This window comes from Penicillium soppii (assembly GCF_028829465.1).
Source record: "Penicillium soppii strain IBT 18220 chromosome Unknown utg000002l, whole genome shotgun sequence".
In the NCBI taxonomy this organism is placed as follows: Eukaryota; Fungi; Ascomycota; class Eurotiomycetes; order Eurotiales; family Aspergillaceae; genus Penicillium; species Penicillium soppii.
This window is the reverse complement of record NW_026643232.1, coordinates 480,340-702,907: the sequence shown is the minus strand read 5'-3', so window position 1 is coordinate 702,907 and position 222,568 is coordinate 480,340. Positions and strand designations below refer to the sequence as shown.

General features: G+C 47.4%; 86 protein-coding genes across 86 annotated transcripts; 37 read left to right on the top strand and 49 right to left on the bottom strand.

The window, feature by feature from the left end:
• Positions 1–3,567: 3,567 nt before the first annotated feature.
• On the top strand, positions 3,568–4,257 carry N7529_001617 (uncharacterized protein; the record flags this gene model as incomplete). Its single annotated transcript, XM_057237148.1, has 2 exons — positions 3,568–3,602; positions 3,792–4,257. The coding sequence occupies 2 exons, from the start codon at positions 3,568–3,570 to the stop codon at positions 4,255–4,257; spliced, it is 501 nt and encodes a 166-aa protein (XP_057101835.1).
• Positions 4,258–4,726: 469 nt separating this feature from the next.
• N7529_001616 (uncharacterized protein) lies at positions 4,727–5,590 on the bottom strand (the record flags this gene model as incomplete). Its single annotated transcript, XM_057237147.1, has 2 exons — positions 4,727–5,260; positions 5,357–5,590. 2 exons carry the CDS (start codon positions 5,588–5,590, stop codon positions 4,727–4,729), a joined length of 768 nt encoding a protein of 255 aa, XP_057101834.1.
• Positions 5,591–6,647: 1,057 nt separating this feature from the next.
• Positions 6,648–7,256, bottom strand: N7529_001615 (uncharacterized protein; the record flags this gene model as incomplete). Its single annotated transcript, XM_057237146.1, has 1 exon — positions 6,648–7,256. The coding sequence occupies one exon, from the start codon at positions 7,254–7,256 to the stop codon at positions 6,648–6,650; it is 609 nt and encodes a 202-aa protein (XP_057101833.1).
• A 1,137-nt stretch (positions 7,257–8,393) lies between these two features.
• N7529_001614 (class I SAM-dependent methyltransferase) lies at positions 8,394–9,116 on the bottom strand (the record flags this gene model as incomplete). Its single annotated transcript, XM_057237145.1, has 1 exon — positions 8,394–9,116. The coding sequence occupies one exon, from the start codon at positions 9,114–9,116 to the stop codon at positions 8,394–8,396; it is 723 nt and encodes a 240-aa protein (XP_057101832.1).
• A 9,640-nt stretch (positions 9,117–18,756) lies between these two features.
• Positions 18,757–20,205, top strand: N7529_001613 (Major facilitator superfamily domain general substrate transporter; the record flags this gene model as incomplete). Its single annotated transcript, XM_057237144.1, has 6 exons — positions 18,757–18,820; positions 18,878–19,239; positions 19,307–19,456; positions 19,513–19,724; positions 19,779–19,871; positions 19,941–20,205. 6 exons carry the CDS (start codon positions 18,757–18,759, stop codon positions 20,203–20,205), a joined length of 1,146 nt encoding a protein of 381 aa, XP_057101831.1.
• A 239-nt stretch (positions 20,206–20,444) lies between these two features.
• Positions 20,445–20,842, top strand: N7529_001612 (uncharacterized protein; the record flags this gene model as incomplete). The annotated part of the gene is made up of 2 exons (XM_057237143.1): positions 20,445–20,516; positions 20,618–20,842. The coding sequence occupies 2 exons, from the start codon at positions 20,445–20,447 to the stop codon at positions 20,840–20,842; spliced, it is 297 nt and encodes a 98-aa protein (XP_057101830.1).
• A 3,643-nt stretch (positions 20,843–24,485) lies between these two features.
• On the bottom strand, positions 24,486–25,227 carry N7529_001611 (uncharacterized protein; the record flags this gene model as incomplete). Its single annotated transcript, XM_057237142.1, has 2 exons — positions 24,486–24,625; positions 24,936–25,227. 2 exons carry the CDS (start codon positions 25,225–25,227, stop codon positions 24,486–24,488), a joined length of 432 nt encoding a protein of 143 aa, XP_057101829.1.
• Positions 25,228–25,565: 338 nt separating this feature from the next.
• Positions 25,566–26,502, bottom strand: N7529_001610 (carbon-nitrogen hydrolase family protein; the record flags this gene model as incomplete). The annotated part of the gene is made up of 2 exons (XM_057237141.1): positions 25,566–26,399; positions 26,461–26,502. The coding sequence occupies 2 exons, from the start codon at positions 26,500–26,502 to the stop codon at positions 25,566–25,568; spliced, it is 876 nt and encodes a 291-aa protein (XP_057101828.1).
• Positions 26,503–27,161: 659 nt separating this feature from the next.
• N7529_001609 (uncharacterized protein) lies at positions 27,162–27,536 on the top strand (the record flags this gene model as incomplete). Its single annotated transcript, XM_057237140.1, has 3 exons — positions 27,162–27,258; positions 27,326–27,396; positions 27,456–27,536. The coding sequence occupies 3 exons, from the start codon at positions 27,162–27,164 to the stop codon at positions 27,534–27,536; spliced, it is 249 nt and encodes an 82-aa protein (XP_057101827.1).
• Positions 27,537–28,050: 514 nt separating this feature from the next.
• On the bottom strand, positions 28,051–28,269 carry N7529_001608 (uncharacterized protein; the record flags this gene model as incomplete). The annotated part of the gene is made up of 1 exon (XM_057237139.1): positions 28,051–28,269. The coding sequence occupies one exon, from the start codon at positions 28,267–28,269 to the stop codon at positions 28,051–28,053; it is 219 nt and encodes a 72-aa protein (XP_057101826.1).
• A 3,044-nt stretch (positions 28,270–31,313) lies between these two features.
• N7529_001607 (uncharacterized protein) lies at positions 31,314–31,631 on the bottom strand (the record flags this gene model as incomplete). Its single annotated transcript, XM_057237138.1, has 1 exon — positions 31,314–31,631. One exon carries the CDS (start codon positions 31,629–31,631, stop codon positions 31,314–31,316), a length of 318 nt encoding a protein of 105 aa, XP_057101825.1.
• Positions 31,632–32,273: 642 nt separating this feature from the next.
• On the bottom strand, positions 32,274–35,751 carry N7529_001606 (NPA1/URB1 family protein; the record flags this gene model as incomplete). The annotated part of the gene is made up of 3 exons (XM_057237137.1): positions 32,274–32,591; positions 32,642–35,544; positions 35,598–35,751. The coding sequence occupies 3 exons, from the start codon at positions 35,749–35,751 to the stop codon at positions 32,274–32,276; spliced, it is 3,375 nt and encodes a 1,124-aa protein (XP_057101824.1).
• Positions 35,752–36,936: 1,185 nt separating this feature from the next.
• Positions 36,937–38,814, bottom strand: N7529_001605 (CAIB/BAIF family enzyme; the record flags this gene model as incomplete). The annotated part of the gene is made up of 4 exons (XM_057237136.1): positions 36,937–37,488; positions 37,545–38,045; positions 38,097–38,395; positions 38,448–38,814. 4 exons carry the CDS (start codon positions 38,812–38,814, stop codon positions 36,937–36,939), a joined length of 1,719 nt encoding a protein of 572 aa, XP_057101823.1.
• An 882-nt stretch (positions 38,815–39,696) lies between these two features.
• N7529_001604 (putative ABC transporter) lies at positions 39,697–41,926 on the top strand (the record flags this gene model as incomplete). Its single annotated transcript, XM_057237135.1, has 2 exons — positions 39,697–40,402; positions 40,458–41,926. The coding sequence occupies 2 exons, from the start codon at positions 39,697–39,699 to the stop codon at positions 41,924–41,926; spliced, it is 2,175 nt and encodes a 724-aa protein (XP_057101822.1).
• A 215-nt stretch (positions 41,927–42,141) lies between these two features.
• On the bottom strand, positions 42,142–42,920 carry N7529_001603 (MscL family protein; the record flags this gene model as incomplete). Its single annotated transcript, XM_057237134.1, has 4 exons — positions 42,142–42,264; positions 42,315–42,459; positions 42,527–42,727; positions 42,784–42,920. The coding sequence occupies 4 exons, from the start codon at positions 42,918–42,920 to the stop codon at positions 42,142–42,144; spliced, it is 606 nt and encodes a 201-aa protein (XP_057101821.1).
• Positions 42,921–43,321: 401 nt separating this feature from the next.
• Positions 43,322–43,747, bottom strand: N7529_001602 (uncharacterized protein; the record flags this gene model as incomplete). Its single annotated transcript, XM_057237133.1, has 1 exon — positions 43,322–43,747. The coding sequence occupies one exon, from the start codon at positions 43,745–43,747 to the stop codon at positions 43,322–43,324; it is 426 nt and encodes a 141-aa protein (XP_057101820.1).
• A 630-nt stretch (positions 43,748–44,377) lies between these two features.
• N7529_001601 (uncharacterized protein) lies at positions 44,378–45,772 on the bottom strand (the record flags this gene model as incomplete). Its single annotated transcript, XM_057237132.1, has 6 exons — positions 44,378–44,679; positions 44,736–44,806; positions 44,856–45,229; positions 45,286–45,353; positions 45,405–45,441; positions 45,590–45,772. The coding sequence occupies 6 exons, from the start codon at positions 45,770–45,772 to the stop codon at positions 44,378–44,380; spliced, it is 1,035 nt and encodes a 344-aa protein (XP_057101819.1).
• Positions 45,773–49,250: 3,478 nt separating this feature from the next.
• Positions 49,251–50,728, bottom strand: N7529_001600 (DUF614 domain protein; the record flags this gene model as incomplete). Its single annotated transcript, XM_057237131.1, has 2 exons — positions 49,251–49,483; positions 49,558–50,728. 2 exons carry the CDS (start codon positions 50,726–50,728, stop codon positions 49,251–49,253), a joined length of 1,404 nt encoding a protein of 467 aa, XP_057101818.1.
• Positions 50,729–53,100: 2,372 nt separating this feature from the next.
• Positions 53,101–57,134, top strand: N7529_001599 (inositol polyphosphate kinase KCS1; the record flags this gene model as incomplete). The annotated part of the gene is made up of 2 exons (XM_057237130.1): positions 53,101–55,160; positions 55,232–57,134. The coding sequence occupies 2 exons, from the start codon at positions 53,101–53,103 to the stop codon at positions 57,132–57,134; spliced, it is 3,963 nt and encodes a 1,320-aa protein (XP_057101817.1).
• A 490-nt stretch (positions 57,135–57,624) lies between these two features.
• On the bottom strand, positions 57,625–59,571 carry N7529_001598 (uncharacterized protein; the record flags this gene model as incomplete). The annotated part of the gene is made up of 5 exons (XM_057237129.1): positions 57,625–57,864; positions 57,933–58,828; positions 58,890–59,085; positions 59,153–59,409; positions 59,490–59,571. 5 exons carry the CDS (start codon positions 59,569–59,571, stop codon positions 57,625–57,627), a joined length of 1,671 nt encoding a protein of 556 aa, XP_057101816.1.
• A 670-nt stretch (positions 59,572–60,241) lies between these two features.
• Positions 60,242–61,864, top strand: N7529_001597 (general substrate transporter; the record flags this gene model as incomplete). The annotated part of the gene is made up of 1 exon (XM_057237128.1): positions 60,242–61,864. One exon carries the CDS (start codon positions 60,242–60,244, stop codon positions 61,862–61,864), a length of 1,623 nt encoding a protein of 540 aa, XP_057101815.1.
• A 1,658-nt stretch (positions 61,865–63,522) lies between these two features.
• On the top strand, positions 63,523–64,695 carry N7529_001596 (glycoside hydrolase superfamily; the record flags this gene model as incomplete). The annotated part of the gene is made up of 1 exon (XM_057237127.1): positions 63,523–64,695. The coding sequence occupies one exon, from the start codon at positions 63,523–63,525 to the stop codon at positions 64,693–64,695; it is 1,173 nt and encodes a 390-aa protein (XP_057101814.1).
• An 893-nt stretch (positions 64,696–65,588) lies between these two features.
• Positions 65,589–67,538, top strand: N7529_001595 (MFS transporter; the record flags this gene model as incomplete). Its single annotated transcript, XM_057237126.1, has 3 exons — positions 65,589–65,863; positions 65,919–66,825; positions 66,882–67,538. 3 exons carry the CDS (start codon positions 65,589–65,591, stop codon positions 67,536–67,538), a joined length of 1,839 nt encoding a protein of 612 aa, XP_057101813.1.
• Positions 67,539–67,800: 262 nt separating this feature from the next.
• Positions 67,801–68,491, bottom strand: N7529_001594 (uncharacterized protein; the record flags this gene model as incomplete). Its single annotated transcript, XM_057237125.1, has 4 exons — positions 67,801–68,090; positions 68,140–68,226; positions 68,292–68,421; positions 68,471–68,491. 4 exons carry the CDS (start codon positions 68,489–68,491, stop codon positions 67,801–67,803), a joined length of 528 nt encoding a protein of 175 aa, XP_057101812.1.
• A 722-nt stretch (positions 68,492–69,213) lies between these two features.
• Positions 69,214–71,055, bottom strand: N7529_001593 (uncharacterized protein; the record flags this gene model as incomplete). The annotated part of the gene is made up of 1 exon (XM_057237124.1): positions 69,214–71,055. One exon carries the CDS (start codon positions 71,053–71,055, stop codon positions 69,214–69,216), a length of 1,842 nt encoding a protein of 613 aa, XP_057101811.1.
• Positions 71,056–71,235: 180 nt separating this feature from the next.
• Positions 71,236–72,723, bottom strand: N7529_001592 (GDP-Man:Man(1)GlcNAc(2)-PP-dolichol alpha-1,3-mannosyltransferase; the record flags this gene model as incomplete). The annotated part of the gene is made up of 2 exons (XM_057237123.1): positions 71,236–71,843; positions 71,898–72,723. 2 exons carry the CDS (start codon positions 72,721–72,723, stop codon positions 71,236–71,238), a joined length of 1,434 nt encoding a protein of 477 aa, XP_057101810.1.
• A 545-nt stretch (positions 72,724–73,268) lies between these two features.
• On the top strand, positions 73,269–73,632 carry N7529_001591 (DUF3759 domain-containing protein; the record flags this gene model as incomplete). The annotated part of the gene is made up of 2 exons (XM_057237122.1): positions 73,269–73,404; positions 73,481–73,632. 2 exons carry the CDS (start codon positions 73,269–73,271, stop codon positions 73,630–73,632), a joined length of 288 nt encoding a protein of 95 aa, XP_057101809.1.
• A 732-nt stretch (positions 73,633–74,364) lies between these two features.
• N7529_001590 (uncharacterized protein) lies at positions 74,365–75,276 on the bottom strand (the record flags this gene model as incomplete). The annotated part of the gene is made up of 3 exons (XM_057237121.1): positions 74,365–74,595; positions 74,651–75,120; positions 75,159–75,276. 3 exons carry the CDS (start codon positions 75,274–75,276, stop codon positions 74,365–74,367), a joined length of 819 nt encoding a protein of 272 aa, XP_057101808.1.
• Positions 75,277–75,962: 686 nt separating this feature from the next.
• Positions 75,963–77,040, top strand: N7529_001589 (uncharacterized protein; the record flags this gene model as incomplete). Its single annotated transcript, XM_057237120.1, has 4 exons — positions 75,963–76,245; positions 76,295–76,669; positions 76,716–76,822; positions 76,879–77,040. 4 exons carry the CDS (start codon positions 75,963–75,965, stop codon positions 77,038–77,040), a joined length of 927 nt encoding a protein of 308 aa, XP_057101807.1.
• Positions 77,041–77,612: 572 nt separating this feature from the next.
• N7529_001588 (uncharacterized protein) lies at positions 77,613–78,599 on the bottom strand (the record flags this gene model as incomplete). The annotated part of the gene is made up of 1 exon (XM_057237119.1): positions 77,613–78,599. One exon carries the CDS (start codon positions 78,597–78,599, stop codon positions 77,613–77,615), a length of 987 nt encoding a protein of 328 aa, XP_057101806.1.
• Positions 78,600–79,165: 566 nt separating this feature from the next.
• N7529_001587 (uncharacterized protein) lies at positions 79,166–79,577 on the top strand (the record flags this gene model as incomplete). The annotated part of the gene is made up of 2 exons (XM_057237118.1): positions 79,166–79,182; positions 79,298–79,577. The coding sequence occupies 2 exons, from the start codon at positions 79,166–79,168 to the stop codon at positions 79,575–79,577; spliced, it is 297 nt and encodes a 98-aa protein (XP_057101805.1).
• A 4,217-nt stretch (positions 79,578–83,794) lies between these two features.
• Positions 83,795–89,187, bottom strand: N7529_001586 (uncharacterized protein; the record flags this gene model as incomplete). Its single annotated transcript, XM_057237117.1, has 4 exons — positions 83,795–88,345; positions 88,404–88,591; positions 88,650–88,973; positions 89,034–89,187. The coding sequence occupies 4 exons, from the start codon at positions 89,185–89,187 to the stop codon at positions 83,795–83,797; spliced, it is 5,217 nt and encodes a 1,738-aa protein (XP_057101804.1).
• A 1,637-nt stretch (positions 89,188–90,824) lies between these two features.
• Positions 90,825–91,019, top strand: N7529_001585 (uncharacterized protein; the record flags this gene model as incomplete). The annotated part of the gene is made up of 1 exon (XM_057237116.1): positions 90,825–91,019. One exon carries the CDS (start codon positions 90,825–90,827, stop codon positions 91,017–91,019), a length of 195 nt encoding a protein of 64 aa, XP_057101803.1.
• Positions 91,020–91,194: 175 nt separating this feature from the next.
• On the bottom strand, positions 91,195–92,841 carry N7529_001584 (agmatinase; the record flags this gene model as incomplete). Its single annotated transcript, XM_057237115.1, has 9 exons — positions 91,195–91,282; positions 91,335–91,485; positions 91,540–91,632; positions 91,686–91,903; positions 91,957–92,178; positions 92,241–92,324; positions 92,399–92,489; positions 92,549–92,645; positions 92,707–92,841. 9 exons carry the CDS (start codon positions 92,839–92,841, stop codon positions 91,195–91,197), a joined length of 1,179 nt encoding a protein of 392 aa, XP_057101802.1.
• Positions 92,842–93,914: 1,073 nt separating this feature from the next.
• On the bottom strand, positions 93,915–95,464 carry N7529_001583 (MATE family efflux transporter; the record flags this gene model as incomplete). Its single annotated transcript, XM_057237114.1, has 2 exons — positions 93,915–94,825; positions 94,879–95,464. 2 exons carry the CDS (start codon positions 95,462–95,464, stop codon positions 93,915–93,917), a joined length of 1,497 nt encoding a protein of 498 aa, XP_057101801.1.
• A 1,648-nt stretch (positions 95,465–97,112) lies between these two features.
• N7529_001582 (uncharacterized protein) lies at positions 97,113–99,168 on the top strand (the record flags this gene model as incomplete). Its single annotated transcript, XM_057237113.1, has 7 exons — positions 97,113–97,348; positions 97,458–97,771; positions 97,830–97,919; positions 97,979–98,602; positions 98,663–98,737; positions 98,793–98,920; positions 98,989–99,168. The coding sequence occupies 7 exons, from the start codon at positions 97,113–97,115 to the stop codon at positions 99,166–99,168; spliced, it is 1,647 nt and encodes a 548-aa protein (XP_057101800.1).
• Positions 99,169–99,540: 372 nt separating this feature from the next.
• Positions 99,541–100,709, bottom strand: N7529_001581 (CRAL/TRIO domain protein; the record flags this gene model as incomplete). Its single annotated transcript, XM_057237112.1, has 2 exons — positions 99,541–99,884; positions 99,935–100,709. The coding sequence occupies 2 exons, from the start codon at positions 100,707–100,709 to the stop codon at positions 99,541–99,543; spliced, it is 1,119 nt and encodes a 372-aa protein (XP_057101799.1).
• A 251-nt stretch (positions 100,710–100,960) lies between these two features.
• Positions 100,961–103,040, top strand: N7529_001580 (DNA-directed DNA polymerase alpha subunit POL12; the record flags this gene model as incomplete). Its single annotated transcript, XM_057237111.1, has 3 exons — positions 100,961–101,448; positions 101,510–102,809; positions 102,867–103,040. The coding sequence occupies 3 exons, from the start codon at positions 100,961–100,963 to the stop codon at positions 103,038–103,040; spliced, it is 1,962 nt and encodes a 653-aa protein (XP_057101798.1).
• A 245-nt stretch (positions 103,041–103,285) lies between these two features.
• N7529_001579 (uncharacterized protein) lies at positions 103,286–103,759 on the bottom strand (the record flags this gene model as incomplete). The annotated part of the gene is made up of 1 exon (XM_057237110.1): positions 103,286–103,759. The coding sequence occupies one exon, from the start codon at positions 103,757–103,759 to the stop codon at positions 103,286–103,288; it is 474 nt and encodes a 157-aa protein (XP_057101797.1).
• A 495-nt stretch (positions 103,760–104,254) lies between these two features.
• N7529_001578 (translation initiation factor eIF2B subunit delta) lies at positions 104,255–105,882 on the bottom strand (the record flags this gene model as incomplete). The annotated part of the gene is made up of 2 exons (XM_057237109.1): positions 104,255–105,232; positions 105,283–105,882. 2 exons carry the CDS (start codon positions 105,880–105,882, stop codon positions 104,255–104,257), a joined length of 1,578 nt encoding a protein of 525 aa, XP_057101796.1.
• A 493-nt stretch (positions 105,883–106,375) lies between these two features.
• Positions 106,376–108,363, bottom strand: N7529_001577 (kinesin-3 family protein uncB; the record flags this gene model as incomplete). Its single annotated transcript, XM_057237108.1, has 2 exons — positions 106,376–108,042; positions 108,093–108,363. The coding sequence occupies 2 exons, from the start codon at positions 108,361–108,363 to the stop codon at positions 106,376–106,378; spliced, it is 1,938 nt and encodes a 645-aa protein (XP_057101795.1).
• A 546-nt stretch (positions 108,364–108,909) lies between these two features.
• Positions 108,910–109,140, bottom strand: N7529_001576 (uncharacterized protein; the record flags this gene model as incomplete). Its single annotated transcript, XM_057237107.1, has 1 exon — positions 108,910–109,140. The coding sequence occupies one exon, from the start codon at positions 109,138–109,140 to the stop codon at positions 108,910–108,912; it is 231 nt and encodes a 76-aa protein (XP_057101794.1).
• Positions 109,141–110,004: 864 nt separating this feature from the next.
• Positions 110,005–111,603, bottom strand: N7529_001575 (uncharacterized protein; the record flags this gene model as incomplete). The annotated part of the gene is made up of 2 exons (XM_057237106.1): positions 110,005–110,784; positions 110,833–111,603. The coding sequence occupies 2 exons, from the start codon at positions 111,601–111,603 to the stop codon at positions 110,005–110,007; spliced, it is 1,551 nt and encodes a 516-aa protein (XP_057101793.1).
• A 992-nt stretch (positions 111,604–112,595) lies between these two features.
• N7529_001574 (glycosyltransferase) lies at positions 112,596–114,274 on the top strand (the record flags this gene model as incomplete). Its single annotated transcript, XM_057237105.1, has 3 exons — positions 112,596–112,799; positions 112,880–113,243; positions 113,313–114,274. 3 exons carry the CDS (start codon positions 112,596–112,598, stop codon positions 114,272–114,274), a joined length of 1,530 nt encoding a protein of 509 aa, XP_057101792.1.
• Positions 114,275–114,517: 243 nt separating this feature from the next.
• N7529_001573 (uncharacterized protein) lies at positions 114,518–116,017 on the bottom strand (the record flags this gene model as incomplete). The annotated part of the gene is made up of 2 exons (XM_057237104.1): positions 114,518–115,822; positions 115,877–116,017. The coding sequence occupies 2 exons, from the start codon at positions 116,015–116,017 to the stop codon at positions 114,518–114,520; spliced, it is 1,446 nt and encodes a 481-aa protein (XP_057101791.1).
• An 885-nt stretch (positions 116,018–116,902) lies between these two features.
• Positions 116,903–117,964, top strand: N7529_001572 (uncharacterized protein; the record flags this gene model as incomplete). Its single annotated transcript, XM_057237103.1, has 3 exons — positions 116,903–116,958; positions 117,022–117,034; positions 117,080–117,964. The coding sequence occupies 3 exons, from the start codon at positions 116,903–116,905 to the stop codon at positions 117,962–117,964; spliced, it is 954 nt and encodes a 317-aa protein (XP_057101790.1).
• Positions 117,965–117,996: 32 nt separating this feature from the next.
• N7529_001571 (uncharacterized protein) lies at positions 117,997–118,602 on the top strand (the record flags this gene model as incomplete). Its single annotated transcript, XM_057237102.1, has 1 exon — positions 117,997–118,602. One exon carries the CDS (start codon positions 117,997–117,999, stop codon positions 118,600–118,602), a length of 606 nt encoding a protein of 201 aa, XP_057101789.1.
• Positions 118,603–118,996: 394 nt separating this feature from the next.
• N7529_001570 (YoaK family protein) lies at positions 118,997–119,880 on the bottom strand (the record flags this gene model as incomplete). The annotated part of the gene is made up of 2 exons (XM_057237101.1): positions 118,997–119,601; positions 119,670–119,880. 2 exons carry the CDS (start codon positions 119,878–119,880, stop codon positions 118,997–118,999), a joined length of 816 nt encoding a protein of 271 aa, XP_057101788.1.
• Positions 119,881–120,815: 935 nt separating this feature from the next.
• On the bottom strand, positions 120,816–121,228 carry N7529_001569 (uncharacterized protein; the record flags this gene model as incomplete). Its single annotated transcript, XM_057237100.1, has 2 exons — positions 120,816–120,863; positions 120,965–121,228. 2 exons carry the CDS (start codon positions 121,226–121,228, stop codon positions 120,816–120,818), a joined length of 312 nt encoding a protein of 103 aa, XP_057101787.1.
• A 1,569-nt stretch (positions 121,229–122,797) lies between these two features.
• Positions 122,798–124,871, bottom strand: N7529_001568 (uncharacterized protein; the record flags this gene model as incomplete). Its single annotated transcript, XM_057237099.1, has 2 exons — positions 122,798–122,879; positions 122,932–124,871. The coding sequence occupies 2 exons, from the start codon at positions 124,869–124,871 to the stop codon at positions 122,798–122,800; spliced, it is 2,022 nt and encodes a 673-aa protein (XP_057101786.1).
• Positions 124,872–126,600: 1,729 nt separating this feature from the next.
• Positions 126,601–127,308, bottom strand: N7529_001567 (uncharacterized protein; the record flags this gene model as incomplete). Its single annotated transcript, XM_057237098.1, has 1 exon — positions 126,601–127,308. The coding sequence occupies one exon, from the start codon at positions 127,306–127,308 to the stop codon at positions 126,601–126,603; it is 708 nt and encodes a 235-aa protein (XP_057101785.1).
• Positions 127,309–127,627: 319 nt separating this feature from the next.
• N7529_001566 (potassium channel family protein) lies at positions 127,628–129,856 on the bottom strand (the record flags this gene model as incomplete). The annotated part of the gene is made up of 3 exons (XM_057237097.1): positions 127,628–129,295; positions 129,345–129,483; positions 129,528–129,856. The coding sequence occupies 3 exons, from the start codon at positions 129,854–129,856 to the stop codon at positions 127,628–127,630; spliced, it is 2,136 nt and encodes a 711-aa protein (XP_057101784.1).
• A 2,527-nt stretch (positions 129,857–132,383) lies between these two features.
• N7529_001565 (uncharacterized protein) lies at positions 132,384–133,544 on the bottom strand (the record flags this gene model as incomplete). Its single annotated transcript, XM_057237096.1, has 1 exon — positions 132,384–133,544. One exon carries the CDS (start codon positions 133,542–133,544, stop codon positions 132,384–132,386), a length of 1,161 nt encoding a protein of 386 aa, XP_057101783.1.
• A 1,085-nt stretch (positions 133,545–134,629) lies between these two features.
• On the top strand, positions 134,630–134,848 carry N7529_001564 (uncharacterized protein; the record flags this gene model as incomplete). Its single annotated transcript, XM_057237095.1, has 2 exons — positions 134,630–134,731; positions 134,756–134,848. The coding sequence occupies 2 exons, from the start codon at positions 134,630–134,632 to the stop codon at positions 134,846–134,848; spliced, it is 195 nt and encodes a 64-aa protein (XP_057101782.1).
• A 2,920-nt stretch (positions 134,849–137,768) lies between these two features.
• On the bottom strand, positions 137,769–140,186 carry N7529_001563 (Zn(II)2Cys6 transcription factor; the record flags this gene model as incomplete). The annotated part of the gene is made up of 1 exon (XM_057237094.1): positions 137,769–140,186. The coding sequence occupies one exon, from the start codon at positions 140,184–140,186 to the stop codon at positions 137,769–137,771; it is 2,418 nt and encodes an 805-aa protein (XP_057101781.1).
• Positions 140,187–141,102: 916 nt separating this feature from the next.
• On the top strand, positions 141,103–142,602 carry N7529_001562 (alpha-mannosyltransferase; the record flags this gene model as incomplete). The annotated part of the gene is made up of 1 exon (XM_057237093.1): positions 141,103–142,602. One exon carries the CDS (start codon positions 141,103–141,105, stop codon positions 142,600–142,602), a length of 1,500 nt encoding a protein of 499 aa, XP_057101780.1.
• A 743-nt stretch (positions 142,603–143,345) lies between these two features.
• Positions 143,346–143,772, bottom strand: N7529_001561 (uncharacterized protein; the record flags this gene model as incomplete). Its single annotated transcript, XM_057237092.1, has 3 exons — positions 143,346–143,447; positions 143,516–143,689; positions 143,740–143,772. The coding sequence occupies 3 exons, from the start codon at positions 143,770–143,772 to the stop codon at positions 143,346–143,348; spliced, it is 309 nt and encodes a 102-aa protein (XP_057101779.1).
• Positions 143,773–144,649: 877 nt separating this feature from the next.
• Positions 144,650–145,369, top strand: N7529_001560 (uncharacterized protein; the record flags this gene model as incomplete). Its single annotated transcript, XM_057237091.1, has 1 exon — positions 144,650–145,369. The coding sequence occupies one exon, from the start codon at positions 144,650–144,652 to the stop codon at positions 145,367–145,369; it is 720 nt and encodes a 239-aa protein (XP_057101778.1).
• Positions 145,370–147,610: 2,241 nt separating this feature from the next.
• N7529_001559 (uncharacterized protein) lies at positions 147,611–148,888 on the top strand (the record flags this gene model as incomplete). Its single annotated transcript, XM_057237090.1, has 2 exons — positions 147,611–147,833; positions 148,020–148,888. The coding sequence occupies 2 exons, from the start codon at positions 147,611–147,613 to the stop codon at positions 148,886–148,888; spliced, it is 1,092 nt and encodes a 363-aa protein (XP_057101777.1).
• Positions 148,889–149,996: 1,108 nt separating this feature from the next.
• N7529_001558 (Short-chain dehydrogenase/reductase SDR) lies at positions 149,997–150,239 on the top strand (the record flags this gene model as incomplete). The annotated part of the gene is made up of 1 exon (XM_057237089.1): positions 149,997–150,239. One exon carries the CDS (start codon positions 149,997–149,999, stop codon positions 150,237–150,239), a length of 243 nt encoding a protein of 80 aa, XP_057101776.1.
• A 999-nt stretch (positions 150,240–151,238) lies between these two features.
• N7529_001557 (putative C6 transcription factor) lies at positions 151,239–154,124 on the bottom strand (the record flags this gene model as incomplete). The annotated part of the gene is made up of 1 exon (XM_057237088.1): positions 151,239–154,124. One exon carries the CDS (start codon positions 154,122–154,124, stop codon positions 151,239–151,241), a length of 2,886 nt encoding a protein of 961 aa, XP_057101775.1.
• A 4,325-nt stretch (positions 154,125–158,449) lies between these two features.
• On the bottom strand, positions 158,450–166,512 carry N7529_001556 (type I polyketide synthase; the record flags this gene model as incomplete). Its single annotated transcript, XM_057237087.1, has 13 exons — positions 158,450–159,343; positions 159,424–159,901; positions 159,949–160,289; positions 160,346–160,420; positions 160,475–160,756; positions 160,805–161,665; positions 161,717–161,742; positions 161,793–161,889; positions 161,942–164,100; positions 164,158–164,607; positions 164,662–165,340; positions 165,402–165,915; positions 165,965–166,512. The coding sequence occupies 13 exons, from the start codon at positions 166,510–166,512 to the stop codon at positions 158,450–158,452; spliced, it is 7,404 nt and encodes a 2,467-aa protein (XP_057101774.1).
• Positions 166,513–167,845: 1,333 nt separating this feature from the next.
• On the top strand, positions 167,846–168,901 carry N7529_001555 (uncharacterized protein; the record flags this gene model as incomplete). Its single annotated transcript, XM_057237086.1, has 1 exon — positions 167,846–168,901. The coding sequence occupies one exon, from the start codon at positions 167,846–167,848 to the stop codon at positions 168,899–168,901; it is 1,056 nt and encodes a 351-aa protein (XP_057101773.1).
• Positions 168,902–170,157: 1,256 nt separating this feature from the next.
• N7529_001554 (uncharacterized protein) lies at positions 170,158–171,807 on the top strand (the record flags this gene model as incomplete). Its single annotated transcript, XM_057237085.1, has 1 exon — positions 170,158–171,807. One exon carries the CDS (start codon positions 170,158–170,160, stop codon positions 171,805–171,807), a length of 1,650 nt encoding a protein of 549 aa, XP_057101772.1.
• A 264-nt stretch (positions 171,808–172,071) lies between these two features.
• N7529_001553 (putative C6 transcription factor) lies at positions 172,072–173,514 on the top strand (the record flags this gene model as incomplete). The annotated part of the gene is made up of 1 exon (XM_057237084.1): positions 172,072–173,514. One exon carries the CDS (start codon positions 172,072–172,074, stop codon positions 173,512–173,514), a length of 1,443 nt encoding a protein of 480 aa, XP_057101771.1.
• A 205-nt stretch (positions 173,515–173,719) lies between these two features.
• Positions 173,720–175,000, bottom strand: N7529_001552 (uncharacterized protein; the record flags this gene model as incomplete). Its single annotated transcript, XM_057237083.1, has 4 exons — positions 173,720–173,904; positions 173,963–174,209; positions 174,262–174,770; positions 174,823–175,000. 4 exons carry the CDS (start codon positions 174,998–175,000, stop codon positions 173,720–173,722), a joined length of 1,119 nt encoding a protein of 372 aa, XP_057101770.1.
• Positions 175,001–175,823: 823 nt separating this feature from the next.
• On the top strand, positions 175,824–177,625 carry N7529_001551 (sugar porter family MFS transporter; the record flags this gene model as incomplete). The annotated part of the gene is made up of 3 exons (XM_057237082.1): positions 175,824–175,939; positions 176,001–176,866; positions 176,925–177,625. 3 exons carry the CDS (start codon positions 175,824–175,826, stop codon positions 177,623–177,625), a joined length of 1,683 nt encoding a protein of 560 aa, XP_057101769.1.
• Positions 177,626–178,355: 730 nt separating this feature from the next.
• N7529_001550 (uncharacterized protein) lies at positions 178,356–180,290 on the top strand (the record flags this gene model as incomplete). The annotated part of the gene is made up of 3 exons (XM_057237081.1): positions 178,356–178,434; positions 178,505–179,443; positions 179,506–180,290. The coding sequence occupies 3 exons, from the start codon at positions 178,356–178,358 to the stop codon at positions 180,288–180,290; spliced, it is 1,803 nt and encodes a 600-aa protein (XP_057101768.1).
• Positions 180,291–180,345: 55 nt separating this feature from the next.
• Positions 180,346–181,365, bottom strand: N7529_001549 (ribokinase; the record flags this gene model as incomplete). Its single annotated transcript, XM_057237080.1, has 1 exon — positions 180,346–181,365. One exon carries the CDS (start codon positions 181,363–181,365, stop codon positions 180,346–180,348), a length of 1,020 nt encoding a protein of 339 aa, XP_057101767.1.
• Positions 181,366–182,237: 872 nt separating this feature from the next.
• N7529_001548 (uncharacterized protein) lies at positions 182,238–185,594 on the top strand (the record flags this gene model as incomplete). The annotated part of the gene is made up of 6 exons (XM_057237079.1): positions 182,238–182,500; positions 182,572–182,702; positions 183,493–183,606; positions 183,658–183,987; positions 184,050–184,889; positions 184,939–185,594. 6 exons carry the CDS (start codon positions 182,238–182,240, stop codon positions 185,592–185,594), a joined length of 2,334 nt encoding a protein of 777 aa, XP_057101766.1.
• Positions 185,595–186,023: 429 nt separating this feature from the next.
• N7529_001547 (uncharacterized protein) lies at positions 186,024–186,261 on the bottom strand (the record flags this gene model as incomplete). The annotated part of the gene is made up of 2 exons (XM_057237078.1): positions 186,024–186,146; positions 186,199–186,261. 2 exons carry the CDS (start codon positions 186,259–186,261, stop codon positions 186,024–186,026), a joined length of 186 nt encoding a protein of 61 aa, XP_057101765.1.
• Positions 186,262–186,273: 12 nt separating this feature from the next.
• N7529_001546 (uncharacterized protein) lies at positions 186,274–186,909 on the bottom strand (the record flags this gene model as incomplete). The annotated part of the gene is made up of 2 exons (XM_057237077.1): positions 186,274–186,509; positions 186,570–186,909. 2 exons carry the CDS (start codon positions 186,907–186,909, stop codon positions 186,274–186,276), a joined length of 576 nt encoding a protein of 191 aa, XP_057101764.1.
• Positions 186,910–187,231: 322 nt separating this feature from the next.
• Positions 187,232–188,317, bottom strand: N7529_001545 (uncharacterized protein; the record flags this gene model as incomplete). The annotated part of the gene is made up of 2 exons (XM_057237076.1): positions 187,232–188,104; positions 188,288–188,317. 2 exons carry the CDS (start codon positions 188,315–188,317, stop codon positions 187,232–187,234), a joined length of 903 nt encoding a protein of 300 aa, XP_057101763.1.
• Positions 188,318–189,790: 1,473 nt separating this feature from the next.
• On the top strand, positions 189,791–190,901 carry N7529_001544 (thioesterase family protein; the record flags this gene model as incomplete). The annotated part of the gene is made up of 2 exons (XM_057237075.1): positions 189,791–189,833; positions 189,949–190,901. 2 exons carry the CDS (start codon positions 189,791–189,793, stop codon positions 190,899–190,901), a joined length of 996 nt encoding a protein of 331 aa, XP_057101762.1.
• Positions 190,902–191,274: 373 nt separating this feature from the next.
• On the bottom strand, positions 191,275–192,138 carry N7529_001543 (MBL fold metallo-hydrolase; the record flags this gene model as incomplete). The annotated part of the gene is made up of 1 exon (XM_057237074.1): positions 191,275–192,138. The coding sequence occupies one exon, from the start codon at positions 192,136–192,138 to the stop codon at positions 191,275–191,277; it is 864 nt and encodes a 287-aa protein (XP_057101761.1).
• A 622-nt stretch (positions 192,139–192,760) lies between these two features.
• N7529_001542 (uncharacterized protein) lies at positions 192,761–193,237 on the top strand (the record flags this gene model as incomplete). Its single annotated transcript, XM_057237073.1, has 1 exon — positions 192,761–193,237. The coding sequence occupies one exon, from the start codon at positions 192,761–192,763 to the stop codon at positions 193,235–193,237; it is 477 nt and encodes a 158-aa protein (XP_057101760.1).
• Positions 193,238–194,614: 1,377 nt separating this feature from the next.
• On the top strand, positions 194,615–195,749 carry N7529_001541 (putative epsilon-lactone hydrolase; the record flags this gene model as incomplete). The annotated part of the gene is made up of 5 exons (XM_057237072.1): positions 194,615–194,638; positions 194,688–194,719; positions 194,766–194,911; positions 194,969–195,552; positions 195,609–195,749. 5 exons carry the CDS (start codon positions 194,615–194,617, stop codon positions 195,747–195,749), a joined length of 927 nt encoding a protein of 308 aa, XP_057101759.1.
• Positions 195,750–196,584: 835 nt separating this feature from the next.
• On the top strand, positions 196,585–197,079 carry N7529_001540 (uncharacterized protein; the record flags this gene model as incomplete). The annotated part of the gene is made up of 1 exon (XM_057237071.1): positions 196,585–197,079. One exon carries the CDS (start codon positions 196,585–196,587, stop codon positions 197,077–197,079), a length of 495 nt encoding a protein of 164 aa, XP_057101758.1.
• Positions 197,080–199,388: 2,309 nt separating this feature from the next.
• N7529_001539 (short-chain dehydrogenase) lies at positions 199,389–200,501 on the top strand (the record flags this gene model as incomplete). The annotated part of the gene is made up of 8 exons (XM_057237070.1): positions 199,389–199,586; positions 199,638–199,721; positions 199,776–199,789; positions 199,842–200,000; positions 200,056–200,104; positions 200,167–200,240; positions 200,299–200,437; positions 200,487–200,501. The coding sequence occupies 8 exons, from the start codon at positions 199,389–199,391 to the stop codon at positions 200,499–200,501; spliced, it is 732 nt and encodes a 243-aa protein (XP_057101757.1).
• A 1,413-nt stretch (positions 200,502–201,914) lies between these two features.
• Positions 201,915–202,436, top strand: N7529_001538 (muramidase; the record flags this gene model as incomplete). The annotated part of the gene is made up of 1 exon (XM_057237069.1): positions 201,915–202,436. One exon carries the CDS (start codon positions 201,915–201,917, stop codon positions 202,434–202,436), a length of 522 nt encoding a protein of 173 aa, XP_057101756.1.
• A 1,036-nt stretch (positions 202,437–203,472) lies between these two features.
• Positions 203,473–204,468, bottom strand: N7529_001537 (uncharacterized protein; the record flags this gene model as incomplete). The annotated part of the gene is made up of 3 exons (XM_057237068.1): positions 203,473–203,708; positions 203,761–203,790; positions 203,856–204,468. 3 exons carry the CDS (start codon positions 204,466–204,468, stop codon positions 203,473–203,475), a joined length of 879 nt encoding a protein of 292 aa, XP_057101755.1.
• A 1,737-nt stretch (positions 204,469–206,205) lies between these two features.
• Positions 206,206–207,615, top strand: N7529_001536 (DUF2855 family protein; the record flags this gene model as incomplete). Its single annotated transcript, XM_057237067.1, has 2 exons — positions 206,206–206,375; positions 206,457–207,615. 2 exons carry the CDS (start codon positions 206,206–206,208, stop codon positions 207,613–207,615), a joined length of 1,329 nt encoding a protein of 442 aa, XP_057101754.1.
• A 183-nt stretch (positions 207,616–207,798) lies between these two features.
• Positions 207,799–209,024, bottom strand: N7529_001535 (uncharacterized protein; the record flags this gene model as incomplete). The annotated part of the gene is made up of 4 exons (XM_057237066.1): positions 207,799–208,080; positions 208,144–208,587; positions 208,641–208,950; positions 209,017–209,024. The coding sequence occupies 4 exons, from the start codon at positions 209,022–209,024 to the stop codon at positions 207,799–207,801; spliced, it is 1,044 nt and encodes a 347-aa protein (XP_057101753.1).
• An 855-nt stretch (positions 209,025–209,879) lies between these two features.
• On the bottom strand, positions 209,880–212,024 carry N7529_001534 (fungal specific transcription factor domain-containing protein; the record flags this gene model as incomplete). The annotated part of the gene is made up of 3 exons (XM_057237065.1): positions 209,880–210,613; positions 210,685–211,836; positions 211,964–212,024. The coding sequence occupies 3 exons, from the start codon at positions 212,022–212,024 to the stop codon at positions 209,880–209,882; spliced, it is 1,947 nt and encodes a 648-aa protein (XP_057101752.1).
• Positions 212,025–212,898: 874 nt separating this feature from the next.
• Positions 212,899–215,046, bottom strand: chs3 (putative chitin synthase activator (Chs3); the record flags this gene model as incomplete). Its single annotated transcript, XM_057237064.1, has 1 exon — positions 212,899–215,046. The coding sequence occupies one exon, from the start codon at positions 215,044–215,046 to the stop codon at positions 212,899–212,901; it is 2,148 nt and encodes a 715-aa protein (XP_057101751.1).
• A 3,287-nt stretch (positions 215,047–218,333) lies between these two features.
• On the top strand, positions 218,334–222,039 carry chsF (chitin synthase CHS3; the record flags this gene model as incomplete). Its single annotated transcript, XM_057237063.1, has 3 exons — positions 218,334–221,047; positions 221,101–221,906; positions 221,960–222,039. The coding sequence occupies 3 exons, from the start codon at positions 218,334–218,336 to the stop codon at positions 222,037–222,039; spliced, it is 3,600 nt and encodes a 1,199-aa protein (XP_057101750.1).
• Between the last annotated feature and the right edge of the window lie 529 nt (positions 222,040–222,568).

The window sequence follows — 222,568 nt, the reverse complement described above, 5'->3', positions numbered from 1 at the left end:
GCTTCCTGGTTTTGATGTCACCTAATCTCACATACCACAGTGTCCATAATGACTTGAATAGGCCGAAGGCCGATAATCTTGACTCTGGGAGTCTTGTCTCAAGGATAATCTATGGGAAATACAACTTGAAAAACTGATGTGTTACTACTTATGCGCAGTGCCAGCCACATGAGCGCTCACAGAGATGTCATAAACTATACTAGAATCAGCGGCTAACGCGTTGATGTATTATCATCAGCACAGAAGCCACAGTCTATATTCGAATTAATGGTAAATAAATTTATGCATTAATGCCCACACAGGAGTCGTAGCGCTCAATAGAATAAGCGGTGAGTACATTAAAGCATTAACTTTAGCAAGGAAATCATAGCCTATACATGAGCTAGCAGAAGCCCCGTTGATGTATTATCGTTAGCATAGACGTAAATTAAAATCAGCGGTGAATACTTTGATGAATTTAAAACAAAACCTGCCTAGACAACAGCGTTGATGGGAATGGAATCAACGCCAACCAGATGTATCAAATCTAGGTTTGTTTTCTAACACGAATTTTCATTGATTCTCGTGCGAATGCAAAAACTTTGAATCACATAAAGAGCTATGAAAGAAAGTTTAATATGTCAAACTGTGAATTACCACTAAGCGCCCTAAGGTCAGAAATCTTCAGACGTAGTTCACTATAGATAAAATTACCTCTCCAATGATGACCCATCATCTTACATAAGGATTAGCGTAGCAGCTACTCCTTGCCTTAATTGCCCAATAATCTAGTACCCGAAATGACTTTGCTGCAGCGAACGGATGAATAGAACTCCATTTCTTAGAATTACGAGTAAGGTAAAGCCTGTCTTTGCAATCCCTATGATCTTAAGATGCATACCGCAAGGGCTTGGACGTAGCAATTCCAAATACTATATTTGGAACAATGTTGGGTTCTAACCTTCAGTTGATTGATCTAATGACGCGCCCGGCATATAACTGATACCGGACCGTGTGTAACATAGGTGAAGAGCCTTTAGTGCGGTAAAGCAATAGGCTCATAATAACTCTGAAAAATGCTACCAACGTACCTTGGCTGCAGATTCTCGTTGCTAGTAAAGACGCCGAGATCCTATACGCTCACTAACACTGGTCCCTTTCCCGTAGCTGCGTAATGCCGGCTGATGACAAAATTGTTATCGTCCTTCGAAATTGAATGGTTAAGCAATAGATCAAATAGGATGAACGCCGTTAGAGCACCTGAATCGTCCTGTATCTTATATATCAGTTTGACCGTGTCTATGGCACGGGGCGCCCCTACATGGGTATCACTTCTACCTGAGTAAAGAATGAATCATCGATTCTATAATGAGCTAGTTTTTGGTGCAAGAGTCAGTTGTTTAATCATGTTATAGATACATGCGAAACCTTTTCCTAAATTTCTTGGATGCCAAACGTACACTATAATGTCTAAAAGCAGCAACGAAAAGCGCTTAAATGATACCTAACTCTTAGATCTTCGCTAGTTCCCGCCATGATCGTACGGCTTCACCAATATGCCACCGTGTCTCCCACAGTTCTCTTGCTTTATATTAGGATATTTTGTTTCTTCGACGACATAATTCATTGTTTTATGCTGCTCGAGTCCTGCTATAACAGATAAATTTAAGTAGCTAGAGCCTAAGAAGTAGGATAGTAAAAGTAACTCAAGTAATTTAAATATTTTAGAAGTACCTATATATATTGCTTATAGATTTCAACCACATAGTAAATACTAGGAAGTGAAAACAACTAGCGAACAATAGCATTTACGGGCAAAGTCTCCGGCTTTTATCACCCTTAACGCCTAGCTAGTGATCATCTTTAACGCATTAAAGTTAAGTTAGAAAGGGCCAGTGCCTAGTTAGTTCATTTATCACGATCGTAAACTGTAAGAGTTAGTTAGTGTACGAGCTTATCTACGCTAAATCTATTATTTCTCGTCCATATCTAAGTTTCCCTTGGGATGATAAAAGATTTATATAGAAATTTCCCTTAGCTTTTATCTGTCACGAAGAATTCAGGATCAATGATCCGAAACCGATTCTGCCGTGTTCCACCGCCTTTCGTAGTTCGTGCCTTACATTGTTTGATTGGATGCCTCAGGCATCACTACCTTAATTGTTTCAGTGTGTTGTTTCTTTCTTTCTTTCTTTCTTTCCCCAGGTTTAGTATTCTAGTTGAATGCACTCTTTTTCATCAAGACTTGGCTCATAACATTAAGAAGGCTATTTCCGGCCGCTAACTCACTATTACTAATATTACTCCTGTACACTAGGACACGGTTAGCCTCACGTGATTATGTAAGTAGTAGAACGGTCGACGGTAGAAGAGTATCTACGATCTACTTATCTACTATCTACGCTTCTATATAGGAAGAACTTAGGGATATATAAGGACACTTATTTCATATATCTAGTTTAGTTCTTCGTCTTTAATCATATATTATTACTTATAAATACCTTTAAAACTTTAGAGATTCTTTACTTGATTATAACTTGACATATACTACGGATAGACTAATACTCCGGTATAGATCTATTCGGCGCACTACCTAGTATCGTTCCTCGATACCCTCGAAAGGACTCATCCCGTAGTAAGACCTGCTAGGCAACGGTAAGGTTGAGAGATAGATCGTGGAGGTTGGAAGTCTGCAGGAAATCAGAGAAGTATCTCCCGATTCTATCTAACATAACTGTGACCAGTTAGCTGTGCGTAACACTATGCTGAGGCCTATATTACTAGACCTAATGAGTATTAAGAACTTCCTTAATCCTATAGATAAGGTGGTGTAAGATAGCATTAAGACTATAGATAATATAGTGCTTGCCTAGTTTTCTAGAGATTTTCATGATGCAGATGCAGAAACCATGCCTAAAACCCCCCTAGTTTCAATAAATGATGCTATTCATGCATTAGAGACGCTTCTTTTATATGAAGAGCAGTAGGATCGGGGCGAAACGCAGTTAATAACCAGCTTGTATAAATACCAGAGGTTAATACAGGCTAGGAGATTGAATGCACAAAAGCAGAAGGATATAAGGGGCTATTTCCTATAGAAATTTGTATGTAAACATGAAATATATATATATTTAGTGTAGTGGGATACCTAGTTAATACGATATATATTGGCCAAGCCAACAGTATCGTACTAGATAGGTTTTACTGTAGTAGGAATTTTATCTGGAACCGAAATGAGTCGTGACTTATCGTGGTGTTGACTGAACCTTAGAACATCAGCCACAAAATCAGGATTCATCAAGTGTCTATCCCATACAGGGTAAGCACCTCAGTTTTGCCAACCAATTCCTCTTTCGCGGGACCCATGACTGCTCCTCTCTCCGGACCCTGAAAGTGCCGCGCCGCAAGTCTGCTGTATGAGCATGACCCTGCTTTTTCCAGTATCCCCCCAAAAATTCCGAATAAAAACTTCAGCCCTCAGGGACTCGCTACTAATCTTACTGAGCTCCAAAATTGTATCACCTGACAGCGACATTTACTGAGGGTCATTCAGTTCAGTCTCTCGTAGTGTACGCCGCGGAGACGAACATGGCACTCTCAGAGCCACCTATCTGGTGTCGAATGTATGTTTGCATCATGGATTGTGATATTCCATTAAAGTAAGGCACTGGCTAACTTCTCAGCTGGCGATCTCGTCGGTATGGTCTATATAATAATCCATTGGGTGTTTCTTACTAATTAATATATAGCGGGTGTCTAACTGTTGAAAGATGTCACGGATGCCTTGGGGACTAGTCGTAAAGCCCAGAAAGAATACGAGATTTTGGTATCAATCATCAACAGCCTGGACCTCTGTTGACTGGAGCTCAAGCACTGCAAATGGGACAGATCTGGGAGGAAGAAATTAAGAGCTACAGGGAAATTGCGACGAATATTAAAAAATTCGTGGCAAGCTTCGTCGAGCCTATTGCGAAATTTGATGTTAAACTAGCTGCTGAATCGCCAAACTGGGTAGTAAGGTTGGGCGCTGCTTGCCGGAAAGTCGAATGGACATTCTTGAAGCCTCTTGTGCAGGACTTCAATTCCCAGCTTAATACTCATGTTGTTATTTTGGGCGCTATATCTAGCCTGTTAAAACTGTATGCTGAAGCTCCATTCGGTACTTCCTTCTACTGGAGGCCTCCCCCCGTAAATACCACTTTAGAGTCGCTGATCCCTTTGCCACAGAAAGTTGGCTGGCAAAAGTTTGAATACACGAGACGACAGCCTATGGTCTAAATCATTTAAGCGCACATACTAACAAAAATGCGACGCAGAAAGGTATTTTTTGAACAGTTATCTGTTTCTATCTTAAACAGAATGTGACTAACTGCTTACTTAAGTACATCATTGGAATTTGTCTATAAACCCACCCTGCAGAGACGAGTTAGCACCACGCGTGAAAATCGTATGGAAACTTTTGACGGAGGCTGTACCTACTAGGTCAGAGCATGATATCTACAACCCCTAGCTAGGCAACTGGTTCATGAAACAAGAGTGGGTGGAGGTGGCAGAATATTTAATGGGCAGACAGGGGCTCATCTAGACTTGAGATGCAAGACAGACTGGCGACTGGACCCCGGCGGCGAACCAGGTGCAGGTGAAGCAGCATTCCCACTAAATATATTTGCTGTATCTGCTGAATGTCTTGGGCTGCGGTATCACATCCCTCCATCCGTGATTATATTATTCTTGAGCTAGGACATCTCTAGCTGGGAAATAATGCCTGAAATGCCTGCGCTCTCTTGTACCTCTTAGCATAAACCCCCTGGTCCATAGAATACTGATCACGAGCGCCGTGTGCCCGCTCAACCAGCGAGCCGACCGCATCGCAAATGCCGCGCCCAGTTGCGGGCGAGAAACCGACAAAGCGACAGTCCCGCTGGGTTGCAGCAAACGCCTCGGCTTCCGCGTGGGACACGGCGGCTTCTTCACCTTGACCTTCACATTCACGTATGGCGGCGATCATTGTCGCAAGGAAGGGGCGGACCCCGGCTTTTTCGCAGCGGCTGCGCATCCCCTGGCAGGCGGCGACTGTTTCGTCCCACGATTCCCTCGACGAAGCATCGCACGTGAAGACGAGGCAGACATGCTGCATGAGGGTGAGGTATGCTGTGCGAGACCCCGCGTTGCTGGGCGGCGGGATGAAGTAGACAGTGTAGAGATACCCGTCGCAAAGGTAATCCGTGTCGAAGTCGTGTGTAGGGTCGAACTCCCAGCAATCCTTCTCCCGCTGGAGTAGCTATAATGAACCGCGCGCGCGGGGTGGGGTGGGCTCGGGGCCGGCTAGGGTAAGGGTTCTCGCAGCAACATTGCATTGCGCTGGGTGGGTACGTACCCTGTAAAGGTCCGAGTAGCCGGCGGCACCTTTGGCGTTCGCGACAATAATGTTCATGGACTGTTTATCGGAACCGGGCTTGCGGGGTAGCTTGGTGGGTGACCGGCTCAAGTCACTCATATGGATGGCGTGAGGGGGTGGGTCAACAGGTTCGCTCTCTGTTGTCGTAGCCAGCGCTGATGATGGCGCGAGCTCGTTGCCATGACTGCCACGACCACGAAGCTTGCGGAACATGAGCCTGGCGCGCGATTTATGTGGAGATAGCTGAGAAAAGATGTCAGGATTGACTGACGGAGATGCTCCGTGATAGTTAACGCTTGAAGAAGTCGGACAACGCCTTAGAGGTATAGGGGCAGGGGGCTACTCTATCTCACCGCCCGGAAGCCTAGAGTATGGACCTCGGGGGTAGTAAGGAGCTAGTTGTTACGCACAGCTAACTGGTCACAGTTATGTTGGATAGAGCCGGGAGATACTTCTCTGATTTCCTGCAGACTTCCAACCTTAACGATCTGTCTCTCAACCTTACCGTTGCCTAGCAGGCCTTACTGCGGAATGAGTCCTTTCGAGGGTATTGAGGAACGATGCCAGGTAGTACGCCGAATGGATCTATACTAAGGTATTAGTCTATCCGTAGTGTATGTCAATTTATAATCAAGTAAAGAGTCTCGAAAGTTCCAAAGGTATTCACAAGTAACAATGTGTGATTGAAGACGAAGAACTAAACTAGATACATGAAATAAGTGTCCTTATATATCCATGAGTTCTTCCTGAGTAGAAGCGTAGATGGTAGAGGAGTAGATCGCGGATACTCTCCTAACGTCGACCGTTCTACTACTCGCATAATCACGTGAGGACTAACCGTGTCCTAGTGTATTGCAGTAATATTGGAGATGGTGAGTCGGGGGCCGGAAATGGCCTTCTCGCGGTAAGCCCTGGTTGTTTGCGAGTATAGTTCGTAATTACCAACAGGGGGCTAGAAACGGCTCCCAAGTCGAAGTATTTCTCTGACTCGTACTAGGGATGTCCCAGTATAGGATCTTACACGTGATCTGCATAACAGATTGATCGATTGGCTCTCGGTGGCCCATCTGTAGGTCGCAGTCCCCACCTGTGATTGGTGACTGGTATGTCCGTAACACAGGTATGCTTTAGATAAGCAAACTCGGTTAATATCTCGTAGCTGGGCAGCGCAAAATGTGTATAGAACAGAATGATGGCACCTTAAATCGAAATGCAAACTTGAACGATTTTAAAGGGTCATCTGTATTTAGTAACCAAACTCAACACGGAACTAATTTTTTTCCATGCTGGACGACCCATCCACACACTTATCAACAGTAGCTTGAAACAAATCATATGTGAAATCAGGGATTAACTTCATCAGCTCAGGCACAAACATCGGCGTAGTTCTGTTTCGGAAAAGCGGCAGATTATCAACTATCATTTCGATTGCCAATTGCCTTAGTCCATGGTAGTTTGCTTGGGTCGAACACACCTCCTCCACGATCTCTGCAAAGGGTAGTGTTTCTGTGGAGTTCAGAAACGATTCGCAGAAATGTCTCTCGGCGTTGCATTTCAGGTCGCTGACCATGAAATAGTCTGCCTCGCCATACATACGCAGGTGAAAATAACTAGGATGATAGCTGACTGCAACATCGAGAACAACATCTGTCATTTGCCCGTTATCCCGATTATCGGTAACGTGTGTTGGGGCGTATCTGTTAGTTGCAGTTGATTCGCTATTCATCTTTGGCCCGTGCTCCGGTTTCCCTGGAATATTGCCCAAAGTTTCTGTAATCCTTTCATAGGAATGTTTGTCAACAAGCACCTCGGGTTCATCAGTGGCAACCATTTCTGCGTGAACCACTTGTGACGATTCTCCTTCAGGTTGCCTATCCATGTTAGGGACGTCTCAATCGCAGGTCTACCTAGATGTGGAATTAGGTGCAGGTAACGGAGGGCTGTAGCTTCCGGTATATAGATATTCAAGCGCTTTTTCAATGGGCGTAGGGTCTTTATCATCCAGCTTAATTGGATGTTCGGTCTCCTGGGAGTCCCCGCAGTTTGTCAGTCTAACTGTTTGAAAGATTTGAGACGTGGAATTATATCACTTAAACCCGGCATACCAAGGTGTGTGAAAGTATTTTGATCTTGGACAAATGGCCAGCTTATGGGCCGTGAAAATCTTATCCTTGCAAACAATGGTCAAAGCGCTGTAGTCTGAGCTGAGACGCAAACCATTCTATGTTAGTGACTAGGCTTCATTTGCACTGTTGGAGAGTGTATGTGTTCTGCTTCTCACTTTGCAATAAGCCCATGGATGGTGTCTTCGTCCTCTCTGTTCTTGTATCTAATTCCGGCTCTCTAGGTCGGCTAGATAGGCAAATTGGCCAATGAAGATCTATTCGTTACATCACGTTGTCCACATTTGATACTGCTCAGTTGGTATAGGATGAAGGATGATCCCACACAGACCGTTAATCAATATATCAACCTCCTTTACAGTTTGTATATAGTAAGGCATCATCTTTCCAGCTCTGGTGCTGTAACCACCCGAATATTGGCGTATGAAACGCTAAATCCTGACTGTATTTCAACCTGCCCTCGACCGCTTGTTCTTCCATTCAATCAATCAATCTTTTCACTGTCCTAGTTGATACCAACGTAGTTTTCTCTGATGGAAAAACACCTCCCATGGTACGAGGCATCTTATCTGTACCCATGCACTACTTCTTATGTGGATGAAGTATGTCTACTGGATTTGCTACCGGAAGACTTGTTGATGCTGATATAGACCCCCTAGCGGAATATTGTATTCGTTGCGGTTAGATAGTAAGCAAGTAGATAATCTAGAGCTGCATTTGTGTCGGAAATTACAATATATATCGTAAAATTGCCACGTATGCTGGCGTTCCTGGTTGACGAAGGTTCCTGCTTGAAGCCGGCACACTAATTTTCTACCATGATCATATCAATCAACTTGTCCGTACAAAGACTCCCATGCCTTCAATGCTGAAGGGTACGTGGCTCACTCGTCTTAACGCCAGGCTTGAAAGTATCGAGAATTCATGGTGCGTGACAAAGCTTCAAAATTTATCCGAGGATCCTTTGGATCAATTGGATCCAGCCACTCCATGTCAGTGAACCCCGCCTTCCGGGAACAAGACTCATAAACTGCCCGTTGAAGCATATAGCATTCAAAAGTGAAATGGGAACAATTATCGGCAGTGAACTGAAGCTTCACGCCTCCGGGGACATGCTTCAAGACTTTAGCCTCAATTCCCCACTGATATCCTGAAGGGAATGGAGTCTCGAGCATATCAAAATTCGGTACCACACCAATACATCTGCCACCAGGCTTCAAGTGAGCGAAAATGTTCTGCCACATTGCCAACTGCTCCTCGGCACTGGAGGCATAATTGAGAAGCCAACAGGCGAAGACAATGTCAAACTTGCCCATATGGATTGGCTTGCTGCAATCTGCAGTGTAGAACTCGAAGCGGCTATCGCCTTCAAACTGGCGGCTTGCAGCTTGAATCATGCTCGATGAGATATCTATTCCAACTACTCGTCGAGCCCCGTGCTCAATTGCTTTGCCGGACATGAAGCCATTACCGCAGGCGAGGTCAAGTACTTCCATTCCTTGGATATTTCCAAGGTAGGCGAGTAGGGTGGCGGTATCAAGCAAGTCAGATGGCAGCTGCTTGATCAAACTGTAGTCGCCTCCGATTTTATCGTACTGTGTGGACTGTGTGGTCATTGTATAAGATATATACTCGGTGTAGGGAGATTCTTATAGTATAAAGTATGAGTGAGTTAGACTTGGGGGCTGACAATAATTTTAAACACTCTTGTTGTTAATGACTCTCTCAACACGTCACTAATTGCTTGCGTGGCTCGCAGTTACTCTCACCGCATCGATTCACGGACAGTCTCAAAGAACCATGAGCATACGTAGTATGAGGGGTAAGCGAACAAACCATACACCGTCGCAGCAGCCACACTAATACTCTTTACTTCCTAGAAACCTGTTTGGACTGATTCAACCAGCGAGAAATTTCGAGATGTAGATATGAACCATTCCACAGTCCTAGGAATGCTGCCTATGATGAACATTGCCACGTGTTGCGTCATTTGCCAATCTTACTTTAAACATTTGTAGATCGTGTAGCACCCTCCGACACGAACAACTTCCAAAAAGTCAATATTCAGGGATAGTTAAGACAGCCAACTTTGAAGAGTCTCTGTGATGCAGTCGATGGTATGTACTATTCTGCACCAAACAGAATGATAAGCTTCGTACCTAATGATTGAGCTATGAGGCATAAAAAGGATAAGATAAGATAAAATCCAAGTTAACTAAATCAAATCAAATTGTCAGGCTTCTCAGATTCCTCTGAAAACCTCCCAAATCTTAGCGTAATCGAAGACTTAGCATTCACCATTCTAGACGAAGTTTAGCCGTATCTGGATTTGAAGTAAGAAGGGGGTGGAAATCCCGATAATACGAGCAAATTCAACAAGACAGAAATAAATCGAGCAAGACCTCGATTCCGGTGAAGCGAAGCGAGGATTAGCCTATCATAGCACTACATTGTCAGAGATAGAAAGCTCTAGTAGATCGGTTATATAACCTTCATCTAAATCCTCCCTCCATGTTCAACTTTCATCTCCACAATAAGAACTCGACCGCCATCATTCAGGACTAAGCCATAGACACTTCCACGGCTAGATTCGAATACTTGCTATATTCGAGACCACAGATTGCTCTGATCACTCACTGCTATGCCTTGCTTGATATCGCCCTTTTCATCCACAACGGTAGCTAACCCATCGACAAGATCGAGAATGCGCTAGGGCATCAAGTTAAGGCCTCGAGCAGCCTGCTCAGATCCGGATGTTGAAGTAAAAGAGGACTCTTCGTGGAGCTGTTTCGTGAAAAGGTCGGTACCGAGGTACCTGTACCGGCCAGCTTTAGAAGGACCACTTTTTCTGATAACTTGGCAGGGCCCCCGGCCCTTTAGAAGAAGGAAATCACTAAAACGAATTGAGGAACAAAGTAAATCTGTGGTGGTAAGAGTCCTTTTTGTGTCTTCTGACTCTCTATCGTAATACCCCATCTTAGAGGACTTAAATTTAGCAAACTAATTGTAGATTGTAAGGTGTGATTGATTTGCTTCTGTGGCAGTTGGCTAACACTGCGACGCTCGATAGAGATGTGTACGGATATGAATAAGAATTCAAGAGTTAGGGGAATGCGCGTTGTATTTATCTGCGTAGTTATCGATCTTTTAACTCTTCGAAGCTAGCAATGTCTAAGTGAGCCCTAGACTACTACTGTACTTGATCATATATAGTGGCATATGTATTTAATACATCTGATCAATAGATTGGGGCTATAACCAACCAGACTAGAGACCGTAGTAGCTTCGACGATTCTGGATGATAATCTGACCGGACCGGGATTATTGACTTTATCATATTCACCGGTAGTCATTGCTACTCGGGGAGACCGAAAGAGCGGTGTGCGAAGCTAGTGTCTCCTACTGTAAAAACTATACTCTTTACTAGTTAAAAACATAGATAGTGCCTTACAATCCCTTGCTTACTTGTAGATAATACTTATGACCCTGTCCATCACCATATTCAGCCAGACGGTTGGTGGGCCTCGCTAAGCTACGGGGTGGCTTTAGCTAACCTATATAGCACTGTCGGGGAATTATATAGCCGTGCCGCCTAGGGTTTCGATTAGAGCTGCCTAAAGTATACTATTGTATTACTGTATCTGACTGAAAAACTTTAATGACTATATCGCTATAAGAAATTTGAGGGTTTGCATAATGAGTATTGGGTCATGGATTATGTCACCACGGGGCGAGTGCTAAGCTCGGTGCCCGGACGAACTGTCGATCAGCTAGCCACAGAAGGTACATAGGCAAATCGACGTAAGGCTCACACGGCTGCAGGGGTGGGTTTATTTACGTCACTCTACTTGGGCCAGGGTGAGACAAGACAGAAACTGTGGACATCCTTGAACTTCTGCAGGGGCGTACGTAGACGACTGCTGGGACGAGAAAATGCGGCCGCAAGAAATGGCGCCACTTTAATATACCATGGAGACATGGTCGGAAAACATTAGCTTTCCGTTCAGACTCGTGCCTACCCTCTACTTAGGTCTCGTTGATGTGAACTCTAATTTCTGTAAATTATGTGATGTGATACTCATTACTGATGGGTGATTTCATTTTCCTTGACCCCTCGCTTTTAGCTGATTTCCCACCTACGCACTACTATCGAAAAACACGGTTAATGAAGGTGAGGGTGCTAGGATTCGGGCTCAGAATCTCCACAATTGTAGTTCCGACTCAGGTACCTATTTTATCGAAATCGGCTTGACTAATACACACATTATTATTATTTCCTAGCCACCCGCTGTTTAGTTGCACCCTCTTACTGTTATATTTCTCAAATATGGCAGATTCCCAAGGTTGTTATTTACAATTTTGGTACCCTGCAAGGAAGGATGGTACTTAGGTAATTCGACGGAACGGTACAAGAAGAAACACCTCACCAGACTCTTCAGGCACTTGCCTTCTCACATTTTGCCTCGTTTGCTGCGAATCTTCTGGAACCTTGGTCTATTTACAGAACACCTATTATACAGTAAACCCTGTATCATGCCATCGAATACAGTAGGTATAAATTTAATTAACGAACTAAGCTCATTGTAGACTAGCGCACGGATGTGGCGCTGAGAAAGAGCGAAAGAGTTGTAAGTCTTGTAGAAGCCGAACTTGTCAGCTACTGTATTAAGGGAAACACGCAATTGTATTGAAAGTCCTTTGCCGGGACGCGTTGATCTAGTTCAACCTGCTCGATAAAATCTCGCACATGGAGAATAGCAGGGAAAGATTTATTTGATGCCATATTCAAATAATTCAGTGAAGAGAGAGCACCCAGTCGCAAGGAAAAATTCAAGAAAAGTGTGGACTATCATCAGCGGATGATATTATTGGGGAAAGGTGAGCCAGCCAATTGACTTTGTTTTCTTGGTGCATGCGATCGTCAGCAGATACGGGCAAAAATGTGATACATCTCAAACTCCGAGCATATATGCAAAATTGATGTAGTTAGTTGAGGATACAGGTCTACAGCTTATCAATGCAAAGAGAACGTGTTGATAGATGATTGGAAATGTATTTGCGGGATCAATTGTAAGGGTTGACCTGCCACGCCCTAATGGTCCCTTGTTGCAGCAAATGCAGCCTTCCCATTGCTTCAAGTAAACCAGGGTCAGGTCTGTGCTCGATATCACTCATGCTGATCGGCTGTAGAAGGTAAAGACCACTCAGTGATCGCAAGCGTGACAGCTGTACGTACGTAGAGCAGTGCTTTCGATGGGAGTCTTGCCGCCGATTCTGATCCTGTATATGAAGTAGATTTAACGTTGGTTCAAAAATTCTTGCTAAACTATCCAATGTTGCTATTCCCACGGATCCTGCTATCGAGGCTAATGGATGGTATGCCAACTCTCGTACTTCATTATGCTGGCCAAATTCTGGCCCTTGCATAGCTCCTTCATGAAGGGAAAAAAAGGGGGGTTGCGAATAACTTCTAAGTTCGGCAATTCTGCGGGCCGAGTGTTTAGCTTCCGGCCGTTAGTTTTGGTGGCATGTGGGTCCATGGTACTCCGTTAAATATTTCCATTTCGCGCGTATGAAAGTGAAGGAATGTGGGCCCGCGGACCGCACATGAAGTATGGGAGATCCGCTATGTACACAGATCCTGGTAATCACTTTAATCCCGAAATGATAGCTTTGTTTCTCCCGGTATTGAAAGCAGACAACGCCAGTCTTGCCACCAAATATTGAACACTCCAGAAGCTAGCACAGGAATGTATCTTTGCAACAGCAGTAATTGATCCAGAGCGGTGATATCTTGATCGATCCAAGCGACTTAGCCCGTCATGGGCTTAGTGGGCGGTTTATCAGGAAGTCAAGGAATGGTAGAACTATAATAGGTCTAGTGAAGAGACGTTAGCCTCAACCTCTAGATGGATTATTTTTTTTCTGTCATTACCACCCCGCGCCCCACCCGATTCAAAAAAGTGCCAATTGCAACCAGGAAATTGTAGTAGACGTACATATCACGTTCCTATTTCGAGGGCCGTTGTTTTTTTTTAAAAACCACTTAGCTCCTTCAGACCCCAGCGCACGAGCAAGCACCTTTTTTTGGCTTTTCTTCTTTAGAAAAGGAGAGAGAAAGAGGATAAGTAAAAGACATATACTTTGTCTGTCATCACAGTGTGTTTCATTCCATGATGTTGTTTCCGTAGCATGTCAGCATTCATGCGCTCTCAGACATGGGTTAACACTGAGAGCAGTTCTGAGAAAGTTGAGCGGAATTTGAAAGCCAGTACTGGAGCTTGGATCGGACCTTGAGACTAGAAGGAAAGTGAGCTTAACAAAATTGCTAAGCTTAGCCAGACAATGCTCTACACGTTGTCCATCTAAGAAGAATAAAGAGTCAGCGGGGGTAAAATTGTGCATCTGCCGACGTCCGCATGCTTCCATCTGAATGGAAACAACACGTCAATACAAATCTATACATCTGGTACAATACTAAAACATGGAATCGGTGTGTCTTTGCATTTTGCATTACAGTATATAAAAGCATGCTTGATCTCTATCTCTGAGAAGGGAAATCTTACAACAAGGCATCTTAGGATTCTTATTCTCTCTGACTTCTTTTCCTTTTTCTCTCACCCCCACCGCGCTTGCCACCTCCACAGCTAGTTTTGGGACCGCAAATCTCTGAGTCTGAATAGCATATTGATTTCACAGAATATAGCATACAGAGAACGCAACAACCAATTGGGGCTCATTGAATATGGATTTTTTCCCGATATAGAGCCGGAAGTTTATGTGGAACATTCATGTACATCCTGAGCAATTTTCAACTACCATATATTTTTGGGGGGTTGTGTCAAAACTCACTTTTCAGTGGGAGCCAGAGTATAGTTTATGGGTACCGAAACCAAAGTTGACATGATTCGTTGGACAGAGTCATATTCTCACTTCTGTTTATAGTCCTCTAATACTGTATCAGATTATGGTCTTGCCAGCCAGAATACAGTCATGAGGGAAATCTGCTTCCGCCCTGAGGACTGTAGCATTTACCCATCCCGTAGTCTAGATCGACATAGAACTCCTAGGTCACCTCTCCACTAACCAACGGTGTATTATGGCAGCGCTTCCAGACCAGTAGACACAGTGGTATATCCCGAGCTTATGGTTGGCCCGTATGTTTATGCAGCCTAATACGCTCGTTCATCACGTACGAATTGTGGGCAACCTCGCACAAATAATTGTGGTTCCTACACCGACTTCTATGCCAATTTTAAGAGCTAGCTTAGCTAGGAGGCGCAGGGAGGTAACTCCTGCTAGTGAATAGATAGTCTAATTAATACTATTAACTAGTCCTCCTGATTAGTATCCGACATCTGCGATAAGCAAAATAAGAAGCGATGTCCATAAGTGTATCGTCGACAAGCTAGATATTCCTCTAGGTCGAGTATGGAAGCTCATATACCATATTTACATTTGACTTAAAATTGAAGATTAATTGGGCGCGCCTTCTAGGTCACCGACAAAGTTACGTTGACAGAAGATCTGGCGGCTGACGACTCTGGTCTCGTCAGTATGACCGCCAATCTCGAAGAGATTAGTTACCCATTGTTGGTTTTTTGCGGTCCAGATATTCTAATCATGTGCTGATAATTTGGAATAAACATAACAGACACGGAGACGGAACCTTGGTCCAAGGGTAGGTGTATTCGGGTTCATTTATTGATTTGTGTTTCCAGCTGATTTTTCGACATAACATTGGAATATGTGGTCAAGATCGTTGCCCAAAAGGTTTGATGATAGTCATATTCGTGCGCAGTGACATCGAAAGTTTCATCTAGGATTCAAATAGCTACTCATCGCGATTTAAGGATGGATTTTGAATGCCAATTAGTTCAATTTTCGTAAACCTAGCACGTGTTCATTTTTAAACCCTACAATGTATGTATATCTCGCAGTTTCATTAGCTGTCTCATTTTTTCCCATACAGAGACTATATTCTTGATCATAACAAATAGGATACTTTGTTGTGAACTGAAGATCGACCATCGGCGAAAGGATTGTTACTAGATTCTTGATTAAAGTCTTTATAATCGGAAATACTGCTACACGACAAGTTCTTATGATAAGAATGAATATAATTTACTTTCGGATGCCGAATTCACTATATATAAGTAAATTAAATGAACAATGATTTGAATATATATCTCTCCAGATATTACGCATGTCAGATGTTAACGGAGGGTAATTCCAGGTTCTTTACCTTCTCACCTTGCGATAAAACAGCATTGTCACCATATTTTATCCTTTCATGTGGTGTCCAGTACATACGACCACAGGTTGTGGATCACATGGCTTCCTGTCCGCTCAGCCGCACTTGAGCCACATACTATGCGCAGCCAGTTCTCAATGCGCCCTGAAACTCAGACTGGCATTAATTACTGCGCTAGGGTGAGTGTGGGTGATACGGGTGATACGGGTGAGAGGGGTGATACGGGTGAGAGGGGTGAGAGGGTGGGATATCTCATACGGAGGTGAACAAACACGTTTGCTTTCATTTGAGCAAGTCCAAGAGATAAATACCAGCTGCGGGGCACACCTACGGGTCTGCTATTTTTCTTTGATCCCTCCCTGAGCGATCATAAGATGCTCCCAGAGGATATCCAAAGGAAACTCGAATAGCGGATTGCACAAGTTGCGCCAGTGGTTTCACACGCAAGAATCAGAACGAGTGGGAAGATCAAGACAAAATTATAAGCCATAAAGAACGAGCCCCAGCTACTCGCCGAAGCGATAAGAAAACAAACATTGAATTGAGCACTGTATGTTATTTTGTGAAGACTTATACGGCGTGCTATATCCGTCAGATGAGTGTTGTCCCGTAATGAATCTACCAATGCCAGCTTTTCTATCGACGAGCCTGACACTACCCCGCAACTCCTTTAAACCCTCTGCGAAAGACTATGTTGCAACGAGAAAAAGCTGCTGTTACAAAATTCTGCGTGCTTGAATTTCATCAACTTCACTTTAAGACCGATCACTCAATCAATCAAAGTTCAATTAACCTGTTGCAGTCTGACTAGTTGCGTATACTTAGAAGCAACATTACTACAAGAGTTCTTTATACAGAACAAGATCAAAGAAGCGAAGGAAGAGAGGTAATTACACTTGATATATGTATAATTGATCTAATTTGTGATACGGAGGAAAAGAAAAGCTAAGAAGAGGAGTAGGATATATAGGATATTAAGGATATAGGTGAGTGTAAGGTTAAACTAACCCCATTCTCTAATTCAGAGAGTAATACTTAACTACGTGCCGATTTAAGGCCCGCAAATGTGTTAGACGCGATAAGCATGTATATAATTATCGTTAAGGACAAAATGCGTTGATATGATTCAAATTGAAATCAAAATTTAATTCTATAAGTAGATAAATTACCAAAAATACACAAGTAGAATGTATAAATTATGAAGAGCACGGGCTCTACAGTTTCGCCTCACTTTAGAAACCATTAGAGCCCCAAAGAAACCATTGCGGTTTCTAGACCTCGCCCCAAAGCCGGCCCCAATTTCTGTTTGGATTGGGCCGATTTTGCGGGTTTGCGGTCTATAGCGATGTCTATACCGTACTGCAAGACGTATTATAAGGCCTTCTTAACACTTAGGTCCTGACATAAGGACACCGGAGGGGGGGAGGGCGAAGCATCTTACAGGCGCTTAAATAAACTGGGCGAAAAGGGAGAAAACTAGAATTCAGCTGAAAGTAACCATTCTCGGCGTCGTTTTGGTAGCTAGTGGAAACGAGGAGAACAATCGTGTAAGTCAATCGTTAACATCAGGATCGGAGGATGACGAACATTGCTGGGTCGGTGGAAAGTAGTGATGTTGTAGGGCAGTGAGCGGCCAAGAAGCGGCTGGACGTCCAAAGTTACGAGTGGAAAGGCAGCCATTTCTGGCCTCGTCTTTTTCTAGTTGAAACATCCTCGATCGCCCGGACTCATGTGTGGCGCAATTGGCGCATGTCATCGATGAAGGACGCGGAGAGCAACATGAATGGCGGAGTATGTTGTTTCTAATTGGTCAACAAGAATTATTCTCTCTGATGGCAGCCATTCCCATTGGTTCGCTATTGCGCCGGCCTTGGCAATGGCTACAGTGAGGTTTACCTGTATATCTAGATACTCCGCATAACCTTATGGCTTGGTCAATTATTGTGAGCAGCACACAAGAACGATAGATATGATGTCATATCGCTATCTTTGGACTGGCCAAAAGTATCACAAAATTATTCACAAACTACTTCCAAAGTAAGCTGCCAAGTTGTGCCATACCGCCGCCAAGTGATGCTATACCATCGCCGAGTCGTACTATATGCCTTGCCAAGTATTTCGGACTTGGCTAGCAGAGTAGCCGCTACGGAGTGCCCTTTCGGAAAGTGCAGACCGGATTCTTGAACCAGTCACAATTTAGCCCCCAAATCGCCCCCAATCCCTACTACCGTGGAACCACATCCCCGCGAAACTCCATGTTTCCCCCATATCTCGGCTTTCCCCGTGCGATGTAAACATCCGCCCAGTACGGATTACTGCATTTGGACTTCCGGGAAATAACTAGAGCACATGGGTTTTGTATATAACTGTCATCTCCTGATATTTCATTTCTGATGTTTCATTTCTGATGTTTCACTTTTTACCCACGCCATCTGTAATTTGTGCTGAGCATCATGTTTGGGATACCAAAATACTTTGGCTGGAGAGGCAGGTCTCTTAACTTGGCCATTAGTTCTCTTGGCAGTCTTGATTTCTTGTATGTTGCTCCTGCCATTTGGTACAGATATATTCTGGCTCATAGCTGACTGGCCACCACCACAAGACTTTTTGGATATGACCAAGGCGTGACAGGTGGGCTGTTGGACTTGCCAGCCTTTATCAAATACTTTCCAGACATCAATCCTAAGGACCCGCTTATCGAGGAAAACCCTGCACTTAAATCACAGCGAAGTATGAACCAAGGCATTGCAGTCGCATCGTACAATTTGGGCTGTTTCTTTGGTGCTATCTTGACCATCTTTATCGGTAATCCACTAGGCCGACGAAGAACAATTTTCTGTGGTTGCATAACTATGACAATTGGCGCCTTGTTACAATGCACCTCATACAGCCTCCCACACCTGATTGTCGGGCGAATTGTTACAGGTATCGGTAATGGAATGAACACAAGTACTGTACCTACCTGGCAATCAGAATCATCGAAAGCCCACGATCGAGGCAAAATGGTTATGATTGAGGGTATGCTTATTACGGCAGGCATCACGCTTAGCTACTGGGTCAACTACGGTCAGTTCATCGCGTGTTATCTATCTATACAATAATCTTGGTTAACAATAAAGTCAGGAATGTCATTTATCGGTGAAAAGGAGGTAGCATGGAGATTTCCGATAGCGTTCCAAATTCTTTTCGCTGTGGTTATCTTCCTCTCGATTATGCACCTGCCTGAGTCTCCGAGATGGCTTGTAATGCAAGGCCGGGATGATGAGGCTTTGGACGTTCTCGAGTGCCTGAACGAAAAGTCTCGAGACGATCCTTCTATTCAGAATGAACTCCTGTCTATTAAGGAGACCGTCAAAGAGATGTCCAAAGGTTCATATAGAAGTTTGTTTGACATGAGCGAGTATCGAGAATTCCATCGGGTGGCCCTCGCCTACATCAACCAGATGTTCCAGCAGATCTCTGGAATCAATTTGATCACATACTATGTGGGTTGAGCATTTTCTATACCCGAAGCACCAGTTCTATGAATATTTTACTAACAGACACTGATAGGCACCTTCACTATACGCCGAAATTGGCCTCGGACAAGGCAGTCTTCCAAAGTTGCTGGCTGCTTGCAATGGCACAGAATACTTGATGGCTGCATTTATCCCTATTTTTATCATTGAAAAAGTTGGGCGTCGACCACTGATGCTTTTCGGAGTATGCCATAATTCGTCCTTGTCAAATATACCTGCTAACAAACGTTTGTACTCCAGGCCGCTGGAATGTCCATATCTATGGCTGTCCTTGCGGGTACCAACTACCGTCTCAAGTACCTAGACGATAAGCAAGCTGGCATTGGACAAGCGATCTTCCTTTTTGTATTCAATACGTTCTTTGCCATCGGCTGGCTTGGAATGACATGGTTGTATCCGGCAGAAATCGTGCCGCTGCGAATTCGTGCACCGACTAATGCACTGGCCACTAGGTAAGCCCTCTTACTTTCAATGCCCAGGTTTATTTTCTAACCTTATACCAATAGTGCCAACTGGATCTTCAACTTCATGGTCGTAATGATTACCCCAGTTGCATTTGACAGTATTGGATACAAAACCTATATTATCTTCGCTGTTATGTAAGAACCCGCCAGTACTTCAAACGCTCAAACAGGCTCAGTCAAGTCGAATTGAACTAACATCGGCAGAAACGCATTTATTTTCCCATTCGTGTACTTCTTCTTCCCGGAAACACGATACCGCTCCCTGGAAGAGATGGATGCCATCTTTAAGAAATCCACGAATGTCTTCAATGCCGTTACTATCTCTATCAAAGAGCCCTATCGCTACGATAAACATGGGGAGCTAAAGCCGGAGTACCTTGAAGATGCTCTCCGTCGTAATAATCCTGATGTGCATATTGCTGGTACCAAATTCGACAGCGACGAGAGTGGAGCTGAGATCAAAGCCTGAAAGTCTTCAGGACAACTATTGTATGTTTGTTGAGATGCTAGAGTTTATTTATCTATACATGCCGAGCCCATGCGGTCTTTTATATACATAAACCTTTCCTTCAACTGGAGAATTGCCCTTTATTTAATATTTAATTTCACCACTTCAACTGCCCTCTCCTGGAGGGCCTCTGCCCTTGTTATTTTCTTCCCCTTTAGAGAGTCCAAATTCAGGCTGCCGCACCGCTTGCGATCTCCCACATGGCAACTTGCGCAATGCAGATGCCCGGGCGCCGTGACACAGTCGTTGAACGTGCCATCATCGATGACGCTGTGTGTGCAGCGAGCTTCCCCCCCAAGAGGGTCCCTGTTGCATGGGCTAGGACCTTGGAAGTGCTTCTACATTGGCACTTTTCTAGCTGATAAAATTCCAGAAGATCTTCCCACTCAATGGCCACTCTCTCCGGCTTCTCGTTCGGTTCTTGAGCGTTGGCTCCCGGAGTAGTTCAAATTCTCGCATTGCGCGCAACAGTGTTCGAAGCACACGGGACAGACGGCGGCTGACTTTCAACGCGCACCTCACAGCCATGGTGGCCCATTATCCAGAGGGAAAAGTCGTCCCCTCGAACGAAGGAGCTGGCCATTCTGGGGTTTCTTGAGCAGGAGGCTGTATCTTGATTCATAAAGCTGCAAGGCCACACTTATATCTTCCTGTGTTGGAAAGCTTCTGTATCTCACCTTATATCAATTGAAGATCTTGGTATATGAGGTTTGCATTTGGAATTAGTGAAAGGTTCTTGAGATTGCCAATGTCAAATTCATCGATGTTTCAGTCAGAATTTCCTTTGTAAATGGGAGTTAATATGTGATGTCCATACATCAACCTCTAGAGCAACAAATCGACTTGACGGCCACACCGTGCTTTTCACTGAAGCATTGAATGCCTGTCTTCGTTTTGTAGAGATACGCATCTTCTAGCACGGGTCAACTAACTTCACACGAGGTTGGCAAGCCCTTGGCCGCCCGACTAACTAACTGCATGGCAATTGACCAATTAATCTGATCAGCCAACTATATTTTACCAGGCACACGATGGAAAAGGTATATATGATAGGCAAGTAGTTTTCATTGACTAACTAATGATCAAATTAGCAGGTTGCTGAATCCTGCCCGTCGAAGAACCTGATAGGATGCAAGGTATGTAATCTACAAGGTCGTGATATGTGTCAAGGTATGTGGCGCCCTCCTCCCATCAACACCCGTGAGGTTTCTCGGAGAAACCCCAGCATAGAGAATGTTTAAGAAAAAGAAGCGCCTTCACTCTCCAGGGCCGGGAACGGAAAGAAACCCATGAAGGCCGAAGCCATCGAGTAACCTTCAGCAAGCCACAATGTGGAGCCCCAATGGATTTACATACCGTAGTAATGTAAACTGTAGATGGAGAGAAAAAGAAAACGAGGAAGGGCGCAGGCGAGGGGCCGAATTTATTTGTCTAGAATTTCCACGCTAGAGCTGATTGGGCTTCGGATGATGAGTTTGTCCGGAAAGACCCACTACTATCAAATCTATTCTGAGCACCGTCTACTAAGTAAGTTGTACATTCATTGCTTCTTAGACGGGATGAGAACGGCCTTGATGAATCAAATCTGAAAAATTCTAAAGTTTTTGCTGCATTGATATTTAAAGTTTTTCAAGAGAGATAGCTCAATACCGAAGCAATCAATCTTGTCCCTTCCCCTGACTTATAATCAAGGCGGAAATTGAACTAGTAAAGAATCAGTAGATCGCCCACGAATACCCACCTTGGTAGCGCATGGCGTTCAATTGTATAATTGAAACCCACATTATAAAGTCAACTATTCTTGTTGAACTATTGCTAACCAAAGCCCCCACTTGATAGTAAATAAGCCAATCATACATCTCCCGTCTCCTTGTCCGTCCATCGGAGCCCGCGGACAGCCGAGACCTTAGCAGTGTTCACTACCTCGCGGAGCTCGCGGAATGACTTGATACCCCTACCTGACCAAAACTGACACCCACGATGAATTCTGAAGCCCTTGATTTATCTCCTTCTGATCCTCCGACAAGGAAACGAAAGCGCACAGCATGCCGGACGTGCAGGGACCGCCGCATCAAATGTGACAATGGTCGGCCTACATGCCAGTCGTGCTGCAATTTGAAGTTACCTTGCGTGTACCCCGATGATGTTTCCTCTGCGCATACTAAGTCAGTCGAATATAAGTTGCTCTTTGACCCGATGCCATGAAGCTGACAAATATTTTAAAAATAAAGGTTTGACCCTGGTTCTGTAGAGATTTTGAATCAGTTGCAGGAGATTCGAGCCATGCTGGATCATGTAGTCCAAACTCACGCGGGCTCTCGTGCTTCTTCTAGGCATTCTTCAACGTTTGAGTCCTCCAGGAGGCCTATGTTAGGCTTTGAAATGCCAAATAGCCCGAGAGTTGAGAGCCACGGAAATGTGCATGGTAGGAACAACAATGGCGATTGTTCATCGAATGGTCCCCGTACTGGAATTGAAGGACTACTTTACTGGCCCAGAATTGTAGATTTTCTGGGCACACCGGTCGTGGAACAATCGTTTGTTCTCGAGTCTACTTTGAACTCAGCGAAGGGAACTGCGCCGGCACCCCGCTATAAACAATATGGAATCCGCGAGAATGACCTGCCTACACTTTGCAGAAGGTTCCTAGTTTACGTGCATATTCGGAATCCTATACTCGAGCCCGGAGAACTTGAACAGTATGCGAAAGAATTGTCGGAAACTGGGATTAAATGGGACTCTAAGTCTTGTCTCGTGGTATGTGGTTTTCCCATTCTATTCCCTGTGTATCGAATTTTTCTGATCATTCGATTCAGCTATTGGCATGTGGACTTGGCTGTTTGGCTTCCGAAATCTATGATAAACACCACGAGGACCTGGATGATAACTCAATCAAAGATGATGCATCTTATGCCCGGGCAGAAGCATATTATGAAGCAGCATGCAAGCGCATCGGTTCTCTTGGTACAGAACTCTTAGACATCCAATGTCTGTATTTAGCCGGGATATATGAAAAGCACATGCTGCGTATTCTTCAAGCATGGTTCTGGACAGAGCAAGCTTGCTCACGACTGTACGCATATCTGCTTTGCAGGAGTAGACCGGCAGAATCCTGTGAACACAATGACCGCCGTATCGAACAACGCCTCTATTGGTCTTGCATCAAAGCAGAAAGGTCAGAAAACCCAAAGAGCCATCCATATATTACAAAATGCTTATTTCTTCAATCCAGCGAGTTCCTAAAGGAACTTCCCCTACCTCGAAGTGCTCTCATATCTCTTGATTATCCAGATTCATTTCCCTCGCCTCCTACACTACCTGAATTATACAATGAACGCTCTGGCACTATCACCCGGGATGTATCATTCAGCAAAAGTCAGGAGTATAGTTGGCTATACTACCTCGCTGAGATTGCGTTACGAAGAACACTTGATCATGCACTGCCACTTGTATATCTACCGGAAGGCCCAAAGGTATGGATGAAAAATATCAACTATGTTTCTCAGCAATTCACACACATCGATCACCAATTGACGACATGGTATGAACATCTGCCTCTTGTGATAAGGCCATCTCAAGACCCTGAAATCGTACCGAGTCATCAGCTATCTTGTCTGCTCCAAGGAAGATTTCTGGGTGGTAAAGAGGCTATTCTCCGGCCGTTCCTTTATTACACTTTACACCACGATGGCCCCGTAGATCGACACGTTATTTTGCGTGCCAATGAATATGTGAAATTAGCAAGCGGCTTGATTATTCATCTCAGCAAGCAAGGTCGCCATGGTGGGATTTGGTATGCGCTTCGCGGTATCTGGGGACTCGCTATGGTCATTTTGACGGTTGAACGTGCAAATATCAAGGATTTACACTCTCCTGTCAATCTTTCAGACCTGATGAAAATTTCGTCGAGAATGTTGTGTACTTGGAGCTCTGAAGCGCCAGATGTTCGACAGATGTATGATATTTTGGGCCGTGCATTGTTGATTGTTTGCCCTGAAGCTTTTTAGAAAGACTTTCAAAAATAGACACGAAAAATAGGAGAAAGGATTTTTACATAGATCTCTCATCGGTATACAGAAAAATACCAATATATATATATTATCGTGATCCTGCAACTCCGTATCGGCGGAGATCTTGATCGATGCTGCGTGAGCAGACCGAGACGCGTTGCGAAGCAAGTATTATTGCTCGGGGCCAAGGTACACTCCAGGGACTGAGTAGTGTCGTCCAAAATGCGGATTTTAGTTCTCCATGGCCTTACGAGGCATGCCAAACGCGTTGATGAGCCCCGTTGCTCCACCCTGACTGGAAGCAATCGAATCCTCGCTGGGTGTTGTGAGATATGGCCTTTCATAAGACCCGTTCAACTGGGCTACAAGATCTGGTGAGATATTGTGTTATGGTGGGCTAGCACATGTATTCTCCAGATAGAAAGCAATGGGAAAGAAAAGAAGGATTCGATAAGATGAAAATTATGTGTACATCGTCGAAAAGATAGCTATTCGGCAGTGACATAGGAAAATAGTATCGCAAGACGACCTTGCCCGTGACATTCACAGATGAGATACTTTGATTGGGTAGAATATGTATCAATGAGCCACTAAGGAAAGAGTCGTTCGTTGGCAAGGTGATAGGAATCGCGCCAACGATTGGTAAATCTTGGATCTTGCATCGAGAATGGACGCACAAACCCCCAGATTGGACAAGACTGCTGCCTTGGTTTGGTTTCCAAGTAATTAGATCGTATTGAGATTCCAGGACTCTGATTCCGCTAATCTCATGTACAATATCGCTTATCCAGTCGACAAGTTCGTCGTGAACATCACTTCCAGGAAGACGCAGTCCAAAATCTCCCACACGATGCGCCAGCCGACGAAGCTTTTCAATCCGGATGAAACTATCGTCGACGGCGTCCAAAGTTCCTACAAGCTGAGTCAGGCCGAATCTTGAGATAAAAGTCAATGATACCCTTTTGAGAACCATGATGAGATGTGTTTTTTAACGGACTTGGTTAGCGCATATCCTTTATTCGTGGCGTTTCAAACAAACTTTCCCTCGGTTAAGATATATCGATCCACTTGAACTATGACGAAGACTTCGCTACAGCCTGCACTGCCCTGTTCCGCTTCCTCGAGCCGACGTATGAGACTTTATACAGAGTACTCTGCTTTGAATTACAAAGCAAGGCTAAAATTGAGCCCTGGAGTGAACGATGCTGATTGATATTACTAGAGTCACGACTGGAAGGCGATATCAACCAGCATTGAAGATCATTGGCCTGTGATTATCAATTTGCTAAAAATGCATTTCTGGACATCAAGCTAGATACTGTCTCTGATTGTATACGAATAATGCCAGTCAGGACGTGCGAGGTCCTGTCGAATCTTATAGACAGACTCGGCGTCCTCCAGAAGTCCCATGTTCAAGTCGACGATTTTCATTCCCTCCTCACAGGTTTCCACCCTTCCGATGCAGCCCAAAAAAGGAACTGTAACTTGAGACAAACCAGCAAAGCCATCATCGGCTGGACCTCCCGCGTTACAAAACACCACAGCACAGGTATTTTCGCATGCTCGACTAATGAGAGCCGCATCGAGGAATACCTGTTCTGCAAGCTGATTATGCAGCGTGCCCTGTGGTGCACAGTCCGTGAGCTTCCAGAAAGATGGCACAATGATTAGCTTTGCGCCCTGTGCTATTAATTCGCGGAAGGCTTCTGGGAAGGCAACATCCCAGCAAACTAGCATGCCGACTTTTCCCAATGGCGTATCAAAGGCAACATGAGCATCATGTTGTGAGCTTTTCACGTATAGCCGCTCAGGATGCCAAAGATTCTTTTTCGCATATCGACCGGCCACGGTACCAGTATTGTCAATGAAATAGACCACATTGTAGATTGCTTCTGTTCCTGTTGTTTCATCGCGATGCAGTTCCGCCGCGGATCCCGGCACAATGCATATATTGCATTCTTTCGCAAGACTACAATACGTGTCCAGGTGCACTTTCCAATTCGCGCATTGGTCGCGGAACTTTGGATCCTCGGGGAGGAAATCTCCTAATTGGTACTCAGGAAGAACTGCCAAGTTTGCACCATCAGAAGCAGCTTTTCGAATGTAGGCAATTCCACGAGCCAAGTTAGACTCAGTTTGGTGAGGCTAAATTTAGATTTCAAGTCAGAATCTATAAAGAGACATTGAATGCACGTAATCTACATACCTGTGGGTGAAGTTGGATAAGTGCAACTTTGATCGTCGACATGGTTGCGAATTTGAAAGAATGCAAAGAGACAGATGATAGTCTGATTGAAATATTGAACCAGCACAAAATCTTTGAAGAATAAAGATCATTTAATATCGTCCATTGGTGAAACTTCGGCTTGATATAGATTTGAGGGGGAAATGCTCCGTGTGGCCCGCGGAGCTCGCGGAGACTACTTCAATTGACTTCTATTCGAATAGCAAGTACATGCGATGTCCCGATCGAACCGAGCATTCATAAACCCACATCCTGCAAGGACCTTCTTAAAATGATAAACATTCGTCCCTCCTCGGTTTGAATCAGCACCGATGAGCTTTGATTCGACGATAGAACCGAAGCATACACAAATATGTCATCTGGAATTGGTCTGATCGCCGAAACATGAGCTCAGCAGTATCCGTGATATGCTCTGGTCCTTAGATAGAGTTATCATCAACATATATCTGTGCACAGTGGGTAATTTCGCCCTTATCGGGCTGAGAGTATTAGAGAAGGTCGATATCACAATCATGGAACGATAGCGCTTGCCATTTCCCCGCACCCGATACGAGGTCTCATTTAATATAATAAGGTGCTTTCAAAGTATTCAATGTGCCAGAGTATAGGACAGTGTTCGACTTGCCTTTTTGTAACGGGAAGTATCAACCATCTTCACAGTTATGACCGAAGCCATTGATATTGAAATGAGTGAAAACGGATTTGATAGCGAAAGGAAGGTTTTGGACGCTCCTGGGACAGCTCTTATGAAGATTTCTGGTAAGCTATATCATCACTTGTTTTTTGAAGTAACCACTATTTTTCAACGGCTGATCAAACGAAACAGCCGAAGAGGGACCCGGCGACAGCATAACCATCCTTGAGCCAAAGCCCACATTGAACCCGAACGACCCTTTGGTAAGAGATCTGAACATAAATCTATTCCAGAATGCAATATGTTGACACTCACTTTGAAGAATTGGTCATCTGGCCGAAAAGCCGTCAACTTCGCCATTGTGTCTGTGTTTACGCTCTTGGTCTTTGCATTGTACATCTGAACTTCACCATTCTAGTTGATTCAGCGAGCTAATGAATCTAGGATTGATATCGGGCCAGTGATATGGCAAGACTTTGAGCAACTTCTTCATATTTCTTATCCCCAGCTGAACAATCAATATGCGGTAAATTGTGTCTCCCTCGGGCTTGGATCAATATGCTTGGTGCCTTTGGCTCTGAAATTTGGTCGCCGACCAATATATCTTCTGACCACTGTCGTGGTTCTGGTCACCACGATATGGCAGGCCGTACTCCGAGATTTGCCCAACATGATGGCTGCACAGGTATTTAATGGACTTGCGTGTGCCGTTGGTTGGACGCTAGTGCCGATCACAGTAGGACACGTGGATTTTAACTACTTGACCATAGAGAGACTCTAATACTGGCCTTACAGATTACCGATTTATTCTTCGTTCACCAAAGGGGTCGAGCAAACTCAATCTATCAATTGATGAGTAGTACTGGGGTATGGAAATTCGATCTGAAGATATGGGTAGTATGTTGACTCGATGAAAATCAAAGGTCTTTCTCGCTCCAGTCGCCGCCGGATATATCGCTGATAGCCAGGGATGGCCATGGATATACTGGTGGTGTGCTATTTTTGTAGCCGTTAATCTGGTTCTCTTCATCTTCTTCTTTGAAGAGACCAAGTTCAGCATCCAGACCATAACCGGACTGGAGATGAGCGCCCTGGTCCCAGATGTTGACACTGGCACGGGCAGCTTGGCTGGCCATTACAAGAGGCAGATTTTAACGGATTCTTCTGTTGGGCTGACGATGAACGCATCACCACATCCAATCGAATTACACAACTGGGACGAACCGTCCATTCCGCGAAACACATGGCGCCAACGCCTAGCAATATTTACACCATCCACCGAACCCTCCAGTCAATACATATCACATCTATATCGACCACTCCAAGTACTGGTGACCATCCCAGCCGTCACTTATGTTACAATACAATATAGCTCGACACTTGTATGGTTCGCAGTAGTAGCGACCACACAGTCCCAATACTTTTCCCTGCCACCATATAACTTTGGTACGATAGGGATCGGTTTGCTAAATTTATCCCCCTTCATTGGTTCTGTTTTTGGATGTGCCTGGGGAGGTCCATTGAGTGATTGGTCAATCCAAGTACTGGCACGCCGAAATGAGAACATCTATGAGCCCGAAATGCGTCTTTACATTTCTATAGTACCTGGAATCGTGGGTCCCGCAGGACTGTTTCTGTATGGATACACCATTGCAGAGGTATCTCCTCCTCCCCAAATCCAATCCAAGACCGAAGTGCGTCTGAATCCGATTCTAACAAAGCCATTTCAGGGCTTGCCGTGGATCTTACCGTGTCTAGGATCTGGGCTTTATGGCTTTAGCATGGCGGCATTGATACCCATTGTTCTGGTCTATCTCTCGGACTCCTATCATAAAGTGAGTGCCACTAATCAATGCCGCTTGAGTGCATAGGCCAGCTATCGCTTATTGTTGAATGATCGCTAATTATGTTCATATCAAGATTCTCGGAACCGCATTGATCGGGGTCAGCTTTGTACAATATATGTGTGCCACATTGATCGTCTTCGTGTTAGACCCTTGGATCAACAACATGGGTCTATACGGAACATTTACACTCATTGGATGCTTAGCGCTTGGATGCAACTTGCTCTGTATTCCAATGATTCTGTTTGGAAAGAAATGGCGCATATCGTCTAGGGCTCAGTATGAAAGAATGTCAGAAGTCCATGTTGGAGAGAGAGCTTAAAGCCATGACATAAATTTCCTTATATATACTGTGATTGGATGCCATTATGAAAGATATATTATATTGCCATTATACATCATCACCAAACATCATCTTGTCCAAGACAGCCAGGCACCCCTTATCTGCTCGCCGGACAATCAAATCTACGGACCCACGATAATCGGAGCACCTACGCTATCACAAAATTAATTTTTTTGAAAACAAAATGCTGAAATTTTGAGAGATCGATGGGCAGGTGGGCCATTGGTCATGGTAATATGGCTACATCGTCGACTAGATGAGCTGAACTCCCTGTTACTGGCAAATGCAATTCTGCGATTATCGCAGTCTTGTTTCATCATACTAGATAAATGTTCAAAGATTACCACTTCTAAAATTTAATGATCGGTGATCTGTACTACAATCAAAGATAGATAGATATTAAGGAGACCAGCGATGGGATCTTTACGCTATGGATAAGTCCATTGATCTAAGACTTGGACAGCCTTCCGTGATGAATGACCAACGATATCGTTATTAATCTACCGTCTCAAGAATCCCTATTTGATGGAACCGAGACTATCAACAGAGCAGCCATTTTTCGTTATTACATGGAACTAGTCAGGAATGAGAGCCGTATCTACTCAACACTCTATTCAGCCCGAGAGCAGACTTGATCACTCGTGGAGCGATCGAAACTGGTTGGGGAATTGCATAAGACATGGCATGGAAGGACAAGTTGCCCGTGGTGTCCGGCCAGAACTGCCTATCCAATGTGACAAAGACTTGGCTCTGCCAATTATTTCGATGCATTTGGATATTTGAGTTGCCTCACAATCATCCATCGCTTTTCTATACAACACGGCTCCTGGACAAGCAGTCATCACGACATGCAACAGAACAAGGTGCGAGATGGCCGGCACCTCAACTCACGTTTATGTGACACTGGGGCAATTTGTTTTGCAGCCGCAAGACAGCCTATCCAGCTTCTGAACTCGGTAGACTTTTCGAATTGACGAAAGTAATCTTTGGTTGGTTTTCCGTTTTCTTTCATTTGTTAACGTTGGGTAGAACAAGGCTTGTGCTAGCCAACTACTTGAAAGGATGTTTCTCTGCCACCCCCTCTCTAATTTCCTTACTCTGTTCGCCAATATTCTTCAAAATACTCCGGGGCCACATGCCCTCTCCGATCTCAAGCTCATGGAGTTAGTCATTTCCTTACGTTCGGAACCCGCTTTCCATGCCAATGCCCCCACGGCCAATGCTGCTCAACTTTTTGTAAAATTGGGTAATGTTGCTGGCAAATTCATCAAAAGGGCCCATTCCAATGGATCCAAGCCGATGAAGCGTGGTCGGGATGGATATGATCATCACCAAAAGAACAGCTTATATCCTACTGCAGCCCGAGGTTCGCATATGTCCGAGACTTTCACACAACAAAATGACTTCATAGTAAAAATCAAACTCGTTTTGCTTTTTATCTAAGCCTGACTGGGAGACTGGCGCTTACTCTCCATTCAGACACAAACTTGTACGGGAGACTTCCCAACAACTTTATCTCTCTATCCGCAAGTAAATCCATCTCACCTTTACCCATCCCAATCAATCGAAGGTGATGATTTATCTGCTATGGGGATATCAAACACACCGGCGGACATTCTTCCGGACAATTTAACACCATCTTTTTCGGACGCCGTGTCTTCGTTTGCATTGTCACCTTTGATACCAGAAAACTTCAAATGGGATCTGGCCAACTTGGGGAATATGGATTTCAGTTTGCTGATTTTGGTTGAATGAGTTAAGGCCTGATCGATGCTATAATTAGATCTAAAAGATTTTGAAGTACTTCTATAGCTGCATATGTTTAGAATAATACACTACCGGTCCGAAACTACATATGAATGATAGTCCAGTTGAATTATATGAAGCTATCAAATGAGATTCCGGACATTGGAGCGGTAAACTTTCTCTAAGTTCGGTCATCAAAGAGGTAATCTCGATCGACGGCAAGGCGTCCCGCCATCATTTCCCCCCTCTAGTGCTCAGCAAGTCTAATGGCAAGATAAACCCACCCCTGGCGCCCCACTTCCAGGTTCATAACCGGCAACGAGACACAAAGTGGCTTCTGGTGATGCAGTGCCTCGTAGTGGTTGAACTCTACCTTCCCAGTCTTTAGATGTTGAATCACAACATCCATCAACTCTGGGTCCGCCACCAAACGGTCCGTCATTGTAAGTCGCACTGAAACCCACCAGAGCTCGGGAAGGGTGCTGAGATTCTCAAATTTGGGTTGACCGTTTTCTAGAAAGATTGTACGATTCTGAGTCAAGGCTTTCCGTTTTTCATCGTCCATGACTGAGAGAATTAAAATTAATTTGCGCTTGATTTCCGGATTGAATATGTGGATAGATTGTGGTGGTCGGTTAATGTTGCACGAGAATAATGAAGGTCTCGAGAGCTCGAGGCTCTTTTTATTCATGGTGGTGGTTGATTGAGAACAATGGTCTTTACCTTATATTTTCGATAATACCATTCATTGATCTTTGATCCAGTCCAGCTTTTTGAATGAAACTGACTCCAAATATAACTTGAAAGCTTAGCTGTACAAATCTTTCATCTCAAAGACAAAGACATATAACGAGAAAATGGAAGAAATAACCATCAACTGGCTTAAACATGATGGAAATCAATTGTGGGCATGTTGCTGGTGTCCAGGAAAGGAATACTTTGTTTGTACATTCAGTCGAACTTCATATGTTTGCTGTGTCCGACCATAGTTGTTGGATGTGACATACAAGGCAGTTGAAAAAACAGAGATCTTGATTCTTGGGAGAAAGGATTATTACTTGTACCCAGGAGAGGCTTCGCAAACATATAGGCAACAAAGATGCAATACGTCAAAGACCACTGCGCTACATTGATGGAAAATCAAACGCCCCGATGAATGGATGAATAAATAGAACGAATTTATATTATACAAACAGCGTACTAAGGTTTACACCTGAAGATCATCAATGACACGCCCCAACGTCCCATTGCTCCACGCATCAACTCGCTCCCGATCACACTTCTCGTACAAAGCACGAGCCAAAGCGGCCAGCTGGGCATGCTCCTTCTCTTCAGCTTCAGCAGCCTGAATTTGGATCCAGCTGATAACACCAGAACGGGTAATCAGGGTCGTACTGCCGCCGACCTGGGCAGCACGGTAGACAATGTGTAGGATCTTTCGTCGAGCCGCTGGGCCGAGTGTGGGTGATTGGTAGAGGGAAAGGACACGCTCGAAGACATTGGCGCGTCGGTATACTTCCATATCCTGTGACGTGTTAGCAATTGTGCGAGTATGAAGTAAAATAATAGACTTACAGCTTCGGTGCGGAGAGCCTTAACGAATAGACTCAGTAGCCAGTCGATCTCATCGAAATAGCCATCGTCCAGCTCGGGTTCGTGGAGCAGGATCTTATCGACCCAGTATGTGGGGATCTTCTCAACTTCCCATACTGGAGCTTTTTGAAGGAACTTGTTGACTTTGCCGTAGACTTTGTGGAGGGGGTTTGTGAGAACGGCCAGGCAGTTCGAGGCACATTCGCCGACGATCCAGGGAACGGGCTTTTCCATGCCGATGTTGTTGACTGTTTCGAGGAGTTCTCCGGTCAAGGTGAACACCGTGCGCCATTCTTCGTACTTGGACTCCTTGAGCTTGGCCATGAAGCGGACGAGATTGGCAAATGCCTGCCTGCGGACTTCTTCGTGTTCGGAGCATAGGCAGAGCATGAGTTCGCCGATGTGGCCCTGGTCCACTGCTTCTTCAATTTCTTCTCTTTCCCATTTGTTAAGAGCGTTGTGGGTGGTGCCTTCGGTGGGCAGGAATCCGAAGATCTCATCAAGATCAATTGCGGAGACCTTATTGGTCGTAGGCACAGCTGATCCGGAGTCAATATCCATTTTGTCTTCTGCGTCGACGTCATCCGCCTCCTTGAGCGACTTCTTAAACAGAGATTTAGTCTTTTTAGTCTCAGTTGCCTCGATCAATGCATCGCGAGCAGCCTTCAGTGTCTTGGTGCTTTCACCCGCCTGCTTCAGGTTTCCGAGAAGACTGGCGATCCAAGATCCAACGGCAGTTTCGACAGACGCATCTCCAGCTTTGACGACAAACGGCCATTGCTCAACGATGACAGCCACGAGCGCGCTAGTAGTTCCAGAATCCGAGGACAATGATTGAAGCAGATCGAGATAGTGAACAGGCTTCTTTGCAACGCGAGAGACACAGTTGTCAAAGAATATCAACTGCTGGTGCAAGGCGTCAGACTCAGAGTTCTCAAGACTGGATAGGATAGATGTAAATGCGTGGGGGGAGCTCTGCAAAATGGAGTTCTCAACCAGTACAGTCTTGAGCAAACTAGAGATACGCCGCGAAGAATTTTTGTCCGAAGTATCCATAAGGACCTTCAGAATAGAGGTGAATGGGGAGTATTGCATGTTTGCTGGCTTTTGCCACCAACGCAGTGAAGCTGATTGCTGTGCGATCTGAAGAATACTCTGCAGTTGACTCATAAGCGATTCTGAGTCGTCTGCGCTGACATCCGAGGCTTCTAGTCTCTTGAGTAAGTCGACCAAAACCAGCGACACGTCAAAGTTCTCCTCGAGGGCAATATCAGGCATCACCTCGTAATAGCAGGTCAAGAGCTCGGCAACAGCCTCCTGTTGTGTCAAGTCTTCCTTCTCTGTTCGGCGAAAGAGAACTACAACATCCTTGACTGCCGGGCATCGGCGAGAGAACTCCGCGAGAAGCTTAGCGGAAGCCTGGTTCCAGAAGAGTTGGCCTTGGCCATGGTCGGCCTGGAAGACTTTGAGAACGGCTCGCAGTTTAGCAAAAGCGACAGTCAGAATTCGAACGGCGAACAACGTGATGATTTCCGCATTCTGGTTAAGACAGCGGGTCATGATCTTCTGGCTGAGGGGACGAGGAAGGATATTTTCGATAACGATGGAAACCGGCGGTGGCAGGATGGGCTGCTTCTCCTTCCAACCGCAGTTCGCAGGAACAGGCAGCTGCACAGTTGAGAAGAGGAAAGCCGACTCAGCCATCCATGAGGGGGTGGCCTTGGGGTCTGAAATGAACATAGTCTTTCGCGAGAAGAAATCCGCAATCAACTCAGGTGCGACCTTGAATATTGTGACGAGCAACTCAATCTGCAGACTATCCTGATCTGGCCGGAGACACTGGATAAGAAAGGAAAGAGACCCGTTCCTCACCGGAACGGAGTCTCTGTATTTGTCGACATAAACGGGCGAATCAAGGCCCAACTCAATGCACGCATCGTCGTCGGTAGGCAAAGTCTCTGGGTCAGTTCCGACCGGGTACCAGCCTGTTTCCGGTAAGAGAACACCAAGCCCGGCAGTCTTGCAGACATTCATCATGACCCGGTGAATCTCATTGGCAATCACAATGCCGTCAGGGTTCGCTTCCTCTGATTCTCGGTCATATCCATACAGGGTCACCAGGCGCTCCAAATTTTGGCGGTTAAAGAACTTGCTCTTAGACTTGCGCGAGAGATTGGCATCTTGCACCACGTCCCGCTCAATAGCCTTGATAATCTCCAGCACTGTCTCCCGAGAATCTTTGCGGATATATTCGAGGAAAGATCTGGTAATTTTATGCTGTTCGATGATATCGCCCTTCTCGGAAGCATGTTGGAGTCTCAGGTTCGCAAGCAAGTATGTCTGAGCGTTCCGTCTGAGAGTCGACTTCTTCGATTCTCCATCTGGGCCCTCCTGCATCTTGTTAGGAGTTAAGAATACCTCTAATCGCTTGAAGGTAATGTAACGCCGGAGATATAACTGGCGTGCCACGGCTCCTCCATCGAAAGTGACCATCTCCGTAAGCAAACGCAGACATGGTGAGATCAAATGCTCCTTAGACTTGGTTGCTGTGAGACCGCGATTGAACAATCGCAGCTGATCTTTCTGCAGAAGATGCTTGCACAGTGCGATTCCGAATTCTCGGAATTCCAGCTCCGAGGAGATTGTCTTAAAGAAAAGCGCCAGAACAGATGGTACACCTGTTAACAAAGGTTCGTTGTTGTTTCCGTCTGCAAACGCCCAGGAGGCAATCAAATCTGGGAAACAGACTGAAGTCTCATCCTCCTTGCCGGAATTGGTGATTTGCTTATCGCAATAATTCTTGAGGACGCGCAACTTCTCCACCTTGGCAGCTTCATTCTCTGCTTGGCCTATCGACAGGAGGAATTCTTTGAACTTGTTGATGCCTGTAAAACTGAGTCAGTTTGCTAGCCGCTTTAGAGTTATCTGTCTGTCTCACCTTGCTTCGCCAGCGGAGCATTTTGCTGGACAGCTAACAGTTCACGTAGCTGGGATGGATTCTTGATATTTGATGTGACAGCTGGCTTCTCTGCCTCTGGTTCATCGAGCTTTCTTCGCTTCGCCCGCGACGGGTGCTCTGTGATGTGCGACATGATTGATGAGGTTGAACTGATTGTGTTTTTTTTTTAAAATCTTCAGATGTTCCGACCTTATCGAGATTTGATACCTGATTGGTCGAAACCTCCCCGCCTGGCAGACGACAGTGGATACACCGCCTCCTTCTGCAGGATTAATCATAAGGCGGTGTGAATCCAGTCTCCGACAACAAGTGTACGAGGTCGCATTAAAATGGGTCGAGAGGAAGTTTGGAGAAAGGCCTAGTATTATGCTCAGAAAATTAGCATGCTGATGATAGGGAAGAAAGGATTTGTCATTGTTATTTTGATTTGAAAGGTTATAACGAGCTCTAATATTGAAAACTCAATACGGCCAACCTAGTTCCGGTATCATATAATAATGCAGTGGCTATTTGAACGCCGCCCAGCAGTGAGTTGATCCCCTCAACTTCCACCGGTCAGCTGATTGTTGGACTGTTGAACCTCCCCAAAAAATTTACATCAAAATGAAATGCGAAGCTCGTTTTTCTCTCCGAAGCACCATGACCTTGTGCGTGTGCTGAATATAGACTCTATTAAGCTTGGCGATGAACTCTCATTCCTAGGTGAGGATCATGACGTGATAAATCTACAGAGATTCCCTTCTCGCACTACTTATTGGCTTTCACTTCCCGTGGGCCTTTCTAACAGTGCTCGGCACTCGTTCACTGAATCGATCTAAACTATAAGAGAGCGGTCTGGCCCAATTGGTTCCACCGATGACTTTTGAAATCTTATTAGTTTAACACATGTGTGAGATATATCAAGAGCCCTGGAGGGTTCTTCTGGGCTAGATGAATGGAAACGAATTCTTGTCTATCAGAAGTGAATGATCGGCTTGACCTCAAAAAACCACAAATTGCATCGCCGCAAATTTTCAGACACCCGATGGCGCTGATTTTGTGTTGGGATGTCAGATGACATCCCATTTGGGGATAGTCTCCCATGTATGAGATAGATAGATATACATCTCCTTCTTTCCGTACGCAATTCCATATTCATTTTCTTCATATCTCATTGCCCATCGTATCTTCTCCATGACAACGTAGTTTGTTTCGAGTTGTCATATTTCATAACAGTGATTTCGATATTCCTAAAATGTGACATGAAAAGTCGTTGAATTGCAGTCTATGTACAAACCATTTCTTGGATGAAGCAAAATTGAAAATAGGAGCAAATCGCCTAACACTTCTTCGCATCCCCCTCAGCAACATTGAAGTCCTCCCACGTAGCCCGATCAGACCCATTAGGACGACTGGCACGAATAAATTGATTGTCCACACCCTCAACAATAGCAACAGGCTTCACGATCTCAACATCCGCGCCATAAGCGCGCGATGACCAAAGCTCAGTCAGGGGCTTGCAGCCTTCCGACTCTTCTCCAGCGGGCCTGTACAAGTGCGGGAACCGCTGCTGCATACTCTTTAGAACAGTGGACGAGATGCGGTCGACGCTATCACAGTGGCGCAGCTTGAAGAAGTCGGCGCTTTGCACCCTGCGAAGCTCCTCCTGCACATCGGCTGGGTATTGGCCCATAGCGAAGAGAAGGAGGTCATAGTGCATCAGCGAGGCTTTGCCGTGGTATGATCCACCGGTCTTGGCACGGTGGTACAGACCCGTTAGCGCGGCGATGGCGCCCATGCAGCCAGTGCCGTAGTCAGAGATAGGGAAAGGAGGAACGACAGGGGTGGAGTGACCCATGAATTGGCCTTGAGCCCAGGCAATTCCGGTAACCTGGAGTTTGGGTTAGTTATGATTTAAGCGGTCTGCAGGATAAAATGAAAACTTACACAGTCTGCAATCTGCTGCCATCCCGCACGGCCAGCCCACTCGCCTTCGTATCCGAAGCAGTTCTCATTCACGTAAACGATGCCCTTTCCACGCTTTTGGGCCAGAGCGGCCATGGCCTCAGCTCCGTAACCGAGCTTGTCTAGGGCTCCCGGGCGGTATCCATCCACGATGACATCGACATCATCTAAGAGCTTTTCAAACTCTTTACGTCCAGCTTCGCTCTTCAGATCGAGGTCAGCGGCGTGCTTTCCCATATTACCGTCGACTTGGAAGAAAGGAACATCTGAAAGACTGGGGCTGGTGATCTTTAGGACATCGGCACCATACTCGGCCAAGATGCGGGTAACAGTAGGTCCTGCAATGATACGGCACATTTCCAGGACCTTGACGCCCTCAAGGATCTTCTTGCTGCCATTACGGGTGGCTGGGAACGGTGTCGGGGGGAGATCACCTGAAAGCTTGCTGACTTTCCAAGCAGGTTCTTCGACATTAAGTTTTCCCTATTAAGTATTAGCATATTTCCGCTGGATCTTGCATGAGGCAAAACTCACATGGGGAGTCTTGATAAAATCTTCATATTTGTAAGCAGTGACACCAGCCTGGCGTCTCTCCTTGTTCATTTCTTCCAGCTCCGCAGCTGTGTATCGCTGTGTCTTATCCTCAATAACCTTGATGATTTCTTCGTAGTCAGTCAGATCGGGTCGCTGACCCTCCAAACCGATCATGTTCAAGGTAGTCGTTGCTTCCAAAGACCCATGAATATGGAAGAACTCTCCGGGGTTTTTGGTCTTGTACAGATTGGCCGACATACGTCGGTAACCGTTTGACTGAGCAGCCAACAAGTCGGTATCTGCACGAGTCAATATTGTTATCCTCTTTAACAGAATCCACAAACCACGTACTCTTGAGCTTTGATTTCACGTTGGGGTCCAGTTTGGACAGGCCATCTACTTTGGCCATGTATGCTTGACATCCGAAAGCAGTCGCAGCCTCCAGGCTGACCTGGACGCCACGAGGTTGCGCGCCAGCACCAAAGCGCAGATCTGCAATCGAGGCAGCCACAGAACCCTCGATACCCTTCAACGCGGCGAGAGTTTCGGTTTCCTTGAACGGAATGGGAAAGTAGATTTCATTGTGGCTGGTGGAAAAGGAGACACGGTCCTTGTTCTCAAGCACATCAGGTGGCAAATTGAAGCGCTCTGATTGCTCACAGAGGTCGGAAAAGATACGACTGGTCTCAAGGACCGGGGAGTATCTGCTGCCTGACATGGTTGGTGATTTGTGTCGAGATGTGTACTTGTGTTGTTCAGGTGTATATATCATGCAGGGGACTTCCAAGGTTCCAATCTTCTCGATAGAAAATACGGGTCGTGCTTGTCGCGCAGATGACCGGAGATGGTTAAGAGATTTGTCTATGGCAAATTCAGAACTCTAAGATTCTACCTAGGCAATTGGTTATATATGACGATGATAACCGGGACCCGAGAAATTGGCCGTCGGGTGGCCATACCCGCATCGGCCGTCGGCTCGTCGACGGATATGGGATTGCCTATTTATACTTGTTTTGACTTGGCAAAAAATAAAAAAGAACCAGAAACAGAGATAAATTTATATAATCTAATGCAGCAATCATTGCACATTTTCGACTTATTATGTAAAGACGGAATACAGCATCTTTGAAGTGTGAAGACCAGACCGTTAGATCCGAAAGAAAGAGGCACGTCCGAGGATTTTCGGATGTGGGAATCGGATGGGTCACGTGAGCAGTATAAATCGATCAAAAAAACATAAGAGAAAGGTGAAAATATTAATATTGGGGAGAAAGGTGTGTGATGTTTGCAATTGGGTTAGCAAAGTACTTCAAATAGTCTTCTCAAGTTCATAGTAACTCATCAAAATGGATGATATTCCAAGGTTGCATGACCGATCTATAAAGCACGTCCTCCCTGCAAGTCGTTCCACCAAACGCAGCTCAAACAATCTGCATGAATATGTATAGGTATGTAGATATTCATGGATGCTTTGTATAGCTTTCTATAGTAGCACACATGCTTTCTATACAAATCTCACATTCCACTACCAATGGCATTCACGTGACCATCTAAAATGCTAACCCCGAATCTCCAATCTCCGAACTTTATCCAATAGACAATGTTGCTGCGAACGACACTGCGGCCCAGGACACTGCGGCCTGCGGCATGTCGCTCAATTCGATTTGCCACAACCAAACCACTTATTCGCATCATCAATGGAACCTTTTATAAGCAATATCCGACCGCCGAAGATTCATCCAATCCGCCCATGTTCCCGAACCTCACCTTCACACTCCCCTCAATACGCGTAACCAGGATAGAAGCCAATCGTCGATTATGGGCTATAGTGGGTCCGTCTACACGAACTGATCTCCTTCACATCCTCGGCGGTCAACATATCTGCATTCCGCCCCTCGCGCGTTCATACCCACACTTACACACGGAGGAAGTCACGGACAAGGATCCCCGGCTACGCTCGGAGTTGTATGCGATTCAATATCTTGGATTCAATGGAGAAGGGTCGGAGGCCATTGGTGGGACTCGTGGCGCATACCTTAGTGCTCGCTATGAGAGCCATCGGGAGGCAACTGACTGGACTGTACGGCAGTATTTGCGCGGCCAGACCTCCTTGAACCCGATGGAGGGCGAGGAAAATGGCACAATACAAGATGAGGCATTTCTTGATAAGGTCATCACCGATCTTCATTTAAAGGATTTGCTCGATATGCCCGTGCAGAATCTGAGCAATGGCCAAACACGCCGAGCACGGATTGCAAAGGCGTTGTTAGGAAAGCCGGAGCTTTTGCTCCTCGATGAGCCATTCAGTAAGTTGTCTTTATATCAGCTTGAAGGTTGTATGTCTCTCTAACATACATGTAGTGGGATTGGACCCGGTTACTACCAGGAGTATTTCTGAGCTTCTACATACCCTCGTCAAGAAATCCGACCCGCGCATAATTTTGGCTCTGCGGCCTCAAGATAAAGTTCCAGACTGGATCACGCATGTTATGGTCGTAGGCAATGACCATAATATCGTCCTGCAAGGTCCGAAGCGGCAAATCGACGACACACTGACTGTGTGGTCCCAACTCATCAACAAAACAGACGAGAACTTTTTGCGCGGACCACTGGAAAGACAGCGGAAAGCGATATACGAAAAAGCCGAAGCAGATTTGAAAGCTGGTATCCTGGACAAGGGATTGGTTCGGGACTTGGTAGCGCCGAAGAATGACCTCAAGCTCAAAAGACCTTCCGCGGAAGCGGGTGGAGAGCCCATCATCGAGATGGAGGGTGTTCGTGTCCAGTATGGGGACAAGGTTGTTCTCGGAGGCTGGAAGCAGCAGGTCAACAAAAAAACAAAAGAAGGTTTGCACTGGCGAGTTCGCCGAGGGCAACGTTGGGCGATTCTTGGCGCCAATGGCTCCGGCAAAACGACATTGTTATCAATGATCACATCCGATCACCCGCAGACATATGCGCAGCCTATCAAACTCTTCGGTCGATCCCGACTCCCTGAAAATGGCGTACCCGGCATTTCAATCTTTGAACTCCAATCTCGCATAGGACACTCATCCCCAGAAATCCACGCATTCTTCCCACGCCAATTAACTGTCCGGGGAGCTCTCGAGTCCGCTTTCGCCGAGACAGTCCTATCAAAACCAAAGCTCAATGTCGAAATTGACAATCGCATCAATGCAATGCTGCTTCACTGGAAGCCCGAACTAGACCCGAATCACGCTTCAACCGCCGTTCCAAAAATTTCGACGGATCATTTCCCGCAACTCGCAAAGAGCACCAATGTGAAGGAAGAACACTATGCGATAGATCACATGGTTGGGTATGCGGACGACATCAAGTTCGGTGAGCTTACCGTCGCGCAACAGCGCATTGTCCTCTTCTTGCGCGCCCTCATCGCCAAACCGGATATCGTCATTCTTGACGAGGCTTTCTCTGGACTCTCCGCCTCCCAGCGCGACAAATGCATGTGGTTCCTCAACGAGGGCGAGAAGCCGCTACATCGTCACCCTGAAAGGGATGAGACGCCTTACCTCCTCACCGGCCTTTCAGATCAGCAGGTCTTGCTCACCATCAGCCATGTACCGGAAGAGATCCCGGATATCGTGCGCCACTTCATGCGCCTGCCGTCTGATCCGGGCGCTGGCGTGGAGCCTCTCGATTTCCGTCTTGGCAAGTTGCAGTCCAGAAATGCTTTTAGATTCCCTGAGACATGGGATGCGGCATGGTCGCCTGCTTCTGAGTTTGAGACCCATGCCAATCGGGCCCGGCGCCGTAAGAAGGAGATTGAGGCGGAAGACGATATGTATGAGTTTAAATGGTGGGCGCTTTAGAGGCATAGACTTGGTTTGGTCGACCTAAACATTGTACATTTAATTAGACAAAAATACCATGAACAGTCCTCTCATCCCTGCTTGTTCTCTATCAATACTGGAAACAAATTGCTATCCACCAACACAAATTGAACTTGCTAAACTGCTACAAACTGCCAACCACATATCTTTCATCATGCTGGCAAAGGGGGAACCGGGGTCAACAACAGTGCTGCCTAGGGGACTTCACTAATCAAGCTTGGCTCACCATCAGCCAGGTCCTCGCGCAGACTCGCATTACTCTTAGGCTCATCCTCTCTTCCATCCTGCCAGGTCGAACAATGGCGACAACGAAGAGCCTTCAATCCGTCAGCCAATACAACCCTCAAACAGATGGAACAAAACTCACCGTCTCACTAATATACTGCCTGCAGTATGGACACCTGATTGTCGGCTTAATGATTTTGTTATGGAAGACAAACATGTACAAGTGTCCAGCAGCGTATAGAGTAAGGCTGACGCCAAGGAAATTCATGACGGTTTCAATGAATGCTCTGTCTATGAGTGAGAAAGACATCACTTGAGAAGATCTCGCTTAACATCTATTCGATGTGTACATACCCATAAGCCAAAACCAGCGCCCCATCCTCCCGCGCTTGGTGGAGCGTGTTATACCCATTTTCCGAGACAAAATTCGGCCCTTTCGATAACACCGCAAATTTCTGATCCATATTCCTATTCAGAAAAGGGAGAAGAGAGACTACTGGCAGGACCAAGTCTGATACGAAAGATGTAACGACTTTTGTAAAAGCGTTTGCGATACTTCAAATGGCGATTATTAGCAATTTGCGCGTGAAATATTGACCACTATGGTGTACATCAAACCTAACGCGACTTCCAGGACGTTATCTCGAGCCGCAAAGTTCACAAAGCCATCCCATACATGCCGTACTTGTTCCTGGGCTTTCTGGCCAGTTCGCACGAGGACATCGCTACTTTCGTCGAGGCCGCGCATGGTGGTGGTGGTGCTTAGCGCGGTGTGTTTCAAGGGATAAGAGAAGAAACAGAAAAAAGAGTTCAGGTCTCGGGAGGCTTGCTTTATCAATGCGCTTGTCAGTCATGTGGCGGTTTATGGCGCGGGGTGCACTTTAAGTATTCTTGGCGCTGCAAAAAGGGCATGCGATCGCCGTCAGAGATCCCATCGAGCCTTGTTTTTGAGGGCAACAGGGCCATGATCTACACTTTCATTTGATTATCACGGGCAAATGATTTTATATAGCACACATACCTAGCTGGCCTTCGTTATACCTAATTACTCTATTCTCAACACATTGCGCAAGCTTAATCAAAATATTAAAAGCAACATTCTACAAGTCCAAACCCTCAAACAGACACAGTAGCTTTCATTTTAATAATCTAAAGCCCAAACTCCCCCGCTATATGCAAAGACTCATTCTCCAAAAACGCCGCAACCCAAAGATTATCGACCTCGCGACGGAAAATCCTCCTGGCCATGGCATCCAATTCGCGCTCCATTCGATCGCACTCATCCTCGAATTCAGTCTGATCCGCCAAAGCACGGATGAACCAATAATTGCGGCGCTCGAGTATGAGCGGGCTTTTCGGAGCGTGGGCGACCATTTCCAACCCGATTTCTCGAATGCGCTCGACCTGCGCCCAGATGAACATCATGCCGTTGTACATTTTTCCGGTTGTCTTTACGGTTCTGTCTTTGGGGTGCATTCGGATATAGACGGCCAGTTCTTCTATGTTAGATAGGTAGGCGCAAATCTCTCTGTGGAAGACATCTTGCCATGAGACGACTGTGACGTGGTTAGGCATTTTGTGGTATATGGTGTAGATGGATTGGATAGGTTAGAATGAGCTGGAGCTTACCTGATCTTTGTCCTTATTGATTTTGTGGGACTGGTGGTCTTTATACTCACTGGTTGATCATGTCTCGGGTGAGGTGATAGAGGGTAAAATAAAGACCATTGTTGGTGTGTTTAGTTAGATTTTCATTTCAATGAGTACTAAATCGCCGCTTTGATTGATACGGATCAATAAGCACGTTTTAAAGATGACAATGCCTTTGTTTGGCTTCTCTGTGATGCATCAAACGTTGATTGAGGCGTGGAAACAAAAGGAATGACAAGGAGAACGTTGGTTACAAAGAAATGATACTGGAACTTAACAAAATCTTCGAGTTACTTGACAAGGAAGGCGAACAAGAAGAAATATTGGAAGAGCGTATTATCTAAAGCATCTAAATGTGAAAGAAAGCGAAAAGTATCCGGTAAGATGATACGGAGCAAATATGCCCGAGAAAAGAAAATCAAAATATATGGGAATCAAAGGGTGAAAATAAAAGAAGAGACTTCGGAGTTATATCAAGAAGATGAAGTTGAAGAAGAAGAACAAGAAGGAGAAGAAAAAGTCCAATCCGTTAAGGTGTAATAGTCAAGCCCTCGATCAAACAGCAGACTGGTTGTGTGCAGGCGATTGATTCAAAGGCAACTGGTGGGACTCGCTACTAGGGCTTGAGCGAAGACTGTTGTTGCTGTTGGGGCTAGGAGTCCGACGTGGCCAACCGGGCTTTTCGTTGATCTGCGACTCGCTGGTGTTGCCCGTGTTGGTGGTATAGCGGCTGGAAAACCTGGACCAGACCTTGACGTGCATGAACTTGAACAAGGGGCGCATATTCGAGAGGCAGGCAGCGACGATTCCGACGGCGGGTTCGATGCATGTCCATACGCTTGCTGGGACTTGGTTATCTATCACGTGTCAGTACCTTGTCCAGATCTAGATCGGTCTGGGAGTTGCGACATACAAGTAATGTCGTCGCCTTTTTTGGAAAGTTCGATCAGAACGATAAGTCGGATGATATCGAAAATAAGAGTCCTGCATCTGGTCAGGTTCATGGTGCTCGTAGAGGAAGAAGGACATTTACAAGAATCCCAGAACAAAGATGGCAGAGAGACCCAGCTTCTGAGCCTTTGAGATGGGAAGGTTCCACACGATATGCATGGGCATTAGGAGGATAATGGCGTCGGTTGCGATGTTGGGGACCTGGAGACCATAGTAGAACTTGGATAGGTTCATGCAGCCACCTTCTATCATAGGATGCCATAGCTTCTCGGTCGGGATGCAGGTGAAGCATCCGGCGAGAATACCACATGCGGCCCACAGGATCACGATTAAAGAAACAGCATTGACGGCTCTCTTCATGCCCTTGATGGGGAAGAGGCGCTGGTAGAGAGCAAGGATGGATAGCTTGATGAACAAGATGCAGCCGGTGTAGAGGATTGAGCCTGTGAATAGTGTCTATGGTTGTGTTAAGATATCATTGGTGTAATGACTGTGAGGGTGTATTCTCTAACCTTGAGATAGATAACGATTTGCTCGGGAGAGAGTTCGACGATATGTGTTCCAAGTCCATTGTACAATACTGTTGGATGTTAGTACATGGAGTCTCTGTTGGGCAATTATTTCAACTTACGCACGACTCCCGCTATTGATATACCGTACTCAAAGAGCTGATGGCAGTTGTTAACAAAAAATCATCGTCCTCAATCCGGGGGCATTATTAATGGACTTCAAAGGAGATGTAGAGAAGTAATAAAGAGATAAAGGCTTATTCAAACATGTTGCTAGGCTATAGATAGTGTAATTTCGTTCACTCACCAATGCCAGTATAATCAGCCAATCATCCAGGAAGAGACCACTTCCATTGATTGCTCGAGAAATAATGCGGAAACTGACTGCAGTTGTGGACAAGATGAAAGCAAAGCAAGTCGAGGTGATAACTACATGGCGCAGGTTATCATGGTCGTAGCCATGAACGTTCTGGCCCATAGTGTCCGCCATATCGCAGGTATCAAAGTATAGGTCTAGGTATTTGAATGAATAGAAACGGCGATATCAATGTGAAGTACCAGAAGTAATATATACATAATAGCAACACCAAAGAGGCGAAACAAAAAAAAGGCAATAGACAGGTCTAAACTCTTTAACAAATGCTCAGGATAAAGTCAGACTTCTCACCCACAGCTCGGGTTGCTGGGTTCCCAATTCGGCAAGTAATAGATGCATCGTATCCTTACATATTAGCGGGTGAAAATGTCTGTGATCACCAACTAGTCAGCCCCCACTTTCTTCGCCAAAGCCAGAGTTACTCACCTAAAGGAGAAAAAGGAGCGAAAAGTGGAGTCCCGAACACTATGGGGAACATATCTCCACGCCCGGACCAGCCGATAGGAAGCGACCCGACTTGCCGACTGATGCATCATCTGTTCTATCATGGCTCGACGCGCCAAATTTCTACAGCCCATGCGACCCCTTCTTACATAGCCTTGCATTTCAGTGGCTAGTTTAACAGCCAACTTTGTGGTGAGTTAAAAGTATTCTTGATCTGGGGCGTATTGGCGTCACTGGAGGGATCGTCGTGGCGAGATCGATCGCATGGCTTAGATCGCGCTGATCGGGGGTGTCCCAGCTACCTGGTTTGTCTGATCGTGCGATCTTGCGTGCAGTTTCTTCATAGTCGTTGTGATAGATCTAACATTGTATATTATCGATGTCTCCTATGTGACAATGCACTTTGTTTCTTGATCTTCATCGTCGCTGTCATCGCCTCTGATAGCCTTCTGTATGGCGTGGCCCTGTTTGGGATGTATTGACATTCAAGTTGAGGGTTTGATGTATCTAAATTTTCTGAAATTATTAGTCACAACCTTGGAAGGTCCGCGTTATTTATTTGGAGGCTTTCAAGCAAGTTTGGGTTAGGTATGAGGTTGTGGATTTCGTCGTAAATTTCCCAAAAAGAATTTGCCATATGCCAGGAACCTACGGAGTACCATTATCATATTCACATCTTCGATTTGATCTATAGATACACCGGTGCTTGATCGGATTTAGTAAGAGGAGTAATAACGGTGGTATCAAGCATGTGAGGGCCGGATCTGCCTAGTATAGGCGGATGACACTGCCTTCAGGCATCAACACAACGCCCATGGTACGTACATGATGTTCCCATTGTTCCGACTCCATTTAGGACTTCATACACAACATATATCCTCGAAAATTCATCTGAATTATAGTGTTCCCTGCCGTTGGTGCAAAAAGTGCGAGCTTTGCAGAAAGGGCCGCAGCTCTCATCAAGAGCAGCAGCAGATGTTAGACAACACACTGACACAGAAAGTCGCTTTTATTCTCTGTTATACAGCACCACATTTGTGATTCCACTCTTTGCCTACCTCTATGTCCATTGTTGAATGAAAGCCTTTGATCTAAAAAAGCAGGAACCTAAGAAATAATATGCTGCCAGATCTGTAGTATCTTTCTCAAGTGTAGCATCTTTTATTTTCTTAATTTGCGATCATTCTGTCTCTATTACCTCTCTTTGATGAAAGAGGATTTATTTCATCTGCTCCATGGATTACAGCAGCGTTTGCTTGCTTTCTATGATTGTCATGACTCCCTGGCTATAAATAGAGAGATGTTCCCTAAGAGATCTTAGAATTCATCCTCATTCATACACATCTCTATTGCTTATTTTGCACTCATATCACAGTCTTAAAATCATCTATGCAGATGCCTTTCTCCTGGTACCTTCCCGGGAGTCACCATCAAGATGCTTTCCAACCCAAGCCCACTTCATGGGCAACGTCAGTTACTCAAGTAAGTTTGAAACTCATTTATAGCTTCCTTTTGATAGTAATGTTTGTCTAGTCAAATTTTGACAGTAATTTGATTTTGATTTTTCCTCTCTTCGCCGTTTCGCCGCAGCGCTTAGGCTACCGCTAATTTCGACTTTGTTCTATATATTTGGATTCCAAACCCCCCAACCTTCGATTGGTGGCTATATTTCGATGATGGAGAAATAACTGATATCTCAAAAAGTGTTGTTTACCCCGCTAAAGTTGTACGCACCTCGTCCGTCCTGGATCGTGTAGTCTTACTGGATCTCACCCTGGCCCCATTCAAGGCCATGGTCCTCATTGAGACACTACCGCTTACATGTGCACATCCAAAGACCGTTCATGTCTGCAGCACAGATGAAGAAATAATCGCTAATTGGCCAAAGTCCTAGTTTTTAATCAGATAAATGCCCTGCCATTGTCCACCCCACTGCCAAATGGGCCGTACCATGTAAATCTCAGCCAGATTGCGGATATCTCCAAAGCTTCAACCCACGTGCGCAGCAATCCACGATTTGTAACCTTTAAGTCTGGTACATAGTCGTTCTGGAGAAATCCTACTGAGGGTATTATCATGTCGTGGTGAGTTATAGACATCAATATCCTTGGGTTGAAGCCTCTAACTTGTCTCAGCATATGGAAAATCATGCGATACAACAAGAGATTAAACAAATCAGACTAAATGATCCAGAATCAACTATCTACGGCAAACGGAATTCCATTCTAAGTCTACCATTCCCGATTACCTAGGGCTATGTCACACGGCTCCAAGACGAACATACAATACAGTCAGGCGAGAAAGGATGTTGCGACCTGCAAACCTTCCACTATCGCGGAACTTCAACTCTGCAGACAGGATTTTGATTGTGCGATACAATAGAGCTGCGGCTTGAGATAGGTGTTCGAAGGTGCATAGACGCCAGGCACAAATGCCTCGATCTAGCCTCATGAATTTCTCAGATTCCTTTCAGTTAGCTCTCACTCCTGTTGCAGAAGTGGCTCAATCAATTGAGCCTAATGAAAAACATGACTCGATTTCCGGCTCACCGTCACCTCCGACAGTCTGGACATCCGAAAGTGAAACTGCCTATGATTCTGCCTCATCGGGTGACCCGGGAGGATAAACCACAACAGCCATGCACCATTCAAACTGGCACATATGACAGCTGAATGAAATCTTCTTCTCTCCCTTTCCCCCCTGTCTTCGCTACTATATCCCAGGCAACTTCTACACCTGCGGGCCTTGGTATAGCGCTGGTTAAGAGTCTATACGAAATAAGAAAGGTGGAACTAAAACTAGATATGAACCTTCAATTTGATCGGAATTTGATCATATTCATCTTCTCCTCAAAGATATCTGTATCATACCGCGGAAGAGCAAGAAAAAAACCTTCATCAGATGTTCACACTATCAACAAAACTACTGGCAAAAAGCAATCCCAGTCCCGGACATGCGCCAACAATATGATACATCAAAGCCCCATCCCCTAGTCCCTCGCTCTCGCTCATGCACAAATCAATTTTGGCGATCATGACGAATCGAATCCACTATATACACCGTCTAATAATAATGACAAACGCTATGAATCAGAATACAAAAACACGATATATACAAAAAGTGCCCACAGTCCAGCAGTGGGCACAGATCACCTCTGCGGGCCATAGGACATCGGTCCGGGGGTAGTATACGGCGAGAGCATAGCCACCCCCCTTTCCCTCGCAGAGCGGGCTCGCAGTTCCTCGCGCTTCTGGATCTCCTTCTCATCCTGTATCAAGGTGCAGCATGTACAGCATGTGGCGCGCACACAGTCCGAGGCAATACTGCCTTGGATGCCGTATGCGTTTCTTGTCCTTGTGTGTTGGATTGTTGCCAGGAGCCCTGTTTTTGAATGTGTTAGTATTTGTGTTCTGATCCTGATTTGGATACTAGTGAGTGTGGTATGGTATGCTTACATTGACAGCCGCAGAGCAGACCCATCGCCGTACATGACGCGTTACAAGTCTCGTAGCTGAGCATGTTGGTTGGGTCCTCTTTTTTCGATTTCATCGAGAGGCGGTGCTGCGTCCGTCCGTATAGGATGCACGGACAGAACGCGCCTAGGCAGCAGATTCCGAGGTTGGAGAATTCGCACAGCCCGTTGCTCCAGCCACCACCGGTGACTTCTTGGTTTGGGTGGGTTGTTTGGCCTGGTTGGTGGTAGGCGCTGAGGTCTTCTTGTTGGTAGGATGCTGGCTGGGTTGCTGCTCTTGTTGGGGGCGGGAAGTATGATTCTTGAGGTGATTGGAGGGGGTTTGAATCTGGGGCGATAGTCACAGTTTCGCCGCCGGGCGATTCGGGGCTGACTTTGACTGGGAGTGGGCCTGGAGATTTAGGTTGTTCGGGGGAGACTGGCGTTTCGGTGTAGCTTGTGTATGGCTGGGGGGATATTGAGAGGCTGCGTTGCTGGTCCGGGATAGTTGGGTAGGACTGGGCGTGCGAGTATGTCGCATATGACTGCGGAGATAACTGTGTGCTATCCTCTTGCGGGGAGGTAGCTTTATATTGGTTTATATACTGGTGAGAGATCGTTTGATGAGGTAGGGTCGTGTATGACTGAGAAGCGCCATATGTCCCATACTGGTTCCCATGTGTAGTCGGATAGTGAGGAGATATCGGAGGACTGTACTGCTGATTCCCATGCACAGTTGCATATTGAGGAGACAATGGAGGATTTTGCCGCTGATTCGCTTGCACGGTTGCATATTGAGGGGACATCGCGCTAGAATACTGGTTCCTATGCGCGGTGGCGTATTGGGGAGACATCGGAGGGCTAAATGACTCTGGCTGCTCAGGTACATTCGCCATCGGCGCATAGTTCGCCGGGTGCTGTTCAGGCGCCGGGCGCTTGGCTTGGTCGGGCATTACGCCTTGATCCTGTAATTGCTTTTCACTCGGTGCATACGACCATTCTCGCCGGTGCATTCTTGGTTCTTCTGGCTCTTGCGCGGGCCGCGCTCTCGAATCCGGGGGATGCAGCGATAGGTTTGGGAGCTTGGTTGACGGGTGCATCTCAAGTGGTGTTTCCATGAAAGAATACCTATTGTGGTTGCCTCCAACAGAGGTGTTTAGGTTCGAACGGCTCATCTTGGAGATTAGGATGTTGTCCAATAACACTTTCTAGCACACAGTGTAACTCCCAAAGTCGAGGTTTTGTGAAACCAAATTACACTCAAATGGCTCTCGACGTGATAGTTGTAGAACGATTCAACGGCTTTCTGGAGAACATCGGGGAAAACCCGAACACCCGTTGGCGCGCGCAACCAAGCGATGACGGATCGACAGCGGGAAATGATCTCAAATGTGGATTAAGACGCAGAGTGAAGGAAACCAGCATCAAGCTAGAGCTGGAAGTGGGGAGAGAGTGGTCGTTGGTGCCACGGGGCGTACAAGAAAACAGAACCCTGTGGGGAATGCGATCATACGAGTGGCTTTGCAGGTTTCTCTCTGCTTTTTCAGAGTGTCTGGTTCGTTGGATTCTGGTTGGCCCTGGGTGGCCCTAATGCATCATGTTCACATCGCTGAGGCTTCTGGTTGGATTAGGACCCGCTCGGCGCCTCCCGTTGGCGCTCAGATCACTCTTTTTCGTCACAATCACACCCATTCACTGATAGTTGGCGAAGCGCCGTTGGAGGTTTGTTTGAGGGAAGTTTCGAGCGGTAACGTGATCCTCTATGGTTGGGTTGTATCGAAAGGGACAAAATGGTCCTCCGTAGCACCAAATAACGAAGTCTACTCGAAGACAAGACCTACCTAGGTACAATATATATCATGGTTCAATTTGATGATTATTGGCAATAAAAGTATTAACAATTATTAAAGTGTCATGCGATAGATTTCTTATTATTTCTCCCCTCTTTGTCACTTCAAGTCTACTTTTCCAGGTGAACAACAAGTAATTGGCAGGTGATTGAGGGATTCAGCGATGGAGTGATTGAAACGGCCAATGTGACAGATACCAAAGCAGGCAGCAACTTTTGTGACATATGCAAACCGCCTCGTTTTGGACCCCAAGTACATATGTAGACAGACATTCAAGTGGATTTCATTTTCTCATCAAGTTAGGAGCTCTCGGAGCTTTGAATTTTCTCGAGAATTTTATTGTCAAGCTATGAGCCTTCTAAGTGGGGGTAATTAATCTGAGACACTCCTAATCACTAACAAAAGCGGATTTGGGCGTTTTTAGCCGCGATTCGGAGTCTGGGGAAGATGAGGATAGACATTATCACTGAATTGGTCCAATATAGCTGGTAGCTGGTAGCTGGTACCCGTTAGGAAAATTTAAAGACCCTGGCTCACTCCACTAGAGTACCTTGTAATGCGAACGAGTCGGATCATTTAAGACACGGCTACAGGCTGATCAACATAACCTTGGTGAGGGCATTAATGGCACCTATGAAGGATAACAATGGATGCACGATATTCATCGAGACCGATGATTGGTAGTTATGCCGCAAGATATGCCGCAAGATATGGGGAATCAAAATATGTGTACATAATATGTATGCATCTTGTACTCCCTCGGTAATTGTCAATGGTACCCCTAGATTAGATAATGCTATTGTGTATAATTTTGAGTATATCAGAAATAAACTTATACCGTGTACCTAGGTATATCCTACTTTGTGAGCGTCCCAGGGCTGCAAATGTGATTATCTAGATCCGTACGTATACGATGTAGTATTTGGAAATAGAGTGAGCCATTAGACCTCATATACTTGGAAGGTCCTGGAGCAAAAAGGAAAAATCTGTACGAGGAAAATCAGGTAGCACAAACTTGTGAAGATTCAGCTACCTTAAGAATTGTAGAATTGTACTGCATATATATAAAAGAGAAAAGTCACGCAAAGTCCTCTATGGGTAGAACCGAGATAGATAACCGGGAAGATTGAAAGGGTAGGCCAATTCCTGACTTCATCTTTTGCCTGGTTCCAAGGTTCCACTCTTGACTTCTCTTCACATTAGCTTGATCAGCTCCTCTTCTATTTTCTTTTCTGTTCCCCCCTTCTTGAATTCTTGAATTATCCCCTGAATCATCGAAGAAGTAATTAAAGAACCTTCATAAATAAAAAAAAGGGCAGAAGGAAAAAAAAAAAAACAAGAAAAAAAAAAAACAAGATCTAATCCATTCAAGGGCGGTGACGATCCATTTAGACTCTTCAGATCCTCAATCTATTTGATTTGTCCCTTTTGATTCACAACTTCTTCTGACTCTACATTCCTTATTATTTTTTTTCTCTCCAGTAAGATCTCTCCTTTGCTCAACGTGCTCCAAAAACCCTTGGGATAAATTACCCCCAACCAAAAATCAAAAATACATATGAGTCAATTCTTGTCAAGTCTTCTAACTTTCGCTATCTCCTGCAGCATTAAGCCCAATTCATCTCGAGCCCAACCACCCACCCCCCGGTCTCCGCTTTCCTACCATTCCGAAATTGTACTTGACCAATGTCCTCTCCATGTCAAATTCACCGTCCGTTCCCGAAGATAGATTGCCTAATCCCCTGGTGACACCTGCGGCACCTGCCCAACATGATTGCTCCAGAGCCATCCCTGGGACTAGCCCACGTCACCATTCTCAGCAAGCTCATATCTCCCAGAGGTCTGAAGAGGTGCCGACGCCTTCACGGGCGGAATCCCCAACGGCTCACTCTTGGTCCCAGCCCAGGTTCACTCTAAAACGGACTGCGACCACACCTCCGGAGAACACCGCCAATCCGGATATCGTGTATCGGCCCCAACTGTCCGAGCGAGACAGTATTTTCGCAACCCATTACCTTCCTACAGATAGCGGCGCAAACACCCCACAATTACCCCCCAACAGGGCCTTGGACACCGAGCGTCAGGTCAATTTGATTCCCAGTCTCGATGATGCACCCGTGTCTTCAAGTGCATTCTCCAAGGTCTCTCCCCACCGTTTTAACGTCGACCCTTCCCACATGGAAGTTGACGTCCACAGACATTCTCCATTGCGTTCTTCCACTCTCTTCCCTTCCGATGCCCCCCGATTGTCCCTCCTGCGCGCATCGACCCTGTCGACTGATCATCTCAAGAAACCCGAGGCAGAGGTAGGCGTGCAGGCACATTTGGGATCTCGGCGGTACAACCTGCCATTGGAGGGAACAGGTAGGAGAACCAGCCATCTGAACGGCGCTTTACCTGAACGAAATCTCTTCCCGTCCATAGATGATGTCTCTTCTACCCCGCACTCTTTGAATGTGTTGTCCGGCAGAGAGAGTCCTCAGGTCAGTCAAGGGTTCGGATCTTACAGTCCCCAAAAAGAAGCCCTTCCACCATCCCTTGAACGAAGTCCAAGCAGAGGTCGTCGCGGTGGTCGAGTTGACAGCTCCATTGAAGCCAATTTGACCAACGCGGAGCCGGCTTCTAACGTCCGCAGCCGCAAATCCAGCCACTACCTGGGCCTCTTCAAAGAAAACACCACTTCGCCGGATCGCAAACGACGGGAGGATCGCGGACGAGAACAAGATGAGACGCTGGAACCGCAGGATCGCGTCATGGATTTGGAGCAAGAGCCACACCAACACCCGCGATCAGAGGAGGGCGCTTTGATTCGTAAAAGCTTCTCCCTCCCTCCACTTGGAAATGGCCCGGCTCTTGAACCCCAGCCTTCCGAGCTCGTCAAAAACAAACCGCACGATGATCTCCACAAACGCCCTCCGCCAGCGTTGCCCCGCACCTTACTAGAGGAAATCCGAAACTTCCATCTCACTCCTGGAGGGCGCCATGGTTCGTCATTCTCTAAAAGCATTCCCACGCAGTATTCAGAGAGAAATCGTGAGTATTTCGACAAGGATCCTCATGTCGAAATTTCCCCGACCAACTCATTCGAGCAAGACGAGCGTCGCGGATCACAGCAATTTGGAGTCGAGGAAGAAGAGAACGAACAGATTTCGTCTGCCGTTTACTTCCCCCACGAGCGCACGGTGCCTGAAGGGGTTGAGACCTTGGAGCAATATCCTGACGGCCCCCATGATGTACAACCGGTTCAGTTGACGGTTCCAGAGAAAGGCCATGACCTGATGCTAGTACCCCAAGAGCGTCATTCCCCGGAAAAAGAAATCAGCCATGTGGATATATCCCTGCGATCCAAGAATGAAAGTAAGATCCTATATGGCGATATCCACTCTCCTCGAGAGAACATGCCTGAAAAGCCCTTGAGTACCATCTCTGAACTCAGCTATGATTCATCACATGAATCCGAGCCACCATCTGCAGACGAAAGTGGTTGGTCCGCAACTGAAGACGGCCATCACACCGATGAGGGCGAGACTCCGACAGCGACCCCAAGACAGCGGCCTCGGCTTCTCTCTCACCCCAAGCCTTCCCCAGCACCTCTCGGTGCCGTTGAATTGAAGCCTTATCGACACCAAGTTGGCGGCCACACCACGGTTTTCCGCTTTTCCAGGCGAGCTGTTTGCAAACAGCTCAACAATCGCGAGAATGAGTTCTATGAACGCATTGAACAGAGACATCCAGACATGCTGGTGTTTCTCCCAAAGTAGGTCCAAATCTCCGTTCCCGTGAAAGCAATGTGTCTTCAAAGGGTTTTGTACTGACGTCATGGTTCAGATATATCGGAGTGTTGAATGTCACGTTCTCGAAGACACCCAAACGACCAAAGGATCCGGGCGATTCTGCTGAAGGTAAAATCCAGGATGCGACTGCCACAAATGGAAATGGAACGTCAGCTCTCAGCTCCCAAATTCAGGAGGCGGCTGAGCCCCAACGAATTGTGAGCCAGTCACAAGTTACCGGTGTTATCCCAAAGGTTATCCTTGAGAACAACCGTCACATCATTCCTGCCGATCTGTTCTCTCACCCACAGCGACCGAGGACAGCCGATGCCTCGGTGAGCCGCGCTCGATCCGTCGACGGCCTGGAGGGCATGTCAGCAGAGTCTGATCCATCGGCACTCAGCAAGCGCGCCAAGATCTGGGGCGCCACCACCGTCAACCTCAAACTTCAGGAACAGGTTCTTCGTGAAGTGTTCAGCCCGCCTGCTATTCATCACCATCGCCGCCATGCTCGCGGCCACATCCATTTACCAAGGGCCAATTCCGACATGCCTACCGCAAACCGCCGCCGAGGAAACATGTCCGAAGACCAAACGGCCAGCAGTCGACGACCGGCACCTGGGCCAATCGAAGCTCTGAAGACAGAAGCAATTGACATCAAGACAACACCTAGCGAAGGCCCGGCTCTTTCGTCGTCCGCCTCAACTGCTCTCGATGCTAACCAAAACCGTCTTGAAAAGATAAGGACGCAAGAAGATACAAATCGGGCAAGTTCTCTGTCCAGGGCATCCCATCCGCGAAGGCGCCATTCTGGAAGTGGCCTCCAGAGACGTGGTAGTATAAATTCCCGCAATAATGGAGAGTTACTATTCTATGATGATGAGGGCTATGGAGGCGACAAGGAGGACGATATTTTTGCCATGGAAGCGGATGCTTCTATGCCTTCAAATCCCTCCCCTGTCGCGACACACTCGGGCTCAGCAGGATCCGAAAGCAATTTGGTCCCCGAACCTCGCCTATCCGATACTCTTGCTGCAACTCGTCGTGATCCATCCCGTTTCCAACCTAAGGAGCCCATCAATACCATTCTGCCCAGTAATCCCAAGGAGGCCCAGCTAAGGCAAGATGAAAGAGTGCAGTTTTTCCTCCTCCTCCTTGAGGATTTGACCGCTGGTATGAACAAGCCGTGTGTGCTGGATTTGAAGATGGGCACACGCCAGTATGGCATTGAGGCGAACGAAAAGAAGAAAAAGTCCCAGCGCCGGAAATGCCAGTCAACCACTTCACAGCAACTGGGCGTGAGGCTCTGTGGCATGCAAGCCTGGAATGTCAAAAAACAAGAGTACATCTTCGAAGACAAGTATTTCGGACGAGATCTGAAATCCGGACGCGAATTCCAGGACGCGCTCACTCGCTTCCTTTACGATGGTGTCAGTTATACCAGCGTAGCCAAGAAAATCCCCGTCATTCTAGAAAAGTTGGCTCTGTTGGAACACATGATCCGCCAATTGGATCGGTATCGCCTTTATGCCAGCAGCCTTCTGATCCTCTATGACGGAGACCAACAATCACCCCCAAAGCAAGGCCCACCCCGTCCCAGCAACGAACGCCCACCACTCAAGCGCGGCGCCTCCGACGACGGCCACGGCAAGATCGACGTACAATTGAAAATTGTCGATTTCGCGAACTGCGTGACAGGCGAGGACCCACTCCCACCCGACACGCCCTGCCCGCCTCACAACCCATACGACATCGACCGCGGCTACCTCCGCGGGCTGCGCACCCTGCGCATGTATTTCCAGCGGATCATGAAAGAAGTGACGCAAGACGAATTCGTCGAACGAGGCGAAGGCGAAGCCATTGCACTTGGCTCTCAGCCCGCCGCCCGCGACACACCCTCTGACCAATACTGGGATGAGACGATGATTGAGAGCGACGCGGGCGAAGTCAGTTTCTAGGTCTTTTGATTTTGGTTTCTTTTCGGCCCACTCCCGATACGTGGCGTTCGGATAGACTCGTTGCTTCTCCGTAAGCGCCATGTATGCACCCGTGCCTGATCTCGCCTGATCGACACTACGAAATAACGCCCCTTTCCCTATGACTGTTGCTTGGACGCATTTAGAGTATTTCGAGTTTCCCATTTCGTGTTTTTCTTCTTTTTCTTTTTCTTTTTCTTTTTGCAAGGAGCTCATGGTCTTTCTCGGTGTATGACTTCATTTCTCGGTTGTTTTATTGATATTGATAATACCCCCCAATGTCTCCAAAGCCTTTTTTTGTTTGTTTCTCGATTTGCATGGGTTTGCCCATGGTGCTACTTGTATATGATTATTTTTCATTTTTAGATCAATTTAGCAATTTCACTTTACAATTGAGATAGACTGAGATATAAGTGTCACTATGTGCAAGAAGCTCAGTTATTCGAGAATCTAGCAGAAGACCTCCCTAACTTCAAAGCACTGGTACCCAACCTGCCGTAGCAATTCTCATCCTTTTCCCCCAAAGCCAGACAGGAACGATGAGCAACGAAAACGCTCCCATGAGCGCTCCAAATACGCCAAATGGAATAGCTGGACCAGAGCTCATGACCCATTCACCGGCAAAGAACGTCCAGGAAAAGCTTATAATAGCTCTCATGCAAGTCACTGCCACAAAACAGTCCGCAGAAAGAGGGCCATAAGCATCGATGAGCTATCAGATGCGAGCATGTTTATCAGCAAACTTGATACCTGGAAGCCTAAAGCAATTTCTGGACTCACATAATTAAACCCAATAGATGGTGCTTGCATCAGGCCAAAACAAAGCATGCCAATCCCAAATTGCATTCCAACCCACATATGTGGCGGACCGGGGTTCTGTGCGCAGAACCCAAAGGTCCAAAGCCCAGTAGTAGCCAGTAGCAAGCCTGGAATCGCAACAGGAAGACGTGCTTCTGGTTCAGCGAAGACTTCACCCCGCAGCATTTTTTTAGTGGTTATTACCCGGTCAGCGGCTAAGCTTGTTGCAATAAGCCCTAATAACGCCCCGATAATTCCACCGATCATGATCAAGCCAGCGTTGTTCCCCCAGAGGTATGGCGGCTCGGAGATGATGGTTGGGGCTACAGTCGTAACAGTAACCACCCCTCCTACCAGTCCAGCGTACCAAAACATCACAAGCCACACACCTGGCAGGCGAAAAGTCTTCCAAGGCGCTAAAAATGTATTCCACGCATCTCCTTGGTACTTGTTAAGCTTCCACATAGAGGAAGGGTTTGCATACTTTGTCGAATGGGACCCTGGAGCTTGGGCGGCCATATCTTCGACAACCTCAGTGCCTCCCTTTATCTCAACCTCTGCGGACTTGTCGTTTGGGCTTGAGACTTGTGTCTGGTCTCTCATGTATCGTGTCTCGGGTACGATTATGAGGCAAGCGATAAGCAAGACGGCGGACAGAATGACATTCACCCAATGGATCCAAGCAAGACCTTGGTTCCCAGCAATGTAACCCCCGGAGATACCCCCAATAATGGGTCCCAGGCAAATACAAACAGTATAGAAACCCTGTGAGGTGTTAGAAAAGAACTTTAGGTTTGATAGCAGAAGGGTTTGAATCATTACCATAGCTCGACCTCGCTCATGAGTGAAGAAGATTTCTCCCACCACATTTGGAGCAACTTAAGTCGGTCATTTTCGTCAGAGGGTGAATACTCATCGACAGCGAAAGTTAGGACTTACTTGTGTCGGCTGGCGCCCCCCCAATGCCCATAAAGACTCGAGCAGCTAGAAGGCTGCCAAAACTTTTAGCTAGCCCAGCCCACATTGAGCATAGCGTTAGAAGTAATATGCCTCCTAGTATCACAGGCCGACGGCCAAAAATATTCGCTAATGGCACCCACCAAATGTTTGCTGCACCCAACATGAGCACGTTAACCTATTCCTGGTTTAGTGGCTTGAAAGAGAGCTTGGAGCTCTGTGATTGGAAAGGATAAAGTACTCACCGCAATCAAATGGGTCAATTTCCCAATTGACACCGGAGGATTGAACGCCAGTGGCGTAGCATAGATAGGAAAAGCACTTGCGATAGACGCCGAGGTAAAATTTGCGATAGCAGCATATAATGACATGCATATCAAAACGGCAATCTTGCGCCAATTTGGCCAGTTGAGTGGATCTGCTGGGTCTGAACTGGGTTGAGGGGTGTACACTAGTTCATCACTCTGAGCAGTCGCTTGTCTAGCCCTTTGCAATGATCGGGCTAATATCACTGTTTAGAACTTTTACCACTTCAAAGTATTCAATCTGTCAATTGACGCCAATTTTGGGGGACTTGCGTACCTGAAAGAATGACCGTGCCAGGAGGAGTAGCAGATCGAACCTCCTCAGGAGACAAAGAAAATGCACGTGAAAATGCAGCCATTTCGGCCAATTTAAGCTCAACTTTTGGGTCGGGTGAGTGGTGAGTGGAGTAAGAGGATGCAAATGCTCAGGTGAAAGTTGGAGATGATAGATATATGTATAGTTTTTGAAGATGACTATCCCCGCAGCAGCAGCGTCGACCCATCAAAAGATACACCCCCCACAGTTTATATGTGCAAAATGCGGAGACAATCTAGATCCTTGCACTATATCTGGGGTTCCTCGCATAATTCGCAGTGGATCGGGAAGTGGAGAGATGTTGGCCATGTGTCAGACGGGCCAAGAGTTTGTGGCTAATATGAGCACTGCAGAGTCCAAGCATCGCTAGGCAATTCCAATCGACTCATTCCAGCCAGCTGATCAATTCATGCTGCTAGATCCTCCAAAATCTTTCTCCTGGCTCGGCCTTGATTGACGCGAGACGGACTCTGGCCCCGAACCTTGAACCTGTTCCCCGGATTTTCAAACGAACGGCTAATTTGTCTCCACATACTCAAAGTAGACCAGCTCACTTTCGGAGCAGGGGCGTTAGCCCCTGTGTCTCGTATACAAAAGGATCATGATCAGCCCGTCTTTGCTATCTCGTTCCCGGAAACAGCCCTGCTCTCGGCGTTCGAACTGTAACAATTCGTCTCTCTTGCACTTTCATCCTGTAATTGCTATCAGCAATAATGGAGAAACCCAACGATCATAGAAGTCCTACCGTGAAAGCGAGTGGAAATTCTATTCACCATGTTGAGCTTGAAGCAAGTTCAAGTGAACTGCATGGACGAGCTATCCAGCAGCAGGAACACAACCGGGGATATCTGGAAACACTCCGAAGGGATCCTTGGTTACTGTTCTGGATCGGCGTCATGCTCTGGACACTCATTGTGAGAGGGTTTGAGAATCAGTCGTCTGGCTCCGTCATCAGTATCCCGGATTTCAAAGAAAGATTTGGTCGTCTCGAAGACGGCCAGTATTTTATTGACACCAAGTGGCAGTCAGCCTTGAGCGGCGGGTCCAACGCGGCTGCTATTGTGGGCTCATGGGCTGCCTCCTACTTTGCCGACAAGTTTGGGATGAAACCTGTTACTCTTGTCGCAGCCGCAATCAATGTAGCGTCGGTCGCTATTGAATTCTCCACCACGTCTATTGGAATGTTCTTTGGGGGAAAAATGCTGAATTTCGTTGCTATCGGAGCCTTTCTCAACATCTGCACTGGATACGTTGCAGATCTTTCGCCCCTCGCCATCCGGTCGTCTGTTATTGGCTTCTGCAACCTGTCGCAATGCATCGGGCCATTCATCTCAGCCATTATGTCTTACTACACGTCTCAATGGGACAATGCTTGGTCTTGGAAGTCTTTGATTTGTGCACAGTGGGGCTTCGCTGCTATTGCTTTGATCGGACAAATATTCATGCCCGAGTCGCCTGTATACCTCGTTCGAATGGGAAAGCTTCGCGAGGCTCGGAAAGTCCTCGATCGACTATATTCTGACTCACACGATGCCGAAGGACACCTGGAGCGGATCAAATTGACTTTGGACGAAGCCGAGACGCAAAAAAATGCATCATATGCTGAGTGCTTCCGAGGGACCAACTTACGGCGAACTCTAATTGCTATCCTGGTCTTCCTGTCTGAGCCTATGTCCGGGTTAGGTTTCGTGTCGAACTACGGAGCATTGATGTACCAATATCTGGGCATTAGCGATCGACAATCATTCCTTATACAAATTGGAGCCCAGATTCTATCAATGTCCGGTGCAATCATCTCCTTCCTTATATGCGATCTGGTCGGCCGACGACCCATGTTCCTTGCGGGGTGCATTGGGTTGACGACGCTGTTGCTTTGCATGGGAATTGCCGGTTCTATCAACACATCCGCTGCCACGATGGCAGCAGTTGGCTTCTATACCATGTACAATTTCTTCTACAATGCCGGAGTCGGATCTAATGTCTACACTATCGCGGGCGAAGTACCCACTTCTATCCTTCGCACCAAAACCCTTGCTATAGCCCTTTCAATTTCCGCGGCTGTCAACACGATGTGGTCTTTCGTCGCTCCATACATGTTTAACCCCGGTTATGGAAATCTCAAGGCTCAGATTGGATTTGTATATGGCGCTTTCATGCTGATGTTTGCGGTACTGGCTTGGTTCTTTGTTCCAGAAACTCGACGTCGCACATATGAGGAGCTCGATGAGCTTTTCATGAATAGAGTGCCAACACGCCAATTCCGTCACTATACAACCGTGGCAGAGCGGCGGGCGGCGGAGGCCTACACTGCCACTGAGAAGTTGGCGAATGTGTGAATATTTTCGCTTGGGACAGGGTGGCTTGGGACAGGAATGAAGTTTTTGTGTACATCCAAATCTCTACTCTCTCATTATTGGTTTTGGGCTTTTAACTTTCGACAATTATCGTCTTCGCTTGCAAAAATCATGTTACGCTTCTTCGTCTTAGAAATTTAGGTCGTAGTCATCTATTTAGGTCGTAGTCATCTATTTAGGTCGTAGTCATCTGAAGTAATCGTAAACTGACCCAAGACTATTGTTCGCGCTATTCGAATGTTAATAAAGAGAGAGACATTTGAAGACTATGTACTGAAATCTTGGAAGACAAGGGTTGACGACGGGAATTGCTTGCATTGCTTGATGCTCGGTGTCTGAAATTGTGCCACTCTTGGTATGTGAATGGTGAACTGTAGGTCCATCCTTACTGTCTCAATTAGGAGGTCTTGCGCTTGTTGAATACCCCGTGGCCACAAGAAACCCCGTAGCGACTTGACGGCTTTGGACCCTTCTTTGGCCAATCCACAATAAGAAATCTCCATGTTGATTTCATCGGCTGAGATTGGGCCCACCCCCACCCCCACCGCCACTCATAGTCTCTGCTCCAATTCGTCAATACCCCGGCAGCCACCATAGCTGACGCAGGAACTAATAGCGCAAATCGAAAAGCATAGAGCCCACTCCGCGACGAGAAACTTGAATGTGACCTAAAGGCTTGGGCATTTTAATTTATTTCTAAATAAAGACAAAGCATCTCATGCCAGCTTCAGATCTCGTTCATCAATGTACCGAGTTGGACGTTTATGCCATCTCACAATCGAATATAGCCTTGCAATACTTCGTCGGCACCACTAGTATGTTGTAAGCTGGCCCGAGGGTTCAACATGCCAAGAACTATCAAATGTACCCAAATCATCTCCACAGAATGTGTAAGACTCAGCTAGAGCCGCCTCCCATGGTGATGATATTGCTTCAATAAGGTCCTCTAGATATCCAGTGTTCCATCATGCTACACAATATGTCCCAAGAGTAAATGCATGCCTGTAGTTCGACCTCAAATATGTCTTGTATGAAGCCAACGTTACTACTGCGTTGTAAGTTGTTGAAAATCAATAATAATCATATGTGAGGCAGATTCAGCGCATGGTAATCCGAGCAACAACGTGACTGATGCTTGATCGGATGAGAGTAACATCGAGCCAGTAGAATACTGAGACAAAAACTGTCCTTCCCTACACACAAACCTCCCAGTAGATGTGGTCACTTTTTCGGGGTGATACAAGCCCGAAAAGGCACGCCAATAAAAGAATATCAATCAAGATTTGAGTGTATGCAAGCCCATGATAGTGCGGGCTCTGCAAATTAATGTGAACGGAAAGTGGAGATACTTGCCGAAGATTGGGGCAAATTCGACGGAGTCGTTCCCATTGAGTTAGGTAAAGGCTTCAGCAACGTCTAGTGCGGAAAAGTGTCAGATTCTGCATCGTTAGCCGGCATTGATACTACTTTCCAGCCTTGCTAGCCCTTTGCGGGGGTGAAGAAACCTAGTTATGGTCAGAATTCATCAATTGGGATCGGCAACACCAGTATATAAGGCTGCTAGCAGTTGCCCAAATCATGCTCGACAGACAAACAGCCAATTCAGAATCTACAGTTGCATACTATTCTTGCTGTGAAAAATGTTTAACTTTCATCCAATTATATTACTTTCCTGCATACTTACTGCCTCAATCGCCCAGTCTGCAGCTACCCCAACCTACCTTGACTGGAAGTCGTTCAATGCTTCCGGTATTAATCTGGGTGGTTGGCTTGTCCAAGAGTCTACCATTGACACTACATGGTGGGGAACCTATTCTGGAGGAGCTCCGGATGAATGGGGTCTCTGTGACCATCTAGGCTCTCAGTGTGGACCAGTACTTGAGCGCCGGTATGCCACTTGGATAACCACTGCCGACATCGATACTTTTGCCGCAGCAGGTGTAAACGTTCTTCGCATTCCCACCTCCTACGCTGCCTGGATCAAAGTCCCAGGTTCTCAACTTTACACTGGCAATCAAGTTTCATTCCTCAAAAACATTGCGACATATGCCATCAACAAGTACGGCATGCACATTATTATTGATCTTCACTCTCTTCCGGGTGGCGTCAATGGAATGCCATTCGGAGAAGCTGAAGGGCATTATGGCTGGTTCAACAATGCGACAGCCCTGGCCTATTCTTTGCAAGCTGTTGATGCGGTTATCAGCTTCATCAACAATTCCCAATTTCCTCAATCTTTCACCATCGAGCCAATCAATGAGCCTGTTGACGTACCGGATATCACACTCTTTGGTAGCCCCTACTGTCTGACCGATAGTGGTGCCGAATGGGTACAGAGGTATATAAGTCAAGTTATCACCAAAACCACAGCCGTCAATGCAAAAATCCCAGTTATGTTCCAGGGAAGTTTCAAGGGCGAAGAATATTGGTCGCCCAAGTTCTCTGCCGGATCAAACTTGGTCTTCGATGTACACAACTACTACTTCGCGGGCCGTGGTGCTAGCTCCGCAAATCTTACTCAATATATTTGCGAAGATGCTGTGGCCGCGCCCGGAGATGGCAAGTTCCCTGTTTTCATTGGAGAATGGTCTATTCAAGCGGAGATTGACAACACTTTCTCGAACCGGAAGAAGAATCTGGAGACTGGAATCGCTGCGTGGAAGAAGTACACTCAAGGTAGCTCGTACTGGACAGCCAAATTTTTCGGCAATGCGACTGTGGATGGACAGGGCACACAGGCTGACTACTGGAACTACGAAACTTTCATCAGCTTGGGCTATACGAGCTCGTCTGCCGATGCCGTGACCTGCTGAGGGTGAATGAGTTTGTATGTGAATCGATGGGATTGAAGCTACCTTGAGTGAGCTACCTGTAGAAGTGACCTTCCTAAGAGAGGCTTACATATGATAGAAGGTCATCGATATGTCCTGTAAACAATCTCCCGTCTGCTATACATGATCATTATGCTTCACTTATTCATGTGCGAGTTCCTTGCTAGTCTTCAAATGAATGCTTTTCGAGACAGGTCAAAAAAGCCTCTGGAAGTCATACGAAGAAACCTCGGCTTTTAGATTGTTCTATGGCTCTTAATAATTTAAAGGAGCACTCACTCAATGTATACGACAGTCATGACGGCGCCCGGAAGAAATGGCTTGAAAAAGTCAGTAGAGATCGCGGGACACATCAAATTGAATCTCTTACTAGGCAGAAGTTGTGGCAAAGCAAAGGAAAGAAATCACGGGCTACTGGATTTGGGTCATGCAAGGTCCGGAAAGGGTCGTACAGGATGGCTAACTGGCGAATCACGTGTAATGACTCCAACTTTCTCCACTTTAGAGCTCTCGGCTTCGACAGCTCCCAGTTCCCAGCTCCCAGCTATCCTTATAATATATCATCCATTCAATAGCGTCACAGTGAACATAATCCCACTGGCAATCCGAAAGCCAATGACGTAGCGCCAACTCAAGCTTCGAACAACACATTCGCGGGCGATCCACCCAGCTGACGCTGACTCCGACTCCCCGCCATTCCATCACACGAGTCGGGGGACAACAAACGTGCTCAGCCGACATTTCAAAGCCGAAACAAAACGCCACAATTTCCAAAATCAGCTTCCTCCTAGCTCCCCCTTCCAGGCCAAAATTCTCCTTATCCTCCCTACCCCAAGAAACCACCCGCTTCACCGTTCTGCCGGTGCGGAGAAACCATGACAGGGAGTAGCCACTCCATCGATAAGCGGGATTTCGACGCCAACCGCCCCCTCCTCCAAGACATAGACACGGAGCAAAACCCAAACGACCGAAACCCTGGATCCGCGCGGCAACGGCCCAGCTCACGACACTCGCGCAGCTCGGGCGAGGGCCTACGAAGCGACGACGGGCTGTTGAGCGATGTCGTCGGCGAAATCGTCGAGCGGGACCGGCTGAAGATGCAAAAGGAAGTGATCCGAATAGTGAGTTTCGGATGGGGCGTCGTGACCTGGTACGTATGTATTGCTGCAGTAACGTGCTCGAAGCTAACCGATTGAATCCTACAGCTTGGGCGCCGGCAGCATCACTGCGTTCTCATTATACGGACATCTCCTGCTTACGCGGCTGCATTACTCGCAGCTGCAGGTCAATGCGGTTTCCATCGCTGCGGAGATAGCAATGTACCTCCCCGTCCCGCTATTCGGCTACCTATGTGATCGGTACAGCCCATCGCCGCTGTCTCTGTTTTCCGGCGCGGTTTTCGGCGCCGGGTATCTCCTCGCTGCGTTTGCGTATTTGAGTGGTCCGCCTGTTGATGCGGGCGGGTCTGGATGGCCTTTTTGGGTTATGATCGTCGCTTTTGTAGCTATTGGATCAGGTACGAGCTGTATGTACCTTGCTGCCGTGGCTACGTGCGCGAAAAACTTCGGCAGAGGTAAACATAAGGGTATTATGCTTGCTGTGCCCATTGCGGCTTTCGGGTTGAGTGGGATGTGGCAGAGTCAGATTGGAACATATCTGTTTTATGAGCGTCTTCCCGATGGCACCCATGGGGACCTTGATGTTTTTAAGTATTTTGTCTTTTTGGCGGTGTTGCTGTTTGTCATTGGTATAATCGGTACTTTTGCATTGCGCATCGTTGAAGATGATGATAAGTATATCGATGAGACGGTTGAAGAGCTGGAGCGCAGTGGGCTGTTGGAAGAGAGTGACTTCTTCCGCCCACGGAATGGAATCCAGACGCCGGCTGAATATGGGACGTTCTCTGATGCGTTCGATGAAGAGCACTCGAATTTATCTGATGAGGAGCGTGAACAGCAAAGACTGGATAAGGAGCGCGAAGAAGAAGAGCGTCGAAAGAAGAACTGGCTCCTCAATTATGAGACGAGAGTGTTCCTGCAAGATCAGACAATGTGGTGGTTGGCCGCGGGCTTCTTCCTTGTCACCGGTCCTGGGGAATCATACATCAACAACGTGAGTGATCTCTCAACTTCTCAGCCAACTATAATATTAAACTGACAACCCCAAAGCTCGGCACAATCATCCCAACTCTAACACCCCTATCCTACACCGGCATCTCCCCACCCGCCGGCTCCCCCTCAACACACGTAACAACCATAGCCCTAACCTCAACAATCGCCCGCCTCCTTACAGGTTCCCTCTCGGACTTCTTCGCACCACCAGCAACGCATCTATTCCCGCCAATCCCAGAAGGAGCGCGCCACAGACACTTGGAGCCAACAACCTCCGGCCTAACTCTATCGCGCATGACTTTCCTCCTCCCCTCAGCCTTCCTCCTATCTCTAGGCTACCTCCTCCTGGCCTCCCCCCTCCCCCTAACCTACCCAGGCATCTTCAACCTGACCACAGCGCTCATCGGCTTCGGGTACGGCAGCGCCTTCTCCCTAGCGCCGATCATCATCTCCGTCGTCTGGGGCGTGGAGAACTTCGCCACGAACTGGGGCATTGTGGCTATGATGCCTGCTGCTGGGGCGGCCCTTTGGGGCATCGTTTACTCCGCTGCTTACCAAGATGCGATAGATCGGGGCGATGGGTTGGATGGGCAGTGCCATGGCTGGCGGTGCTATGGGTTCTGGGCCGTTGGGTGCACAGTGAGTGTTTGGATTGCACTTGTTGCTTGGTTGGTTGCCTGGAGGGGGTGGAAGAGGAGGGGGGTTGTTGTTTAGATGCATTGCATTCATTTCATTTTGTGGTTTTACTAGCTTCGCTCTTGGATTTCTTTCAGATTGGATCTGGTTAATCATGGCTGGATCCTTTGGTGTTCGGAGCTTTACATAGTATTGGCATTCTGTATATAGTGGGTAGTTTATCTTCCCACGAAATCATTTTTCGAATAGTAGGTAATAATGTGGCCTACTAAGTTAGTGCTGCCATTGTGAAAATTGAACACTTCCGTCAGGGCACTTAAATACCAATTACCCAGGCAAGTTACTCCTTAGGTGCATCAAGACAACAACTCTCAATCCCCTCGATGAGAACGAGCTCCCTATCCATAGTCCATTCAATTTTCATTGAGAACTCGTATTGGAGATGAAGGGATCTCACCGTGTTGATCGAAGATACCGAGGAAGAGGAACCAACCGAACTTCTTGGGTTGGTGGAGTCGCGCTTCACTTGGGCTAAAGTTGTGAGCATGATTGCGTCGATTCGAGATCTAATCATGGCCTCATTTTGAGGCGAGCCTTCTGTAGCCCGATCATAGTCGGAGAGGGTAAGATCTATATTTGATTAGCATATACTTGAGCTTTGAATCATCGCCAAACTTACACAGGTGTTGAGGGACGGAGATGTTGGTATTCGGTGGGGGAGTAAGGTCGAATGGGGATGCTGTCACTTCCCTAAGCTTGAATATCTCTGGAATACGGATTTATTGACTGTTGAATCAAGTTGGGTTCACTGGGAACGTCCTTGAGCGAAACTGAGATGAGAAAAGTTTGGTGTGGAAAGTGAGAGAATTTCAGTCTCAGAGCCTCCCGGCTGTCGCAAATGCGGACTCTTTTTCTCAAGAGGACCAGCTATACGCTTCTTCGTTAGAAAGAGAGCTGAAAGCTAGGGCTGGATGTCTGTAGAGGAATGGAAAAATTAATCGCGAACTTACCTTGCCCTTTTTATTCTCCATGGTTGGGATGAAAGAAGATGGCGGAGAGGGCAAAGTTGTTGATGGGTATCCATACCCTCAAGGAGTTCGAATGGCAATATGGCCCAGAATGGAGGAAGGAACAAAGAAGGCTGAGCAGGTCATCTGCTGAACAGGTCATCTATATGTGTATGATCTGACCTACATTACTTAAGTATGTATATATTCACTCTTCCGTTATTTTTCCGTTACTTCGCTCTTACTTTTCTCTTACTTATGGTCTCTGTAGAGAAAAAGAAGAAGCAAAAAGGGGACTATGCATCCAGGAATGATCTTCGGATCCATTGATATATCTATTCATCACTTATCAATAAGATGGAAATATTTAGAGATCTCTTTTCAGTTCCAATACTGGACAGCTTCCAAGTTCTCATCCAAAGAGATGTTCTTATAGGGTAAGATAAACAATTGAATCAACAGTCATCTATCATTCCAAGTGAATGCAATATCCAATATCCAGAATCCACCCGCGAGCAGCAGGTGTTAACCAAAAGACACTAAACCAGAATTGTTTTATCCAAAGATAAACCTAGATGTCTGTGGATCGCGGGTCAAGGCCCGTGAAAACTTTGTACAGTCGTTTACTAGCAGCAGGACCAATACGCGCATTGGTCAAAGCGCCATTCCTATTCGCAGATTTCTATGACTAGTCAGCAAGGAAGTTCAACGTAAAGTCCCAAGTTCCAAAAGAACAAGATCACAACTCAAGAGGTAGAACAAACCTTGATATCCTCCAGCATCATAGCACCATGAATGCGCATGCCACGCGCCAAATCCGTGACGCAGGGATACTGACCTGCAATGCCGTACGCCATCGGCGCCGTAACGCGATTAACTTCCTGTAACATCTTGATGAAAGTATCATGCTTATCGATACCAGTCTTCACCTGCCCGGTATCCATACAAAATGCCGCAGTCTGCGCCTCCTGCCGCTCACGCCGGTACGGCACAGTAGAGATATGTTCGGTGAAATTCTTGATCCACTCCGCAGAATCCGGCGGCGCGGTAGTGTGGTGGATAAGACAAGAGTGGGCGACTTGTAGTTGGAGGAGGGCGTCCTCGACAGTTTCGTCGTCGATGATAGGGGCCTCTGTCTTTTTCTTTGGTTTTCTGCCTTTGCGAGTGTTTTCTGGCTCGGGCGCTGGTTCTGCCATTTGTCGTAGGACTTGGGCTTGGAAGGCTCTATTGCGGGCGTTTGTGTTTTTACGCATTAGAGCTGTCAGGCCTTCGATTAGGTAGATGGGTTTGCTGTTTGGATAGGCGGATTTGACGCGCAGGACGTGGATTTCGAGGGTTTCTCTTTCTGTGCCGTCTGGTGACGGGGTTACCATGTTGATGAATTCTTGTGCTGGGACGAGGCACAGGACATGGTTTTCTGTTTGGATGAAGGATGGACATGGTTCCCAGTGGCGGAGTGTTTTGTTGTATGTGGCGTTCATTTTGCGGCGCCATTTGACTACGTTCGGAATTGGGCTTGGGAAGAATGTTGATTGGACGCCGAGTCGTTTCATGAATTCAATGGTTTGGGTGCCCACGCTGGTGTCTTCTAGAGATGTGGCCATGTCGATAATCATCTCGGGCGTGGAGTCTTTTTTGTTCACCTTGAGCTTGTTGACGTTTGCAATATCAGCAGCGCGCTGTTTCTCTTTCGCTTTCTCTTCTTTGAGCTGCAGTTTGCGGTCTTTTTCAAGCTGCTTCTCTTGCTCTCGTTGCAACTTAGCTTGCTCTCGAGCTTTGGCCTTTGCTTCTTTTGCTGCGGGATCGACCTTGCTTGCCTTTTTTGCTGTCTTCCGGGGGGCGGCAGGTTCATCGAGGTCGTCGGAGATTAACTCTACAGCTATGTCTTCAATACTAGAACCCTTCTGTTTTCGTGCTCCGAAGTTTGAAAGGCTGGTGTCGCATTTTTCCTCTTCTCTAAGGCGAGCCAGTAAGCGAGCTGTGCTTTCAGAGAATATCGGTTTCGAAGCAGTTGGCTCTGGTGGAGGCTTTGCCAGCAGATCAGCAAACTCCGGTAGCGCAAAAGGGTCGCTGAATTCCTCAATATCGCTACGCCCTCGGAAGCTTGACGGTGGAAGTTTGGTCAAGTCCATAAATTCGTCGTCGTCGTCAAGCGCGAGGATATCCGAAGTCATAGAACTCGGTTTGCGCAATGCAGCCGGTTTAGACAGAGAGCCTGGACCAGGAGAGGTAAAGGCGATTGGATCCGACTCGTTAACGCGCGACTGGGTCAGTTTGTTTTGGGTCAACACCTTTGGCGGCGGCAGGTCAAAATCATCGTCGGAGATTTGAAACCAAGACTCCGCCACAGCAGATTTTGCCTCTTTTTGCGGTGCAATTTGTGGCGCTGAAACCGGTTCTTCGCTCACTCTTCTCCTTTTAGCAGGCTTGTCCAATTCATAATCGAACAGCGAGGTATCAAACGGGTCAGAGGAGATTATAGGGTGGTGGGATGGCCGCCGCGACGGAAGCTCTGGCTGTGTCAATTTCGGCTGACGGCTTGGCGGAACAGGCGGGTCGGAGGATATGAGGTCTATGAAATCGGGCATTATGACTGCCAATGCCACTAGGGCGATCGATTATGGGGAAAGATTAACTGATAGAGGGGGACGCGACGTCACCGCGTACAAAACACGAGGTCATGTGATATGTTTGTTCTATTTGTTGGGTGGTATCAACAGATATCAACAGTGAAGATTTTTGCATTGGGTATGATTCTAAACTAGGAATTAGATCGCTCGAAGCACTATTGCAGCTATTAATGCAAGGACAGCTCCAAGCAAAGCCAAGATAGCAGACACTTGCTGCCATCCAGTGAAAGGCCTTCTCTCCGCGGTAAGCATAGTAGATATCTCTTCTTCTAACCTATCACCCATAGCAGTAAGAGAGAACTCCTGCTGCGCCCTCACCTTGCCTGCAGCAGCCATGCGCTCAACGTCCTTCTGGCTCAGTCCGTAAAGAGCCTTGTCCATCACAGCAGTCCACTCATCGTCGGCATGGGCGTCCCGGAGCCAGCCCGTTTCGCCTTCGACAATGGTCTCTAACGGGCCTCCGGTGTTTGATGCCAGAACTGGAAGGCCCACCCGCATCGCTTCGACGGGTACAATGCCAAAGTGTTCATTGATCGGAGTGTAGAGAAGAAGCTTGGATTGCGCAAGTAATGTATCTTTGAATGCAGTCGGAACAGAAAGAAGGAAAAGAATATCGATCGAGTCAGGAATGGAAATTGCAGAAACAACCGTCTTAGATGTCGCGGTCTTCAATCCAAGGCCAGTGGCGAGCTTGTCCAGCTCTTGGTGGTATTGAACATTCTCCTGGATACGATTGTCGTAACCGCCTTATAGAGGTTAGAGAAAATCATGCCATAAGATTATATCGTAATAGTACTTACCAGCAATCACCAACCGTGTCCCTTGCCTCTTTTCCGCTCCTAGCCCATTATAAGCTCGAATGGCCAGCGCCATATCCTTCTTGCGCTCAAAGCGATTGATACTGAGTAAGATCTTCTTCCCACCCCAGAGAGGGTCTTCATCCGCTTTCTCAGGCAATGAGTTGCCATCCATGTCAACACATGGATAAACCACCTCCACATCACCCAATCGATCCGAGCCAAACACATCACGCACGATCCCACGAGAGAACTTCGAGTTCGCAACAACCCGGTCCGATGCACTCATCGCCCACCCCTCGAACCAATCAAACGGAAACCGGTATAACACCTTCGCCAAACGAAGCAGCGAACCGCCCTCATCCCGGCGCGCAAGCAATTGATCCGGGAAATGGCAGTAGAACAGGATACGCTGGCGTCGGGATTCGCGGGCTCGACCGAAGGATTTCAAAAAGGGCACGCAGGCCGGTAGCTGGTCCACGATGAAGATGTCGTCTCGGTCTTCGTCGGCGGAAGCTTTCTCCGTCCGGCTTGCGGCGAGTTCGGCGAGTAGCGATACAGTGAGGTGAAGCTGGCGCAATGCGGCCATTAATATATGGAGTCGGCCGCAGATATGGGCGGGGAAGATGGTGTTTCCGCGCACGCGGACGTCCAGCGTGCCATTGCGTGCTTCGTCGAAGCAGTGCGTCTTATCGCGGTGGGAGGTGTAGATTGTTACGCGGTGCCCTCGGTTCTGGAGGGCTAGAGCGACGTCGATTATTAGTCGCTCTGCACCTCCGATGCCTAGATCCGGATGGATTATTGTCACATTAGAGCGCTGGAGGCCCATGGTGAGTTGCTTGGTTGGAGAAGGTGCCGCGATCTTGGAGACACGTGTATACGCGTCATGTGATGCTAGTGGATTTCTGCGATATTTCACTGCCTTTTATTGCTATTCAGTCATTGCTAATACAATAGTGTATAAAAGATATTAACTACCTAGGTAGTTTGGTGCTAAGCTTCAAGGTTTCATACGAAAATTTTCCAGTGTTGAGATTAGCCAGTTGTTAAGATCCTAAATCCATGCCAAAGAGAGCGGCTAGGAAATTAATACAATATTGTTGTTCTAATTTCAATTCTAATGCCACCGAGGAATTCGTACATTATGCATCAGAGATTTCATGTGTCTCAAGACAATCTCGCTTGCAGCATGGTTTGAGTAAGAAAATATAGGGGCCTAAGCGAGTTTATTTAATTGTCGTTGAGGGCCTGGGGGCAACCACTTCCTCTCTAGTACAACCCCGTCTCACCAGAATGTGTTTTGTTAGTAAGTTTTTCCTCCTCCCCCCTTTCTTGTATCAAGACCATGTTCTCATTCTGAAGTTGATTATATAGATGTCTACCGCGAGTACAATTTTGAGTATCACGAAGTACAAAACGCAGCTCATGGAGATGAACTCCTATGAGTTGATCGCCGGAGCTGCTATTTACCACGCTGGCAAAGCATTGGAAACGCACTGCATAGACCACGGTAAGTCATTATATCTGTTTCTGAAGAAAAGGTGGGAATTGAACATAGCAGGAGTACTGATATAGATTGAATCTAGGTACGCCTTCATACAAGCAGGAAGATCAACTTTGTACGTCTTTTGCGGAGGGCTTCATTCGTCATGTGGTTAAGACTAAGGGGCTTGACTATGTAGACATAGCAGAGGCAAAGCACACGGTCAACGGGTTGGTGCAGCTGCAATTCAATTGATCTAGGCTTACAATCAATTGGAATTCCATTAATACCCTACCCTCGGGGCCAACCAGTAGATATTAATCCTGTTAACAATTGATAGAAATCGGCCCACGTATTCGGGTCAACTTTAAGAAATGTATTAATCTATTCAAAAGAGGGTCGAGGTTGCGGAGATCTACAACCAAAAGCGCTCGATATAATAATTTAGACCAAAGATATGCAAACTGGGCTCGTCAACACGATTGAATGTATTTTTTTGCCCATCTTACGTTTTCTACCACGTCTTTTGACCTAGAACTAGACATTTGTTTCATACTGAATCATAGTAGCCTGATATTATGAATCAGCATATTCCTTATAGTTTAATATTTAGTTTTGTTACGCAAATCTAGCAGATAACATGGCAACTCCGCATGCTATCAGGCCCTGTAGTTCGGTAAAATAAAGTTAGTAGCTTATGTCCCTAAATCCTTCGCTATAAATATAAATAAGCTTACACTTTTAACTAGTTATAACAACTTAGTTATATCGTAATTTAAGTCATGACAGGAACAGTGGGAATTACTTTTTACTGGTGCTATCGAATCTCTCGCCATCGAAGGATCACAGCAATTTCTATCGGCGCATGCTCTAGCTCATCATAGGATATTTAACACCGAGAAGAAACAAAGCATTCAGTAGCTAGATAATCCAGCTATATGTGTACCTAGAAAAATCGGAGCTAGCCCACAAAGCAATTTCTGTTTCCTAAGCCACGTCGGGCACAGAAGTTTCATCGATGCTCTGCTCACTCTCATCGCCGGAATCAGGTAGGTCCTCAATGTGACAGCCACTGATTTCGACAACAGTGGGTTTGGGTAACGATAATCGTGGCTGTGCTTTTGATTTGTAGAGGCTAGCTGCCTTACCGAAGATATTCCGAATCTGGCCCATAATCTGCTGTCGCTCGGTCTCCCACCCGAGATGCTTGATAGTGTACTAAAAGATTGTTAGTCGCAAAGATCCCGATCTGTTCTCTACAAGACTTCCTTACCCGACTATTGTTGGTAAGATGCATAAACACCCATTTAGACCCATCAGTCATGATACCGTTGATAACAGCATCTCTTTTTGCGATCTTGCGTGCATTGTGGATTCTGGCCATATTTCGAAGCAGATTTTCACTTTCAAGCACTGGGCTTCCGGTCTTCATAACGAGTAAATTTGTTTCTAGCTCCGATTTGAGTCCGTACCACAACACATAGTCGATAAGATTTTCTGGAGCCAATGTTTCCTCGTCGACCATCCCCGGTGTGATTATCCGCTCCTGAAAGTTCAAATGAAGATATTCTGAATGATACAGGTCCATTTTCCAGTCAGGATAAGGGAGTCCCTCGCGAATTTTGTCTGCGAGCAGGGTAAGGAGAAGTGATTCTATTATCACTGACGATGGCCGATGAGACCTGACCTCTGGGCCGATAACGAACTTCAGGTCGCTCCACAGATAAACTTCCCAACTGTTAGCTGAAGTTCTGGAGAATTTAACCATTGAACAAGCTAACCTAAATGATCTGGACAATTCCAAGTTTCTCTTGAGTTGAGTTGCCGCTTGTTCCACCACCTAGTAGGTGAGAGGTGGTAAGTCGCCACTATTTTTTTGTATTCCTTCGTTCGGGTCATTGCGAGAGAAATCACCTTGATAGCATGTAGCTTGGAGGAATGACGAGGGCAGAAGCTGTCCAGTACCTACATATGTAGGTAGGTAAGTAGTGGATGACTCCACACACACGTCCACGGGTTTGTGCAGCAACCTTATTCCCCTTCTCCACTTTCAGAACGGGTCTTGGCGTTCTTCCACCAACTACTACTGTGCTTTTTATATGCAATTCACATACAAAAGGTACATGTTCTTGTTTTCGCTATAAACTACATATGTAAAGAGGAATAAATAAATTAGCCTATAACTCATTCATATTGATTTATAATTGGTCCCAGAACTTGACTGTAAAGTGAATTTAGAGCATTCCCGCTCTCTTTCTTCTACAACTACCTACATTTAACCTATGAAAACAGCCTTTTTGTTTAAAACAAAACACATATCTTAACCGACACTATCGTTACCCTTATCACAGTCCTCTCTCTACTTTATCCCAGACCTGGACTATAATTTGAATTTGGGGCATTCCAACCTCTCTTTCTTCTACAACCACCTGCGTTTCACACAACAGCCTACGAACACAACCCACGAAAACAGCTTTTTTTCTCTTTTTGTTCAAAAAGCAGTGACACACATCCTTATACCGACATTATCAATATCCTCATCAGCAAATACCAAGCCATTTGAACTAACCATAAAAGCAATCAAGATGGATGCCATCATCACCAATCTAGAGAAAAGCTTCAAGTCTCTAGCCACCAAGGTGCGCCACAGCGTCCAGAATGAAGAGATTCTCAAGGAAACAGCGGAAGTCGAAAAAATTATACGCTCGGCTAGCGTCAAGAAGACTCAGCCAAAGTTGCGAAAAGTCGCTGTGACTCAATTACCGACAATCCGTATTCCAGAAATCTTCCATCTTAAAAAAGTGCTAGCATTACCATTCAAGCTTGCCCCTCCACCTAATACCAGAATTTCCGTCCCTCAACACCTAAGTAAGTTTGGCGATGATTCAAAGCTCAAGTATATGCTAATCAGATATAGATCTCATCCTTTCCGATTACAATCGGGCCACAGAAGGCTCGCCTCAAAATGAGGCCATGATTAGATCTCGCATAGACGCAATCATGCTGACAACTCTAGCTCAAGTCAAGCGTGACTCCACCAACCCGAGAAGTTCGGTTGGTTCCTCTTCCTCGGCGTCTTCGATCAGCACCGTGAGATCCCTTCATCTCCAATACGAGTTCTCAATGAAACTCGAATGGACTGTGGATAAGGAGCTCGTTCTAATCGAGGGAATTGTCGATTATTCTCTGTGGTACGGACAGCACAACAACCATGCCTCAAATATGGCCATGGTTGAAGCGAAGAACCCCGCAATGCTAAGTACAGGAGTGCTGCAATGCCTCGCCTATATGGGTAAGTGGTTGTGACCTATAGCATGAATATGAATTGACATGTATAGCAATTATTCAAGAACACAATACTCGAGCGCATCAAGACACTCATGTGTGCGGTATTGCTACAGACAGTGATGAATGGCACTTTTTGATTCTCCGCCCTGACCGCACGGTATGACAGGGAAGTCTTTGAGCAACTTGGAACTCAATTGCTGATATTTGTTACAGTACATCCAGAAAAAATACAATTGGCTCGACAATAGCGAGGAGGTTGTCTCGATGATATATGAAATCTTTCGCCGTACTGGAGAACTCCAAGGTCCAAAAGTCGGTCGTATGTCAAGCGGATCTGGATTTGATGCCCGAGCCTCTAAGTCTCCTCGCAAATGATGCTGAGGAATTATGTTCTGCTTTTTCTTTTTTTTTTCGTTTGTATTTTTGTCTTCGTTTTTGTTTTTGTTTTTTATACTTTGATACGACGGGGGTTGGAGAACTCTGATGGGAGAGCATTGTGAAGAATCAGAAGACTTCAAATCTATTCCCTGTCATTTTTCCGGCTGGATCTAGGTGATACTTTCCTACGATAAAGAAAAAAGCCGTCTGGACGTTATTTGCTGTACCATTATTCCAATGCGAAAGCATAAAACAAAACTTGAAAGCGTAGATCCAACCAACAGCTCCCATTTCTCGCAGTTTCCAACCTTTGCACTGTTGGACAGCTTCTTACCGAAGCCTTCATAAGATAGCTTCGATGATCTCTCTTGTTTCTTAGCTGATTGATTCCACAGTTTGGCATAAATTTACAATTCCTAGTCTCAGGCAAACGAATCAATAACTTCAGCTCTCTACTCTGCTGCTTTTCATATAGTCTTCATGATTCTCCTCATCAATCTCTTCATGCAACCACTTTGCCTGAACCTGTGTGCCGAAATTTCGTTTCCTCGATCTCTTGTTTGAGTTGTCTATAATCCGGAGTGCCTTGATGGGTTCTGCGTGGCACTCCCCTTGGGGCAACAGATGGGACGACTGGTTTTTGACAGAGTATACCAGCTAAAATTCAGGTTTGAGGAACCCAAGACCGTATCCTTGTAGCCGAATTCGTATGCAAATGGGAATAATCCTGCCCTTTCCCAGTCTATCACGCCGGCTAGCTCGTGTTTCCCAGATGATAGCTTCCTCATGGGGATGTTGCGTGGCTCGAGGTCATTGTGGCAGAATACGACATTCCGCTGAAGTTCATCCAAATCGGAGTGAGACAAGTGCACCTGACCAATATCTCCATATGCGAATTGAATAGTGATTCCGCTATCCGTCTCCAACAAGTTCCAATCACGTGGTTTCTTCCTCTCCGGGTGAAGTAGTCCACGTAAGAACTGTCTGACGTTTGGAAAGAAATCATGCGCTAGACCACCTATTGCAATCTCGACTGGCTGGGGAGGTGTATCATCGATTGAGATGTAAGGGATTCCTTCTGGGCTGTGGCCAAACTTCTTGAGGTCAAGCTTCTGAAGCTGCTCCACGGCAAGAACAACTGAATCTACTAGCTGCAGCTGATTTACTTGGTCAAGTGCATCCCACACTTCTTCGAGGAGAATGGTTTCCGTAAAATATGGGGTCACAAAGTAATCGACTTGTTCGGCTTTTGCAGTTGCGGTCATCGTAGTGCCCACCTGCAATACCGACGGAACAAGATCCTTTAGTTGAGAGCTTACTAAACGCTGGAAAGTTGCCAAAGCGGCCAAGGACCTTCCCGATCTCTCGAACCGGATAATGAGATCCTTTGGGTAGTCTGGTAGTGGCGCACTATCAAGCTGAATTCTGAAAGTACAGGTCTCGAATGTGTTTGCGAGGACGTCGCAGATTGTTGGCTTGAAATCAATGACATGGGGGAAAATCCCAGAGAGAGTCTTCTCATCAGGAAACAGTAATCGATTCGCAATTGAGGCCATCTTGTCGGTGCATAGAAGCTAGGATGTCGAAAAAGAGAAATTGTGTAGATTTCGCACACATGGACCAGATATTTAACGATATCCAAGTGAGCGGGGTTTCAGGGGAAGGCTGCTGTGCATAACGGCTGTGAACAGCAAATGTAACCTCAAAGACATATCAAAAGCAATATCGAATAAGTTGATGTGGGATACTGGGCGATGGAAACGTAGATCTCATAGAGATGAAAATGATCGATTCTCCGATGAAGAGATGATAATGAGAGAGAGAAGACTAGCTGAGAACAAACTCTCTCGGGCGTCTGACCCTCCCTGTCCTCGTTCGTAGGCACCGAATCCTTGGACCATGGTCCCGAGCTGGTATCCTTCTCCATGTCTCTTACGTCGCCGTCAACGTCGCTCTGGTCTTTTTGCGTACCGAATCGCTCGTAGACTTGGGCCGCAGCGCATGCAAACTGGCCCCCATCAACATGATCTTCCCTTTATCAGCTGCTCATCTTAGTTTTCTGTCCGGACTGCTGGATATTTCCTGGCGCACTTGCCGCAAGATTCATCGAGCAACAGGCTAGATGGCTTTTGTTCTGCTGTCAACTCATATTATCGTCGGACACCAAAGCTAAACATTTAGTTTTCCCCTTAGTGAGATGTGAAATCTGCTTACTATGATCGTAAGCACCCCTCTTAATACAAAATGGATTTAGCCTAGTAACTATCCGCAGGAGACTTCTGCACTCGGAATCCTTGCTCTGTTTTCTAATCTATACTATCGTCATTAGTCCTATGAAATTCTTCTTCCAAGCCATCAGATATTTGCCGGACTTTTCTTTATGGTACCTTATAGCATCTTATGGGCTATATCGGCTCGGTAAGAGTGTACGCATATATGGTAATGAGCATTCTAGGGCCAATGACGCTTCTAGAATTAGCAATCATTTTATCGCTACGGGATCTTTCCTGTCCGATTTACTCCTCAAGCACTAAAATTTTTTTTAAGCAAAAACGTACGAAAGGAAAGCCTTGGTTATATATTAGCTATAACTATCTGAGTTATCTTAACTCGACTAATGTAGGTTGGGCCTAGTCAATACATTAAACTATAGATGCTGTCAGTTAGTTTGTGGTCATGGACCCATATATACCCTTTCACCATCACGTCTTAGTCTAGGGGTAGATAGGACACTTTAAAGCTACTTGTTTGACATCAAACTTCTCTGCAGATCTCGTACGCTATAGTGCCCTGCCTATAGAAAGCTTAATATCATTCTTAGCCTTATTTGCCCGGGCCTTATAGAATTAATAAGTCGATCTATGAGAAATTACCCTAATCATTACGACCGGATTCGGCGTCGTGAAATTATCTCTTTATCGTAGAAAATTATTTGTGGCTACAATACATGTATGTCTTATACTAGGCGACTGCATCTAATCAAGTAGGTAGATTCTGTCGGTATATGCATTTATTACAGTCCTTCGTTAGACCCAAGCTAATAAAAACAGATAGTAAGTGTGGCCGAATAGAAGCTTAATGATATTCACGAAGACGATAGCATGGCTCAGCGTTATATCAGTTAGCTCTCCCATAAAGCTCACGAGTCACTAACAAACGACTGCTAGATACCTAGCATATCTATTGACGTGGAGCACGGCCTTGTAAATAGCAGAACACCGTTTGGAAAGGAAGCATAAAACAATGCTCTATCACTAGGATCAAACTGATTACCGTAAGATGATCTTAACTAAGGTCTGTAGGAGCCAGATAGAGAGACTGCCTAACATGCCGGATGAGTTAGGTCGAACTCTTATAATAGGTGAGCGGATGTCCATTAAGTCATGGCCGCTACCACTTCTAAATATTTTATTGTTGAATAGCTACGAAGAAGATATACATGATAAGTGATTCAATCCATAAGAAAGAGAGGAAAGAAAGTATCTCAGACTACTAAGTAGCTGCGCTCTGATAAGCTGTTGAGCTTGGCGGCCAACGGCCACCACAACACTTATGTAGTATCCACAGCAGATGGTCTTCGATATCGCTTGCGCGACATTACAAGAGGCTTTCCACATTATGGAGTGAAGCTTTTAGAATTGGAATTTTAGCCCTAGTAGAGAAATCACGCGGATATAATTATGAGTATAAGTGAAAAGCTGGATGTTCGATGGCAGATGCGCAAATGCTATTTGATGGGTCTATAGTTTAGAGATCACCTTTAATTATGAATTATATAGAGTCTGCCATTTCTTTTCTTGGTGCTAGATAGACACGTATTGGCGAGCGGGTCAGATACATCGATCCTCCTCTCCTCCTCTCACATTGCTCACCAAACATCAGGGTGAATACTCTGCGTTACCCCACTTATCCCAAGACTTTAATGTGCATAGAGTGACGTATATCATTTGCTTGTTTGAAATGGTCTGAGGGTAATTGTATAATATTTTATTCATTCGGTATCTTTTATCAATTGATACTGTAGACAGTAATTATACGGCTGTGGATAGGAGAACTCTGATGGGAGAGCATTGTGAAGAACCAGAAAACCCCACGATAAAAAAAGCCGTCCGGCCATTACTTACTCTACCAAAATCCCAATACAATAGCTTGGACACAAAGCGTAGATCCCAATCAGTAATTCTCCGATCTCCGCCACCAAAGACTGCTCTGCTGATCCTTCACGGTGTAAACGCGCCAAGCATAGATGGCAAGCATATCTTTCCGCAAGGATCCTTGATCTTCATCAGATGCCAGCATTGTTTTGGATTGCCTAGATTTCGGAGTTTCCGGAAGTAACGTCATTGGGCCTGCAGCAAGATGAATCTCCTGAATATTTTGGCGCTAAAACGGAGGGGTAACGTAATCCACTACCGAGCTGGACACCGATAGTGGCAACGCGTTTCACTGCCCGGCTGCGTACATCACCGAGTTGGTAGAAATTCTAACAGTGTGAGAACATGTTACCAAGCTATCCTCAATATAAAATCTCACAACCATAATGATGGGCAAGATACCTCGGACACCAGTGCTAGCTAGCATAAAGAAGAAACTGGATAGATCCGCTCAGCATGTGGAGTACGGAGTAGTTCTTTTCGATTCAGCACACCACGGTCCCGGATCGACTACTCAGCAGAAGTGGCATCGCTGAAAGTGGAGCCATGAATCCCGATCAGAACAAATCGTCAGGCCCGATCGTCCAAGTCAAAACTTGAAAATCAGCATAATGAATCACCCGCTAGGTATTTGAAGTCCTTCATGACCTCTAGTGCACCAACTATCAAGCCAAGTTCCATTTACTCTATCAATCAACACATATATTCATTTGCACCACCACTTTTCTTGCAATCATGTCTAACGTCAGTCAATCTGAAGCTCAGGTGCACCCCGTACTTGAGTCAAAATGAATTCTTGACTAATATCACATTGGATGCATTAGAGACGTGTTATGATTCAGCTTGTACCTGAAGCAGAGGGCGCTTTAACGCAAATCCATGAGTAAGTACTATAGAGGGAGCTTGAGAGGATTCATACTGACAATTTTACGGAACAATTGAAAAGTCAGGCGGAAAAATTTTGCCTGCCCCTCTGATCTTTCCTCCAGTGCTGCACTACATGTAAGTTACAGCCCCTGGTCTTACCTACAACATTCTTACTGTAATATTGATTGCTGAACTGACATCATTTCCTTATGGTACAGTGTATCTGAACAAGTTGCAGCGGAAATAAAGATGAAGTATGGAAACAGCATTATGCGGACTATGCATGATGAAGAAGAAGAAGAAGAGGAATAAGATTGATGAACTGGCAAAAGAAAAGGAAGCGGAATTGGACGGCGAACACAATGAGGTTCTGCCACACTAAACAGCTATCTGAAAACGATTCTACAGTGACTCTTAAAATGAATTTATTGCCTCAACGGCATAGCTCGCCTCACCTAGGTAGCTGTTCTTCCAGGGCAGTCTCATCGATACTGATAACATCGTATCCATTTTCGGCAGCCGATGTACCTTCAATTAGCATTGTGGTATAGTGTGTGTGCTAGAAACTCCTGGGAATCTGTTGACAAAATATGACGATGTATACTTATGAAAATGTCATGACTCCCATGTCCATTCCTCCCAGCATAGCCCTCAATCTTCACCTACAGCGTTGCTAGGCTTGCCGCAAACAAAGGGATCCATATAAGTGACTCGCAGATGATTTGACGGATAACTAAGAGCAGACCCAGGAAGCGAAGGGCTCGTCAATGGCGTCCTAACCAAAGCCCATGGGTGGCTGGGTTGTCAAATTTATTGGATGGATTGGGTAGGAATTAGGAAGGCTCACAGTTTCGATGGCTGTGTTACTTTCGAATATTGGTTGTGCGATTTGCTCTAGACTTGCATGGCTGGGATTGTTCTCTTCCCATGATTGTAATTTGTGTAGATTGGACTGGGAAGACCACTGAAGTATGTTTTGCTTGTCGTAGAGACGAGGCTAATGCTGAGACGGGCTTGACCCCACCGTTTATTCTCTGATCGAAAGAGGGGGTTGAAACGCCGAGAAAATGTTAGTCGAGATCGTGAGTTCGATTTGTTTCTACGTGGCTTGGAGATCGGCAGTTAGCACTGACCCGGGACAAGTAATATCCCGGGGCAGTGGAAAAGCCGCAGGAGATTCGATTGCCTATACACATCTTCATCCTACAGAAAGAAACCGATAAACTCTGACAGCAAGGATCAATTAATCTCAGATTACAACCCATGTGATAATCACTGCCCCTAGTTACAACTACAGCACCAAGACAAGCACATCAATACAAGCGAATCCCAAATGAAATTCGATATCACGGACTTGAAAGAACGAAGTTCCCACCCAACACAACGCATATCAATCTAAACAGCCGACGGAATGTACAGGTTCATTTCAAATAAAAAGACAGGCATCTAGACATGAGATTGTCATGCGTAGAATGAGGCGAAGATATGTGGGGAGGTGATTAGAGACAAATGCGTGGAAGGGGGCTATAGCACAAAGTATTGACGTTGAAGAAACCACAATATGACAAAGGTGGACGTGAAAGCTCATAATACAGGGAATTGGGCTAAAAAAAAGGGGGGTATGAAACAGGGTTAAAAAAGTGTAGAGAAAAAAAAAAACAAGAAGTGAAAAACATAGCAAAAACACGAGGTGATCGTGATCGCTTTTCAAGGCCAAGATCAAAAGACAATTAGAAGCAGTTGAGGGTACTCTTCTTCTTTTTCTTGTTGAGAGCGAGCATGCGCTCCTCGAGCTGGGCACGGGCAGCCTCCGCCTCGCGACGGGCACTGCGCTCTTCTTCGACGGCTTGAAGAGAGAGGCGGGCGGAGCTGCGCTCTTTCCGCAGGGAGTTGAGTTCGTCTTCGAAGCTCCAGGCCTTCTTCTTCCATGCTTCGCAGTCACTCTTGACTTTGCTGCTTTGAGCCTCAAGGTCGCCGAGCGCTTCTTCCAGGGTGGCAGTGAGCTGCTTTTCGGCGTAAAGGTGTTTCTCGATTGTTCGTATACGGGCTTCTTGGTCCTCAACTATCTGGGCGTTGACGAGCTCCTTGCTGGCATGGCGGGAGCTGGGAGGGGAGACGCTTGAGGTGCCATTTGGTTGGGAAGCGATGGTTGGGAGGGGTGGGAGGGGGATTGCTGGCGGGGGCGAGGGAAGGGAGGCAGCGGATGAGCTCTTGCGGAGGTTTGATGTAAGTGAGCTGCTGCGGTCGTGGGAAACATCAGAGTTGCCGGTATTCTTGATTTGGAGTTCCAACTGCTCGATTCGCACTTGGTAGGTTTCAATGTCGCCTTCGTAGATGACGATCTTGGCTTTGGCGTCTTCTAGGGCCTGATCGCGCTCTTGCTGGATCACAGACAGGCGGTTGTGGTGCTGGTCGAAGCTGCTGGTGATCTGCTCCTCTAGCTCCTCGACGAGACGCACGCTCTTCTGCTTCTCAATCGTGATCTCCTCGACCAGGGCTTCCTTTTTCTTGACCTGCTCATCCTTCTGGCGAAGAGTGTCCTCCAGTGTGGCCACCAAGAGAGCCAGCTCGTTAACCTTGGCCTCCTGGACGCTGTGCTTCTTGTTCATCTCATCCAGACGGCTGTCGGAGTCGCCATTGGCCTCCAACTGCTTTCGAAGGTCTTCGTTAGTGCCCAGGAGCTCGGTATACTTGTCGGAGAACTGCTGCTTTTGAGCCAGGACCTCCCGAATCTGATCCGGCAAATTCTCAGCCGAGACCTCGGAGTTGAGAATGGTTGAGACTGCCTTGAGTAGCTTGACCAATTCATCGCGAGACTCCGTAATCTCCTTCTGCAGAGTAGCCATGGATTGTTCATGTTCGGTCTCCTTCTCAGCGATACGCGCATCGTGATCAGCCTGGGCAGCAGCTCTGGTCCGCTCCTCCAACTCGGCCAATTCACGCTTATGGGACTCCTGGAGGGTATCTAGTGCACCCTGGTGAGAATCGACGACTGATTTGTGGGTAGCAATCTCCCGCTCGAGCTCAGCAACCTTAGAGGTCAGACCCAAGTCGACTGCACCGGCATTTGCCGCGTCTTCGGTGGTGATCTGGGCAGCCAGTTCATCCTGAGCACGCGTGTGAGAATTCTGAAGACTAGCAATGGTCTCAAGCTGAGTAGTAATTGTAGACTCGTGCTGTTCGATATCTTTCTTCAGGCTATCAACAATGCCCTGCTGTTCAACGCGACCACCCTCGAGCTCTTGGGCCGTGATTTCCTTGTTGGTAGAATCACCACCAGCGGTAACACGCTCAGAGCGCATAGCCTCGACAGAAGCCAAAGCTCCCTCCAACTCAGCAAGAGTGGCAGTCAGCTGGTTCTCGGAAGCCTGCAAGGACTCCAAGGCACTCTGGTGCTTGCCCTGCCATTCAGTGAGCTCACCCTGCAGAACACCAATCTTCTTATCCTGCTCCTCGGCACCGGCGTCCATCGCCCGGGTAGCGCTTTCCTGGGACTTCAAGAGACCTTTCAAATTCTCTATCTCAGTTAAAAGCTCCTTCTGGCGAGATTCATGAGCCAAGTGCATTTGCTCCATCTGGAGCTCTTGGGAGACAACCTGATCGCGCAGCTGGGAGACCAACGCCATATCCACAGGCGAAGCACCCGTCAAGCTCGATCGCTCTCTAGTCAGACCGGAGATGATAGTGGCTTTCATTTCCATTTCCTTCTTCACACTCTGGTTCTCAGCCTCAAGGGATTGGAGACGCTCCATGCGGCTTTGCAACTCGTGCATGGTTTGGTCCAAATGGTAATCGAAGTTGTGCATAGCATCTGGCTTCTCGGCAAACTCCTCAGTAGCAATGAGTCTCAGACCGGTAATGGCGCGAGTCGCGCGGTCCACGCCAGAAAGGAGGTTCTGGCTGGTCATGCGACGGATCATCTTGAAACCGGGAGTTGAAGGGGGCGAGCTCGACTTGTTACGCTGAGCTTCGGCCTTCAGCTTCTCTACCAGTCCAAGAATTTCCTCGTGTTCGGTCTGCAACTCAGTATACTTCTGAGTCATAAGCTCGGCGCTCTCCTGGTGCTCGGCGAGCAGCTTGCGCATGCTCTCAGCCTCCTCCGGGTCGACATGGCCGGCGGACATGACCTGTGGCGTCGACGGGGCGGATGAAACTGCCTTTGATCCGTCCTCAGAGGATTCGCGCAAGGTGGATGGCTCCCCGGCCGAGGATAATTCCGAGGAGAGCGACTGCGAGAATGAGTGTTGTGCTCCAGACTTCGAGGTCGGAGTGTCTCCATTCCCTAAAAAAGACACAGGGCGTGGCGAAAGTTCATTTTGAATAGGTGCTGGGTGGCGGGCTTCGTCGATCTTGTCCTGACGAAGCTCGGCTAGGGCCTTGAGGGCCTGCTCGTACTTGGATTCGAGTATTTCAAAGTCACCGATGGTGTTTTCGTGCTGCAGACGCAGATCAAATAGCTCCTGGGTGACAGTCTCGAGCTTATCAGCGACAAACTTGGACTGGGCAGGGCTTGAGACGGGTTCCTCGCGAAGGGCCTCGGAGCGGCGCGCCTCGAGCCTGCTAGTTGCGGTCTGAAGAACCATCAAATCCTCGCCAGGAACCTCAGTTTCGGAATCCGAGCGCTCGAATGACTCATCTTCGACTTCCATGATCGGCTCAACGAGATCTTCGTCAGATTCCGGGATGGCGGTCTCGACTGCTTCGCTGAGAACGTCCAGGGATGGTGTGTGCCGATGAGAGGACACATTGCCGCGGGCTTGCGGATGGTGAGGGTAGTCGCCATCGACATTGTCACCGTGCTTGTCCAACTTGCTAAGTAGAGTATCCAGCTGGCCAAGTCCTCGCTGCCGTTCGATGACGTTTTCCAATCGCAACACTTCGCGCTGCAAAATTTCCATGTCCTGATCGCCGTCAGCGAGACGTTCCTCCAGGGTAGAGATGTACTCTTCGCAGCTAGCCTCGCTCTCACGAGCACGGCTCAGTTCCTTGCGAAGTTCAGCCACAATAGCAGCATGCTTCTCCTCACCCCCAGAGTGGCCATCAAGCTTGGACTCCAATTCATGGAGATATTCCTCAGTGCTAGCCTCCCGGTCCAGCAGTTTCTGGATGCGGGACTGAAGTTGTTCCCTGACAGTCTCGATGTAGGCACACTTGGACTCACGCTCTAGCAGGTCGGTCTCCGCGGTCGACAAAGAGGCGCGAGTGTCAGAAAGCGATGCCTCCAGGGTCTGAATGGTCTTTTCGTACTCCAGGACCATCTGCTCCACGGATTCGGCAAAGGACTTGGACCGCTGCATTCTCTCGACTGAACTCTTGCCAATCTCCGAAGTCGCTTCGTTCGTTTCGCCGTTGGTTTGCGATTCCGAGTCATCGGCCATGGTCGAGATGAGCTTAGCATGGCGCTGGCTGAGGTTGTTGTAAGACTCTTGGATATCCAACAGCTGATTCTGCAGATGCTTCTCACGCTCGTTCTTGCGTTCGCTTCGTTCGGTCGAGCTACCTTCCCTGCGCTCAGACCCTTCGCTGCTGCGGATCTGTTGGCGCAAGAAAGCTACCTCGGCCTTGAGTCGGTCAATGACTGCTTGCTTGTCGCCATCATCGGCGATTTGCTGAATGCGCGGCTTGCTCTGAATGGCTCTGGCGCGCTGAGCATATGAGATAGTGTTCAGAGTCTCGCTCAGGTGGAACTCTGCTGGGGTGACGCAGGCAATCATGTAGGTATATGCGTTCCCTCCTAGGGAATCCTGAAGAAGTCGAGTGAGTTTGGAATCACGGTAAGAGACGTGGGAACCGTGCTGGCGTGAAAGTTGTGAGATGACCTTCCCTAGAGCTGCTAGGCCAGCGTTAATGGAAATTCCCTCCTTGGCGCGTTCACCGGAGGCCCCGGTATTCTTCAGCCGTTCACTACCCGCCAGATCGACGAAGTGTAACTTGCTATCGACAGTGATGGAATCGCCACCGAAGGAATCAACAGGCATTGACATGCGCTTTTCCTTGGGAGTCGGGGTCACTGGGCCTGAAGCCTTGCGTTGGACCAAGTTCAAACTGAAGACCGCGTGCGACCGGGATGATTTGGCGTTGATTGCGGTGGAGTCTGTTTGGCGGATGGTCGAGCCAAAGTTCAAGGCATTGATGAGATCCTCGAAGGAATTGATGTTCACTTGGTGAAGACCGGTCAAAAGGATGCGACCCTTGGTATCCTCGCGAATTGTAACGTTGTTGCGATCACTGAAAGGGGTGGAATCTGGGAGCAGCAAATCTCTCAGGTGCTCATTATAGATCTGTAAATCGTGGTCAGATACCATCTCTGCAGGTATATCCTCGAAACACAGAACATACCTCAACATAGGTAGCTTTCAATTGCCAGGTCTTTTCTTTTTCCTGGTTCAGTTTTCCAAAGCTTGCAGCAGAACTCATAGAATATCGTTGCGGTGTTCGGAGGCCGGTCGAGGTCGAACTAGTCCTCGTGTGTTTTGAGGGGCCGTCTAATTTATCGAACAAGGCTTGCGCAGCACGGGGGATAACACCTAAGTAAACATTACACAGTCAGTCCCTGCTTGGTAAACAATCGAATTTCAAACTTACCCATATCATGCACATTCTTCTGCTCACTGGGGCCGGAGGTACCCATTGTAAAGGACTTTCCAGCACCGGACTGCCCATACGCCATAATCGAGACATTGTAGCCCTGGACAAAAGAGTCGACACTATCATTCAGGTATTCCCAAATGCCCTCCTGCTCGGTGGTCTCGGGGAAAACTCGATCAAACACGAACAACTTGCGACCATTCGGTACCTCCACGTCCAGACTCGTTGGTGTGGTGACATGGACCATAGAACGCTGGAATCGCTGGGGAATCAATTCGTAACCGGGGTCGGTGGGTTTCAGTGGTGGTCGTACACGGACAGCTGCGCACCAGTCAGTATGAATCAATTTGGTTGCGGTCCAGGGGAATGCATTATACATACCGACTTTGACTGCAGTCTTGCCATCTTCATCGGAAGCACGACTCCCTTGTCGGCTGCTCATACTCAGGCGACTGGTACTACGCGGAGTGCGCATCACAGCGCTGATGGGTCGCGGGGTCGCGCCCGTCGGCGATGCTGGCGGTGAAACGGTCATTCTAAACCACACGCCAGGTGGAAAAGAAATTCAAATCAAAGTCGATTGAAGTTGATAGTCATGAGGCGCAGAATAATCGTAGTTGTCTAGAATGTGGAGAGTGCAATGTGTCAGTGAACCCCCTTAATTTTAATTTTTTTTTCTTCTTTCGTTTATCTTTAGATCGTGAATAAACAACAAACAACACACAGAAACAACGTACCTGCAGTACTCGCTCCCCAGATTGACCAAATGTAACGATAGAAAGTAGGGAGGTGAAATAATAAAGAAGCAAAGAAACTGGCCGTGCATCAACCAAATGTAGTTTAGCGTTTTAACGATTAAGATGAAGGAGATAATTTGGACTCCAAGCGAGGAGAAAACTAGATGGTTCAGGGGGGAATTCACAGTCTCGGCACTTTACCCACCTACAATCAAAAAGGTACGGGGTAGTAGTACCTAATTGATTATCATGTTTATAACTACCTACTGGTATACTCCGTATAACGTAGAGGTCTACTCTCTTTTGTTCTTTTAGATTTGTTTGCTTATTCTCTGTTATCTATCACGTTCACCTTCTTCAAAATCTCCCTTTACGTATAAAGGCTTAATACTCCGAGCACATGGTTCAATAGCGTCTCACCTTACATATTGTCCCGGTTCAACATCCGATCTATCTTAACTATTTCATACACTATTATGTACACTATGGTCTCCCTGAGCCCAAGGCTCCACCGATCCCTCGAGAACACGTTCTAGCCGTTCGTTTCAGGTGTTCCTTTTAGGTTACCTCTCTATGCACCGTCAACCTACCTCAGAGGTCAATTGGGACCATGGCTGGAAAGGATAATCCCATCTAATTTATCCTCTTACCATTGTGCCCCCATCTTACCATGGTCAACGAACCGCGTACACCCTTTAATGTTGATCCCTGCGCGTTCATTTCCACTTACAGCCTAAATCGTTGTCAGGGACGGGCCAGCTCGACCAATCTGGCAAAACCTCCTGGTCCCGAGGTCCACTGCAATTGACCGCGATCTTGGAAGTCTAGAGCCGCCTGGGGGATTTAGATGTGCATCATGTCAATTTATTGAATAGAGGATACTATCGCGGTGTATACTGACCTAAGGCATAGACCAAATTTTTCGAATTATTGGACCTTGCTTGGTGTCTATACTGTGATTGGCTCATTAAAAGTGAATTCTCTGTCAAAAATGGCTCAAAAATAAGAATAGCAAGTGTCAATATTCTGACATTTTTGACTTTGGTTAATTAAATTTCGGTATGGAGATACTACAAGGTCCAATTATTCCTAAGCAGGGGGACCGTTGGAAGGATCGACAATGTCTTGGTTTTTTGAACACAGCCAAAAGCATATAAGGAAAAAGGTAAACCTGTCCATACTGTTCAGAGGATGTATACAATACTCTCTAAAGATTCAAATATACATAGATTAAACCAATTGAAGTGTGCTGAACATGACTCTCAAGGACCTGAAGAAGAAAGGGGTTAAAGGGTTCGGTTTCTTAATGTATAAGACCCTCAACTAACAACCATCATTATTTAACGAATAACCATTTTCATTCATGATTGCGTTATCTTTAACAGAATAATCAGAGCAAACAATATGTCTGGCCGCGATTTTGTAGCTCAACAATATGTCTAGCCTCGATTTGGTGAGCTACAAAACCGAGGCTAGACATCTCATGCACATCCATGCGCTGGAAGGCTTTGCGCACTTCAGTATCCATCGGGCGTTCGAAGGCGTTCAGCGGAAGGATTCCCTGGGCGGAATTTACAAGATTAACCTACTTGGATACGCCTTGGAGCAGCGTAGGTGGGGCATTGTATGATCCCAATTTCATTGCATTCCAATGCAATGTAAATCAAAAGTAGATGCCATTAACTATGTCTCATTAAACAGAGAAATAGTGAATGCTGTTTTGTTTTTCTTTACGGCAATCCGTACCATTCAAAGCTTAAGTCTGTGCTTTCAATGACCACAATATCTGCCAACTCCACCAATCCTTACAGCTCATGAGTCGACTCACCGACAGACAACGGGCCCTTCTTGACCATGATAGTAAGCACTTCGTACAGCACATCGGCAGCGGCCCTGCAAAATAGTCAGGATTTGTCCAGCATTTCATCATATTGAAAAAACTTACATCGTCGACAACTCCGCATTAGTATCATAAGCCGGAGCGACCTCAACGATATCCGCACCAATAAAGTTCAACCCATCAAGGCCACGGATAATTGTCCGCAGCTCGCGCGTGGACCAACCGCCAGTTTCTGGCGTGCCAGTAGCCGGTGCAACTATAGTATATACTTAGCAACAGAACCAACATGACATCCCTTCCCAAGACTCACAAGCAGGATCCAAAGTATCGATATCAATGGAAAGATAAACAGGATTATCAGTTCCAACACGGTCGCGAATCTTCTTGATAATACCATCCGTCCCTAAAGTTTCCAATCATAAGCACCAAGCCAAACCAAACAGCAAGATACCATACCAATAACATCGATCTCCCTCGCCTCAACAATCTCAAACCCGCAATACCCATCATTATCATAATCCGAGGGCCCTGACAACGTCGTCCGAATTCCAGCATGGATATTCGTATCATTCTTCAACAACCCCTCCATAGCCGCGTGATAGAAATATGTCCCGTGGTTAATAGCAGCAACCTTACTAGGTGAGCCACCAAAGACCTTCGGCTTCCACGAGTCCCTAATCGAATCAGTCATGCACATACTACCCAGGTAACAAGGGACCGTCCTCACAGATGACTGTCGAAATGAATGACCGTCACTGGCCCATAGGCCCTGTTAATACTCCGCAGCAGAGGCAGTGTGATGGTATGGTCACCACCAAGGGTAATAACACGGGGAAGGGTCTTGCCAGCGCGCGAAAGACCCAGTTTATCCGCGTCGGTGTAAGGCTTGCGCATCAGGATACTGTTGTGTCCCTCCTCAATCTGCTGGATTGCCCAGGCATTGTCATATCTATGAGACGGTTAGTTCTCAGCTCTTTCGACGCCGGTGTTTATCGTTGAACGCGGACGTACGAGGTAACCGGTACATCGCCACAATCCAAAATCCGCATGTCGCTTGTAAATGGGTTTGCTTGCAATGGCACATTGTAGCCACCACTAGATCCCAGTTGCTTAGCGATGTGTTTCTAGCGCATATGTGGGTATTTATCTTCGATGGGACTGGCACATACTAGAGATTGAGGCGGCGAGAACCTTGTCTGATGCCGCTGGGACCGAACCGGGCACCAGGTCTGTAGGAGGTCCCGGTGTCGAAAGGTGCGCCTGTTCAATGAAAGAGTTGTAAGTAGGAACTCCATATTATCATGGGACGTTTTACTAACCTAGGAAAGCGATATCATATCTCTCGGCATCGCTGGACAAACATGGAAAGTAGGGTAGGCGACCGAAAGTCGAGATTCCAGAGAATACGGAGTCGGCCTTATCGTTTTGTGAGATGATACCCCTTATAACGAACATGTTGATCGATTGGGGTACTCACCTGAGTACCACCATCTCCTGGGAGGGTATTGTACCAGAGCCCTTGGTGCGGACCAGCAAGTTGAGACTGTCCATGATCTCCATGGCCTGTAACCAGCGTAGAGAGGACCAGCAATCCCGCAACGGAGAGGATCATTGTGATGCTAGGCAGAGATAATTGTAATATTGATATAATTGAAAAGCTTTGGAGTGATTGCAACTTGATGGACTAGAACAGTTCAACAGAGCATTGTTGAGGATATAAGTATTTCATTCATTCCGCAATATTCTATACATCTCAATTGATGTCATCCAGTGTAACCAGTAAGCTTCCTCTGCAACTCGGGATAGTATCACACTCCCTGAATTGCCCCAATGTAGACATGATTGACAACTCGGCAATCCCTTCTATCTGCGCCCATTAGCTAAAAACCGAGTTAATATTGGAAAAAGAAAAGAAAAGAAAGTCTTTTTTCAATACTAGGCATCATTTCCCTTCTCGCTCCCAGTAACTTCCCTTTGAGGAACCGATGGCAGGATGATTCGGGCGGGGAAAGCAATTTCGAGGCTTGGCCATGGCATGCATACCTCATGTGCGGCAGAGTTATTGTTGCCAGGGTCCCAAAATGGAAGGCCGGGGGAGTGGGACGTTAGACACTAAAAGTTTGAGAAGATAGGAGATCGTTTTAGGGCTAGTATTAGTATATGCAGTGGCTTATCGGTCGCTCGTCATTGGTGGCTGTCGATCTATAAATTATGTATTGGATAGTTTGCTTTCCGACAGCGGAGAGCAATATGATTATCGGTATAGTATTCACTCTAGGTATTTGAAGCATTGTATTGAACAGTTGTTGTAATGTTGAATCGGCTAAGAAACGTGTCCGAGATGTGTTGGTCAGGAGCTATACCTTCGATGCAGCGGGAGAGGTAAAATGGGACAAGACACGGAATCAATGCCGATACCTAGGTAGTCATAAAATCCGTGGCTAATTCACAAGATATTTACAAAGGATGTGTATTCTTATATTCTACAGCCTTGGAATGTATATTACATTTGACGATGGTGATATGGAGTTTAGTTTATAGGAAATATATATTCAATTCAGCTCATACTTAAGTATCTCAATGAACAGGATCGCACATACATTTAACAGATCAGCTTAATGATAGAGAAGCACTGACAACAGTCTTGCCATCTTCTAAGAAGTCAAAGTATAAAATGAATAACATCTACTCTCCCTCAATTCCATCCTCCAAAATCTCATGCACATCCATGCGCTGGAAGGCCTTGCGCACTTCAGTGTCCCACTGACTGCGTGCGACAATAATCCACTCGAGTGCTCCAACCAAATACAACGCAATGCATTGCCCAACCCACAGACCCTTAAGTTCCCAACCATGAAATGCAAGCCAAATCCCCAACGGCAACGCACCACAGTAATAACTCACCAAATTAACTAAAGCACCCACATGCTGTCGTCCCATACCACGTAAACTTCCCCCACAACTCCCATTGAGCCCATCGGCAATTTGGAAAAGCGCCACATACGGCAAAACATCAGCCGTAAGACTTACAACGCTAGTATCATCATTGAAGATCTTTGCAAAGTGATCTCGCGTTCCCATAAGAATAGCCAACACAACACCACCAAAGACCACACTCAGTATAGCGGAGGTATGTGCCGCCCGCGCTGCACCAGCATCATCTCTCTTTCCTAGTAGATTACCAACGCGGCCAGATGTCGCCACCCCAATGCCGAATGGAATCGTATTGAGAACCTGATCGGCAGTCATGATGACGCTCTGGGCAGCCAAAGAGACATTACCCAAGCGACCGGCTGCTAATGCAACGATCTCGAAAGCCCACCATTCTGTGCCAACGTGGACAAAACCCAGGAGAGCGAGCCGTGCAAATGTGCGCAGGTTTTGGAACGCCTCGCGAGACCATCCGCCCCAGCATTCTGAGCCGCCGATGAAGCGGGCATAGAGGACTAACAAGGCAAAAGAGAGCCAGTAGCAGAGCCCTGTTGCTAGAGGGGCGCCTAGGAGGCCGATCTCGAACGTGTAGCAGAATAGATAATTGAGAGCGGCGTTCAATGGCGATGTAATCAACAGCACGTAAGTTCCAGCTCGCATGATGCCTGTACCAAGGTAAGCCTCTGTATATCTAGATAAACCTCCAGCGAAAGCATACCTTGAGCTTGTAAATACTTCTTCATAACCTCAAAATAGATATACCCCAAGCCCCCCGGGATCAAACAAGTCAAGAACCTTGCGCTGTCACGCGAAAGGCGCGGGTCTTGACCTAGGAACAAAAAAATCGGCTCCGAAAAAGCCCATAAGATAGCAACGGGTATATAGAAAAGACCCAAGACCAGGAACCCGCGCTGCAGCAGAATTCCCAAATCATGTTTGTTGGAGCTGCCCGTGAACGAAGAGGAGGCCAGTGTATCCATAGCCGTTGTACCTCCCAGCGCAATCATCCACGCCGTCACCATGGCAAACATCTGCGAGAATGCACTCGCTGCGAGATTCTCTGGTGATGAACGACCGATTATCAGCACGGATACGGTCTGAAGGCTGTTTTGCAGAGTGTAGGCTAGGATTACGGGGGTTGAGTCTTTCAGCAAGAGCCAGAATTCTGCAAGAATGAGAGCTCGTGAGAACGGGCTTTCGTTTTCGGACTCGTTCCATGGTAGGGGTTCATTGTGGATGGGCTTGGAGAGGAGGGAGGTATACTCGGTTGGTTGGGTTGAGCTCCCGTTGCTAGTGTCGTACATGATGAGCGAATTGAGATATATTTTGTGTTCAGTCTATCTCTGGCATCAATGTCTTGAGTGTGGACTGAGACGCACAGCTAATGTGATCGGTCTTTGGAAATGGGGGCACAGTTCAGTGTCCACTCAAGCAATGGAATCAATCAGAAGGAAGATCAACACTTCTCATAAAAAGCAGTGTCTTTGATTCGGAAATTATCAATAGTTTTAAGTGTTCTGTGGCCGACAAGGAGCCTCCTAGATTGTAAAGTATTATCGTGAATTTCTGGTACTCGGTGATACAGTAAGTCTCCTAACTGCGTATTCAACAACGGATGCACACACAATCAATTCAGTTGAGGTAATTGGAGCAATCAGTACCCACTGCCATGCCTCTTGGCCATGTACTTCAAGTTCAGCTCCGATCTCGGATGCTTAAGCGCAGCAGTGAATTAGTATGGCATACACGGACTGGGTGTGACCGAGCCACGTTGCAGTGGCTTTGATTTAGAGAGTAAAAGTTTGATTAGATCGGTCTAGTCTTGATCTCCAATATGATGTCAACATGTTCTTGTTTATGCTTCTTATCTATGATGGCGGGGAGATCTGCCCTAGTGTCTTCTCCAGTCCCAAAATGGAAGTTAACTAGAGTGGCATACTTTTTTGTTGTCGATGAAAAGCCTGGATGCAGCTTTGATAGCACTATACGATAGTGTCATTCTCATGACTGTTCGTGATGTTATCTTCTCCAATGGTGATCTGATATGCCGGAATTGTGCCATCGCGGATGCATTTTTTATGTTCACTATAATGAATTATGAGACCGTTAAATTATACATGAGTCATTAATACCAAGCTTTTTTGCTTTAGCGACAATAGCTGCTACAGTGCTGCAAATCGTGAATAGAGCACAAACGTTCTTGGCGTGGAGTGTGGAGTGCCCTAGAGATTCCTCCAATTTACACAAGCCGACAGGATAATTATATTACAGAATTCTAGCGTCGGAGAATAAAAGGACACCTTATTCTCAACTTCGATTATCATTCTGTGACCAATGTCAGATCGACTTCTCTTATCTCTAGCCTTATCAGGCCCTCTCGCCAGTTGATTGGTGCATCCGTATACCCCTGTCACTTTGACAGCGGGGGACTCTTTGCGGCAGCGATGGACCCGGCACCTATGAAATGTCAATATCGAACGATTATGTCCATGGAGACGATCGAGGAAGTAAAGGATATTCAATATACTTCACTATTTATTGTAGATTTGAACAGACAGCATGACGACTGAATCATCACAATTTGTGTAGAAGAATATGTCACATTATGATTTACTTTAAGTACCAGTTCTTTGATGCTCAAAAGCCCAATTGATGAAGGGTCTGAAGCGCAGTCTATAGACTCCCGATAAACCTAATGCATTGCTTATCAGCTATGCTCTTGAACCAGGAGCTTCGGCACGGCAGCAAGGCCAATAGACTACGATTGCTCAGTTACAACACATGTTATTGAATAATCGCCACTCTGGATAAATTTACTTGTCTTATATAGCCGTCAATCCCGAACCAGATAGACTAATGCACCAGACACGACTTCTATCATAGTATACATCATAGGATCGTGCGCCAGAATTGGTCTACAATCTTGGATCTTTGAAACAAAAGGTCTAGATAATGACATCCTCAGCAACAGAAATGGAAGATAAAAAGGAGATGAGAGAGAAAGACAACAATAATGAGGAATTTGACCAAACCCATACTCCTGTGGGCCATAGCACCCAGGTTCTCTACTTTGCAACAGTCAACAAAAACGGAATCAGACTTCATCCCCAACCAACTGCCGACCCCTTAGACCCGTTGAACTGGTCAAAGTTTCAGAAACATGTCATATTATCCATTGTGATGTTCAAGTAGGTATCGAATCAATCTACCTTTACATCACTTGGCTTTGCAACTTGCAGTTTATCAACACCAGTGGATATGTTTCCTGTCGTACTGATTTATTCTACTGTCTGGTAGGTATTTCCTGTTCACATACCTCACGACCACCACTGTCCCATCATTCACCGAGATCCAAGACCAATATAAGATCAACTATTCACAAGTCAATTGGACAGTCGCCGTGCCAGCATTAGGGTTATCCGTCGGACCCCTGATATGGTCATCACTTGGTGACATCTACGGTCGAAGAACGGTGTTCTTAGCCGGGACAATCATATCCCTAGTCTCGACAATTGGCGCCGCCGTCGCTGATACATATTCGGGGTATATGGCTGCTCGCTTCTTCCAAGGGTTTGGAGTGAGCCCGGCATCTACAGTCGGGATGGCAGTCGGTAGGTCTCAACCATATGCCTCGAGAAAGTATGTACGTCTGACACAGCTCTGGCATAGTGAACGATCTATTTTTTGACTATGAGCGCGGTCAGAAGCTTGGACTGTGGGTTCTTGCGATTGACGCAGGCTTGCTTCTAGGCCCTACTTGTAAGTCAACTCGGATATTTTGTCAATACAGATGAGCCCCATGCTGAGACTTATTCAAGTTGGTGGTCTTTTGGATCTTGTCGGTGCTGCATGGATCAACTGGTTCAACGCAATCCTCTTCGCCGCACTTCTACTCCTCGAGCTCTTCTTCATGCCAGAGACCCTCTATCCCCGCAACAAGATGCTTCAGCAAATGCCCCGTCTTCATGGACATAAATCCCTCACCGGTGACATTGAAAAGCAATTAGCAGGAAATGACACTACATCAACAGCTCCAGCAGAGGTCTTAACATCAGAACTACGCCGGACCAAGAACCTACCATTCTTTAACTGGCGTCCTATCCCTGGCATGCGCCATCCCAAACCATGGGACTCTATCACCCGGTTTGTATTGACATTTCGGTTACCTGCAGTTGTCATTGCAGTTATCGGATACGCTTTCGTCTGGTATTGGTGGGTGCTATCCGTGATCACGATGGTACCTGCAGCCTATGCAAGCTATACGCCGCTCATTCAGGGACTGTTGTTCCTCGGGCTGTTTTTTGGAACCGTCGTCTCGGAGATTGGGTGTTCTGGACGTTTGAGCGACTTCATTGTCAAGAGATTGTCTACAAAGAATGGCAACATCCGCGTTCCAGAGATGCGTTTGTGGTTAGCGTACCCGGCTATTTCGATCACCACTCGTATGTTCCACCGTCCGCACATTGTTTACTGAATGAGACTGACATCATGGTGCAATGCAGTTGGGTTGATTCTCTGGGGAGTCAGCATCGACAAAGACTACCACTGGATGGTAGGCCAGGTAGCATTTTTCTTATGTGGGTCCTTTCTTCCGTATATACAGTATCTGAAACAGAACTGACGGTCCTATAGTTGCTGCTGGTATCCAGATCGGCAATACGGTGACTAGCAGCTATATTGTTGACTGCTACCCTTTACAAACAACCAGCGTGATCACTTTCTACGCCGTGTTTCTAAACCTAAGTGCTTTTATCAATCCGGTATGTTGCCCGATACTAGCACGGGATCTATATCATGGGTATTCTTACTGACTTTTTCTTGAAAACAGTTCTTCATTGCATCGTGGCAAGCGACTTCGGGTTGGACCTGGACGTTCACTACCCAGGGGCTTATAACACTTGCTGGAGGGTGCATTGTTTTTGGTGTTCTACATAAATTCGGGGCATGGATGCGTGAAAAGGCACCGCAGCCTTCATGGGTTAATCCGGAGTTTGATATGGATCCTTAATTTGGTACAGCTGGTTACACTTTGGCGCCATGGGTTCAATTGTGTTTGTTGTGTTGTTTCTATTATCTCACAGAGCTCAAATGTAGAAATCTCAAGAACCTCACGAAAAAATCTTAACTAGTATCATTTAAGATTAGAGATGAAAAGACTGAGAACGATTTAAGTATGTAGAATTTGGGTACTCTATCGCTAACGTATGCACAAGGATGAAGTGTCTATTAACAGGTATGCCGAAGGAAGCGGTGTATGTAAAGAAATCCGAAAACAAAAGACCCCAGGGCTGTGAATAAATGCGGACTGTAGGGCAATAGGAACAAAGAATGTAAATTGGACATATGGCAAGTGCAACAAGATGAGGGTAAGATATATCCTCTAGGCCTGTTCGTCGGCCTTAGCCTTGGCCTCGACCTCGGCCAATGCCTCAGACAAGCTTGGGGTGTTCTCACCCTTGAGGTAGTTCTCGAGCTCGCCGACCTGCTTGCCGCCCCGAACCCAGCGTTCACGGTACGCCTCACGTCGCTGGTCAGCCAACTTGTTCAAAGAAGGCCAGTAGGTAGCATGGTCGTAGCGGAATTCAACATCACCACCAACGGCCTTCATGAGCTGGCTAGGTGGGACGTGCTCACGCAGATCCTCGTTGAACTTGAGCTTCTGGCGGGTATTGGGGTCAATGAAGGGTGTGATCAGCTTGAAGAATCCCCAGATCATGAAAGGCACTGTGTGAAGTATTAGCAAATCATCATGGGATACGAGGGGAGTCACTGACCATTGATGACCAGAGCACGACCAAGTCTCTCGGGGAAGTGATTCTGCAAGAAACCGAGGGTTTGCTTGGCCTGGCCCAGACTAGCGTTCTGGCCAGACTTTGTCTCATTGAAGTTCACCAGCAAAGCAACAGTCTCTTGGTCTGGGCCCATGAGGTCGATGGCCCGCTCCAGCATGAAGACGAGATGCTCGAGCTGGCGGTCACTTTTCTCCGTGTTCTGGTTGGAAGGCAAGAGGTACAGACAAGGGCGTCCATGGATATCATATCCCAAAAGCACTTGTTTGCCTGTCTCATTCTCAATGGAGATATAATCAGGTGTCAATTTCTCCAGGTTATACTCGCGACGCCAAGTCAGAGTGCTCTGGAGACGGGTCTCGGCCTCGGAAACATTCCATTTGGTCGCGCGCAGGTAGCGCAGAAGACATTCACGGGTCAACCACATCCTTTCACCTTCGGTAATGGGTGCAGTTGGGGCTCCCTTCTCAGCCTTGGTGGGGACTGTGGTCCATGATGAAACGGTCTTGAGCACAGCATCGTACTTGGACTTTTGGTCCGAGGTGAGCTGGACAGGAGGCTCTGGCCTTGAAGTGTCAAGGGGCCTGGCAAATGGCTTCTGGATGAGACCGTCCGCGGCAGAAGTTGGTAATTCGAGGTCAATTGGATTTGCTGAAGCAGACTCCTGGGAGATCACAGGGGTCGACTCCGGTGCCTGAGCAGTATCAAGCACATCTCCATTGGTAGGAGCAGGTGTTGGTGCGATGTCTTGGTTAGACATAATGAAATCTATAACTAGTCTATACTGATAAATCGGGAGAGGGGAAGAACAACAACAATTGAAACAATCGGGGGGCAATTAAAGCACTTAAGCCACGAATTCTCAAGATCGACAGAGGGTCCACATTCGATTTGCCGCGATGATCGAATAATTTTACCGTTTTGGGGTCAAGGCGGTCAGCGCGCTCCCCGACGCGTCTCTCCGCGTCTTGATACTTTTCAAGGTCACAATTTGCGACTCAACAACCAACCATGGACCCCGAGGCAGAGCTCAATGATTTCTTCGTGGGATCATTCCCCGATGGAATTCCCAAAGATATCCTCGCCGAGCTCCTCTCCATGATGCGGGTGCATTCAATCTCCGCAGAGGAGCTCTTCTACAAATGGGAGTCTTACAGCATAAAGATGGGCGATGGAGTGACATTGACCATCCAGACTGTGAGAGGCTTCAAGCAGGATGTTCTAGAAACATTGGAGCGCGAAAGTCGTGACAAGGCTGGCCGACACACAGAGAAACGAGGCGCAAACACAGCAACCCCGCGCGCATCAGCCGGCGGCGATATGTTCGGCATGCTCGATCAATTGACACCAAATGCCTCAAATTCTCGAACGCTTCCTGTCGGATCGGCAAAGCGGAAGGCTGAATTCAACTCGCCCGCTACACCCAAAGTCAGCAAGTTCGACAAGCTTGCATCACAGGGCACAAGGACACCGACTGGGACACCTGGAGATGGAGTGCAGTATGTTACTCTGATTGCGGGATATTTATGAAAGACGCCATCAGGCTAACAACTGTAACAGGGCAATGTCATTCTCAGAGCGACAGAACCCCGGCCAAACGGTGGAAACCCTCAATGCACACCTTTCCCTACCAGAAACTCCAATGGCACCATTCTCTGAACCACGCATTAAGCCCACGGCAAATACAGATCTTAAGAAGTTTGGATATAAACCGATGGGAATGAAGTTGTCCGAAGCATCGGAGATTTTGGACGATCGTATCGATGAGTTTGCGACTATATTTCAGGCACAATTCAATTCCGATGAAATTACATTTGGAAGCGCGGCCGTGCAGAGCACTAGCGAAATCATTGCCGTCGGACGAATTGCCTCAGACTCCCTTGAAGGGAAATTGAATGCGGCATCCCTTGTGCTGGAGACCTCCCGCCGGACAGGAGCCGGCAGACGAGTTCCCTTGAAGGTCGACTCCGTTCCCTCAGTGAACTTTTTCCCTGGCCAAATTGTGGCTCTCCGAGGAATTAATCCTTCTGGTGAATACTTCACTGTCAAGGAGGTCCTTCCGATACCACTTCTCCCCCCGGCTGCCTCCTCGGCTGTGGCATTGGATAACATCAACGAGCGACTTGATGGGGATGCTAACCCCCCACTGAATGTCATGATTGCAGCAGGCCCCTACACAGCGGATGACAATCTAGACTTCGAGCCGCTACAAGAGATATGCCACAAGGCGGCTGAAAGCTATGCAGATAGCGTCGTGCTGATGGGCCCGTTCCTAGATATCGAGCACCCACTTCTTGCATCGGGTGACTTCGACCTGCCAGACATCAAAGGTATCGACCCGGACACAGCCACACTCTCCATTATGTTCCGACACTGCATTTCAGCACCGCTGGCACGACTCGCAGCAGCCGTGCCAAGCATCACTATTGTAATGGTTCCCTCTGTTCGCGACGCCCTCAGCCGACACGTCTCCTGGCCCCAGGAGCAGCTTCCCAAAAAGGAACTTGGCCTACCCAAGCAAGTTCGCATGGTCTCCAACCCCGTCACATTATCCTTCAATGAGACCGTCATTGGAATGTGCTCACATGATGTGCTCTCTGAGCTACGCCGTGAGGAGGTCCTGCACGGCCGCCCAGCAGAGGGCAACCTGCTCACCCGCCTGCCCAAGTATCTTGTCGAGCAACGGCACTTCTTCCCCTTGTTCCCTCCGACCGCACGTTCAAACCTCCCCAAGCCAGCGTCTGAGAATGGCATAGCCACAGGCGCCATGCTGGATCTGCCGTATATGAAACTAGGCGAGTGGTGGAATGTCCGGCCCGATATCTTGATCGTGCCGAGCATGCTACCACCTTTTGTAAAGGTACGTTGATCCACAACCCATCCCAACCAGCAACTATACTAATCTACGTCTCTGCAGGTCGTCGACAGCGTGTTAGTAATTAACCCAGGCACCCTGTCCAAACGTCGCGCAGCAGGCTCATATGCCCAAATGGCCATCCACCCACGCCTAGTGGGCGAGGACGAGCGCGAAGAGAAACAGCTAGGCCACAAGCTATACGAGCGAGCTCGGGTTGACATCAATCGAATTTAAATATGCCATGTATAATCGCATTCCTCACAACCGCATGCCTAGGGGCATTCAGCCTTAACCGACGACAGAAACTGTCTCGGTCAGCCATCTAGCATACCAAAACCAAATGGAAACGAATCAATGATCTCTAATATTCAAACAACGATACACGGGTATCAATAGGGCCAGTCCAATGGCAAACTCCAGGTAAAAAGCAAACCACAATCCCAAACAAGCAGAAACCAGTAGCTGCACGCATAGAAATATCACCTCAACCCAACAACCCTTCTCCCCCCCATCCTCCTTCCAGCCTGACGAACCCTAACAACCGGCGTCCCCGCCGCCGCCGCACCAGCAGCAGCAGGCACCGCTCCAGCCGCACCGGCCGCACCAGTCACACCCTGCACACCCCCATGACCCTCGCCATTAACCAGCGCCTCGAGGCCCAAATCCCGCCAGACAGCGTCGCGACGGCGGTCCATGGCACGGGCGATACCGAAAGCCGCGTGCTGGTCTGGGACGACGTCGTCCTCGTCTTCGGGGTTTGGGGGCTGGTATTGGGGCGCGACGTAGATGTCTTCGATTGGGAGGAAAGAGGGGATTGTTGTTGGGGAGGTGGAGCCGTACTGGGCGTTTGGATCGCGGTCTGCGACTGGGTTGTGTGGATCGGCCGTTGGGGCTGTTGAGGTGTGTGGGCGGGTGAATTCTTCGAAGAGGTCGGCTAGGCGTGGTTGGTGCATGTGTATGTATGAGGCTGAGGAGTCTTTGCTCTAGGGATTGTTAGGTGGATGTTTTGGGATTCGGGTTAGGGGCTGGAGGTACCATTTTGGCGCTGGAGGGTCGTTGACCCTACGTCTTGAGTTTGGAGGGTTTTTGTATGGAGTTTGAGGTTCAATTAGAGATGGTGTCTTTGAATTGCCGTTGATATTGATTGTTGATTGGCAGAATAGTGAGATGATACACCGCCTGGTATCACGTGATAGACACATAGATCCTAGGCTCTCGAAGTTGAATTGTGCTTTGCACCACAATATTGTTCATATACAATCTATGACTCTGTGATCCAGACTTTAACATCCTCTTGAAGTGTGAAGATACAAGTGTGCTGATGCAATAAATCCGAAACAACAACAAAGCCTGAAGATTCTATAAATCTTACAAAAATAAATCTTAACCATGAAATCGAAAGTGTCATAACCATTTTAATGCTAGAGAGTACAAGTTCAGAGCGAACATCACAGATTCGTAACCATGCGGTGCACAATGGGCACAGCACTAGACGGCAGACTACCCATCTCGGTAATAACCATATCAACATACTCTGCTGGTGTAACATCATACATGATATTGAGCAGCTGCAAGTTGGGGGTAGTCTTCCAGTTCGTAAGCGGGGATTTAGTCGTGCCGTTGGAATAAGCAGGCGGCTCAGCAGTACTCTTCCCCTTCTTGGGGTCCGGCACAGGCAGATCCTCTGTATCAGGAAGACCGGTGATCTGATCCGGGCTAGGGTTGACGACGAGCTCGTCCGCGTCGGCGATTTCGTTAACGACGATACTGTCGAGGGCCACGCGGTCGGTGAATTTGACAGTCTCGCAGCAAACAATGACGGGGATTTCGACGCCGCTAGCGCGTTCCTTCGCGGACATGGCGACAAGGGCAGTTCCGACGCGCGAGTATAAGCCGCCGTTGGAGGTCATTGCGTGGGCGCCCAGGAAGACCTTTGTTGCATCTTTGATGGCGTGGGTTGTTGCGTGGACGAGGGAGTATTGGACTTCGAGGCCTGCGTTGACGAGGGCTCTGGCGAGGCTTTTGCCCTCGAAGAGGGGTCGGGAGTCGATCACTGAGACCCGGAAGCGCTTGCCTTGGTCGTGTGCGAGAATGAGGGTTTCCTTGACGATGCTGGAGCCAGCAAAGGTGACGATTACGTCGCCATCTTGGATTTTCTGGGCGGCGCTTTCGGCGATGACTTGATCGGCGACGGTAATCTTTTCGCGGATGAAGCTGTCGATGAATTCACAGAGGGTGGCCTTCGCTGAGGACTCGGGGGTTGAGGGGTCGACGGAGGCAATGACCAATTTGAGGGCTCGGATAGCGTTGCCCTGACTGATGGAGAGGGGGCGGCAGGTCGATAGGTAGCTAATTTGGTGCGAGAGGTGGGTTGTCAGGTGGCGGGCGAGAGATGTGCCTAGGGGGGTTGTGTAGGTTTCAATGACCTGGCGAGTTAGTATAAAAAGCGATCTAACACGGGTGAACAAGGTCCTACTCGTTTGAACGCAATCATGGTCGACACGCAGCGCGCACTGCTGCCACAAACCACGTAGTCCCTCAGCTGCAACCCCAAGGCCAGAACGGCAGGGTGTACTTCTTTGCCGCCACCGGCGATGGTGGTACGGCGTTGCTGGCCGTACAAATGACCGAACACAGCGACCTTCTTATCGTCCCTCTTTTTCTTCTGCTCCACTAGCGCGGATCCAGTCTGCGCGAGAGCCACGGAGCCCCGGCGCGCAGTTGGCGTCTTCTGTCCCTTCTGTGCAGCACCAGCAGCAGCAGTGTCCTTCTTCGGCGTAGTTGCAGGGCGAGCCTGGCCTGCTCCAGGGCCAGGAGCTGCACCGCCGGGGGCACCTCCTTCCTTTTCGCTCCTCTCGCGGGCGCGTCGAGCGGCCTTCTCGGCCTTGGCCTTCTTTTTCAATTCTGCCGGTGTGAGTGGCTTTTCTGCGTCGGCAGATGCGGGCGCATCTTTTTCGGTGGGTTTGGGTTTGGAGTCGCGGATAGGGAGTGTTTGAGGGGCTTCGGTGGGTTGAGGCTCCTGAGATTTAGGAGCTGAGATTTGCGCGACGGGCGCTTGTTCGATCGGGTCCGCCATCTTGTCTGAGCCTCAAATCTGGTGTGAGGGGGAGGTTTCTTGAATTTGGTGGGGAGAAGTTGACTCACGGAAAAAGTGATGCCATAAGCGGCCCACTGCACGGCGGAGCCCTAACTTGGGGAGATGCATACTTCAATTGAGTTGATGCACTTACATACAATTTTTTTTCGATTATATTCAATTTAGTAGTTGGGTATTACTATTCAACTACCTCAATATGGCCATAGGCTGATTCATATATTTATGAATGCCTGAAAAAAACCCTATGATACCCAATATGGTAAGATTTTGAAGCATGCATATCATCAAGTGTATCATTATTCATCTCAGCTCGCTATCAAAGAAAGAATATCAGCACTAGTCTAGGTCCAGGTCAAACAAAAAGCCTCTCAGAGAGAAAATCAAGAGCGTTTAACAAAGAGATCAGAACAAAGGATGCCGCCAACACCAATCCCTGTACACCCAAAAATAAAAATAGACGCATATCGACATATTAACGGTTGCTGGAAATGGGTGCCAATGCACGTCGCTTGCGAGTCATAGGCTCCTCTGCGGGACGGAATCGCTCATGGTCTGTAGCCAACTTCCGCTTGAATACAGTGAGCTCCCCAAGGAGGTCATGCATGTAAGACTGCATTCGTTGGGCTTCGTGTTCATTCGCATCTTCCGTCACAGTGTCATCATCTTCCCAGAAATCCATATCCGACTCTGTATCGGATACAGCAGGGGATCCTTCGCGGTCCTCGGGATCATAATGTGGTTGGTTCTCATCTGACAATGATACAAGACTGGGTTTCCGCGATTCAAGAGGCACAGCTGGGATTGGGTTCTTAAGACTTTCGACGGCCAATTTGAGATGCATGCGCAAGGCCTCGTTTTCTGTTTGCAGTTGTCGGATCTTGCACTCGCTGACCATGTTGTTTTCCTCCATGAGTCGCTGCATCTTCTCCACTTTCTGCTGATACTGCTCAAGTTTTTCATCAGATGCTTCGTTGGCTCGTTGGCTGGCAGCTGCTTGGCTGACACTAAGTTGAAGAGTGCGGATTGTCTCAGTCATTTCCGCAATCTGTTGATCACGTTCAGCTGCCGACATTTGATCTTGATTGACCCGTGCCCTGGTGCGAATGTTCTTGGCCTGATCCGCATAGCGAAGAGTGGACAGTGTCTCCTCGTAGTCTGCAGGTGCGATACAGGCAATCATCGCGGTTTTAGAGTTGCCACCCAGACTATCTTTCAAAAGCCATGTAAGAATTGAGTCACGATAAGGTACCAGCTCTTTCCCTTTTCGCGGTCCGCGAATCTTTTTGGGGTCCGCGAGAGCCGCAATGACACGGCCAAGGGTGGTCAAGGATTTGTTGATATTTGCGCCCTCGCGAAGTCTGGCGCCAGTCGCTTCTGTGGACTTGGCACGTTCGGAACCTGCCAGGTCAACCAGCCGGATGCGAGCCGTGCGCTCTGTTGTTTCATCTGTTGAAAGATCGTGATGAATTTGTTTTAAGGTGATAGTGAAGACGGCATGTGATCGGGAGGAAGTATCGTTCATCTTCGTGCTGGCCGTGGTACGTGACATGTCGCCCTTCCGCATAAATTTCATCAACTCGGCGTAATTTCTCGCAGTCACTTCCGTCAGATCTTTGACATATGGACCCTCGGACGGCGATTCACGAATGCGAAGATAATGCGGGGGATCCGCCCGTGGGACTAGAAGATCTCGTACATGTTCGTTGTATACTTCGAAATAGGACACTCGGACGTTGTAGCTGATGTCGGGTGAAGGCGAGCTCTCAATGCGCTGGAACAAATCCTCGCAAGTCCTCGGGATCAATCCGGGCCTCTCTGGCGTTCCCATCATGGTGTAACTCTTTCCCGAACCGGTCTGGCCATATGCAAAGATACACGTATGGTATCCTTCAAAGTTGTGATCGAGAAACTCTTCGCCAAGCGAGTTATAAACGTCCTCCTGGTGTGCGTAATGTTCATCTTCCTCATCATGAGACCAAAACGAATTATCAAAAGTAAAAGACTTATCCTCCAACACCTTCCCACGCGCCTGAGACTTGGGTTTCCCCGCATCGCCTGGTTTTGGTTTCGGCGCTTGCAAGCAAGTCATCTGAGTAGTGGGATCCATTGAAATCAAACAATGGGCGTTGCGCTCGATTTCTAAACAAAAGGTCAGATCCCATCTTTGTACCCGGTATAGTCAAGCCTACCACGAGGCAAGAATTTGCGCACGCGCACGACAACGCGCACATTGCCGCCTGGTGTCGGGCTCGCCATTCCATCTCTTATCGCGAAGCCGTCGCGCGCGCGGAACGAGGGACTCGAAGCTGTAGATCGGAGGGTCGCGGCGGAAGCGGAGGTGGATATTATGCTGGGTGAGGTGATGCCCGTTGCGGCTGATAAATCGGATGAAGCGGCTGATGAAATGGAACCGGGGCCCGGATGGCCGATGTGGTGGTAGAAGCGCGGATCCAGCGCCATGTCCCTGCTGTCGCTCAATAGCTGTACACAAGTTGTGACGGCGTCGCGTCGTCGGTCAAGAAGAGAGTGGTACATGCAATGGTATTGTGATAAAAGGGAATAATGTAGAGATAGTGGTAGAAGGGGAATGTGTGCATAGACAAGGAATGAGTGAAACTTGGGGAGGGGGTCGGTACTGTTGCGCGTTTATTTCCGGGGAAATTTCAAGTTCATTGTAGACTTTTTGTAGAGAATGAAGGAAACGAAGGAATTGAGAATTGAAAAATTTAGAAAGATCGAATTGAAGTTGTCAACACTGTAGAGGTGATGCCTGCCCAATTCCTTACCCCGTGTAATGGTTACAAAGTAGTCTGTCAACCACAACCCGTTGCCACAGCAATGACAAGGCGTATCTCCACTATGTATTCCTCTACACTACTCCGTACATATGTACAATAATGTATTGTAGTTACATATGTGTATACTTCAATGCAATAAAATGCATTTCCATTTCTCACAAATATCAGAAGTATACAAGCTTGCAATCATAGACATAACACACCCTTATCATTCAAAATCTGCAGTTTCCGCATTCATAGCAGCAAACACATCATCATCGTCATCCTTGGGATTCTTATGGCTTTCTTCGAGAGAGCCGGTATGATCGGGCTCAGGGTTACCAGAGCTATCCATGCTTTCTTTCAGAAGCTGAGCAGGTCCCATTTCGCTATGGGAGGCCTTTTGAGTGGCATGCTCCCTAGTTCTGGTGGCGGCGTCTTGAGTTTTAGGCAGAGGCATAGCGGTTCTATAGTGTGTTTTTGTTAGCAAGGCGCTCTTGGAGAGAGAGCATCCCAGCATGTGTCTTCTCGGGATGCTCTTGACCCAATTTTGAGACGGAAACTGTAAATACATACCACTTGTTGGTTTGTTTGTGCTTCAGTAATTGTTAGGGTTGCTAATTGAGAGCTGTGCTAACTGCCTATATTTATGAGTGAGCAAGGTGGTGGCAAACATTCAATGACGATATCAACCCCAGACTCTGGATTTGCCATAAGGGCTATTTTTGTTATTTCCTGGATGTTACGATGTTCCAAAAAGTCATTTGACGTTTGGATGGCCGAGATCGTCGTTATCCATGGATGTTCTCATATTTGCCACTCTCTATTTTGGGGTTCCATGGCCCATGGATCTACAACCGTTATTATCGACAACTTCATTTTTGTGATTCGCATGTCCATGGATGATATATTACGAAGGTCTGTGCCACCAACTACTTTTGAAGTCGCGATCTATGAATCTTCTATCTACCCGGTGGCAATCGAAGCGCGTTGATCCTGTTGGTTCGTAATATTGGCATGTGATAGGTTTCCTACCAGACATTGAATTGTGTAGAAGTATGTTTCATGACTACAAGGTCCTAAAAACGGGGAGCTTGACAACATGTGCCTGAGCATACCCATGTCTCACAAGTGTAAAAGAATCAATGTAGTCAATTGAATAGAATTAATGAAATGTTCAATTTCAATGTAAACATAGACAAACGCCAAAAGAAAAATCCCTAGTGCGGGTAATCCGTGAAAGCCAAGTGTGGCATGGTATATAACAATAGCTCCTTGATAACCCGAGATCCTTCATAAACGTCGCAAAGCAGCAAAGCAGAAATTACAGCCGAGAAGGAATGCCCCGCATAAAGCGTCTCGGGATAAGTGAGGCAAGGTTTGTCTTAGCCAGCTCCATAAACGCATTCATACCAGAGGGGTCATAATACTTCCCATCAAAGCCCATAGACAGCGTGATGCGGTCCCACAGGGAGAACATACCGACCCAAGCAGAATCGTTAATCTGCCTACCAGTATGAATGAAGTCACGAATGTGAATCTTCGCATTGGGGGAGCCAAACTCGCGCTGCAGACCTAGCGCACCCTGCGACGAGAAACCAGGCGCACAAGGCGCAGCAATAGGCTCGTCAGAAGCCGCGAGACCCTCCACAGCCCGGGCGGACGTGAAGTTTAAACTGGCGAGGTAGTGCGGCGAAACGAGGTGCGGGCCCAGTTCCTTTCGGATGGCGCGGGCGATGGAGAGGACGGCGTCCCGAGTCGAGCCGGCAAACCACGCCTGCTCGAAGGGGATCCAGAGGAAGACGCAGTCTGCGGCTGCAGGGACGGAGCCGCCGTTTTCGCGCTGGCCGCTTGTGTCGATCCAGCGGCGGGCATTGCGTGTCATGCCGAGGAGGGCGCCGTTCTCGTGGCCCTTTGCGTAGGTTTGTTTCACGGCGAGGACTGTGGCTGCGGCGGCGGCGAAGGTGATGCTGAGTTTTTCTTCGCGCAGTTGGGCGAGAAGGGCCTTGGATTCTTCGAGCGTGTATTGGAGGCGAATGCAGTGAGTTTTGTGTTCGCGGGTCGCGGTGTCTTCCTCCGGATACATGGCGACGGAGCGGGATATCTGGGACAATTAGAACATGATAGTGGTGGTTTGTTGAAGCGGACATACCTTGGCAGCGTAGAGATCGCCTTGGCGAGCTGCATCGTCGATAGCTTGTTGAATTTGCTTCTTGTTGGGCTTGTATTGTTCTTGGTAGGGAGTCACGGGGCTGACAGGCAGACGACCAAGGACACCGGAGTAGTCGATTTGGCTGAGGGACATGTCATGGTCGCCAGCGACCTGAGTGACAGTCTTGAAGATATGGTTAAGGAATTGCACAATGCTGTAAACATCAGCGATGGCGTGGCTGAAGTTCCAGACTAGACTGTGACGGGTGGGGTTCTCGGGATCGGCATTTGGCCCAGTGACAAGGTACAACATGTTTCGCTTTCCCTTGGTGGGCAGACGGCGATTGTACGTCATGTTGACGATTTCGCGAGCAGGCTTATCAGTGACAACATGGAAAGTCTCTTGCAGCCATGCTTCGGCATCAGCATTCGAGCGAAGAGTCTCATACTTCATCATCTGGGGAAGTTCAGTGCCAGTCGACAGCTGGACAGCGATGTCTGGCCACTTGGAGTGGGAGACGAGCCATGCGTTGCGAAGGCGGGTGATTAGTTCTGGGGTCGAGAAGTCCACATTGAAGGGGACCTCGATGGTCAATTCAGTGTGCCCATCGCGGACATTTTGGTTGTAGGAGACACCTGTTTCGCCTCCGGAGCATGGGCGTTCCCAGCAGCCCTGGTGGGTTTGCTTCCAAGCACCACCATCGAAACGGGGAAGTTGCATATCATTTTCGTTGGTGTGGGGTGTTGGCTGCTGGAACGAGGGAGGAGCCATTTTGTCGAAAGAATGTGTTGTTGACTGTAATAGTCAAGGTAATGAGCGTGTATATGTAGATATAATCGGCGATTGGTGGAAAGAATGGAACGTTGACCACAATAATGAGCGATGGCAACGATTAAAAAGCAGAAGTTGAGCCACAATAATGAGCGATGGCAAGTTGTTAGAAACAGTGATCTTAGCCGAGATCAAGAACCTGTCAGGATGAGGGAGTGGAATGATGGGTGAGGGGAAGGTCAAATATTGCTTAGGGCAAGAAATCATGATGCGATGGAAGTGGGACTCAAAAAAGGGGAACTGGAATCCACTGTACCTTGCGCCCACAATATGGGTACCTGAAAATCTTGACAATCTTGTGAATTGTACCTGTATAACGTGTAGAAACCTGTATAATTGAAGGATCATATTGATGGCCTCGATTCTGAGCTTCCTCATTGAGTGTAATACGAAGGATCCACATCAGCCAATACACTAGTAATAAACTCACTTTGGGTGGATCCTGCCGATCTATACGCTAGTAAGATTGAGTTTTTCAGCATTACAATACAATCACCTTGCATACTATATATTTCGTGTCTCAATTTCTGGTGAATTCTGATCTTCTTATACCAAGGTTCCTGGGTCCTTATCTTTAAGATCTTGCTCCATTACTTTAAACCATGTGCCTGGAGCTAATTGGTACTCTCTCATAACATATACCGAGGTATAGATAAGTGCAATTGGTTGTAATTCCCCGTGACCCCCTATTGTATAAGCTTAACCCACATGTGAGACCACCTAATTATAACAATTTTGATTTCAACGAACCAAGTGGATACATCCATGTGGCGCACTCTTCTGTTTTGTAGATATCTTACAGGGGACCACAACATAATCCACCCAATGCCCCGAGATTTTATCCCGCTCGATCCTCATCTTGTAAATACCCTGTCAATCCTTTTGGAGCTTCAGAACTTCGACAACTGTCGCTCTTCGGGCAATCTTTGAAAATGCACGTCGCCTTTTTGTCGAATCCGGCCTCGGGCCAGGTCAATGTGCAAATGGCGACTGCTCAACAGCTTGTATCGGAAGGTCATCGCGTTACGTTTCTGTCTGCGGATTCGTGCGCCAAAAAGATCGACCAGCTCAGGAATGCGCAATTGCCTTTCCAGCAAAGCCTGATTGGCTTTGTTGGCTTGGGTACGAGTCATAATGTCAGCGATTAGTATGTTTATATCGTGAATGTTTGAGATGGTTCTGGACTAACATTTGTTATAGCACAAATTTCTTTAAGGACCGCATGCATTTGATGCGAAGTCCACCCGGCGATCCCTCTAGTCTGGAATTATGTATTGACGCGGCTCTTGGACCTGCGGAGGACTTCGCGGAAACAGCTCTCATGGTGGCTGACCAGATCAATGCGTTGGACCCTAATATCAGTGAGTCTATCGTTATACTTTGGCCTGTGCATGGAGCTGACAATGCATTAGTCTGCGTCGATGCTTTGACTCCTTCACTCATCACCGGTGTCCGTTTGACGAAACGGAAATTTATACTTACCATCCCCTGCTCGCCGGGGACGAGCGCCCTACCTGGAGCGTTCGAACCACATATGATGGCCTCAAACCGTGAGGGATCATTGGGAACGTTTATTGAAAGTAAGTAGCTCTTATCGAAAAAGGCAAAACCCCAAATCGGGACAAATAACTAATGGTAATCGAAAACAGACGCATACCTGAATTTCCGCGAATACTACTACAGCGTAACTCAACCAGACTGCGTCGCCAAACGCGAAATTCTCACAAAGCGCTTCAATCTTAAATCTTATGGAGTCGCACAAGATACAGCACTCCTACCACCACACTGGGAAGATGAAAACTGCGTGGCGGGCATCCACTTCAACACACTAGGCCTGTTCGACTGTCCCAAACAATCCTCCAAAATAGTATTCGTCGGCGCAGGCGTCTCAGTCGACACATCCTCAACCTTTTGTCCCGAGCTAGCCTGGATGGATGAAGCCATGCTCCACGGAGACGACGTGATCTACATGAACATGGGCAGCATGTTCATCTGGCAAAAGCACGAGTTCTGGAACTGTATCGCAGGCTTTGAAGCAGCCTACAAGCAGCGCGGCGGCCGCGTGCGCTTCCTCTTCAAAATCAACTTTCCCATCGACTGCCCGCAACACAACTTCTCAACAGACGAGCTACCGCCTTATATCCGGCTCACGAACTGGATCGATAATCAGCATGCTATCTACTCGCACCCCGCGCTGAAGATCTTCATTCACCACGGTGGAGGCAATTCCTTCAACGAGGCTGTTTACTTCGGCGTGCCGCAGCTGATCCTGAGTCAGTGGCTGGATACACACGAGTACGCCAACTACGCAGAGAAGTTTAAGCTTGGATTGCGAAGTGAACGGCCGCCCCATGTTGAGGCGCACGATATCGAGGCTAAGGTCCTCAAGATGCTTGGTCCGCTTTGGTCCGAGTATAAGGCCAATTGTCAGTCTTGGGCGATTCGAAGTCAAATAGGTGGCGGTACGGCATCTGCCGCTAAAATTATTGTTTCGCATGCAGAGGTTACGCGAAGTCAAGATTCTATCTTGACGCCGCCGTTTACGCCGGTTGAGTCACCTGTCTTGGAAAAGGACAACGAGGCGCTTCAGGATATTGTAATTTGCTCATGATGGATAAAACATACCCGATTCGCATCCATCTGTTGTTTTCAAGGCATTCGAGTAACATCTTAATTTTTCTTTGGACATAGTTCTTACAGTGAGCGCTAGATTTTTACATCCTAATGTACTTTACTTTCGTTCTTGGTTCAACATGCTTCGAAATATTCGCATAACTAGGTATATACTTATAAAAATGCAATAAAACAACCAAAACCACAACAAAAAGATTATATACAAGAGAGAATACCACATTCAAAGCTTCGCTTGCATCTCGTCTCCGACAAACTTCTTGAATAGCCCAGCAACGGCATGGCCAAACTGCATGAGCTCATCCGGCACAAAGAAGCGCTCATCAAAGAGCATATTAAAGAGCAACTCCCCCTTGAAGCTGGACAAAGCGAAGCAAAGCCCCTCAGAACACCGCCCACCAGTAAGGAAAGTACTCATCCGAATAGGATCCAATACCTCCAGCTCGCGTCCCCCACCAAAAATACCTTGCGAAGTCAACGTAAGACGGGCAAGAGGCGCCGGATCAACTGGCTCCGCCATGCCCTTCACCAACGCAGGCGCCATCTGATCATACAACGCAATAATATGCGGCGAGACCAGATCCTCTGCCTGAGCATGTCCAATAGCCTTAGCCAAAGCAGCAAGGCCGTCCTGATCTTTGGCGCGGATATCCACATCGCTGCCCTCGACCCACAACCCACCAGGCAGAATACTCATAAGGACAGGACCGTGTCCATCACCGCCGAGGTCGACCCAGCGACGACCGTTCCCGCTAAAGAGCAGATGGGCGCCTTCTTCGTCGCCTTTCCCGAACATCTGCGCTGCGGCGGACGTCATGCACGCGAAGAAGGCCGTTGATAGCGTGATACCCAGCTTCTTGAAACATTTAAATGCAGCGCGGGACTCAGACGGCTCGAACGCGATGCGTTCATTGTGCATGTTGCTCGGGCGGTTTTTCCAGTCTGCATGGATGGGAACGCCAATTGTTGAGCGGGCAAAGCGCGCTTGGGAGCGCTGTATGACGGCCATTGCGGCCTGGAGGTCTTCGGGCGAGGGATTGTGGATGCGCGAGTAGGCGTGGCTCAGGGATTGAGGGAGCCGCGGGGTGATGTCTAGTAGGAAGTCTGGGGAGAAGATGGCGTCGATGCCGCGCTCGTTTTCTGGGTTGGAGAGCTGGGTGATGAATTCGTGGAGGATGTCGTAGACACTGAGACTGATAAGGGTGTGCGAGATATTAAGAATGCAGCCTCTTGGGCCGCGGGCTGGGTCGACGATTAGGGTCATTGATGATAGGTTTGATGGGGTGCGGATGAGGGTGTTGGCGACTTCTTCCACGGAAGTGTTTGTTGCTACGAAGCATGATTGGCTTGCCCAGCGCTTTGCAGCTTCGGATGTGTTGTGCGGAGCGAACGAGGCTTGCTCCATGTCTATATCGAGAGCAATGATGGGTTGGGCCCGTCTCGTGCGCCACCAAGCTGCTGGGCTGCGCTTTTTAAGCTGTTCGCATGTCAGGGGTGTGTCAATGCTGGCTTGGATAACTAGTTGGAACTGGTGTATGTTAGTTTTGGATTTCTGGTTTTGAGAAGACTTATGTTGACTGACGTCTCCATTGCGATAGTGCTCTGCGTATCTGACTATCAGCTCGGCACCACGGAGTGGTCGTGCCATACGAGTGCCAGAGTTCACGAGCTTCCATTCCGAATTTGATGCCGATAGGGAGCTTCCCGCGACAGACGACTTCATGGTGAATCGAATGAGCCGGAATACCTTGGTATACTTTGGGCTGATTGATTACAGTGAAAGATGGCTGGATCGTGGAGAGACGGTGTGATAGGCACTGTCACCCAAGTTAACAGACAGCTTTTCTCAGAAAAACATTTCATTCTTTGAGAATATTTTATTAATATTGTTTTTATTATCATTCTTTTTCTTCTTTTTTTCCATTTTCATTCATAAAAGGGAATGATCAGACTACAAAATTGTAACTCAGTACATAAATGACGATTGATAGACAGGTCCACAGCACTAGAACGTAGCGCGTGAGCTATACGAGTATAGCGTGGTAATTTACCGGTAGTTCGCGTGTAATCCGATGGTATTTAGCTTAAAGTTGAGCCGATCGACAGAGACTCGGTGGATCCAAATCTTGCAGCAACGCCACTTTAGATCCACTTCATCAATGGCCCTGTTCCCCCGTTCCCACTTTAAATCCACTACGACAGAACAAATCCCGATTCCGCACCCAATCGACACCTCAACAATTGGCAAATCGCGTCGATCCTGCTCTCGGATCGATATTGTACAATATTGTATTGCTTTTACATGGCGGGTCGACTCCATCACCATATTTTATTGATCATATGTATACAATATTGTATGATATTGTAACAGAGACTTGAACAAATGCCATTGGTTGCCGTGTTAGGTCTCGGATAAGGTCTCGGACACGGGTCTCTCTATTCTTCCCCTGAGCGGATATTCTCCGATCTCTCAAAACTAGCTTATCTTCTGCATCTATCGCTTATTGCACCTTACAGTGTCGGTAGATATTGAGGTCTTAATCACAATCGGAACATTCTTCCCTATAATTCTCTGCCGAATTTGTGCCGAGACTGAACCAGACCCACTATGAGTGCCGAATATACTACCGTCCCCATCTCTCTATGGGATGGCACCAAAGCAAAGTAAGTTTGACAGCAAGTATGCCAGCCAGGTTGGTTAACTCAATATCTAATAATTGTATCTAGTACCGATATCTTTGTAGGTCCTATGTTGCCAATCCGCGAACTATACTAACAATGCCAGGCCCGAGCCACTTTCATCTTCAATGCGCAACTATCCTTCGAAAAGCTACATCAAACATGGATCCAAATGCTACAGGCAAGACCTATCATGCAAGCGCGCGTGCGTCGCTCCAAGACTGCGGCTTCCGGTCTCGAGTACCACGTCTACACTCCCGAGGGCCTAGCGCGCTACCTACAGAAGCAAAGCACCGCCCCAGATCACCTAAAGGATTTCTTCTGCCTGGACCAGTCGAAGCGATCCATCACTGAATACTCTCCCGCCATTAGCACCAGCCCGCCCAGCGAGCGGGGCATCTTCGTCGCCGATGCTCCAGACCCAGAGGACCAACAGCGCTGCACGACATTCAATGGTGTTGAAACCATGGACACACTTCTCACCTCTGATCGCCCTGTCATGACAATTCAAGTGACCCGGTTCAGCGACGCGACCCTCATCACTTTCTCGTTCAACCACCTCATGGGCGATCTCTTCACAATCCCAGATATCTTAAACGGCTGGGAGGACGCTCTGAACGGAAGACCTACCGAGCCATGGGAAAAGCTGGAGGTCGACCCCTTCGCCGAATACGGGCCGGGCGGAAAACTCGCAAGCAAAGATGTCGAGTCGAGCAATCCCGCCCTGCCACCGGGCTGGCGCATGCTCGGGGTCATCGACAAAGCGCGACTCGTCTCACGTGTCCTCTGGGACATGCACTATAAGCGGCCGGAGAAGACGATATCGCAGAAATACGTGTTCCTCCCGAACGCGGAAGTCGACCGCCTAGTCGAGGAAGCGAAGCGGGATCTGATCGCGCTGGAAGAGCGTCGGCGGCAGCAAGGAGTGGCGTCGAACTCGAGCGCGCCCCCAAGCTCAGCCGCTCGAATGTCATATACGCTTGGCTCTTGAAGCATAATCACGCCGCGTTGAATCCCAACGACATGACCACGCCCCTTACTGTCATTAGTGCTCGCGGCCGCCCTCCTGCCGGGACGGTGCCCAACGGCGACAATTTTCCCCCGCACAACTTTTATAACGGGTCGTACCTTGCGGCGCTGGGTGGCCTCCGGGTCGGCGATTTGATGGCTATGCCGTTGGGTGAGTTGGCGCTGCATGTACGTGAGGGCACGGCGGCGGGGTCGACGCCTGAAAGCGCGCAGCAGATATTCTCCTTCGGGCTGCACAACGGTCTGTGGAAGGAGCCTACCGGCAAATTGGCGTTTTGGAGTCCGCCGAATCACTGCTGGTCTGGGTTGACTGATTGGCGGACTATGCCGCTGTCTGGGTTCAATTTGACGCCTGCTCGGTTGGACGGGACTCAGAAGCCTGTCGCTACTAGTGGCATTCATACTCACATGGCCATGGCTGGTAGCCAGCGGGATCGGTGGGCTGTTATTGGGGAGTTTGGAGGTGGTACTTGGATTATGGGGATGGTTAGTGATGATGAGTGGCAATGTCCCAGTGGCTTTGGGAAATATCCTCGTTTCCAGCGCCCGGCGAAGAAACCTTCGTCGATTGATGAGTATCGAGCTGACCAGCCTATGTGAGTGGACCTTGTTCTGTATGATGGTGAAAACAAGCTAATTTGATTGAGCAGTCGGGCTAAACTTTGATATTCGCCATTTCTGAAGTCTCTCCCATCTCAGCACCGCACCTGGTGTACTTTTGCATTATTTGCGGGCTGACGGCTGACGCCCTTTCTTTTGTTCTCATCTCTTGGACTGGTCCTGGGAGCTAGTCCCTCAACGTGTACTATATTGTATATATAAATCGAGCTGCATCATGTTAATCACACACAATCACCGTCACAAACAAACAAAGCATATAAATGGAAATTATTAACATTGATATGTAGGCAAATCTAAATGACTCTAAGTTTTATCTAATCAAAAGCATCTACAACCCCAGTACCCAACCTTGCAAGTGTAGGTATGCACCCGTTTATTTCGCTGGTGCAGCCTTCCAGAACAACCACCCGAAAGCAGCAACGAACTTCAAGCCAGCAGCCATCCAAAGTGCCGACTCCATGCCCCCACTACTACGACTCAACCAACCACCCACAATAGCGCCAATAAGCAGCGCGACGACACCCCCAACGCGACGATTGCGCTTAACATTCGCAGTGGGCTTATCCAAGATCTTCGGATCAGAGGCAACATCAAAGTAGACGCTCGTCAGCACCACGGTCGGAATCTCATTGTACCCAAGTGCCCGGCTACAGGTCATTCCACCAGCGGACTGGAAAGCAAGCAGGCCGATGGGGATCAGCTCGAGGAACAAGGGGCCTCCGTCTAGACTGGAGTCTTTGGAAGTGTGGGGGATGAGATCGGCTTCGATGAGAGCGACGGCGATGATGATAAGAAGCATTTGGATGAAGAAAGAGACGAAGAGAGTTCCGCGGCGGAGAGCGCCGACGCTGCGCATTGCGATTGAGAAGATCATTGCGCCGAAGAAGAAGGAGAGGATGGACACGAGAGATTTGAGCCAGCCCCATGGCTTACTGGCTGGTTGGTTTGACGCGCCGAGGCCGAGGAAGATGGTATTTCCTGTTTTTGTTTGTTAGTTTGGGGTTTGTGTTTGCGCTTCGGGTTCGCCCCTTTCGCGGGTTTCGTACCAGTTTGCATTCCCAGGAAGCAGGACCAGGCGTTGTAGGCGCTGCTATCGCATAGGCCGGTAAGGAAGCAGAGGAGGAGACAGACTAGATCTGCGTGGGTGGTTGAGAGGTTTTGCTGCCATTTGTGGACGATGCTGGATTGTTTGATGGGGGCATTGGGGGCTTCGAGATCTTGCGCGACGGGCGCAGTTGGAGTTTGCGTCTTCTCCATTGTGTGATTTGCGAGTCAACAACGACAGCGCCTTGTGGAAGGGTCTAATAAATAGTGAGTGAGGTGTGACAAAAGCAAATTCGGTGTTCCCGGCGGCACGAGGCGACTTCCGATGGAAAAGTTAGTCCTCGGCTTAGTCGCCGATTGCGGTCAGCCCTACAAAACGATTTTCTACAGTCTTGGTACTTTGACAATTTTTTTGACAACAATAACATAATAATATACAATATAATAACATAATATCATTTGATTTGGCTCGCTAACCATTACTCTGAGCTCTTGAAATACTGCTGCCTAAAGACTATCACGCAATAGTGGAGAAATATAACGGATAGGGCTGAATTAAGGACGAGCCAATGTGGTTGTTCTTGTATACATACAATATGGGTAGTATTGTAGAGAGGTATAAATTATAGACTATAGATGGACTCTTTAATCGCTTACATCACACAGAGTCGTTTACTCTTTTACAGGGAGAAGGAGGAAATGTAATATGCTCAATCACCCCGAGGTCCACCGAACATGGATATGACCGTTATACAAAGTCCCTTTTAATAGTTAAACGTGCACTGTGTAACCGGCCTAGAAAGCACAAGTGTGAGAGACGCTTTTGATTCCCACATAGCAAAGCAGATTATGGGCAGTTATCCCTTTGCAGAAGAGAGAGTGTAGTAACTACTTAAATATATATATACGAATACTTCGAAGCATTTATACTTCAAACTCTTCAATGTTGCTTTAATAAGCTGAAATTTACACCCAGTGGTTAAACACGAGATAGTCCAGATAATGCATCTCAACCCAGTCCTTACTCCAAACACCCATCACTTCGTCAAGTAAAAATAAACCTTCCCGGGTCACTCCTTACTCTCCATACAAGCAGCCAGCATATTACGTTCCACAGCTCAGTAATAAACGATGATCAGCCCCTTGTCTTATACCAGAGCCGCAGAGACAGCCCCGTGATATCTGATCTCACATAACTAAAAAAGTCAGATAACTATCAGATATATCAAAACCGCACTAGCGGTGTGCATTTCCATCTAGACCATACCGACGCACGACCTCAATCCTCGTAACACACCCGCTCCCCGGTCCGTGCAACAATCAGCGGAGCTACATCTTCCGTCGCATTAAACGTATTCTCGGCCCATTCTAGAGCCTCAAGTTCGTCTTCAAATGGATGGTCCGTGGCAAGGATATAGCCATCCCACTCGCCGATCAAGTCGTCTGGTTGGATGGGCTTGAGTTCGTGAAACAGAGAGCTGATTCGGTCGCTGGTGACTCGGTACTTGATGAGGGTGATGAATTGCTTGGCTGGGCTTGGCTGGAAGTAATCCCAGGACATGATTGGGGTTGGATTGTCATGGTGTCTTGGCGAGACTTTTGCTCCGAGAAACAGTTCCTCCGAGAGATTGTTGCTCCGATAGACCTAAGGCGCATATTTTGAATCTAGTCGCTGCACAGGTGGCTGTATATAGGTGGCCATCATGCGGTGGGCATGTAGTGCTCATATCATGAGTTCGTAGAATGCATTGCGAAAAGACCCGCGTGTCGAGCGCTTAAGAGAAAATACTCGAGTATGCCATCTGCGCGGATCATGTCAGTTTGCCTTTTTAGGCGCCGTTTCTGACTCTTGTTTCCATATGATTCGTCCAGTGAAGTCTATTCTTTTTGTGACAGGAAGGGATCCTTGCTTCGGAAAGGCTGTTGATGCCCCAGTCGCGGCACTCTGCAATGTATCAGATACTCCTGGCACTCGAGTGCATACCAATAATATATCATAGTTGTCTGATAAATGGTTAAAGAGGGGCCGGATGGGCCATGGAGATGCTCATTTCTTGTTGCCACATTCCAGTGCCGGTCCGCCCCGTTGAGTGACTATTTTGGCCTGGTTGATCAACGATTGATAAACACCAGGTTATGTATAATCGTGGAGGGGCATGCGTCAGAGATTCCCGGTTTTGCATTGGCTTTAAGGACCATATGGCTTTGTGTGCAGGTTTAGATATGAAACGGCAGAACGGGATATTTGTGTTCAATTCTCTATCGTTGGCATTATAAATATGAACACCGAGATACTGGAATGCACTGAACATAAGCTCGGTCAACGTCCGACAGAAAACCCCATTCAAATGCCCTTACACGAAATGCACTCGCTTCAGCCCTTAATATAACATGATAACTAGGCATTCATGTAGACTGTCAGCCCCATGATTATAGTTTCAACATCTGACCTGCGCTCGAACTATGAATATGCAGCTGAGGCATATGCTGTATGCTTAATGACCAGTACCTAGGTAATAAAGCATCAGCCAATAAGAATTTGGATGCACTAAATGCTCCCCTGTTTTCGTTTCAATCTAGCATGGGTTCCACGCTTTGGCTGAGATGTAATTCATGCAGTTCATGTTCCATTGAGCTTTCTGTTCGAGACGCATTTTCGATCGATAGTTCGAATAGAAACAATTCTGTGTACGCGTCCACGTTTGATGTGTCTGTTAGGTAGTTCCTTATGACTGGCGAGGACCGTTAGTCGTTCTGCGAGCGCGAGGGCTTGATATTGACCCACTTTGCTGCACGGATATCACCTTGGCCGATTCCCGCCATGTCATGGATTACATTGTAAGTTGCAAAGAAGAGATCTGTAGGGCTAAGATTTGGGGCATCCGGTACAAACGTGGGTAATCAATGCGACGCTAATTATGTTGCAGCTCTTCGCGCTGCGTTTGTCTAGTATCTTTAAGTAGCCTGACCTGTAGCTTATATTGTCTGTCAACTCCTGATATATATCTATACCTGACCCTGCACCCCCGAAACTACCTCGGGAGCTCATAGGGATAGGAGCCAATAGAATAGCTACGAGCCTTGAACGGTCTTTCATAACTGCAGGGCTCGAAGTGGACAATAGACTAGATCAAATCATCATGACAATGGCGCCTACTGATGAGAACACGGTCCAGACAGCCGTGAGAACCTTCAGCTGAGGGGGACAGAACCTATGTCCGGTTAGCTAGTATGGACCAAGTAGGGATGTGCATGAATACGTACTCTTCCGAACTAAGACCAATAAATCCAGCCCAAAAGGACCACTGCGCAACCCAGAGAAACAGCATGCTTATTACCGTAGCCGCATACAATCTCGAACCTTCCTTGGGGGAAACCCAGTAAACTTGGCCTTTGTCAGTAAAAGTGCCATAGACCGTGTGATCTCTTCCTTCGCTCCTTGTCAACGGTTTTTCTTCCGAAACCCCACTCTTGTCCATCACATCCAAGTGGGCCATCAGCTCTGCAATTTTCGATGTCGTCTGCTTGTCTCTCTGGCACTTTGGCAGGTCAAGTCTACCAGGTCTAGTCAACCGATTCATCCTACGCGTGGCCCGCATGTACTGAGCGAACACCACGCTAAAGATAATAAGCCATATGAGTGCTCCAGCATACATGAATATTGCCGGTGTCATTCTCTCCGCTCCTTCCATACCTCCAAGGTAGAAATTGTGTTCTCGACCATAATTAACGGTCATAACCATGGGATATAAGGATATAAGCTGGAGGATCATTTCCGCAAATAGCGAAGACACGGCAGCGAAGAATTTCGTCTCGCCAAAAGGTTGTACACCGATTAACAGAATCGTCAGCCAAGCAGGCCGAGGCATTGAGCACCAGAGAAGCATTAATTGAATAACAGGAACGTCCTTATAACCAGGGGTTTTCTGAACAAGAAGAACATTGAGCCAGTTTGCAAGGAGTTGCAGACCAGCGATTAAAGTCCCCTTGAAAATCCAACACCACGGGTGCGAGTGCCATAGAAAGCCGCGTGTGATTCGATGTATGCCTGTTTTCTGGCCGAGAGATGCCACAAGGAAAGTAGCTATATTGACTAGAGCAAAGCTTACAAGCTTCGACTCATTCGAGGCACATGTTTCCGTTGCCTTGATGTGTCCCGAACGGGTGACATAGGGAATGTCTGAATCGTTGGATGGCTTCAATGCCCATCGCCATGGAATCATGTCGAGAGGTGTAGGGGCAGCTAGTTGACGCCAGTTATCTGGCAGACCGTGCCAGTCCTGCACATTACCACAAAGATCATGGAGCCACTTAATATAATCTATTCGGGTCTCGAATATCTGGCACGAACCTCCGCAGATATCGTACCTGATTTCGCGACAAAAGCAGGCCCTGTCAACTGCGCGCTTGACTTTACAGTAGCCACCGAGCTCACAAGCATCGGTTGCACACTGATCAGTAAGCTCAATCACCTGCTTCGGCATATCAGTGACACACTTAGGCCAGTGCCAATCGTCGATGGGAATGTACGCGAACTGTGTGGTTTTGAGTGATTTTGTCCAATCATCGGGTAAGTATGCCGATCCACAGGTGGCATTAATCCAGAGACGCTCCTTTGTGAAGTCCAATTGTCCTGATCCTAAACAAGGTTCCTTTTCAAGATCTATAGTGAAGGCGTTGCAGAAGCAATCTTTATCAAAATAGTCGCCATCTCCGATGCGACCCCTGACGAGGTTGTAACCAACAGTTTCAAAATCCAGAGCGATCATGGACCGCAGACCTTCACTATATTCCCAAGGTCGAGCAGCATTTCCGGTGTGCTGGCTAGTGCTTGCGAAACTACAGGAGGCCATTACATGTTGAAACGGTTCCATCGATAAAGCAGAAACCGAGTCGGTCAGACATGTTGGTGCATTGTTAATCACGTCAACGGCTGCGTACCCTTTAGCTAGGGAGGCTGGTGAGAGATTTTGTAGCCCATTCGCGTCGCCGACATCGACAAGCCACGTTCGAGAGGTGACTTTACGAATCCATAGATACAACTGCGCTTTGGCGAGAACTGATCTACTACAGTACGGAAGATAACTTTCGATAATGGAGGAGGGGAATGCAACGTTGAGACAGCTGAGCTCAGTCAGCCACTGGTGATGGGTGCAGATGACTCCAAAATGGGAGGTACATCGTTTGCCGGTGCATTTTGTCATGGTACTCAGCCAGGTGGAGTGATCTTGCTGAGCGATGCACTGTGGCATAGGAGCCAAGTCTTCAGGATTGACCCATCCATTATAGTTGTTTTGGGGTAACAAGATATGGTCCTCTCCATTATACTTAACGGTAGCGGTATGGAGTGCTTCCACAGTATTAATGTTGGAGCCAAAGGTAGATTGCGACCTCGGTAGGGAACTACCTCTCGTATCTACCCCGTAAGCCCCAGATATCAACAGTACAAGATATGCACTATATATTTTCATTTTGCTGGTGTCAAGGCGCCTTATGCTTCGAAGTAGTGGGAACGGAATCCACTTTGGCCTTTCGGAGTTAGTGGCGAAATGATACTTCTCTAGTGCGGGGTTGCGGTTCGGATTCGGATTTACTCGTACCCGTCCTAGCCAATCTTAATCCATGATCTATCAACATCTATGGTAGTTGAATCTTTGCATTGAGGTGTTTAAACTGGCTATGAGCCCGAATTACGCGACCTTTGAGCGCGCCGGTTCGATCCTCACGGTTTGCACTCTTAAGCACCTAGAGCCACTAGAAGATAACCTACATTTAGTCGTATAGCCAGGCAGCAGAGCTTCATACGCGCCCCAACCAAGTGTTTATAGATTACGAGGGAGATTGGATTCTAAACCACAACCCACTAAGCTGGGTACGGATTCGTATTTTGGTCTAGTTGGGAAGTTCAACTATGGTGAAGCGTACGGCCCGGCACCTGTCCCCGAGATATAATTGGTAGGAAACAAGAAATTTACGATATGCAGATGCAGATACAGATGCAAAGAGATCGAGACAAAACACTAATACTAATAAGACGTAGCATGATCTCGGGGGTTTAGCTAAAGGAACAGTGTGTGGTTGGTGATCCTGACCCCCCCCCCGCGGTTGATACTCTGTCTATTGTGCACTCCACTCGACATCGCACAACCCTAGGGCGGTGCTCACCGATTTCTCATTAGAGATAGTAGGGAAAAGTCGTTTGCTAGGTAGAGTGGACTTGCGAAATTGTGAATATATTCAGGTCTTCATTTCATACTTTCAGTGTTCTGTAGATCAACACAAACATCGGTCATAGGGGTTGAACACCTAGGTAGTCAAGAATATCCACAGTACACGTACGTTTTAGACTATTTGTGTATCGTAATGGCGATAAAGCTGACCAAATGAATATCGATAGTCTCAAGGTGCTCCGCCCATATAGAAAACACCGCTCCCTCTGAGTCAATTTGATGTATCTTTGCCCATTTCTCATTTCTAGGACCTATACTGTCCACCCCTGAGAGCTGCAGGTCGGCCTCCCAAGAGCTCCGGTTTCTATCCTTTGGGCGTAATCAGTGACCAGGGAGGAGCCAAAACATCCTGTCTGACCGAGGGAAGGCAAATGAACTTGGAGGTCAGTTGTACACCGCTTGTCTGGTCGTTTGTACACATCCCAAAGTAAGGCTTGGGGCAGCTTCGCGTTCAATTTTGGTTTGCATATAATCAGAAGTCTGCTTCTCTTGCCTTGCATTGAGATCCACGCAACTGAGCCTCGAGCCTTGATGCGTGAAGGAGATCCAAAAGAACTATACAATATCGTATCCAGTGCCTCTTTGCTCAGATCCCAGATCCACAAGGGAGAAGCGACTCTCAAATGCTGGATATATGAGTACATACAATTATGCATCTCATATCTTCGCGGACATTACCTCTCCTCCATAACCCAAACAACGCCTAAAGCTCCCAAGTCTTCTCAATCTCAACACAATCTACCTCAATATCATCCCACTGCAGCGCCCCCCACCTCCCAGGCCTCTCAAGCGCATCAACAAAATGCTTCAGTGCAAGCACAGTCTGCATCGCCCACCTCTCCTTACTAACCTTTCCAATGCCCGCAGCCAATGGCGCCATAAGAATCCTCCCAATCCTCCCCTCCCCATCTCCAAGTCCCCGATTAAACCCCTCAATCTGACAAAGCAAGCTCCACACACACTCATAAACAACCTCCCGGTCCCAGGTTGCACTCCCGGGCGAGCGCATCGTCGGACAAATCGCCACCCAAGCACATTGGTGCTTGTTAGCCTTCAGCGCATCCGGGAACGGAACAAGCGTGCACGAGCCGGGCGGCGCAAAGCCGCGCCATTTCTCGTACAGGACTGACTGCGCGGCGCTCGTGAGTGCGTGGTAGTCACGGCGCGGGCTAAAAATTGTTGAGATGGCGTGGTCGAAGGCGCCGTCGAGGCGGCCGTAGGAGTTTGCTGGGGAGACTATTAGGTCAAACGTTGTGTCCTGCGGGAGGGAGTTGAGACGCTCATTTATTGGGGTAATCTTTATTTGGGATGAAGTGTGGTCTGGCCAGGTTGCTGTCATTGCTGCGTTGAAGGCGGTTATGAAGTCGCTGTCCATGCAGAGCAGGAGGATTTCGGGGATGTTGGTAGTCATTTTTGGTTGGGGAGTGTTTGGGGATTGAGTTTGGCAAATTTGGGCGTGAGGATGGTGATTTAGGTGGATTTAAGTAGACTTGGCGAGATTGAAGTAAATGGTCCAGGCATCAATATATACAGCTACACAGCCACGTATGTGGGGCTGAGGCTCTTTCCTCTTTTGGAACTTTACATGCTCTTCTGTCATTCTTTCTATGATCATTGCTTTGACATGTGAACCTCAAATCCATGGGCGCTTCAATTGAAAATAGCGATCACGATAGCTACATACATAATTTACAAATACTCGATGTCCAAACTACAGTAACAAATGAATCTCATTCATCCAACCCAATATCCCTCTCTTTCCTAAGCGTCGGCTCCTCCGAGTTGGTATACTCAGCAGCCCGATTATCCTCCTGAGTCGACACATATCGAATCAAGCTCTCACATAAACGATCCAAAACCCACTCCGGCTCTGTCTGCTTCGCCAGCATGGGACTATTCTCGCCAATCCAATCCCAATTCAGCAAGCCATATTCATCTTCGTGAATATCAAAAGCGACCTCCGAATCTGCCGACCGCTTGTTCTGCGAGGGCGGCCGAGAGCGCGGGTCAGTGAACTGGATGAGGCGGGTAAACTCGACCCATTCCTCGTAGCAGTATATCTTGCGCTTGCCCTCGCGAGCATGTTTCGTCGCGCGGCGAATAGCAAAGGCAAGTTGCTGCGCGAGCTCTAAGGGCGATGGATCGCGGGCGAGTTCTTCGAGGGTTCGGTGGGGATGGGCTGTTGCTATGTCGTCGGTAGATTCATCCGTTTTTGTGGCTATTCCTTCTTCGGCTTTGCCGGCGCCTTCGAGGGGAAATCCACGCTCTAGGAGCTTTTTCTCTTGGTGGGAAATTATCAAGTTTGCAATGCAGGGAATGTGGCTGAGAAATGTTTTGTAGACGTGGGATTGGGGGAGAACGATATAGTCGGCGACTACGTTTGTACCGCGCTTGAAGCTGGCGACGACTGTGTCGCTCATTTGGGAAATTAGCATTGTCATCGTAGGGATCGCGATGAGAGACCACATCACGAAGAATGGCCGGCCTGCGTTTGACTGCGGGGTGAAATCGCCATAGCCGATTGTCAAGAGGGAGGCGAAGCAGAAGTAGAGGGAGTCGAAGTATGACAATTTCTCTAGTTTCCAGAAGACGAGTGCTCCACAGGACCACACTATTCCGAAAGCGATGACGCTGATGACCAGATCGTTCCAGCGGCGGAATCGTATAGTTTCATACTGGATCCGGCGCATGGCAATGAATCGGTCTTTCTCTTCACGCATGATATTGAGTCTGGGTTGAGGTCGATGGGCTGAGGCGATGGCGTTCAGGGTGTTGCGGATTGGCCGGCGATGATGATGAGACTTTGGACTTTGTAGGGCGACGGCCGGCGGAACAATAGCTTCTTGAGCAGAGGATTTTCCTTTAGAGGCACAGAATTCCTCGGAACGGACTGCTCGGTCAAATGTCGTTTGTCGCTTTTGTTCGATATGCTTGCGGATGACATTGTCGTAATGAACCTCGCGAGCGAACTTGTGAATGCTTCCTACTACCAAACCCAGAATGATGATTCCAATAACTGCATAAGGCCAAACAAGACCACGGCCAACGGTAGTCGAGGCTGTGATGTCACCAAATCCTAAAGTCAAAACGGTCACGTCGCAGAAGTACAATGCATCGGCAAAAGAGATCCCTAGGACTTTCTGAAAGATCGCAGCGCCGATCAAAAGCCAGACCACAAACGCGGTCATTTGCAAAATCAAGGTTCTTTGCTCGTCAGTCAGCGAAAAACGCTGTGGGTATTTCCCCAAAAAATAGCCCAGCATGTTGATCATCAAGATGATGCTCAAGACAAAATAGAGACAGGCCGCTATCACGGCACTCCAATATGCCTGGGAGAAGACTCGATCAGGGCCTATCGGTGGGGCATAGACATGTAGTGCTATGGTGATTCCACATAGCTATAAAGATATATTAGACAAGATGGGACAAATCAGACACGCTACTCACAATACCTGTAGCGAGGAACCACGAAATGATCGTCACCGGCAACGCCACGATATAGCGTATGACCCGCGTGAAGTTGCACAGAAGAAAGAAGTTCCCGACAATTCCACAGACCAGCGACAGCGCATTGAGGGCAGTGACCCTGCTATTGTTAGCGAAGCTCGACGCATGTTATTCCGCACTCACCAGTGGGGGTCCGGATATCCCTCTTGGATATAATTTCCAGCAGGCCCAATCTGTCTCGAAATAATATCACTCCGCCAAGGCATGACCAAAGCGACAACGGACATGACATTAGCCAGCGGTCCCGTGGCAGCCGCAACGAGTGGAATGGCCGTCGACGCGATCCACCAAGATTGCGGCTCTTCGTCTTCAAACGGTCTCAGGTTAAAGTGAATGCCAATTTTCTCCCATCTTGATCGCCTTTCGGGGCCTTCATCAGCTCTTTCGTCTCGGAGCGTCTCTTCCGGGAGTATCTCGTCCGGGGACGGCTCGTCCGGAGATTCATGCTGCATTGCTCTAGCATGACATTAAGCCTAGACCGGGAGGAGCCGGAAGACTGGCTTGTCCTTGTAGACGTAAGACTGAGTGTTTGAGGTATCTTGAAATATCAAGTTGCTTGCAGTAAACAGCAAATTTGAGTTAGAGCCTTGTGGGGAATATCAAGGCGCATCCTCTGATGATAGGGCGATATGGCATCAAACGGGAGCAGGGTGTACAAGATTGCACACGAAAAGATTTTTAGATCTTGATTCTCTTATCTTCCACGCCCACGTAGCTGTAGCTTTGAGATGGCTTCAGTAATATCCAAGCAACCATTCAAGGGTCAGTTCAAAGCGTTGATGATGTCAATTTAAAGATCCCGTGACCCATGTGTCATCATTGTAATTATAATCTTCACCTGGGCAATGCTCTACGCCTCCACTTCACACAGTTTGAATATAGTTAATTCTACAATATTGTAAAATCATCAGAGATGACGTCTGAAATAATAAATCAGTTGATGTACAACGATGTTTGACAAGGGTTGCATAACCACATGGCTACACCCTAATCTTGTATGCTCCAAATTCGTCACAGCTACAGCTTAACTACTATGTACTTTGTATATAATATACCATGTAGATTTGAGTTATCTAGATATTAGTATCTTTCTGATCTTTACCATGTAGAGTTTCCACAATAGACTAGTGCAGCATTGTATGAGACATTCCAACGAAGCTCGGGTCTTGTATCTTCACGTCTCACAAGTCCGCTTTCTCTCCAAATGAAGAAGGAGACTGGGTAAAACTGCAATCTTGGCTCGGAAGCTATAGCCCTTTCCTCTGGTACCTGGCTTGGCATCTGGAGTCTACAGGGTGTCCATTATCTCTTCATCCACAGCGCCTCCTCCTCCTCCTTCGCCTCCTCCTCCTTCGCCTCCTCCTCCTTCGCCTCCTCCTCCTTCGCCTCCTCCTCCTTCGCCTCCTCCTCCTACAGCTTATTATATTGAATCGAAAAAATTTCTAACCAGAAATTAGAGTGATTTTGGACCCAAACAACAATGTCGAAGTCACCAAGAAAGTCGAAACAACACCAATGAGCTCTCAGACGGGATCCGGGTATGAGATAGATGCTACTTCAACGCAATATTTAATTGACAATCCTACTCACGGGTTTCCAAAAATATACCTTACGGCTCTTAATGTTTGCTATTGGTCTATATAATGCATTTAAGGAGTTGCGGACATATTCGACGCGGATTGGCGCTGTGAAATTCCTAAATTAGAATTCAACAGGAGCCTAAAGATACACAACCTGCGATGTACTATGGAGGTCGATTTGGCTATAGATGAGTTTATTTTTCGATATATTTGAAGTCAAACTTGACCTTGCATTAGCGCCAGGTGTGCATATCCACCTAATTTGACAACAAGAGAGAGAATCCATCTTTCCATAAGCCCTACAAAGTTTCCAAAGCTTCACGGCAAATACCTAACCAGCAGCCTATCAGATCTATCACATGTACCGTCAGCTCTCATTGATCAATAAATAAAGAAACATGCAACCTAAGACAAGGAATGCAGGTAGGCAGCCCACCCCCTCACCAGTCCCCTCACCAATGATAGGGTCGCCACGCCCAGCCTCTCGGGTATCCCCAACCAACGTGCATGGTGCATCGGTTTGAAACCTAGACCAATAGAAGCTGCCGTCACCTGCATGAAAAGCTAAGCACTGGGATCTGCATTGCTGGGAAAGTGGGATAGTCAAATAAAGTGACATCAGCCGCCGTCATGGGATATAGCAGTACTTGCTTCGACAGATTAAAGTCACAATATGAAGCGAAGCTAGGCAACCAAATGCCGAGATTGGTTGCCTCTACGGTTTAACGCGGGGTAGTAGTTGTGATCCACACTGATGCGCAGGGCGCAGCGCCTAGCAGCGCGTAGCGCGCAGACAAGAGAGGGGTAGCTATCACATCACACATCTCCTCGGGAGTATCTACGTGGAAATAAAGGATTTTAGTATGAATTACCGAGTACAGTCGGGAGGTATTCAGGAAGTTGAGGAAAGCATAACGAATTTTCTATCGGAGGGTCGTCTTCTATGTACAACCCGGTTCCTCCGAAATAGCGGCACAAAAATAAGAAGCAAACAGTATAATGCGAGAGTGACAAAGGAAAATAAAGCAGCAAGCTTGTATACTGGAAATCGCAAGATGGTATCATCGAAGCAGAGTGACACGGACTTCAACGGCAAGAAACAGATTGGACGGCCAAAAAAAAGGATTAAACAATGACACCATAAATGTTAAGGACGCCGCCTCATGAAAGAAACGAGATCAAAAGAGGCGCCGGGCAAAAAAGATATTTGTGTCGTCCGAACCCTGGACGACAGTTGCCGAGAGTAAAGTAAATGCAACGAGCAAAGCTAGCCGAAGCCAAACCAACGCGCTCCAAATGCGAACAGTGTACTCCGTAGATAAGAAGAAAACAACACGAAAGTCTCTCTCTGGGTATCACTCTCGGTAAAACAAAATAGGACGTGGGGGAGAAGACCATCCTAAGCAGCCGTCGGCCGGCGCAGGATATCTTCACAGTTTGCATCGAAGCGCATATTCCACAGCCGAATGCTGTTCATGAGCTTCTCCGTATTTTCAAGTTCTCGGTCGCGACCGAAAATCGACTCCACAAATTCGCAGCCGGCATTGCGGCCCATCGAGACAGGCCCTTTGCCACCTTCCCGCTTAGCAGCCTTCCACATGTAAAGCTCGCACCCTTTCAGTAGCTTCTTGAAGCGGCTCCAGAGGCGCTCGCCACTTTCAAGGAAATCTTCCACGACTTCCTGTGCCTCGATGCGTTGGATGCGGGGCAGACACTCGTCCGCACGCTTGACTTTTCCCGCCAGCTTGATCAGCAATAGCCAAAGGTCGCCTGCGACATCAGCCATGGGCGTCGAGGCCCCGTGGTGGAAAACGGTCCAGTCGTATATCCACTTGCCCAGAGAGTTGGCGTCGAAGACGCTGCCGAGTAATATAATCGGTGCCTCGGTCGGGTCCCAGTTTTTGATCGAGTAGCCGGCCGGGATGCCTGCACGCTCGGCGTCATCTTCGGTGGCGACTGGTGGCGGTTTAGCTGCTGGGGCAGGCGGTTTGGGTTTTGGCGTGCGGGTGGATGTGGATTGGCGTCTTGTACGAGAGCGGCGGGCGGCCTCGGTATCCTCGGTATTAGGAGCCTGGGTGAAGTAAAAGTGAGAATCAGCGGGTGTGGATTTGCGATAGGACGTCGAGGCGCGACGGGTGTGGGCGTCTTTTTGTTGGCGATGGCGTTCGCGGGGGCGGTCGTATGCGTCGTCGACCACATCTACGAAGATGGGTCGGGTTTGCGACGGATCGAATCCGTAGTTGCGGTGGCCTTCATGGCCTGCCGTGGAGGGATATTGGTGTTTGGGCTTTCCAAAAGTAGCACTTACATGATCGTGCTTTCGCGGTGGAATGCCATAGTCTGTGGGTTCGTAGAAACCGGATTGATAGGTCGAATACCATCCTGGCGTTTCTTTGGTGGCAGTATAGCTGGCCTTGCGGTTGTGTCGCCGTGGGCCCCGAGGAGATGTGTAGGAGTTGGCGAACTGAGAGGCGTAGTAGGCGTATTGAGGTGAGGTAGGAGGTGATTGTGTGTAGTCGTAGGTGGACCACCCGGGCTGTGGGCTGGCGTAGTGATACATTATCAAAGCAGCATATGAAAGCACCGGTTGATGAGAGAGATGCAAGAGAAATGCGAACAATCAAACGATTAAATGGGAATCAACAGTAAAAAGAAAGAAGAAAAAGATATCAAAAACACCGAGTATATTATACAGGATATCGTGCACCCCAAACAACAGAAATCGACGCCGACAAGCAGGTCAGATAGGGTTTTTTTTTTTGTTTTTAACACCGTCACCGTGGTACGGTTTCCGATCGAAGAGAAGAGGGTTGAGACTGAATTTTCTGAGAGAGCATTTGAACGTTCTTCGGCCAATCCGAGGAAAAGAGAGAAGAAAGCGTTAGGGGGGAAATCCTCAACTGGGTATTTGATCCAGTTAGTGGGAAAATAAAATAAAAATAAAAAACAAAGAGCAAGAGGATCTCCCACAAGATGTAATGGCTTAGGAATGAGTGGAGAGAGGTGGAGGAGAAAAATTTCAACCCGATGAAAAGGAAAAAGAAAGATGGATCCTAATTAAATGTCAGCGCTGGTGATATTTAGTTTGCGCCAATCACTGCGTCCGCTAGTGGTCGGCGCGTGTGGTTTTGAGGTGAAAGGCTGTGGCGATAATCTGATTACAGGTATTGAATTTCAAATGATACTGATCGTATTCTATTTAATTTAATTTCTTGATTTTATACCCTATATTAATTATTACAAAAAGTTCAATAATGATTAACAGTGGCAAATATATAACTCTTGACTCAACTAGCACTGGCTAATAAAAGATCGAAGTCACTAGTACTTTCTACAATATTATAAAGAAAATATGGTACTTAGGTACCTGATGTATCCCATATCGAAAGTACTTCGTACCAATGTCTTTCTACCCCTCAGACTAGTCCAGATGGAGAGACTTTTCCTACGCCATATTCTAACTTGGCTGAAAACACCCCCTCAGTTCAATTGGGCCGACTTTCTTTCATGTTAGATATCGCCGATGTATCAAAGGCTTTTCTGGACTTTTAGTGACTCACTCTGAGCACAAGGCAAACCAAGGCGTGCTGATGTCGCCACATAGATGTAGTGTAATGCTGAAGGATCTCCCTGGCTGCCTTACAGATGTATGCCATTGGAGTTAATTTAGATCCCCCCTCTATCAGCTGGCGTGTCACAGTTGGGTTGGATGGGCGCAAAGCCATGTGCTCGACGTTCACACCTAGGGTAAGTTTTCCATGCCCTAGACAGTTCATCTGCATGGATGCCGGTCTTAGTTGCAGCACGGAGAATACTGGATACGGCATTGTGGCTATATCAGCCTATCAGTCACACAGTAGCTGAAAAAAACATATTGCATCTAGACCAGCACCACCTCTGCCCTCTACTCGTGAGAAGAAGAAGATAGTTACTCACAATTATAGATACCAAGGCAAACGGTTCCATGGTTCACTTGGCGGGATCTCTGATCTCAAAACGGGCCATCCCGTCTCGTCCAGCGGTTCAGGACTCCACCCCCAGACAAGCGGACATTTAATTATCGGTAACTTATACGCACACGTTGCCATGGCGAACTAACGAGCCCCATCAGGGTCCCTCTTATACACACATCCACTTTGCACCGCCGTGTTAGGCAACACTACGGACCATGGGGCTTTACCGCCGTGTCGCTGGGCAGCAACCGCCGTTTTGGGCAAAAACATACAAAATTAGCAGACCGCAACTTGCTCGCCATGACCATGACTCTAAGCGTCAAAAAGGCTTCAGCCTAGTAGCAAAAATTGTCGTAATCTGACTTTGATGTCCGATATGAGCTGGCATGGTGACTGTGTAGGTATACAACGTAATGCGTTAAGATCGAAGCTGCATAATGGATATGGCAGTGTTCCTCCAACCATAAAACAAAGTGAGGCAGACTTTCTGGATCACCAGATGTCATCCATTCTTCACATTGGCTGTTTACAGATCGATGATTTAGCGTGGGGCCGAACAATAGGCGACTCACTGTGACCGATCGAGTTCAAGCCCTAATCTGTCGGGTACGGGATTGGTCCAGCGCCAGCCAACATACGACAGTATGCATGACTGCTAGTTAACTAATTACATTATACATTGTACTAACTATATTACAACAACGTCTTCAACTTACAATGGTCCTGCCATTTCGCATTATTCAAAAGGACACCCATGGATACCGTAAATGTAAAGAAAAGCCATCAATACCGACAATACCGACATGGTCTTTACGCTCACGCACCGAGTAAAGGGATGAAAAACAGCGGAATCTCCTACGCGCCTTGCTGCCCACACAAAGAATCTCAGGGCGACCCCTGATTGGAGGGTCTTGTTTTTCTTGAATGAGTCAACCCTTCGAGAAAATGCCCCCTGTCCAAGCAACCAGCCATTCATGGGACAAAGCACACCCTGCACCGCCGATCAGTTAGGGTCGCACATGGCTTATATTTATTTTTTCCCACAAATATCTGCACGATAGATCTCACATGCAGGCAGCTGATTGAAAAAATGTTAGATGTATCTGCCTTGATGCTTCACATCCGAACCTCCCCTCTTTTCCTTCACAGGCAACGCCAGAGACAACAATTCAAATATTTAAATATAGTGCGTAGTGCGTAATGCGTAATGCCAACTCGCTAAAAGCGGGCCATGGAATTTCTGGAACAAGGTTTAAAGATTAAAAAAAATCCACTATGAGCCCGCCGAGCAAGGCTGCAGGGGGCCAACGGGCTGGGAACCGGCAGAGTCGCCTCGGCTGCCCGGAGCACAATGTAGGAACATAACCTTGAACGGGCTCACAGATATGCTTACTCTTGTACACCGTACATTGCATCATGGATCTCTATAAATTCCGGACGATAGACGAGCGACCCAATAGTAAGCTAGGCTTACGTTGTACTGTAGTGAGGCTTATATGAGCCGGGTATGATGTAGCATTTCGCACGTTGACCAGATGTCTCAATTTAATATCGAACTAATGAATAGGGGCCTAATAATCAAGCCCCAGCATGCCGCGAATCTAGATTTCAATGTGGATTGGCTAGCTTGTTTTGATATACAGCCAAGCTATGTACCTACGATAGTCACCTGGAACATTAATTCTTCACCTACACTCGCAACAACCGGTGTACACACCCCCTAGTTGATATTAATCTCGCACGCACTCACGTTTGGACAGGGTAATAAGAAAAGCCCCCCAATTAAAGCACGGCCTGCGGCAAGATCCTATCTATCTGCTACCCCTTGCACGAGCGCCGAGCACACCGTGGAATCAAAATAAATTCGTGCTAATTGGTGCGTCCTATTGGCATTCTGGTCCGTGGGATACTAGCGGTCGGGGAGCTCGGCGAGACTGCCTTGGTCATAGCGATACTTGTTATTGTTTTATTAATATCCATTATTGCGAGCTGTATGTACGGAGTACGCGGGATTGTGTGCGTGGATTGTGTGCGTGCTGATCTATAGGGCTTTCATGGCTGCCCTTGCCCTGTGCCCTACATTGTACGGGCCTACATATCTCGTTTTGGCTAAATGCCGAGCTGGGAAGGAGGACTTTTGTTTGATTGGGGCTTTGCTTTTTGTTTATTGTGCTTGGGGGTTATCTCCGAGTGGCTTGGGCCAGCCCCTGACGGTGGATGGATATATTGTGGAGATACTTTTAGATTGAGGATGTTCCAAGGTTGGTAGCCAGGCAAACAGCAAAATCGGTGCCGTGCTATATATTTTAAATATAGTATGATCCAGGTATAACGTGTCAAAGCGTGGTGTAGTTGGTATTGAACCATCCCGAGGTCCTGCCCCGTCGATATTAATGGCTAGTCAGCCATACAGCCACTATATACATAATTCGTAATTCAGCTGGATGGGGATGGCCAAAAGACTTTAAAGAAATGTCTAAACACATATCAATCAAGCTTGTTTATAAAAATCGATACCAGGCGCAGGTGAAAATCGTGATAAAGCGGCGCCCAAGAGCGTCGAAAATTCTAAGCTGTACTGGTAGTCGCACTGATATATATATATGTATGCATGCAATTGGTCTATGTCTATGTACTAAAAAAAACCCAAGCAACATGTACAAAGCCAGCGGACGACCGCAACCAACAGAAATATGTGCATAGAATGGTATCATATCAAAAAGTCCAAGGCGAGTCGCTGATCCTCCAACAAACAAAATAAGAGAGTGCCCCCGATGCTGAAAAGCAGAATACCGGGCCGAAGCCAGAAGATAACAAAAAGATAACAACGTTTATGCAACCATATACTCACCATCGCCCCGCTTGGCTTGCATGACTCGGGACCACCGGAAGGCCTGCGAGGTAATTGGGGCCTTGCCACCAGCCAGCGGAGGCGGGGGAGCAAACTCGCTAGGATATATCGGGAAAGAGGAATCGTCGGATTGCTCTGCCCAAATCCTTTCCAGGAGCTCGAGACAGGAAAGATTGTTGATGAAGCCCGAGTCCTTGGAGATATCCCTGCAGCGGTTTCGAATGATCGAGCGGTGATCTTCCTGGACACACTCCGAGCCGACGATGAAGAGCGGCCAGAGGAGGTACACATCTGACTGCACGGTGATGATGCAATGCATGGCCAGCTGGACGAGGTGCTGGATACGTCCGTGTCGGGAGGGGAGCATCGGCTCGGCTAGACGCTCGCAGTATAGAAGGGCGGCGTGCCGGAAACATTCCGAGATCTGGAAGACGTCCTGCAGGTTCTCGGGTGCCACTTGGTAGGCTGACGTGGAAGTCGGCGGCGTCACGTATGTCGTAGAGTTCCAGGACATTGTGGATAAGGGAGGAGAGGGGAAAGACTCGGGTTGCGTAGCTGGTGCAGTAGGAGGGTCGAATCGCCAGGATTCAAGTCGCTGCCTGAGCGAATACCACTCTGTCCAGAAGGCTGGAGACGAAGGCCGACGGCTCGAGTCGCTACTTGGTGGTGGGGTAGGAAGGGAAAAGCCGTATCCAGGAAGTGGCATAGAGCCCATTGCTGGATCTGGAGTGACTGTTTCCCATCCCGGGAATAGCATGTTAGGTGGAAGGGAGGTCGTAGCGACACCGGCATCTTGAGGCCGTGACAGATTGGGTTCTTGGTCTTGGCTGAGGAGGTTCAATCGTCCCAGTTGAGAGATCAGCTTGAACAAACGACCATCACAGCCAGCCAAGTTCTCCAATCCCCATTCTCCATCGGTCGTTGAGCTGATATCCAGACATGTTCCGCGGAGTTGTACGTCCCGGTCATTCGTGGTTGCTGTCAATGTATCAAACCATGAGAACATGCGAATGAACCATTTGAGATCATCTGTTATGACGCGGGAATGGCGCATTCGGATCGCAAGAAGTCTAGTGACTCCAGCAAACTGTGCTCTAAACCCAGCAACACCAGTATCACACCCATGGAACAGACAGAGCATTAACAGGGTCGCCAGTACTGAATCCGACAATCGTCGGCGTGGATCAGCCAGATCTGCATTCAACGCTTTGACAGCCATTCCCCGATGGTGGTTTTCTTCTCTCCTATACCCCTCCGTCATTGAAATGCCATATCGATCTTGAAAGTCCTCGTCTGTGAGGGCACGGTGAGCCATCGAAGACATGCGAGCCGGCAAGGTTCTTTCGGTAGAGAGATGGTTGTGTTCTCGCCTCTGACGCAAATTACTCGTAGCTAATGTCGCAATTGCCTCCTGCAGAGCCTCACTCTCCATGGCCAGGCGGATGACATGGGTTCTGAAGGGGTTTGTGGGGGTATCAAATGCGACAATCATAGGTGCAATGACTTCAGCGTAATAGCTGATGAGATATCGTATACGTGGAGTGCGCCCGACGGATCTTGCCAGAAGAAGCTGTGAGAGGGATGGAGAGTGAGCGGCATTCCAAAGCATATTGTAATTAGGATCTTGTTTGACTTCCTCTTCATCTATATCATGTGATGAAGGCGGAGTAGCAGGCTGGCATGAAAATGGCATTCCCGTAGGCCAAACCGGAGAACTGAAACTAGCCGTGGGGCTTAGAATTGGAGCATAGAGCAAAGGTGTCTCTGGCGCCTGAGCTTGAGTATTATTCGGAATCAAAGGTCGTGTTGGTAATGGAAGGCCTGAAATCTTGGGTGCAGGCGCAGGGGTACTCCACGACTGCGGGTCTGGCATATCCATCGCCCAAGCCAAATTTGAAGACATATCGAATGAATCCATCATCATCGGCGGACTGCCTTCAAGTTTCACATTTGGGATTCCAGCACCGAAGGACGACATTGTTGGGCCGGTAACCGGGGGCGCCGGGACCGCAGCATTTGAGGGAAGCCGTGACGAAGACGGGACACTATTTGAGGGTTTCGGTGGTGATTTCGCTGCCTTGGTCCGCACCTGGTCGTCCGTTTCCATGACGGGGAGTTTCTGACCCCGAAGCTTCCCTCGACTTGCGACCCCAACGCCCCATGTTAACGTCGTCTTGTATCCGGAACATTCGCGGCCCAGGTCGAGACACTGGGAACAATATGGTCGACGGCGGTCACATCGCGCTCCTCGATTGGAACAGGCGAAACAGTCATCAGGGGCCCCGCTGACCACCGTTCTCTTGCGGCGCTTTCTAATCGGAGCGTTCGGGTCGGTTTTGCGGGATTTACCTTTCGGCGCGGGGTCTCGAGATTGACGGTCTGCAGTATCGGAGGTCATCGTGGACAGGCGTGGGCAATGCCCGCACGGAGTCCATTCGTTATAGCCTGTGAGAGAGGGTCGACTGGAGGCACGAGCTTTCACGTAGGGTATCTGCGGGTCAAGAATGGAGGAAATTTGTAATTGTAGAAGAATCGAATCGGATCCAGGAATTATTGGATCGACCGAGTGTGAATTTGGGGCAATATGATATAAATAGGGTACAGAAACCAAAAAAAAATTAAGAAAGATGACCAGACTCCTGACTGAAAAAGAAGAAGATGAAAACCCGAAGATGCTTTTGGGGGGTGGATTGGGATCTTCCCGGTGGAGGCTGATCCGCGCTTTAGTCCTCTAGTCGGGAAGAACTGGGGCTGTTCGTTGCCTTCGAGCGTTAGGAGAAGAAGGCAATGGTCGGTTCCACCCTCGATGATCATGAATTCATTGGAGGAATATCGCTCACTTTTGTCTGCGATGTAAGTATCTAGTTCTTTATTTGTTTCATTTGGTGGAGGGGAAAAAGGGGAAAGATTTGTCTCGGATTAGAATATTGTAGAATATTGTATATTGAATGGATGAATACCTAGGTAATTTCCGATCAAAAATTTGATAGAATCAATATATAACTATAATATACATGACAATGCATAGAATAACTTCATGTAAAGTTTTCACATATATTACATGTACTGAGCTATAATATGCATTGTTCCTAAGCACATAGTGATAATCCCTGCAGATTAAGAAACGAAATGACCGGTGCCAAGCCCGGCCAATCTTGTTTCCGCCAACCTCGCAGTTCAAACAATATGAATATTGAGAGCTACACTCCATTGGGTTATCTAGCCTTCTTTTGACTTCTAAACTAGATCGGCGTGGCTGTGCGCCCCCCAAACCCCCTGGAAACCAAAAAGGCGCCAAATCAAAATTGGGCGTCATGTCCAAGACGGGTGTGTTTAGACCAGGAAGGGCGAGGTCACTCGTCCTGGCCATGTTAGCTTTGATTCTGGTCTGCACCGTCTACTTTTACTGGTCTCCGACTACCGCCTCTTCAACTGTCTCCTTAGTCCCCAACACTGCATTCGAAGTCCCCCTCACGGAACGCCAAAGGGATTTCTGGAAAGTCCTGCGACCCATCATCGAACGGCATAATCCCAACTGTCCGGCTCCCGAGAAACGAGGCGATGTTGCAGCGCAGCACTTTGACCCCACGAAAGAGTCGCCGAGACCCGACCTGTCTGTGCTGAGCGACGAGGATGAGCGCAAAATGGAAGAGGCCCATGCGGCTTTCATCGAGGATGTCAAAAACTCCGCCAAGGTGCTGAAGCCCATTCATACCCCCGGAAAACGAGGTCTGGTGTCCACCGCAGGCTCGACATATCTCCCCGTGTTTGTTTCGTCGCTGCGGATGCTCCGTCGCGCTGGATCGACATTGCCAGTTGAAATCTATATGAAGGACGCCACGGAACATGAAAAGCACGTTTGCAACGAAGTTCTGCCGCAGCTTGATGCACGCTGCTTAGTGCTGGCGGATGTGGTGGGCAAAAACATAATCGAGCACTATCAGCTGAAGATCTTCGCGGTGCTGTTCTCGTCTTTCGAGGAGATCGTGTGGATGGACGCCGACTGTTTCCCCCTTGGCAAACCCGAGGATCTGCTCGACTCGGAGCCATTCAAATCCAACGGCTTGGTGACCTGGCCCGACTTCTGGGCTTCCTCTGCGTCCCCACTGTATTACAGAATCTCACGCCAGGAGCCGCCTTCCATGGCTGCGCGCCAGTCATCGGAAACTGGTGCATTCTTGGTGAACAAGAAAACGCACTCGTTGGCTCTTTTGCTGGCGGCATATTATAATTTCTATGGCCCTTCTCACTATTTCCGCCTGTTGACACAAGGCGGTCCTGGCGAGGGCGACAAGGAAACATTCATCCATGCTGCTTCTGCCGTGGGCGCACCCTTCTACACTGTCAGTGAAAGAGTGCAAGCCATTGGCCATGCCAAGCCGGGTGGCTTGTCTGGGTCTGCAATGGCACAGTCGGATCCACGTGAGGACTACGCTCTGACGCAGCAAAACAAGTGGCGTGTCAAGGATGAGTCTGTGGCTCCTGCGCCGCGCATCTTCTTTATCCACGCCAACTACCCTAAATTCAACCCGGGTGACCGGATCTTCGGCTTGGGCTGGGAAACCACTCCTACCTTGAAGGACGATGGCTCAGACGGACGTGCCTGGACGGCACCTCCGCAGACGATTGGAAGATTTGGTTACGACGTTGAGAAAGCTTATTGGGAAGAGATCAAATGGGTGAGCTGTAATCTCGAAACGGCATTCAAGACCTGGGAGAACAAAGTGGGACTCTGCGACAAAGTCCAAAAGTATTGGGGACATGTCTTCGTTGAGCCGCATGACGACGATCCCAAGTTTACGCTCGATGGCTGATCTTGCCTGTGGTCGCTTTATTGCTCCACTGGTCGCTCCTGGCTTATAGCCTCCCTCACAGCCTATGAGTTGGCATTTTGGCTTGGATCCAAATGCCCTCTGATGGCATCCCTCACATCAAGCCTCGGGCTCGGCTTCATTGACGACTAACAAGACCAGCTAGTCTGTGACTACGGCTTTTGTAGTCCGTCTTGGGACCTGCGGGATATGATTTCCACGTTTGATTTCCGAGGGTCCCGCTCCGATTGCCGGAGCATTTTTCGAGTGAGAACTCAGTCCCTTTTGGAGTCGCACGAATTTACGGAAGATAGGTGCCACTTTGGCTTTGTACAGATAATTGGACCAATCATGGGTCAGATACATATTATTGCATTTAATGACGAAATATTCCCCACCATTTTGGAGTCCTTTGCAAGTTCTTTAATGGATTATCGTTTTTTTGCTCTATGTGCTTGCTACTCGAAACCACAAACAGGGGTCAGTGGGCTCGAGGCTGGGAGCGTTGCACCACAACCTCCACCACAGAGGATGCGAAAAGATAAGTCCCTTCCATGCTTGGTATCCTATTCGGATAGTACTCCGACTACGAGGTTCTTTCATGGACCACATATGTATCAATGAATGCATTCTATGATCTCAGTACTCAGAGAACTCCGACCAAATATCATTATTATCGTACATCATTCCATCTCCACGAAAAGAGTCCCAGAGGGGTATTTTAAGTCATAATAGCATCAAAAGATTTATTTCTTGATACCCTTCTCGCGAAGGCGCTGTTCATCCTCAGCCTGGAGCTCGGCATCAATCTGGGCGCCCTTGGAGGGAGTGTTGCCGTGCAGCTTAGCCTAGGATCGAAGCGGGTTAGTATATGGACAGTGAAAAGTCAGGGTAAGACAAGATTGCTGTAACTCACGGGCTTGGTCGGATCCTGCTTGCTGAGCTCGGCCTCCTTGTCGGCCTCGTTGTTGTGGTGGTGGGAGGGGTCGGACTTGTTGGACTGGGAAGCAAGCTTGTTGGCGATGGAGCGTTCGTCCTTGGAGTCAAGGTTCTTGTGGCTGCCAGATTGGCCCTCGGCGTAGCGGGCACGCTCCTGAAGCTCGGAGACGGGGGGTTGCGCTGGTCGCCTGCCTCGTAGACGGCACGGTTTCCGACGCTGGATTGGCCCGACATTTTTATGATGTGTGAATGTTTGGATTGGGAAAGATGGAGAGAGGAAAAGAAGTTGTTTAAAGTATGAGAGTTGTTGAGATGACTTTGGAATGATTGACTCTTGTCTGTTGGAAGAGCTTGATCTTATACTTGCGATACTACAAGTGATGTCATGCTGGAGTCACTGAGATCATAGTGGAGCCGTAGCCCAGTTTGAGGGCAATCGACCAAAGATTCTGCTCTGGTTTTTCATATTGTGTGCTCTGGACCCTTCTTTGGGATTCGTTGTCATCTGTGATCTTTTTGCAAACAAGGCAGAGGTGGTTTTGTGACATCGTTGATGCAAAGTGTGGCTTTTCGGGACCCCACTAGTTAATGTGCACTCCACTATAAGTTCTTATATTGTTGAATTAGAGGGCATACTTCGGAGTTATTATCTATTCAATACAGTAATCTGGTTTATCTCGCTGTTGTTGTTTCAAATTGATTTGTTTCAAATTGGCTTAAATCAACATTATAGGCATATATAGGCATGTAGTATTAAATCGTCCTTACTACATATGTGGATGTGTATAGCCGCAATCGGCCATCTGACGTAAGTTGAAAATTCGACATTTGACCTCATGTTTAATACTTCTCTCATTGCATTGCTGTCTTATAATATTACAAGGTAGTACAAAAAAAATAGGAAAAGGGTCCGAGTTGTGTACGGACTTAGCCTGTACTTCATACTTCGAACTCGGATGGATATGCAGCAACCCCACTCCGGACATCGGAGCGCACTGTGCAACAAAAAACTAAACCGCACACCATGTTGACTCGAACAATCCGAGTTAGCAAGCTGTTACTCAGACCGACCATCCCAATTGCACCCTGCAAACCCAGAACCATCGCAACAATGAGCATTCCGGAAGTCGAACCCCGCTTCTCGCAGCTCTTCACCGAGCTAGAGAACCGCTTCAAGACAACCACGCTGGGCACCGACAAATGGTACATTCTGGCCATTTCCACATTAGTCGCATCCCCGGACCCAGAGCGTGCAGACCAGCTCTACCTACACCTCACCAAGCAAGCCGACTACGCGACCTCTGCAGCGCGCCAGGCCCTAATCCGGCGGCTGCGCGAAGCACTCGTCAAGTCCGTGCCGATTATCGGCGTGTGCAAGCCCATTGAGGCGATTCTTGCGATTAGCGAGGTCGAGCGCGACGAGGATAAAGATTACTCGTTCACGCGTGAGGGCTGGCAGTGCGACCAGGCTAACCATGAGCGGGGCACTGGGTGGTTGCAGAAGCTGTATGCGCGTAATACGACCGGAACGCTGGATTTGTTTGATGCGCATAAGGATTTCTCGTGGTTGTCCCAGGAGATTACTTATGGGTTGTTCTTGTCGGATCGTCAGGTGCTTGACGACCTGGATACGCAGATGGTTGTTTTTCCCGCGATTATGAGTCAAAATTTGCCCAAGGAGACGCATTGGCATATCCGGGGCACTAGGCGGATTGGGGTTTCTAAGGAGGACGTTGAGGTTGTTTGGGATTGTGTGCAGCTTGTTGCAAAGTTTTTCGATGTTAAGCTTCATAAGGTGCCGACTGTTCAGCAGGTTGAGTATGATGTTTAGATTAGAGGCTAGATGGTAGAGGTTGCTTGTTCCATTCTGCTATTACCATAACGAGATGAGATAACAGAATGACTACGAAGCTTGAAAGATTGGTTTTCGAATTTATAGACAGCTGGTGCACCGAACGGTAAGCTAGAAGCTTGAAATCTATCGTACGAGTGCTAAGACGTTCGGAAAAGCTATATACAATTGGTGAGGGAAATACTTCTCAAAAACGAGGCGTACGAGGGTGAGTTACTTTGATTCCTTCTCAGATAGAACCGATCCGCAAGATCGAAACCGAGAGCAAAAGGACATGGCTCTGTCGGCTCTCGCTGCCACCTATTCATTAAAAAAAATAAAAAATTGCGGAACTTTGACACGTCTTCGAGAACAACCCGATCATGAGGTAAGACATCAGGATGCAACGGTAGTTTGCTTAGCACACTCATCTCATTCGAGGACATATTCAGTCTTAACTGTTGCTCCCAAATGTTGTACTTGAATGCGACCTGCTGTTTATCATAATACAATACAAGATCGATAGATGGTCTAAAGCAATCAAGCTCTTGAAGCTGAGAGAAGTAGATTGTCGAGCAATTTGTAAGTGACTGGCAGAGTGAGAAGGGAATACATCCTATAAAGGGTGTATCATCCTCGTCCGGATCTGTAGAGACTCCAGTAAAAAGTCCGCCTAAGTTATCAAGAGAGCGAATACAGTTTAATGATTTCGTGTAGAAATTTAAGGAGAGCTTTTGCGACTCTACTAAAAGTGGTACTAGTCCTGAGTGTCTAGTGTGCTTAGGACGCTTAAATATCTATCCAAACATGCGGGGGTGATCAATCCTGTCGAAAGGACGCGCTATAGCGACATTTTAGGACCTACGGGTTGCTAAAGACCTTCATAGAGGGCCGTGTAGGTGATTATCGTAAGTGCGACTTTGATTTATTTTCTCTTCCGAAGTATATATTTCATCAAAAGAAAAAGAAGAAGCGCAAGATCTGTCTCTACAACAGCTGAATCTTATTGACCGACATTTCCAACGAAAGAACTGGGATGATTTGAAACAAGCAGAAACATGGAATACCTGGCAGGAGATGCAGTCATTTGCCAAAACGCAGCGGCCTTGACTGAATTTCGGAAACTGTTTGAACAACTTAAATATCTAAAGCCCAAAGTACATATCATTGGGCAGCAATTTTTGGCTCAATTTTACATTTCGGCGCTTCTAGTATTTCTGACTGGAGAGGTCCATAGTCATCTACATACTACTAACCTTCGATGTGCTTTAGTACCATCAGATTAGGCTCAAGTATGGTTCAGTATATTTGCTAGATCCGAACTTGTGCCACACTCTCGCGCATGTGACTGAGGGGCTACGCCCCGTGGCACAATTGTCAAGGTACCTATCGTCAAGCGCCTAGAAATGAATCGACGAACATGAAGCAGACACTAAATTGGGACCAGAGCACATTTGCATTTCTTTCAAAGATTGAAAATGACCGCGAGTTCTGAAAACGAGCGATCTACAGAGCCTGTTCTTGATACCTCAGTAGCTGTTCGGACAGTCTTGCTCCGCCTCGATTGAGCTTCAATAATAAGAGAATACTTAGATACCGCTTCTCCTCGAATTTATTTGTTTTCACTTGGCGGTCATACGGCATGGATCACAAGGATATCGTGTGAAGTTCATGGCATCCCAACTTATAAGCATAAACGGATCCCGATAATATCTATCACCTGGTCTTGTATTGAATATCAGAAAAAAAGAGAAACCAAATACATACAAAGGATTCGCTGGTGGTCACCCACCCAACTACTAATGTGCGGCCAATGGCTCGGTGGGTGTCGCTTGGGTGATAATGGGCAAGCGCGCTAGAGAAAGGGTGAGAAATTAGGTGAGCATCACCCTCGTCGCACGACCATCGCACTGACCCTTCCAGCTGAAATTTAGTCAAATGTTATTGGGTCTCTTTGATTCACTTGAGGCTCTCAGTAGCTTGGCATCTGCACACAGCCATCGGATGACGTGTCCATCCGTTAAAAGGCATTTGAATCTGATTTCTCACTCCAGATCCCATCACCTGAATTTCTGGATTGTCACTTCAACTGGAGTTAATGCCCATTCCTTGCTAGTATCTGTGGCCGACAACATCTGTATTGCAAGGACAACAAACTTGTTCTAAACGAGATAGATACCACCAGAGGGCTTTTCCCGGATCTCCAATTCGCTTTATGGTCATTCCGAACTACCTGGCTACATGGCGGACATCGATGACAAGCACCTTCGAGATTCCATTCTTGGAGCCATTGACCAGTTTCTTGACTTGAACGGAGCATCAATTCAATCGACACAGGCTGCCTCCAACACTGTCCACACTTTGTTGTCAGCGCTGAACAAGACTATGCTATTTCCATCCCCGGAACCATTCTGCGGCCGCGAAAGAATGGAGCAACTGAGACATGCGATTGACTGGATAGAGAGTAAGAAGCATGGATTAGAATGGGAATTCCCCCGCTAACATGGTTCTCAAGTGCATAAATTCATGGAAACTAAACGACGCGAAAATCCATATCCCCTGTATCTGTATAGGGCGCATATGCATGGCGAATCATTGCCTCGTTTTATAGATTGTTGCACAGACAAATTTGGTGATACTTTTTCATCAGATTTTCATCTTTGGCACGAATGGGAAAGTGAATCTGAAATCACGTTATGCATGTCTGAAATGGAAGAAATATTCGATACCGTTGCGGAATTGGCAGACCAGGTGGCATTACACCTTACAAAGACGCAGGTCAACAAAGGAAAAACTTTTAACCACGAAAAGTATCATGTCTCTCACTTCCTGTCTCTTAGCGGGAACATGAGATGGACGCTACACAAATCTTTCCAGAAGTACAAAGATCAGAAGTACAAAGATCAAAAGTACAAAGATCAAAAGTACAAAGATCACAAGTGTGAACAAGAAAGTGGCCTTGCAATATTTGATACCACAATGCTATCAATATCGGAAGCTCAAGTATGGAGGGTTAGCGATTTGCTTCTCTTTCTTGACAAGAAGCTTGGATCAAAAGACTCTGCCATTGGCTATTGGGCGAGGCGTTGGGCAGCAACTGCAGATGAATATCTATGTTGGGAATTCGCCCCAAAGAGCGCACTGGTCAAATTTGTTACCTGCCAAGCCATGAACAGTTGGAAAGAGGGCCGCGAACATAAGTTTTTGAGGCCGGCATTTGGAGAATCCCAAACCCTGGCGATTTTCAACGGCAAAACTCCGATTCCACTAGGAATCGACGAATATATTCGACGGTTGTCATTTTTTTTATTCGAGATCATGGATCGATTGTCGCCAAACACTATTGGGGCTAATCTCATTAATCACCTGATCGCAAATTTTGATGATCCTTATTCATGGGGATATGCTCTAGATCGCAACAAACCAGAGTTTAAGGAAAAGCTTTCGGCTCTTGTGAATATTGAGTACACGTCCAGCATTGTCTCATGGGAATCTGATGAGCATATCCGTGGCGAATGAAAGGATCGCTCCGCGGACTACACGAAGTTCGTTTCATGGAAGCAAAGAAAGCGCTCGTGAGATCAAGACAGTATGCATTGGGCTGACGACAACACGATTTCAGATTCTACGATAAAACCAATTATCTCATACAAAATCCCTAAGTATTTGCATAACTTATTAAGAACCTTGGGCCTTCTTGAACGACGTTCTTAGGGTGTCGCCCATGTAGATAAGCCAGCGAAGATCCCACTCAATATGCGCTTATAACATGAGATTTTTTTAGTTGTAACGGCTCATCTCGAACTAAGAGTAATAGATAGAAGGCAAGGAGGGCTTCGGTGGTTTGTATGAGGGTCTGTATCCGCTCTGGGCGAGACAGATCCTCTATACCATGACTAATTTCGCGACATTCGAGGAGAGTGTTATGTATATTTACTCGAGGATGTGTAAGCCTAAGGAGGAGGAGTATGGTCAGTTGACTCAACTGGTGTGGGAGAGGACCAAAGAAACACGCACGGGGATGGTAAAGGGCAAGAGCATGCTAAGCCGAAATAGGGAGGCTAAACCACATATCGTAATTCATTGTCACCGGAGACTACGTTATATATATCTATGGAGTAGTCATTGGTCATAAGCTTCCACTTTAAATAGACATACCAACTCATCAACACTATTCAGTAAATGAATCACCAAAGAACCACCTGGGCAATGACCAACAATTACTGATTCAAACCCCCGACCTCAGGATGTTGTAATACCAAATTCCATCCATCATAAGCCTGAAAATGTAGAAGTACTGCCGGGCAGACAATTGGCCCGATCTTACGGGTAATCAGGTCCCCGGGGCATGATTTCAACCCTGTCGACCGGCTTCAGGATTGGAGCCGGGAGAACGGACTAGTGTAATAATTATTATTTCCAGAGATTCTGAGGACAAAAGTCAAGCAAGAAAGGAATAAGAGTTGGATTTGGATGCATGCTGCATTATGCATGTGTATATCAGCCTTGCCAATCTTCCATATATAAATTATACTCTGTATTGAAACTCACTTGCCTTTCAAAAAGGTCCCCAAAACGAGAATTCCCAAAATATTCCCCCGCACCGTCCTGATCAACGGCTGCTCCGATGGCGGCCTTGGGAGCATCCCTCGCCCTCGCCTTCCACGCGGCCGGTCTTCACTCTCTCGGAAAATTCGGTCTGTTATCCGGCCCGCGAGGTGGTGGAGAAGGCTTGAGTCAGGATGGGCTCGCTGAAGGGGGAATGCAGACTTTGGAGTGGGGAATGGCGGTGGTGGGTGATCTGCTGAAGAAGAAGCCACCCATGGTTATCTGGAGGGGGGGAGCAGGCTTGGGTCGCGAGATTGATTAGTATTTTCATTTGAAACGTTTGATGGAATGCTGAAGAAGTTGACGGGGTTGGATGTTGTGGAGAAGATTATGAAAGTTCAAGGATATTGGAAGAGAGAGCTTTGCTGATCCATTTTGAATTAATATCGTTGATGCTTGCGAGCGAGATTCTAGATATCAGGCATTTGACCAGTTTTATTTCCCTACTAAGAGAAGGTCGGGCGAGGGTTGAGCCGGAATTGGGAAAACCGATGGATATCGGATGCTTTCCATCAACGACCAACTGGACATGAATCATGTAGTCCTATTGATTGGAAAGAAAATTGCACAGATTGAAGAGAAGAAAATTAGCCGCGAGGGCATAATTGACTGATAATTGCAATTGCAGATTGTAAGTGCATCGCTTAGGCTATCGTAAACGCATATAAAAAACACACCCCTCGACCTTTCAGGTCATGATATCATCAAGATAATAACAAAGTACCAGAAACAAAAAGAGAAGCCTGGCCATGCTGCTAAGCTTTGGTTCCCCCAAAACACGCTTCAAACAATAAGAAAAATCCAAAAAGAACCAAGTCCCACACATTGGGTAGAAACCACAAGTAACGCCTTGCGCGCCAAGTGAAAGGGAAATCAGAAGATACAAAAAAGAGAAAGGATAACTGGGAAAAGCCAAGTAACAAGTAACAATAAACAAACAAGAACAAAGACAAGGTTGCGCGTGCTGGGTATCGGTGATAATCAATTTTCGTGATCCCGTTTTCAACATGGTTCGATTTGCGAGTGAACCGGATATGAAATGGTTGGATGTGGAGTTCAATCCGTCTGACTTTGGCGCTCGGGTTTCTTACCAAGTGTGCAAGTCCTTTTGTTTTTCAGGTGCCGAGGATCACAGGGAAACAGAGTAAGAGATATCGTACAGTACGTGAAAGACGTAAGTGACGAGGTCGTAAAAGTAATAATACAAAGAGGAGTAGGTTGGTGCCATCGCTTTGGACGGAGTTCAGAGCAAATGTGAACTCTAGCGGCCGAATTGGCTCCAAACTGCGCTCAGCCAGCCAGCAGGAATGCCGATCTCAGAGGGTGCGAGCATGGAAAGTTGACCCCATTCGCACCCATCGAGGAAGGCGAGGACATCGTCCCCACCGAGGCTAGTTGAAAGCATGCTTGAGTCTGGGCCTTCGGTGGAGGTCAGAGGCGGAGAGGGGGCAAGCTGAGTGACAGACCCTGGTGGAGGGAGGACAGGGATGTTGTGTGAGGTGGCTGCGTTGATGGGAGGAAGGGATTGCGAGTATGGAGGGGGAGGAGCTTGTGTGCGGGCGGGAAGCCAGGAGTTGATAGGATTGAGGCGGTTGCTTGTTGCCGTCAAATACTGAGAGGGTGATTGAGTGGTCGCGGAGAGAGAGAGGAGGCCGGGAGATGTGGTGGTGTATATGGGACCGTCTGGATGGTGTTGTTGTAAAGATGGAAGGGAGTAAGGAGACCCAGAGGGCATCGGGCGACTGTTGGGGAGTGGCAGGCTGGGTCGACGATCGCCGTCACGTCCGGGCAGTGGCAGACCGGGGCTGTTGACCGGCACCCATGACTCGCGACGGCCACCAGCACCATCGAGCATCTGATCACCAGGGTCACCAGTCTCACTGCGGACAGCATTGCTGCCAGCGTCGCTGAGATTCGTGCGCTCGTAAATCGACTCGCCTGCTGCGGGCACTGCGATGCTCTCGTCGTCCATTCCCGATTCCGGCAACTGATCCTCGATGCTTCCGAAGTCAAGGAAAAGCTTCTCAAGCAACTTGAATTCTTCGAGGCCACCGCCAGCTCCACCTTCGCGAAGAGGGCGAATTCCATTCGGAGGGTGGTCGGACGCATCTGACATGCTGTCCAATCGATTTCGAGAAAGCCGGCGGAAGTCGCGCTTGACTTTGGCGAAGTAACTGTGAAGGCGGTTCAGAGTACGGAACCAACCGACGGCCATCCTCAAGCGAGGGCGCATTTCCCGCATAATATCCAAAGCCTTGCGTGTTTGTGCAACACCAAGCTGGTGGCTATCGTGACTAGCAGGAGGGGGCTTGGCACCCATCAACCCGTCAGGATCCATATGCGAGAAATGATTTCCATAGACTCCAATGAAAGCGGCATTGTAGATAGCAAAACCGACCAAGGGGTTTTCAACCAGAGCACCGCGGGATTGGCAAGTAGCTACAAGGTCGATCATCTGTCGCGCAGCCTTGAAGAGCTCACGGGCACTATCGCGCCAGAAACCGTCTGGTGGGCCGCTAGTTTTGTCATTCGGGAATAATGGCTCATCCAAGGGACCGACAGGCTCATTGCAGCGAAGAGGTAGGAAGGGTATATAGGCACGGTGAAGAACAATGACGGAGAGGAAGTAGACAACATGCATCACAGTATATGAAACCAATATGGTCTTGTACATGATATGCGTGTCAGTATTTCGCAATGAATATTGCAGATTGCGAGAAAGGCTTTCTTGGAACTCGTTCAGCTGCATACGAAGCGAGGAGAAGCGAGATTCCGGGTGCCATGGAGGATATTGCTCAGTCCGGCGGCCACCAGCGCAAGACCACTTGGCGATGCTTCCCCAGATGCGGGTGATTCGAATAACTCGGCTGAGTACAGACTCCTCCGCTCCAACTTCCCATCGATCAACCTCCTCCTCACTTGAATCTTTGCGCCGTGAAATGGGCGACCAGGAATTGCCATCGGGAGTACCGTTGGGTGGGGGTAGCTTCTCGTCACCAAAACCTCCAATGCTTTGACGAATGCTAGGAATCTGCATGCTTTGGGACCCGAAGCTCTGAGGCCGACGGATGGCTGGCTCAGTGAGTCGGGCCGTGCGTACCCGCTCGCCGAACGCAAAAGCGTTGTCGCTCGGAAGCTGAATTCCGAGATCCTTGACTCGGACCATTCGGGGTCGATATTTTCCACTACTGAGGCATCTATCAAGAATGAAACAAGCCCAGAACGTCCGGCGCTTGGTCTCTTGCGCGATGATATCATCAGATGTCGACTCCCTGGCTTCTAGCCGCTTCGGCAAACCAAAGTGATCGGCCTCGGTCTTCAACCCCGGGGACAAGCGAGAAGGATCACGGGCTGGGAACTCATTCTCAAGCTCGAAGGGTAATCCCATAGCCTGTGCTAATCTAATAGCCATACCCACGTAGACCCAGGCGCTCTTGCCACGGCACATTCCCCACTCGTGCAAAGCGAGCATCAAGAGCGCTTGCACGCGCGCAAGATCGGGCTGAGCGAGGCTAATACCATCCAAGCCGGCCAGCCGGCTACGGAGAGCAGCCGCATAGTATTCAGATGCAGCAAGAGGGTTTGAAGAATGACCGGGCGAGGCTGGCGAGTGAGCCGCAGCTAGAGGGGGGTGAAAGCGAGCGGTCAGGGCGAGAACACCCAGAGGAATCAGCGAGGAAGAAGGGTCTTTAGGTATTGAATTCCGAGGATCTTGCCCATCAAGAGTCGCGGGTGGAGCAGGGCTGGAAAGCTGTCGGATTTGGGCGAGGAAGGTCGCAGGATGTAGGAATGGTAGAAGGGTCGCGAAATGTGACTGGAACAGATCGAAGACGGCCTCCCACACCTTTGTGGTAAGTATTGATGAATCAAGCGCATCCATACCGACCTTGGAGCTAGCTGAAGATCCTGAGACTCCCACCACCTTGCGCGAACGATGTCGTTTTGGGCCATCCCAATCACCATTCCGATCCTCTCCATCTGCCAGGGCCGCCAGGTCTCGTTTTGCGCCGCTCACTCCGATTGCTGGGGTTGGGTAAACACATTCGCGCCCAGATGATTCGCATGCGCGACATGTGGTGTCGATTCCGGCATTGACGCACTTGATCTTACTGCGCCGGCATCGAGCGCAAGCGATACTAGACCGCATGGTGTATTGGGCAGACCCGAGGTCTGCGAAAATGCGGCGATTCGATTTGGATCAGTCGCGATTCTCCCATTTACCGTCGCGGAAGCGTAGTCGGTTTCCCTTTTTTTGTTCCTTTTTCTTTTTGCGGGGGAGAAAATTCGGGGGAATAGGCGAAATGACTCGGCTTTGGATCGTCAATAGTTGAATACGCCGAACGGGAAAATAACACTTACCGAGATTCACAAATTCATATGGAATGTGAATAGCTGTAGGTGTACCAGAAGCAGCGTGGTATGGAAGGACGTAGGTAGTAAGAGGTAGTAAGAGGTAGGAAGATCAGGAAGCAGGAAGCAAGAAGTAGGCCAAGGGAGGAAGAAGACGCGGAATTGGCGGAGTGTGGGGGAAATAGGTCGGGGGCACCGGACCGGGAGAATTAAGAAGAAACTCTAGTCGGGAGAGAACGGGGAAGTCTCGACCGGGAAAAGAGTGACATAAAAAAAAGTGAAAAAGCCGAATCAGAGCCGCTGGGGAAAGGAAATTGCGGAGGTCCAAAGTATGCAAGGTCGCGCTTTTTTTTTTTCCTGGAGTTTTGTGGAGTCCCCCCAGTTTCTGGCTAATACTTTTTTTTGTTACCGTAACACTACTATGAATCAGGTACCTCATGGTATTTATTTACATATGTACATTTTTATATAATTTTGTATGGAGGAAATAATTAATTAATTAATTAAGCAGATATATATATTCTCCATGTTCATTTTAGCTTGTAGTCATTACTATTGACATATGCACAAATGAAAACCAAAATAAGTCGAGAACATATGCCGAGGAATCGGGGCCCGTCTGGGGAGAGACCGGGGCTTGAGAGCGCACTAAATAGGGAAACCCTACCACCTTTTCTTTTTACACTTATACCATGATCTCATGATCGTCATCTCGCATCTCTACCCGATCAATTGTCAGGCTCAGATGAAATAAAAAGTAAAGAAAAATAAAAAAAAAAAATAAAAATACAGGGAAAAAAGCAAGAACATCTGGGTAGGACAATGTCTTTTCTACTTGGTCTAAATTCAGATATGAAAGCACCGGACTGGCTGGAATAACAATTCCCGTCCTTCGCCGGCCGATTGTCGTCCGGCCACTTTCCGACTCTTTACTTTTGGTATACACCAAATAGTCAAATCCGGGGGAATCGGTGGGTTTGAGTATCCTGGTCACTTGGCTGCCTAGGCCTATAGGTCGAGATGGATATATCGTTACCCCATGTTAACAGCTGATGTCGGATCGGCATTTGTCTGGAACCAAGCCATTCACCGTGTCTTCCCGCGTCGGGAACGCCAAAAAAGGCAAGCGGCACGAGATATTCTTGGGATGAGTTCAAAAGGCATTCTCGGAGAGTAAAGCGAACGATAATTGTCACCTGGAAGAATGGAAAGAAAAGGTCGGAATTCCCCACAGTTGCCAAAAAGATTATTATTTTTTTGAAAAAAAAAGATGGAAAAAAGCCACAAGGTGGACCGGACCATAAGGCTTTTTCCACATGGTGTTTTTACCAAGAGGGGTATCTCGGGCCATTGGGATTCCTCGGGTATAACCTCGTCTCCTAGAAACATGGATGTACCTGCCATCCGCGCAGCCTATGGGAGATCAATCTGGGGGAAACGAGGGCTATGGCGCCCAATCGTCTCCTAGACCAGCCAGCGGTCGGGGCTCCCCGCAAAGAAGCGAGATCCTAGATTCTCACGGAAGTTACATTGTCGCTTACCACGGTATACTCGAGAGAAAGTGATTGGTGGGGATAGATTGTGACCTTGCACACCCCGTATTTGACGGCGGTCTCCGTGTGACGTTCCCTCTTAGACTGGGCTGTAGCCTCCGTCCTCGCCACCCGTCACAAGAATCGGGGAAAGGGATGTCGCTCGGCAGAGGGTCGAATGAAACGCCATCGCCTCGGAAGAATACGCATCTTTCACGGGATGAGCAATTGGACTGACTCGTACTTTCATCTATGCTTCTCCTCTCATACTGGTCCATCGCATCCACACGGTGATACAGTGCAAACAACCCGAGGCCGACTGCATCGGCGATCCGAGATGTTTTGCTTTTGCAGGTTATCCCTTACAGAATATACGTGTCCCAGCAGTAGTGCCTGAACATGTTACAACTTAGAGATGTAGAGTGTTGTACGGAGGATAATATGCACAGAGTAAATCCCGAGGTCTACAAACTATACACATGCTCGGAAAAGTCATACACCGAGATTTCTCCCCGTCACATTTCGGCACCATCCGATACGACGATTGGACCGTAGCCTCCGAGGTGTCAGCGATTGGACCCCGGATAACCCCGCATTTCCTTTTGTGTTAGGTAAAGAGAAGTATATATTCCGTTCTTTCATTCATTCTTTCATTCTTTCATTCTGGGTTTGCTTTTCCTTACTTGGTTGCATTTAATGGGGAAATACATTCTTTTGTATTGCAGCTCAGGGCACCAATGGTCATGTGCCCAACATTTGAAAAAAAAAAATTTCAGTCTAAATCCTTCACATCTTGGCATTTATTTTCTTCTTCGGTGGATAAAAAGAATATTACAGTGGAGAGAGAACCTTAAAAAGGAAATTTAAGCAGCACTACGGAGTAGTTTTTATGACATATATTGTACCGATTAATCTGGGAGCTATACAACCTTGTTTGCTACGACGTTGGTACAATATTATAGTGTAGGCTTCGCTACTGCATTCCTCCCGAATCTTTCTTCCACACATTCCTTGGCTTCCTCCACTTTCGGGATCCATAACCCTCTCAGCTGACAACATTAATAAAAGAAATTCCCACAGCCAAAATGCCCCCATCTTTTTGTTTTTTTTTTTTTCCAGTAACCTACCCGAGCCCTTATGACGCCCCTTTTTCCGTGATATTATCCGATCAAACGGGCATCCCGTGCCGCACTCCGGATTACCGGTGTGGGCATTCGGTCCATTTAAAATGGCGTGGGATGACCTAGAAAATCCCAGTGCTATGGCGGCTTTCAATACCTTTTTGATCAAAACCCGACGGCCGGGATTAGATGTTCTTTTGGCCCCATTTGACTCTAAACCCTTCAGGGCGCGGAGCAGTTGCCGACGTAACTTGACTAGGGTAAATGAGCAACTCATTTTATCCGCGGATAATCCGACAATGACCTAGGCCAAATATTGATGGAATAATTCGCTGGAACTTGAACCTTCAATTCCATCCAGAACATCAAGGCTAAACGCTCAGCCCAGAAGTCGCCCCCACGCAAAAACTGGGGGTATGATGAAAGGAAATTCGAAAGAACAGACCAGGAACACCAGACTCTCCACATCGGCTCGGTTAGAACACCGGTGGGATACCGAGTGTCCCGGGTTCGGATTCATCTAACCGTGCATGATTGTTTAGCCCCCGGGAATATTCCGATGTGGATAAAGTACAGTAGTACCGTGCAGCGTTCATTTTATGCTATAGCTTTGAATTTATCCTAAACATGCTTTTGTTCATTCTTATTCTTAGTAATCTATTTGAACCCCGGAGGTCTTCCAAAGTTCTGATTTAGTACTCGCTACAAAATTGTACAAGAAACTCATCTCTCGGCCCGGGCTGGATAATGATTACATAATCGGGTTCTTGTTCCAAGGTTCTTCGGGGCAACTTGCCTTGGATTCGACTCGGGAGACAATTACCTGTATATATTCTTGGCTTCGCAAATCCATTACCTTATGTTGATTAGCTTCGGAGAAATCATGAGCTTAATACCACGAAACTCCATCGTCAGCGTTCTATCAGTACATCTTCAAATAGACTTGTGGATGAACAGCTCAAACTTGGAAACCTGAGACCCATATCGGTTACATAACTACGAGTAGTTGTATAGCTCTTACAATCTTGGAAAGAATCTGTTGAAACAACGCTGTTCCAAGCCCTGGAGGCTTGAGCATAGTTGAAAGATATATCATTCTGGAAAATTTGTGAATATATATTGTTGAACCTTGGAAGATTAACACCACATTACTGTCCCCAGTAAAAATTCATTCTGGGTTCCAAGGTTATTTGTCTACATACCACTACTCTGCAAAGCTATTACACGCGATCTTTCGCCGCTAAGTTGTTACATACCTAGGTAGTCAAAGGAGCGAAATTTCTCACAGAACGAGAGTCATATCAGCGTGTGCATTTAATCAATTAGATAAACTCTTACAACTAGTGTTACCAAGTACACTACTAGCTGAAATATAAAACTAAGTCAGATAGAAGCCACTACCACAATTGTAATTCAAAGATTTCACGCAGTTCAACACCCTATTGCTTCCTAGTTGCCAAACCTTGGAATCACTGCTGACCAGCAGCAGCGTCCGAAGTAGGGCTTTGATCATACTTCTCCTTGAGCCCCTTCAAAACCACCCTCACCAGACCTCCCAATGTACCCGCTCGATTGATCTCTACTGTTGCAATTTCAACACCCAGCGACCTTCGCAACCAATTCCTTACCTCTATGGCCATAAGAGAATCCACAGCCATCTCTGTTATTGCGCCGATTTCATCTACTTCATCTTGATTGCTCTCCTGTGTCTGCCCGGTGAGATTCTGGCTCACAAACCGACCCAACTCCTTGATCAATGTAATCTCAGTCTCTCTTTTCCCGGCAAGTGAAGTATCTGCCTGGATTTGACCGAGAAGAGCCTTCAACGCACTTGCATGACTCGATGCGTCCCCACCGATGGCCTTGCTGGTTGACTCCAGGTTAGGATAAAGGGAAAACCTGGCATCGCGTCCTCCCAGGAAAATTTCTTTGGGTAGATCAGAACGGCGCCTTGTGTGAGCAAGTCCCATCACGATCGCCCCGGATGCGCTAGAGGAGGTAATCGGGGATATTCTGATTGCTGCTGCTAGTCCGTCGATGACCTCGGCCTCGTGAAGCACATGTAGCGCAATTGATTGTACTCTCTGGAGAAATCGGGAATTGCGACTCGCAGCACCCGCATCTCCAACCACCCCAAGGTGTAGCACAGAGGATGGGAAGCCTTTTTGTCGTCGATAGTGCGTGAAAGATTCCAAGAATGTCGTTGCTGCTGCATAGTTGGCCTGCCCAGTGTTACCACACACACCGGCGATGGAGCCGAACACAACAAAAAAATCAAGCGGGTGCTGCGCTGTAGCATGATGTAGATTCCAGCTGCCGCTTATCTTCGGAGCTAGCGCAGCGGTCCATTCATCGTAGCTCATCTGTAAAAACAAGCGATCCTGATATGGTAACGTGGGTCAATATTGTTGGTAGAGGCAACTAGATGAAAATAATGATTTACCTTGAGGTCAACTGCCATTTGTAGCACTCCAGCCAAGGGCCGGGTTCGTCTTCTAATGGCCTCGTTTACATCCTCTTTGTCTGTGACATTGCCTGCCACGCAAATTACATGACATCCCTGCACTTCAAGCTCGCGAATGAATGCCTGATTATCACTTGACTTTCCAGCTGACCGGGATAGGAAGATGAGTTCCTTTGCACCTCGTTCAACCATCCATGTTGATACAGAGCGCCCAATGCCACCAAGTCCACCAACTAGTAAATAGGAGGCATCTGATCGGAAAGATGGTAATGTCTTAACGACAGGGGAAGGGAAGCTGTCCAATGTGCTCGGCATATGGATCACGATCTTACCCAAGTGCGTGCCAGCCTGCATATACCGGAATGAACTGATAATATCAGCGGCTTCGAATGTTTTGACTGGTCTAATTGGTTTAATTGAACCCCGACGATACCAGTCTAAAAATGTTGACAGAGTACTGCAGCCGATTAGCATCTTCAAATTACAAGAAAATTTTGAACGAACCTCTTCAGAACTTCTGGAGTCTCTTTGCAAACCTGTGCTAGGTCAACACCAATGAATGATCGGTTGGCCTCGAAGATGCTCATATCGAGGATCCCATGGCTTATGAAGTCACGTTTTCCCAATTCAATCATTCGCCCAAACTTGGCAACACATTCCCATGAAGCGTGTAGAAGGTTACCAGATAATGAATTGAGGACTATATCAACACCGCGGCCCACGGTAGCACGCAGTAAATCCTCTTTGAAGGTTGTGTTCCGCGAGTTATAAATGTGGTCTCGCGGTAAGTCGTAATTCTCCATTAAGTAGTCGACCTTTTTGTCGTTTCCAACGGTGGCATAAATCTAAGGAACAAAATGAGCTGCTGAATTACAGCCATAAATAAAAAGGGCAAGCCCACCTCAGCACCAGCAGCTTGGCAAACTTGCAGGGCGGCTAGTCCAACTCCACCACAGGCAGAGTGAATGAGGACAGACTTCTCTTGTGTTAGTTATCGCCACTAATTGAAAATAGACAGATTATAACGCACCTGGCCCTTTTTCATAGCACCCACTTCTAGCAATGAATAGAGAACAGTGACATAAGCTGTTAGCATAGTAGCAGCATCGGCCATCGACAATCCCTCTGGAAGCTTGATACAAGCCTTTTGGGGCACCATAACATTGGAAGCGAGAACACCGGAATGCATTAATACCACACGATCTCCTACCGCAAATTCTGTCACATCAGATCCGACCTGAAGTACGACGCCGCTACCCTCAAGTCCAAGGTCTTCTTTGCTTCCAAAAAAGCCCATAGCAACCATCATATCCTAAAAAAGTTAGCATGCAACGTCAGCCAGTCGGAACGACATATGAACCTTGAAGTTAATCCCTATGTATTCCATTTTAACTTCAATCTGTTCGGCTCCTAGGCTACATGGTTCCTTCTCGACCCACTGAAGCGTATCGAGAAGACCATATGCCGTGAGATTTAATTTTCGAGCCATATTGGCGCAAGGCTGACTTTTGAGTTGTTCCGCTAGCGGCGTCCAGTGATATCGGCCCACTTTAATCTCTCCTTCATCAAATGCGAACTCATACTCTGGGTCTGGGACAGAATGTATTCGAGATCTTCTTATTTTCTCGCAGACTTGGATCAATGCTCTCGCGCTATCCATGTCCCATGTCGGTACTTCAAGAATCGAAACATCGAGCAACAGTTCCACGCGCAGAGTACGTGCAAACCCATGTATCAGACCTGAAGTCGCGTCCGAACAGGCCAGAGAAGTTGATTGGGCGACCCAGAGAATCTTGCAATCTTGTACTTGCTCGATATAATGCTGAAAATCGTGGTAAATATCCTCAGGGAGCTCAAGTATAGGAGAATTTCCTGGGTCCAGCAGGGAAATGATAAATTTGCCTTTTGGTGGTGCTTGAGTCAAAGTACTCCAATGAGTTGTATAACCTTTTTCAATGAATAAGGACTCAATGCACTTTGCCCACTGGCAGGGTTTGCTATTTCTGGTAAGTAACCAGATTTCCTGAGAAATATGTGTATGGTCCACCGGGCGCGATATATAACTGGCTGATATATGGTATGGGGGCTTCAAATCAAAAGCGGTAACATCCGCTCCAGTAAATCCTGCAGACTGTAACTCTTGATGCCACCTCTCTGGCGAAACATAGGGCCTGCTCGCTCGATTATCGTTCTCGCCTAGCCACCAGCCGGAGAACACACCCTAGCGACGAGGTTAACACCTGGCTTGCAAATTAGAAAAGCCAGTACCAACCATAGTGAAATCTGCGATTAAAATTTCTATGCTGCTGTTAGTTTCTCCATTTAAAATCCTAACACAACGATATTACCTGGACATATTTCATGAAGCAAGAACCACCCAGTTGGCTTTAGAAGGAGATGGACATGACGGAGTGTTGATTGTAATTCGTAAGTAGCATGCAGAACCTAGTAGAAGAGTCAGCTTTCACTTCCTTAACTGATTGATGTCAAAACTCACATTCGAAGCGATGATTAAGTCAAAGCTGTGGGCGTTAAACCCTTGCTCCACTGGATCTAAGCTTATATCAAGAATTTTATAGTCTATGCACTGCTCCTGGCCAAATCTCTCCTTCGCCGCAGCCATAAAACCTGAAGATATATCTGTAAAAATATACTGCCCATACATTCGAGTCCCGTTTTGTGATTTGAGATGCCCTAGAGCCATAGCTGTTGCAGAGCCAGTCCCTGCGCCAATCTCAAGTACACGCAGACCGGGATTGGAATGACAGAGAAGAGGCAAAAAAGGGCTCCAATTTGCATACTGCGTATGTGCAGCATGAAACTGGTGCAATAGGTTGTCCTTCATAAGAATTTCCAGAGGGTCGCTTTCCGCAGAAACGAACTGTTTGCAGTCATCGAAGACAACTTGCATGCATTGCGCAAGTGGAGCATCAAATGTTAATTTAGTTTCAGCCACGACATCTCGTATCATTTCTTGTCTCTTGGCTGAGCTGAGCAAAGCCCATTCACGGGCACTTGGGTACACAGATTGCTGACCCTTTGTTTTGATATCGGAAGCGGCGACCAACATGGAATCTTTCCACTTTGTGAAGTGTGGAGATGCTGGGTCAATACCTCGAATTTGGTCAGCTGTCTCTAAAACAAATAGAGCAGCTAATTGGCCGAGTGCCTTGACATTCATGGCTTCTGGTGTGTAGTCCTTTGGAGTGGATAAAAGCAAGGATGAGGGCAACAGATCAATATCCGATTTCCAGTCAAGATGACTTATCGAGTCAGCTGGTCCAGTTCTGGACTCCACATTGTCATTTTCAAGGGCGAAAAGATAAGCCCTTTCAATGCAGAGTACGACCCGACCATCGAGCATAGCCATAGTATTGCCCAAATGTCCATTCCTTGCACCGCTTTCGGTATTAGCCGTTGCTAGCATGGATGGACCCCCAGGTCCAACGAATAAGAAGTCTATCGCTGCCGGGACATAAATTGTCGTAAGATGCCGCAAAATACCCCGAGAACCAGCAACGCCCATCAGTTGAAGACATTGGTCAATTGCAGTTGGATGTAAAGGATATCTGCTGCCAGGGAGCCCGCGATTGCCCATGACGGTGCCGGTTGCCCTGGGTCCGGTGGGGTCTGCAGTGATTTGCCCAAGGCCCTGAAACTGAGGTCCGTATTCAATCCCGCTCCTTTGCAGTACTCTGTACACGGCCTCGGAAGAAACCGCTCTCGGGTAGGAAACGATTTTGGTAGATGTAGAGGCGTGATCAGCACCAGCTCTTATTTGACCCTGGCAATGCATCGTCCATCTTTCTCCATCATGGACCATGACTTTGAACGTATACCAACCAGAAGGAGTCCTATCGGCCACCTCGACGCGATTGAGGCTAGTAACCATCTCAACGTGGTCTTCCTCGTGGAAGAGTAGCGGCACAGCAAACGCTGCATTGCGCACCGAGTAACTACCATTGTCAGGGTGCAATTGTTGGATTGCCTCGCCTGCCATGGCAAGAAATCCAGCTCCGGGGAAAGTGACAGTCCCTTGAATCACATGGTCCAAAAGCCATGGAACATCATCTAGAGACACAAGGTTGCGCCAAGAAGGATCATGATCAGTTGTATCGATGACGCGAGAACCGAGGATCTCATGGTGCGGAAACTTGCGTTGCCTCCAGTTTCGACTTAATCGGCTCTCACTCCAATATGACCGATCATGTTGCCATGGATAAGGAGGAATATCTGTCAAGGTTTTCCCAATTCTAATGATACGAGACAAGTCGATGGCAATGCTGCTTGAATAACTCTGCCCAGCTGTTCTGAGAAGTTGTCCTTTGACGTCGTCATCATACCGAAACAGGGTTGGAATATAGACTGGAGACTTCGCGGACAGCGTTCTGAAAGTTTGACGAAGAGGGGCAGCCAGTGCCGAGTGTGGTCCAATTTCTAGAAAGATTGGAGTTCCAGTAGTAGGAAGACTCTGAATGGCCTCTGTGAATAGCACGGGTGACTCTAGATTTTGTCGCCAATATGATGCATCGAGCTTGTGAGGGTCAGTAATAATTTGACCAGTAACACTGGAGCAAAACGGTAGCATGCAATGCTCATGTTCTATCTGACTAGATATACAGTGCTCATATTCAAGACCAATATGCTTCATGTGACCTGCAACTTATGTCAGTTAAAGGTTGCGAAGACAGGGGTAAAAGAGGATTTAATTACCAGAATGATAAGCAGTCCGCACTGGTAATCGCCGACAAAGCGTATCAGAGTTTGCCGCCTTGATATTTCGGACTGCTCGATCTACCGAGTCTTTGTCTCCTGAGAGAGTAATACTGTGTGGACTGTTGTGGCAAGCAACAACCACTCCATGGGTGAGGTACGGAAGCACTTCATCGGGAGCCAAGCCGACCGCCACCATAGCTCCTAATCCTTCTAGTGACTTGGCCACTTTGCCTCGGTAATATGCTAGTATAATCGCTGTTCTCATTGTGATAGCTCGGGCAGCATATGCGGCCACAATCTCTCCACTGGAATGCCCGACAACTGTGGACGCGCAAATGCCCCAGCTTGCAAGAAGGTTGACCAGACCAATCTGGAGCGCGACACAAAGAGGCTGAGAGAATTCAGCTTCATGTACACGAGAAGCCGTACTTTCTTGTCTCATTTCATCTAGAAGGTAGGTCAGACATTAAATCTCACAATCCAGGGACTGCTTTGACCAACCACATAATAGCCAATCTGGCCGGTCAGGTAATTGTTGGAGTGCTTCATCCATCCTATTAACGTCCTGTCTAAAGTCTGGGAAGTTTGAAAGAAGCCCCTTTCCCATTTCTGGCCACTGAGCCCCCTGGCCTGTAAACACAAAGATAACATCTGGAGAAGTTGTTTTGAAACAAGTAAAAGATGCGTCTTCTAAGACAGATTTACTCGGTTGTACAACTGCGAAGGCACGGTGTGCTAGATGGTCTCTTCGAGTACCTAGAGTGTGAGAAAGATTGTGTACGCGCTCTGGGTGGCTGTTATGATATTTGGTGATCTGGTCAATCCGTCTGCGAAGGGCATCGGCCGTGTGCGCAGATACGACCAACAGCAGGGGATCATTGTGTGGGTCGATGGATACAAGTCTAGGCTCCAAAACAATTGTTGACGCGGACTCCAAGATTGCATGTGCATTTGAGCCACCAATACCAAATGAGTTGACGCTAATCCTTTGAGGTCTGCCATCAGGCCACGGGGTAGGTTCCAAGGGTACGTGTAGATTTGCCTCGACGAATGGAATGTTGGGATTTGGAGCTTGGAAGTGTATGTTTGGTGGGATTGTTTTGTGTTCAAGTGACAGGATGGCTTTGATAATACTGGTGATGCCAGATGCTCCCTCTGAGTGGCCGACATTCGGTTTTACCTGTACGGTCACGAGGTGAGCTGGATATTTGACAGATCGAAGTGACATGCTTGTAACTCACTGCGGTGAGATAAGTTTTTCTTCCTTGTGTCACTTTCCCCACGACCGATGCTTCAATCACGTCGCCGACGGCAGTCCCAGTTCCGTGGCATTCAAAAACAGGTGTTTCGTCAATGCCCTCGATTCCTGCAATCTGATATGCGTGTCTAATTAACTTCTCTTGGGATATGGGACACGGATTACTGAATATAGGGGTCTTTCCGTCATGGTTGGTTATTGTTGAGCGAATGATGGCCCGGACCGTGTCGTTGTCGCGCAGGGCACACTTTAACGGCTTGAGGTAGATGCAATTTATTGCCTCGCCCCGACCATATCCATCTGCATTGGCATCAAAGGTATGAGAGATACCACTGGGTGACAGAACCAAGTTTTTGGTCATAGCATCAGTCATTGTGGGACTCCATATAAGACTTGTCCCGCCCACTAAAGCTGTTGAGCAGTCCCCAGACCGGAGAGCTTGGCAGGCTTCATGCAGGCTCACTAAAGATGAAGAGCAAGCCGTCTCAATGGTAATGCTTGAAAGGGTCAGAGCGTTTAAATCTAAATGGAGCCAGCGACACTTACCTTGGGCCCTTTAGATCAAACCGATATGACACTTGGTTTGCAAGCGCAAAGCCACCTGTCGCTATGGGGTATATTTGACCCAGATGCTGCGGATCTCTGTGAGACATCTCCAGCCAGTCTTCCCCAAATACACCGACGAAGCATCCAATCCTCTTACCGCGCCATTTGGTCTCCCCCGAGTTTTCCAGACACTCCCAGACCACTTCCAGCAAAAGCCGTTGCTGGGGATCCAGCCGTGCTGCCTCGTGGGGAGGCACAGAAAAGAAAGAAGCGTCAAAAAGAGCAGGATCTTCTTGCAGGAAGAACCCATTCCTCGCTTCGCTTGGACTTCCACGATCGGACTTGCTAGAAGCCTCTCTCGAACAGCGGGAGATAGGCGCTTCACAAAAGCCATCACGTTTATCCACTAGCATTTCCCAGAATTCATCGCCACTCCGAATACCTCCTGGCAGTCGCATAGCCAATCCAATGACTGCAATCGGCTGATTTGACTCGTCATCCCCGCGGCCTCTGCATTTTGATTGTCCTTGTCCAGTGGTCAAATTCATTTTTGGTCGAATGATGAGAGAACTAGTACTGGATCAAGATGGCTGCAGAATAGGCAGAGGAAACACGAGTCTGATTTTGAAATCTGATACTATTGTGTACAATGCGTTCACAAGCGTGTGAGTGTGTGTGGTGCTAAATTGGGTGTCTGGGTGAAATCCTACACAATATGTACTTACATATCCCGGTTCTGCAGCTGTAAGGAATATATTCTTACCGAGATCCTCCATCCAACTACTACCATGTGTACCCGACTAATTTAGCAGTTGTACAGCTCGACAATGCGGAAATCTGCATTACAAAAGTAGCTCCAGGTCGTGTGGATAGATCAGCTGTCTTTTGCTAGATTTGCTTCAATACTACTCCAACCCACGACGTGTTATTGTACGACAGTCAAGAGATACGGTACTTATTTGGTGGGCATTCAACCAAAGTACATGCACGGGATTTTTTTGTCAACTTGTTCCAGCGTATTTTCTGGAAATTGACGATCATGGCTTTGCGATACAAAGACTTCCGACTGTTCAAGCTTCAAGTCCAGCGTGCAGCAGATGTGGACTTCAAATTTGGTGTTATGATTTCTCATTAGAATTTCATATTCGTGGAAAGTTTCTTAACACAACCCAACAGTCTTTAGAGAGATCTCCTACCCCCCGGATGTACAGCGCAACCCAACAGTGCTCAATCATCGGGTCACACGGATGAGTCCTTTGTTTTCCAGAAGATGACAAAATCCCATCTAGACCGCAGAATCATGAAATGCTAGGGAACTAACTACATTCCGAATGTCGGAGTTCTTTACACAATGATGTTTCCCGCCACCCAAATGACTGCCATACGTACATCCTCTACCGCGGCTGATCATACGTTTGAGCTGCAACTCACCGACTATTAAGGTTGCGAAATTGCTTCTGAGAATTGGAAGGAAATCCAGACTTTCATGCAGAGCCTTGGAGGAATTTGAAATTGTATCTTCATGTGAGAACTACAAAAAACCTTGGCGAGGACTTGGTGACTTAATGACGAATTTTGTCTGATATTACTTGTCATTCTAGCAATCGCAAGATATTATTGATTCCTTGAGCTGCTCTCTTTGTAGCATGCCACACTTTGTATCGTGACACTTGACTAATTCCAATACTCAATCTTCGAGGAAAAGCACTATTTGAGATGGACAACGAATGGTTTCATGGGCATGTGATCTTTCTCACAGGGGCAACAGGTAATCTTGGGGGTTGCTTGTTGTATAAACTAGCCATACAACTTCCCACATCGAAGATCTTCGTATTAGTGCGAGGATCGGTCCAAAGGGCAATTGAGGCATGGGAGCAGTCAATGCCAGAGCAGGCGGACGATATCATTGCCACTGGAAAGATACAGTTTGTCTTGGGTGACATGACCAAGCCTGATCTCGGCCTATCCTCTGTCAATCTCTTGCGTCTAAGAAATGAAGCCACAATAGTGATCAATGCGGCTGGGGATATCTCCTTGTCTCGGGATCTTGCAGAAACATTACCGGTTAATTGTACCGCACACTTGACCCTGGCCACTATGGCAGACAGCTTCACACAGTTGAAATACTTTCTGCATGTATCAACTACATATGCATCCAGCTTTCTCCCGGATGGCGTGGTAAAGGAACAACTCTACCCTCTATACAAGGATCCCTGGGAAGAACTTGCCGAAATCGAGGCCACAGGAAAATCATCTTATACAAAGCAATTTGCTGCTCCTTATGCTCTGACCAAACACCTAGCCGAATGTTTACTTTCAACCGGCGATCACAAATATCCGATCCTCGTCGTGCGACCTTGCCTTATTTCGCCAGCAATAGAAGATCCTTTCCCATTTTACGGAAGCGATGGCGCAATACCCGTACATTCATTCATTCAGATCCTGTTAGGAGACTCGGAATATGGACCGTTCAAACTTGAGCAAACACTCCCTTGGGACGCAGCATGCAACGAGATCCCAGTTGATCTCGTGGCACGCACGTGTCTCGCTCATGTTGTGAAAGGTACCACAGGTGTGGTCCATGCCAGCGCCGATTTATACGTACCACGAACCATTGGTGAGCTGCTTAACCGTATGCGCCAGTACGCCCCAGATGGGGTAGTCGAAGAAGTTAGAAAGGCCGGGATCGGTCACAGAGAGGTTACTGCTCCTGAATTTTTCAGCATGATCCAACAATTTGCTCGGGACTGGAAAATTGAATGCGCGCGATCTCTTCACTTGAAGCAGATGGCGGGACCGCTAGGACTATTTCTTAGTGGCCATGACCCTGAGATCTTTTTCAAACTTCGAATTGAGAAGCTTGCCAAGGCTCTTCTGGGAAAACTTAAAAGTACTACTCCGTCGGGCAACAAGGTTTATCAAAGTCTGACTCCGTGAGACGGGATATTGTTGAGCCTACCGTATCCTGGTGTTGGTGATATTTGTTCCTGTATTATCAATTGAGCTAAATAACACGTATGAGCGGCTAGTTCGTTTTATATATTCATGACTGGTGGATGGATGAACTAAATCTTTGGATATAAAAATAGTGTGTCTAGGTGGCTAGAAACCAGTTGAAAGCGTCTTTCAGCCAACAATACACATTGTACCAATATTTTATAACGAATAGAATTCATCGGGTCAAAACCCGAAGCTCAGGAGACAAGAAATGCGTAAGTGATGATTGAAAAATTCGATCAAAGGGAATCGTTGAAAGAATCTAGAAATGAAGACAACCACATAGGCGTCAACTAAATAAAGGAAAGTGTGATTATTTCACACACAAAAAACCTTGATAAAGAATATAATACTGGCCTAAGTGTTCATCTAGCTTGTGCTTATGGTGAGGTGGCTCCTGTCAGACAAAGCCCCCTCGAGAAACCCAAGGTGAACAGAAAGAGGAAAAAGAAGCGACGCTGAAGGGATAATTCCGAGGCTGACGTATCCCTATTGTTGTAGTAGCATAAAGATAAAACAGTCTATATTTGATTGATTTAGTCATCCTTATGATGATAATCGCATCAGCGCATTTGTTTAAAATAAGCATTTCATGCACTCTATCAAATCTGACAAAATACATTGTCTTGGCAGTAAATTGCATACCTTTCGTCCGCTGAACAATTCTCAAGGTCGCCAGCTGCGCCACAACCCCACACTCCAGCTAGCACAGTTGGCATTCAGACTGGTCGGGATTTGAAAAAAAAGGCAAAGATGTAAGAAAAGGTAAAACAGACCAAATATCCACACTGTACTCTGCCAGGCTTACCTAACCGATAGATACGTGATTGGTCCGATGGACTCTACCACCGGAGTGGCCGATGTATTCACGCCATAGGGCTGCTACCAACCTCACAATCCTTCAGCTTTTCTGTAATTTCCTAATTTTTAGCCACTGTTTGTGGTTGACAGCGGGTAAAGCACAAAGTGGAGCATCGCGTTGAATGCCTTCAGTTGGGGGGCAGGTGGAGCTGGACTAGGAAACAGGACTAACATAGCGAGCGATGGCTGAGGTTCTTATTTTTCCTCTGTTATTGATATTTAACAAGTGAAGTAGACAGAGATAAATAAACAGATTCATTACTGCCCTTCTCAGTTCTTTATTCACATTTTCACATTTTCTATAGCTTGTCATACATCACGCTACAATCGAAACAATGATCTCGAAAGTTTTGCCGCCATTGCTCCAACCGACCCTTTTACAAATATACCTTTCATGGGTTGATGGTTGGCTTTATTTATCAAATGGCTATGACAGTTCGCCTAAGCGACTCTTTAGTTTGGGCGAACTGGCTTCCCTCTTTGAGGTTGAAAATATGCACCAGTTGATGGACCATAATAGTTTGATGCAGGCTGTATACTCATTCAAACAACACACAAAGAATGGAAGGGTTAATATTGGCGGAACAAAGCCTCCCTCATGTCAGGAGACTGATCTTTTCTCGGAACAATATAACCCTCAAGTGGAGTGTGACTGTGAGGCTGCCGAGTCGATCCAGAACCAACAACCCAACTCATTCTCCAAGCTCCATACATGTCGAGCTATTCAAAGTATGAAGATAGTCATGGAAACGGTGATCACACGACAAGACGAATGGCATAGCACCGGCCTATTCACACCTACAAAACTTAGACTCGCTGTCGACGAGCTGATACACTCAAGCTCAGATATTCAGCCACCACCACATACATGCCAGGGAACCAAAATATCTGCCGCCATCCCAAAAATCAAAGCTCCAGACCGCCGCCCAAACCCTTTCGTTGACAGCAACACTAGAATCAGCAACCAACTCTACCCAACCGCCGAGCAAATCAAAATCTGCACAGATGCAAAGTATTTCGGCGTCATGGCCTGCGGTGGAGGATTCTGTGATCAAGGCCTTGCTCGTGCCGTAGCGGACTCATGCAACGACATCTTGATTGGTGATTACTGCGAGGCCGCTGACGCAAAAGGGCTGAGACTCCTCCAGCAGGTCGGGGCCGCAGCAGTAGCATTCTTGAAACTATGCAATATGGCGGGTCGGGTGACAGACTGGCAGTTCAACAATCTCGCCGCATATATCGTGCAATGCCGAGTCCTTGGATATTATCGTGATCATGCCCGACATCGCCTCCCGCATGGGATCTACGGTAGTCGCATGACGGGACTCGGGATCCATCGGCACATCGATGTTGCCGCTTTCCATGGAGTCATGACTGCCTCTTTAGGAACGGGTCAGCATTTGACTGAAAAGGAATACGCGAGGATTGTCGAGGCGACAGTTTATATCAACGATCTGGTGGACTTCCGCGGTGACACAATGCGCAAACAGCGAGAGAATGTTTTGATTCGCGGCATTCGGGGGAATCTTTGTGAATACCTGGATAAAACGATTGGACAGTGTCTAGAGTCAGCGATTGAGGTGGTTGAATCTGGCGAAGTCGGTGCTCTGCTCGTCATGGGGTACTGTAATTGGGCCATCATGTCAGCTCATCACAAAGTATATGAATGTCTCAAAGGGGTTCGGAAAGTCCAAAAGCACTCAGCTTGTGACTACGAATCGGTGTCTCATCTTACAAAATATGCACGACTGATGGAAGCATTGAGACCGTATGGCACTCTCGGAAGTGATGGACCTTTGACATCAAAGAAGAGGATCGAGATGGACAAAACTTATACTCTGTGTCAAGGGTCTCCGGAGATGCACCTTGCCTGGCTTGCAGATGCCACTCGGAGTTTGCTCGAACCCAGTACATTGAGACAGATTGTTGATGTTGTGCATTTTGAGTGGAGTGGCGACGTGGGTGCTGTTGATTATTGTCCTTGAGTGATTGGGCGGCCTGGTATGTTTTGAATTTGTTTCAAGACTTTTCAATATTTCCTATATATGCGTGCAAATAAGTGTGAACATAGACAACTAAAGACACAATGATAAATTGGAACTCAGTCGCCAACTGGTCAATTTCCCTGACTAAGTGGATGTCTTTGTAGGTGGACTTCGGAACGTCTCCGCAATTCTTCCCTTCTTTTTACCCCAGAATTTTAGAAATCTCCAGAATTTTCAATATCACCCCAAATATCACAATGCACAATGGAAGAAGTGCCAATAATGGAGAGAATTGAACCCTTCACTCCGCTTATCGAGGAAGAAGCCTTCTTATCGCCGGGAACATTCTCCAGCGCAGACGAGTATGCCGCAAACCCCAGATTCCTTGAGCTGCAAGAAGAACTTCGTTGCGTCCTCTTTTCCGCAGTCGCAAGTCTCGAGCCAACAGCCTACACATCACCAGCGCCTCTAGAACCAGAACTTCCTCAAAGAAGAGCCTCACGCCAAAGTCTAGATTTTACGCGAGTGATATCAATCCCTAAAATCAGACTAATTTTCTACCTCAAGAATTGGATCACAGAATGTGCCCCATATCTCGATAAATTCGATGAAGCGCGCCATTTCGGCGTTCACATTCCCATTCTGGCACAAGGTTCGCCAGCTCTTTTCTACGCCATTCTCGCATTCTCAGCCCGCCAGACAGAGCGCAAAGCCTGTCTCGACAAGGCATATGACAGTCTTGAGCTGTATCAAGAGTCCATTAGACTCCTAGCACCGTGCCTCCAAGCCAAAGACCCAAATGTTCTCGTCACAGTATGCATTCTCGCCGTGATGGAACTAATGTCCGTAAGCCCGCGCGACTGGCGACGACACGTCGAAGGCTGCGCTGCGCTCTTTGACTCCTTCAATGTAAACGGGCTCTCTGGGGGGCATCTCCAAGCTGTTTTTTGGTGCTATGCGCGCATGGAATTGTGCGGAGCGATCATCTCTAACGGTGCCGAGAGCACTGTCCTCCCATTGGAGAAATGGGTTCCAGCGATGCCGCACGCTGGGTCAAAAGAGAAGGAGGAAGATATGATCCGTGATCTGTTTTGCGACAATGGCCGCGCATCTGCGGATATGCATGCGAACTGGGCTGTTTACCTGTGCGCGAAAGCGTGCGACCTCTCTTGTCGACGGACGCGTTACTTGGAGCTCGGCGAGACGACCGGTGATTCACGACCGTTCTCTGAGCAGTGGAATCGGCTCTGGGATGAGTTGCAGTACTGGATTGAGACGCGACCGCCTGCTATGCTGCCAATTAAGACTACGGGGATGGGGAGTGGGCAAATATTCCCGGAGATTTTGTTTGCGCACTGGGCTGCTATTTCTGGCAATCAGTTGTATCATGCGGCGTCGATAATGATGTTGGATATGAGGCCTGTGGAGCGGGGGCCGCCGGCTGCTAAGCCGCATTTCTCGGCTATTTGGCATGCTCGTCGCGTTTGTGGGATCTCGCTGACAAATCCTCATTCTGGAAATTTGATCAATGCTATTCAGCCGCTTTATATTGCAGGGAAGTTGCTCAGTCATCACAGTGAGCATGTCGAAGTCGCGAAGTTGTTCAAGATTATTGAGCGCACGACTGGGTGGGGTGCTTTGTGGCGACTCAAGGATCTTGAGCGTGCCTGGGGGTATGAGCCGGGAGAGATTCTAGGTGTGATTTGAGGTTTAAATGTCACTTTACACTATCAATCGATGCTCCAGCCAAGATCGACAAGGTCGGACACTACAATGAACAAGAAAGTGACGGGCATACTGGGAGTGTTTGTAACATTGCATTCTATGTCTATGATTCACTCGACTTGAGCATCTTCCAGCTCAATTGAATATGGGTATATACAAGAATAGCCCAACCGACCGGCCACGCAGCCTACTTCAAGTCGGCACACGACTTAGGATACTGCAGAGCATGCTTGATCCGATTTCTGAGCTTTTCAGCATCCACCTCGAACACATAGTTTACCTCCCGGATACCTTGAGGCGCAAGAGCCTTCTGATACACATGGATGTTTCCATAATTGGGACTACCATATGATGTATCCACGTCCAGGTACACTTGAAATTGTTAGCCTCATACCACTGCAATTCAAATGCATATTCCACATTGACTTACCGGAGGTCTGGTTAACGGAAAGAGACGGGTCAACCATCAGTGCAGCGGCTGTCTCGTCCCAGAAGGGGAAAGACAGGTCGTAGTACTTATAGAAAAGCTTGCTGTACGGGTTAGGGACGGAGTGAACCTCTTCCATGAATTCTTTGGTCGGGAAAACTTGGTTAGCAACATTGCCAGCGATGGTGATATTTGGGAAATCGGCCGTGAGGGCGATCTTCGAAGCTTCGGGGTCAATCATCAGATTGATCTACATTGTCAGCAATCAAACAAATATGAAGCGATTGAGTAAGGATACTTACATCCGACTGATAATCTGCCAGCATGATACTTCCAGTGGCTTCTAGCATGTTGAGATCAACGTATCCACCCATAATGACAAGATCCTTCGCAAGCGACGCAAATTGCGGGTCCATACGGACAGCAAGCGCAATATTGGTCAATGCGCCGGCCGAGTAAATGGATACCTGACCGGGATACTTGTGCACCATCTCAACCATGAAGTTGGCGGCTGAGGTGGTGTTTTCCGGTCGGCCCTTGGGGAATCCTTCCTTGAAAGCCTCCTTGACAATCCGGTTCGGATCACCAGAAGTAGGATCATTACCCTGAGCTTCAAGGGTCTTGTTCTCAGGAGCGAAAGCTCCTTCCCAAGGCAGCTTGCCGTGAACCATCTCCCATGCCTGGAAACGGGCGGGGGTGTTGATCAACGGCCATGTGGCACCTGGGTATACGGGAATGCAGCTTAAATTCCCGGCTTCTAGGGTTGCCACAGCATGCAATGCACCCTGCGCCTGCCAGCTGTTGGCGGTGTCTAAAACTTCCTTAGTGATTCGATTGCACTGCAGAATGATGTGAATACCCACCTGAGGCCAAGCCCAAGATTTCCACATCGCCATCAAGAGCCACTAGGTAAGGCACGAAACCTGCTGTATACCAATCATTGTCCATGATGGCATAATGCTTATCCGCCCGCGCAATCGCGCCCGTGACGCAAGTAAGCATTGAGCTGCAAAGCAGCGGGACCGAGACCTTCCAATGCATTGCAGGGATTAAGGGTAAGCTTGCCGAATACAGAACGCAAGTAAATGATAGTCTAAGTATACAAAATACTATGCAAAATAGAATCAATTGAATAAATATTCCCGCCCACTCACCGAACCCTTTATACCTTAAATTCCATTTCCAACCCCAGACTTCCTCAAGAACATATCCACTTGAATACCACACCATCAATAACTTTACGTCAATTGGAATCCTCTTCCTAGTCTCTCCGCTCTCCGTAGTCAACGATCAGCAAGGACTGTACCAAGCAAGGCCAAACGAGTGGCTACGATTTCCCAAAATGGACGAAGTGCCTAGATCTCTCCACACTTTTTCTCTGTAGACCTAAGAATGTCTTAGGGCCGAGTGAAACCCATTTAGGCCCTAATAATCCAACTAAACCGTCTTAAGGTTTTCCCGTCCCTAAGCAATTCTCACGATTTTCCCCTCTGATGTTAAAGTGGATCTTGATTTGTTCCGAGATTTCCACTATTTTCCGCGTGTGCAGCCGTTTCTATCCGTTCTGGGGAGTCGTAGGCTATGAACCACTCAATATAGTTTAGCGGTCGGGTTCCTCCACAGTTTTGCCTCCACAAATTTCAAGATTTTGGGGTTCCCGGGGGTCGTAGCGAGTCGGGACGCCGAAAAACTGGGGATTGATGTTGAGTTTTTTTTTCTCACGTGGTGCCATCGTCGGACTGCATGACAGAACTAAATAAACTAAATAGACTAACCATGTCTTGTTAGTGAAATTGTCTATATATGGGACCCTCCCCCATGTTTTTGATTCCCCAGATTTCGTTCAATTGATCATTTGCCCGATATGACTATGACGGACCAAACACCCGACGTGGAAGCGCGTGTGCACATCGCCAAGAAGTCCATGTGGCAGTCTATCTTCGATAACCCTAAAGTTCTTCTAATTGCCTTTTTTGCTTCGTATGTTCCTTCGGTCACATTTCTCCACTTCACTCCAGGGCTGTATTGACTTATTATTCAGATTTGGTGGTTTTGAATATGGCTACCAACAAGGTGTCCTTGGCCAATCCCTGGTCATGACCCGATTTACAGAGAACTTCCCAACAGTAGTCGCATCTTCAACAGCCACCGGTTGGTTGACTTCAGTGCTTCAATTGGGCGGTATCGTTGGCTCTCTCGCAGCCGGTATTCTCGGCGAAATCTTCTCGCGCAAGTACACCATGTTTTTCGCCTGCTGCTGGGTTATCCTCGGCAGTTACCTGTACGTCGGCGCAACAGCTGGCAACCCATCTCTTCTGTACGCTGGCCGATTCTTCACTGGTCTAGGCGTTGGTCTATTTAGCGGTGTTGGACCGCTGTACAATGCTGAACTTGCCGCACCCGAGATGCGCGGTCTGCTGGTTTCCTTCTACCAATTCGCTACGATTCTCGGTATCATGATTTCTTTCTGGGTTGGTTACGGAAGCAACAACATTGGTGGCACAGGCGAGACTCAGTCAGATCTGGCGTGGCGTCTACCTTCTATCATCCAGGGTATTCCAGCTGTTGCGCTTGCTTGTGGAATCTGGTTTATGCCTTTCTCGCCTAGATGGCTTGTCAAGCAGGGCCGTGATCAGGAGGCACAGGAAACTCTCGCTTGGATGCGCAAACTCCCTGTTGAGCATGAGCTTGTTCAGGTGGAGTACCTTGAGATCAAGGCCGAGGCTGTCTTTGAAGAGCGTGCATTTGCCAAGGCTTCCCCTAAGCTCGCAGATCGCGAGAAGAAGAGTGTTTTCATGAACCAGATTGCGCAGTATGCCAACTGCTTCCGGAGTATGGATAACTTCAAGCGTGTTTGCATCGCTTGGTTGGTTATGTTCTTCCAGCAGTGGAGTGGTATTGATGCCAGTGAGTTTTCTTTCAACCAACACCTACACTTGATTCACTGCTAACCAGTTTGATTTAGTCATCTACTATGCCTCTAATGTCTTTGTCAGTCTCGGTCTGACTGGCGGTACCATTGCTCTTCTGGCAACCGGTGTCACCGGTGTCGTCTTCATCATCAGTACCGTACCCGGAATGTTGGTCATCGACAAAATCGGCCGCAAACCCATGCTGCTGGGCGGATCCCTCGTTATGTTCGCTAGCATGGTGATCGTCGGTGTGATCGTGGCCAAGTTCCAACACGATTGGCCTGGTCATGTCGCGGCTGGCTGGACTGCCGTTGCCCTCATCTGGCTCTACATCGCCGGCTTCGGCGCCACCTGGGGCCCTGTCTCATGGACCCTCGTCTCTGAAATCTTCCCACTCTCCATCCGCGCCAAGGGTGCCTCGATCGGCGCATTTAGCAACTGGATCAACAATTTTGCCATTGCTTTCTTCGTTCCGCCTATGCTCAAAGCCTGGGAATGGGGAACTTACATCTTCTTCGCGGGATTCTTGGCTGTCGGTATTGCCTGGGTCTGGTTCTTCCTTCCTGAAACCAAGGGCGCATCCCTAGAAGAGATGGATCGTGTGTTTAATAGCAAGGCTGGGGAGCAAGATGCGGAACTCCTCCGCGAAGCACAGCGAGACGTTGGTCTGACCTCTTTCCTTGAGCGTATGAGATCGGCTACTGGTCGGGATCTGGAGAAGTTGGAGGGCTCCCAGTATATCGAGAAGCTTTGAACGAGTTTTTTTACGTTGGATATATATATGGGAGGCTGTGATGTGGTGTTTTGTCAACAAAATCGTATTTAATCTATTATGGAATGTCACGAAGTCAATTTCTTTTTTTTAAATTCGCTAGATCCACTTAATTTCCCCATACTCAAGCTATTTTCGCCATGGATTTCCCCATTTATTTAAATCTCGGAATCTCGGGTGGCGTCTGATGAAGATTCCATAGAACGAGGGCGGCTCGTAGCGCTGGGGCAAGAATGCCATATCGCCTGTGTCCACTTGAACACTTGGATAAAATAATTTCAATCTTGTGGCCATTGGGAATTAAATGATGAGTTTCCAAGCTTAGGTGCTCTTTACAATTCTTTGTAACACAAACTGCTATCGTTCTGATTTACCAAGAAAAGGAAAGAGACAAGGAGTTCATCCGGCATTCTAGAACGAAATATTTCATACAAAGGTTCACAAAGTCATTACTTCCAATAGGAACTTGCCTCCATGATTTCCTAGGGAAGTTCTACACGACGGTTTAAAATTATATACAAATGACCAATTGGTCGCAATCGCCTACTGCCCTTTCGGCTCGACTCTCCCGATTGGAGTAGAACCCCACGACGGACCCGAATTATCGGCCGCCTCCGGCACTTCACCACATATCGGGTTTGCGGAGCCTCCAATCTTCTTTTCAAGCTATCATCCCGTCCATCTGGGGTCATGCAGTATCCATCTCATCACCATGCCCAGAAAACCCACGCCGGCAGCCAAGCAGCGCGTGAGGACGGGCTGCTTGACGTGTCGAAAACGGAGGAGAAAATGTACGTGTCACGTGTCACTTTTCATTTTACCTTTTGATATTGTGTCAATGACACTAATATGTTGATTTAGGTGATGAGCAGAAGCCAAACTGTGCCAATTGTGAGGTCAAGGGGTTCACGTGTAAATATGGCTCTGATCTGGCCTTCGTGCAACCGCGTTCTGGGGTTGTGGAGGGTACCAGGCAGGGCTATAGCACTATCACGGTAAGTGGATGTCAAACATTGTATCGTGAATGCAATTCTAACAGGATGAAGTTCGTGGATGACTCGCCGCTCGCCGCTGGTAGGGAGAATAAAGACCAGAGGCCAGACGAGTCTCAAAGCAATGCTGGCTTCTCTCTAGACGGGCTGCAATCTTCAACAGAGAGCCATGATGAATCGTCAGATGCACCTCGTGCTTTCGAATTCCAAAGCACACTATCAGCTGCGGTACCGACTGTCGACTTCTCTGACCCTCCGATCCCCTTTGTCGGTGGTCGGAGAACGCCGGGTACTCGATACATCAACAGTCCTCCCTGTTTTGGATACCCAAGATCAGCTGCTAGTGCCCAGACATCCGCGCGGCGAGGACAGTTTGTAAATAGTAACCCAGAAACTGATTTGTTGCGACATTTCCGGTACCACGTTGGGCCTTGGATTGACACCGGGGACCCAGAGCTACCGTTCGGACTGCAAGTCCTTCTGCTGTGTCGAAGTAACCGAGCTCTCCAAGCTGCTGTTCTTGCAGTCTCTGCCGGTCAGAGACAGCTCATGTCACTATCAAATGGCAGTGATCTGGAACATAGTCAGAACTTCCGAAAAGAAGCGGAAGGAAGCCTTGCGTTTGAATCTGATTTAGCCAGACATGCGGGTCAGACTCTGCTCATGCTTCAGGATGCTCTGCCTGCTGGACCTCAGCAATGGAGGAGTTTGCTTGTTCATAAGATTGAGGGTGCTTGTGACTTTGCGTCACACGCCGGTCAAGGAGAGGAAGTCGGAGAAGCATTGTTATGGCTTTACTTCCGATTCGGTAAGAGACATTGTTCGTCTAGATGGACATCAAAGAGAATGCTAATCGATATTACTGGGCAGATCTCGCAGGTTCCATGACGTTATCAAAACCACCCCTGATGCCTTTCCGATCATTATTACAGCGTGATGGCTCGTCAGTCCACCATCCGCAATTCGAAATACAACCTCAGACCGTTCATCGTGCATACAAACATATTCTGTGTCTGCTCGCTCACTGCCTAGCTTTGATCCACGGAGATCCAGAAACAATATCCCCGCACGCAGTCTCATCTCCAGAGCTGGCAGTATTCCCTTCTCTACGACAATCCCACTTCCTTTCACAGTGGACATTTCTCTGGTCCGATTGTCAAAAATGGTACAATGACCGACCGGTGAACGTGCAGCAGATCGTGGACATACGCGGAGGTGAAGCCGACCAAATTGATCCAGATCACGACTCCTCATTCCCCATTCTCATTTTCACGACGCCAATGGCGCTGGTCGCCAACGCCGTCTACCACATAATCTCTCTCTTATTGTTGACCCATAAACCACGCCTTCTGAAATCGCTCCCAGGACCAAGGTCCGTCACATCTCATATCTGGCACGCGCAATCCATCGCTGGCATAGCGGCTAGTAATGACTCGCCCGAACAATGGGATCCAATCCTAGTGGCCAGTCTTCTCACCATCGCAAGGGAGATGACACATGAATCGCAACAGGCGGTCATCCTGGAGCGTCTAGCCAAGATCACCGCCACAACTGGTATCAAACTAGACCGAGAGACAGAAGCACTAGAGGCATCGTGGAATTTGGCGCGATATGAGGAGGAATTCGAAGATGAGCCTGATTCAATGATTGCATAAATATACCCCAAACGCCAATCTATACTTTTCATCAACTATATTTACATCTTATACTTCATTCCATATCATAGGCAAAGGGAATGCTCTGCATTGCACCTTGCTTTTGAACACATCTAGCAGCAGCAGCATTAGCCTTCTCCACTGCACCTTGAATAGAATCGAACGACTCTAAACTTTTCCCAGTCGCCAGGAAGCGTGCCACAGCAGTCGCGAAATAACCAACAAAAGTATCCCCCGCAGCAGTGGTGTCCACGACCTTTGGAACCTTAACACCAGACACAGTGCCCGTGACCCCAGATCTCGTCGAGAAATAGACACCCTTAGCACCAAGAGTAATCAAAACAATTTCAACCCCGGCTTCCTTATGGAATCTCGGCGCCATCTCCTCAGGCCTCAATTCCTCAGCAGCCTCAGCATCATCAACGGGCAATCCCTGGATTGATCTTGCCATCTGCACAACCTCCGTCTCATTCATAATCAACACCGCTGTCCCGACCAAAGCAGAGAGCGGCACGCCCTCGGGAAACACGGGCGCAGGATTGAACACGACTTTGGTGGTGCGCTTGTTGAAAAATTGAAGTAATTCCAGCGTCGTGTCGCGTGGAATCTCACCCTGCAAAACAACAACATCTGGCTCACGACCCTCCAACGTAGAGGTAATAGACGACACATCCTGCATCATCCCGGCATGATTAGCACCCGGGACCACCAGAATGCGATTCTCCCCATTGATTTCTTCAACAATGATGCTGGCTGAGCCGGTCTGAACATCTGATTGCTGGATGAATGAAGTGTCGACGCCAGAATTTTCTAAAGCGGGCTTGAGCAGGCTGGCGTAGTAGGGATCTTCGGCGCCGACGGCACCGATCATGCTCACGGAGACATCTTGGCTTTTAGCAGATGTGAAGGATGAGCGACCGCAGGCGACAGCCTGGTTTCCGCCTTTTCCGCCCGCTGAGACGGTTAAAGATGTTGCTGTAAGGGTCTCACCGGCTGCTGGGCAGCGGGGGGTTGTTGTTACAAAGTCGATGTTTAGGGAGCCAATGATGCAGATGTGGGGTTTGGTTGTGCTCATTTTGACGAAGGGATTGTTTATTTTTGGTTTTGGTTTAGGGATCGATAGGAATGTTGGAAGGGGAGTTTGTTAAATGATTCTTATGTTCTCGGGATCTTTGTCGGCATCGTGTCTTCATTCCCGAGAAGTTCACCCAATTTTTCCTGATCCGGGTCCGTAGCCTACGACTGTCCCAATCTGGTTAGACTATCATGTTCCAAATATGGTTTAGCGCCATCATGTGTATAGTCTCCTGTTTTGGTGTGTACCTTGGGATTTTGCCACTCTTCCTTTTCTTTGCTTTTCTTCTTCTTATATAAAGTAATTTTAGAGAAACGAGCCAAATGAAAAACAACGTTCTCCATCCAGAGTACATGCGATGCTTCATTGGAGACGCGTTTATTTACTAGTAACAGATACAGATTCTGATCCTACAGCTGGTTGGTTCGATGTACTTTATATATCGACCGTGGATGTTTTTGTAGTAACGGTTGAACTTCGGTTGTGCGAATTCACCGCCTGTGGAGCGAGGGCTCAGGTACCTGATACAGTTGTTTGAGATTGCTGTGGGAATGCAGGGGTGTGTCCATAGGTGTGGGAGGTTGTTAGCTCAATGTTTGTTTATATGGAATCAATTGGCTCGTTTTGGTATAATTGACTTTTCCATAAAATATATGTCTTTGAGGTATAGCGACTGTGTTTTGAAGTACAGAAATATGAAATTCTTATGTTTGTTATAGGTCATGCGCCTCAGTCGATCATGATGTGACTTCCCCGCAAAGTCGGGGTAAAGGCTCCACAATCAAACCATTGTCTCCCCCTCTTCTTTTTCTTCTTCTCTTCACATCTCTCTCTCTCTCTCTCTCTTTACAACTACTACTTTACTACCAGTCATGACAAGAGGATTCGCAGCTATCGCTCCTCAGTGCGAGGAGTTCTTTGACCAGGTCAAAGAGACTGACACTCTCGACTATGTTTTCTATGAAGCCTCCGCACACGACAAGAAGATCTCCGTCGCTGAGTCCGGTACATACAAGGATTACACCGAATTCGTTGCTCTATTCAAGGAAGACACTCCCCGGTATGCGGTCGTCAAAATCAAGTATCCTGCTCCAACTGGTAATGAACAGCGACACAAGCTAGCTTTGATCACATGGTACGTTGTCACCCCTGAAAAGACCCATGGATTCTGATCGAAGATACTCATTGGTTTATTTTCCATGGTAGGGTGCCGGAGGGAGCAAATATCCATGACAAATCCTACTATACCTCGAACAAAGATCATTTCTACCGTGCGCTTGAGGGGATCAGTCTTCATGTGCACGCCCATAATGTGGGGGAGCTGGCTCACTCTGCTGGTATGGATTACAACACATATTTTGAAGTCTTTCAAGCTGACCTTCTGTTTCTACTTGGCTTGCAGTCTTGAAACAATTCAAGGTACTCTGAGGTTTTAGAAGATACCACACCTTATGGATCCTAGAATCTTTGCACCAGCAGGGTTCTTTTAGTTTTCATATGATGGTATTGCACACCACGATTATCCAGCCAAATTCACAATTGATCATATTCATCAAGGTGGTACGAGGATCATGCATTTCATCTCCCAAATTCTAGTCAAGTAATTGTAAATTGTAACACATGATAATGACTTTGAGACTAGAAACATAGTGGACACATTAAATAGGCAACCAATGGATTAAAACGACATCACGAAGCGATGATAGCTTGACTTGAAATGACTTACCCACAAAAAGGGGAGTGCTGCCTGACGCTAAGCCAGGCAACAGCCCCTTTGATGCCGGATTCTTCAGGCCAAAGTATTTTTGTGATGCGCCAGACCTTCCAGAGCTTTGATCTGCTCAATATTTAAAAGCTGCTGGTCTTTCCGTGCTTCGTTTCTTTTATTTCTTCATTAAATTCTTCATTCTCAATCTGCGCCTGTGTTACCCACTCGTTGACCGTTTCGTCCCATCTTGGTCCCGCACCTGATTATTTCCCACCATGCCAGCTCGATCTTTCAAAACCTTTCTCATTGCCGTGAGTGGGACATTTCCTGATTTAAAACAAGGTAAGAACCTCTTATTGACCGTCAATCGCCCTCTGTATATGTGTTGGCCCCACATGATTGTGCTGACCTTCCCGCAGCGGACGTAAGAGCGCACATCGAACAAAGTGGCGCAACATTCAGCACTTCGGTTACGGAAGCATGCACTCACTTGATCACCACCCAAGTTGATGTGGACAAGCAATCCACCAAATGTGAGTGCACGACAGGACTCGTACCTAGCAAATTACTGAACAATCGACCAGACAAAAAAGCTTCTGGTCTGCCCGGCTGTCACGTCGTTTCGCTCGAATGGCTTCTGGAATCAACACAGGCCAGAAAGCCATTGCCAGAGTCAAAATATGCATTTAACAAAGAGTCGAAAGTGCAGGTGGACACCGCAGCACAAAAGAACGGCAATGGGAAAAACACGGAAAAAAAGCCTAAAGACGTGAAGCCTACGAAAAAGCGAGGCGCAAGTGAAGAAGAGGGCTCAGAGTCCAAGAAGAAGGTCAAAGATAGCCAGAAGGCTACAACTAAGTCGCTTAATATTCCCATTGACGAAGGCTTCGATCAACGAGACAGCTACTACCAGTGTAAGCTTGCCCGTTAGCTTACGCGTGAACACCATCAAAAGCTGACTGACAAAATTTAATAGCCCCCACTGTCTACATTGATGACGCGGGGTTGATCTGGGATGCGACTTTGAACCAAACAGTAGCATCGGACAATGCCAACAAGTTCTACCGCATCCAACTGCTGGTGGGTGCCAACTCAAATTTCATGACCTGGACGCGCTGGGGCCGAGTTGGTGAAAATGGCCAATCCGCCGATCTCAGATTCAACGATTTGAAAAGTGCGATGGCGATGTTTGAAAAGAAATTCAAAGACAAGTCGGGCTTAAGCTGGGCCAATCGCCTGGATACACCAAAGAACAAGAAGTACACCTTCCTGGAACGTAACTATGAAGAAGACGAGGAAGACGAAGAAGAAGCGGAAAAACCTGCAAAGGTGAAAAAGGAAGACGACACTCCTCCTGTGGAAAGTCTCATGTCTAAACCCCTTCAAGATTTGATTTCTTTCATCTTCAACCTTAACAATGTCCTTGAGGCCCTTGCATCTATGTCTTACGATGTCCACAAGCTCCCTCTGGGCAAGCTTAGCACTCGGACTCTGAAAAGCGGATTTTCCGTTTTGAAGGAACTGTCTGAGTTGATATCCGATCCAACCTCCGCGCAAGCCAAATACGATGTTCCCTACGGCACAGCCATTGAGCACTTGTCCAATCGATACTTCACATTGATCCCTCATGTTTTCGGCCGCAATCGACCGCCTGTTCTTGGATCGGATGCTCAGATCAAAAAGGAGGTCGAACTCCTGGAGGCACTTACCGACATGGACGTGGCGAACGAGATCATGACTGAGTCGAAGGATAGTGATCAAATCCACGAGCTGGACCGCCAGTTCCAAGGCTTGGGAATGCGAGAAATGGTCGAACGTAAGGTTTACATAATTTTATCATATTGAATCAAGCTAACAGCAAACAGTGGAGCACACATCGACCGAGTTCCAAGAACTCGAAAGCTACCTACAAAACTCCCGTGGCCGCACTCACAACATGGAATACAAAGTAATCAATATCTTCCGCATCGAGCGCCAAGGCGAAACAGAACGCTTCAACACATCCAAATACGCCAACCTTCCAAACAGCGATCGTCGTCTCCTCTGGCACGGCTCCCGCAGTACGAATTTTGGTGGTATCCTTAGCCAAGGTCTGCGCATCGCACCACCCGAAGCACCCGTGAACGGCTACATGTTCGGAAAGGGTGTCTACTTGGCCGATACATCAAGCAAATCCGCCAACTACTGCTGTCCTTACAACAGCGGTGGAATGGGCCTGCTTCTATTATGTGATGCGGAGCTCGGTGCTCCTATGCTAGAGCTCGATCGTGGCAACTACAATGCTGGCGAGGATGCTATCAAGGCTGGCAAGATTGCTACCCTTGGAAAAGGTTCCCAGGTGCCAGGTGGCTGGAAGGATGCTGGTTGCATTAACCCTGCTTTGGCAGGCGTACGAATGCCTGATGTATCGATCGCTAATACTGATCATGTCCGTGGCGGAGGCTTGTATTACAATGAGTACATCGTCTATGATGTTGCGCAGATTCGGCAGCGCTATTTGTTCCAGGTTAAGATGAATTGATTGGGCTGCTTTGGATTGGAGTATGGCTTATTGCTGGAAGTTATTGAGCGGGAGTTTCTATGGCGTCCTTTGAATAGCTGCTTCGCTAGCATATATAATAAATGGTTCTTTGCTCATTTATTGCTGAGTCTATGGATAACAGGACTCGAAAGAGTTTGGGAATATTTGTCCTTGGATCCATGGATCAAGTCCCTGTGCAATCTCTTTAAAAGTTCAGAAGCTAGAGAAAACCTGATTCTTGCATATCGGTTCTTGAGATCTAAGGCCTATGAAAGACTCGACGTATTCAACTCCTTTTGCATTGGTACAAGAAAAGATATGGACTACTTGCTCTGCTCATCTAGTCCATTTTATCCCCTCTATCACCCATCACTCAATCCTCTGCACCTGCCCTCCCTTAGCCTCTATTCGAACATTCGGCACCTCTTGTTAATTCATAATAAATATCCGAGCAGGTCGTTGAGGATGTGTAGCCTCATTATTCAGAACCACCCAAGTCCTCAAATTCTCCTTGAACACAATGTCAAAATCCTCCAGACTCCGATTCGCCGTCTCGGGACAAAAGAGATAAAATAATGAGAATAGAGAAATAGCTGAAAGACACCCAGATGAGATAGAACCGCCATCTGATATTTTGGATCCCGATCGGCGTAATTTGCACAACCATATAGTTCACAGCCTACTGTGCGGTCACACTTGCTGATGATCCTGTCATGCGCATGTATTGCGAGTCGATCTCTGTGTTGTAGAGCCATGCTGTTCCTTGCCAACCTACCCCGAAGAAGGCGTAGAGGAGGAATATCATTGTCACCGAGGCGGCGCCGTAGTTGTATGTTTCCTGGTGTTTGGCTGTGAGTTGGTTTGCGCGGATGAGGAACATTAAGGCGAAGTAGCAGAGAGAGCAGCCAGATGAACCTGTAGAAATTTGAAATATTGATAAATAATTGTAAGCTTGGGATGACCTTTGAAACTCACCAAGTAGCATAGGTCCACGACAACCCCACTTATCGATTAACATCATCCCCAGGTACGAAAAGAAGATGTAGTGGACAAAGCCAACGGCTATTAACAGCCTGGCAAGCTTTTCATCCAAACCAAAAAAGCTAACTAGCACAGTGGGAAGATGGTAGGAATTTGCATTGACCCCAGACAATTGCACAATAATCTGCGTCCCAAGGCCAAGCAGAAACCGACGCAGAATCCCCGCGCCAGTCGCCTTAACACTCAGTAATGTGCCCCAGGAAACACAATGCTCCATTTCAGCCTGGTAAGCCCGCTGGATTTTATTCCTCCCTGCAACAACAGTGGGTGACATGGTGGTAACCCCCTCGCCCTGGATAGGCAAGAACAAAATCCGCCTCATCAACTCTCTCTTCCGAAATTAACCATCTCGGTGACTCAGGAAGCCATGGCGCAGTTGACGAAGTGACAATACCGAGAACCAATTGCAAAGCAAGTGGAAATCGCCAATTGACACTTCCCTGGACATAAGAAAATCCAGAGGTTACCCAATTCGCCGAACAAAACCCAGCAACGTTGACAACAAGTCCAAGCAGAACAAGCTTACCACGCCAGCTGGGCTACGTTGTCTCACTCTGCCGCACGAGTGTGGTAGCAGTATTCAATCCATGCCAATCCTAATGAGCGAATACAAGCGATCGCCCTTCCGCTGGGTTCTGGTGAGGGCGATATCTTACTCCGTTAACTTTCAATCCCTTTTCATTCAATAGTGTGATAATATCGCCGAGGTTGGAGAGAGGCAAACTCTTGAGATCGAAATCTTGGGCTGACATAGCACCTAAAGCTGCATCGTTAGGCAGTGCTTGGAATTGGCCTGTTGAATTTTGGATTTTCCAGGAAGATAAGGGCATTGTATGACCTGTGAAGTTTTTGAGAGTAATCGATGTGCATCTGCCTGGGGGAAGGGTTGACCCCGAAGTGTTGATCACAGCTTGATCAATCGTCACGGCGTTCTTGATCAGATCGGCATTTCTTGTTTCCCGTTCTAGATAATCACTCCAGGTCTCTGATGATACGGCGTGTCCTGTTTCTTCATCTGTGTGCACAGCCTGTGACGCAAAGCCGATGAAAACCCCAACCCAGCGATTAGAGCCTGGATAATTGATCAAAAGGCCGCCATCTTGGAATACACCAACATCCCGTCGGTACTCTGGAACGCTGCCTTGGTCCATATGCACATTATGAATACCTTTTCCATCCGAGTATTGTTCACCAAACAGGTAAATGTTGGCACTTTGATTGATTGAATGTTGCACTTCAGGCTCCAAGACATCAGTGATGTCACTGTTCGGCCATGCTTTGTCGTGAGGCAGGATTTGACCGGTATTGAGGTTGAAAAGGTTCCTCCGGATGTAGTCCAGTCTCAAACTAGCGGGTTCTGGCTGCGGTTTATCGAGAGAATGAAACCCTAAAGGTAGATCGGTGAGACTGTTGGTTATAGGGTGATGTCGAAATTCTGATCCACGCAGTAGGCAAGCCGAGATTCGTTCCTGTCCCCAGATCTGATGTTGATTGCTGCGCTGGAGAGCCCGGGAATTTCTTTGTTTCCAGTCCGACGAAAGCTGTGGCCAGAGTACTCGCCTAGACCTTCTTTATCAGGGAAGTACAGTGTCAAATATGGGTTTTTCTTATCTTGGTTGCGATGTTCCACAAACGTAGTGTACCGGAGTTACCTTCCAAACACCGTACTTATTGAGTGGCATATTGAAGGATTTAGACCGAGAGAAGTATTGAATTATGAGGTTTTTAAGAATGAATACGACTGAGAACGAACTTTGCTATATGAGGATAACCTAAATGGGGAGGTGGCGCAGGTAGTTATAGTCGAAGCTCATAAGCCGTGACATGGCTATGATGTTATGCCAACTGTACGATTTGACGAACACACAATTTCTATGATAAAGTCCGTATTCCATTTGATGCCTGAGACCAGTCTAGACTCCGGGTCTATTTTTGATGCTATAGTTATTACTCCAGAGTGTCTGTTGAATGATTTGCCATCTAATTGACTGGATGGTCGTCGACTTTAGGTACGCCAAATGACGCATGTCGATCCGACCACAACCATGTGCTAGGTTCATTTGTGGTGAAGCCATCCGGGGTTTCAGCTCACTATCAAATCCTCAATAATCTTATGAAGAATGCACCAGACCAACCCTACTATATACTACATATTTGACCCAGCCTAGCTAACCAGAGATATTCAATTGATCGTGAATTATATTCTATACTAGTCAAGACATATATAATAGGTAAATGGGGCCACAAGACGCAGCATGAATATCGCATAGGGCATTAATGAAAGACCCCGCCACCACCGCCACTAACCTGTCAAAGGGGCAATATTTCTTTCAATAACTCACCCTGACTTTTAGTTATCCACTCTATTTTCCCTATTCTGGCAATTTATAGCCTTAGAGGGTTTGAAAATGATTAATAAATGACACAATAAATGACACAATAAGGTTCAGATATATGTGACTATGTAGTTTAGAGGGCCCATGGCCAAAGTCGAATTGAATATAGACCCAACGCAACGAAAAGACACCCCTTCATGTATCGTGCCATCCCATCTTGTACGCTCATTCAAAATCTGTGGCCTGACTTAACAAAATCATTAGCTGCATTTTCAAGCATTTCCAATAGTAACAGCCATTTGGCACGGTTTTCACCACTGACAACAAAAGGGAGTGGCTTCGTGCATCTTGACATCGGGTTCTGATGTATCATTATAGAAGAAAATCGGCTCAATGGAAGCCACATAGATGTGTGGAGGGGGATCTACGCGGACGATTTCGACACACTGGTGTTGTAAATTTGGAGTTACCGAGGCTCGTCCCCACACCAAGGATGATTATTTGAACAATAAATTACGCTTCCGCAATTCTCTTATATTAGGCTCTCACGTGCATGCCATGAAATATTATGGATGGACTTGTGGATGAAGAACTCGGTGCTTGTTATATTTCGTGATGAGTCTACAAAGCCGAGGGGGCGAAGCCTAGGAACCATTGTGATATTAATACAGCACTCACTATAAAGACAGCATGGGCAGTTGTCGGCATTGAAAATTGTTCGGTCGCTTTTAATATTCCCACAGCAATATATCTTTCCTCGGTCTATGTGACATTTGCTCCTCATACTAGTCATCTGACGAGGCTGATCTGCCAGTCAACATGGATGAGCCTTCTCACTCTGCGTTATTCGAGAAAGCGATCAGTGTCACCCCGATCGACTCGGCTACGTATTCCGCGAACCTTGATCCCCAGTGGTGCATTGGGAAAGGCAAGTTCAATGACTTTGGAGAATTAGACATATCTAACATATCACTCAGTGCCTCACGGAGGATACACGGCGAGCATCTTTTACCGAGCTGCGGCAGTCCATTTCGCCAACAACTTCGGTCACCGCTTTCCATATGCGCCCCAGCCAATCTCCCTCCAATTATCGTATTTGCGCCGAACAACCATTGGGCCAGCTATCTTGAAGATAGAAAACACGAAGATCGGCTCGAGGGTCAGCACCATCCACGTATCCCTTTTGCAGGCACCAGATGGCGCTACGCTATCCGATGTAAACGGCAAGGATAGAAAGCTCGAGATAAAAGCTGCCGCATATATCAACGCTAGTCCGCCGGACACAGAGGCCGGCCCCAGTTACAATGGTACCTGGGAGTTGGGACCTGCACCAGTGCCAGGGACCCTCTCCGATGGGTCAGTTGATCTCTTGGCACTGGCAAAGTACAAACGGGATGGTCCATGGGCGCAACAACAAACAATCTCTGCAATGGCTGCAACGAGGAATCTCGAGGTTTATACACCTGCTCTCCATGTGCCAAAATCATTAGAGACCCGCGAAAAGCAGGTTGTTGATCAATGGCAACGATTCGCCCCGGGCGGAAAGGTGGCACGCTGGTCTAATGAGGCGGTTATGTTCCTTGTTGATATATTTCCAGCGGCCCTCGATCGTTTGGCTGCAATGGAATCGCATCGGCTCCAAGATGAGGAAGCATCCCAAACAAAGGCTCCAGGTTCTGTCGCAGCTAAAGGCCCTTTCTGGTTTCCAACTGTCTCATTGAACATTGATTTAAAGACGAGACTGCCGCCAGAGGGAGTAGAGTGGCTTCACTCTCGCGTGGTGACTAGGATGCTACGGGGTGGTCGTGCAGATCTCGATGTTGTTGTCCTTGATCAGCATGGTGAATTAGTGGCGACAAGCACTCAGGTGGCATTGGTTGTTGACGCATCCCGGAATATTAAGGGCAGGGACAGTGGTAGGAAGCTGTAGACTGTTGCCTGTGACAGTATGTATAGCCAGATGGTGCGAAATTTTGTGATTTTCATACTGTAGCCTGAGTCCAAGACCAGCGAATTCTCCTTATTGCAGTTTGTAATCAGCATAAAAACTATTACAGGGCCGAGATTAGAAACTTTGACTATTCAAATACTGTATCACTAAGTCGAAAGTGCCAAACTTTGATAGGAATTCCTAATTCGTCTTAATTTTGTCTTGAGTGGAAAATTTACCTCCCATGAAATTGTTTTATATCTATAGGGTCAAAGACTAGCACGATATCTATATGTCCTTGGTGGAACTGGACACATAGCTTATGCCACTGGCTCACATAACCGGAAGGCATATTTTCTCAATTTTCGATTACTTATATCTTTGCCTCACTAGGGAAGGCGGCCATTGCCCCTGCAAGAATTGCATGCGGATTAATGCGTCCAGGATACAATAATTGCATTCTTTCCCACAGCTCTTGCCAGTTTGATGTAGTTTTGGTTGCGCTTTCAAAGTCTTCGATGTATTGTCTTGTCGTTCTCAAGTTGAATACTCCGTCCACGGTGCCGGCCCGCTTGTGGCCTGCGACAACAGTTTGAGGGTTCAGAGCTTCGATCATGTCGATCGCACGAAGCCATTCTTTCCTCTTCTCGGTGGTGTTTGCTTCACCGAAATATTGATGGACGTCCCCGTACACCACATCTCCTGCTACAACTAGGTTTATACTCGGGACATGAAGAATGGTTGTATCATGAGTGTCAGAGTGGCCAACTTCAATTGCCCGGAAGGTGTGTCCCTCAATCTCAAAGTTGTCCGAGTCCATTGCTGACGCTAGAACAAGAGGCTGAGGAATTTGGTCGCCCGGGAAAAATTTGAGCCATATCCCCTCAAACTTCTCCGGAGAAACCTGCTCTTTCATACTGGAGACAGTGGCAGGCGTAGCAATCGCTCGCACATTTGGCCAGTGCTTTTGAATGATCGATATTCCGAACCAGTGATCACCGTGGCCGTGCGTGATGTAGACGTATTTCAGGTCTTTGCCGATGGCTGTTTGCTTGATCCATGAAACTAGGTCTTCAGTCTGGGACACAGAAATTGGGGTATCAACCAAGACAGCTTCTGATTGGCCCTGAATCAGAGTGCATGAGATAGGCGAGAAGGCACTCGAGCCACCGGCTCTTTCAATGGCAATTGGAAGACGAGATGAGACGTAAACGTCGGCTCGAAGAACGGATGACATTGTGAGATAAAGGCTTTAAGCAAGAAGATACAGAAAACGAGATAATGATGTTTATCAGCACTAACTGAGTTGTACAAGGGGACTTGTTAGCCAAAGCCTAGCCTTTTGTACCTGGGCAGGACAATGATGCGCTTCATTTAGCTACGTTTGTTAACCTCGGCTATCAGATATTTCTCGCAATTACTGATCGAGAATCGTGGTGTGTCACAAAAACAGAAAATCAACAAAGCGATATGTGGTACTGCTGTAAAAATACAAATTCAATTTACTAGACGTAAGATGATTAGTGATTCGTTCGAGCCGAGGTGACTGGGCTTACAATTCAAAGATGACACACAGAAAATATTAACTCCGCATCGATAATCTGCGCAGTTCGTAGCCTCAGTCGATAATTGAATGTTGTTTCTATGAGAAACTTGCCTCGGTACTAGGGAAAGATGAGCGATCAACAGTGCATTGATGAGTATAGGGGATATAACATCGATTCACTTGTCCGAGGTGGGGGATTAATCAGAGTGTCTATCGGTATAAAACTTACTATTGTGCTTAAGATCAAGACACCGGAACAAACATCAACACATTGAGCCAATACCCAATTCATTACCTGCAACATTTCTCTAAAATGCCGCGTTGGACTTTCGAACTCACCCCGGACACTCTCTCTGCTGCCGAAAAACAGACCGTCGCCCAGCATGTTACCGATATTTATGTCGAGTTAGGTCTTCCTGCCTTCTTTGTCAATGTATTCTTTCATGAAAACCGAGTTGGTTGCTTCTTCAGCGGGGGTAAAACACCACCCAATGCGGTATTCTTTGTTATCGATCATGCCGCTCGCTCGTTTCCTTCAGAAGAAGTTCGATTGGCCTTCATCCAGCGAATTAACACCATAATGAGGCCGATATTGGCGCCTAAAGGAATCAAGTGGGAGTACAACATTTACGAGCATCCCCGAGACAACTGGAGAGTCAACGGCATGATCCCTCCAATTGACGAGCCCGAGGTTTTGCAAGAATGGATTGATGAAGACAATGCGGTGCCATACGGAGAGTATGCGATAGAAACAGAGGAACAGCCGGCCCCATTGCAGAAATGGCAGTGATTCAACCTGATGTGGGACTTTAGTATTGAGGGTTCAACTGAATGATATTCGTCCTTCTGCAGTCTCTACAGGGCTCTATACAACGCAAGAACTTGGGGCGATGTAAATACACAACTTGCACGTTACAAGCAGAAGAGAACCTGGAAGCTTAAAGCTACATCCCACTTCTTCCGACCGCTGCTATATGGCTTTTTTGGTTTGGTGTAGCCTTACCCATGTGTTCAAAAAGCCAATTTATTCGTATATGTCTGTCAAGTTGCCTAGTTCCCATACTATCTAGGTCTGAAAGCCGCTCTGACTTACTAAATCGGTTACGGAAGACCTTGAAATCTCATGGAACTTGTCCGCAGAAAGTGACATGCTGTCGCTGTTTATTTAAATTATATACAGCAATTATTCGAATACTTTATCAAAGTAGCACCTGAGAAGATTGCCACTACCCAAACGATGCCTCCCATTCCTAGAAAGTGACCAATGATGAGTCGCTCTTCAAGCATGGGCCTGGTCTTTGAACAGCTCCTCCTAATTTGGAACGCGATTGGCATCGAACCATTCCTTTTCTATGGTAGACTCAGTTTCAGGCGCAAGCAAGCCGTCGGTTCTCCACAAGTCGCGAGAAGCATCATAGATTCCGAGCTCCCCTTCGATGTTCTTGGGCTTAATGATAGCCGTTAGGATGTTGTCTAGTGCCTTGAAAAACCCCTACTCGGTTTCTTTATTGGAAAGGCTCCATCAAATGTGGTAGAAACCCCATTTAGGCATGATGGGCGATAGTATCAAGTAAAGAAAATCAATATGTGAATTTCCAATAAGGGTTTTTAGAGATCCAATAGCAATAGCTTCTAGAGAGGATGCTACTTACCATCTTTCCCTCCGTCCTGGTGACTGGCGTGTTGAATAATCAATCTCGGAAGAAAGTATTGTATATTCTAATCCTTACATAGTAGATAGTCACTTGATTTCGGAGCTTCGGTCGGATCTAACCATAGTAAGCTTACTACCGCCATGTAGCGATCACCCTATCAGAGACGATCTGCCGAGGATGCCGCGAGATTCGGCCTCGGCCACGGTATGGAATATTAATTGGGCTTCGGGATGTTTTATACAAAAGCAATTTGAACTAGAGTGAGAATTGGTAAGTATCATCCCTTGAGACCAATCCTTGTATTACTCTCAGGATTGCTACAATGACACACCAAATCTCTTGGTGGGAGAGGGTAGATGCTTTTGTTGGCTGGTTGTCCATTGGTAAGATTCTCAGTGCTGCGTGGCGAAAGTGCATCTCTTTTCTGATAGCCAGCAGCCGCAGAATTATTCAAAGCTGCTATTTCGGGAGCAGTTCGCGGCCGCTCAGGAGCCGACACCTATCATCATCATATGATCCAAGCAGTAGTTAAGAAAGTATTATACCGCGTTGCAAGCGCTATCACCAGCCGCTAACTCTCAATAGCTCACTACAAGGTTCAGTCCGCTTCAACTGCAGTATGTTTCCTGAATGTTAGGGTAGGCACATTTAACCAGAACCTAGATATTTGTTCAAATCTTACGACGAAATTTATCTGGAATACTGCCAAATAAACGGAAACAAACCACATTTTGTTTCCACTAACCTTGGGGTAAATGGATTTTGGATTGGAGATCCTTCGGCCAAATACGTTGTCATTCAATTCCACGGTAAGCAGAGCAGTCTACTATGAAGTCCAGCTAGGTTAACCTGACACTTCGTATAAGGTGGAGGTTTTGCTATGGACGCAACAGAGCCTTATCTGTATTTCTGGTCGAAAATTCAGAAATCACTTGCTGATGCAGGGATTGAAACTGCATGGTTCCATAGTACATATACGCTCACACCACATGGGGCGTACCCAGTTCAGGTTGGCGAAGCAGTCGAAACCCTGCGATACATCTTGGAAGAAGATGGACGAGCACCTGGGGAGATCCTCATTGCAGGAGACTCAGCTGGTGGGAGTCTGTGCTTGGCGATTCTCTCACATTTGAAGCATCCTTCAATGAACATACCTGAACTCGTCATCAACGAGCCTATCAAGGGTGCTATTCTTTTATCCCCTTGGGTATCATTCAGTCATCAATGGCCAAGTGTGAAGCTCAATGAGCATAAAGATATCGATGCGCAAGAGGTCACATCGCGGTGGTCTCAGCTATATCTTAATGGAAAACCCTCGAACAATTACATCGAGGCAGTCAATGCACCAGAGGAGTGGTGGAGTGGTATTCAAGTGGAACAGACTTTGGTACTCGCTGGCGCCGACGAGGTCTTACTAGACCCGATAAAAGCTTGGTTTTCCAAATTTGAAGTACGTTGAATAAATAGAGCTGGATATTCCGAGTGAAGTGACTGACATATCGATAGAAATCTAACCCTAACACTACTATTGTGGTTGGGAGAAATGAATGCCATGTTGCCCCCCTTATCTGGCCTCTGTTTGGTGACTTTCATGAGACTGAACAGGAAAGTGCTATAAAGCATTGGTTGATTGAGCGGCTGGGTTGAGACGAAGGTGGACTCAACTTCTAGCTAGACTGATACTGGCATAAATTGCCAAATACATACTACATGGGACTTTATGTAGGACGGAGCATGTAGATGTGTGATGTAATTCCAATTTGCTTTTTTCTTCACCTAGTTTGATTCAATTTTCAGTCCTAGTATGGACCGTGCAAAAAATTAAATCCGTCGATTCGGGATTTGAATATACAGCTCGCAAGATTCTCTTCGAGATCATTGCGTCTGAATCTAATTCGTAGGCTGGAGACCGGTCGTCATATGAATTCATTGATTCTAATTATAATGCCAAAGCGAGTTCATCGCGGTGTTAGCTGGTAATTAAAAGTGTGATGAACTCAAGAACGGTCATCTGGAATGAGATAAGGTAAGAATAATCTTTTCTCGGTAGTTGAACTACGCCTTGCCAAGCTTTACAAAGCAAAGGTTTCAGCGTTTTCCGCTGCTTGTTTCAATCATGTTGGCTTACAGTCCCTTTCAATCCTTTTGGGTAGGGGACCCAAATGAGCTTGCTTATGAGAGTGTGTGTTCTTCAAATAAAAGGAGGACATGGCAGAACTTAGCTTATCCGTGTACTAGTTCAACTTGTGCGATGCTCCACGCGAGACCATATAGCCTAAACACCGAGGCATGTTGACCTCGGTAGGATGTACTGTTCCTCGAAAGCAAGATTAGTGATCAGTCAAGATACCTTGCCACCGAGGCAAATCTGATCAACATGCACCTCCTACGCAATTTCGAATATAAACCCTCTGGTTGATAGAGTAAACATACGCCACGCAAATTTCCTGCAATTTTGATTTTACTCTAAACCACATTCAAGATGACAGCATCCAACTACCAAGTTCTGATCACTGGAGAACAGGACATCAAGGTTGCTGAGAAGCGGCGCAGCATCTATCTCCGACCGTTTCTGTTATTTTGGCTCAACTCGCTATTTGCTGAAGTCATCTTCCTCGCGGTTGGAGTTCTCATCATGACCGGTACTCGGGACCTTTTCTACAAAGTTATGTGGACTCTGGTCTTCTGTCCCCTGGGCATGGGTGGAGCAATGGGAGGTCTTATCAACATCTTCATCGTCGACCACTACTACGGAAAAAAGGCAGCACATTTCACAGCTATTCTTTCGCTCCTTTTACTGAGCACTTGCAACTATCTCTGCTATAGCCTTGACCGACACTTCGGTTGGTTTGGTGCAGCAGAGCATCCAATGTGGTTTCATTGGCGGTACCCTATGATTTGGGTAGTTGGCTATTACAACGGCCTTCTTCTCTTTACCGACAAGGGGCAAGAGCGACTTGCTAAGCTTGGCCTCTAGTCACCGCGGGGGGTGTGTGAAGGACGGGGTATTGTGCGTTGTGGAGAAGGTTGATGCTCTTAGAAGACACCAGCTGCGAAGGGCTCGTCGGCATCTTTTGAAGTTATGCCCTGGCCCTGGCGAAGGTTTGAACATGTATCTATCAGAGGCTTAAGTTTGAGAGTAAAAACTGAGGATACTGGAAGATGTTCTATTTGAAACCCAGAGTGGTGGTATCGAATTCCGATTCAAGGTAAATGGAAAAGACCCCTAAATCTATAGGGCGCGAGTGACCAAATAGAAGAAAGAGGAAAACCGAGCTACAAAGTACCTGGAGTCCATCGTGATTCCATAGCTATTTTGCCCGCTTGCGGAGGTCTTTGAGCAGTTGCGCGAGGGCTCTATTGACTCGGACTGTTATTGGACCAATAATAGCTCGTCCAACGATTGACGGACTCTCCGTTCAATATGAGAGTAAGTCAGATCTAAGGTTATAGCTATTCACTACTATGGTGATCAAGTTATACTTATATTGTTCATTCCAGTTCCGAAGCGTAGCAGCCATAGATCGATAACTATTGCCTGAGTTCATCGGTCGCTCTTATTATGATATTACTCACTACTCAGGATAAAAGCATGAGTATAAATCAGTTCGTCGCCGCTCGGGTTCTGCCGGGCTAAGGTTATCTCCTGACGCTCGACACGTTCCACGTAGAACGGATTCCATTAAGCGTCACCCTTCTCGACCTCCTACTGTGTGTTGTGATGAAAGATCTGATTTGCCATTTCTAAAAACACCTCGTCCTTCTGCGCCGTCTTCCAGGCCCCAGTCCGGTCCATTGGTTTTCCCTTCTATCTTTGCTCATCCCCGTCCAGCGCACCCGAAGAATCAAGACCAAGCTTGGCAGTTCAACCGCTATTCCAAGAACCATGGCTGACGTATGAGGTGACCGAGAGATTTCACAAGGACAGCCTGCCTTTCTCGCCCAGCACAGAAAAAAGAAAGCAGCGCTAGCCATGATTCACCTTCTGAGGCAGCAGTTCTCGCCGGCTAAGCCACTGTCAGAAACTATCTGTTGATTCTCTTATCCCAGATTTCTGGATCTGATGGGGTGCTACCATTGGGATGACCCGGTATTTTTGGACTGGGAGCCAGTAGAGCTCTCGGTGAGTCTCATCCTCGCACCGAGGTTCGCTATCACCGAGGGTGAATTTGCGGCATTGTTCGGCCGATACGTGCTAGTCTCGGTGTCCAGCAAGAGAAAGCAAATTGTACTCATTCCTAATCGATCCTCAAAGGGATTCAATCATGTTGTGATATGAGGCTGGTGCAAATCTGCAAGAAAGCCACACCATCATTTGGAGCTCATGCTGTATATACAGCCCGACGTATTCCATCTGAAATAGTACAATCAATCAAATTCATCCGGATTACAGCAGGTTATGAGCCCTAGAGCAAACTCTCGGATGCCGTCTCTACTCACATTGATAATCATCTTGTCCTCGTTCAATATATATCTACCTTTCTGCTATCGCCCTCACTCGACACAGCTCCAAATACCTTATGTGTCTGTATTTCTTTGATCGCCGCCGTTAGGTATGATGCTACCCGCACTTTATATCAACAGTCGGCTCCGAGCTAAGACATATTTAAAATCAAGTAGGACTGGCAAAAGCTTTTGGGAGTGCATTGACATCTAGAAGTGTTAGACGCGATAAGGATGTAGATGATTATCATCAAGGACAAAAAGCAATGGATTGATATGATTCAAATTGGAATTCAAACTCAAATTCAAATTCACAAGTGAATGAGATATGGAAAAGTACAGGAGCAGAATGTCTAAGTAATGAAGAGCACGGGCTCTCTACAGTTTCGCCCCACTTCAAAATCACTAAGGCCCCAAGAAACCATTGCGGTTTCTAGACCTCGCCCCAAACCCGTCCCAACTGCGGTTTGGGTTGGGGCGGTTTTGCGGTTTTGAAATTTATGGCGATGTCTACTCAATTTAACTCTAGAATCAAACAGCGGCAAGCGGTGAGCACTAAATTGGAAGGGAAAAGGTCTCGAGTGCCAGGCATTATCCGATACATATGCATGGATGGACCTACTCACCTAGGTAATATGCCCCCGCACTTCGGAAGCAGCTAGGATCTCGGCATGCACAGATCAATTCCTTTATGCAAGTGAAGCAATTGGGTTCCAATCGCTGGTAGTCTCAACTTTCGTTATTATTTATATATTTCTTGCAAACACCCCCGATAATCCCACACTTGAGTGCTCGACTGAAGAATTTGCGCCTGTTCCATTTACGATAAACTGCATATTGATCATGGCAGCCAAAACCTGGCTTATTGTCGGTGCGTCTCGCGGCATTGGCCTCGAATTCGTGCGGCAGATCCTGGCGCGCGGTGACCGAGTCATCGCCACTGTGCGCGGCCATGGGAGCGCATTGGAGGCGATTGTTCATGATGCCCCCGACCGAGCAACCATTTTGATGTGCGATGTGTCCCATGAGCAAGGTATCAATGTATGACCAACATTCGATCCTAACACAAGTGGCTATGCTGATCATGGCTAGATATTCATCAACCAATTTGTCCAAACTGGCGAGCGGAGAATCGACTATGCCGTGGTTAATGCTGGAATACTGGAGTATCCAAACGTGAGATGTATCCCTCCAGTTTGCAGGCCATTCAACTAATAAGCAGCACTGTAGCATGCACTTGAAATGTGAGTATCTTCGGGAAGCAATCTACATCAATCCCATGCTGACTAGCTGCAGGACCTTTGACAAATTCTCCCATCACTTACTCGCCAATACAGTCGGACCCATCATAGTAGCCCAGAAGCTGCTGCAGATAGCCGATGTTATGATTGGAACCGTCGCATTCATGTCAAGTGACTCCGGCTCCACGCAGCGGTTCTTGTCCTTTGAAGACGGGTAAGTACGAGCATACCCAGACCTAGCAAGGAGTACCCAAATTTGACGAGGCTAGATTTGCTGCATACGGAGCATCTAAAGCAGCTCTCAATCAGGCTCTACGTGTATGCGCCCCCTTTGAAAGACTGCTAAAGGAATGGCTAACTAAGCTGAACTTCACTCGTAGCACATGGCTGAGGAGCTCAAGCGCAAGGGGCGCGATAATATCATTCTAGCCCTCCATCCCGGAGAGGTTGCGACGTACGTATCTCGCTCTGCTGGTGGTGCGTGATGGTGCCCGGTGGTTGACCTGAATTAGTGACATGGGAAAGATCGAGATATCATGGGATCTAGATGGAGGCCAAATTAGTGCCCAAGAGTCCGTTTCTGCTATGATCAGTGTGATTCAGAGTAAGACTATTGAACAGAGTGGCACATTCTGGACTTGGGAAAACGAGGTGAGTTTGAATGCCTCTATTGTTCTTGCCACTATCTGATGCCGGATAGCAATACCCATGGTGAATCTTGCCATTTCTGTAGCTTGTTAAATGTAAAATGAGACACATGCGTGAGCTGCTGTGGTTTCTGATGGAGCTCAACTACAAACGTTAGCATATGCTCCGATAAAAAGAATGAATAGAGATGATGGAAGGATTCTGTGATCTCCGAGGGAAATACTCTAAACATAGATAGCAAGCAAGTGCACAGACAAGCAAATACAAGTATCCTCGAATATCTCGATGGGCGGTTTTACCAACTGCTTGGTTGGAGCAAAGCACTCCGAGGGGCGCAACGAGCTGACCCTGCCACGCCACTCAGCTCGTTTCAGTTCCATGATACAATCTCCACCCTTATGCCAAGATAACCCTACTACCACTTGCACCGATCCGGTCACTCGTGACAATACGGAACTTGCAATCTTAGAAGAAAATGAGATTTCAATATAATGGCCAGATACGAATGATCTTGAACGCACCCCCACTGTGACACGACGTTCACGACGAACGCGAGAAATGGCTTACCATAATATGAATACCTGCTCAAAAAATGCTTCTGATTTTCACCCTTTCGGGGCTTATTAGCTTCCTGAGAAGCCACCCCGAGCGAATCGAGGGTTGACGGCTTGGACATGGTTATATAGTTGTGGTAGCCTGCATATCGTTTTCGTTTGCAAGGGGTCAGGGCAAATGATGCCATCCATACATCCATCCAGACTGTATCGGCCAGCCCAATTTTTGAGGATTTTCAGACTGCCATTCAATGTACATGTGCCGTAAATGACATCTATGAGTTGTATCCACTTGGCCCCTTCCCGTTGTAAGGCTTTGTCTGCTTGTAGTTTTTGAGATCCGGCATCTTAATCTCCGCAATAAGATTTTGAAAGTCCTCCAATGCTTGCCAAACACGATCCTAAGTGTAGAGGTTGCGACCCGCCTCATATGCTTCAATGTATGGGGCCCTTTCCCGAGGAATTGCTTCCCGTGCCCAAGCACGTCCCTGAACCAGGGCCTCGGGGAAATGAGCATCCGTCCAATTTCCGCACCAATTCCGGAGGTTATACGTTCGCGTTGGTCTCCTCAATATTGCTCAGTTGGATATATGCATTCTCCATCACGTTGTCAAACCAGTGTTAAAACCTGATGTCGCGAATATATTCAAAGGCCGCAAATGCCTAGAGATCTTGGTTAGTTTATATTCTGATAAATGACTCCATGAGACCACTTACATCCCTTATATTTACCACCACCTTTCCAGGCTATATCCACAAGAACAATAACCCCTTTGATGACTTCTTCGAAACGAGATGCCACTATGACAACCAGGGGTAATCAGGCCGACAATCTTGAGAGGCTCCTTGCTAAAGATGGGTTCATAACCTGGGATTTTGTGGTCTATCGGTGCACGTACTAAAACGACTCTGACTGGGAGAATTTCATGGCACGCTTGCTCCGTCCCGTTTTAAAATTTCTCGAGTATTACAATGATCTAGACCTCCTTGATAAATTTACCCCAACAGTCTTAGAAGACCGCTCCTTTGAGGGCGCGATAGTTGCCGTTCTCCGCGATCACTTTGATAAGTGGGCGACGACGGCACTACGAGAGGAACAGGGTGTCCAGAACGCTAACCGTGGATGGGCCGGCCGATACCAATTTTTCGTCATGGTGGACCAGGAGACTTTAGAATCGGTATTAAGGGCCCCGGATGATGATAAGGACACGGGGTTTGTTCGTCTGGTTCAAGCGGGATGGGCGCCGGAGGAGCTGGATGAGGATGAGTTAAGGGAACGTAATGGAGCTGAGCCAGAAAAGGAGCCACTGGAGGGGTGTACTAAACATGATGTGGGTTGGATGAATGTGCGCTACCGTGATGTAGAGGTATCATTCGTCCATATGACCGATTCCAATCACTGGGACATTTATTATTCTCGTGCCCCGGAGAGTCAGAAACTGTGGTAGATTGATCTAGCGCAAGAGGCCCGTGAAGATAGTGAACTTTATACATTTTAATTCCTTATCCCATCCGCATGCCCTCTACCGTACAGTGCCGCCCGTTATTGCCTTCCATATCTGGAGACAGAGAGATGCTCTTTCAAACCCTAGTCACGTGATGAGATGAACCTAATTAGGAATCGCGTAAATTACGCGTCATGACTATACGTAGTACCGGTACCTGATCTTGTACCCCTAGTCGTACCGATACAATCTCTGTAGGAGGGACGTCTAGAACTTTTTCCATAGCGATGCAAAAAAATCTAACATCATCAGTGCCTTGAGGATGTGGCTAACTGTCACTTCCCCATGCCACGGTCTTAAGGGCTTTCTCAGCACCTGACGTTGCAATAGTGATTTGCTATAAGTACTTTCTGTAACTGCAGACTACTTATGAACCTGCTTATCTTGAAATTCTACCTGTCAGCCCCATTTTTCTCAACTTGACGCTCTATACTGTATGAGAAGTTGTGAATGATAATTGTGGACTGAGTCTGTTAGAAGGCGGTGTATACCTCCCCATCGGCTATCGGAGACGCCGGCAGTGCCGGTCGTTCAGAGGGGTTGTTGCTTTTCGGTCTTCCATTCTGGTGTCTGGTCATAATTGTACTGGCTAAACCAGGAGGGGCAAGGCAGTCCTATATCTTAGTCTACTTGGGCTTATTTTTGAATTTGAACTTGGCTTTGATATCCTCTCCCATCTACTCCTTACTTAGTTAGGGTGGCTGATGCACACTCAATCAGTCTTCTGTGGCCTCTACTTCCAAGACTGAACGCAGCTGGTCAAGTACGCGGACTTTTATATGAAATGAAGGCTACCGTAGAATAAAGTTTGTATTCATGAATCTAATAAGATGACCGAAATTATTTTTATTTTCATTTTATTTATAAGTATTGCTCAAATAAGCCTGAAAAGAAAAAGCCGAAAAAAATGCAAGTGATCCTGGATCCCTTGTCATGTCCACTGAAGCCTAATTCGTTCCGACCGGGAGCTGGCTCCAGTCTATTTGACGTAAGAACCGTACCTTCCACCAATACTGTCTTGAAGATGCTTTGTCGTAAAACCGCCAGCTGGCATTCTGGTTTTGTAGCAGGTACCAGTAGAATAATCCGCAACTGAAGCCCTGCAGCTTGTATCTTTCTCGCATGCATTGGCGCATAGCTGCCAAATTCCGGTTCCAACTCCGGGGAATTTTCCGATTATTATGGGGTTCGGAGCCCAGTAAAACCCGGGAAGAACTGAGAGCCCAGTTAGTATGATCCTGGAGACTACAGAGCAGAGCAAACTTACCTGCTCCATAGGAACCCTTTAGGGGAACACCTGTGATATGTTGAGCTTCAAGTTCATATAGATGTCTTCCAGGGGAAAATAGGTAAATGACTTACCATTGACTTCCTTTTCATACTTCGCTTTCCAGTTCGAGTCTAGTTCATCTTTCTCCCGCTGGCAGGTCTTGCTCTTGGTGTCCAGCTCGTCTTTCTCTCGTTGGCAGGTCTTGCTCTTGGTGTCCAGCTCGTCCTTCTCTCGTTGGCAAGTCTTGCTCTTTGTGTCCAACTCATCTTTCTCCCGTTTACAAGACTTGTTCTCCGTTTCTAATCCATCCTTCTGCCAATTGCAGTCTTGAAGTTTGGTACCAATGCCGTCTCTCTCACGCTGACAGGTCTTACTCTGGGCGTCAAGATCATCATTTCTTTCCTGACACTGTTGACTTTCGAGTGCTAGGGCCTCTTTCTCGGACTGACATCTGCTCGATATTCCCAGTTGGTGCGTAAGTTCATCCTCACAGGCCTGTTTCTCATGGAGACATTCCGAAGTGGAAGAGCTTTCTTCTCCATTATCTTGAGCCCCTTGGATAGGCTTCAAGTAGATAGAGCCCCGCCCATGGGGAGTCAGAGTGACAGGAGAGTCATAGATAATGCAATTGTTCTTAGTGTACTCCCATACAGCACCAGGGCATCCTTCACCACATTTAGCAGCACATTCCTCTGCCGACTCCATAGTCTCTTGACGGTTGATGTTGCCGGAGGCTTTGATTCGACAGGTTATTCGGAAGTAACACCGTTGTCGAAGGTCCTGGTTCCTTCGGTCTCTTCCCCGGAGCACAAAGAGTGGTATTCGAGAAACTCGGGCGATTGAGCTGCACCTAGCGGGACTAGCGTGGCTAGAAAGGAAAGATAACGAAGCTTCATCGTAAGTCTGATATCGAAAAGCGTGAATGATATGAAAAGCTGCAAAATGGATAAGAATGCTGTGAGCGACGTCCTCAGAATAGGCATGAAGCCTCCTTTTATGTGATACTGAAGGTGAACAATGACATAATTTCTACCCCTTTACGTTGTACAGTATGCAATAATGCACCCTGATCTGCATACCACTTCCATAATGTATAGGGCCTAGTAAGCGGGAAAGCAATGTCCTGTGGAGCTGATGCCGATCGATGTGATGTGTAGCTGTCGGTTGCAAAGGATCACTGAAACCCGGCTAGTCGATGCGCAGCTTCTGCGTTATTATAATCGAGAAATAAGGTAAAGTACTTTCTCGGTGGCCGTCTAGTACCTGCACAACTATTATATGGAATTTCTAGACCAAAATCATTGAGGGAATTAGTGTGCGGTCCGGTCCGCTAGTCAAATCTCTTATCCCTATTAGATCCCTCGCATTCAAATCTGCATTATAAATAGAGAGAGTTGGCCTGCGGGTCGCACCCTAAGTTGCCTTATTTTGTGGGTCATAGATAGAGTAGGTTTATGCTAGTGCTCTAACACAGCATTTATGGCGGCGCTAGACGGCGATCTAGATTGGATCTAGCTTCTTACTCGGCTATTCATGTCCTAAGCTATATACTAATATGCTAGAATTAGGAGAGCTTCTTACGAACCCCTAGCTGAATGTTACACCGATCGGCATATACTCAAGAACGATCTTCTATTCGCATTGACTAGCCCTAGGGCGCTGCAGAAGGGTATGTAGATCAGTTCATATTATCGTATAGTACCATTTTGAGGGACTCTCACGGTTCCGAGCTTCGACCATGCAATTAGAGATCTCGTGGGAAATGATATTGCCATATCGCCAAAATCGAGAGTTGTGATATTTGAATGCCTCTACCTGAGTCTTGATCGCAAGCCTTGGAACTTGGCGGCTCCTCTCATGGATGAATTATGGTTTATTGAAGTCGATCGTTATTGTGGCGCGTCATGTTGCTTCAGGAATCTCGCCTGATGCAGCAACTGCAGATCATAGGATTTCCAGCTCGGACTTTTTGAACGCTGATGATATTTTGGAAAATCGGTTACCTGTTCAAGAATTGATCCAGGCAGCTAGTCGGTCTTTTGTCTTCTTTTAACCCAGTAAATTCTGCCATAGAGCCAATATGTATTTTTCTGGGGACGGTAAAGATCCGAACTCAGGCTTCGATATGGGGCGATAAAAGGGGGGAGATGATCGAATAATATGATCAACTCGAAGCATTGGTCTTTAAAGCCGAGTACCTCATTAGCAATGCAATAAATATACCGTAGAATTTGCTCCGATAAATAGATGAAACCTCTAGGGCTTGATGATGTGAGACAATACTAGGCGGGGGTTCCCCGCCGGAGCATCTTAGGTCCACAGCTCTCATCGATCAGTAATCCAGAATCTGACTGGTTATATAAACAGATTGAAAGGGAGATTCTGCGCTCAACCCTATCGAACTCCAAGGTTGTAAATTTTTTTTTCAATAAACTTCACGCAATGTCAGTCCATATCGTCTCAAAGCATGATAATCGCCAGCATGCAGCCTTGAAGGTTCCTGCAGCTGCTCAAAGCGAATTATCTGAATCTTCGGTCAGAGTTCGCACTCTGCTCATCAGTCTAACTTCGAATAATTTGACATATGCCCGAATGGGTCAGTTCCTGCATTGGTATGTACAAGTGGCTATCCGGAAGCAGACCTCTGTACCAGCGAAAAGACATAGAATAGGACTCATCTCTGTTATTACCAGGTGGGACGCGTATCCCGTCTCTAAAGACTATCCCGCACCCTACAACGACTCATCATCATGGGGAATCGTTCCTTCGTGGGGCTACGCAACGATAGAAGAAACGACAATTCCTGAATTAGCCAAAGGCACAGTTCTGTGGGGATTTTGGCCTACATCCAGTGCACTGACCGATCTCAAACTCAAGAGTGGTGCACCAAGCGGCCACTGGATCGAAACAAGTGATCATCGCCAACAGTTGATGCCCCTGTACAACCGTTACACAGTAGCGCCAACAACAAACTCAATCACCGATCTAACGACAGAGGCCAATCCTCTTTCGGAACCCGCACGAGAAGAGCGCGATCGCATGGCCTGGACCGCGCTGTTCATTGGTGGAAAAGCTGGGTTCATTCTCAGCGAGTATGTCTTCTCGTCTGACCCTGAATCCCGGCCTCCGATTCATCCACTCGGCAATCAGCCTGGGTTACACTGGACCCTGTCCGACGGGGATTTGTCGTCAGCTGTCGTTATAAATTTGGCTGCTTCGACTAAAACGGCCCGGGTCTTCTCGTACCACGTTTCGCGGAAGCCGGATAGTTCGGCACCCCTGGGTTTATTGCAGGTAACTTCATCTGTGTCGCGCATTGCGGAAGCGAGCCAGAACGTCGGTACTTCTGTTCCTTCTAAGGCGGTTGGGTATGAGAATGTTGGATCAGATGAGACTGGAAAGTGGTTGGCTTCTCGCAAGGCTTCGAAGATTGTTATCGTTGATTTTGGTTCTCGGGCTAGTGTTCTTCAAGAGTTACTCTCTTTGATCAAGAGCCGACCTGATTTACAATCTTGCAAGGTTGTCATAGTTCAGGTTGGTAACGAGCAGAAAGTCTACTCAGGGGAGGAGATCCTGGCTGGGAGAGCAAAGATTGCAGAACTTGGCAAAGTCCAGTATAATACTTCCGGTGTTCAAGATACGGCGCTGGAATTAATGGATCAAGAGGCTTATTTCACAACTCAAAAGAAATTTTGGGAGCAATGGTTAGACCGGCGCCAATTGAATGCACCAGGAATGGAAATTGTAATGGGCAGTGGCGTGTCTGGTACTGATGGAGTTGAGGGAGGCTGGGAGCGATTATGCCATGGAGAGGTACGACCTGAGGAGGGATTGGTCTACAAGATGCAATAGAATAGACATTAACACAATTTGACTGAAAGTATTGCACAAATAGAATGAGAACAACTTTGGGGCGAAAGAAACCGCAGCCCTCGCGGCTCTTATGCCTCGGCGGGTGGTTGTATTCGAGTGATACAACGCCAACACTAGAAATAAAAAGTAAGAAGGGGGAAAAAAGATTCAGATCATGGAAAACTAGGCGAGCTGCTCATAACGTGGAGCGGGAGGTACAGCCAGAATCGGGGTACTTTGCTCACTCGCCGACCGCGTAGGACTGATCTCCGTTAGCATTGGATGCTCAAACAGGTCGACATCGGTCGCGGTCGGAATCACGAGGTCAGAGAAGTGATCACAATAAGCCGGCGGCGGACTACGACTGGTACCCTGCATCTGCTGGATATGTTGGCCATGGACAGATGCATCCTCTCCGATAACATGAGGAGTCATGTGAATCTTGAATGGCAGGATTGACTTGATCTATATTAGAGTAAGACACACATGATAGCCAATATTTGAAGTTGGAGGGATGAGTATATATACCTGAGTTGCTTTTGGCCCTGTCTTATCGTCGAACTGTGCCGTGATCACCAACTCGTGGCTGATTTTGATGTGCTTGGTCGAGACACTTTGCGAGCAGGCATCCAAACTTTGTGGTAAACGAACTTGTTTAGTGAAGCGCCATTCAATGTCCAAGTCATCTTTCGGATCCTGACTGCTTTGTGTGAAACAGATACTTTCAGAGAATACAGTTTGACTATGTGCTGCCGTGAGGAAGTGTATGTTGTGTCGCACTGATTCGGAAGCTGTAGCTTCTAATCGCACAATCTGTTTCTCAATGACTTTGATTATCACATTGTTGAGTTTGGTGGTTTTAGACAGTGGTGCAAACCAACATTCCACAGGAAATGTACAGCCGAAGGGCATATTTCGATCGGTTATAGAAACGCAATACTGGATATTCTGATCCGTCTGGCCTTCGAGAGTCTAGAAATATTGAGATTCTAGTCGACAATCATGCTGGGATATAACAAACGTACCAGTGGACAGTACGGCCTTAGATAGCTCGCGTTAAAATCAGAGATTTGGTAAATCCTAATCGGCTGTGAGACGACAAAGTCGCTTTTGAGGCGTCTTTCGATAATGACCTCAACACGATAGGTGTGATACTGGTGCATTGGGCCCGTGACTGTTTCTGGTATTTTGCATGGAAGTGGAATATCGAATAGAAATGCATGGTCTCCTGCTGGCATTCGGAAAGCGTTGAGCGTCTGTGATGAAGCAAGTGCTTGATCTTGCTCAAATGTGAGTTGCTCGCGGTTTTCTGGTCCCAGAATTCCATCGATGGGACTATAAGTGCCGAATGAGTGAGAATGTAATTTTAATACACAAGTCCTCAGAACGGTGAAGTCCTACATTGTCATGATTCCTCTCAATCTCACCTTGATGCTCCTGAACGACGCGTCTTGTGCAAGAGAAAGGCTAAATTTTCCCGAAACAGAGCATGGATGTCGCTCTTCTGAAATGAAGATGCATGATTGATCAACACTAGGCCTTTTTGTTAGATTTTGAAGATTGTATTTTGGATCCTAGGGCCAAGACAAACTATACCTCAGATCAGAACTAGCAATTTGCTTCCGAAACATCGTCAAACCCTCAACAGATGAATTGAATAGAGAGATATTAGGTATTAAAGTATCCAGCTGTTCAATTGAATCGGCGAATTAATATTGAAAGAATCAATCATGGCTCATTATTTGCCTTTATACTTCACGCGGGCGCGTTAGAGCGGACATTCCTAAACGGGGTCGGGGTACAGATTTCAAGGAAGCAAAACTTGATGACTGTAGCTCTTCGCCACGGAAGGAAATACCGACATTCTTGTGTTCCTCTCCATACATATGCTAACATTGTGAATGCTTCAACTGGTTTTATTTTGGCCATCGTGGTCGCGTTGTATTGCGAGCATTCCGTTGTGAACTAACCTAACTTAGCCTCTCTCTCAAGAACCTACTTCTAGACGCGTTATGATATACCAGAGATTCAGACTGAAATTTTTTCAAAAAGGCTTTGGTCTAGTGCAATAACTTCCATTGATTATTCCAGACATTATCTCCATAAAAACATTTCTCACATCATGTGCGCCCCACGTTATTAGACAACCACCAATTTCCCAAGCACTACCATATTAGGCATGGGGATAGTAAAGCTTATTAGATACATCCAATGTCTGAAGTATCACGTCTCCGACCGAGTATTCCCTGCCTTTTGTGCAATGTTTAAGAAAGTCTGTCTTGGACAAGTTCAAAGTCGGCAATGTCAAGGTCTAGCAGCAATTGATCGTTCGAACAGCTTGGGAAATTAAGGTCAGGGAAATTGTCGAAAAATGAGTCAAAATCTTCCATATCAGTCGACAAGAAAGAAGTACTGGTTGCTTCATTCAAATAAGAAATGTGGGTTGATCCCAGGTGACGATCATTAGGAGGGTGTGCGCTTTCAGCTCTAGGTGCTTGCGCGAACTCGCTTGGATGCAACTGTATGTTTACACTTGCATCGAGTGGGTGCGAATAGGTATGGCGCAATTCAAGCTGAGAGTTTGATCGGGTGATATCGATTTCATGATCTGTGGAACGTTCCTGATCTATGGTGGGTTGGATGCTGTTCAACACACGCTGGCCTAGACGGGCCATCACCGCAGTCGACCACCATGTGGTGCTTATTCTTTGGAGGCATTTGTGAAAAACGCGAAGATTTGCTATTGCTATGTTGCGGGCTGACGGTAACTTGCTTGCTCGTAGCTGTTTGTACGTCACCGAGAAAGCGAGCGATATAGTGTAACCGATCATCGGGAATGGTAAGAAGATTTTGATATCTTGATTGCAACTGAGCGATGCGATGGTCATTATAGAGTGGCCTTGTCGGATGTTTGACATGCGGGGACACGAGCGTCCCTGTAGGCCATTTGAATATGTTGACAGAATTATAACAGAATGATAGGCCAATTCAAGGGATTCTGTCGATTTAGTAAGTTAGTTACATAACACATAATAAATATCGAACCCAGGGATATTCTCGATTTCATACCCAGTTGATCCGGTGCCATATCCCAAGCGTCACACTGCTCCACAAGCTCATCAAACGAAGGAAGATCGAGTTCTGCCTGATCCATGTCTTTCATCATCGGTCTGTAAAAGTGAATTACTTCCCCCAACTTATCGGCGATTCGAAGCCAGACCCGAAAGGAGGACTGAAACGATGATACAACATCTTCCACTCCCTGTCCTCTGTCTCCGTCGTGTATGATCAAAGGCCTCCCATTCATGGCAGCGTTCCATCGGTCTAGACTCCACAGACACCAGAACATGGCCCTAGAAGATTGATTGGTATGCTGATCGGGTCTCATCAAATGTAACCCCATAGTTTGTGCGTGATGAATGGCCTGGGCTAGATTCAAAGAGCAATCTTCAGACCCGGTGGTTCCCCATTCGTGAAGGGACAACAGAGCCAAAACTTGTATTGTGAAGACTTTCCTTTGAGATCGTCTGGGGAGGCTTTGCATAAGATCATTATAGAGAATGTTGCTAAATCTTTCAAGAGAAAGTAATGCTGATGGCTGGCCAAGGTACAAGAAAGAGGCAGCACTTTGGTCTTTCGCGGCAACAAGGCAGATCACTTGCGCCAGACATGGAGGTAGATGCCCTGCTTTGAATTGAGTTCGCACTGCGAGCTCATCCAGAAGGGGCAATATTGGGTGTATTCGTCGAAAATAGATGTCTATCAAAGCATTTTGGCTCTCCTTTGGAGGCAATCGATCCAGGGGAAGGTCGGTAGGTTGCTGATTTGCCGCCGTTCTTGAGTGCAAAGGTGAGCTTGGAACTTCTTCCTGCTCAATAGAGTATTCTTCTGGACACATCCATGCTCCCACATCACCTTTTTGAGATTTGCCTTTCTGTAATCGCGACTCGTTCTTCTCAATGAGCGTCGCCATAGGGTTTGAATCACACGCAAAACGACGAGGCTCTTCCTCGACGTCTGTAGCCGTGCTTACACCAGGGGCGTTGTTGGATTCAGTTTCTTGCTCTGCAATGTTTTGAAGTGGAGAACCGGAAGGCCCACGACGAGGCGATGCAGATCTACTTCGAACTACTGAATCTCGCCTGGATACCTGCGATGCAGGACTTTGAATATTTGAAAAGCCAGAAACATCTATGGGACGGCTTTGGATAGTTGAGTGCTCTTGGGGCTCATTGTGATAGCATCGTTTCTAACAAAATCAGCTTAGACTTCTTTATACATAGAGCCATCTACTTAGTTGATGGTAGATTGTGACATGCCTTTTTGTGGCGACAAGAGTTGCACGCACGTCGTGTCTGTCCTCTCTTGACATTTGCACCATCTGAGCTAACCAGAAAAGTCAGTTCCATTGTGAATGATTTTGGTAGTTTCCGAAACAATCTTCCAAACAAGTTGTATGCGGGGCTTTTCCCTCTGGGGGTTGCGGAAGAAAGAAGTTCGCCGCCGGAGCGGCGACTGTCCCAATGCGGAAAGTCCGAAATATATACAGCTTTCTCTTCAGGCCAGACACATATTCCAAGGCCAACAAAGACTCCTTGCGAAATGAATTGAGGACTCAGTCGCGTCATGCTCATCGACAGCATAAATTTACAAACAATTGATATATACTAATGTTGAGAGATAAAAGCAATGCGATAACTGGTAGTTTAATAAGAACTAGAATACAAAATCAGAAAGGGATGCTACGATAAGCACCCATTATTCATCAAATGTAGGTACAGACATCCTCACTAGTTAATAGAATCGCAATTGGCACAATAGATTGCCACCGGGAACGAGAATGAAAATGAGTGAAAGTGACGAACGCCCATTGTAGCCAGCCGGACAGGAGGGAAAAAAAAGGAAAGAACCAAGCCCTCCTAGCAAAACGACCCGCAATGAATGAATGCAAAATGTGCGAAAGGAGTGGTATAAACAAGTTGGAATGTGAGTGGGGAGAAAAACGGCAGGGAAGATCAATTGTCGAAACACGATTCAGAGTTCAGAGAAAGAAAAAAGAACAATCGCTTGTATAAGGGAGGTTGTGCGTATGCAAATATGGTGGAATTATGAGTGTATTAACGTCGTAGTCTGGTCTTGCAAAATGTTTAGCTGTTGGCGGACAAGCCAGGCGGAGTATGGATGCAAACTCACTTTGGATTTCTGGTCAGGTCGTGAATTTTTTGGAATTAGAAAATGACGAATCGCTTCTGTTTAGGCTTGAAGTCTGGATTGCATATAAAGTCAACGATACAACTCAAAACACACGAGCTGAATGTGTAGCATCGACAACTCACCCTGGTCCTGGCTCGGGCTCTGCTCCTTGCGTTCGGCTTTCTTGAGTCGGCCGCCGGTTTTGCCTTCATTACGGGCAGCCATAGCAGAAGTCCCCCCGCCAGCCGCAGCCCGAATAGTAGCAATGCGATGCTTGGCACGCTCATCGCCTTGATCTGCCGCCTTAACATACCAAACATTCGACTCGAGAGGATCACGACGACATCCAATGCCCATTTCAGTAAAGTATCCAACGGCGTACTGAGCCTTCGCTAAACCGAGATGTGCAGCCCGGGACGCCCACTCATACGCCTCATTGTCGTCTTTCTCCAGGATCGGCTCCGCTCCAACCAGGTACCACGCGCACAGCGCCATCATCGCCAGTGGATGTCCGTTTTGCGCGGCACTGGTGTAGAAATGGATACTCAGCGCCGGGTCTCGCGGACAATTCAACTTGCCGTGTTCGTACGCATCGCCAAGTCTATAGCATGCCTCAACATGTCCCAGTTCTGCAGACTTGGTGAATAGCTGTGCTGCGTATGTTTCATCAGGGAAAACGTCTTCTCCAAAGCCTCGCTCGTGCATAACACCAAGCTCGTAGGGTCCAGCGTTGTACTGTGCATCGGCGGACTCCGTCGCCCGCTTCATCCACTTGACACCCTCGCGGTAGCGCTTTCCGAGTCCCATATCGCCAGCAATACAGGCCTTTGCCATGCGCATCATAGCACCGGGATGGTTTTTCGACGCTGCCTGGCGGTAAAACTGGACTGCACGGCCGCCGTCAACACGACAGCCCCAGCCGAACTCGTAGCACAGAGCTGTGCGGTAGCATGCCTCTACGTGGCCGTGTTTGCTAGCAGCGAGGAAGAGTGGGAAAGCCCGGTCGTGGTCTTCGACGCCCTTGTTGAACAGTCCCGATGCGTACCCATCGCCCAGGTAATATTGTGCGAAGGGGTAGCTGCGGTCCGCGAGTCGTTGGAGAATGGATTTTGATTCGCGGAGCAGCCGCGCGCGGGTAATTGGGCTTGCATCTTCCAGGTCGACGGCTGGCATTTCGCGCATGGAATTGATCATGAACACAGCGAACTCGTAGAGGACTGTTGGTTCGTCTGTTTTCTTGACGTTTGCTAGGTACATCTCGAAGGTCTCTTTGTGGCTGAGGAGGGAGGCATTGTTACCAACGGAGGCTTGCAGGCGCGAATTGTCGAATCGTGCGGCTGTTGGGCCGGGTTGGGGGTAGGAAGTGTTGAGTAAATCGAGGAAGGAAGAGGACCGGTTGTCAGGGGATGCAGTCGAATTCCGGGATGAAGATCGGGCGTGCAAATAGGGTGATCCGGAGAGGTTGCGTCTGTGAGCTCCTCCGAGGTCTGAGGCTGAGGAGTATGCGGACAAGGGTCGCGATAGCCTTGGTCGCCGAACTGCTAGCTTATCCGTCGAGGCGGATGGAGTGTCTGGTGCGTTCACTGGCGGCTTTGCGGCCGAGTTTGGAGCTGGCGCTTTTTGCTGATGGTGGTAGGCCAGCGGCTCGTGGCTGTCCGACGCTTGCGCCACGCTATCCAAGCTACCTCTAGAAGAACTGTTATAGCTGTGACCCTCGCGCTCTAGTGAAGAGCCGCTTTTTTTCGGGTTTCCGTGTCCATCGTCCTTCTGCTGTGGTTCTACCGTCGACCATGAACTGCCGTAAGGATGCGAGTGCGAATAATGCGGGGCGTGTGATGAATCTCGCCGCGGCGGGTAGGAGGGATTCCAACTTTGCTGGGGTGGCTGCACAGGGCCATTGAGGGACATTTCAGCGAACTCGGGGAGCTCCAATTGCGGCGTGGTGGGTTCATTGTAAGCGTGTTCAAGTTCGATGGGGACGGAGGAGGCCTGCGGGATGTCTGCGCCATAGTCGATTTTGACCGGTGAGTGCGGCGAGTTTTGAATTATCGGCGAGGTTTCGGACTGCGACACTGTGTTTGGAACTGGTTTTCGGTTGACATTCAAGTTTTGGGGGCGATTTGGGATGGTTCGCGGCGTTGACTCGTTTGTTGTAGGGAATGGGGGAGATGATCGGAGGTAGGCCGGCGGAGGCGTTGGCAACGCCTGGCGGTAGACGCCTGGAGCAGGACTGGTCATAATCAAGTCTTCAGAGCACGATGCGATGAGAGATGTTCAATCACAAGTCATAAAAATGGAGAAAATATGAATCCAAGGGTCTTATCATATGATCTCAAGTTCTCATTCGAGTGGAGAAAAGTGAAAAGAGTGGACCATAATGGACAACTATTGAGTGATTAAGATCTCATCTCAAGAAAGAAAGGAAGCGAGGGGAAAGTTCCACATACGCTCGCTAGTTCACTTCTGTAAAATAAATTAGTGCCTATTCTTCCTTTAAATCATGGCATTTTTTTTAATAATCTTTTTTTTTTACATATATACATATACCTCTACGCGCCCTGCCCGATGTAGGAATGTGGAGTGAACTACTTCGTATGAAATCTATTATTATATCGCATATGCCCAAGTATACTGTTGGTACCCCATACATATGTGGACATATAAGAAGTATTTATATGATGTGTTTTTTTACTTCTCGTATTACCTCTTCAATCTACTTGGAAAAGCCCCAATAATCAAAGGTGATGCCTATAAAACCGCTTGTGTCCATTGGCTTTGTCCCACAAATCTGACATCTCCACAGACGGGAGACGCTACCCTTGGATGCGGAGACCGAACAGGACTCCCCTTCCGAGACATTCTAAGAATAATACCACTAGATGACCTGGCACTACCACATGAGACCTGAATTAAAGGGAACTTCCTCCACCTGCTGATTTGGCACTTGTTAAATACATATGTACGGTGAGAACATAATTGAGATACTCCTAGGAGGGTTGATATAGGTGGAGACGGGACGCTGGGGCATAACTCTATATACATTTTGTACATTTTGTACTAGTTCACAGTAGCATATTATTTAGCATGTTAGCACTCCGGTCTTTCCGAGCCTCAGTGCGTGGCAACTAAATCCTTTGTAATGTGAATAATCTTGACCCGAATTCTATCGTATCACTGTTGCTTAGCCAAAACAAATTTCCTTGTTGTTAGGTAAAACAGGAGGGGCTTGAGCCAAGGCGTAACCGAAGCTAATATCTCGAGTCATCCCTATATCCATCCCCACTATTCTGATCGTTTTCTTTTATAAAAAAAACCACCAGACATCTGCAATTGAGTTTACTGTACCTTGATTTTGCAATAAAGCCCCAGGGGAAGTCTCGCACGGCCCGTATCGATGCCATGGCGCAATGCAAGCTCCTTGCGCCGGTGCATGCATTCGGACAGTGCGGTCAACCACACCGTCAGTGTATACATATGTCGAACGGGGGAAAAAATATATGACTATGTATCTTTCTACACGAGTGAGCACTGATCGGTCAGACCCTCTCAATGGCGACATGCCAATCGTGGTGACTCCGTAGACTTGATACGAAGACACTGGGCTCGGAGCTTACTATGGTCTGTCTGAAGAAAACGTCAGCATTCCAGTGAGAGCCAAAGAACGTGGCCTGATAAGGATACGGGACTCCGCAAATTCTCTGTAAGAGCCTGAGATGTATCCGTTAGGTCCGCTTGATTCCAGGTAGATCCGGCCTAAGTTGTTTTTTCAATTGGGAGCGCACGCATGGAAATGGAGATATATTGGATGTTGGTACATGATACGTTCTTTTTCTTGTCGGCAGTGGCATGATTGGCCTGAAAATATGGAAAAATATTGTCCACCGTAGCTAATTGGATTTTGCAATACGTTTGGTGCACATACAATATACGCATATACGCTATAGGTTATGGGGCTGTACCTAGGTATGCCCGAGTGGATTCTGGGGACTGCCGTGATGATCGGCCCCCCGGCGTCGATCATTTTGGTTGGGTTGGGGATTAAATGTCAGGGCTAGGTCTTACTAGTCAACTATGGGTTTCATTGCAATGGAATAGATTCTTCACGGTAAATGAACTTCACGGTCTTCTTGTTGGCTTTTGTTCTAGTATTTAACTTTTAGCTATATGTATATCGAGTAATCACAACGATGTCTGTACCGACTAGAACCAACAGGTGGCCCAAACCGCCTCACGCCACGTCTGAGACTGTGTTTTGTCAAGGTCATCCATATATGGCGCGCATGGCCTAGAGCTTAGTTATTTTGATATTCCGGAGAGATCACGTTTACACCGACTCGCGCTCACGCCATATCCTGAGCCATGCTCGTATTCTCTACATACAGAGATCACATTCGAGATGTATCACAAAGGGGTTCTGTTGGGTTCCGTTGACCGCAGGGGTTAGGGGAGGAGGCTAAATATGTTATTTTTGTTTTTCGTGTAAATGGAGACTATTAACTTGAAATGGATCGATGGATCGGAGTCTGTGTAACTAAGGAGCGCGTGGCAGTTAGGTCCTATGCGTGGAACCATGGACCAAAAAAAGGGTAAATTGAATACTAAGCCCAAACAGTTCTAGCCCCATATCAAGCAAGCCCCGTGATCGCGAAAAATCTCGGCTCGTCTTTCCCCCTGTGACATTGTGGTCACATTTTGTAACATCCCTCGGCTGAGCGTTCCATGGGTTTTTGTCATCTTGAACAATTGTTGATGAGAAACACTTGAACCCATGGAAATAAAAGGAAATGATTGGTGCAATTAATATTGCCCCTAGCGACAACGGAATAGATTACTTAGCCCCAGTTATTATTGGACAATAAAAATAATAAAACACATAACAGAGCAAGCACTAAGGGTGATATTGACTTGGATACTATTAAGGATCGATCAAAATGAACTAACCTATCCAAGCCTTGAGGCAAGGTCTAGAGGCGCTAGAGTCCCGTGTACACTGTTGACCCTGTCTTGCCCCAGTCCTTTCTTCTTTCTAAGGGACCTTGAAACTCTTAAAATTTTCAAGACTTGGAAGGCTTTTTGACTTCACTGGAATACTTGATCACCTTCATTGTGTGTCATTCGCACTCGTTTCCTTTGTCGATCAATTCATCTGAGTGACGTTGGGTGGGACTTTGTTTATTCTCCACCCCCGGGCTCGTTGCACAGGCCGACCGTAGCGCTTTCACCTGCAAGTTAACTTCAGATCGACCACTTTCGCTTCAGTTGCTGGTCAATCGAGCACATTTTGAAGATCGGAGACATTGTGTTGAGAAATTTCTTCCCGAAATAACCCCCTTTGGGTCGCATGGTCGCATTGTTCGGATCGGATCAGCGCATTTGACATGTTTCAGTCAGCAAAAAGCAGCTCAACATTTTAACCAATTTCTTCGATCCTCGTTGATGATCGGTAATTTCTAAACAGTGGGTGCGCATTTGTTAAAACAACAAATAAGAAGCTGTGGCTGACATCGCATCGGACATTTTAGAAGATGTCTTTGCCGCAGAGGCCAGGCAAGGCCTCACCTCGCCGCGAAGAAGCCCGCGCATTTCGTGAACCGTCTCGGCGTCGCCGAAGAGACCCCGAATCTGGCAGCTACAGCGACGACCCGACTTCTCCATCTCACCGACACCGTCGCCGACACTCTCACAGCCAGCGGAGAACAATGGATACCGATGAAGAGCGCTTGGAGCGGGGCACTGAGGTGCGACGCAAAAAGACCATGGTCAAACCAGAGCGCCGACGGGAGGATCCTGATCACCCAAATTATCACTACCGTCAGCGATCACACCATATGTCTACCTTTCCCTCTACCACGGGAAATGACCCGCTACTAGACAACAGAGATGGAGAGGCAGAGACCAATAGCTCACGCAGCATGGAATCGAAAAAGGATGGTCTCTACGGTGCTCGGGGTAATGTCAACAAACCCATGGACAGAGTACCCAGCAGACATCGCTCGAAGAAGAAGAAGAGAGGATCACGACGGTCATCAAAGGGTGCTTCTGCGGACGAAAAGAGGCGCCAGAAGACTATTGAGCAGAGTGGTCCACCGGAGCTATGGCCTACCTACTGTGCAGTGCTCACATTCTTCATTCCGGACTTTGTGCTGAAATGCTTCGGCATGCCTGAAAAGGAGCAGCGCACTGCCTGGCGAGAGAAGATCGGTCTGATCAGTATTATCCTCATGATCGCTGCGTTTGTCGGTTTCCTGACTTTTGGCTTCACTGCTACGGTTTGTGGCTCGCCTCCGGTTCGTTTGAAGGTCAACGAAGTCAACTCCAATTACATGATCTTCCATGGAAAAGCTTATGACTTGACTGGATCAACCCACGGAGCCGCGGAGGGCATTCCCTCAGGCACGAATGTTCTTTACGATCTGCCACACAAGTACGGTGGCCAGGACGGCAGTTTCTTCTTCCAGCAGGTCAATGGTGCGTGCAAGGGATTGATTACTGCCAAGTCTGACGGAGGTGTGCCGACAAACTCTGATGGAGATTTGGGCTGGTATTTCCCATGCGCGCCCTTCAACCAGGACGGTTCATCTTCGCCAAACTTGACTGTTGACTACTACCTGGGCTGGGCCTGCCACACCAGCAAATCAGCACGCAACCCGTTCTACACCCTGTCCAGTGATGGAGATGTGTACTACACATGGGAAGATACTAAAAACAAGAGCCGAAACCTGGCGGTGTATTCCGGTAACGTGCTTGACCTCGATCTACTGGCCTGGTTCAACAGCAGCCAGGTTTCGTACCCGGCTCAATTCGACCATCTCCGCAAGAATCCCGATGTTCGCGGTGTTGACCTTACCTACTATCTTCAAAGTGGGGAAGACAAGAAGGTCGGCAAGTGCTTGACACAGATCATCAAAGTCGGCAGCATCGACACTGATACTGTTGGCTGCATCGCCTCCAAGGTCGTGCTCTACGTGTCCCTGATCTTCATTCTCTCTATTGTGGTGGTTAAATTCGCTTTCGCGTTGCTGTTCCAGTGGTTCCTAGCACCCAGATTTGCCGCTCAAAGCACGAGTATGGCCTCTGATGCCAGAACTCGTAACCAGCAGATTGAAGACTGGTCCAACGATATCTACCGACCTGCTCCCCGAATCACGGAGCCTGTTGCTCCCGATCGCATGAGCAAACGCGCCAGTTTCTTGCCCACTACCTCCCGCTTCTCCAGTCCTTACAATGTGAGCAGCAGCACAGGCAGCAAGCAAAGGCCCATGTACGTCACTATGGCCAGTCAGAACTCGACTTCTCGACTCATGCCGAACTCGAATCCCGACACAATGTACAAGTTGAGCCACAATGGCAGTGGTGGTACACTGAGTGCTGAGAACTCCCGGAATAATCATGCAGCCAGCCGAACCAGCTTACTTCCCCCAGGTCAAGACCCAGGCTACGCGACACTCATGGCGGATCATGATGGTCCCGGACCTGCTGGTTTCATCCACGAGGCAGTCGTCCCCCAACCTCCACCTGAATGGCAGCCATTTGGTTATCCTCTCGCGCATTCTCTTTGTCTGGTCACTTGTTACTCCGAGGGCGAGGAAGGTATCCGGTCAACTTTGGATTCCCTTGCCATGACCGACTATCCGAACAGCCACAAGACGATTCTTGTCATCTGTGATGGTATCATCAAGGGTAAAGGAGAGGAATTCTCCACGCCAGATATTGTGCTCGGTATGATGAAAGACCCTGTCGTTCCTATGGATGAAGTCCAGCCTTATTCCTACGTGGCCGTGGCTACTGGTTCCAAGCGACACAATATGGCCAAAGTTTACACTGGATTCTACGACTACGGTGATACGTCGATCATTCCTACGGAAAAGCAACAGCGTGTTCCCATGATGGTCATTGTTAAATGTGGAACTCCCCAGGAATCCACCCAGTCGAAACCCGGTAACCGAGGCAAGCGAGATAGTCAGATCATCCTCATGTCTTTCCTTCAGAAGGTCATGTTCGATGAACGTATGACAGAGCTCGAATTCGAGATGTTCAATGGCATGTGGAACGTCACAGGCATCCCACCAGATTTCTATGAAGTCGTTCTTATGGTTGACGCCGACACGAAAGTCTTCCCCGATAGTCTTACACACATGGTTTCGGCCATGGTGAAAGATCCAGAAATCATGGGTCTCTGCGGAGAAACCAAGATCGCCAACAAGACTGACAGCTGGGTAACCATGATCCAGGTTTTCGAGTAAGCTCCACCATCTACTGTGTTTCTTAAAGGTAAAGCTAATCCCACAACAGGTACTTTATTTCTCACCACCAAGCCAAATCCTTCGAATCCATCTTCGGTGGTGTGACCTGTCTGCCAGGATGTTTCACCATGTACCGAATCAAAGCACCGAAAGGCGGCCAGAACTACTGGGTGCCGATCCTCGCCAATCCAGATATCGTCGAGCACTACTCCGAAAATGTCGTCGACACACTGCACAAAAAGAACCTGCTCCTTCTGGGCGAGGATCGCTACCTCACAACTCTGATGCTCAAAACTTTCCCCAAGCGCAAACAAATCTTCGTCCCCCAAGCTGTCTGCAAAACCGTCGTCCCAGACGCCTTCATGGTCCTGCTCTCCCAGCGTCGTCGCTGGATCAACAGTACTGTCCACAATCTCTTTGAACTCGTTCTCGTGCGCGATCTCTGCGGAACCTTCTGCTTCAGCATGCAATTTGTTATCTTCATCGAGTTGGTCGGAACTCTTGTCCTCCCTGCCGCTATCTCCTTCACCATCTACGTCGTCATCTCCTCCATTGTCAGAAAACCCGTACAGGTCATCCCGCTAGTTCTTCTGGCTCTGATCCTAGGTCTGCCTGGTGTATTGATTGTTGTGACTGCGCACAGACTTGTCTACGTACTCTGGATGCTGATTTATCTCATCTCCCTCCCAATCTGGAACTTCGTTCTACCAACCTATGCGTTCTGGAAATTCGATGATTTCAGTTGGGGCGATACGCGGAAGACTGCCGGCGAGAAAGACAAGGGCCACGGTGATGCCGAAGGCGAGTTTGATAGTACCAAGATCACGATGAAGAGGTGGCGGGATTTCGAAAAAGGTAAGCTTTGTCTCCCGGCCGTTTGAAGACTTTTGTTTTCTAACTCATTCCAGAACGCCGCCTGCGCAATACTGCATGGGCTCAACAAGCGGATCCCTATCCATCGCACTACGAGACTTACTCCCATTATTAACGAGAGACGAAAGCCATCTAGCGCTGTTTTTTTCTCTTTGCTTTCGCTGTTACTTTTATCATCCTTTACCTGAAACCTATTTTTTCTCTCCGGAAGATATTTAAGTTCGATGTGATTTATTGTACTATCTACATACCGGCGTTCAGAAATACTTTATAATACAGTTCGGAGCGGGCTTAACGCATTACACAATTGATTGACAAGTTGATCATTGCTGCCTTTGTTTTTTTTCTATTTCTGTCTTCAATGAGCACTTTTGCCATCTCAAACTGTACAGCGATTGAACAAAGTATTGACCATTGATAGTGATTGAAAATATAATATTATAAGCAAGAAGCATAGAATAGTTGCTAGAATAAAGTAAGTAGCATGATCCATACGCTGTGCCAGGCAGACTTTTTACTCAAATTAAGCCCCTTATTGCTGATTCGAGGTGTTCAGCCCAAAATGTGCCCAACAGGATCAAAGCGCAGGTCACCTGGCTTGTCCTGGTTGGATCTGCAGTGCGTCGCTCCCTGCATTATTATTT